This window comes from Phaseolus vulgaris, chromosome 1 (genome assembly GCF_000499845.2).
Source record: "Phaseolus vulgaris cultivar G19833 chromosome 1, P. vulgaris v2.0, whole genome shotgun sequence".
Taxonomy (NCBI): domain Eukaryota; kingdom Viridiplantae; phylum Streptophyta; class Magnoliopsida; order Fabales; family Fabaceae; genus Phaseolus; species Phaseolus vulgaris.
The window spans coordinates 44864751-45096287 of NC_023759.2; the positions used below are offsets into that span (position 1 = coordinate 44864751).

Sequence of the window (231537 nt, forward strand, 5' to 3'; positions counted from 1 at the left end):
ATTACCAAACGATATGTTGGTACAGAAAATTGGTATATATCATAAATATTTGCATCATGTAATGTTTGTAAAATAGACTTATAATAGTTGTATTAAAAGTTTATATTTAATTAGACAAAAACCCCACATTAAGTAATTATATAGTGTTTCACATATTTTATTTGTTAACTACACTTTTGTTGTTTTGTTTATGTATAACTTTTGTGAATGACTTCCTACACTAAAAAAAAAATCATTAAATTTTAAAGAAAAAATAATTAATTACTATACTGATTAAATTATATATTATTTTAATTTTTTTTATTTAAACTAATTTTTATTATTGATAAATAATTTCTAAATTGGTATCTATCAAGTTTTAGATACCAATTATTTAGATTCTAAAATTGATAATTAAAATCTTGGTAACTAACTATATACAAATTTAGAAACTATTTATCAATAATATTTTATATACTAATAATTATTTTTAGTCTCTAATATAATATCGAATTTAGTCAATATAATAATAAATATTTTTATTTTTAAAAATAGTTTTTATTTAATAATTTTTTTAATATTATAATAAATAATCGAATATTTAACGGTTTTAGAAGCAACAATGTTGGTGGTGATATGGAAGTATTTTAAACTATTGAATTTCTTCAACAAAAGATGAAATAGATTATAAATATTTATTCACAAAAAATTTAAATTATTATTTTTTACAGAGACGTGATCAGAAATGGAATCTTAGTGAAATGATCGATCATGAATATAAAGCTAATCCTATTGTGTTTGAAAGTAGAAATTAGACAGGGAAAGTTTGTCAGCTAGCAGTTTTGATGACATGAAAACAATGAAGAAGGACATTAACACATCAAAGCTTTTTTGTCCCAAAATAGATTGTCATGCTACCAATATCAGATACCCTAAATCTATCTTTACACAAGACGAATCATTACAAACTTAGAATGATTTTACATCACGATGAAACTATCACTCATAACTATAATTACTTTTTATAAAAAAAAAGGAAAATAATTTATGCAGGTAAGAGTATAAAATTATTCTATATTATCAATTGCTCACAACTATGTTTTATTTTAATATTTAGTTAATGCTAATTTGTTCCTCACTGATGATAATAAAAAAATTTAAAATGTTGTTTTATAATTCTTTCATTATAACTTTTTTAATTTGGAATTATATGACAAAGATAAAAGGAAATAAATTAGACGAATTCTTATATGACACTTCAATGATATGAAGAAAAAATATCGATTGCCAATATATAATACCACTTTCTATGCGCTGAACTTGAGTTAATTTTTGGGTTGTATACACAAAAACACTTGGATAAACCTTAACTTTAGGTTGTTTTGTAACACATGGTTGAATAATAATTTAAAAGAAAAGACAGCAGAATGTGTGTGGAAAATATTCTTATAGCCATTAGACTCAATTGAATTACAATACTTTTTATATTTAAATATAAATATTTTGATTAAAAATTATTTATAATTTTTTTTATCAGCAAAAAATAAATAAATAAACACGAGGTATTTCAAGGATACCTCAACCTATATATAAAAGACCTTCTTAAGAAATTCGCCCTCCTATCTCGTTACACATCGAAAAACCTTAAAACTAACCTATCATACAAGACATAACTAAGAAGCATAGCTCCTCAACTCAAGGTAACCTCTTCCTAAAAATTTTTGACAGACTTGATACAAACCAGTGATTCAAGACACCAATCAGAAAAGGAGAAACATATCCCATGTGCTTTGGACTTTATCGAAGACCAGGCCTTCCGTTGAGCCAGAGTAAAAATCTCATTATGATCTATCCTTCCACCTCTAAAAATCCTATTGTTCCTGTGTTTCCATAATTCTCCTACCACGGTTATCCACACATAACCCCAAATCTGATTAACTTTGTCTTTGACTCCACTCACCTTGAAACGAGCGAAGTGCTTTTTAGTCTCCCAATGATCCGTCATTAGCCTCATCCACTCATAGCACTTAGCCCACACAAGTCAAGCAAATCTACACATAGAGAAAATGTGAGACATGTTTTCTTCTTCCTCCCCACACATATAACAGACATTATCCGTCATGCAAACCCCCCTTCTTGCCCAATTCGCCTTAGACGCTATTTTATCTTCCAAAAACCTCCATGCTGTGAGATGAGATGATGGTTGTGCCTTTATCCTCTAAAAACCCTTAAAGAAATCTCTTTCGTCCACCTGAGCATCTTCCTTAAGAATATCGTCTGCAAATTTGACTGTGTACACTATTGTCGCGCCATCTTTCCAAACCCAAGAATCTTCCTTATCCACCACCCCTACCCTTTACTCTCTCAAAAGTTGCATCATCTGTTGTTCTTGAATCTTTTCTCATTCAAACAGATTTCTTCTCCACTCAATCTTCCATGACCATTTTGAATTTTCTGACCTCACCCCTCCTTGGAAATGGGACAATTCCTTATTAACAGAAATGGAGAAAAGTCTTGGAAAGTTATCCTTAAGAGTCGTATTGCCCACCCATCTATCATCCCATAACCTTATCTCCCTCCCATTCCCAACTTCCCATGTGCAATTATCCTCAAACTTATCTTTCCATCCCTCAAAAGACCATACTTCCTGTAAGTCCCGCCACCAAAGGGAATCTGATCTAGCATTTCTTTGAGCTCGAAGACTCTGCCACCCTCTGTACTAAGAGTCCAACACTTCTTTCCACAAGCCCTTCTCTTCATGCCCTAATCGCCAAATTTTCTTTCCTAACAAAGCTGTGTTAAATTGTCAAATGTCTATCATTCCTAACCGCCTTCTTCCCTTGACTGACACACCTTTTTCCACGAGACCCAAACAATTTTCCTACCTTCCAAACTTCATCCCTACAAGAAATTCCTCTGTAACTTCACTAAATCCTTCACCACCATTTTCGGCATTTTATACATAGACATGTAAAACAAGGGAAGAGCAGATATCACTGATTTAATCATACAAAGTCGTCATAGCATAGAAATAAATTTACCTTTCCATCTGCCTAATCTGTTCCTCACTCTTTCCACCACCCCTTCCCATAACCTACCTCTTTTTTATAGCATGTAAGTAAAGTTAGCATATGTACTTGTATAGGTCATAGATACTAATTGAATCTTCTCACTTGGTCGTGTTTTTCTTCCTCTTCTTATCGTGTTCGTGTTTCAGTTTTTGGTCGAAAGTACACTCGATATTTAAATGTGGTTAATGTAGTAATAAGAATGTATATTACCTTGTGTAACATGCTTATTTATAGAGTTTGTAATTGGCTCTTTCATCTATAGTCATTGGTATCACCTTTTTGAATAATAAAAATACAGAAAAAATAATAAAATTTTAATATTCTAATAAAAAAAAATTTAATATCTAAAAAAAAATATATATATATATTAACAATACTTTAATGAATCAAATGATATATAAAAAAATTAATATAAATAAAATTTTATATAAAATATTGATTATCATCCATTTTTATTAAAAAACATGAGATCCTTATTTAGAAACGTGAAAAATAAAAATAAAAGGACAGACTAAATAACAGGACCAATATTAATTAACGATTAAAAAAGTTAATTTACCTAACTATGTGATGACGGATTCAACCTGTTTTCTCTATTAATATTAGTCAAAAAACATGGTCCGCCTGTAATCATATTTCAATTAAAATATAAATATAATTTTATTATTTTTATAGTTTAATTATTTTTTAAGAGTAATTAATTAAAAAGATAATTTAAAAATATATATAATTTTGAAAAATAATATTATAAATTTATATAACCTTTATTTTTTTTAAAAATAAAATTATTTAATTATTTTAAAATAAATATATTCAATTATTTATTTTATTAAATAAATTACTTTTTATTTATTAAAAAGTAAAATTTATTGAATTAACCAAACGCTTTTTCTTGTGTTTGTGTCGTCTGAAGTTGAAAAGTTATATCGGTGTGTCTGAGAAATGGGGAGTGGAGTGAACACAAAATTTTGTGCAGCATCAACCCGTGCTCATTCCTGGAACCAAAACAAAACGACTTCAATTCACTTCCCTTCAGGTCCCGCTTTTTCTTCTTCTGTTTTTTTGAATCAAATGAGCATCATCATCATCATGGTCATTTTTTAAGTTCACTGCATTTGGCATATTCATTGATGGGACTTGCTCGCTTTTTTATCTTCCTCACACTCCTCACAATACTAATTTCATGTTCTTATTCTTATTTTGAAATGTCATTTTTTATTTTTAATGGAATTTTGCATTATCTCCGGAATTTTGAGAACAGTGTTTGCAGTGTTGTTCATTGGACTTGTAGCATGGGGTTATCAGGCAATTCAATCTCCTCCCCCAAAGTTGTGTAGCTCTCCTATTGGGCCCCCTTTAACATGACCCAGAGTCAAAATAAGAGATGGTGTTCCAAAAGATGTAGCCCATCATAAAATCATCTTTGTCCATGGTTTTGATGCTTGCAGGCATCATGCCTATGTGGCCAAAACCTTATCACCTGTAATTATTTGTTTCTTTTTTTGCTTTCGTTACATTCTATGCTATCTCTGAGGATGTATTATCTGAATTTGTGGTGGGATTTTTCAGGATGTTGCTGAGGATTTAGGGGTCTACATTGTATCTTTTGATAGACCAGGGTATGGGGAAAGCGATCTTCATCCCAGCCAAACTGTGAAGAGTCTGGCACTAGATATAGAAGAACTTGCTGATAAATTGGGACTAGGGTCCAAATTCTACATAATAGGTTTCTCTATTGGGGTCAGGTTGTTTGGAGGTGCCTTAAGTACATTCCTCACAGGTATGATGTATTCAGGTTTGAGGTATTTCTGTTGCCTAAAACAGAACATTTGGTTGTTTTTTCATTTTTTGGCATGTAAATGTTTGTGTCCTTTTGGTTGAACTTGCATTTCAGTTGTGTCACTAATACAAGATTTTTGTTCCTCTGCACTTATTCTGCAAAATTCTGTTGGTCCAGATAAACTTTGAATGAATATTAATATTAACTTGTTTCCTTGGCCATTAGACTAGAGTAAGTATAAAAAGCTCAGGGTTGGGAAATTGGGTGGGGGTGATGATTGTGTTGTGCTTGTCTATCACATCAAAATTGGTGGGGAATTTGTGCTTTTCATACCATAAAGAGTTGTTTTTTTTTAAATTGTCTTCAAATTATATTTATTAAGAATGATGTTTAGGTTTAAATACTTGTGCAATAGTCAAGACTCTCATTTCTGTGTAAGTCTGCTACAGAACATGGGGTTACCTGTCAGCAATAGTCAACACTTGTGCAAGTAACTTGATCATCTTAAATGTGTTTAACTGTTTAACTATCATGATTCATGCCTTTTATTACTATTAAGAGAAAAACATTAGACTTTTTGATGAATCTATTCAATTTTGCTCATCTAGAGAACTAAAGGGAACATACATACAAAATATCATCAATCAAGATTTTTATAAACCTGTAGTTTGTGCCTTAGGGTCAATTTTATGATATCAAGAGCAAATTGAATTAAAAATATAAATCCAAAATTTAAATGGATTTTATTTTAATAATTGATGTTACAAACTTTGTAATCAAGATATTTAAATCTCGTCTTGAGTGAGGTGTTGAAACTGGAGTTCTTATATTAAACGACAGAGATTTTATAATTTGTTGTTTATGTGGCTTCCAATTTCAGGGTCAGGTAAGACATCAAGGAGAACATGAAAGTCTACACAGAGACATAATTCTTGCATTTGGTAGATGGGAATTTAGTCCTTTGGATCTGGAAAATCCATTTTCAAATAAAGAGGGTTGGGTTCATAGCTGGCAAGGAGATGAAGATTTGATAGTGCCTGTTAAAGTGCAACGATACATTGCACAAAAGCTTCTCTGGATTCAATGAGCTTCAAGGTTCTGGCCATTTGTTCCCTCATCTTGATGGTATCAGTGATACCATTGTTAAGTCACTTTTAATTGCCCAGTAGAGTTATTATTGTTTGGATAATTTATAAGTTGAATCCAAAAACAAAACTTATGTAAATATCTTTTGAATAAAGTTTTTAGTATTTAAAAAAATTAGCTTGTTCTAAATTAAAATTGGTTTATATATGATATAACTTAATTTTATAAATGTTCTCATATTAAATTGTTTAAAAAAATATTTTAATTTTTGGACAAGTTTTTTCTCTCTTATAAATTCACAATGTCTCATTGTATAACTTTTGCATTGAAGATTCATCCATTGCTACTAGAAGACTATACAACGTTCTGTATATCTTTCCTACCCACAGTGCATCTATCCACAGAGACTATTCATCTAAAAGAAAATATTTACATATTCATTACTTACATAATATACAATAATATACATAAAGTTAATTACATAGTTTCAGTCTCAACCTCCAATGAATAATCTCAGCTAAAACATTATCACAATATATCAGAATTTGCTGATAAAAAAAATAATATATCAGAATAAAAGTGACATAATGAACATGAGACTTACTGAAAATTTCCCCTAGAGAGATAAAAATTAAACTCTTTACAATTACCATTTTTTGTTTTTCATTTGTAATGTTAACCATCCATAGTAAATTATGTAAATTGAATTAAATTTCTTTTGTGATGTAGTTATTGAGAAATAAGAATATTAATATATAAATATAGAATATAAAGCATCCAATTATATAAGAATATAATATCAATAAACAAGTTCAGCAAGGTAATAAATAATTTTGTATTCATGTATGTTATAAGTTCTTGTATGTTTATTTTAGTTGCCTTATATACTCAAAATAAGGATTATTCTTATTTATATTATTACAAAACTGAAAAAATTCCTATATTACGAATATTATTTAATATAATGTTAAAATGAAAATATCTAACCTCTATACACACCATTTTATTTTTTCTTCAAAAAGTTTATTCATTTTTTATTTTAAGTAATAAATGATTAAGATTTATTAAACAAACCTCTCATTTTAATACCATTAAAAAGTGCTCAAACAAATTATATATTTCATTCTTGCGAACACAATTATGAACAAAATAATTTGCTATGTGAAAATAGTATAATAAAACTATTAAAAGGCGAAGAAATAATATTGCTAAGATAAAAAAATTGAAAGAAATACGTGTTGAGCTCAAGCGATCTCATGTATTAATACAAGTCCACATGTGTGACACCTGTCCTATACGTGGCGAGTAATGTGACTATTGGGAAAATATTTGTATCTATTATAACATTTGAAATTTATCTTTATTAATTAATTATTTAATGCTTTGTTTTGTGGGGTACTCTGAGCTGGAATGAACCATATAGACCAAGATGTATCTGATGAAGTTGCAGAGTAGTGTGTCTTGTATCAAATTCTTTGTTAGTTTCAGATTGTTTTAAGTAAATTTGAACACACACTTCGATCTATAAATGTGGTGAACAAAACTGAACAGAAAAACATCTATCTAAAAGTTTTTGCACTGCTACAAAGGGAACTGCTTCAAGAGTTATACCAGTCTCAGATTGAAATTTCAAGTTTCAGGTATCTATGTTCCTACACTATGCAATCAACCATGTTCTGAGATTATATTGTTAATTACTTTTCATTTTGGCTTCATCAATCTCTACTTATGTTTGTTTACTTTAGATAGATTGTTAATATATACCATTTTGCAAGATTATTTTGTTGTTATCATTTCCATCATCAAACTTTCTTTTCTTCATGATTCATCTTAGTCTGTTTGTCATGGTTTATGTTTTTTTCACCCTTTTTCAGAAAGCATTGTGTGTGTATGAATTTTTTTACCACTGTTTTCATCCAAGGAGGAAAAATATTCCAAACATTAAACTTTGCATCTAGTGTCATACTCAATAACAGTAATTAGATGTTTCATCCAAAATTTTATATTTGTTATAATGGCAAAGGAAATAGAGAATATTTTTTTTCCCTTTAGTTAGGCTCAAGATATTTTAGAATGAGATGTATGAAATTTAATTAAAAGCCGAAAATAACAATTTAATTTGGAGAAAAAGATGTTTCTTTGAATCAAATTCAAACCTACCTCTTTTTTTTTGACACAATACTGTTTTATTTTATGCTCTTGAAAGTGAAATTTCCATGGCTGCAGTAAGCTGTGTTCAGCCAATAAAATCAAACTTATAAGTGGTTGATTTTTGTGGAGAGATATTGGTGGTGCAATTTTCAACTTTTTCTTCTGGTGCTGGTGCAGATAAAATACTCTATTTCTGTGGAATCAGAATTGGTATTTATCTTGATCATCTAGTTTTGGATAATATTAAATAATGAAAGTAATGTGAAAAAGCATCTGGTTCTACCAAAAGGTGATCAAAATGAACTGATACCATGACCTCCACTTGAAGTAATCTACTAATTAGGTGTATTAATTGAACATTATAAGTACAAACTTATTTATGTTCTTCCCTTATACAGCCCTTTAAAAATTATATATATATATATAAATATATGTAAAATATATATTAAAAATAATTTTAAACTTTGTAGTAATTTTTTAAAATTGACATTCTTGAATAATTAAAAAAATACTCAGTGGGAGTTAAATAATATGACTCTTTCTTAACAGAGTTAAAGTTGCACATGTTGTGTGAATTGTCACATGCATAAAAGTTTATTAAAGTGGTATTTTCATAAATGATTGGATTGGATTGGCTTGATAATCTTTTATGCATATAGAGATTTTTTTTTCTAAAATAGTAAACAAATTAAAAACATTATGAAAAATATATAAAACATAGTATTACAACAGAGAGTACATCAATAGTTCTAACCTCCATTGCAGCATTATTTTATTTTTATTGTATTGTATTTTCTCAATCTTAAGTTTGTCTTGTCTGTTACTCCCTTTGTTCTTATCTTGTCTCTTCAAAGAAGGAAAGAAGATGGTGGTTGAAGAGGGTGAGATGAACTCCCAAGGTGAGGTGGAATCAAGATTCCAACAAGATGCCAACAAGAACCACCATTCCCAGTTCTCACCATCATCCATGGGAAGACAAACATCCATATACTCTCTTACACTGGACGAGTTCCAACACACTCTATGTGAGACTGGCAAAAACTTCGGCTCCATGAACATGGACGAGTTTCTCAGCAGCATCTGGAACGCAGAAGAAAACCAAGCCATAATAACCTCCTCCAACCTTCCTCTTTCCCAACCTTTCACTGACAAAGAAGCAACAAGGCTAAGGAAACAACCAAGCCTACCTCGTCAACCCTCACTGTCTCTCCCTGCACCTCTATGCAGGAAAACCGTGGATGAAGTTTGGTCCCAGATTCAGAAAGAACAGCAAAACAACAATGTTCTGAATAATACCGAGTCTGCCACTCGTCAGCCCACTTTTGATGAGATGACTTTGGAGGATTTTTTGGTCAAGGCTGGGGTGGTTCGGGAACAACCATGTGTACCACCACTGTTGCCTCATCCCTCTCACCACCTCCAGCAGCAGCAGCATTACACGAATAACAACGGTGCAATGCCAGGAATGGGTGGTTCTTCTTTTGTTGGTAGGAATGTTATTGGTGCAGTGAGTAACGTGGTTGCACCGGGTTACCAGGTGGGGGAGGCTTCTGGTGGGTATGCTGGAAATGGTAAGAGGGATGGTGGTGGGGGTTTTCATCAGCAAGGAGTTTGCTTTGGAGGGAGTGGGTATGGGATGGGTCCCACAATGGGAATGGGCGGGCCTGTGAGTCCGGCCAATTCTTCTGATGGAATAGGGAATGATTGTGGGCAGTTTGGGCTTGATATGGGTGGTTTGAGAGGTAGAAAGAGGATCGGAGATGGTCCTGTGGAAAAGGTGGTGGAGAGGAGGCAGAGGAGGATGATCAAGAATAGAGAGTCAGCTGCCAGATCTAGAGCCAGAAAACAGGTGCATGTCTCATTTTATCATTTCAATGCAATGTCTATGCAACTGAGGTTCTTAATCTCTCATAATCTCGATAGAGATCATGAGGAGAAATGTTGGCAAGACACTCTCTTGCTGTATTCTTTTCAATTTGTTAGAAATTTTTTTCAAAAATCATAAAATTATGGGACTCACTTCTTATAGTGTGTTGAAAAATAAATGTATTGTTTAGTGTTCATGATTTGAGGAGACTAAGGATTGCATAGCTGATGCATCATTGATATATATGAGCTACTGAACACAACATTAGTCTAAGAAGAATTAATAAAGTATCAATACTTTGTTAACTTTATTGCACCAAAATTGGATACATCAAGTTTAAATAAGAATATGTCCTCAGTGTTCGCCATTGATGCACTCGGATCGATAGTTTTTCTCAATCATTTTCCCCTTGAAACAATATAACTAGGATTTGCTTTTCTTTCAACGGAAAGTGTAGGGGGCTAACTGATACATGACAGGTTCAAACCACCACCACCAGCAGGCTATCAAGTTGATCTTAAAATGCTATCAGTTAATTCTTTTTACTTAGCTTATCTTAGATTTAGATATGTAAATAAAGGACCACGTAGCTACTAGTTAATGAGTTTCGTTGTGTTTTTCACTTCTTGCATAGAATTGGTCATGTGATGATATGAATAAATGGCAGAAAGATATGTGATGGAAAAGTAGGTTCTGCTATTACAGTAACCTTAAATTATCTTATTGCATAATGCATGAATCTATAGATAGGATTTTGTAGGCACCATGATGATCAGGGATAAACAATTATTAATTGGAAGAAACGACGACAGGAAGTAGATCATGCATGCACTAGTTTATTTTAGTAGGGATTCACCTCCAAAAACATTAGAAATATCATGTTCTTTGAGAACTCCCCCTGTGAATTCAGACTAAAAGGGTAAAAGTAACTTGTACAAAGTAATATATATTTTTGTTTTTCTGGAACATTTTGGTGGATATTTGAGGAAGGATTGTATTAAGCTTCATTTGCAGAACCTTATACGGTTTTTTCCTTGGCAGGCATACACGGTTGAATTAGAAGCGGAACTAAACCAGTTGAAAGAAGAGAACACTCAACTTAGACAGGCGCTGGTACTGCCAAATTACGCTAACTTATGCAGAATGTTGAAAGTTTTCATCCTATAGCTGTTAGGTATTGGTAATTCAATTATACTGACAAGGATCTTACTTGTATTTTTCAGGCTGAGATGGAGAGGAGAAGAAAGCAACAGGTAATCACTAATTAACTTCTAGTTACAATTTACATGAAGGGTAGAAAAGCTTAGCATGGTCCTTTCCTATTCCATGACCATTATAGTATATCAATTGCTAATACTGTTCAATTTAATAAGATTTTTTGTTTCCCATGACAAAGCTCACTTTTTACGTAGAAATCTGTGAAGCAAATAACTTAAAACCACATTTAAATTAGCATCTTATGATCAATTGCTGCAGTGTTTTGAAGAATTAAACAATATTAGAGTTCAAACCAACGCTCAGAAAGTAAAAGAGAAAATGAGAACTTTGAGAAGGAACATGAGTTATCCTTAGTGAAGAAACTGCGTGTACCAGTGAAGAAGATCTTGGATTTTTGTACTCACCATAGTCTGTTGTGACTCGTATGGCTAAAATGAAAAAAAAAGTCAACGACAAGAAACTAAAGAACTACTGAAGTTCTAGTCAGTTGAAGAAAAAGAAACAAAAGGACGGGGAAGCTGCAAGAGTTCTCAAATTAAGATCAACGAAGAATGGGATCATCCAATTCTGATGACTCTTCTTATCAAATGATCACTAGTTAATTTCTCAGACGTACAATATATAGCTTTTGTAATATTGCTGTCATTTTCATCTTTGACTTGTGTGTGTATGTTCTTGTTTACGCCTATCACACCCTTGCCTTTTAGTTTACTTCGTATATATTTTCAGTATGAAAATATATTGGCAATCAATCAAAATTTATTGTTCATTTTATGTGTTTTATGATAATTATTATAAAATTTAACATTGTCATGTCATTCATGATTGGATAATTGTTGCTCTGTTTTCTTCTTTTTTTATACCTTTATTACGATGAAGGGGTGAAATAGTGCTTAAACGTGTTTTGTGCTTTATGAAAGAAGAAAGTGGAGTACGATTCAGATTATCGAAGAATCATTCAGAAGAAACAGCAAACATTTACTGTGCAGTATTATTCAAGCGCAAAAAACCAACCACGTATAGGCTCCCTCTGCTCCTTCCACAAAACAAAAAAGTAATAACAATAGAAAGAAAGGGGTTGTGATGGAAACTGAAATTCACTCTTATACACAAAATCTATAACTTTACAATTGAAGAATTCTTGTGATTCAAGACAGAAGAAATGGACAAAAGAAACTCATGGGGCATGCATCTATCTTCTTTTATTTGGACGGATTACATGAGTGCGACAGAACCCACTACTCATATTCAAACTCAAATTTTACTTGCCCATATTTTCTTCCTAGTTGAAGAATGAATTCAGAGAATCTAGCAAGAATTTGGCACTCTTCATGCGTTTTGACCTCTGAAACATAACCATAAACGACCAATTTTTTCAAATTGGGACATCCTTCCAAAAGTCCAGCAACCCATACGGAGAAAAGATCACTGATTACAGTCCATCCAAGTTCTAAGACCACCACATTCTTCAAGCAAGACAAACCCTGCAAGCCATAATGAAGCACTCCATCTCTTAAATCATAACTTAACGACAAATGCCTCAATTGAGGAAAGCAAACAGAAATTGTCTCTATATCAACAACCTCATCCTCATCATCAAAAACAACACCCCACAGCCGAAGCTTATATAACTTTGATGCTTTTGAGATCACGTGATAAAACTTTGGCCACATGATTGTGAAGTTGCAGACATCTATAATCTCAAGGTTCTCCGTACCATCCCCAATATCAAGATGGATAACACTCACGTCATCAATTTTCAACGCTTTCAGTGTTCCCTTTCCAACCAGCTCAAAAATCTCAAAGGTACAATCTTTCAAATGAAGTGTCTCGAGCAAATCCACATCCAATATAAACTTATCCGAACTAAACAATTCAAGGTGGAAATTCTTCAAAGAAACACTGATAAGCTCCACTGAAGCCTGAGAATCTGATATTGCAATCTCTGGGCTAACCATAGCCAAGGTTTCAAGCTTTGGACAAGACGACAACAGAAGGCTCAAATCCAACGCCGAGATGCTAACAAAACTCAACGAAAGCGACTTCAAGCAAGGAAACTTCAAATAACCTGGCTCCACACCTACGATGGAATTGCGAGCCAATGCCAACACCTCCAGCCTATGCCTGCTGCATTTCTCGATGATGTTGAAACTGGGGTTAGTCCTCACATTGTAATGCAATTGGCGCAAGGAATCCCTAGTGTACATAAGCCAAGCAATGACAGGGGCAGCAGAGAACTCATGGTCATCATCCATGAAAATGGTCAAAAATTGCAGTGCCTTGGTTTGAAAAATGGTCTGAGTGATGAGTATTTCCAACCTAGGAGAGGTATATTCATGATAGAGAGGCCAGTCACAATAATTGAAAGAAAGACTGTGAAGGTGACTGCGCCATGCTTCCCTCCATTTCTTGCAAGTTGCAGAAGCAACCACAACATCCCGGGCAGAGCCGAGAAGAGACAATATGTTACCGATCACTTCAACGGGAAGGTGGTCCATAGTAGTGCAATTAAACAAATTAACGGAATTAACAAATACTGAACCCCACCCTCAATTTCAAGAGAGTCCAATCCAATTTATCAGAACCTGTGCAGTATATTAAGATTACATAAATTAAACTTAATTAATCAATAACAACAACAACAATAACAATAATACCTCAATAAACCAAAATCAGAGACAGGGGGATCGTAACAGTGAGTGATGGGAGTGATTAAGGTCGGAAAACAGAGTTAAGAAGTTAGCATTGAATTGAATCGGGAAACAGGAAAAACACAGTTAAAGATAAAGGATTACACGAAGATGGAAGGGACTCACTTGGAGAATGAAAGGATCGTGTTCTTAGCGCAGAGAATTTGGAAATCGAAGACTCATAACATCCAAATTTCGCCGAAACCAGAGAAAGGACCTACCTCTCTCACTAGACGAAGGAAATTCTTTTTGTTACGGCGAGGCAAAACGGGATTGCGTCTTCAAAACCGTGTGCAGGGTCCTTCGCACGTGCTAACAACTTACCCTTCGCACACACTTTTACACATGTAGTGTGTTTTCATTTTAAATTAATTATGTATTTTCACTAAAATTAATTATTAGTTGTTAGTAATTATTTTGTTGCACGTTCTCCTAGACGAACAAGTCATTAAGAATTTTCTTTTTTTTCTTTTACTTTCATGATGACACCGACACGTCACATGCATGATTCATCAATAATGTGTAAGTGTTGAGTAAAGAGTAAGGAATAGTGTTAGTAATTTAATCTATTTCAGTAAATTATAATTGGGATTGAAAGAGAAAATTATAAAGTAAAGTCTTATTATCGAAAATGTTAGATCAAAGAGTTGTTAATCTCCTTATTTTGAGGAATGACATACAAATAAATATGTTTTATAACATTAAATTAAATATATTTTCTGTTTTGAAGATTCAGTATTAAATAATATACTCTAAGTATTGAATATATATTATAGTTAAATGATACACGATCTAAAATAGGATATATATTATATTATCTATATTTAAACAAGATATACATATGAAAAAGGTTAAGTGTGTTTATAATTGTAACGCGTAATAATGAAGAAATTCATGACTCTTATTCGTATAATGTTTAAATAAAAAAAAATAATAATCATGCATTACCATTTCTCAGAAAATTCCCACCAACATTTTATATGTATATGGACCAAAGTTCATTCATCATATTAGACACTCAAAAAGCAAAATTACATGCACTTGAATAAATATCAAATATCAAAATTTAATAGAAGATGATCAAAATCATATATACAATTTCATAACCTTAAATCTACTTAAAGAAATTATAAAATAAGAGAAAAATTTAGACTTACAACCATAGTCTACATCCACTTATATATACCAGAAAAGAAAATAAAATAAATGTAAAAAAGTCTTTCAATAATATTCATTTGAAAAATCTTTTTGAGCTTTTTCTGAACGGTAACATTCCTAAATTTTATTCACATATATAATAAAATAAAAGTAAACCAGCAATATCTAATTAACATGTGAATATATACAACTATCTCATAATTGTATTTAAAAACAAAAGTAAAGCATTTAAACTAAATCTATCTAATCCTCCGCTCCTGCTCAATGATGAGCTCTATTCTTTGCAATCCCATTTGTTCCTGTGGAAAACATGATCATCACAGATAAAGAAACAAACACAAACAAATAACATGGTAAGCTAGTTATAAGAATTTTTATATAATTTCAATTTCAAATTAATCAACATAATTCATCAAGTCTCATACTATTTCTCAAACCAGCAAGTGTTTATTAAAAATCATAATTCATCTTTCACATTCAGACTTCTACCGACTCACAACAACACAACCACTTGACTCTGCTTCTGGAAGACTCGTGCGTTGACTTAGACTCAGATATCTACACCTGACATACTATATCAGTGTGAAATTCACACAGCTATGCGCATAAAATAATCTCAATACCATCTCTCTTAATATGACAGGTTAATTGTTAGTTATTTTTCAAACAACTTACCTATTCGTATGAACCTCCTTCGACTCTCACCACTTGAATAACTTCATCTATATGATTTCATTATCTCATGAGAGTCGGGATATCTCATTCTAGACGAATGCCTAGTCAATGCACATTCTAAACAATCTTAACACGGTATTTTCTTTCCTGGAAATACTATCTCTTGATTAAAATTCATATTCTGAACCTCACAATATCCAACATCAAACAATCAAATCATACCAAATTTTAGAATTTCCAAAACACATAACAATTCATTTACTAATCATATAAATATCTAATTAAAGAAATTATCAATTAAATATACATGAAATAAAGGTCTACAAAATTTGTATGTAAAGCTATACAAAATTAAATAAACCAACCTTTTAAAAGCAAAAATAAAAATTTTAGTTTTTTTTAGAGCAATTGAAGTTTAACTTAATTTAACTTCACAAAATCGGTTCAGTAAGGTGAACTTTGTCCACTTATAAACTATAGTTTGACTTTATCTCTGATTGATGTGTAATCTCCAACACAACCCTCACACTGAGGATATCGAGCATGAGAGTTGAGGAGGAAAGTGCGCGCTCACATCGAGGACATCGAGCATGGAAATTGAGGGGAGGTCATAATGGGTGACATGATAGACTTAAATCTCGACTAGGGTATATTTTGATACTATATTAAGATAGTAAAATTTAAACATAATTTAATCCTACAAAATCAGCTCAATAAGGTGACACTTGTTGTCACTTATATACTATAAATAAAATTTTTCTCTAATGGATATGAAACCTCCAATGCACATCCTTAGGTTTGATGACATAATTTGTTCACGACATAGACATCAAACACGAAAAATTAAGAGAGAGCTTGATAGTAAGTGACATGATACATCCAAATCTCAATTAAAATGGACTTTTAATGACTATAATATCATATTAAAAGAAAAAAATAATAATTTATTGAAACAAGATTATATACTAACAAATTGAATAAAAAATAAAAGAAAATAATTAATTATATAATATTTTATTCTAATAATACGAAAATGTGACTTTCAATATTAAAACTGAAAATTCAATATTAAGATACCTTTATATTAATAATTTTTACTCGACCATTTTTTTTTCTTTTCCCTCAATTTCAGTCGTATGCACATCACGTAAAAGTAATCACAAATTTATTTTACTACCCTATGAAAAAGATTTCTAAGATAGAAAGTTCAACACAATGTCCTATTAAAAACTATAACAATTAATCTAAAAGAATATGATATGAAACATTTACTATGATATTTTATAAAACAATATTTATATGATAAAATATAAATATTTTTTGTTACATAGTAAAATTAATATATGAATAATTTTTTAATATGTTTATTATGAAGTTGAATTGAATAAAGTACATTTACTTAAAACAATAATTATTGAGTAAGTTAAATGGAATTGTATGATTTGGTGAGTTGAGAGAAAAAGTATAAGAAAATAGATAAAAACGAAACTTTATTTATCACTTAATTTAAGAATAAATGGAAAGGAAATTTATATATATATATATATATATATATATATATAATCGTTCATGTATAAAGAAAAGGAAATGAAAAAAAAACGGAAATCCCACTCACTTTCTTTTCTTGACTTCCTCATTTCACTTCCATTATTCTCTTCACTCCCCTCTCACTATTAACTAATTTTGCAAAATAATGATGAATTTGTATCCAAAAATTCTGTTTATCGTAAATCATTGCTATATTATAAATTTAAATCTACTATTTTGAGATCTACATACGAGTTTTGTAATTTTAGTATTTCATTTATACTTTTATTTATTTAAATATTATTACTTAAAATTAGTAATCTCAATTTGAATTTTAAAAATTGAATATGGACACTACGAAGCAGAAAAAAATACGACAAATACGGATTACATCATAACTAATATCTTAGTATCTAAATAGATCTCCAAAATTGATACCATTGATCTAATTATTGGTGAATCTTTAAATGCTTATTTTTTTTCCTCTAGTCATTTCTTTAAATTATTTTACTCTAACCACCATTTTCATTTGTCTACCCAAAAATATAGTAAAAAAAATTTGTCAACACCAAGTAAAAACATCACAAGAATCTTACAAACATGTATGATTAAGATTTTTCATTTCACGAAGCATCTCGTGCCATTATACTAATAGACAGGTATTCATTTCTTTAAATGTGAAATACATATATAAAAAATAATGTGCAATACAATAATTTAATGCAGCTTATTTCCATAGATCCGAGCTTTTGTAGCTTAAGGCTGTGCCATTCAACCTGAAATGATAATTCGTAATAATTTAAGTGAAAGCGTGATATCTAAATTGACCAAAGAATTTTAAGAAAAGTTTCTTCAGTTCTGAATGTTGAATGGTTTTTAAACTTAACTGAAATTATTTCCAAGATATTGTTAACCTACAACTACAATTTTCATGATTTAAAGAATTTTACATTATGAATAAGAATAATCAGAACAAATGATTGAAATAGGGCTTATGAGCATCAGCTCCAGAGAATTCGTATACTGAGACCACGTCAGTACTCAGTACCTTTTTTCTGAACACCAAAAGCTCTGGTTTTCCTTGTTCAAAGGAGGCAGAATTGTAGAAATCCATTAGTTGTACTTGTATGTCTATCTATTAAGTCGTGAAAGGACTACTTCATAACGTGAGGATCCACAGCAAGTCGAATACCAATTTTAACCATTTCATGACTTGGAAGATCCACTACTGCCTGTTGTCATGAAAGATTCACCACAACCACACTGACCTTTAGAATTTGGATTGACGAAAATAAATTCCGATCTGACGGGAGGAGCAAAAAAGAGTAGGTTAAAATAAAAGCACAAAAAACAAAGCAGCAGCTCACATTAGGAAAAAAAGAAACGAAGAAAACAGATGAACCAAGCAACAAAAACGAGCACAGCACAATAACTGTACAATAATTTTCACGCCCTTTCATCAATAGCGTCCTTTAGTGATGCAAACATTTTTCTACATATATTTGAGATAGGAAAAACACTAATCATTACCAGATGTAAGCATAACACGTTACACAGGAAATAATTGACTGCTCCAAAAGCCCAAATTAATGCAGTGAGAGTAACAGAGGTGGTATATAGTTTCTGTCATATATATATATATATATATATATATATATATATATATATATATTCATTATTTATAATAAATCATGATAATGACATGATGTCTGGATTTAATTCTTACTGCAAATATGTTATGTGTGCAGTTAGAACATATTTGCATGTGATTTAAACTCTCTAATGGGCTGGTTTCGTATAAGGAGAAATTTTTGTGATGGGACGATTTCATACAATGCAATGGATGTGTTTTTTGAATATATTTGTTTTTGAGTAACAATTTCTGCACGACTAATTATGTGTCTCTCTATTCAATAACTCTGCAAATTACTGATTTAGCTTATCTCATCTATGAAACAAACAGACTTCTGCATGTCTGTCATAAGTCCTGTACTTTCCACATTGCAAGTGTTAGTTATGCTCTTAACTGTTTGCTTGTACAAAGAATTCAGTGAATTAGCTAATAATCCTTTAAGGTGCACGTTTGTTGAAGTAATCTCAATTAATTAACAGGGATAAAATTCTCATTCTTATTTGCTTTATTTAATCACAGGCCAAACATGTTGTATAAAGAAAGGAGCAAAAATAAATTAGAAGGCATTAAATTCCGTCCCACACACACACCACCAGACTACTAGTTTTAATACTCAAAATTTGATAAGCATTAAATTCTGTTACAGTGGTATCGCACACGCACTATTTGTTGTAATACTGTATTTCTTTTTTAACTTTTCAAGGTGGTAGAGCCGGAATGTAACTTTTGTGGACAACTCTACAGATTTGGTTGTAGGATTAAACTGAAATAGATGCCACCATGACAGTATGACTAGATTTGTCCACAATAGAATAATTATGTGGTTCTCCTAGAGAATAACAGAATGCAGTTACTTAAGCATTCGTACACACCTCATTACTAAGATGAATATCTTTTATAAACTAAATTCCCCTAAAAATGATTCTATATATGTTTTGGAAGCAATCAAGTATGATTATTTGAAGATTGAATTACATCATCTGTGTCGAGTTTCACTACTAAGAACTAAGATTTCAAATCTACCTACTTGGACACAGTTTGTAGTTAATGCTCTACTGTATTAGGTAAATGGTAGAGATCAATCATTAAGATCAATTAGAACACAAATACATCTAGAAGTATTCAATTAGAAGTAACCAAATAACAAGCTCAAACATCCGATCTACTTTCGTTCATGCGCTATTATGCCATAATGAGTCCAATTTTAACCGCCAGAACCAGAATAGACAGAAATCCTTAATATCAACTTTGAATTAAACTTATCACTATAATATTTTCGGTTTCCAGAAAATTGGCACAACAGATTCAATTCACAAGAGTAACAAATGTATGAATTATTAAAAATATGAATATTTCCCAATTTCAAACAATTCCCATGGAAAGTGATAATCGGTAGAGGATGAATTTCTACATCCAAAAAGCAACCAACAAAAAAGGACTAAGCAATTAACAACTGATTTTGATGTAGATGGAGCAGTTTAAAACGATAAACTTAACATATATGTGTCCCAAGTCCAGCCAAAATATGATCAGCTCTTATAGAAATTTATCATCTCATTATTAAAGCACAATACAATAGACAAAAAATTGCAAAACAAAAGAAAAATACAAGTTTATCATGAAGAAAAAGTGTTAGGGAAAATATTTACCTCAGTTTGTCATCTACAAAATCCATTTTAGTTCCAATGACATGCATAAGGGCCTTTGGATCAATCAATATCTTAACACCCTTATCCTCAACCAACTCATCAAACCTTCCTTTTTCATCTGCAAAAAACAACTGGAATCTTAGATCAAAAAGTCATAACTCATAATGCAATAACGCATCCATCTCCAGCTCACTACAAGTGGAAGGCATAATCAGTAAACAAAAAGAGAAAATTCCCAATAGCATTAAACTTTTATCCATGTTACTCATATTTAGGACATGAGACTTTTATTTGAGAATATATTAGCACCAAAGGTCAATTTTGCTTATTTGTCTTGGTATTTGACATACCTCAATGCATGTGTTTGACTAATGGTGTATTAGGAGTTAATTAATCACGGGGGGGAATATCTTATAAACTTGAGTTATGCATGACAATGGAATGCAAGTTTCAAAGACACGGGTTAACAAAGTTTTTGGAGGTGAAATACGAGAAGTAAAAAATGTTTTAATTTTAAATAGAGCTCCATGGTGCTGAATGATGCATGCGGCAGACTTCACCCTGTGGATTAAAGTCCTTCTTGTTGACTGTTGCCATCACTTACATTCATCATCTTATTACTTCTGTCGTTAGGTCACTTCCTTAAGGTATGGCTTATTTCATTATCTCAGATGTGACTTCCAATTTTACTTCCTCATTTTAATCATCCATAATTCTTATTTATGCAGACAATGAATTAAGCATTTCCACTATAGTGTGCGTAAAACCCGTATGTATGTGAAACCAAACACACAAAACATCCAAAGAATGAAAACAGACAATAAAAGCACACTAAATCAACTAACTGTTCATCAAGTTCCAGATTATGATAAGATGCGATCTCAAAGACGATAATCACAGGAGCATGTCAACAAAATCGAGAAAAATCGGTCACACAAGCACCGATGCAAAATTACTCGAAAAGTAAAGCACTACGCTCGTCGAAGACTCCTTTCAAAAATTAAAAAAACTGAATGGAATAAATCCTATGCATAAGAAAGGTAATTTAACGAGCCTAAGCTAAATTATTTAGGATCAGCCTTTCTCCTGTGATTAAACCACAGGGGTTCCACGACGAAAAAATCATAATCAACTTGAATTTAGCTAAGTAATTAGAGAAAAAAATGTACCACAAATCTATAAGATATACGATATTACGGAAAGAGTGAGAGACCTGCGTAATTGAGGGTGTAGGATAAGCCGTTGCAGCCACGAGCCTTGACTCCGAGCTTCAAGAAGGACCTCTGACGCTGCTGTAGCAGCTGCCGTATTCGCGAGGCTGCGGCATCCGTCAACGACACGGCTTGGCGGCGTGCCGCCGCCCCTATCTTCTCCGCTACCACGCCCATCGCCTTCGAAGCCATCGAAGATGAACTATTTCCGTTCCGTTGTTTTAGGATGGTTCCTCTCTTTTTCAGGTTTGGCGCGTGGCCACCACGTTTGTGGATATGCTACGCTATTCGTAGAACGTTCCCGATGAAACCTATGCTCTGTGCTTGTGTGGCCTAATTATATCTGTCTGTCACCCCTTCGGTAATGTTATCAAAGCTCAAACAAGTTCTTACAATGTTACAAACTATATCTAAATTCATTAATAAATCAAAATAATTTTATATCTAGCTATGTATGAAGCAAATATTACTTATGTAATCACGAGGGTTTTTTTAACATTATGACACAATTTGTTTGAAATCGCTTTTAAAAAAATTATGAATTAGGATAAGCTGTCTCAACCTAATATAATTTTAAAATTGTAAAAATATCGTATTAAGATATTATAATTTTAACTACGTCAAATTAAAGTTATATAAAAAAATATAATTTTTTTACTGAATAACAAAATCGTGTCAAATTAACATGTTTTTAATTTATTTTTTTTTAAATTAAAATCATGTTAATTTCAATCTAAACATATTATATTAAAATTGTGTTTCCTACACAATTTGTGTGTTTCAACTAAAATTGTATTAACTTATTATCATTTATCTAATTCTTATTTGTTAAAGTGATCCTCTTTTAATAAAAATAAAAATAAATTATAAACATTATAATAGAAACACCAATAAATAAATAAGTATTTTTACACGAATATTTACTCAAATAAGTATTTTCACATGAACCATTTACTCATATGCAAACATGGCATTAATAAATTTACTTTTTTATAAGACATCAAAATAATTTTCTCTTATAATTTAATAAGTTATGTAATAATGTTATAAGCTAATCTAAATATATTTAATAAACTTATTAATTTTTATAATAATTATTCAAAAAGATTAAACTTAGTTCTATAATAAATGTTTTTAAATTATTTCAATAATAACTTTTATTGGTTGATGATGTAAAATAATTTATATACGTCGTGATTCATTTTCATTTAGCAAATATTTTCACAAGTATTTAAAATGTAAAATTCAAAAGTAAAAAAGAACTAAAATGTAATCCGTTTATAACAGTTAGATTAATGACATAATTTGTTTCATATTATTGTTTGTAAATAATATGAAAGATGAAATAATGAAAGTGATTAATTTGTTTGAAGTAAAAAGGGCAGAGAAGAGATAGGGAGAGGTTGTTGAAAAGAAAAGCCGTCGTGGAGTAGGGGTTTTCAATTCCAAAGCTGTTCTGTCTGTATTTGTTGGCGTTGGCACGCTCATCGCACCCAAACAAAACGCACTCATTTCTCACTTATCAACAAAAACAAAATGCAGAGACTCTCTTTCTAAGAAAATAATTCCACTGCTCCTTTCCATTTCACCACTCAAATGCTACACTCACTCTCTCACACCCCTTCACTTTTCTCAGGTTTTTCTCTGTTCCTCTAATTTCGCATTTCCATTCTCCATTTTTATGCTTTTAAGTGCGCCGATTCTCCCTTTTTGCGCATTTCATTCTCTTCTATTATCACCGTTAACCGCACTGTATGAACTACACTCTGCCATCGTTTACTTCCTTCATTTTTTCCTCGCATGACCTAATATTCGATGATTCGTTATTAATTTATTTATTTATTTAATTTCACAAACAGGTTTCAGAAGGAATTTCGAGCGAATTGCAACATTCCCGTATTGAATTTACTGCTGCTAATTTTGTCGTGAGTTTATCCGAAGTTGCGACTTTCTATACTGTGAAAATGGGTACCTGTTATGCACCTTCTAATGCTAGGAATTCGGCGGGGGTGCTGGCTGTTGTTGGAGGAAGAACAATTTCTGAGAATCACGGTGGCAGATCGTGCTCTTTGAAAATTCAAGAGAGCAAGTATGTGTTTGGCAGCAGTAGAAAGTGTGGTTCGATTCAAGTGAAGTGCTCCACGAATTCCCACAGCATTAGTCGCAAGGATCCTTTTCTGGATCTGCACCCTGAGGTTTCAATGCTTAGAGGAGAAGGAGGGAGTGCATTGAACAACCCTAGACCTAGAAAGGATGTATCAAGTGGAAAGGTAGCTGAAAGTTTCGAAGCCACCATGAATCCAAGTAACTACAATGAAGCTAAGATCAAAGTCATTGGTGTGGGTGGAGGTGGGTCAAATGCAGTCAACCGTATGATAGAGAGCTCCATGAATGGTGTGGAGTTCTGGATTGTTAATACTGATGTTCAAGCCATGAGAATGTCACCAGTCATTCCTCAGAACCGGTTGCAAATTGGTGAGGAGCTTACACGAGGTCTTGGCGCCGGTGGTAACCCTGAGATTGGTATGAATGCTGCCAAGGAAAGCGAGGAATCAATACAGGAGGCAGTTTATGGATCTGACATGGTTTTTGTTACTGTATGTTCTGTTAACCACTTTTCCTTAGAGATATAGCTTATGCTAACTGCCTTACAGGTTTGCATTGTGAATTTTATTTGTAGTGCCTTCCCCACCACTACCTGACAAGGTTTATCATATATGCTCTATTGCAATACCAGAATATATGTTTGTAAAATCATAATTTGAACTAGGTTGTGGCGGTGTATGTTTTCGTAGAAAAAGAAAGGAGACATGGTAATAGATTATGTTGTGCAAGGATGAATGGGCCACAAGGCTATCAGGGGGCTACATCTGAGGGGTTACACTAGTGTGGAGGCTTAAATTTTTATTCTGCATGCTCCCTTTAACATATTCGAGTGCATGATCTAAGTTATTTGACCTTTGTAACTTGACACTTATTGTTTTATGAACCACTCCTTTGGATTTTTACATTTCTCCAAGATCTTTAAATTTGGGAGTATCTTAGCTGTATCTAATGGCTCTTTATCACATTCATTTTCTATGTATGCTCTTAAATGGTGTTGGACTGTTAATTCTTTTGTGGAGGGGGAACTTTAATAGGGATGAAACAGAGGTTGTACAATCAATTTCCAAAACAAAGTCTTGAATAATATCATCATAAGGTAAGTTGTGACTCAAAACTCCCTCACTAAAATAAAAAGAACACTAGCTCATTTTGATGAATGAGAACTAACATGTCAAAATTGATAAAACTCCTTACAAAGAATTTCAACATCTGTGGTCGTAATATTATAAAATTGAAATGTCTATGATGGCAAATAACTTGTATGCAATGTTTCTTTGTCAATTTTAGGAGGAAAATTATTGGAACATGTATGAAATTCAGGTCTTTATTGTTTTCAATTTTGATTATTAATTATAATTGTTAATTAATGCCTGTTAGAAACAAGGAACCAGCAGTTCATGGTCTTTGAAATCCTCAACTTTATAATTTTTCAAATTTTTCCAGTTCTACAAAACTGTTCATTGTTGCCAAAAACTTGAAAAACTAGAATTCATTTATGCAGGCCGGAATGGGTGGAGGAACTGGCACTGGTGGAGCACCAGTTATTGCTGGTATCACAAAATCAATGGGTATACTGACTGTCGGTATTGTCACAACTCCTTTTTCTTTTGAAGGACGAAGACGGGCAGTTCAAGCACAAGAAGGAATTGCAGCATTAAGAGATAATGTTGATACACTCATAGTTATTCCAAATGACAAGCTACTGACTGCAGTTTCTCAATCTACCCCTGTAACTGAAGCATTCAATCTGGCTGATGATATTCTTCGACATGGTGTTCGTGGCATATCTGATATTATTACGGTATGGAATCATTAAGATCTTTGAACACAAACAAATACATTCATCTCGTTATTTTTTCTCCTATCAAATCTTGATTGTAAATGGAGTGAAAAAGGAAGAAACAATGAAATGGAAGCCTTGAGGGATGTTTTGACAATTCAGCAGTCCCTACCTGATGTTAGCTCAAAATTATGTCTTACCATTAGTTTATTTGCTAGAACTCTTGCATTTCTGCTATCAATTTTGGATGCATGTAGACAAAATACTCTGGCCATCCCCCACTAATCAGATGACCTAGTTATATGTTTCCCATGTTTTAAAGTTGATGGTGTTAGTCTGTGAAATCACTAATGCTCATTTTGTTAATTGATTGTAGATACCAGGATTGGTAAATGTAGACTTTGCTGATGTTCGAGCTATAATGGCTAACGCAGGTTCTTCACTTATGGGGATAGGAACTGCAACTGGTATTAAAATTTTAACTCTTTACTGATCAGTTATTAAAATATAAATGTAGTATCCTCTTATTGCTGTACACTTTTTTTATGGGTAAAAAGGAGGACGGTCCAAATTGATGAGCACATATTGATCCATAGTTTTATTTATTATTGAAAAGTTGAAATTTATCTTACCTTTTTTTGTATTGAAGGGAAAACAAGGGCAAGAGATGCTGCATTAAATGCTATCCAGTCACCTTTACTAGATATTGGTATAGAAAGGGCTACTGGAATTGTCTGGAACATAACTGGTGGAAGTGATTTGACCTTGTTTGAGGTAGCTAGTTATCCCTCGTCCTTTACAGGGTTATCTTTACTAGATAATTGTTTCATCTGAATACATACATGATGCTTTTTTCTCCTCATTCTTTCTTTCGTTCTCCTTTTTTGTTTTTAGAGACAGACTTTCCCTTTTCCTTCGGAATCTGGGTCACACAGCATGTCCTGAACTTAGGATTTTCTGAATGATTGAACCTTATGACCATGTGTTGAATTCCATCGTGATACTTTCTTACATGATTGAAATGATTGTGAATTGTATAAGTTTTCTATGGACATGATATTAGGCAATGATTGAAAGTCTGGGACTTAAAATATTTGTAGAAGACATCCAATTCCATCTAGTAATCCAATTACTATAATTCTGTAGTCATACTTTACTGGCAAGCTAGCTTAGTTTTTTAAGCGACTAAGTAATTTTTTGAGGCATACTTTGGCATCCATTTCGTAAACAAAGAAATAAAATAAACAACTTTTCGGTTCTGAATTCTGAATAGCTACCTGTTTAACAATCTGCAATCTATTAATTTCGTCATACTCCATATATTTAATATGGTCTTTTGTATGCTATGGATTTAAATATTATCATTTACAGGTAAATGCTGCAGCTGAAGTTATATATGATCTTGTGGATCCCACTGCTAATTTAATATTTGGAGCAGTAATAGATCCATCGCTCAGTGGTCAAGTAAGTTAAGCTATGCAAACACTTGAATATTATTTATACCAACAGCTTTATGTCACTAATCATCTTCCTCTAGATATGAGTTGGGCAACATTACACCTGTGCAGTGCGTTCAATACATAGATAGTATTATCCTTTTCTTTCTAGGAAGCACACGCACTTCAAAATATTTGCCATGTGCATGTCACATTTCATAAACATTTTAGATACTCCTACCTACTATGTACAATTTATGATTATATATATATATATATATATATATATATATATTACAAATGGCATTTCTTTTCACTTGAAACATGCTTAAATTGCATTGTTCTCTCAACTAATATGTTAGAATAAATGATTTTTTTTTAAATGTTTTATCATTCTCTCTCATGGGATTAAAAATGTTTTTTCTTATCCTAATTTTGTTTTCTTAATCACTTAGGATTATTATTAGAGTAAGTAAATAAATAAGGGGTACTCTAGGCTTTATGGCATATTGAAGTCATCCATACATTGTAATACATTTCAGTTAATATCAAACAGTATTTCATTCTTTCTTATCTATCTTCCTTCTACGCCTAAAATTACACTCTCCTCTCTTGAGAGATGATATGTGCTACTATGAATGACCTTCCTAGAGACATTTGTTCTTTCTTTTACATCTTTCAATGTCACCGAAAGTTAATTTTGAGCATTCTATTGTTTATTTAGGCCTTCAGAGGATAAAATAAAATTTAACCTCCCTCCAATCGGCTTTTGAACTTAAAACATTGATTTTCTCCATTAAGATTTGTGCGTTTATCTTAATTTTATGAGGCGTATGTTTTTTCATACTCATACTGTCCTATCTTTTTTCAAATTTGCCATGTAATAGGTAAGCATAACACTAATTGCTACTGGATTCAAGCGTCAAGAGGAAAGTGAAGGGAGGCCTACACAGGTATGACTCTTCCCTTCGTGTGCCAATTAGCCACCCCTAGTCCCGTCTCCCGTCCCCTCTCTGATGCAATACCTATATGATTGTTCTTTTTGTCCAAAATGCAGGGCAGTCAACTCATGCAAGGAGAAACCATTGGTATCAATCGGCGATCTTCCTCTTTCACTGATGGTGGTTTTGTTGAGATCCCTGAATTCTTAAAGAAGAAGGGGCGCTCACGTTATCCAAGAGCTTAATCACCTTTCTCTCAAGTTCTTTAATCCCTTGCATCTCTTTACCAGACAAATATTAGGGATACAAATCTCATCAGTATAGGCATTAGGTCCTGTTTTTCCCTCTTTTACATTCTTAGGCCCGTTTTGTGTATACAGTGTTCAGGAAAGCAAAGCACTTTCCAAACCGTTGTGTTGAGTTGAGGCTTGATGGCATGTTCTAATAAGTTCATTAGTTTGTATTTTTGTACAGGGAATATATCAGTACGGTCAGGGCTTGTTAGTGTTACCAGCAGATCAAGATTAAATTCGTGTACATGACAGTTCTTGGTTCCGAAGACAAAACCGAGAACGTTTCACATTCTCACAGACCAGGTGAAGCTGTCCTAGTCTATAATGGTCTGTTTTGAGAAATACAATACATTAAAATAAAATGGATGAAGAAAAAAATGTGAAAATAAAGGTGTTTGGTGGAAAAGAAATAGATAAAGGATAGATAAAGAGAAAATTTGATAAAAATAGTAGTGAAAAAGTATTAATGAGACTCACTCTTTTTTTTAATTTCTCTTTTTTTCACGCATTTTTGTTTTTATTAAAGGCGTAACTAATGGATAAAACGAGACAAGTGACTGGCCAACTAATAAAACAGTGTTACAAAATGTATTTAAAGTCTATCTAAAACATTTTATTTAGTTTTTTGTAAGAAAATATTTTTTTTTAATTGCTTGAAAGGTACGTTTGGTTTAGAGAAAAAAGAAGATACTGTGGAAATAAAGAAGAGTAGAGAAAAAAAATAGGTAAGACATGATGTTAAATATTCAGTTATCAAGTATAGTAATTATAAATAAATATTTTGAAAATCATGTAATTTGATTCGTTTAATAGAAGATAAAAATATAAAAAGTGGTAAGCGAGAAATAATAAAGTAATTTTTATCATTTTTAGTTTCTTCTCTTTTTTAAATCAAACCATCACTCTTAATTCTCCTCTCACACTTCCTTTATCCTTCCCTTCTTTGAAAAAGAAGTAAAGAGATTTCTCTCTATAAAAGATTGAAGTGAAAAAATTTCAAAATTAGGTAATGATATATTTATAACCTATTTTTGGTTTATTTTAACAAACTATTCGAAATAAATTATAAAAAATAACTTATATTTTGTATAACAACAGTTTAACCTCATTCCACCTTCATTTTCTTAAATATGTAAAACTACTGAGAGATCAATCCATAATTATTTAATTAAGTTTTTAACAGAAGAATACTAATAAAACATTTTTAATATATTTTTACTAAAGCACTCCACTATCAGTTTAAATTTATTCAAAAATATAAAATCGGTATAAAACCTCATTAAATGTGAGATCTAACTCATTAAAAATTGTGATTTTCGATTAAATTTTAACAAAGTTAAACAACCAAATAAATTTGTACAATTTTCATCATGTTAGGTAAAGAAATTTTTATCAACTAATCTTTATTGAGACTTGTTTTGGATATTTCCTGGCATCAAAAGAGTAGCTTTCTCATCAAAAGCACGTCAGAACACCAGTGAATGTATTTTGGATTGAAAAACGATGAAAATGTTCAATATTACCACTGTGAGAGAAAAAAGAACGGGAAAAAAAATCCAGATAGCTCAACCTGATTGTAAAAGCAAGAATCACACTCACAGCCATATGCAGATGAACGTCAATCCTCCAAAAATCAACCCTAGGAATCGTGCTTTCTTTAGAACAAAGCGTAAGAACGTGAAAAAAAATTGGGAATCTTTCTGATTGCAATTTGTTTTAATTTTAGTTTAGTTTTTGTATTACATTTGTTGATTCGATTTGGATCTCACAGGAGAAGATGGAAAACAGTGAGGAACAAAAGTACGGAGTTCGGAAATTAGAGATCTCAGACAAGGGCAAAGGCTTCATCGAGTTGCTGCAGCAACTCAGCGTTTGCGATTCCGTCTCTGACAAAGAATTCGAGGATCGATTTCGAGAGCTCAGTGCTGTCGGAGCTGACCACGTTATCGGCGTGATTGAAGACGAGGCTTCCGGAAAGATCATTGCCACGGGGAGCGTGTTTATCGAGAAGAAATTTTTGAGAAATTGTGGCAAAGTTGGGCACATTGAGGATGTTGTTGTGGATTCTAGCGCACGTGGGAAGCATTTAGGAAAGAGAATCATCAACTTCCTCACGGAGCATGCGCATTCCATGGGATGCTATAAGGTCATTCTTGATTGCAGCCTCGACAATAAGGCGTTCTACGAGAAATGTGGCTTCCACAACAAATCTCTTCAGATGGCTATGTATTTTGATCATCACTAATTTTCTACTCTCTTACCTTCTCTGATGTTGGAGTCCACAAGCTCTGGGAGGCTGATAATGTTGGGGTAATGAAGCTTCTGGACTCTATGCTTAATTCAATTACGATTTATGTTCCATGCTGTTTGTTTTCTGAAACAATAATTTTGGCCGCTCTAAGTGACGTGATGCTTTAGTTGGACTGGGTTTGGTATTATCGGTGTGAATCTACGAGGGGCTTTTTTTAAAAATAAATTTATATTCTTCATGTTCATGTTGGTTTTAAGATTTTGACATTGTATAACCTTTTAAAGGAGATTACGCTTCCAATATTTATAATGATTTGGTTGCTAACTTACTAAGATATTAGATAGTTACGCTTTCTTAGTAAATTTAAGGCTCCGGTTATAAATAGATCTCTGAAGATTTCGGATTTTGTACAGCTTCTATTGGATTATACGTTCGTTTTAACCTAATCAATTGTAGCCAATCTAAAACAGGGCTGATCTTTATGACTACCCTGGTAAGGGGTTAGTTTAAGACTTGGTTATTGTTGTATTGTGATGTATTTTCTTCTTGGACTATTGGTTATGTAGACTATGGTTTTCATCGACTCAGTATTTCTTCTTACTGCAAAATAGTGCATGATTGATTACATCATTATTAGTTTTAGAATTAGATTATGATGTGTGTTATATTCAGTTGGATTAAGCTTGATATTGCTGTAAAGGTTTTTGATTAAAATTAGGGCTCTTTAGGCAGATTCAGAACTGATATAACAGTATCAAAATTGGAACGGTATGGAAGCATTTGGAGGAATGGTTTTTATTTGACTGATTCATAAGTGTTTGTAGTTTGTACTAATCACTGCCAATTCTGATGTCACTCCCTCATAGCTAGTTTCTTTCACTTGCCGGGAAGCTTGCTTCTATGATTGACCGCTTTGTTATCAAAAGGGGATATGGTAATTAGTAATCTATTAGTCAAAATAGGTAGCATGACATTCGATAGATGTGCTACAATGAAATAGAACACACGAGTTCTATTTTATGTTTGGTTCATTTAAAAATATTTCAGAACAAACTTGAGGTTAGAAAATGTTACATTTTGGTTCTGCTGAAAAGTGGAACCAAGGAGAAAGGAACAGAATAGGATCTTCCATTTTGTTTTGTTCATGCACCAAATGTTACGTAAGTGTTCTTCTGGTAGTCATTATAATAATAATAATTATTATTACTATTATTTGTGGAAGCAATCAAACAGTGTACAAATCTTCTTGTTGATCAGGGGTTGAAGGCTCAATTAAAATGTATGCTGTGGTTGATATTCCATTAATGGGAATGAGTGTTGCCACTCCCATGTTTCCATTCTCACCTATTCAAATGATTACATCTAAAATACTCATCTCCTTCGTTAATGACATAGTTTAGAGAAATTATATTACATTTAATACGATAAAATGGTAATGGCGATAGACACTTGCTGTTTTCCCAAGCTTATCTTTTTTTATAGGTGGTGAGAAGGAGAATAAAATGACATAGGTAGTGGAAAATTTGGAGTTGCACTTACTGACTAGCTCACACTTTGGGTTAAATATTTGTTGCATGTGCCCACTTTTTATTTTATTTTATTAATTATAATATGAATACTCACTGTTTCTTACTTTTTAACGTTTTTTCTCCCATTTATGCAATTTTGAAGGTTAATCGTAGTTCATAGTTTCAACTTAAAAATAGATGGGATTCATAAGTATGGCCAATTTTGTACTGTCCATTCCATCTGTTTTAGTAGAAGGTATTTATAGTGTATAAACCAATATCCAACCATCAATTATAAGGATTATAGTTTACAATGCTGTTATGATAGATTACTATTTAATCTGTTTAGTGTTTAGTACTTAATACATAATTATATTATCTTGTGCAGAAACGATATGATCTCATTCCCCTGCTAGGGCGAAGGCAGTCAGAATAATGACCAGTTTGTGAACCATTTTCAAGTTTTATTATATTCATGAAATTTGAAGTGAACGTGAGGAGCTGGAAGCACTTCCATTTTTTGCAAGAAATACCTTATGTTTGTCTCTTTCAGGCTTAACTTTATGCATGGTTTCCTCTTCTGGCCTCTGAACCATTGTAATCTTTTTTAAACGATTTATCTGAAATCATTGGTATGCTAGTTGCAGACTTTCTACTTAGCCTAAACCCTAAACACCAAACCCTAAACCTTAAACCCTATTCTAAAGTTGAAACATAGAAAATCATTAATGCTCATTAAATTTCTTAACATTATATTAATTGAATGCTGCTGTTTACGGAGTTTATTGTCACCCATTGATGCAAGTAGTGTTAAAGAAAAAAAAAACTAATGAGAAGTGATAAGCTTATAATTATAAGACTGAAACTAGCGTCGATTAACTTAGGTCATTGCGAGGAGCAGACCGAGGAAGTCTGACTGGTACTTTCCTAATAATCGACCTAGCAAAATGAATTAAACTGCATATTTATGATCACGAATGTCTCATTTTTTTTAAAGAAAATGTTGAAACTTGTGTGCTCAAATTTGTAGATGTAAAATTTCTCACTTTTATCAGGCATATTAGTCAAAGCTGAGGACCAACTGGCACCAGCATCACTACTCGAGGTATAAGATCTACTGCTACTCATATTTTAACAGAGTTCATATTTTTCTTTGGTTTTGAATAATAGTCTTGTTTCTTCTCATATGTCAAGTTAATTGTTTTACTTAATTATACATTCATATCTGTCACATATCATTTGCTTTTTATGACCAATACTTAGTCAAAATGGTTTCATTAAACCTTAATCCATGTGAACTAAAGCTTGCAGAGCTAAAAACCCCTCTACAAGGGGGTCGGCCAAAATTTAATAGTTTAACTTTTTTTTTACTCTAAAGGAGGTTAAGATTGACCTATTTTTGAAATATTTTTTAATCCAAGTTAAGTGATTAATGATATAATTTAAATTGAATTAGAAGAGATGTTGGCTTAGGTGAAATTAAATATATTTTTAGATGACTTGTTTGAGATTGAGGTGAAGATGATTTACTCAATAATATCCTAGTCAAAATTATTTGATTGAGATTGAGGTGTAGATTATTCAGTCAATAATGTCCTACTCAAAACCAACTTAAATGTAACCTGATTAAGAATAAAGTAAAACTCAAATGTTAAGTTTTTTTTTTTTATAAAAAGTTTTCATGATATATCAATGTAAGTTAATTAAGAATAAAATAAAATTTATATTTCAAATTTTAAAGTTTAAAAAAAAGTTTTTTTTAACAATATATTTGGAAAATAAAATTGTGTTTCAAATTCTAAAGTTTAAAATTTTTAAATTAAAATATATCTCAATTAAAAAGTTAAAAGAAAAAAAAGCTATCATTTCACGTCTTATGTGTACTAGACTTCTCTAAAATTACAAGATGAAAAGCAAGGAGGCGCAGGAAGAAATTCACATTCTGCTAAAATTGAACTTTATTGATAACTTAATAAAAAAACTTACCGTTAAAGAAAATTGAAATCTTCAATTTTCAATCATTCAATAATAATAATGATTTTTTTTGTGATGACTTTATTCTTAAAAAAATCATTTTTTACTTAAAACTTAAAAAGTCTCCCTCTTTAATACTAATAATTTCAAACCTTTACCTTTCAAGGTCAATTCTTAAAATTTTATTGGAATTAACTTTTCCTTTTATTTAGTTGTTGATTTTAACTTATTTATTTAAATTCTTTATTTTTCTCATTCTTTCATATTTGATTACATCAAAATGGATTATTTTCTATTTTTAAGAATTTTAATTATATTTATTTCTAGTAGAAATAAAGTAAAAGGTTATATTTAAATTTCTCAGCATTCATTGCCACAATTAAAGAAATTGTAAGAGAAGATTTTCCTAAGATATTTCTTCAAAATTATGAGGAGTGTAAAGAAGAAGGGTTTAAGTGTGGTCTTAATAAGATATTGATCTCATTCTCTTTAGGGGTATGAGAACAGGAAGTTTGATGAAATATATAATTTGATATAGTTAAACTATTTGAAATGGATAGACAAGTATTTATTGATATTATTAATATGAAAATCATGAATATAGCAAATTGTATTTTGTATTAATGCCAAAGTGATTGAACTTTGTTTGAAGTAGTTAGCTATTCCTCCTTCTTTGGAGGATTATCTTTACTAGGTATTCTTTCATAGGATTAATTATTTTTTTTATCTTAATTTGTCTTCTTAATTACTTAGGATTTTGATTAAAGTAAATAAGACATCTCTAGAACATATTGAATAATACATTTCAATTAATACCAGTTACAATTTTTTAAATCACTCTTTTTCGTTCTATATCTAAGATTACACAATTCAGTCATAATTTTTTTTAAATCACACTCCAATTTTGAGAGATAAAATGTGTTACTACGAATTACTTTCCTAAAGTCATTTGTCTTTTCTTTTACAACTTTCAATGTCACCAAAAGTTAGTTTTTATAGCATTATGTAATTCTTCAGAGGATAAACTAAAATTGTAAACTCCCTCCTATATGATTTTAACTTAAAACATTGATTCTCTTTTACTATTTGTGCATTTATGTTAATTTTATGCTATACATATGTTTTCATGTGTCCTATCATTTTTCAAATAGAAAATTCCCTTTTCACACTCTTCCTTATTTACAACTCTTTTTAATAATAAAATATTGTATTTAACTAATACAAATAAAGTTTTGAAATAAAAGAAATTTGGTTGTGTAAATGAAAGTGGAAAAAAAAATGTTAGTGTTAAAAGTATATTACTCTTTTCAAATTTGCCAAGTAAATTGGTTCAAACAGCTTGGGCGTGATCACTAATTAATACAGTTTGAAGTAGATATTCACATATTAATTTCAGATTGAAAACTAATAATGAATTTTAAGTTGAAATATCTTTAAGCAGTTTCACATCAAATAAAAACATTTATACAAAATTCGTATGTATATATATATATATATATATATATATATTAATTATTTTAAATAGAAATGATGTGACTTAAACAGCAAAATTATTGTAAAACAGAGGCATGTGATTGGGTGGATAAGGAAGGTCCACAATCTTAGATTTCACCATCTCAATTTCAATTCAAGCATTCATTCATGTTATGCCTCCTAAACTTGCTATTGAGTTTATGATATTTTAACCTTAGAGCTGCAAAAGAAACTTGAGACGATGAAGAGAAATAAAATTGATAAAATAGACACACTAATGACAAAAAAAAAACTTTCAATTTTTTTAAAATTTTAGTCTAAGATCTTAAATTACTGTATAACATGAAAACTTTTATTTAAAAAATAAGTAACGATAAATAAAAAAGAGCTCGAGAATGTACTCTACACCCTAAACACTACTTCACGAAAGGCATATTGAAAACCACAATAAAAAAAGTCTCACTCTGCATAAATACGACAATATCAAATATAAATACGACGACACCGAATATGAATGAATAGGGGAAAAAAATCATTAATCCAGAAGGAACAAAAATTTTAGGTGGTCTTTTGTTGAAAGAAAATCACAACTTTATAAAAACCTCTTTTAGTTATTTTTTTTCAAATAAAAATCATTATAAGCATTAATCCAAAACCATAATTAAACTAATTGGAATTTTCACCATTATCCATTGCCAAATTTTCGGTTTTTAAATTGAATTGAATCCTAATTGTGAATAATAAACGAACATAATTGAAGTAAAAAAATAAAAAATAAACGAACATGATGAGACTTTTTCTGATCAGACAAGGAAATGTACAAGTGTACGATGGATTGGATGAAAAGATGTTTGGCTTATCCATAAGCACGCTACTGTTTTCTGATAAGGAATTTTAAGTACTACACTATTTAAATATTTAAAATTTAGATAGATTACTAATTTAGAAAATATTTGTTCAAATAATGTAACAACCCATACTATGCATATAATCATAAAGTGGTCTCAATATATTTACTTACATTTATGACTTATAATCAAAATACATATAGGATTTTATATAAATAGTAAAAACTACAAGATAATAATATAAAAAATTATTTCATCGTGTATGTACTTTTTTAATAAGTTTATAATTCCATCTACTCTTGTATCAAAAGTATATAATAATTAGATTATTGCGTAACAAAATAACATACATACAAGGTAAAACTAACGTCTATTTAAAATCACATCTCATAAATTAATATTTATCTCCACACATTAATATCAATATACTCATTTATAAGGATCTAGACATTTATTTTAGAGTAAAAGTGGTATATTTTAAAAGATATCTGAATATTTTATTATTAAAATGAAAAGAACATATAAATAAAGAAATTAGTTATTCAGGTTTCATTTCAAAATAATTAATATCTCTCTAGAAGTTCATTTTTCTTTTCCTCTCTCTTCTCTTTAAGATTCTAACATCCTCACTCAACAATCTAACGGTAGTAGTCCGCCATTAGACTCCTGACAACGAGATCTACAAGACTGCCCGATCAGAATCTCTTATAGAGTAAGTTTAATTTTTACTCTTTTCTTTGAGTCAAATTTTGAACTTGTAGGTTTGTCTTAATCTAAGTTTATGCATGACCCTCTTTTAGTTATAGGAGTAGTCTTTGTTAGATCAGAGTCCTAGTGTTATAAGTTAGATTTTTTATTAAGACTTTGTAGTGCTTTTTGGTAGGTTTGAAGCTCTTCGTGAGCATCTGTCCAAGTAAAGGTGAGGGAAGCTAGTTTAAATTTTCAATAGAATCCTAGGCTGGAAGATCTGGATGTGGATGTGACGTGATCACCAGTTCAAAAAATTTGTTTACATGGTTTCTTGTTTTGAGTTGATTGGAAATTGATTGAAATTGAAATGTGAAATGGTAGATATAGTAGATGTTGTATAATGTATTTGAATAGTTTGTAGAATCGTGTTAAATGAAATGTTTGATGGGAATTGGCGGTTGATTTTAAATGATTTTGATTTAGAAATCATATATATGTATAGATTGATATAATAGCTCAATGACTCAATGAGAGTGTTTGTATAATTCTGAGTAGAAAGTGTCAATGTAATGTGTAGAGTTTATAAAATTATAAATTGAATGAAATGTTGATTTAGAATCTAACCGTATATCATGCTCTTCGGTGAGTAGTTGGAGGATGTAATAATTTTAATTTGAATGCTCTGTTTGTTTTAAAACTTTTGATGTATATATTAAAATCCTTATGAAGAGAAATATTTTTTTGAAATACAATTATGAGATAGTTGTATATATTCACATGTTAACATAGTATTTTTTACTTTTATTGTATTATATATAGGTAAAATTAGAGATGTTACATTTTCTCCACAAATTATTATTACATCCATTTATTATTACATCCATTTTTTATTTCAATACAAAATTGAATTGTGATGTTTTTTAGAAAATATATTAAATAGTCTTACCGAATATTAATATTTGACTTGTACATATAAAATTATATTATCTCATTCACAGTAACTAAATGCACTGAAGATAGTTTATTATTTATACTTAACTTATTTATACTTAGCTTATTTGTAAGTTCAGTACAAGAACTTTATTCAGTTTTTCATTATAAAATATTTTAATCTACATTATTTAGATTATCTCTTAGACATTGATTTGTTCCAATACTCTACAAAACACAAACTAGGATAAAATACTATTTCAAGTGTTTGTTATTCTTTTTCAAATTCAATCTTCAAATATATCTTAATTCATACTTATCAATTATAATCACACCTTATCATCAAAATAAATATAAAACAAATTAATTAACCTTTATTATCTTAAAATAAGTATTTAAAACAACCAAACACAAATTTTTAAAATAGAAAGATGTCATTTGAACAACACTAATAACAAAATTTCAAAAAAATCTTAACTTGAGTAAGAAAGAATTAGTGTTGATTATCTCTAAATTGGAAGAATGTTGCTCAAAGTATACCTCTCTATTTCAAAAAAATTAATGCATGCATATATATTTTATCTTGTAATCTTTTATCAACCAATCTTTATTGTGAGTTGTTTTAGATTTTTTTTCCCACTTGCTTTCTCATTTAATGGTCACATTCTTTTCTATTTTATGTGTTTATTTATTTTCCTTTACATTATTTGTCATATTTTTCATTTTCTTTCTCTTGATTTTCTTTTTCCTCTTTCTCTTACACTTATCCACAAGTGTACGTCAATGGTATCTGTCCTACATATAACTACGGTGCTGAAAAGAAACAAACATGAGTTGCATCTCAAATTTCATAATTGATGCTTTTTCTGTGCATAAAAAAGAAAAGCATAATTAGAATAAAAATAAATATGGTATAGATAGCTTAAGGTACAACTAAACCTTTTATTTTTATTCGTTATTTGGCCGTTAGTGAATAAAATAGTTTTGGAGGGAAGAAAAAAAAGGAAGAAATTATAAAACATGGTTCATTATGATTTTTTTTAAAGAATTGGGTCACTGTTATTTTTGTGTTGGTTTAAAATCATGGTAAATGTTACTTATATAACAGTAAAATTTATTCACGTTTACGATAATTATATAATATTCATAACATCAGTATTCCTAATTATTGATGGACAATGTAATTTTTTTTATAATAATAACACATGAGCATTAAACTCACTTATCACATTATTATTGTTTTTCCCTCTCTAAAATGCGTCCAAGTTCATTATTTATTTTTGGAAAGTTATTTATGAGAATTTGAGATAGTGAAGTATTTGTTTTCTAATAACGATGGTTAGTGTGAGAGTGTTTGATATGAAATTGACAAAAGAACTTGCAATTGCAATTGATTAAAATGGGATTTCTCTTTTATTTCCCCTCCCCCACCACAATGAGTGGTCACACAAAATCCTGATTGATTTCTCAGTTTTAAATTTGTAACAAAATATCTCTATTCAATAGTAATTTTAAGTTTTTTCCTTAGTGTAATTGAAAAGGCAGTATTTTTTTAAGAAGTTTTGAGGTAGAATAAAAGATGTTTAAATTTATGCAGTAACTACTTTTACACTTATTATTTCGTGTTTGATCTGTTATTTTCAAAAGAAAATTTGTTCATTTTGTTCTGTTTTTAAATTCAATTATAAAAAAGTGATGTTTTTGTGTGATATGAAGACCTCACACTAATATTCCTCCAAGGGGGGGAATTGAAAAGAAAACACAAATATCTTTTCTGGCATCTAAAGAGTATCTGTCTGTCTCATCAAAAGCACGTTAGAACACAATTATATGTATTTTGGACTGAATAAGGATGAAAATGATAAATATTAGCATTGTGAACGAAAAAGAATGGAAAAAGAAAAATCAAATATCCGAAGCTGATTGGTTGAAAGGCAAGAATCATAGAGAGAGAAAGAGAGGCATAGGCATATGCAGATGAACGTCAACCTCACAATCCTCCAAAAATCAATCCAAGGAATCGTGCTTTCTATTTTATTTTTTTTCATTCCATTTTGGCATATTAATTAACAGTGAGGGAGTGGGAAGTAAGAGACCACAGAAATAGAATCCCATCTCAAACAAGACACGTACGTTTGTCAGTTACCATAGAAAAGAAACTCTTTGTGGGCGACGTGTAAACTGATTTCTCACTCACTCCCTTTGCTTTATTCCCCACACAAACCCACCCCTTCTTCAATTTCAAATCTCCTCTACACACACCAAGATTGCAACTCATCAAAAGGGTTACAGCAGCAAATAAAATCACTCTTTTTTCTCTCTCTCTTTCTCTGCATGAAAAGAAAACAAGCAACCTTTCATGGCTCACCAATCCGCTGCTGAATCTGATGACCAGATTCTTTCAAAGTCATTGGACCTTAACAGTCCCCATCCAAGTAAAGATATCATCAAGATGGAGCAGCAGCAGCAGCAACAAGACCCCTTCTTCTCCTTGAGCAAAGCTAACCAGGATGGTATTGATAGAGATAAGGGTGTTGCAAAGCAAGACCCATCTGCTTCGAAACCCCTTCTTTGCAATGAGGAGAAAATGGCATTGCAAGAGGATGCAATAATGGATGGTGTTGCCAAAGAAAGTAGCGTAGCAGAGGCTTTAGAAGAGGATAGTGGACGCGAGAGGCTGAAGCGGCATAGAGTTGAGGTGGCTGGGAGAGTTTGGATTCCTGATATGTGGGGTCAGGAGGAGCTGTTGAAGGATTGGATAGATTGCAGTGCATTTGATGCCCCTTTGGTTCCAAGCAGAATCGCCACTGCACGAGAGGCTTTGGTTGAAGAGTGTACAAGAGCAAATGCTGCTGGACTAAGAATAGAGAACAGGTGTTAGATTTTTCGTTTCTGTGATTCAGTTTAACGACAACCACATATTCATCACGGATTGTTTGGTAATCCTAATCTTTATATAATCCGATTTGTTTTTTTTTTTTTTGGATGACAATTTTCATTTTCGGAGATTTTTTTAAGATACATTTGAAAAACTCAACCGACATTTCGGAAGTTAAATTTTATACACTAGGAAGTTCTTATATTTTATTCGCTGTGATTATGCTTTCAGTTTCAGCACTTGTGTCTTTCTTTCGAGAAAAAACAAGCCATTAGTTCAAACGTTTTCCCAAATGGTCTCTCGCTCAGAAGCAAACCTTCACCCTGAAATGTCTAAGTTGAAGCTTCCAAAATATAATGTAAATAATTTTCAGCCTTTGAAAAATAATTACGATAGTGTTTTTTCAAGGAAGAGAAAGATACGTAGGGTTAAAAGATGCATCGTTTCTAACTCAAGCATAATTAATTTCAAAAAATGCCAACGATTTAAACGAACACAATTTGGATAGAAGAAATTTTATTCACCAAAACAGAAGTGCATCTCTTTAGTCACAATTCATCAAAACTCTATTTCAAATTGTATAGTCAAATATTCCAGTACTTATCAGAATTAATATAACAGTTCTATTTACCAAAAAAAAGTGAAGGAATCATTTGCATTCATGTCATCTAACTCTGTAGTGTATATCTCGATATTACTATTTATTATGCTCATTTTTTTATACACTAGTCCTCCCTGTGCAATAGAGTATACTAGTGAAAATGTGAAATTTACTGCTAACAAAATTTAGTGAAAACTCAAAGCTAGCTTTGTGACCCGTCAAGAAATTATGGGCATGGGGTTTGCTACTCAATTACATGTTGCTAAAGTTATGGAAATCAGTTCGGACATCAAGTTGCCACACCGTGATTAGTGAGTATCCTTCCTCTTCATTCTATCACTATAACTCACGGAAGCAAAGCATATTTACGATCCCAGTTCACCCTAGAGTAAGTAAACTTTTAGCAACTCTTGAGCAAAAATGTAAAGTTTAGTTGACAGTAATTACAATTTACAGTCACACTCCTGACTTCCCTAAAAAAATACAACAATCGGTATCTGTTTCAATTTTTTAGTAAATATAACTTCAGAGAATAGAAAAAGAACTAAGGGGGTGCCTGCACATCTAGCACTTCTATAGGCTCCACCAGTATAAATTTCTGCTACTCATAGCAAATGAGAAAAAACTAGCATCACCATTATGATATCAGCTCCCACACCTTGATTGTCCCATCATCGCTTGCAGAGGCTAGCACCGGCTTCTCCTGTTTAGTAAATAAAACTGTTACCAATTGCAGAAACAGACACAGGAAGCAAAAACTGCTGATATAGGTCACCATTCTCTAAATATGCAAATGATTGTTTGATTTAAGAAAAAATAATCGTTTTTATTTTCTGTTTACTTTTAGTTACAGAATTGCTTTCTTGTTTGTACTTGATTCTTTGAAAGATTTGAGCACGAAACAACAAAAAGAATAAAAAGTTATCTTCGTTGTTATTATACAAAATCTTTAGAAACAGGAAACAGAGTTGTATTTATAACAAATAGTGAAAGGAGAACAAATAGTGAAAGGAGAGAACTTTTTTCTTAAATCAAATGGCCCCTAAGTTTTTGTAAGCTATTAAGGTGTCCTTAGCAAACTACATTTTTTTAAATTTCTTTTAACACTAATGTATTTTATCCTTCGTGGTGCAAAGTCTGCCAATGCCTATCAGTTAAACACATTACTGATAGAATACCAACAAACCACAATTACTTCATTGATCATACAAGTTATCAGAATGATATTAAGAGGCCACTATTCAGACACAGACACGATCAGATAAGAGCATTATCTAATTTAGCTGTGAAATCCACCATTCCACCCACTCGATGTGTGTGGATGGAGAGAGATACTCATTGCATTATCAATGTGATTCCATTAGAGTAGCGTCTAAGAATCTTACCCCAGGGCTCCACTGCACAAAATTTACATCCATGTCATGGGCCTTCTCTTTCTTCAGCAGCAACTTGTAGAGAGGACCACCAACCTATGTTAGTTATAAGCAAGCAATAAAATTGTCAATTTTAACCTGTTTTTTCTAGATAGTGATATGCATCTACGAAGACACAGTCAATTATTTAAAATCCTTGTGTTCAATTTTGGTCATTATTTTACGACACAATCATACAATCTTATAGTAGTTTGAATTTTTCAGGGACTTGGATTTCAATGATCTATCCCTTAATAACAAGAGCACAACTGTAGAGGTTCAAAACACCCCAACGTTTTCAGACACTGAGAAGAGCATCTAAACAAACGGATCACATGCAAGTTCGAAAATATACATTGAAACTGAGAAGGGAGATTATTATATTAAGAAAAAATGGAAATCAGCTGCTCCAGCTCGTCAGTAAACTCAAACCAGTATGCAAGAACACCGTGCTAATCTCTTCAAAATAAAACATAGTTCAAAAAAAAACTGGATGCAGATAAATAAAGGTGCAAATACAGTTAATATTGTTATGACTGTGTGACTGAGCGTTCTCTGCGTTTAAGTTGTAAAGAAACATTTGGCATTGGTTTGTCATGTCTTTTGCTACTCTTGTCCTTGTTAGCAAGTACAAACAGATAAAGAAATCCAGGTTAATGATATGCACAAATAGCCAATAGCATCATAGAATCAGGAAGTGTCTGTGATTTAAAGTGCGTGATTTTACAGCAGAAAGGAATCTAGTAACAGACACAAAGAATCCTATGCTTCTCCTTTCTGTGCAGACTCCTACACTTTAGAATAAACATGCAAGGATAAAATATCGATATGCTCCCACTGGCATCCTAGGGAGTTAAAGTTACATGTCATGCTAAATAATGACACTTACTCTTCCCACCAGTAGTCAGAATGAGGAAAAAAGAGGTCCTTAAGTCGAGGGACCAACAGCCATAGTTGATCATCAAATTTTCTTATCATTAAAACCAGCAAATTCACAGCATAGGTTAGCTGGACATTTAAACTTTAAAGCAAACAAAGTCTATGCAATTTATTGTGCAGCCACAACTTACTAACTGTTATTCTCTTCCTAAGTAGGATACCCAATATACATGTGTGAGAATTCTCCAGCAGGAGAACACACATGCACTTTTCTGAGTTTGACAGGTGAATATTCAAGTTAACATTCTCATCTGTAGTTTCTTAAATATTCAATTAATAAACTAGTTCCAATCATAAATAACCTAACTTTTGATAATTACACTCTACATCCTGACAACAGAATTTATCTATTAGTCAATAGGTACACAGAGTACATTAGGAAAGAATGACCATAATGTGGCATTTGAACTGCTTATGTTATTGGGTAACTGCAGTAACTAGTAAACAATAGGCATACCTGACTTTCATTGTCATCCACAAAAAGGCGTATAGCATCATCAGCGGCTCCACTGGCAAAGATACCTTCTCTGTCATACCAGCACACAGGGTACAGAAATATCAGATTTATAAACAAAATTAGATAAGATGATACATCTCACATCTGATATCATGAAAACAAACATGAAGTGTATCATTATGTTCATCTGGCTATCAATTAAGAAAATGGAAAGAAATAAGTGAGGAACTAACGATTGAATCCACATAATCTGTATAAATTAATATGCTTACACGTTTCAAAGATTGAAAAGTGTAATACATCCACAATGTATGAAGAAAGCCAGCATACCCTTTTAAATATGGTGGTTGGTTGATTTACTTGATAACATAATAGTTCCATTTATTCCATTATAATGCTGCTTAATTTAACATCGTCAACAGCAGGAATAGGCATAGATAAAAATGATGGCATTCTCAAAGCCACACATATATTATACATCGAAATTCCGGTAACAAAAATAGCAACTTTATGTAAATGCCAAGTGAAATGCAAGTGTCATTTTACCTTGACCAATGAACTGAGAAAATTGTCCGATCATGATACCCTGTAAGAGTGCAAAGATGTCTCCTGAAATTCCAATAAGAAAAAAAAATTAAAATATACGAAAAGGAAAGGATTATATTAATATGTCTTCATTATTAAATGATCTGCTATAGTAAAAAATAGAGTATTATTAACCCAACCAATATGCAATTGATTTCATAATCTTTGAAAGAAATCAAAGATGGTGTTTCAATCTATTCCAAACTATTTTATGAATATAGCAGAATCAACAGTCAGATTACAACTTCAAAGATCAGATATATCAAAATCAGATCTTTCAAAATATTGAGTTTAAGATAAAGTGGCTGGGGAATCGTGGCACAACAGCAAGCAATAAATGGGTCATGATGTGGTCATCATAGTTATCAATCTCAAAGAGCACAGCACAGTGGCTAACTCTAAAATTGCTATAGCAGGATAACAGGATGGACACTATTTTAAATAATAATACAAACTAAAAAGGTAATAGTGCACATATAAATCCTCAAAAACAAAAGAAAACCCAAAAGTAAGGAAATTCATAATAAATAATAAGAGTCACAGTTTAAGCGCACAATCACCATCAATCTAGGAGCAATAAAGGCATAGTAATGAAGTCAAACTATGAAAGAAAATGATGAAATTAATAGAAAAAAAAATAACAAATTAGATCATTATCATAATGTGAACTGGAAAGTTGAAAGGGATAATAAATTATGGAACAAATTGAAAAAATATATCCTTAAAAGTCTGAAGGAAGAAAGGTCAATACAGAGGGAACTTATGATAGAATGGTAATAGAAGAAAGATTTTGAATCCTATTACGTTTTCGAAGCAAGAAACACATTAGAAAATTTGAAAGCAATCACAAATTTACCCAAAACAGGAAACCTAAACAACAGTGTTTCATAGTAGCCAGCTGTGATGGCAATTATTGGAAAATCTTCACTATTTGAATCCCATGGCAAACCAGGGCAGCTCCACTCCACTACAGCGTTATATTGATTGCTGTGGAGGGATAAGAGAAGAGGTCCTAAAAGCCAGGATGTTAAGAAGGGAAAGAATTAAGTATTAAAGATTCAAACAAAATCTGATTTTATATACTTCTATTGTTCCACTCGAGACTGTTAAAAGCTACTGGTTATGTCATAATACAGTCTACTTCCAGTCCATATGCTTTATCCCAAAAAATAGGTCCTCTACCACTTTACAATGTTCCTCTGGGAAAACCAGTTTCAGGATATAAGCAATAGCCCATAATAATAACATGCGTACATAAATGTGAATGGCTAGCATCAAATAGCTTCTTATAAAATATGAGATGTCAAAAAAGAAACTAGTGAAATACTAACCAAGGTGCAAATCCACCACCAGATTGAATCCCTATATTTTCTGTTCCCCATACCTTCACGGTAAGATCATCGCTGCCACAAAGGTTTGCCATCAACATGTCACAGAAGTTAAAGAAAATGGCAAAACAATTAAAGACGTGAACAAAAGAAATTTACGCATACCTACACGAAACCATTTTGTCACCACTCGCATTGAAGGAGAGTGCCCAGACAGTGGAAGTATGTCCACTGACAAATAACAACGTTATAAATAAATGAATTAAATTAAAATTAACAATAACATTAGTTTGAAGAATGATCATCATATATGCGCAATACATTTTACATAACAGACAGACAAAACACTCATTGCTACAAAGAGAAGAAAACAAAGAAGCTGTAAAATTGGAGGTGATGAGACAGAACAAGAAGTAGTACTTATTAGGTTCCCCAAGCGTTTGAACGCATTGCCAATCGTCACTATCACCTTCATCCGCCCAAACCTGGAAGAGATTCAGTGTTAACTTTATACATGGCTTAATCATTCATCCGCAAAGGAAGCAACCACAAGTAACAACAAAGAAAAAAAATGAAATTAAAAAGGCAGAGCCACTTTAGCATCCGCAATACCTTAATATTATTATCATAGCTACACGAAAATAAGATATCCTCTGTGGGATGCCACTTCACCATTTTCACATCCTGCGCATGTCCTTGCAGCACAGACACGCACTCAAACTCGTTCCCAGGCAGCACTTCCCATATCCAAACAGACTTATCTCTACTACAAGTTGCAAGCAACGTGCCAGACGCATTCCAACACACACTCTTCACTTCATTTTCATGTCCCTGTAGTAAAATCACATGCACCTCAAAGTAAACTTCAACTATCAAAGAACAAACATCTAAATTCAAAAAACAAAAAGGTTGACTTTAGCAATAACCTACCTCCAAAGTAGAAACACACTCAAAATCGCCACCAACATTTTCCCAAATGGCAGTGGTGGCGTCGAAACTTCCAGTGGCCAAAAGCTTCCCCGACGGTGACCAAGCACAAGATCGAACAGTTCGAGTGTGTGTTTCATCCAAAACCGCCTGCATTCCATTTTCACAATCAAAGTAAACTATTATAAACACGATTTTCTTCAATTGTGAAATGTACAAGAGAATTGAATTTTGCAATGATTGAGAATGGAAATTGATATGAGAAATGACCTTGCAGGCCCATAGGCCAGAGGAGAGGTTCTGCTCCCAGATTCGGACGGTTTTGTCGCCGCTGCAAGAAGCGAAGACGAGAGGAATACCGGCGTGTCCGGTGGCGGGGTTCCAATCCAAGCTCCAAACCCTATCGGTGTGACCTTCGAGTCTCTGAATCTCTTTCAACTCCATCTTCGCCAATCGCCTTTACTCTCTGCATACACCGAAAAAACACACCCCTTCGTTGATTCTCAACTCTCCACTCTGCTATTTCCTACTTTCTCACTCACCTCCACGCCACGCGTCAGAGAAAATTAGTGAAAATTATTTTAACAAACAGACAAAAACAAATCACCAATTGGGCTGCCGCCAATTCACCACGGGGTGAGAGCGCACGCGAAAACAAGCTACCTACTACTACACCGTTTTTGGGTTAAAGGATCTAATTATCATACTAATCCATGCCCATCATATCAAAAATATACCCTTGTCTTAAACTTAGTATACAGTTCACATGAATCATGGAGAAAATGTGTTTTCTAACAAAAACTAAAATTTAATTGAGTATTTAAATGATGTTCAAATTTTGTAAAAAAAAATCCATTTTTTAGAGATTTGTATGCATTAGGTTATGGTTTCGTCAAATTAAAGTAGTTAGTTTGTATTTAATTTTATCCAAACTCTATATTACAGGAAGTGGATTGGAGATATTTGATACATTTTATTACTTTAAAGAGTTAGCGTAAAATAAAAAATTATCTCTAAATTTTAGTTTTTTAATATAATTACGGGAATAATTGAACGATTAGAAAAAAATTATGTTACGAAGAGAAGTAGTTGGAGGAGGAAGAGTAGGAATAAGAAGGACAAAGTTGTTGGTAAAATTATCTTGTTATTTTGAAGTTTCATATGATATGATTTAATAGAATACTTTATTAAATGCATTACTAAGGCCAAATTCCATTATACATAGTCACAATTTGCAGTTAATAATATTAGGGTTTAGGGTTTAATAATATTATATTGATAATTTGTACCTATATATAAAGGAATTATATTTTATAATTATTTTTCGGTGTAAACATTTTATTTTTATATTTATTTTTTATGATATAATAAATTTGATTTATTTTTAAATGGTGAAATTGGAAAGGTTACTTAAATTGAAATTTAAAAAAATGAGTTTTAAAATTAAATTTAGAATAAATTGTTTGAGAAAAGTGTTTTATTAAAGAATTGTGGAGTAACAGGTGAAATGTGATTTTACAGGTGTTATTTTTTTTTGGCAAAAAAGTAATATATAAGAAAACTGTGAGAGGAAAAATACAAAAACATCTTAAAAACTATTTTTTGATACTATTTGATATTCTTTTGTGTCTTTTCTTTCATAACAAAGGTATACTTATGTGCACTCTTGTGGTATCTGTTATTTGTTTTTTTTTTTCTTACAAAAGTATATTTTTCAAGCACATGAGGAAGAACGAAACCTAACACTGAGTTAAAAAAACAAAATGAGTGAAGATCAGGGAGAAAGAAATCGATAAGTTAAATCACATAGACAAACTATACATAAAGTTGGAATTTACCTTCGACAATAAGTTTTTAGTCATGAACAATTATATGTTGCTTTGTCAAAAGGTGTTTCTCAAGCTTCAACAAAAAATCTTATTAAAGGATACATTGAAGGAAAAGATGGAAAATTTACCAAAAATATTGTTTATAAAGATATTTTGTTATCTCAAAATCAAAATAAGGTATTGTTTGATTTATATATGTGTAACACATAAATATAAAATATGTTAACACTATACTTACACTATCTATTATTATATATTAAATATAGCATAATATGCAAGGAGTCCTTACCGTTAAATGAAAATATCAACACAAAGCATTTATACATTTGTATACACAAACAGATAATTGTCAAAATATAAATATATAAATATATATATATATATATATATATATATATATAAAATATGTTTCTCTTTATCTTAATATAAAGTCAACAAATAAAATATGCTTTTCTCAATTAAACTTATACCTAATTTATTTTTCATAAAACTAATCAAATCAAAGAAATTGAGAATGTTTTATCAGTTTATTGTACATATTGTTAGAGATCTTACCTAATCAATTTTTATATATATATATATATAATTATATTTTATAACCTAATTTTATAAAGTTAAATTGGATTTTTAAAACTTATTGGTTTTGAAGATGCTTGACAAAAAAAACTCTAAAATAATATCCTAACAACATCCTGAAGTGAAACAAATGAGTAGTTTTCAATAAAAAAAAAAATAGTTTATAATAATCTAACTTCTCATCCTTAAACCTAAATTGGATGTTAAATCAATACCTAATAAGACGCATTTGTAAATTGCCAACCCCATAGAGATTTATGTTTTTATTTAAAGGAATTGTACAACTCTATGTTTTATTAAATAATTTGTTATTTTATTTTATTTATTTAAATATTAAATTATTTAATTAAAAGTTGAAAAAAATAGTTCAAGACATATTCTTTTATTAGAGAATAAAAAACGAGATTAAATAGAATTAATAATAATAATAATATAGGTTATAAAAGTATATATAAAATAGCAAAGTAACGCAAAGTTAAATAAAACCAATTAAAACAAATATAATATGCTGAATCAATAAAATTTGTCATTCATAAACACTTTGCAATGTTTGCTCACCACATTTCACTGAAATAAAAAGGAAAAATGTATTTTCAACTCTCCTAAGTTTTACTCCATTATTAAATAGATAGTAAACTTTAATTCTATTAAATTAGATTGTCATATGAATAGATATATTGTATTTCAATTTTACTCTAATTGATCCCTGAATTGTACCTTTTTGTAAACAAACACTTAAAATTTAATTTATTTCTAATTAATTATTAAAAATTATAATTTGTTTATAATTAGTGTTTTTCTAGCACATTTAAGTTAATTAATCTACAATAAATGTGAATAGTCCATTAAATATTTTCTTCTTATATAATCATTAAAATAAAATAAAAAATAGAATTAATTAAGATGAAATTGAATTAATGTGGTTATCTTGAAAAGGAGATAAAGCTTAAGGAACAATTAAAGTTTAAGATATTTATTTATAAAGAATGTCAATTTTTAGTATCCATGAGATTATATCGGAATTTAGGGTGTGTGCTTATAAAAATTTAAGGGCCCAAAGTTATTGTCAAAATTTAGAACAATTGCTTTTGCAAACCTAAAATTCCTCTTTCTTATTTTTGTCATTTTTTCTTTAAAATTTAAAATAATTAAAAATATATATAAAATTATTGCGAACAATATTTCAATAAATCAGAGTGGCGCAGCGGAAGCGTGGTGGGCCCATAACCCACAGGTCCCAGGATCGAAACCTGGCTCTGATAGAGTTGCTTCTGAATTAGTTTTTTTTTCAGATTTTTCATTCATTTTTAAAATAAAAGAATTTCATTTTCAAAGTGATCACTGAATATGCATAGAAAATACATCTGTGTAACTTTTATTAAAAACCTTAATCTACGTTAATTATATTTTTTGTAAACCATCTTCTTAATTATATTTCAATTTTCAATAAATTTGAATAAGTTTCGTTGCTCACTAAATTATTTTTCAAAAAATAGTAGTTAACAATTGAAGAATAATTTGTTTTCAGATAGTTTGAAACATAGAGAAAGAAAAATGTTTTTTTAAAATAAATACTACAGTGTAAAAACAAATTAGTATTTCTATAAATATATATTTTAAATTAAGAAAATGAATAGATATAATTATGGTATAGTGAGTATATTTTGAAGGTTATTTCACGTTCAACCCACATAGTTAATGAAATTCACAACATGGATCAAAAAATGACTGTCGATTTTAAATTATTATTAAATTTAGAATCAAGATTTTCTTATTATTAATTTAAATATTAAATTAGCTTAGACTTCACATTGTAGTTTCTATAAGGAATTAATGATTTGATTTTAGTACGACTAATTTTCTTTAAACTATTGCTAATTTCGTGTTTACTATGTTGTTATTTTTTTTATTACATTTAATGATAGTAATGTCATCATTTACCACAAATAAAGATTTTCAATTAAGTAAATGATAACATTATTAAAACTGTTATTAATGGAGACCCATAAATGAAATTAAATTTCAAAATACATTAAAAAAATATTGATGTTTATAGTTAGTGAGATAAAACTAGAAGGTAAAAGTGATACTTCAACTTAAACTCATTGATTTATTCAATTGTGATTTCAATTGCTTGCTTTTTATATATATATATATATATTTTTTTTTTTATTTTTATTTTTATTTTTTTTTAAATAAAACAATTTTAAAATTATATTGACCAAACCATAATCAAATAAATAGTGACTTTAAATTCTAAATATTTAAAATTATTTATTTTCACCAAATGAGATAGGATCTTCTATATTAATTTTTAATAAATATTTTTTTCCTTTTTCTTTTTTTCTCTACTAATTAATTCCTTCCATTTTTTTCTTTGGTGACTTTATCTTTTGATCCTTAGACATTATATAAAGTAACTTTCATTTTAAGGAGATCTTGAATTTATTGTCTATAAGGCTTTAATATTTTTAAATTTCATATTTTCAACTTTCAATTATAAAACTGGAGTTATAATTTGATATTCACTTTGATAAATACGTATATGCAAAACAAATGCTAAAAAAGCAAACACGACAATTACATTTCTGTCAGAGAAAACACCACTATTCTAAGTGTTTATATATATATATTTTAAGTGTTTATACTTAAAATATTATTATTCTCTTTAAATATATAATTTTAAAAGGGTAACTTTTTATAAAAAAAAATATTTCATTATAAAATATGTTGTATGATTAAGGAATTTTAAATGAAACTGAAATTCTAAAATTTTATTAAAATTATTTGATTACTTAAATTAAATAAATTTAAATTTCTCCTAAAAATAAAGAATTTGAAAATATTCATATAATAAAATTCATGTATTTTTTTATACTATTTTTTTTAATTCGATTTTGATTTTAACATCGTTGGCTTAATTAAGGCAAGGTTTCTTTATTATCAAATTTAGGTAAGCTTATTTTTCATTTCTGATTGTTACGTAAAATCATCTCGGTCAACAATTTTTTTATTAATTTTTTTCAATTAGTGTAAGTTATTTTCAATTGATGTTGGTTGAATCTCAATGTTACTTGTGTTTTTATTTGAATTAAGTAAATATAGCTGAAAATATAAGAAAAAATTATGAAGATTTGTGAGTTATATACCATATATAATTGAAATTTTATTTTTTAATTGATAAAAATATAATTTTATAAATTTATTTTAATATTTAAAATTTATTAAAAAAAAATTTGATTGAAATTTTTTTAAATTATAATTATTTTTAATTAAAAATATTATTTTCACTAGTTGAAATATAATATATAATTTATTATATTCAATGTCAAATATAATGAAATGATTTTATTTTTTAAAAAATATCATGGTGCAGAGACTCATATATCAAACAATACAATTCTCATAATAACATTAATTTAATATCTTCATCTGAGTTAATGCTTATTTACAAGTAATAAAAAAATATAATTTATTATAGTATAATTTTGTTGCTTTTATAGTTTCTCTTCACAGTGTCACTTTATAATACATGAAGATCATTCCAATGGTCATATCACCACAGTTACAAGTCATATTTACAAACAAGATTTCTACGAGAGAAAAAGAAAATTAAAATTCTCAGTTTCAAATTTCAAAAAATTTAAGTCTTACTTATCAAAGGAAATTTGGAATTAAAAAAAACTAGTATATACGAAATATAATTTTTTTAATCTGAATTTTTTTAAATAAATATAAAATATTTTGGGGAAGCATGAATTTTGTGTTCATAATAAATAAAAATAATTTTAACCTTTATTATTCTTATGTATAATTTTCTTATTTGTCTCTACATTTAGAGTCAATATTCAATTTAGTACAGTGATTTTTAAAAAACAATCAATTTGGTTTTTATGTTTTTTTTATGCGTATGTGGCAGAGAGAATGGGTGATTTTTAGGGAAAAATCAATTGCAGGTTAGGGTTTTTAGAATTGCAATTAGGAGTGTTTTTTGATTTGTAATTAGGGGTTATGATTTTTTAATTGCAAACAATGAGTTTGTGAGGTGTGATCCCGTGAATTGCGATTAAAGTTCAATCTCATTATATGTGATCTTGAGTCCATGTGAGGACAGTGATTATGGGAGGTGCAACCATTGTTGAGCGTGATGCAGTTTTGTGCTCGGTTGTTTTTAAGGTTAGGCAAACATTTTCACTACAAATAAAGCTACGAACCAACCTGCTAACCTATTTACTCCCCCGCCAATGAATCCACAACTTCGGACTCCACACAAAACGACCCTCGTATTTGTCAACCCTAAAGTATATATGAAGAAGCCACCGTCTAAGAATGTTTAGGACAAAACAAAAATTCTAACCACCAGATTTTATTAATCTTTGCCAAACCTAATTTCATGCCTCTAAATTTTAAACACTCAATCTCATAATTGATAGTCCACATCACCCATTCTTTCTGTGGACCACTTGACACTGTTTAGTGTGACTTAACAAGAATGATAAATTTAATTATATTTTAAAAAATATAGAAATCAAATTGATTTTTATAAAAATTGTCCTAAAATATTGAGCACGAATAAGTAATTATACCTTACTCTTATTATAAAAATCTACAATCGATATATTTTACAATTTATTTAATAACTATTTTCACGAGTAGTTAAATAAAATATGTTAGATAGTTTGTTCTAGTCTTTGTCTCTCCAAAAGGGCACGTTCGTAAAACAACCCGACAGTCACGGGATTTTTGTTTTCCGGAAATACCTATATTGCCCCGCCCGTCATTCTTCTTCCGCAAGCTTTCCCCAAATTTTAAAATCACCCGCTGGCGGCACCCTTTTGTCCTTCCAAAATTCAAAAAGTGAAACCCAAATCGCTCCCTATATAAACCCCCCCTATCTCCTTCCTCAAGTTCCAACCAGAATCTCTGTTCTTTTCAAATTCGGAAACAGCTTCAATTCAAGAACCACTACAATGCCTGCGATCCCCGAAGAACCACTCCTGGCCCCGAACCCAGACCGCTTCTGCATGTTCCCAATCCAATACCCCCAAATATGGGAAATGTACAAGAAAGCCGAAGCCTCTTTCTGGACCGCCGAAGAGGTTGACCTTTCCCAAGACCTCCGCCACTGGGACTCCCTCACCGACGGCGAGCGCCACTTCATCACCCACGTCCTCGCCTTCTTTGCCGCCTCCGACGGTATCGTTCTCGAAAACCTCGCCGCCCGCTTCATGAAGGAAATCCAAGTCTCCGAGGCCCGTGCTTTCTACGGCTTCCAGATCGCCATCGAGAACATCCACTCCGAGATGTACAGCCTCCTCTTGGAAACCTACATCAAAGACTCCACCGAAAAGAACCACCTGTTCCGTGCCGTAGACACCATCCCCTGCGTCGCCAAGAAGGCACAGTGGGCCTTGCGCTGGATCGACGCCACCGACTCTTTCGCCGAGCGCATCGTCGCCTTCGCCTGCGTCGAGGGAATCTTCTTCTCTGGCAGCTTCTGCTCGATATTCTGGCTCAAGAAGCGCGGTTTGATGCCCGGTCTCACCTTCTCCAACGAACTCATATCGCGAGATGAAGGGCTTCACTGCGACTTCGCGTGCCTCTTGTACTCTCTCCTCAGAAAGAAGCTCACTGAGGAGCGCGTGAAGGAGATTGTGCGCGACGCGGTTGACATAGAGAGGGAATTTGTGTGCGACGCGCTTCCCTGCGCTTTGGTGGGTATGAATGGGGAGCTGATGAGTCAGTATATTGAGTTTGTTGCGGATCGGTTGCTGGGTGCGCTTGGGTGTGGGAAGGTGTACGATGTTCAGAATCCCTTTGATTGGATGGAGCTTATATCACTCCAGGGGAAAACCAACTTCTTTGAAAAGCGCGTTGGAGACTATCAGAAGGCTTCTGTTATGTCTAGCTTGAACGGAAATGGAGGGGCACATGTGTTCAACATGGATGAGGATTTTTAACTTAATTTTTTTTTAGTATATTAATTTTCAGTGTAATACGACGTATATTTCATTGTATCATGTCTCCAGTTTACAGTAACTTTGTTGAATTGATAAAAGAAAAAAAAAAATTGTGTTGGTGCCCAGAAAGAATTTGACTGTGTTTCCTTGTCAACTTTTTACCCTGTTGATCTTTAATTTGATTTGAATTCTTTACCTTGTGATGGTTAGAGTTTCATCTTAATCTGTTTTTCTATTTCGAAGGTAAGTGTTCTGACCAAATTGAACATTTATAATTTTGGATCTTGTTATCTAGTTACTATAGTTAAAAAATCTAATTGATTCTTATGCAGTTTTGATCCTATGGCCACTATAGTTCAAAGAGTTATTCATCTTTTTACTTGTCAACATGGGTTGGATCAGAACTACTCATCTTTACAGTTTTGTTTCAACTCCATTGTGTGTGCTCGGTTTGAATTTTATGCTGATTCATTGTAAGTCGGTTCACAAATATCTTTTTGCCTGAGTTATCATGTTGCATTTTCTTGAAGTGATAAATGATGTGTAGCAAACTCTTGCTGTGGCAACTGCAATTACAAGAGATATTTTGAGCTTGATGTCGTTATGGTTTATTGTTTAGTGATATTAGAGCCTCATATTCATATAATTATTTATTCTGTGTGGTCATGAGAATATCTGTGGCTGCAGACTGCAGCAGCAGCACCAATGTCATCATTGGAGGTGTATGTCGGTTTGTCTCAGAATGCATCCTAATTGAATATTTAGTTTTGTCCTCATGCAAAACTTATCTAATGCTTTTTAGCAGATAGCAATGGGAAAAAGTGAAACAAACACTGAAAGATGACGGATGACTTCCCCCAAGTTGGCATGGCTAGCAGGGGGAATAAGGGAGCAAGTTAGCATCCTATGTGATATGGGATTTTTTTTTTAAAAATTTCTGTGCCAAAGTACCTCTGTTACAGATATCACAGTGATAATCAGAAGCAGAATTCCAGTGATAATACCGTTACTCGCTTTTCTGCTCCAGTTATTTCACTGAATAAGTGTACTTGATTAACACTTCAAGCATCTTGATGGATACAATGCTTAGATCCCTTGAAGGCATGTGGAATAATCTTGTTCATGCCAAGGGTTGAGTGAGTGTAAATATTTTAATGATCTTCAATGGTAGCACTTTGGTATGATTATCTTCACTCATTTTAGTACGTGTCTGGATTAATTTGCGTTCGAAACAACTTATATATTACAATTTTATTGTGAATGGTGGTTCATCACCAGTACACTGCTAGAATGCAAAATTTGGATACATTATTGAGAAGTTAAAGCACATGCCAAAGCGCAAGTAACTTGTATGGTCAATCTTCCATCCTTGCAAAGGTAAATACCAGTTAAGAAAAAGGAAGATTCGTTTTGAAACATGCTTCAAATTAGATTAATTAGACATTGGTTGTCAATTAACACACTGTAAATACCATCATTACACTGTATTTTTGGTTTCGATGCTGTTAATGGTTTACAGGGAGTGCTGTTAATGGGATCCAAAATATTATTTTGATGTGAGCAAGGTTATTATTATTATTATTATTATTAATATCATTATTATTTTATTACTATGGTCCTGAAATAAGGAGTATTGGGAAATTTATAAGCAGTTTTCTGATATTAATATTTTCTGCAGTTCTTACTGATATATTGCTCTGTTTATATCTATCTATATATTTATGTAATATGTTGAACATTAAAATGGTTCAACTTGGTTTGCTAACTTTAAGAACAGTTATGTAAAAAAAATACAAATAGTTTTGGCAGTGTGATAATCTTTCTTCACCTAATGTAGGGAATTTATCAGCTGCATCATACGTTGGGCTTTTATTCTGCTAGTTACAGCAGCAATTAGACTATTTTTTCCTGCACCTCCATATCTTCTTCTGGCACCTCCATACACAACATGAAAATACATTTTTATTCTTCTTGTGCCACCTTCATAGAATAACTTCTGGATTATGTAATCCGAAAATGCATTTAAAAAAAGACTTTCAGATTACATAATCCGGAAGTTAAAAAAGACTTTCAGATTATGTAATCCGGAAAGTAATCATACATCTGAAAAAAGACTTCTGGATTATATAATCCAGAAGCTAATTACAAATTTGAAAAATGACTTCCGAATTATGTAATCCGAAATATTACAGAGGGGTATTTTTGGAAATACGAAAATCTATGGAGGTGAGAGAAGAAGGTATGGAGGTGCAGGAAGAAGCATCCCAGCAATTATGAAAACGTGATATCCACTGCACTTTTGGCAAATTATGTTGAGATGTATTTTGGTTAGAACTTGAATGCCTAGCCCACATATAAACTTGAAACGAACGTAGAAGATCTTATATAGTTATACAAATATATTATTTAAACAATTTGTTATTTTATTTAAAATTTATCTTTGAATTTCTTAGGATGTAAAGTTGTTTACTAAAATATTATAAATAGTTTTATTTAACATTTTTCTAACCAATAATCAAATTAATCCTTTATATATTCCTTCAAATATTGTTGATTTTGGGTGACTTTTAGTTGTGATCTTAATTAACCAGCATACATTGTGATTTAATATATTTTTATTAATAACCAGACGTAACATTAACTATTTTTCAGTTCACTAAATATATTTCAAGTTTGTATTCAATAATTATTATTTTAAGTGCTTAATATTGTAGATAATTAAGGATTTCATGAATTTTCAGTTTTAACACAATTTTGCATGTAAAAAAATGAATTATGAATTACTAAAAGAATATTACAACAAAAGATGTAATGTAAGTGGAGAACCACAAGTCAAAAAAAAGTTATAATATATTCACCTTTTTCAGTAGAGCTTATCACAAATTGAAATTAAACTATTCTCAAATAGAACTAATTTATAAAGTAATACAGGAATAAGAAAAACAGTTGAAGACACATTACAACAAAAAAATAAAAGATGGCACAGTTTTTTTTTCCCGAATTCGTGGAAGTTGTTGAATTGCGTGAAGACGCTTTCTTCCTTCAATTCCATATTTTTTCTATCACCCCATACAAAAATATGCAAATATCGTATTACATAATTTAAAGTTAATTTTAAATTTAAAAATAATATGTAATATATTTTTAAAAAATATTAAAAATTTAGATTTGAGAGTAATTTTCGAATTATGTAATCCAGTATTTGAAAAAAGGATTCCGGATTACATAATCTAGAAGCTAATTTAGACTTCTGGATTATGTAATTTGAAAACTAATTATACATCTGAAAAAAAATTTACAAATTAAATAATCCGAAAATTAGTTACGAATTTGAAAAAAAAACTTATAAATTATGTAATTCAAATTATTACAAAGGGACATTTTTAAAATATAAAAAAAGGTGCAGGAAGAAACAGTCTTGCGTGAAGGATTTTCAACCCAGCCCATTAAGAGCGAATTGGGCAGACATAACGGTCCGAGTGGGCCCGTAAAGTCCGTGTGAAACGGTGATCTGTTTCTAATTTTCGATCTTAGTTTGCGTTGGCGTGAGTGAAGGAAGAAAAATAGAACAGGGAGAGAAAAAGAGAAAGGTAACCCTAGACTTAGATTGGTGAATCGAAGCGAGGTGCACCTGCAAACTCAATCGCCATGGAAACCGTTGCTAGAAGAAGAGGTGGAGGAGTTTTGGAAAGCCTTTACAAGGTTGTTATGCGTCGCAACTCTGTCTACGTAACCTTTATTATCGCTGGTGCCTTCCTCGGAGAACGGGTCCGTTACTTCATCTTCTTGTTCAATTTAGGTAATTGTTTTCTCAAGTTTTTTTTGCTAAGGAATTTCAGTAATTGGTTGCAGGCTGTTGATTATGGAGTCCACAAGCTCTGGGAGACTAATAATGTTGGGGTAATGAAGCTTCTGGACTCTATCCTTAATTTAATTGCGATTTATGTTTCATGCCGTGTCATATGCTGTTTGTTTTCTGAAACAATAAATTTGGCCGCTCAAATATAGTTGGATTGGGTTTTGTATCGGTGAATCTTAGGAGGGGCTTTTTTTTATAAAAAAAAAATGAGTAAATTTATATTCTTCACGTTGATGTTTGTTTTAAGATTTGTATATCGTATAACCTTTTAAAAGAGATTAAGCTTCTAATATTTCTAATGATGTGGTTGCTCACTTGCGCTATGATAATAGATAGTCCATGATATTTTTTCGCTTTCTTAGTAAATTTATTGCTCCAGCTTTAAATAGATCTCTGAAGATTTCGGATTTTCAATAGCTTCGTATTGGATTATTTGTTCGTTTTAACCTTATCAATTGTAGCCAACATAAAACAGGGTTGATCTTTATGACTACCCTGGGAAGGGGTTAGGGCTTGATTATTGTTGTATTGTGATGTATTTCTTCTTGGACTATTGGTTATGTATGATTTTAAATCAACTCAGTGTTTTCTCATACTGCAAAATAGTACATGATTGATTAAATATCATTATTAGTTTTAGAATTAGATTACCATGTATGTTATATTCAGTTGGATTAATATTGATATTGCTCTAAAGGAAAATTAGAGCTCTATAGGCAGATTCAGAACTTGTATAACAGTTTCCGAATTGAAAAGCTGTGGAAGCATTTGGAGGAATGGTTTTTATTTGACTGTTTCATAATTGCTTGTGGCTTGTACTAATTACTTCTATGCTAAGTTCTGGTCAAATAATTCTGAATATGCACATGGTCTGTTGAATTTTGTTAGTTTTTCTTAATGTCACATGTAATTACTGCATATAGGCTATTAGGCGTGACTATGTTCCTCGTTTCCTATATTTGATGCTACTTAACATGTTGCTGTTGAATTCAATGTGTCTGAATACTACTCAAATGCAATTTGAGGAGAGTCTAACATCACTATTGTACATATTGTTTGAGATGATACAATTTGGGACAATCATAGTTTTGCTTGCACCAATCAGTATTAATTGTTTTGCTCAAGATTTGTCAGCATATTATCAATTGTCATTTTTTACTTCTAGGTTTCTTTACCTTCCCCAAGGTAAAAGAGGCATTTTAAAAATGTATTTTTCCCCATATAATGTCAAAACCCTGTCCTATTAGCCTCTGAGGTTACCCTTTCCCATTTAATTTTCCCTGTCTTGAGAACTCAATTTATCAGAGGGCAGAGGGCACAAGTTGGTCCTCAATGCCAATTCTAATTTCCCTCCCTTCATTGCTAGTTCTTTCACTTGCCTGTAAGCTTGCTTATATGTTTGACCTCTGTCTCAGCGAAGGAATATGTCGTGATTGGTAATCTATTAGTTAAAACAAGGTAGTATAATAACATTTGATAGATGTAATACAAAGAAATGGAACTCAACATATGAGTTCTATTTCATGTTTGGATCGTTTAAAAATATTTTACAACAAAACTTGAGGTTATAAAATGTTACATTTTTGTTCTGCTAAAAAGTGGAACCAAGGAAAAGGAACAGAATAGGATATTCCATTTCTGTTTTGTTCATGTACCAAATGCTACGTAAGTGTTTCATTATAATAATTATTATTTGTTAAAACAGTCAAAAAACAGTTTACAAATCTTCTTCTTGATCAGGGTTGAGTTATCGATTAAAATATATGCAGTGATTGATATTCCATTAATGAGAACGAGTGTTGCCACTCCCATGTTTCCGTTATCTCCTATTCAAATGACTATATGCTGTGGTTGATATTCCATTTTATATTTTTATTAGTTATTTTGAATACTCACTATTTCTGACTTAATGTTTCTCTGCCTCATTTGTGCAATTTCGAAGGTTAATCGCAGTTCATAATTTCAACTTAAAAATAGTTGTGATTCCTAACTGTAAGCAGTTTTGTATTGTCGAACCCATCTATGCTAGTATAAGGATTATGGATATTATAAGGATTATGGTTTACAATGGTATTATGGTCACTTACTTTAAGCTGTTTAGTATTTTACACTTGATATGTATATTTTCTTGTGCAGAAACGATATGAAGACATTCCCGTGCTAGGGCAAAGGCAGTCAGAATAATCACCAGTTTGTTAGCCTTTTTCAACTTTTATTATATTCATGAAATTTGAAGTGGACACTGAGTACTGGAGGCAGTTTCCATTTTTACAATAAATATCCTTATGCTTGTCTCTTTCAGGCTTAACTCTTATGCGTGGTTTCATTATCTGGTCTTTGAACCATTGCAGAATTCTGTATTTTTTTGAAACGATTTATCTGGAATCATTGGTCTTGCAAATTCTCTACTTAGCCTATTCTCTGAAAGTAGAAACATGGAAAATCATTGATGCTTATTAAATCCCAAAAACATTACTAATGAGTAAACAACTGCCGAGTTTATTGTCACCAATTGGTACAAGTAGTAGTGTCAATGAGAGAAACAATGAAATGTGATTAGCTTACAATTATAAGAGTCAAACTAGCCTTGGTTAGATATTGTGAGGTCGACGGGTGCATTTCTAATTATTGCACGTGAGTTAAGGTAAAATTGGCTTGCAGAGTCCAAAATTCCTCCTCAATGCGATCGGGTCCGTCAAACTTTAATGTTTTAACTAATACTCTTTTGGTGATAAGGCTGAAATAAATCACTTCTAAATATTTATGATTGAGGTTGATTCAATGATGATCTAGTTTAGTTCGAGTCAAAATAATTTAACTTGGCCATGCAGAGTACACCTTTATCAAAGTCATACAAATAAGAATGATTTGGAGGATGAGGTGAAAATGACTTGAGAAATTATGTTCTAGTTAATTCTCACTTACAACCACGTCTTTTCTCCCTTTCTCTTAAAAATGAGGAGAAATTCGAAAGATATTTCCTTCAAACACAGATGATGAAAAATGCATCAGTTTATGTGCATGTTCACTTAGGCGTGTGGATCATGAAAATAGATGTATCAATTTATGAATCAAGCATACGCTAAAACAATTGACTCAATGCACGTCCATTTCTTGTTCAGGTTGAAGAAACTATTTTTTTTGTCTCTTTTCTTAAATACAAGCAAATCAGTGGTTACATCTCAATCTAACTTAAAATTGTTAGAAAAACTATACACGCCTTAGTAAAACTACACATAATACAAACTGCAGCTACTACCAATTTTTAACAAACGAACTTCTAGTAGTTAAATGGATCGCACAACATATGGCAGTTCATTCGATCCAAACTTAGTGATGAACATCTTTGCTATATTGGTAGAAATCCCATAGAAGAGATTGTAGAATCCAGACCAATTTCACCAGGGTCACAAATGCATCCAAAGAAGGCAGCATGAAGGTTGCACTGATGGAGACAAGAAATGAGCTTAAGCAGCTTTAGTCATAGGGTTTGTCTCCTCTAAAGCAAATGGTGCACTTCAAAGGATAAAATAAAATCATTGATTGAAAAATTAACAAAATAATACAAATAACTTGTTATATACGTTCATGCATTTGGTCGTTATCACAGCAGTTCATTTTTTAAAGATAATTTATTATCTTCTAAAGTGTGTTCTTCACTTTATAGAAGCAAAATATGACAAACCAAACAATGAAGTGACATACAGCAACATGAACTACGCACAATGCAGATTTTAAATAGCATGGCCGAAATTGTCACATTATGAGAATATAAAGCATAAAAGAGGAAACACAAAATATCAAACCTAAGAAAGTAATTGTAGGTAAACATCATTAATAAGGTAATTATGGACTCTCAGAGAAACCAAAACAGAAACATAAGGTTGAAAAATACATTAAAACAAACTAGTTTACGAAAACCTAGTGTCATGAAAACCATGTCAATAATAGCTAAGAAAATGTCCTAATTATAACAGAATATCAAATTATTACTGCTTTATCAAATGTTTCTCAGTTTCTGATAATACAAATAAAAACTATTAAAAGACAGCGTGAGTAAAAGCAAATTCCGGCTTAAAATGGGCCAAAACTGAGGGGATAACTCATGGTTTTTCTAATAAACTACTGTCATCATACAACGCTTCTTAATATCTATTAAAAAAATCTACTCAGAAAATTATACATCTCTTTGGTTTGTCAAAACATGTTGAAAGTGTCCAAGGAGATCTACAGACAAAAAGGTTGAAAATTAAGTAATTTCTTCACTGTTAGCCCATAACATAGAAAGATTTCGTGAGAACCAGAAAAAAATAGCAATATTTAAGGGAAAAAAGTAACTGACTACTTAAAAAATTATTTCATGAAACTACTATGTCTTTAAAACTTGACATAATACAGCAGGCACTAAATTGACCCTTCAAAAGCAAAACTTTAACACACAAATATGGATACCTTTGGCCTCGACAATGGTACTGCAATTATCCAAGTACTCAACAACACTGCTTCCAGCTTGGTTTGACTTTTTCACTTTAATAACATTCCTTTGTGAAACGATAGATGGTGCATAGGTCAAATGATAAATCACTTCTGGCATTTAATCAAGTGGTTTTAACATAGCTCCAATGGCATATCTCATGGCACTATCAAGAGGTTGCAGTTCTCCACACCTGCTTCCAATTCCCTTACCAGTTCAATTCATAATCATTTCACAACCACCTTGGCCCATCAACAGTGTCAATTGAAATCCAAGTTAATTCTTAAATATTTCCATCTTCAGCGATCAAATTTGTTTACTTGACGGCTTGTAGAGCGCCTGCAATTAGACAATCCACTGATCAACTTATTATATGAAGCAAGATCAGGTATAAACCCCCTATCCAACATTTCGTTCACCAGTAACTCTCCTTCCTCCCTCCCTCCCTCTTCCATGTACCCTATAACCAAAGTCCTATAAGTCATGTCATCTGGTTCCAAACCCTTGCTCAAAGCAACTAACATCAACCTATTCGCCTCATTGGTTCTCCGTGCATCGCAAATATCCCGAAGAACACAATTGAAAGTCACAACATCCAGCACCATACCCTCATCAAGCATCCTTTTCACCAATCTCTGCACCTCATCAATCTTCCCCAACCCCCTCAACCCATCAACCACAACAATACAAGCAACCAAACTCGGAACACTCCCCCCATTCCACAACTCATAAACAACTTCCAACGCTCTCAGAGCACACCCTTGCCCACACAATACCTCCACCAAAGCAAAACAATCAAACCCCTCAGGCAAAACCCCCTTTTCTGAAAACTCCAGCAACAACTCACACGCCTGCAAAACCCTCCCTTCCTTACAAAGCCCTTGAACCAAAATCTCACAAGTAACACACGAAAGCTCACACCTTAATTGAACCATCTCGCGAGCCATCCCAATGGCGTCCTCAACCCTCCCCTCTCTAAACATCCCCCGAATCAAGGTATTGAAAGTAACGACATTGGGCTCACACCCCGCTTTCCCCATCTCGTGAAACACCTCCAACGCCAACGCGAACTGCGAGTTCCGACAGTAACCACTGATCAAAATGTTGAAGGTGAAAACATCAGGCTTAACGCGGTGAGTGACCACCATCTCGCGGTAAAACTGGAGGGCTTGGGTTAGGTTACCGCGTTTGACGAAGGCGTGGATGAGGACGTTGAAAACGACGACATCTGGCTTGGAGTCGATGAGTTTGGTCATGGAGTGGAATGCGGAGAGGGCGTGGTGGAGTTGGGAGGATTTGGAGAAGGCGTGAATGGCGTGGGAGAAGATGGGCTGGGTGTGGGGGCAGGAGAAGATGGAGGGAGAGCAAGGGCACGGGTGGGTGGCGATGAGATGGAGGAGGGAACGGAGCTGGGGGAAGCGATGGGTGGCGGCGAGGGTGCGGGCCATCCAGTGGAAGGTGGCGTGGGTGTGGTGGAAGGAGTCGAGGGAGGAGGCCCAGGTGAAGAGGTGGAAGTCGAATTGGGAGAAGGAGGGGTGGTGGTGGAGCTTCGATTTCAGGAAGTGGAGAAGAGTGTCTGGGCTGAACGGTGGGGCCCAATGGGCCTTTAAGAAGTCCAGGAAGCGGGCGTAGTGAACCGGGGACACGGGTGTCTCTGAGGGTGGAGAGGGGAGAGGGAGGTTGGGGATCGCCGGAGAAGAAGAAGGTTTCGGTGTTGACAATGTTCTCGCTTTCACCAACTTCTTCATCGCCATTCTCTGCTTCTCAATCAGACCTAATTATTATCTTAAAATCTTCTCAGAGGAAAAAAATATTTTCTCCTAATTTTTGTTTATTGTAAAAATAATTTTAAAATATTTTTATTAGAACAATTTCGCGCAAGAGGAGAAAATGACAAAAGCATGTAGCAGCGGTTACGGTGTACACGTATAAATAGTCCGTGCATCGAAAAATCGTTACGTCTACAAGTGGACCGAAATCGCAGAGAGCAACAGAAATTCAAAACGCAGAAGAAGAAGGTCGTCTCGTGAATCAAATTCGATTGAAAAAAATGTTTCCTGTTTGCAACCTTTCTCCTCTTTCTCTGCAACCGGTCAGGGTGGTTCCGATTCCCGGAAAACCTACCAGACACTCTTCGTTTCTCTCGGTCACCAACTCCGGCGAGAGAATCAGCACGCGCAAAAGTAACATTTCGCCATTCGAATCGCGAATCTCACTCGTTTTCGCTCTCGCTTCTCAAGCCAACTCTCTCTCCCAGCGACGTAATTGTTTTTCGCCATCCAACTTTGTGATTTCTCTCCTTCTCTTCACTCTGCAATCTCCCTAACTAATAACTACTTTTCTTGCCGCAGTTCTAACTGACGTCGCTGCCGAGACTGCCAAATACTTATTTCCGAAGAGATTCGAAAGCCGTAATCTCGAGGAGGCGTTGATGAGTGGTACTTAATTAATTTTCGTCCTATAAAATGAAAATTGCTGTTATGATGTTCTCTTTTCTTGCGTATTTAATTATTTCGATGTTGGGAGCTTCGTTGCAGTTCCGGACCTTGAGACTGTCGTGTTCAAAGTTCTGAGTAGAAGGGACCAGTATGAGATTAGGGAAGTTGAGGTGCGTGTGTGTGCTAGCTTTCTTTTCTTTGATATAAATTTTACACTTCAATTCATTTTTTTTTAATTCTACACATATCTGTTTTCTAATATTTAACGCTAGAGTAAATTATGCTTATCATCTATGAGATTTTGTGAAAATGTCTTCCAAACTGCCATTCGGAACCTTGAGCCCGTCGAGTTCAAACTCTTCAAACTGTTTTAACATTTACAACAACCTCTCTTATCCGATAGCAAGGAGTAATGTTTTCAAACAAGGAAGAGGGTTAGTGTAATGTATAAGTGTCCGTATAATGTTTTTCAAACAATTAAAAGATGTTAGTGTAGGGGGTAAAAAAACACAGAATTATAATTTCAAGAAAATCCTAATAGATAGTTAGCGTATTTACGGTATGCTTCTTGTTATGTTTCTAATATAATCTTTGTTTATATTATTTTTGTAATTGTTGCCCTTAGACAATGGTCAGCCAAATCTAATAAGTTATTGCATTTAGGGATAGAACATTGGAACTTATGGCGTGATGTATTATGCTTCTGTATTTAAAAGACTCAGTTTACTTGATATTCTTAGTATTTATAGGTATGTTGTTAATTAATTCTTTACATTTCTATGCAATGCTAAGTGCTTTGTTGTCACTAACAAACCATCCGGTACTGGGAACGTCTCCCTCGATCTGATGATTATCTTTGCAGCCTTACTTTGTGGCAGAGGCAACAATGCCTGGGAAGAGGGGATTTGATTTCAATGGTGCTTCTCAGTCCTTTAATGTCTTAGCTGAGTACCTTTTCGGTAAGGTAGTTATATATTTTAGAATTAACGACATTCATACATTTTAAAATTTTACTGTGTTGCATTCGATCACTACCTATTTTTGTTTTCCCATTTTATTTTGAGAGAAGACAGAAGGTATAGATGTGTGCTGTTGTTTTCATGGTAGAATACAAAGAATGAGAAAATGGAGATGACTACACCTGTTTTCACAAGTAAGAATCAATCTGAAGGGGTTAAAATGGATATGACAACTCCTGTGTTGACAACAAAGGTATTATGTTTATTTTATGGATTTTGTGAAATATCTCATTTACAATCTTTATCTTATTTATTTTTATTTGCATTGCCAGCAAGTTTAGTATAATTATATTTTTTTATATAATATGAATCCGTTTCAGCAAACATAACTTAGCAACGTACCTTTTACATATGGCTATACTTAAACTGCCAAAGCTAAATTTCTGTTGGTGCAACCGTGCAATAGTTTGTTAAAACATTTTCAATAATGGCTGTGAAATAATTGCACCTAACTTATTTTCATGGTCTGAACTTTTAATGTACTATAATTCACAATTTAAAACCATGTCTCTGTAATTCAGGTTCAATTGAAATAAATCTCTCATAATGATTCAGCAATGTCTGGACTACCCTGGCATATTTTTTCAAGCTGATTTTTCATAACTTTATCCAAATGCATAGTTAAAGGTGACGCCTGAAAATTCTATCAAATTCACAGGTTCATTGACGTATGGGCTAATTAGTATGTAAAGTTTAAGTGCCTGAGATTGGATAAATTGATACCATTTTTAATCTTATGAATCACCTATATCTATCCCAATTAGATGACATTATAACATCACACTATTATTTTAACCATTTAGGCCACAGGTTCCTCTTTCATTGTTTTCCCCCCTTTGTTTTCTATGTTATGATATAGCCATGTGTACAAGTGTCACTTTGCACTTAACTGTGTGGATTTTGTGATATTATTTTCTGGAAGTTCTATATTTAATAATCAATAAATCTATTTGATTAGGACTTATTTTTCTATATTTATATTTGTAATTTATGATGTTCTAATTTATCAATGTATTATCTTAGATTGGAGATCAAGACAAGTGGAGAATGTCTTTCGTCATGCCATCAAAGTATGGTGCTAACTTGCCACTGCCTAAAGATTCCTCTGTGACAATTAAAGAGGTGCCCAGAAAAATCGTTGCTGTAGTCTCCTTTTCAGGTGCGCTCTTGCCTTGATATATTTCATAAATAACTTGTATACAAACGTAATTTAATTTAATTTCCCCCCGTTGTCTGTTATTTGGGTTTTATATGTGGAAACCCATTACTAGTGTAAATATTTAAGTACTAGATGAAGCACAGATACTACACTGTTGGTTTATTTCAAATTTTCAATCACATGTATATTTCTATGTATTTACGTGTGTAGAATCATCGCGATCTGTTCCATTTTATTCTGAGTAGATGTGTTGCATTTTTGTTTCAATTGAATACTGGTATGCCTGGGCATGAATCACAGTTGGCTAACCATAAAGTTATACAATATAAATTAGACCTCTTAAATATTTGTTTTTCGGCATATATGCATAAATTTTTGTTCAATTTAAAAGGGCTCGATCAAAGAAATAATTTTCTTGCCTTTGAGAATCAGGTTTTGTGAACGATGAACAAATTAAGCAGCGCGAACTGAAATTACGAGAAGCTTTAAAAAGTGACAGTCAGTTTAAAATTAAAGAGGGAACTTCAATAGAAGTTGCACAGGTTAGAATCTTAATGCAATATTGGTGTTGAAGGGAGGTTTACCCTTTGATATTTTTCTTCTTCAAATATCAATTGCTCTTTTATTTGCTTGCAGTATAATCCACCGTTTACTCTTCCATTTCAACGCCGTAATGAGATTGCATTGGAGGTGGAATGGAATAATAAGTAGGAATAATATTCACCAATTTGAGGTACTTCTGAATTTCCATCATTGATGCTGTAAGCTGTAAGAGTTGGCCTGTTGAATATCATGTATCGGATTGCAATAATGAGAGAGGGAATTTTACAATCAATGATGGAGGATCTACTAATTAATGCATGTTTAAATCTAGCATTGTAAATGTCTGTTATATAATACGAAAATTACATTTCGTGTTTCCAGAGATGTTACATATAAAATAGCAGGAACTAGAAGACCTGCCAATAGTAGATTCCCCATCTTACTTTTTCTGTTATATATGCAGACACCTTTTGCTTCTATTTTTTTTATTACACTTCTCTGGTGGTGCTGAGACGGGGAAGTTGGCTAATGATTTGACACCTTTATTTTTTTCCCTTTCGTTATTGTGCTTCTAAACTTGTGTCAAATGGAGGTTTATTCTTCATTGAATTTAGTCCTTGTTGTACATGTCAGATGTTAAGAAGGTCATGTTTTACAATTTGAAATATAGAATTTCTCCGCGTTTATTTATTCCCTTAAATTTTCTTGATCCGCTTTGAGGCATTAATGTTCCTTGCTATGTGATGAAAAACATAAAAGAAGATAGCTCAATCATCCATTCACAATGTAGAGAAAGATTATATTCTGTCTGAAATGATCAAGAACAATTCTGTATCTGATGCCCGAGTGATACCTATCTGATGCTCAAGCAGTGACGAAGTGACACCTATCTTAGTCCCAAACGGTTCCTTAATGCCTTTGCACACAAAATGTTAGATCAATCACATAGGATGAAATAGTTCATGATTTTATTGCATCATAAAGATGTGCTTTGAATGCTGAAGTGAGACAGTGTTTGAACTAAATCAAAGACAATTCCTAAAACGAAATCAAACTCCACCCAATACGTGGCTATATATTTAGTAGGTGTATGTGTAACTCAACACGTCAATTTCTTTTTTATCCTGGTTAACAGAGTGAAAATATGTATGATGGGCAATGACAAACTGTGTCCACTTTTGATATAAATGATGTGTCTGTTGACATGTATGGAAACCAATAGTTTATTATGATGTTAATAAGGGAAAGATACCCCCAGTAGGAGTTAGGCATAGTGGTAAGCAATCTTTGCTCCTAGTCCTAGGGGAGGATAAAGGTTTGTGCCCTGAAGATGCAACTTCTGAAGAGGACTAAACCTTATTGCTCCGCACCTGAAAGGACTAGTCTTACACTTAAAGGATGCGGGAATACCTGTGAAACAAATAAATAACTAACAGGAAAAGAGTGTGAAGGACTGCATTATAAGGAATGGTATTTTACACAAGGCCACGTGTTGGTAAGCATGGTTGTTATGTAGTAGATCTTACATTTTTTAAAGTTTATTTAAATTGAAATAAAGTATACTTGAAAAAGGAACAGTTGAGGTTACATGTCCGCTAGTTCTACTGGTTTACTTGGACTTCAACATTTTCTCTTTTATCCTAACCCCTCTCCCCAAGTGAGTTGGATTATGTCAAAATCGGTTGCTCATTAACCTTACCCACCTTTTCCTTCTCTTTGTTGATTTCCTCTTCCTCTTCCTCTTTCTCTTTTTTATGAGTTTTTATTTATGCCTTGTCACTTCCAACTTCCTTTGTCTTTAGTGCATGACTCAAAAAACACCTTTTAGCCCTCTTATGAGTTTTACTACCTTTTTAGGTATGTGACTATTCCTCCCAGAAGTGTCTAATACGGTGGCTTTAACAAGATGGTGATTGCAATGGGATTTTAACAACTGCACTGCAAATAAAGTCTACCCACATGGTAACTTGAGTTGCCTACTACGTCACACTAGTTGATTATTCACAAAAGCAATTTAAAATGATAAATTTACTCTATCTTTTAGAACGTGATTCTGTGTCCTCACGTTTGCTTATTGGTATGGAATCTAAACATTTCAAGCTGTTGCAGCAAAACAGTAGCAGAAAGTTTTATTAATTGTTTGTATGGATACAGCGGTTAGTGCCAAAACATATCTTCTGAGATGGCGATCTTTAGTAGTTTCTCATACAATTAGTTCAGTTGAACACCCATCATCCCCGTGCCTAATAAATTTTTAGATTAATGTGATACGTAAGTAGGAAATTTGATTAATATTGTATGGTTCTGGTAGAGTCAAATAATCATGCAGATCTAAGTGGTAGAGATTAAATCCGAATTAACATTAAAAAATAACATGGCTGTGATAGAAATGATAGATTTTACACTTTCAAAGAATATAGACGTTTTATCAGAAGTTGACCCTTCTCATCAGATTATGTATGGACTATGGAGTAGTGGCAATAATAGGAAGTTGATCCAATGCAATAACGAGAGCATTAGAGCAACACCATTGTAAATTTTCCCATAAACTCCAGTGTGAATGGCAAACATAATCATATTTTCTCCATTATTTATTCTTTTTCATGGAACTTGTATTTGCATTTGAAAAATCCGTGTGAATGCTCACTTTACCTTCAGGTTGGGTGGTAACAACTAATAAAAAACTATCAGTGATTTCTAACGGATTCATCAACATATTATTTATAAGCATGCAGAAAATAATATATATTATATTTTACCTCATATTTATTAAGCTTTAACTCCACCCTCACATCTTTTCTTATTTCTTATGGTCACTCCGTTTTTATTTTACTTTTTAATTTAAATTAAATCATTTTTGTCTGTTTTCATAATTCAATTGATATAATTAAAATTGAAATAATTATAAATCTACAGATGTAGAGTAAATTACAATAACTACTCCAAGAGTTTAAAATTACACAAATTTCTCACGTTATTTTTATCTTTACATTTTACCTCTCTTAATTGTTTTAAAAATATTATACCTTGGCATTTGTTTTACGTTAACATAACATAATTGTTTGAAAAACGTTATAGTATATCTATAAGGAGGAAACAGTTTGACTATACTTAAGAGATTAATCACACGGATCAAGAGTTTATAAAGTTATGAATATTTTATTTTTGTACCTATGATATAATTATATAAAAAAAACAATAGAAAGAGTTTTGTAGAAAATGAAAAATATGTAAAAATAAAATGATTCACAATTAATTGCAGGCATTAATTTTGTCTGTGTAAATGGCCATACACACACTCTCTCTCAAAATAAAATAAAATAAAATTAAAAGCTTGTTTTATAATTTTTTAATAATATTTTTTTATTTTAATAATTATTATAATGTCTAATTTTATTATTATAAAAAAATGGATATACATACGCATAGATATTTCCCCTCGTAATCTAATTCAGAAGGGGACATAAACTTAATTTATAAAATGAATAACTGAGGGGAGTTTGAGGTTTTACTCGAGGTTTTTGTTCAATTTCAAATTTTATAAAGATAGGAGATTATTCATCTCATTTTAAACCTAGAGTAGTTCACAAGCCTATATCCTAGTATTTGGACAGAAAATTTAACAATTTCCAAGAAAATTAAAATATATTAAATTTGAATTACTTTTATCATAAATTGTTTATTTTTAAAAAAAAAATAGATAAGTAAATTCAAATTAAATTTCTTATTTATATTAAGTATTCAATTTATCACAAAATACAAAAATTATTACTTTGACAAATAAAAATTGAAAAATGTCTCTGGTCTACATCGTGGTAAATAATCCCTACAATGATAACTAAAAGAAAAATTATGTCAACATCTATTAAAAAACTATGACTTAAATGAGTTCAAAAATAATTTTGTCACGTTTTTTTTTAATCAGCAATAATTTTGTTACGTTGATAGATGAAATATTGAATAACGTTTGTTTCAGAATAATAGTTTGTCAACTATGATTGACGTTAGTTAAAAATAACCTAACTGATATCAACCGAAAATAATAAATATTAATATTAATTGAAAAAATTATATTTAATGTTAGTGAAAAAATTGTTGATGCTAATTAAATAAATCTTAATTAACATAAGCTAAAAAATAATACTAACTTAAATTCACAAAAACAAAACTGAGAATAAGGATGACTCAAAAATAATTACTACCCACTTTAAACTTTAACTTATGAGAAATATTTGTTGACATGATTATGTCGAACAAATGATTATTCCACATTAGTTGAACTGACAACATAATTACCAAAGTTAAACAAAAAATTATCCTAATCAAAATTGAACGGAAAAAAATGAAAAAAAAAAATCTTACTTCCTTAATAAAATTTGAAGTTCTATAACTTTAAAGAGTCAAATTTGTTTCCTAAATTTAAAAAATTTCAATATCTTCTAAAATTTTATATCTAAACAATATATTTTGTTTATTTTAAATATTTATAAAAATATGTCTCTTAAAAATTTCTCTTCAAAATTAAAATAAACAAACCAATTCTTTATCATTTGTTGGATGTTAGCAGCTGAGTTGAGCATCAAGCTTTTGCAGTATTTTACTATCTCAAGTCACATATAACGTTTGCATCTCTATATTTGCTGCATGCAATTGTAGTTATCCCCCCTCTCCCCAATGGATTATATTTAAAATACAGGGTATGGTAATCTGGAGAAGAGATTATCTTAAGGTTAAAGATGGTGAATTAGATTTTGTAGAAGAAATCAGTTATCAAGAAAGTTTGCACAAATAACGTTGGTTATAAAAAAAAATACAAATATGAGTGGATTTTAACTATTTTTTCATTAATCATATTTTTCATTTATTTATAATATCTATTGAGATTCTTAGATGAAAAACAAAAAAACTTGAAATTGATGATTCGATATCAATATTTTATATAAGAAAGTTAGAATTTTGTTATAGTTTTGTTTTTAAAAAATATTGGAGAGGAAAGAATATATAAGTTATTTTTAAATGTGAGATATTGAACGTACTGAACGGTAATTAGAATGCGAGTCTTCTTTTTTATATATGATTAGTGTTGATGAATTCACATTGACTAGAAATTAGAGCATTTTATAGTATATAAATGGGTACAAATCTCACCTCATAAATCAGTTTTATGAGTTTGAGTTTCCTAATATGGTATCAGAGTCATTTAAAGTCTATCATAGCGAATATTTGATGAGCTTATCAAGTCACCTATTATCGGACTGCTATCGGACTATCCATAAATATATTGTCTCATGCACGAGTGGTCACTCTCGACGTGAAGAAGTGTGTTGGAGATTTCACATCCACTAAATATTAGAGTATTTTATAATATATAACTGAGTACAAACTTTATGTCATAAGTCGGTTTTATTAGTTTCACTTAAGTGTAAAGTTAAATTCCTAATAATTAGTGTGATAGAGTAATACTTAAAATCCTAACCATATCAATTAGAAACCTGCCTCTCTCTCTCCTCCCTTTCTTGCACACTTTCTTAGTTTGTTCTGTATTACTTGCGGACAGTTTTGGTTTGATGTAATGAGAACACAAAGTTAGCCTAGAGGAGAAGATACCGAAAATGAAGTCTAAGTATTTTTTTTTCATCTAATGTGTATCTCTTGTTACACTGTATAAGGCAAGCTAGAAAAAAAAGGGAAATTTAAGCATGAAACTGCATTTGAACTTCAAATACATTGCTACTTTACTTCAGGTATGCTTTCCAAAGCTGGTTTCCACCCTTGTGAGACATCTTCATTCTTTTGAGACAAATCTTCACCCTTAACATCATCAGCTAGAGACAACATCTTACTCACTGAAAACCCTCCATTCTGCAACATATTCTGCAGCTCTTGCTTACTAATAACAACCTTAATCCTGACCACGTTACTTTTCTGTACATCATCTTGGACTTCTGGATCCGCGAACCTCACCTTCTTGTTGGTTTTTGGTGATGGTGGTGGTGGTGGTGGTAGAGGCACAAGGTAGTACAACTGCCCTCCAACTAACTTTGTTTGTGGCTCAAGATACCGCAGGACTGTGAGAGATTCAGATACTGCATGCCCAGAAAATTGTACCAAAACCTCTTCCACTTTGATGGGCGTTTTGTATTCAAGAATTTTCCCATCTGTTTTCATGATTGTCACAACGTTCTCTTGCAGCACCAAGCAATTTCCCATGGCTTTTCTGTAGTGATTTTCTTGATGGTGGTTTATAAGTAACAAGCAATTTCGGTTTTGTGAATGCAAGAAAATTACCTATGAAACGTGCAATATTTAAGCCGATGGCTTTGGAAAAATACCCTCATGTTGTAACAAGTATTACCAAAATACCTTTTGCTCTTTTTTCTTTTTTGTCTTCTTTTGGAACTTGCATTATCTCCTAGCCTCCTTAGGCGGCTAATTACAAAATTCTTTTTTACATGCTTCACCTACAATTTAATAAATATTAATATTTTAATTATTATTTATTAATATTTTAATTATTTTAAAAAAAAATATTTTTTAAATTTGAAAATTATTTATTGAAGATTTTTTTTATTGTATTAATATTTTATTATGAGTGTAAGATGGAATGAGGTGAGAAAATATCATAATCCGACTGCTGATTACTATCACATAGCGTGTTGATTAATTAAAAATAAATTATTTTAATTATTTTCCATTTAATTAGAGTTTTGAGAGAGAAAAGGTGAGATTTTGCATAGAAGTATAATTGTGTTGTGTTGGAAAAAATAAAAATAAAAAATAAAAAAGTGGATTTTGGGCGGTGGAAGGTGCACTTGAGCATGTTGGATGGGAGTGGGGTCCTGAAAAGCTGAAGTGGTTGACCACTTGTGCACTATGGATTTAGTTGTGTTGACTAAATCTGTGCCACACTTACTATTTCCTCCTCTGCCATCTCTACTGTTACATCAAATAAAAACATACTCATTAAAGTCGGCAACAGTGTTCAAACTTGAAAACATGTTGCAAACGTTCCTCCTTTGTCTTTTGCCTAAATAATTATGAAAATGTTCTTAATTTGCTAAAGAGATGGCATATATGTTGGGACAACAAAAGCATTGCTTATGTCAGTCAATCAGCAAGCATGTATATGGACCTAACTTTGTTATGTTGCACTTGTTAAAGCTACGTACCAAAATGCAGGATTAGTAACAAATTGCAGAACATGGTCTGAATTATGTAGAACATAATGTTCTTTTCAGGGTAATGCAAAAGAAGCTTGTAACGTTTTGGTATACATGAGAAAAGAATAAAGAAACAGAAAAGAAATCTCATTAAAGAATTATAAAACTCGTATTATGAAACATAAACGGAGGAAGAGGTCTTGTGAACACATATACGAATTGCATGTGTGGAGGTACAGGGAGAAGTTTGAACAAATTACTATTATTTTTTTTTTCTATTTTTTCTCAGAAAATGTGACAATTTATCTAAATTTGTTTAGTTCGTTCATGCACCACTTGATTTAAGGAAATTTGGATACCAAATTGATTATCACAATAAAATTAATTTATAATCAACCCTCAATCAAGTCATTAAGAAGATATAAAATCAATTCTAATTCACATGCTAAAGTTTTATATTCAGCTTATCAAGAGTTTCTCGAGAGGGTAGATTATTTTTTTAATGCTAAAATATAAGAGAATTGCAAAGATAAATTATGTAGTCAATTATTTTTGGGAATACCTTCTTAATTAATGGGAGACCATGACCAATGAATCTTGATAATTGATCCATCGAGTATATTTAATGATGTACATTTCAAAGTCTACAAAGTTCAATCTAAAAAGTTGAAGATAGTATTTTAAATGTATCTTGAAAATGCGATAAACATTAATTATCCATTAATTCTTTGTGAAGAAGTCTTCCTCTTCGTTATCTATACAAAAGGAACTTGTGAAAAAAAGAAAAGTAAGAAAGAGAAATAGCAACATAGAGAGTAAATAAAAGAATAGATCTCCACCATAGTGTGAGATTAGAAATCTTAGTGAGATGTTAGAGATACTTTGTATTTCATCCTTCTTGGGTGTGATTAAGTGGTATCCTCGTAGAGTGAGAGAAACAAATATTGTAATTCTACTTTCACACTGAAGACATTTTTTGAACTAGGTTCCGTGAATTTTACTTCTTAAATTGAGAAAATTTTCTCACATTAAAAATTATCAGTGTCATTATTTTATCTTACTCTATTTTCTTCTATTTGCTTATTGTTTCCGTAAATATTAATTTTGTATCTACACCAAAGAAAAATAATTAGTTCTTATTTTTCCAACAATCATTGATCTTTTAGTATGAACTCTTTCGGCTGAAGTTCACTGCTATCAACAAGAAATATTCAAATTTCTAGATGTTTGTTTCAAATACAGCAAAACTCGTATAACATGATAAACATTGGTGAGAGTAGAGATTAACTAACTCAGATGATGAACAATTTGAATTATATTCGGTCTAGTACTAATTAAATTAGTTGTTCATGTCCAAGGATGGGTTGAACTTCAATTAATTTTCATTGAGTTTGGTGAACTATTTAAATAAATAAAACTACTTAGTTTTCAATTCATAATACTTGAATTCCAAGGTTAAGAAAATTCAGGTTACTTACAAGTTGAAATACCAAATATTGATAACGTACAATATCATTATATAGTTATGCGCGTCATCCTAGTATATATATATTGGGAGGAATTAAAGCTAAGAAACTACCAGAAAATTTACAAATTTATTGTTTGGGTTGGCAAATTCATTCAAATTCAAAAGCCGATGAAGGCTATGATTAATCTGTCCCAACATGAAATCGATCCTCATTTCAAAAATGAAATTGAAATAATGAGTATACCCTCTTTATCCTCTTCTTGTGATAACAAATTCGATTGCTTGTGATGTATATTCTTATAATGCACGTTTAAAAATAGCAACACCTTCTTCCAATGGAAGTGTTGCTTTTAAGTTTTGATTTGGTATTGTTTGAAAACATCTGGTATATAGGAATCTAACACCACTTGGGAACCATAAATCAACAACGTCGTTATGTCCGTCCATTACATCGTCCTACATATTCCTTAGTATTGATTATATGGTTTGGTCTTGTGTCATTTTAGGTTAGTGGTGGTCCAGCTCACAACATTTTGAGCCAAATTACTCATTGCCATGCTTCAACAACATGCATATCCTTATACTTCAAACGGAATTACTATCATTTTATAGTCTCAACCAAATTTTATAACGGGTATTGAGGTTTACAGAACGATTGTCTTGTTCCTCCCTTCAATCGGTCGCTGTCACTCTCAACTTCCTATTTCGCCTTCCTCCTCTCGGTCGTCCGGTCTCACAAGCTGGGATGGTACCTATAGAAGGCACTCCGACGATCAAGTCAGTCAGGGTGTCGACACTCGGTTGTCAGAGTACTGTAATGACTACCTGATTTTTGAAATATGTGTTATTTAATTACCTTAATGGGCCTTCGTTGGTGGGTCGGATTAGGAGGTTGATTCATGTTTAGGGTTGTGCTAAATAGCTCTTAATTATTAATTAATCATGTTGACTTAGTCAACCCATGGCTCGTCATCATAGATTGGTCAACCACGTGTTGTCGTGTGACCTTCTTATCATGGTCGAGTAGTTCGAGTTTCTGACCAACTCACCAAGTCGTTTGGTAGTGTCAGTACACTTATATAACTTAATAAAAGAAATTAGTTATTTTGTATAATTTTATTACTTAATTGCACATTTTATGATCCAATTGAAATGTCAATATTTTTGTGAGAGTGTTTTTGAAAAACTCAATGAATGGGCTTAAGATAAACAGAAGGCAAAAGTAGTGGAGATTAGTGCAGTGTGATGCTGTGAAGACGCATGGTTTAGAATAATGAAACTTCTGGGGGGTGTTGGGGTAGTGGAGGTAGGAAGTAGGAGTATTCAATTCAAAAATCTATAGAATATAAGAATTACATACCAAAGAAAAGGAAGTGGCTTTCTTACAACCTACTTTAACATCATTACCATTCATTCATCTTCTGCTGTTCTTCTTAGACAAACCCTCCCTTCTTAAACAAACATTTAAGGATTCATAACTTCTACAATTTTTACATCACTTTATGCTTTGGTGGAGTGAAAAATTTCCCTCTTTCACTTTCTCTATAAATTAACACGAATCCGTTTCATTTAAATTATTTAATCATATGTTATTCAAAAGAAGAATTAGTTCAATCCTTTTTATTTTTTTGTCTGGTTAGATCAACTCAATGTAAATGTGCGACATAAACTGATTTATTCATCTAAAATAAAATAAATAATTTTTTATAAAAATTGAAGTAATTAAATATTTTTTTTTAATAAATATTGTTGCATTTTATCAAGTAAATGGTATCATGTAATTAAGGATGAAATATATATAATAATTTTATGTACAGTATATATGGTGGAGATCATCTCAATCTTATAGATTCAATGACTAAAAGTCAATCGAATACACATCCATGACATAAGTATCGATTATAAATTTTATATATATATATATATATATATATATATATATATATATATATATAAACAAATAATTACTCTTTAATATAAAGTTACGAGAAGATTATTCACTTAACAAAGTTCATCATGGTATAAATAATTATAAGTAAATGAATACATTTTAGATATTTATCATTTAATTATTATACATTTATTATTTCACTAATACTCCATCTAATTTGAATGCAGTGTAAATAACACTTTCTCTTTATCTACTGTTGAAGTATTCAAATTCATCCTTGCAAGAATAATTTATAATCTATATATTTGTATAGTTCTTTTTTGTCTATAAATAGATCTGCCAAAAATAGACCTTTTTTATTCATCATTTCATGCTAATTTATGGAGGAAAAAAATCCTTTGCCAGATTTCACATAAATAAATTTCCCCTTTATATTTTTTCTTTAAGAAAAGTTACAATTTAATTTTCTCTTTCAGTACACTTTTTTCCTAAAGAAGCGAAACAAAAATAAGGATAGAAATAATAAACTTTTTATCTAATAATTCTTGCCCAAAGTTTGGAACAAATAATTATCCTTATCAAACTTTTTTTATTTATTTAAAACATTTCACTACAAGAAAACTATTGAAATAGAAACTAAAAACAAAACATAATTAACTTTGTATAAATATTATTTTAGAAACTAAAAAAAATTAATAAATAATAGAATATATTAATAAGATAAAATAAAGGCTGTAATAGAAATCATTTTTAAAATAAAATACTAATTATATTTTTAAGTCCCATCTCACAATCTTATAACGATTACTTAAAAAGGAAATGAGTAGGAAAAGCTTCACAGAATTTTATTTTTTTTATGGACTTAAAAAGTTGTCTGAGCCCGGGTTCGAACCGGGGACCTCTAGTGTGTGAGACTAGCGTGATAACCAACTACACCACCCAGACCACATTGCTTCACAGAGTTAATATAGATCAAATTTAGTCAAATTCACAAAAATTGAAGCTAAATGATATTTTTTATTTATTGAGCACTGATAAAAACTTATTACTTTAAATGCTAAAAATCAATTTTTAAGACTGATCGTATTAACATTTTTCATGTTGAGTTGCAGAGTGTTTTATTCAGCATATGCCAAGTTATGTGTGTTTTAAGCAGGTGTGAACAGAATCTATATGGCATAATATATACTGAACCCTTTTACATGTGAAAAATTCTGACAGAATGAGATTACTTGACTCATTGCTTGGCTACAAAGATGTTTTGTGATCCATGGCGAAGTGTGAAACATTCATTATTAGATCATTGAAATTCTCCAAAAAATCTTACACACTTTTTTCCCTTTTAAGAAAAAAATCTCAGTATGTGCTTTGTAGATTAAATGAAGTGTATAGTGAAAGATGCTTTGGTTGCAAGCAAATTAATCAAGATATTTTGTTTCTGATGGAAAATCATCAATATCATTTCTGAGATTGTGGTAAACTTGGCAAACTATCACTGGCTTTTAGCCTGATATATGCTGCACCACTTCAAGCATTGTGGATATATGTATGACTCTATCTTTTTCATAAAAAGGGGTGTATATATATATATATATATATATATATATATATATATATATATATATATATATATGATGAAAGTTCGAGTAGAGATATAAAGATGTTTTTTAAGAGTGATATTTATAAAGTTAAGTTTCACTTGGTTGGAATCCACTTATATTTAGATTTCATAGTATATAAGTGAATGTAAATATCAATTCATGAGTTGATTTTATGGGGTTGAGTTAGATTTAAAGTCCACTTCTTATTATGGTATCAGAGTCATCTCAAACCTATCATATCGAATGTTTGTTGGACTTATTAGATCACCCGATATCAGTTGTTATCAGATCACCCATAATATGTTATCTCATGCATAAATGGTCACTCTCGACGTTAGGGATGTGTTAGAGATCTTACATCAACTAAAGATTAAGAGATTTCATAGTATATAAGTAGGTGCAAATCTCATCTTATGAACCGATTTTATGGGATTGAGTTAGATTTAAAGACCTCTTCTTCTAACACTTAGTGTAAAATTAAATTGAATTTAAAATTTACACATTAATAACACAAATAATATCTGGGTAGATATTTTCAAAAAATATAATTTTAGTTATGATGAAAATTAGGTTACAAGATGGTGCACTCAGTTACGTTGGCCTGATGCATGCACTTTATTTATTTTGTCTTGATCTTATCACTGCCCCCATTTTAAAGCTCTTTAGAATGATTGTGGATTTATTGTAGTAGCTGGCTAGATAGAAAATGATTATTAGAATAATGATAGTACTGTCTCTTTTCTGAAAATATTTATAAACCCAGTAATGATATATTTGTGCATCATGATGGTAGCAAGCAGTGAGAATTTAAAAAGTGAATAAATCAAGCAACTTGTGTGGAGTTGGACCATTTCATCAATGTTTTATACATCTATAATTATTTTACTTATTAAATAAAAATGTTAAGTTTTTATTTAGAAATTTTATATTATAGACTAATTTTGTGGGAAAATAGTTTTAATAAGATTTTCAGAATTCTCAAGAAACATTGTCATTTATCAATTGTACGAGTTACTGTGAAAATATTGTAGCACAAAATGTTATTTAAAATATGGTTGTAATTTAAATAAGTTACTGTTTAAAGATATTTCATAAATTATTATCATAAAATTTATAAGACAAATTTATTAAAAATATATGTAGTAATAAGATAGTTGAATGGTTTCCCACTGTTTGAGAATTGAAGTTAAAGATAATCCATTTAATATAAATTTCTCTCTCTTAGCTTTCTGAAACTTTACTTTAAAGATAAAATTACATAAAGCTTTGAAGTCTAATAAACAATATCCTATATACATAATTAAAGTTGTATAGTATTATATTAATTTAAATTTTAAAGTCAAAATTAATAATCCAAAGTGTAAAGATGACAACTAGTATTTTACTTCATCTTTAGAAGCAAGTCTTTGAAGAATTGCATATTATTAACTTCTATGAATAAACTATTAAATTTTGTTTTGACTCAGTCATGTTAATAGAAAATTATTAAGAAAAAACATAATTAATTATTAGAAAAAAACAAATTTAATTGAATAAACTAATTGAAATAAAATTTTATCATTTTGTACCTTTAAAGTATCGAGATATCGATGAAGACTATTGATTGAATATTTTTATTGATTGGTTATTGTTTAAATGTCGTGATAGTTATAGTTTTTATGAATTCTAAAAAATCTCTTAGTAAGAAATTATTAATTTAAGTATGATATGAAATTTTATCTTAAATTATAAAGATAACCCGATAATTAATTTTAATCTCAATTTAAATATTTATTATGATCTTATAAATAAACATATCAACAACAAGTATATATTAAATCGTATTTATTAGTTACTTACATCATATTGAGCATAACTTAAAAAATTTAATGAGAAACTTTTCGACTAAAAATATAAAATAATTAATAAAGATAAATTCTTTATTAGTTTATATATATATATATATATATATATATATATATTAGTTATTATTATGATCATGTTATATGTAGTGGCTGGATTGTTACTAGAGTATATGTATTTGTACTAATTTTTGCCAGATAGACGAAATCCTATAAAGAATTAGATCAAATATAATTTAAGTTAAATTAAAAAATAAATATATTATTAATAACTCTTTTAAATTTATTTTAAAATAAAATAAATTATATTAATTAAAATTATTGAAAAATACAAAATTACTAATGAAACTCATTTAATAAAATGTGAAATACGTACAATTTTTTAATTTGTAATGATTTTTTAGTCCACAGTAGAAGTTGTGCTTGAAAAAAAAATTAATATCTTTCTAATTGAAAACTTGTTATTTTTATTTATGAATTATTATTATTATATATATATATATTATGAAATTATAATATTTAAAATTAATGTATTTATTCAGAAAATTGTTTTTGATATAAGAATAAGATAAATGATTTTAAATTATATAAATATATGAATGATTAAAATATTTATTAAAACTAGTTAACAAAATTTAATGATTTATTTGTTTTATTCTTGACCGTTCATGATCAAATTGCGAGTTTTAATTAGAATTCATATATAATATACTCTTCTGACCAAAGTAACAAAAAACGGGTCTATTATTTATTTATATTTTTCTTTTGAGTTTTAAGTTTAAAAGTTTATTTTGATGTCTTATTATCGATTTGGAGAGATGAAAATAATATATAAGAACGGAGCAAGTGAATAAAAATAAGAAGTGTGGGAAAAAAATTAAAGAGATAAATTGATAAACATGAAATTAAGTAAATAACAGAAATAAAATAAATAACAAATTCGACACACTTTTTCTATTTCCTCTTCATTCATATACTATACTTTTATAGGAACACATTAAAAGTGTTCATGTTAGACAAAATTATCATTTTATTATATTATTAGAGTGAATTATTTAATTTATAATAACCGTAAAAGTGATAAATAGATTTTGTGCGAAGATTGATTCAATAAAATTTTAAATTAAGGTAGTAGACACTATGATCTAGTACATCATTTGATAGTTTAAGCATGTTTATATTGATTATATTGTTTGTCTTTACGAATGTATATTTAACTTAATTAACACTTCAATTAAACTACATTAAATTTTGTATATTTTTCTTATTATTTTTTTTAGTTAACCATCTAAGTGTTCTTGCAAGTTATTATTATTTTCTAATATAGTGTGGAAAATTATTTATTCTAAAATTAATATTGTTATAGCTAATATAAAAAGTTATTAGAAAGACAAAAACAAATTGTATACTACCACAGATAACCATATACGATAATTTTATTGAAATTCATAATAATTATTTAAAAAAATATAGGAAACAAATTTATATTATTATAATTGAAAAACATACATGTAAAAAAACTTAGATGATTTTTTTTGTTTGACATGCAATACATAATAATGAATGAACAATTGAAGAAGGTTGTTTTAACTATTATCATTATCCAACCTTTTTTTTTTGAAGGGAATGCAAAGTTGGGTTTTGCACTTGGGCAGTAAAACATGACTTACTTCTCCTTTGTTGACGTGTTGTAGATGAAGTAGTGAAAGGGAAATGAGAGAATTTTATAAGAAAAAAGAACATAAAAGTTCCACAATTTGTCACACCCAACACACATTTTCTAACATTCCCTCTTCATTTGTGTCGCTATAATAATAAAATAATAATCTTGCTTATACATTGGTTGAAGATGAAGATGGTGACACTTTCTTCTCACTGGTTAGACGGCACCGCTGAATCCTTCTCATTTTTTTTATTTTTTTTTCTGTTTGCAGAATTAATATAACTTAAAGTATATGGTTAGATACCCGTGATGCTAATATTGGTGCTTTTGCATTCACATGGTAAGGATTAGGTCGAGGGAGTCACAAGGATGACTAAGAATTTGCGAAAGTAAATTTAAATTAATTTGAGAAAAAAATTGTGAAGAAAGTGATGATTATGTATAATAGATTTTTCTGAAATTTGTAAGTGAGGTGGGTGTGAGAGATTTTTTATTTTTTTTAAAGATATTAAAGTGTAAGTTTACAAATTTATCTTTATTTTAAAAATAATTGAAAAATAAGATAAGAGGTATTTTTGTGTAGATTTTAATTAATTAAAATTTTATATATTATTTTCAGTGTCATTAAATAATTATTTAAAAAATACAAAAAAATAATATTAGCAATCAATTATCAACTCAAAATATAAGAATAATTGGGACACGTATACAAAAATTGGCATAATCAATTATCAACTAAAAACATATAATTAATTATGGGACGCGTACAAAGATTGACATAATATCAACTCAAAATATAAGGACACAAAGGGCCTTAAGTTAATTCCCTCTAGTCAACATGACTTTCCTTTTAAATTCGTTCATGTGAGAGAAAGTGTGAATAAGTCGTTCTTCCTTATATTCATCCTCTCACTCGTATTCATCTGGAAGCAAACAATCCTAATATTCGTTCTTTCTTCCTTGCCAACCGTGAAACCCTTAGTCAAAATGCAACATAAAAGAAATATTAAAAATGCTTAAATGTATTTTACTTGTAAATTGGTAGGATAAAGTAAGTGGAGGAGAAATAAGTGAATAAATAAAATAAAGATTATTTTCATAGAAAAAAACAGAGTAGAAAAAAATATTATTATTTCAATAACTTTAATAATAATTGTTCTAAAGTCAAATTATTTTTTATTGTATTCAAATTCTTTTTTCCCTTTGTGTTCTTCAATCTTTTCCACAAAGTACTTATTATTATACTTCAATATTTAAGTTAATTTAGGATGTAAATAAAGAATATAAGTTTAGAATCAAATATTTATTACTTTCATAGTAAAATAGAATTTTCATCGAATATTTGCTAATAATTTTACTATGCAATACTTACTAATAATTTTATTAAATTTTCCATGTATGATAGAACAAAACTTGAGATAATAAGTACTATAATAATAATTTGTACTATAACATTTAAATTTATAATCACGTGTATATTTATAATTGGGTGGTAAGTAGTAAAATACATCCTCTTCACAATCCAATAAATTATTATTTTAATTATATATATATTTTTAATTTAAAATATTATTATTGTACCGGTCGGAACCGAACGAATATAAGAGGCTTGGTACCTGGTTCATCTCAACCGACATATCCAAATCCATTAAGGTTCAGAAAGAGATTAACGAATCTAAACAATGGATAAATATTAGGTTACGTGTGTTCTTAACTATGGTTCAGATGTTAACCTGACCGATAATAATGATATAAATAGTCACAAGTTTCGAGAAAAAAATGTGTTATTATCGCACATTAATTACACCAAACATCGGATACCGAATTCCAACCAAGAGTGTACGAAGGAGAGAGAATAGATAAAAAAGGAGGAGGAGAGTTATCTTAAATGGATTGAAGTTGTTGAAGTGAGGAATGGAGGAAGAAAAATGAACGACGAAGGAAGAAGTAATAATTATCTCAATTTTCTTTTATAGTAGAATAATTATATTATTATAATTTGTTGTAAAATGTTTGTAATTTTTTGAAGTGTCAGAATAACTTTTTCCTTTGTAATTTTATACTGTCTATCATGTGGTTAATAAGTAGATGACACTAATGCAAAAATAGGAAACAATGACAACATTTTATGACCGATATAATTCACTTGTCATATAAAATGATCGGTGACATTTATGTAATAAATGTAAAACTTATTATGTCACCTTAAGTCAAGATCGTCATAGTTACGATTATGACAATTTCAATTTTACCCGACATAATAACTTATTTTATTATTGATAATTTTCAGTTTTACTAGAGATAATACGTTGAATTTTATTTTTACTTGGCATACGCTCACTTTGTAAGTTTTTCTCCAACTTCAAACCCGATTTCTCTTCTCTGCGTGAAAACTCTCTTTTCTAACCCTAATCTCCTGCAATTTTTCGTGGCTGCTCTTAATTCTTTTTCGTTGTTTGTACCTTGTTCTCACTAGTTCATGCCTCATTTCGTATTGTTATGGCCAGTTCGTGCTTCATCTCGTCATAAAAAGTTCTGTAAAATCGTTATAAAAAGTCTTTTTTGCACTAGTATAGAAAAAACTTTCATTTATTTCATCTACATGTATCTATTTTGATTTTGTAGAATAACTTATTTGCAATTATCCATGCGTACAATATTTTTAGTCTTCCTTAGTTCTCCCTCCCATTTCATGATTTTTTTTTTAAGGGAAAATAATAATAAAATTTAAAATGAAATTAATTCGTCTTTAGGGAAAAAATTGTTATAATTTACGTTGAAATTCTTATTATTATTTTTAATTTTCAAACTAATCTTTAGTTAACAACATAGGAAATATAAACTGATGTTATTTTTGTTGACTAATCTATTTAATTATTTTAGTTCAATTTTCCCCATTAATAATTTTTCATTTAGAAAACTCAAATTAAAAACTTATTTAATAAATCCAAATCTAATTCAAACAAATACCTGTTGTGATACAACTCCCTTTGAAAACAACTGATATCGAATAACTCCAGTATTTAATTTCCATAAAGGTCTTCCTCTTTTAATAAAATGTTTTCAAAATGCACTAAATACTAAAGGTGTTAATAACGAAATTAATAAAAAAAAGGGTCAAAACTATTTTTAAATATTTTTTTTTCTTCTCTTCTAGTTTGGAAATCCAATCAAATTACTTATTATATTTAAATAAAAGATTATATATTTAAAATTAATGAAGTACTAACAAACAAACATTAGTCTCTCTCTTGCTTTATAATTTAATTGTATTATTCTTACCGTACAAACATACACATATGTCTCTTTGGTATTGTTTTATAATTTAAGTGTATTATTCTTACAATACATTTGAATTTATTAAAATATTATAAAAAATATATTAAAATTTTTAACTATATGAGAAGTTAAGTTACAAATTGTACTAGTCGAACATGTTCGGGTCCGACCCGAGCACTTAAGCGTGCTATCTTGACTGATCTGGTTTATAAAGGTAAAATACTTAGTTCGGTCCAAAATAATAATAAGCTCACTGACATGTCAAGAAGTCGGCTCAAACCGTTGACAAGATATATTAAAAAGATAACTAAAATAAAAACAACAACTGAGTGAATAACTGAATTAGCTAGGCATGAATAAAGTAAATTTAATTTTGAGATACTATCCCATGCTCATACACTATATTCTGATATACTTATATGCTCTCAGTGACTTGATCATTAGAGTTTTGTAAACAAGTGGAACTTTACTCATTGTAAATTATAAGTATCTCAAAGCAGCAACGACAAAAAGAAAAAGTCTACCACCAAAGTCGATCCAAGTCAGTTGACAAGAACACGAATATAAAACATTTCTTAAAAAAACTTCAAATATATTTTTTCTCACCAAAATTTGTTACAAAATATTTATTATTATTTATTTTAAAACATTTAATAACCTTTTAAAGGTATCTAACATTTCTAATTATAAAAAAATAATAAAATTTCATTTAAAATAATCACAAAATATTAATTTGATTTAGTTATGATTTCATATTAAATTAAAATCAATTTAAATTTAGTGTTCAAGCTCCACACTAAATATATTAAAAAATAAATTTAATATATTTTGGACACTAGTTTTTATAAGCATTTAAACTTAATAAAATTTGACAATTAATTTTTTGGAGGCGTGTTTAAGAAAGGAAAATGCCTAGTTGAGAAATAAAAATAAATTTTTTTATTGAAAAGTGTAATAATTAGTAGAACTAAAAAGAACAGTTTTAGAGAGACTAAAAATTCTTATAGATTCCTCTGGAAAACAAATTTCTAAAAACATATTGAATTTCTATTCTTGGATTGTCTTATTCTCATAAATGCATTTTCTGAAAACTCTCGGAAAATGGTATTTTTATTGTTATTGAAAATGATAGAAAGTAAACAAGGTGAAGAAGGAAATGAGAATAGAAGTAGAATTGCTCCAGATTCGAATTTTTGACCGTTGGGCCCGTTGCAGACAATGTAACGGTTGGGACAAGAGAAAACCTGCAGAGCCGTTGCCTTCACCTTTTCGTCCTCTTCAATACCTTAAAACTAACAAAAGAGAGAGATAGAGTTAGAGAGAACCCCCACTCACTCATCACCATCTATGGGCTGCGTCTCTTCAAAACTCGTCAAGAGAGAACTCAAGCAAGAACAAGTTACTATCACAAATGGCGGCGGTTACATGAACCACATCGTTTCCCTCACTTCCTCCACCTATGGAGCACTCATGTTGGACAAGGAGAAGGAGCAACCCCTACCAGTTGAAGAATCCAAAACCGCCAAAGTATCTCCTCCTCGGAATCGCGAAGAACCCGAAGTGATCAACGCTTGGGAACTCATGGAGGGTCTCGAAGAGGGAGTGCCCATTTCAAACCACCCTAAGAAAAGCCCCAAGTCCACACCTTTCCTTCGTGGGTTCCTCGCTACTGACACCAAAACCCCCTTGAAGTTTCTCAACCAATTTGGGTCACCGAGGAGTCTTAAGAAGTTCACAGGGAAGGAGAACAAGGCTCAAGGTCAAGCCAATGGCGGTGTAAGACGCTTGGATTACAATGTTAGTCCTAAGGGGATCCTCAAATCTTCTAATTTTTCTTCTCCCTTAAAAGCGTCTCCGATTCGTGCTCGAAGGAACAGTTTCGGCAGTGACACAAAGAGGAGGAGTCCTAGCCCTCTGTTTGATCCAGAGCTTCTGGCCTCCTACGAAAAAGAACTCACCGAAGAGGAAGAACAGATCAAGAGAATGGTGTGGGCCACCCCCAGAACCCGAAGGGTCAGAAAATCTTTGGACACACAAACTTTTGTTAACACCTTTGAGGAAAAGTGTCCACCCAAAGGGGAAAATTGCGTTGTCATTTACACCACCACGTTGCGGGGGATCAGACAGACGTTTGAGGAATGTAATAAAGTTAGGTCCATTGTTGAGTCCTATTGCGTGCATGTGATTGAGAGAGACGTGTCAATGGATTCAGGGTTTAAGGAGGAGTTGCGGAAGCTGATGGGGACGAAGCAAGTTAAGGTTCCGGTTGTGTTTGTGAAGGGAAGGTTGGTTGGGGGAGCTGAGGAAGTTGTGAAGTTGGAAGAAGAGGGAAAGTTGGGTGTTCTCTTTGAGGGGATTCTTCCCAAGACGTTGGGTGATTGTGAAGGGTGTGGTGGAATGAGGTTTGTGATGTGTGTGGAGTGTAATGGAAGTTGTAAGGTTTTGGATGAGGAATGCAAGAAGAATGTGAGGTGTGGTCACTGCAATGAGAATGGACTGGTTCAATGCCCTTTGTGTCGTTAAGGTTGTGAGTTGGTTTTAGTTTTTGGGATGATTTCTTTCTGATCTGGATTTGTAGGAAGACACAGAACAAACATGGTGTGCTTGGTCAGTTGTCAATTTATGTTGTCATGTTCTTAGAATAGGGGGGTTTCTAAAGAGTGTTTTAGTTCCCTTTTTGTTGTTTAGTTGTTCTAGTATTGTATTTTGGGACACTGGTTCCTTCTCTAATCAATTTCTAATTTACACGAATCATTAACTTCTGCTCATTCTTTGTTTTTATTTTTATTTTTCTTTTCATTCAATCCAAATTCTTACATTATCTTTAGCTCTTTTTTCACTGTAATGAAAGAATTGGACATTGCGATTTGCATGGCATGCTAGTGGTTCAATATCCACATATGAATCTAATCTGGATCAGAGTGAAATGATTTACTTAACAGGATCTTCAAGAATAAGGAAGGGCATGATCAGAATTAGACACAAAGATACAGAGAGAAATTCTGACATTTTGTATGAATAACAAAACTCAAATAGATTGAAATTCTATGGTCCCCTTCTGATATTTTTAGTCAATTGTCTCAGTTTCAAAGGAGTTGTTGAAGGCCAATACCAAGGCATGCTTAAACACAAATGGTCCATCACTGATTTTTTTTTCTTCTTCACTTGTTGCTTCTGCCCCAACTTTTAAAAATAAAATGAATGCGAGTTACGTTGATTATTAATTATGATTTTATTATTATTAATTTTAATTTTATTATTCTTAAACTATTTTACTGTTATTATTGTATTAATGGGTAGAGGTTTATTATTATTTCTATTTTATACCTTCCAATAATTATAATTTTATTATATATATATATATATATATTATTGAGTAAATCAAAATATATGAGATCACCTTAATAGTTTTACAATTTTGTACAATTAAGTTCAATTAGTTTTTACAACTTTTTGTCTTCTCTTATTATTTCTTCAATTAGTTCTTACACTTCTGTGTCTCAACGATTAAAAATAAAGTGAAAAAGAAAAAAAAAACACAAAAATATGTTTCTTATGAATTCAAGTAAGCACATTATGAAGGATTTAGATCCCTATCAAAAGTATATTGAAGTGTTGACCAAATTACAGTGAGATTACATCCTGACACTTTCATGAATGCATAATAATTTTCTTTGAGCATTTAGTTTGATTCTACTCTTTGGGTTCTAAAGTGTTACAACAGGTCTCATGTATTTCTGTGTGACTTTTTCTAAGCTCTATTACATTTAGCATTATATAGTTAAAACCATTAAGCTTATAATCAATGTGTTGGTATTTTGAATTTAGAGGTCAATGGAGGTACTTTATACTTTAAAAGCCATGTTGAAGTTTGACTTAAATCAATTGTCGAAATGCCAACATGCATAACATTAGTTGTCATTTTCTCCATACCAATTATTTATTAATGGACATGTGAAGTTTCACACAAAATTAAATATTACTCACCTCCTCGTACTTAAATTTAGTATTTCAAATTTAATTCATTTGAAGTAAAAAAATACATAAAATAAAAAGTAAAACCTTGTTTACAGTGAATCTATCATTATTTCAGTTCAAATCAAAGGAAAGAAAAAAAATTATTTTCCTGATTTACACAATTCAATACTTTATTATTGTGTACAAAACATTAAAACCAACGGTCAAGTCATTAAAATCTCATAAAGATTTTCTTTAGGTTATTATTTAAGAGAGAGATTCGTTTAGCAGATGATATTTGTCTGTTTTCCCTTATTGTGAGTGGGGTGGAATCATTTGTTCAGACACCATAAAGAAGGAAAGAACCTGTTGAAGACAAAAGGTGGTGAAATAAAAGCAAATGTGAATTACAATAACCAGGTAGATATGAAACAATATTTGAATTCACATGTTTATATTGTCAATAGTTGCTTGTGTAATTATGTCCCAAATGTCATCTCACATCTTTCTCTTACATGTGCACCTTATAAATATTTTTCAAAATCAAGAGGAACTCACAAGTTACTTGAGTGTGTATTTGAGAAAAAAAAACATTATCACTTTATCATATAATATTTCAATGAGTTTCATTTTCATACACAGATGACAATGTATTTGGTAAATTATATAAAACTAAATATTGAATAGAAATTTTGTCAAAAAATTATAAATAATTTTCACACGTCTAATATAGTGTTTTATGAATACGAAAACAGATATTAAATACTTTGTATGGATATAAATATGAATAATATTCTAAAGGAAAAAATTATTTATTGCCATTCCTAGGATTATTTGGTCATGTAATGATAACAAAATCACCAATAACTGATAAAAACAGTTAGGATCAATAATTTTAAAAATCACACTCTTTCTTTTCGCGTTATATTAATTTAATTTAGAATATTTTAGTTTTATTTCAATCTTTTCCAATTGAAAGTTGGTGTACCAATTTTAATATAAAAAGAGGAAAATATCTTTAAATAAGGTTGGTTATACATTACGAATATTTTATTTTTTTTCAAAATGTTTTTGGATTTTTTTTTAGAACGAATTTTATGTATTACGAATTTTTTTTATCTGTAATGAGGTTTTGAATTTTGAATTCTGGATATATTTTTTTATAATGTAATATTTTCAGTTATGGATTTTCATTTTCAGAATTGAGGTATTTTCGAAGAAAAAAATTATATTGGATGCAGGTTAAAAATAATTTGGTGTAGAAAGAAAAAGTTTGGTTATTTCAGATTAAAGACAAGTAAGTTGGGCTGGAGAAAGCGAGCCTTTAGGCCATGAGAGGCCCAACTTATTTAGATTTGATGGCATTTGTTTCCTGTATTCCAAAATTTCTACCTGCAACTCCAAAATGAGTTGATTAAGTTGGGGTAGGTGGTTTTACATATCCAAGGTGTTTTTTTTAAAAAAAAATATTCGTTTTAATGGTGCAAATACAGTTAGAGAAATTCAAAAGTCTTTTCTGGAATAAATAATGCAGAATCTGTTTATCCAATAAACATTGACTTTTGGATTAGTGTTTCCGAAAATGATGAATAAACATTCTACGAAATATACTGTGAAATAGTGTAAGAGGTACTTATTGTATTCCAAAATTGTGTTTCTGAAAGCATATTTGTAGATTTCAAAAAATTCATTCTAGAAGTACTGTGCAAGGATTCCAAAATGTCAAATTCACAATACTTCCAGAATATTCATTCTAGGAGGTTTATGTTGAGGGTGTACTCAAGAAAGAGTATTCTGAAATAGAAAATTTTGTTTTCTAGAAAAACCAATCAAGGATAGTAATTGTGTTTTTTTGAAAAATTTTAATCTAAAATTGTAACTCTGCATTTCAGAAAACCTTTCTAGAATACATAATTACAATTTTGGATTGACCTTATGAAAGCATAATTACTATTCTATATTAGTCTTTTTGGAAAATATTTTTTTATTTTATTTTAAATTGTCTATTATGGAACGTAAGAAGTAGGAAATGTTTTTTTAGCTAAAATAGATTTTTGGAATAAATAATATGAAGAGAGAGTTCTATATGAAAATATCAAATGGGGTAGATGATGTTGATAGGAAGTATGGTGTATTTTGTAATTCATAGGATAATGAATGTAGGTTCACAAAATTGTATTGATTAGTTTACAATAAATGTTGGCATATTAGTATTTACAGTGTAGTCGTGAAACATATTTATTGTATTTGTTGAATTAAAGATAAAGTTTTATTATATTTTTACAAGCATTCGTTATTCAGACCGATGTAAAGTGAGCAAGAAATGTTGTTTATATATTTTGTCTTGTTATTGTTATATTAGGGTCGAATGTTTTGTTTTACTTGCTCATCTTCACTAATGTAACTAGGATCCTCAATGTTCTTTTTGTCTAATAGATGTAGTTGAACGCACGCGATCATTTAGAGGACCACAGGCCTAATCATGATTATTTTGTATATATATGAACAAAATTATGATTATAATTAAATTCGAGACAATTTTAGAATAATCATTCTAGAAAGGGGGAAAAGTGGCACCTTCAATGACAATGACGAAATCGTGAGACAAGAATTTTGCTCTCTAGTGATAATAATACAACAAAAAAAGCAATAGACAAGGAAAAGAGAGAGGAAGGGAAAGACAAAATGAGAGGCGGAAGAGTAGCTGAAAATGTGCTGCAGAAGGAAGTGGGGGAAGGAGGAGGGAAGGGATAAAAGGTTAAGGTTAAATTAAAAAAACTCAACAGGACAATTCAGACATTTTGCAAACTTCATATTGAAGGGGGTGAAGGTTTATAAAAGAGGATGCAAGAAGCAATATCCCAGATGGAATAGATTGTTTCTCTTAGAAAAATTTTCGTGCACCCCATGATTTCATCCTACACACTGATAGGATGGAAATGTCGTTTTACCCTTAATAGAAAAAAAAGGTTGCTTCTTCTTGTACCATATAGTATCATGTAAAATGTCTTTTGTACCTTTAAACTATGTGAAATGTATTTTGTACCCTTAATGAACTATGTAAAATGTATTTTGTACTAATGAAATAAAAGTTATGACCCACTACACCAAAGCATTTCCTAATCCTTTACGCGCCTAACATACACACTACCGAGTTCTCTAAGGTACGACGGAGAGGAAATTTATGGAGAGAAAAGGATATTGACTACTACATATCAATATCATCTAATCCATCACACACATCAATCTCTTATGAAATTATCATGTATGAGTCCATTGTATTCATTGCCAATGTTGAGCAAAAAAAAACTCACATATCAACGCCCTTCCGGGTATTAATATCTTTAAACTTGATCAAACAATTTTGGATATAAAAATTCGAAACTCAAAAATCACTTATAGATATGAAAATTCATAATTCATAATTCACTTCTAGATATGTCCATTCAGAAATTTAAATAGAAAATAAAAACCACCTTCCAGATTTCTATATCCATAGGCCATGACAATGACTTCCAGATTCCTGCATCCTTAACCATACGCTCAGGCTTCCGGATATTGAGATTCATCTGCAGCTAAGCTAAGAAAAAGTATGAAGGAGAAACACATTGGTTGATTTCTTATCCCCTCCACTCCACTGTTACAGCAACCCACTTCATCACCCCTAACTCAGTTAAAAACGTACATCATAGTAACAAACACTCCTCTGCAGTTTTTTTCAAAACAAAAGAAACAAGACAATATTGAATTTAAAAAATTAGGTTGGATGCATATAAAAAATTATATGGTTGAGGAAAAAACTCCTACAACACCCTCTCTTAATTATCTTCATCTTTTCGGGTGCACTCTCTCTCTAAGTCGCACTCCCAGTCCGTTTTTATTTTGGAAAGCACTTTCACAGCCCTTTTGCCAAAGATAAAATTTATATGGTCTAGAGGTTGGTGAAATGACTTTTTATTGTTGTATTTCAAGTTGATTGATTTAAAAAAAATACTGTAGAATTCAAAATATATTATGTTTTTTAAATATATTTCATATTATATAATTTAGAATGTATTTTTTATCCAAAAATACTTTTTAGATTATGCAACTAATAATATATTTATAAAAAATAACACATTTTGAATTGTATAATAAAAAATATATTTAAAAATATAAAATTTATATTGTATATTTTTCCTTTCAGAATGCAAAATTTGTATTATATTATAGATACTATATTTCGAAATATAATATATAATCTAAAAAGTAAAAGCTACAAATATTTACGTCTGGATATCATAATCTCTGAAAAGTCTCTTGATTATATATTGTCAAATTAAAAAACTTAAGAAAAATAATTTTGATATTTTCAGAAATACGGGAATGGAAAAGAAAAACATGAAAATGTAGGAAGAATTTGGTGTTTCTCTAGTACCACAACATCACTCCTCACATTCCATTCAAAGACTAGGTTAATTGAACAAACAGAGAAAAGATCAATCCAATTGCGAAACATTAAACTCATTTCAAAATTACAAGTCTGAAGTGGAGGAATTATCCATAAATATTCTTCGAACTTTGAGAGCTTTAACTCTGACTCTGTAAAAGTCCAAAAAAATGTGGAAATTAATTGCAACATATTTAAACATGACATTTATTATTTGTGGACTTAGTAAAGTATTACAGCACCCACTACCAGTTTAATTGGCGTAGACATTTAAGATAATTTATTGTAGAAGAAAAAAAGGTCATACTCCGATTGGAACCGATTCTACACGCATTAGAGAACATTATCTAGTCTCCAAAGCTTTTGCTTTCATTCTTGTTAATGTGATGTTAGTCTCCATTTTCTGGATTTTCATCCCATTTTTATTAAGTAGTTCAACAAGGGCGTCTAAAATTGCCCTATTGAAGGATTGCGTGTGTGAAAGGAACGTGTTTGAACCTAGTGGTCTTCTTCATGCTTCTAGTCGCCCGGGTCAAAGCTTTCAGAGTCGAACCTAAAAGTTTGTTTTAAGGTGTAATGGAGAAAGTTAGAGCAAATACAGCTAGCAAGCATGATTGAATAGGAAGTTCAAATGGAAAAGCGTGGAATTGAATCATGTGTGATGGGGTTTGACATTTTAGCCATTTAAGACAACTCTGAATTATTCTCTTCCTTTTATCAATATTTCATGTACACTAATTCCAGATGATTCTATGATGTTTTGTTATTAGATAATTGATTTTTCTACCATCTTCCTGTCCAAATCTCCCCTTAAGAAATTTAAGAAATTTAAAATGTGTATTCTTCGTTATCTGGAACAATCGAACACGTGAAATTAATAATACAACATAATAAATATGTAGTAAGAAAGTGGTTATAATTGGCGTTGAATAGGTCAAGAACATACTTTGGGTACACTCTCATGATTTCATAGAGTCATTATACACTGAGGACCACTACACACGTCTTAATGAACTGATTATCCGATCCACGCAAATGGAGGTTCATATCAACCTATAAATAAGACTTTTAAAATGGAAAAATGTACGTTTTTTGATGTCCTGAGATAACAAAACTAATAACTAATACTGACTTGAGCGTCGGAGTGTAATCGCAAGTATCCCACCAACCACATGCACGCGAGCTTTGAAGAATTCAGAGACTACTAGTACAACAACAATTTGTGTATTGTGTGGATCAACATTACTTAAGCCTCGTCATCCACACACTTACAAAATGGTTTCTCAAATTTGGTATTCTAAAATTTAACCGGCACCCCAATTTCTTGAAAAGACATATAACTTAGTAAAAAAATGGTTAATCTTGTAAAGTTGATCCTCCTCCATGGACGATCATTTAATTCAATAATTCATGAAAACTAAGCAGTGTAGCGTGTAGTCTTCCTCAACTACACAGAATTGAGAACAGTAAAGCAACACCCATGCTTAATAATTTTGTTCAATCGCAAAGGAGAGGAACCCGCCACGCATGCACCGTTCGACAATTCATACAATTATTGAAACCCAAGACAAGAAAGAAAATATACATCATCTGCCCAATTCCAATTCCAATTTCAAGAAACAAAAACACTCATGACTCCTGTGTATTTACAAAACTGTGCGGCTACAAAATACAGTGACGAAAACACCAACCCAGTAAATTCATTCAACCACAGTAGTACAAAAACCAAATACTAGAAGTAACAACTGAAAATTTTTCCACGCGCCACGTCACGCCGGGAGGCGCTCTTCAGACGCCCAGGGTCCCACACAAAAAGACTCGCCAGTCGCCACAATTTTATAATGTTTTCTTCATCAATTGCTTACACCCAAGGGCAGAGGGCCCCACTTCGTGTTTGCCCTCGCCGAACGGTTAACTCCGACCAATCCTATCGCGGCACGTGGCCCTCGGAATCACCTACTCCCCACGATTCAGACCTTCTTCCAGACGCGAACCGCATCATGCCACCCAAACCGGGCGGTTCGCTCCCCGACACGCTGTTCCGCGACACAATTGACTCCTCGAACGACGCATCGTTCACGCTCGACGTGCTGTCCCGCGCTTTCAAATTAACCGCACCGCTCTTCGACGGAACAGTAGAATCCGGTTTCCGGTCCGCCTTTTCCTTTCGACCGGACCGCAAAATGGAGCGTAAGCTCTCGAAAAAACCGTGTTTCTTTCCGTTTCTTTTCGGTTTCTCTTTTGTACGCGTATCCTGGGAATCCTTTCTGGAGCATACCAGCTTGCGATTTCGATCGCGCTTGGATCTGACTCTTCCCATGCAAGAGACTTTCGGCGAGGATGGTTCCACGTACCCGGACTCCGACTTCCCGACGGAACCGCTGCGTTTCGGGAACAACCTGATGTTGCCAGGTTTGTTGTTGCGGCGGTTCTTGACGTCGACGAAGGAGGCTTTCTGAGTCTTAGGTAAGCCAATGATGTTGGAAGCCTTGGACTTGAAATTGAGAGAGAAGCGCTGGGAGTTGTTGTTGGAGCTCGTGCCAGGGTTGAGGTTGAGGTTGGTGGAATTTGAATTGGCCTTGGTCGATTCCTTGCGCTCGTAGACGGCGTTGCGGTCCCACCACTCGTATTCCTCGTCCCTGGACAGAAAGAAGGACTCCGGCGGCGAATCCGGGTGGTGCTCCGGCGGATCCGTGGCGTGGTCGCCGGCGAGAGTCTCGCACGCGATTTTCCGATCGCTGGATCCGCCGGCGCACGCTGAAACCAGTGTTTCGACCTGGAGCATTTGGAATGATTATTGAGAGGGAGAGAGAGAGAGAAAAACAGAGACGCAGATACTGCGAAGGAGGTAAGAAAATTGTTGAAGATTGTGACTTTGTGATGTTGTTGTGTGAATGAGAGAGAAAATGAGTATATATAATTTGGAGGGAGAGTTTCAACGTGCCTAGTCACACTATTACTGTAGAAGTGGTTCTTGTTTGGTTTTCAATTTCCCAAATGCCAACTCTTCGTCTTCATCAATAATAAAAACCATTTTAAATCATATATATAATTTTTTATTCCATTTTATCCATTTTGTAAATTTCATTCTAACATACACTAGATATTTTGAGAAGGTTCTATCATCTATATAATTAATTTTTTATTAGCATATAAGTTATTTGTATCTACATTGAAGATTGCATGTGAGACATTAAAAATGAATAAAAGCGTTTCCGTTTTGAGGGATAAAAAAGATGAGATGAGGAAGAAAAGCATCTTTGTTTGTGGTGGTCAAAAGTATACGAAAGCAATGGCGAAACGAAACGCATAGTCAGAGTCTACGCCCTTGGTTTTGAATTTGCATATTTTAAAACAGCGGGTTATATATTATAATTTATAACTTAAATTTCTTCTATTCTTTTTTACCTTTTCTCTCTTAAATTTGTTGCTGGTTGGTTCAGCGTCGTCCTCCAACACAACTGTTGTTTGATTCCAATTTATAGGCACTGCATAATGAAGCTTGCCTTGGGTATTTCTCATTCAATTTTTTATTACTTGAATTCATTCAGCTATCTTCGCAAGATCAACATGTTCACATGGATATGTACGCACCTGAGAGAACACGTTACGTTAGGGTTTTATTTTTATGTGATGCAAATATTTGTTTCTCTCTCCCCCCACCATTATTTTTGTCATCATGCATGCTACCAACTCATTCCAAACCAAACAATACCAAATCAATATGTTTCTATATTCTTCCATAAACAAATTTACCAAAATCACTGCTGCAATTAGATTTTCTATGTGTTGAATTACCATTTATAATGGCTTCATTTTATCTTTATTTTATTTTATTCAAATTTCAAGTTTCGTCTGTTTGTTTAAAAGTTTTATTTGAAGGAGTACAATTGAAATTAAATTTGTATATAGATTTAAGTTATCTCTACGTACGCTATTAGACCAATGGAAAAAAATATTTAAAAGAAACTATGATTTGTGAAACTTTTATGCAAAGTAGGAGACAAAAATGAGACCGATTTGATTTCGTAAGGGTCAAGACTAATATGTTTATATATAGAGAGGATATTTTATGTAGATAGTGAATATGTTTGATTAAAATCATTAATAAATTTATATGAAGTTTTTTAATTATTTAACTATATTTTTAATTTGATATTTTTTTAAGTGGGGTGATGTTATGCTTTGACATGTGAACACATAAAGATGTAAATAAGAGAAAATGTGTCCATTTAGAAACAATATAAAGTAAAATTCCATTAAAATTAAAAATTTAAACATTCACTGGTTTGAATGAAACAACCTTAAACATTTTACAAAAATTATATAATTTTTAAAAAGTTGCTGCAATAATTTCTTTTATCAAAGAACTTCAATACATTATAACTGTTAAGATTTTATAACATGTAGTTATTTTTTATCGAAGAAAGTGTAGATGATTTTGAAAACAATTTTCTTAAGACTCTTTTGATTCGTTATTAAAATTTTACTCGCTGCATTTCTTAATGAAAACAAGCATTTTAATATAATTGTTTTGAATCTTTTCAAAGTCAGTTCTATCCAATTTTTATGTTAGCAATAATGGTAAACCAACCAAACAAGAATATTTTAATATTAAATTTTGTACACGACATAATTAAAAGGAAACGTAAGTTGCTTATTTTGAGGGCCCAATTATGAATGATATATGTTGTAGTTTTTTATAATAAGAAAAACCATTTTTTCCTTTTTTTTTCTTTTTTCTCTATTCTTAGTCTCCAACGCCAAACCAAACGAGCATTAACATATGGATTAGTTGAATGATGAGATGAACCAAAACTTATATTATTATGTTAATTAATTCCACCAACTTTCTATTAATTATAATATTGCAAAGAAGATATGGCTATATACAATTGCAAGCAACTCAGTAATATATATTAAAAAATCTTAACAATTACACATTATATTGACGTGCATGACGAAAGTACTTGAACGTCTCCTAAATATAATTTAATTATATTAAAGATTGTTATTGATTGATAAAGATAACAGGGTAAAGACGTCTTCAAAAATGCTTTTACATTCAAATGAATTAGATATATCAGAAATAAAATATAAGGTCGAGTTTTTTAAAATGAATTTATTTTAAAAATAATGTTAATTCAAATAATTCTCAAAGTAATTAATTTTTTTTATTATTGCTTTCAGAATCATATTCAAAGTAATTTTTAATCATTTGATAATGTAAAAAATATTTATCTTTTTAGGAATAGTTAAAACATTTATTTTAAATAGTTTATTGAGAATGTGATGGAATGGAAATATATTAAAATATGTATCTTTTCGTGAAAAAAAAATGAATGGATTTATTTTTGCATGACGTGTGAAAGTCAGTTGTGAGCTGAAGAGAACAAAAATGTGAGAAAAATATCTTGTAAAATTAAATGGTGTGATTTTTTATAGTTTATATTTTTAACTATCCGTAAATTATAATTTAACAAAAATATAAGGAACCATAACAAAATGAGTAAGAAATTAATACGAAATTGATAGTGACTGTTGAAGTACTTTTTTGAGATTTTAACTGCTTAGAAATTATGTAGTGTCACCAATCCAAACACTGAGACCGACACCTTTCCTCAAAGTGCTCAAACGTAGTTGTGCTGTCCTTTTCCTTCTTCTTTCAATTTTGTAGCTCACTTGATATTTAGCTCAATTAATGGCTGGCCCTGTCATGGTTTCTTTTTCTTTTATAATTATATGCTTAAGGTGAATGTCATCTTTTTAAGAATGAAGGCCAATAAAAGTCTATATAAATCTTTTTTTAATTTTTAAGATATTTCCTCTACATATAAGAAATTATAACATTGATACAATAATTTTTAAGATATTTCCCACTTAAAGTTTAATGAAATAATATTGATAAGATTATTTTTTACATTTAAAATTTTATTTATTTTTTAGTTTGTCATAAATATTTTAAAAAATATATTAAAAAATAAATTTTAAACATAATTTAATCTTATAAAAATTAACTTATAAGTTGAGGTTTGCATTCTTTTATATATATACTATGAAATGTTATACATCTTTAATATTTTCTATCATATTAAAATTGTTAATTTCGTGAGACTATATATTTATGAATGGTCTAATAACGATATGATAACTGATAAATCTAATAAATTATAGCTGATATAGGATTAAAATATTCTAATACTATATTAAAAATTATACTTTAAATGTAACTTAATCTTATAAAATCAAAATAAAAATTACTTCGCTTATATTTTATAAAATATTATAAATTCTTATATGTAGAAGGAAATATCTTCCAACTATGATGGAGAAACAGTTTCCATAAAAGTATTTGAATAGTCCAAGTTCCTCCCAAATGAAGTTTGTAGACCATCCATATCAAGTGTACACATTGAACTAGTCAATAAATATTATATCACTTATATTATATAAGTTATCATATTGTATAAAGATAGGTTTAATTTCAAAGTTTGTTAAAACATCTTTAGCTATATGCTTAATAATCTCTCGTTAATTAAGAATATAGCATATATAAGCACCACTTGATTTGCTTCAGATTCCAAAGATGTGAGATGTAAGAGTTTAAAGTGTAGAAAAAGAATCATTAACATAATATTTTTTCACTGCAATTGCATAGTTTTATTATATATAGATCAAGTTTAATTATTTTTTATCCAGTAACACAATCGGGTAATTTTTGAAAAGTTGCTACCTTTTCAAAAAAAAAACATCAACAAAAACATTTGTAATGTTTCTTAATATTTAGTGTATGCTTACAAAATATATGAAAAAAATACTTATATGATAAATGTTAGATCAAATAATTATTACTATATTAAAAGTTATAACTCAACTTAATAATGTAGTGATTTAAGAGTCATGATTAGAGTTAATTTGACTTGTCTAATCTTCATTACACTTAACAATAAATCAAAAATTAAAATTTAATTTATAATCAGAGTATTACTTTTTCTACTTGATAACACTCTTTCTATTTGATATATAATAACAAGTAAGTGTTATTATCTCATTTGACTTGAACTACCTAATCTCTAACACAGAACAATTAATTTATGTGATCTATAACAATAAAAAATATATTTTAAAAATAAAATTATTAGGTAAATGATATTTTATTATATAATTGGATTGAATTAGATTTTGAATTTATGAATTTATTACTTAATCTAGTTTTGATTGAAACACTAAACAAAACTCAACCTAACCCAAAAATTCAACCCACTCTACAAGAATATAATTGGATAGAGTGAACTCAATTCACAAAAATAATACTTCAAATTTAAAGCTATAAGAGCACTTAAAAAATATCACATAACTTATAAACTTTTTTACATAAATTATCTATATCTATATATAAAGGGGATTCCCCTCTTAACTTAACTGTTCTTAAATTTTTTTTTTCTATTTTATCTTTATATTAATATTTAATTTTATTATTGTATTATGGTCATTGTGTCATTTCTTATTCCCCTCTTAAGTACTCTTAATTTTTTTTTTCCATTTTATCCTTACTTAATAATTTATTGTATTAATTTATTTTGGTTATTTGGACATTTTATAATTTCAAAAACTAATAAAATAATTTTTTAATTTTTTAATTTATTTTATTTGTTATTATTTAACTGGAGAGTGGAAAGAGTGGAGAGATGGATTAGTTACTTTTCTGTTTTAAAGATCTTCTTCTCTATTAAATAAAAAATTAAAGATATTTGTAATATTTTGTGGACCACGTAGGAGAGTGGAGATTTGGTACGCAATGTATTAAATAAATTTTAACTATTACCAAATACATATATTTTTACCCATAATTAATAAAATATTAAAAATTATAAAAAAATATAAAACTCAAATTCTATTTAATTATTTTCTATCTTGAGTGACGGTTTTGAATTCAACATAATGATGATGATGATAATGTCATTTTAAATTTAGAAAATTCATTCATTCTCTTTACCATATGTAACTTTTAATTACCGTTCTCCACTATTTTATTAAGCTACTCTTTAACTTCTCATTTTAATGTTATTAAGAGAAATTGTTTTTGAAGAATAAAAAATTACTAAAGAAAAAGAAATAAAAAATGCAAATACACACTACTCTTTAACTATATACTCTTTAACTTCTAATTTTAATGTTATTAAGAGAAATTGATTTTAAAAAATAAAAAAATTATCAAAGAAAAAAAATAAAAAATGCGGATACACAGGTGTCTGTGTTCCCGCTAGTATGTTATAGTCTCGTTATTTATGAGAAGATATAATTCCTAACATTATTTTCTTATTATATAAAAATTAAATAAAATAATAAAATTTATTTTTGTATTCATTAAATATTAATAAAAATCTAAATTGATCCTACAGCATTATATTTTATTTACGAATCTTTTAAATTTTGGGCCAACATTTATAATTATTTTGCCTGTTCAGTATAAAGACCTGGGCCTCGCCCTCCTCTGTAATCCGCTAAGGCTGTTTCTTTCTGCACCTCCACAGGAAGAAACAGTCTCCACCAATTGTGCGTGTTTCTTCCTATCAACTTCTCGTGCACCGCATAATTTTGAAAAAGACTATTTTACTCTCTATTTTAAATGACTTTCAGATTATTTTTTTCAAAAAAATTTCTGGAACATTCCTTTTTAGAATTTATAAATATATTTCAGAAAACATTTTCTGGAAATGAACAAAAAAATTTAAAAAATATTTTTCAGAAAAGGATTTCTTGAATACACTTTATGGAACTTTATAATACATTATAGAATGTGTTTTTTAGAATAATTTTTCTTAAATATATTTTGGATAAAAGTTTTTCAGAATTAGAGTGAATGTGATATTTGATCATTTTACTTATGAGATGTAGGAAGAAATACCGGCCAATTGTGCAGTAATTTTCATCTCAAGACCAAAAAAGATAGAGAGTAACAAGAAAAATGCTATTTGCACTCTAATTTTACTGCTACACTCCCCTTTTTTATTATTTTAAAAAAACTAGATATTACACACCCTTTCTTCAATTTACACAATGGTTACTGTTTCAGTCTCTGAAATTGGATCCAATATGCGTATGTTCTTTTCCATATATGACTTTAACCCTTTTCTATTTTTCCCAATCTACATTTCTTTTTTTATTGATCATGAAATGATTTTGCAAGTAACATCTACTTTTCTCTTAATACACATTACAAACTATCCTCCATTCTCTGAAAAAAAAATGTTGCCCATTTTGAAATTACGAACCACAATGCAGTGCTTGAAAAGGATGCAAATACTACGGTTCTGATCATGTAACCATTTTCAAATTTCTCAACCCGAAAATAGTAATAACTATTCGTTTTTGTATATCTCATTAAAAAAATATATATTTTATTAATCAATAATTGTTGCAGACTTACATTATTGAGTGTTATATTTATAAGGCACATAAAAAGATAAAAGATAAAAAAAAAAAAAAAACTAATAGTGATAGAGTAGTTACGACCACCGATAGAGCTGTTACAACCGATAAAGCAGTTCCAACAGAATCGATAGAGCAGTTACAATAGATAAAATATTATATGAGATCATTTTTATCATCTAATAGCGCTGAAACATGTATATCTTTCATGAGGATGCAAAAGTTTGGTCAACATATCAACCACTAGATTAAAGGAAGAAACTTGAATTAAATGAATGAGACCTTTGTGGAATTCTTTGTAGACTGCTTTTTAGACTTCCATGAAATTAAAGAGTTTCCCATAAACACACAATAACCAGTTATAAACCTTCTAGAATCCATGCAAGTTCCGCAATCTGAATCAGAAAAAAACTTTGATAACAATTTTACTATTACTAGAAAAGAATAGACCAAAACCAAGACATCCTTTCAAATATCGTAATACACAACGAGATGCTGTCATATGAGGTTCTTGTGGATTTGAAATAAACTGACTGAGTTTATGAGCTGCAAAACTGATATCAGGCCTAGTGTGAGTAAATTTCCTAAAGATTATTGCCAACCAACATAATGTTATCAAAATATATCAACAGGGTGAAGGAATGATTGTTTGTGCGAATAAATAAAGAATGATTAACTGTACTTTGAACATAACCAAGTTGTATTACAAAGTTAGTTTTGAGTTTCATTGTCGACTCTCCTGCTTTAGTTCATATAAAGATTTTGTAAGTTTACAAACTTGTGTGGGATGAGAAAGAGTAAGGCCTGCGAGAAGAGTCATGTAAATTTCTTCACCAAGATCGTCATGAAGAAAAACATTATTCACATCTAAATGATGAAGAATTCATCCCTTAACACTTGCTAAAGACAAAATAAATCGAATTGTGGTAATTTTAACTACCATAGAGAAAGTCTCAATATCTTTGGCAACCAAAGGAGCCTTGTACCTACCTATCAATGATATCTTTTGGTTTATGCTTAGCCGAGAGCAAGATACCATATTAATTTTGTATATCTTATATAGAGAAAGAAGGGAAATGAAAAAAGAAAATGATATATTTTATTAATAAAAAATTATTGCACACTTACGAGTGTTATATTTATATAGCACATAAAAAAGATAAAAAATAAAAAATAAAAATAATTGATACTAAAACAGTATGTTACAACTTAAAATCTAAAATATTATACGACATATTTTTATCATCTAATAATAACAAAAAATATAAACACAGTAAAATTAAATTATTTTAGAGAAGTTGAGTACATTAACTAAATATAAGATAGTATATAAGTAACTCCAAATTTTATATTATAAGTTAATTTTATAGTGATTACTTAAATTTAAAATCTAATTCCTTAATATAATATTAGAGTTTGATTGTAGGAGGAAGTGAAATGGGCACGGGAGTGATCATATCATAGGGGTGGTGAAGACAAAGGTGAGCGTACAATTTGGGTATTTTTGAAAAATAAAATAAAAGGAGAGTGTTAATAAAATAAGGGAGTATATATAGTAATAACCAATGAATAAACAAGTTAATATAATGATAAGTATTTCTACCTGCATCCTAATTTTTTTTAACATTCGTCATTTATTTTTAACTCTTTATTTGCTTCAAGGTAATTACGATATACCGTATACGACGATAGAAGAGTGCAAATTTGGCTTTTCTATTTCGAAATACACTTCATTAGAGCAAATAATACATTATTTAATACACAATATTTTAACCAAAGCATTAGTACATAATTATGTTAAATATTTAGATGATTTTTTTATCGTTCATAATCATTCATCCAATTTAAATAATTTTAACTTTTATCAAAGATAACTATGATGTCTTAAAAAAATCAACTATATATATAAAACTATTTTCTAATATTACATACAGTAAAATTACTAACTTGAATAATACCTATTTTAAAACGTCTAAAAAAGTTTTTAATTAACTATCTAACATTATAATTAAAAAAGTTTTTACATAATAATTACTTAATGTTATAGGGTTTCAGGATTTTTTTAAACTTTAAACTTTTACATTTGTAACTTATCATGGACAGATAAAGATTTGTTAATATATTATAATTATCATTTAAAGATTTCTCCCATATAATTTTAGCTAGAAAAGTAAAAAAAATCAATTGGAAAATTACAAAGTTCAAATAATTCACCAACATATAATAACGTTATATATATGAAGGATATAGTTGAAAATTTACTATAGTTTGGAGTTTATTTATTCAACTGTTTAGATTCGTAATTAAATCATAATGAAACAAATATATGTTTAAACCAAAAGTATAATCTATTTATGGTGAAATCAAATCTATAATTTAATCTATAGATAAATTATTGGATACGATAATTTTAGGGTGAGAATAATGTAGAGAAAATATAATGATAGGAATTGTAAAATTGAAAAGGAGTGAACAGATTTGACTTTGACCAGAGTGCACAAAATCTTACAATGTGATGAGAAACATGGAAGAGATACCCACCGATCTCTGACACGTCATGATCAATCACGTGAGGGTTGATGGGTGTAGCGGTGGCTGTGGAAGTGTTCACAGGGTATTATTTGTATAAGTGTGAGTCACTCACACGTGTTGTTCATGTGCTCTTAACCTTTTTTGTGCAGTTGTGGAGTGTAGCAAGCAACTTCATCCTCTCTTTCTCTCTCTGTCTGGAACGCAAAATTCTCCTTTCTCTCTCTAAAACGCAACTTCGTTAGCCAATTGGCTTCGAAAAATGTCGGGGAAGAGAAAGAGGAAGTTGAAATTGTAAGTTCTGTTCATCCTTAGTCCCAATTTGAACTTCGCAACTCTGTGTATTTCTCTATTATTATTATTATTATTTTATTAATTTGCGTAGTTTATAGGGACATGAGGCATTCCCCACGGTTTCAATGCCGGATCAGTACGGATTTGCAGGATATGTCGGTTTTTCTTTAGTTCCTTTTTTACTATTGAGTTTGAATTTCGCAAAAAAGAAAGTTGTTTGGCCCTAATTTACTTGGTTCGTAATTGAGAATGTTTTCTAGGGTTTGTGGATCGGATCAGTATTTGATTTAGACGATTGAGGTGAAGAATGGGTTGACCTAATTTCAGTAGCTGAGATTGTAACTTTTAGGTTGTCTGCATGCTGTTTTTGGATCCTCAGTTATCTAGAATGCTATTGTACTGACTTTTAAGTGATAGTTGCTACTTGTATGTTTTCTTATTTCCAATTTGATGGAATTTTCTTGTTTCATCTACACTTTTGCCTGTATCTGAAGTTTATTATTGATCTGCTGTCCTTTCTCTCGGAGCTGTAATTGGTCATGACTGGGTTGATGGTTGTGGAATGCTCCTGTAGATCGTTAATGGTGGCAGTATGATATATTTTATACCCTCAAATTTATGTACCTAAGACATTTACAAGTTTTGATAAAAGATACAAGTTGGTTGAATGTCTATGCCATTGTTCTGTTTAAATATTTTTTCTGTTCTTTATTTGAGATTTCCCTAAACTGCTAGAAGATAGATTGAATTACATCTTTGTTGGGATGAAAAACTGTTTCTACTCACAAAATCTTGCCTCTTTATTTTTATTTGCTTCTTGTTGCATCATCAGTTTTTTGTTGGATTTTGTTTCACTTTTATCTTGCATGCTTATGCTAATCCTTTATATTCAGGCTAAGCGACACAATCACAGATAATAGAAGAGCAGTTGATGAGGGGAAAAGTGAAAATTTGGAGCTGCAATCCTGGGCTGATCTCCCTGCTGAACTCTTAGAATTAATCTTGTCCCGATTGATCCTTGCTGATAACATCCGTGCTTCTTCTGTTTGCAAGAGATGGCATTCTGTTGCTAGTGATGTCCGTATAGTAAGCCAATCACCATGGCTTATGTATTTTCCAAAATTTGGTGACTGTTATGAATTCTATGATCCTGTGCAGCGTAAGACCTACACCCTTGAGTTGCCAGAGTTGAATGGATCCAGAGTTTGTTATACAAAAGATGGTTGGTTATTGCTATACCGTCCCAGAACTCACCGAGTATTCTTCTTTAATCCCTTCACTCGGGAGCTGATAAAACTGCCAAGATTTGAGATGACATACCAGATTGTGGCCTTCTCTTGTGCTCCAACATCACCTGACTGTGTTCTGTTTACTGTTAAGCATGTTAGTCCTACTGTTGTAGCTATTAGCACTTGTTATCCTGGGGCAACAGAATGGACCACTATCAATCACCCAAACCGCTTGCCCTTTGTCAGTAGCATTTGGAATAAGCTTGTCTTTTGTAATGGGTTATTTTATTGTTTGAGCCTCACAGGTTGGCTTGGGGTGTTTGACCCAGTTGAATGTATTTGGAATGTTCTGGCAGTACCTCCACCTAAATGCCCAGAGAATTTTTTTGCCAAAAACTGGTGGAAGGGTAAATTTATGACAGAGCATGGAGGAGATATATTAGTAATTTATACATGCTGTAGTGAAAACCCCATTATTTTTAAGTTAGATCAGACATTAATGAAATGGGAAGAGATGAGAACTCTAGATGGAGTTACTCTTTTTGCTAGTTTTTTGTCATCTCATTCCAGGACTGACCTAATTGGAATAATGAGGAACAATGTCTACTTCTCTAAAGTTCGTTTCTATGGAAAGCGTTGCATATCATTCTCTCTTGATGACTATAGATACTATCCCCGTAAACAGTGTCATGACTGGGGAGAACAAGACCCTTTTGAGAACATCTGGATTGAACCACCAAAGGACTTTTCTGTTTGCATGTGAAGAATTTTAGTGAAACAAGTAAGCATTTACAAAGTCCGTATTGTGTAGAGAATGTTTTTCTACTTCGTTTTATCACCCAAGGCTTTAACCGTGTATAACTGTTGAATCTGTGCTTTTGTAGCTAGCATAATGAGACATTTATGGAGCAACTAGTTTATGCTTTTCTAATTAATGCATGTAAATTTGAAGTTTTCTTTAATGTTCTTAATCTTGATTGTTTATCAATGCTTGCCCCTTAAAAATTAATCCTGGCTGCATGCATTTTTATCAGTGTAAGTTATATGCAAATCTTAACTGGATTCCAGTGGTTACATGTCCACTACTAGCATCTCCATTTTTGGATCTTATGCATTGAATGACTGTAAGCAAATTTGAAAATTTTCTGCTTTAGGTGTCATGTTGTCATATGGTATGATTACAGTCGAATGTTCTTGATCATTGGCTATGGAAATTTGAAAGGATAAAAGTTACAGGTAAAACTGCAAAACATAATTGTGTGCCTGCATTGTATTTTAAAGGCACTTTGTTTAATGTTGGAATGGCAGAAGGAACCAAGTTAAGTCACGTGTACTGTATACTAGATTTTATAATTCATATTTTTAAAAATTTCAATACTAATTTAATATATTTCTCTTATTTTCATTCAGCTTCAAATTTTGTGAAACTCTTTGTAAAAGTTGGGTAGTTAATATTATCAAATTGTGAGTTTTGTATTGCCTTGTTACCTTCTCATCTAGTTAGAGCCAACATATAATTAAAGTTGACTGGCTTAGACAACCTATTACTAAGTGCATCAACTGGCATCCATGTTTTTCTTAATTCAGTTTGATGGTGAAATTATACACCTGCATTTCTCAAAATATTAAGAACATACTTGGCAAGCCTTGTCTAGGCAAGGGCCAGTGTGTGCTGAAGTGGTCTGTGATTGGGAATTCAGTTGTTGCAGGGTTCTGTAGCAACTAGTAACCTCAGGATTTATTTTCTTTCTTGGGTGGTTAAACTGATTGGACCAATCTGTTGATTGATCAAATATATCTTGTTTTCAAATGAAGTATGGGAAGATCAAACTTTCTGTTTCAAATTGAAATATTTTATTAGATTATAGATTACTTCTCCTATACCTTACTATGTGTGGAGTTTTCGCTCTCCCTCTTTTGCTTTACAGTTTGCTCCTTCTGTATGTCGACATTTCCTGACATGATGTGTATGTTTGTATGCAGCATTTTGATTCAACGTCAATTCCCAATGCAGAACATGTGAATATTCGGAAGCATGCCCTGTTTTCAGGCTGCATGTAGGAGGCTAATGTATGTGTACAACTGAAGTTATATGTGAAGGAAGGGACCCCTGTGAGAGGGAAAGGAAAAGACATGCCTCCTTGGTTATCGTCTTTGCAGATCCTGGAACATTAAGATTTTTTTGGCTCAGCACAGCAGAAGACGTTAGAGTTTATGCTAATCTAGTGATTTATTAATTATTATTTCGGGCATGATCAGTAGTTTATTATATCTGAAGGAATGGACATCTCCAAGAGGGAAGCGAAAAAGACGTGCCCCCTTTTGTTCATTTTGTCTCTGTTGATCCTCGACTATTAAGAATTTTTGCCCCCAACACAGTTCTTATGCAGAAAATTAGTTTTATATTAATAAAGACATTTTTTAGTATTTTGGGCATGATTCACAGCTTCTTTTTACAATGGCTATTAATCTTAGTTTAGTTTGTCTACTAATTCAGTTTTACCTATATTTGTTAAGTGGAAGGAATCATATTAGTGCACTCTCAATCATGGTAGTAGAATCGGGATACAAGTAGCGAATAGTTTATGTTTATTTTTTTTATTTACTCATTTTTTAAAATTCACGTTGATTTACACAATACGAAATCGTTTTGTGATTCGTATCGTGGAGGGTGAAATCGTATCCGTTATCGTGAATCGGAAGATGGGGGCAATACGTTTCAGTTCTGCTTTTGGAAGTTGGGAGCGTCTTTAGTGTTTGCAAGTGTAATTTGTTTCATAGAAATCATGTAGTATGCATGATTTCTCTTGGATACAAGAAAAGCCACAACTAATAAAAAATAGTGTGTGAGCCCTTTGAAATTGAACACGAAAAGTTACTTGCCACATCTCCCTTCAGGCAAACTTCAATAAAAGTGTACTATTATTAGATTTGAACTCTATGGGAACGAAGAGATCTAATAGAATAAAGTGAATTTAAATCATAAGCAACAGAATAAAGTCGAGTAACATAAAAAAAAGAGTAAAACACAACAAAAATAATATACAAACCTATTACTTTAAAATTTTTAAATTAGAGTTAATTTCATAATCTCTTATATAAAATGGATTCACTCCTCAAAAGACCTAACAATAAATTGAAAATTTAAACCATATAAATTAATAGTGAAAATATATTAATTTATTATTGGTATAATTGTAAATATATATTTATCTGCTCGGTATGAATTGCATGATTTGCCTCACGTTATTTTATGTTAATTTTATTCCTTTATTTTTAAAATCAAACAAATTCAATCTTACATTCGTTTTTATATTTTAAAGTTACCAAATTCTTATTTCTGCTGGATATTTACAACTTCAACTAATTATATTATGTTAAACCTTTTCTACAAAAAGCTCATCTGCTAAAATATTAAACTTTTATTTAAAATGAAAAATATCTGAATTTCTCTCTTCAAACTCCAATCTCACCTTTTTGAAGTCGTTTCCATTTAAGAAAGTAAAATTTCAAAACTGTAAATAGAAAGAATAAAGATTAAACCCAAAACGAATTATTGTACAAATAGGAAATAGCTAAGAAATGAAAAATATTCCTAATAAAAAAAACTGAGATCACTTAAAAAAGTATAAATTGTGAATTGCCTAATCCGTAAATCCTAAAAAGATTATATTAGAATGATACATTGCAAACTTTCTCGAGTCGAGTCCCGTGTTCATGTTCTGTTAATTTTGGAATATCCGCAACTGAAATGGAGTATATAAAAATGGTATCATTCGTCCTTTTTTTTTTTTGGAAGGAGTTATTAAACTCCTTGAATTGACAGTAGATAAATTATACTTCTAAAGATAAAATATTGCTTACAGTCTAATGTTACAGATAACTTCGTTCTAAAATTCTATTTCTTCTACAACCACGGTTAGAATCACGAATAAATACATAGAAACCACAAGCTAAACATTTGAAACACCTACTTCATAAATTTTCATGAATCTAGTAATATTTATCATGTCCTTCAGATCACTGTTGTCTATTTAAGAATTTGAACTCAAAATTGATGGACAATAAATAAAATTATATGAAAACCTGCTGTAAATGCCTTAAAAAATTTGTAGTACTGGTACAAAAATTGCAACTTCATTCACAGCTGCGTCCTATAATCAGTTGGGCTCTGTGCATAGAGTCGTCAAGAATTTAAGCCTCAGGTGCAAGACAGAATAGCATATCAGAAAATTCCCGTTTCATAAACTGTCCATCATTCAGAGATAAACGAAGAAAATGCAAGTCATTATAACTATGTATTTCAACAAATATACATGAATCGAATTGCAAGTCCATCATTTAGTAGGGATGATACATGCTGGATTTTTTCTCCAGAATTTATTTGTTCAGCCACAAAACTAATTCAGAATTGACGGAGGTAAAACACTAACAAGTAGGAACAAACCTCAATTTCCTAGCTCCTTAAAGTTCATTTAGTAGGGATGATATCGGCCATACCCACGATTGCGGTTATTATCATTATTGCGTTTCCCACTGCTTGAACTACCGCTGCCACTCCTCCCATGTTGGGATTCCAGCATTGGAGCAGGCTGTTGAAACCCTGGTTGTTGCCTATATGCATCACGGAGAAAAGCAAAAAAACTCAGATATAGATGTTTCCATTAGTAAATTGTTAATTAATGGTGAAAAAAATAAAATTATAGGTTGAACATCTAAAACTATATAAATCGTTATACTCACAATACATATCCAATCCTTCCATCTGGTAAAAGCATCGGTATCATTGTCATGCCAGGAGGGGTTGGTCCAGGACCATACATCAACGGCTGCAGATTTTAAGGACATCAACATTGGTTAGAGACATATAGAGGCATACAAGCACCAGTATCAGCAGTGTTGCTTAAAAGAGCGGAGAGGATCGCATTTCATTTAGTTAAATGTAACTCTTGAATAAAGGTAGAGAGCAAAAAGAGTGGATATAGTTAAACTGGGTACAGCAGTTACAATTTTTCATGCATGAATTGTTCAAATCATATTAATCACACAATAATTAGATTAACGTCAACCATTATATCTGTTATCAATACTCAAGTTGGTATGTGTATTGATATGTATTGGTAATAGATATTATGAATCACAAGAACATCAACAACTAAATTAAAAAGACACCTAACTGTTAGGGATCATTTACTGCAAATGAAATTTAGTGGGGAATGTTCAAGGCATTAATCATCAAACTTGATAATTTTTTTCAAGCATTACAATTAATAGAGTGTAACTCACTCCTGTAACCTCTCAAGGTGAGACAACACAGTTGCGGCAATGTTCAAGGGAAGTGTATCCCTAGCCCAACCTCCAAACCTCAATTATTTTTTCAAAATACTGCAAAACTAAAAAGTTGAGTCCCAACCCGTCAAAGAGAAACTTACTTGTGCAAAGCCAGCAGCACCATATCCTGCACCTATAGCCCCATAAGCACCACCAACCATACCATAACCAAGATGAGGTGGATAAGTGGGAAGTAAGGCTGACTTCTGTTGATTTGCTACCCCAGATGACTTCTGATCTGCTTGTGGCTTCGCTAGTGAACACTCCAATGTTTGTCCTGTCCATCCCCAAAGAAGACAATGCTTACCATTTGTAACAGTCTAGTCCACTATTTTTAAAGAAAATATTAGAAAAAATGTATCATAAAAAGGAAAAAAAAAATACTACCATCAATTTCATATTTCTCTGTGTTCTTCAATGCCTTCATGACACTTGACCTTTCAGCAAAGTGCACAAAACCATATCTGCTCATTTCTTGGCCGGCTTTAGCAGAAGGAACAACCACTTTTGTGATTTTTCCATGATGTTCAAACAGCTCCTTAAGACGATCCTGAGTAATGTTTCCTGGAAGGTTCTTTACATACAATGATTTTACCTGTAATGCAACAAGCACTGAGTGTCAATTATAAAAATCTATAAAGCATAACTAAAATATAAAAAGTATTTCATGAGGAAAACCACAGGAAAGTTAATCTCATTCTCACAACACAACAGCTGCACAGACAATATAACATGAAACACAACAACCAAAGATACAGGAAATTTAATCCCAGGGACAGCCCAATAGTGAGACAGTGAAAGTCTTTACTTTAAGTCTTCCCAAAATATTTTACTCGCTAATATCTTAAAAAACTCAGTAATTAATTGATGAATAATAACATTTTTTTTTAAAAAAGGTCTCTCTTCCTATTATAAATCTCCCTTTTCATAAAAAAAGTACCATCTGTTAATGAGCAGATAGCAATATAGTATAGCTCAGAACACAAAGCAGATGAATGAAGCAACACTGCATCAAGAAGGCAGAAAATGGAGAATCCAAATTATCTAAGTGTTTTTTTTTTCAGTTGTGTGCATTGGGCTTGTAGAAACAATTTGGATAAGCTGAACCCCTTTTTGTCTTAGCTTCAATGCCAATTGGCAGGTGATATATCACCAAAGTAGACAGTAGTACTAGCAATGGAAGTGTCACCACCAACAACACAGTTTGAAAAAAGCCACACTAAGTATGATGCATGGTGCTTTTCTTTGGCATGGATTAACACACTGCTTTATGTTATATTCTTTTAGTGTGCTGATTGGAGGTGTCCTCTTGCAGACTCTAAAATTTGTCTGCATTATATCCTCTTTTTATTGCCACCGTCAATGTTGCCCTTTGAATTTGCGTATGATTATCAACTTTTATTTTATGTCTATTTGCAGCTGTTATAACTTATAACTCATACTTATAGGATTGAACCAAGGCCAAGGAGAGCCCAATGTATAATACATCTATAAATCAGATATTTCTAAACTAATGAAAATAACTTTTTAAAACTATTATGAATTTATTTGAAAATTTTCTGAACTTTTAATAATGAAAAATACTCATTAAATTCTCAATCAATTTCATTAATATTTCTTATAATCCTAGAAACAATATATTACAACTCATACTTATGGGATTGACCCAGGGCCAAGGAAAGCCCAATGTATAATAGGTTTATCCGTTTTAAACTAATGAAAATATTTTGCTTTAAAATTATTATGAATTCATCTGAAAATTTCGAATATTTTAGAGTGAAAATTACTCATTAAATTCTGAATCAATTTCGTTTATATTTCTTTCACTCTTGAAAACAAGGTGTAAGTGTTTTACACCCAGTGGAAAAAGATAGAAATATAACTTTATGATAAGAAAGTATATATACAAAGAGAAGATGTATCAATATTAATCAGTTGAGAGCATGAAGGAACAAATCATGTATGTTGTCCATATTTTTATTAACAAAAAGAAAAGGCATCTTAAATGAAACTTATAAATAGGAGTAGAATCGAAAAAACAATCCCATTGTTTTCATTTTCATATGAATTAAGTCTTTCACAAATATAAGTTTTTTTCATGTTTATTTGCATATTGTTGCCATTTTGAATAGTATTCAATACTCATATCTTGTTCAAAAAATGAGACATCATTCAAATCGTTGCATTATGCTATACAATATAAACTGTAGCAATGCAAAAGTATCAAAAAATATGATCTAGATTTATCTCTCAGCAAAAAATATAGCCATACAGGCCTTTTTCTTCAAAATGTTAAGGGAATTTATTCATAAAATTTAACTATATAATAAATCACCTGAGAGTTTGTAGATGATTCATAATTCCTTGGATCGGCCCAGCTAACTGTTGGAGCATTACTGCCAAGTTTAAAGGTTGAGTTTGACATTTTCTGCCTTGAATATTCTGCACAAGCATTGTTGTAATACTCAATAAAAGCAAATCCCCGGTTCCGACCAGAAATCTGTGGGTCCTGTAACAATGAAACAGTTTGTCAGGTCAAGGCAGAAATTACCTTTTATACATCACACTTAATAGTTTTGGTGACGAGAACAAACTTTAAACACGAGTTAGCAAACTTAAATCATACTATATGACATATAATAGAAAAAATGTCAAACAAACCTTCATCAGTTCCACAGAAATGACTCCAGGGCCAATCTCTGCAACAACTTTCTTCATATTTTCTTCAGTCCAATTTCTAGGAACATTACCAATGAACAACCGGTGCTTAGCTTGAGATGTTGAGCACTTTATTCTTTTTCCCTGAAAACTCAGAAAAAAAGAAAGTGACTTAATTCAAATAACAGTGCCACTGGCCAGCTAAACAGATAGGATATAGAAATTTTAAATTATAAGATAAATGACAAAAACAGGACACTGGAGTACAGGAGTAGATGACCTAATCAATGAACAGGATAACAACTACAGATTAGAAAAAATAGTAACAACTAGTGTACCGAAATACCTTAAATTCAGAGTTGTTCAGCTCCTTAATAGCCTTACATGCCAAATCCTTTGTCTTGAAGGTCACAAAAGCATAGCCTTTTGCTTCACCGGATTCTTTGCCCTTCATTATCCTAACCTGTACAAATTTAATCAGTTTAGGAAGAAATACATGAAAAAGGGAAAAGAAAAAGAATAGAAGAATTTCATGTATCTAACCTCAGAAACTTCTCCCACAGATTGACAAAATACCTTCAAATCTTCTTCAGAAACTTTTTGAGGAATGCCTCCAATGTATACCTCGGACCCATGAGGGGGAAGCGCAAGAAGCTCAGCATGTTTCTTTTTCTCATCTTCAGTGTGTGTCACTCTTGTCTCATCTTCACCATCTGAAGGCTTAGTCTCTTCTTCTTCTTCTTCTTCCTCCTCCTCCTCCTCTTCCTCTTCTTCTTCTTCCACTTCTTCCTCCTCCTCTACTTCTTCATACTCAACTTCTTCCTCCTCCATTGTCTCCTCTTGATCATTGTCCCCATCAAAGTCTACTTGCTCATCAGAATCTGTAGGTTTCTCAGGCTCACTGTTTCCCTCTGGTGACTCTGGATTTTTTACCACTACATCTCTCTGCCCTGTCCCAGGCATTTTTTGCATCTAGAAAAAGCAAACTCGCAGGGGAACTGTGAAGGAAGCACATATGCCAGAAGTATTGAAGAGAGATTGCAAACATGGTAAGGGGGAAACAATATGAGAGGCCAATTGGAATAGCAGAGAAAGAATTTTGATTGAAACTGTTCCATGGGGTATGGACCAAGGAGTAGCAATATGGTTGATTTAATCTAGGGATCATTGTAACATAGCAACAAAAGTAACAGAGACAGGCAAGAGAGAACTCTCAAAGAAAAATCAAGAGGGTAGAAATGCTCAACAGGGCAATCAAAGACAGAAAACATCTACGGAGAAATGAATGTCAGAATTTCTCGATACTTAGATGCCGAGAATTGCCCAGAAAATAGAGGCCAGTTAATTGTTTAACTATTTTGTCGGAGGACAATGCACACAGAACAGAGTGGGAAAGGAACAAAAGTAAAAAATAAGAATCTGAACATCAAATAAAATAAACATAAAAGTTTACATGACAAAGGGTGAGAGAGAAAGTAAAAGTAAAGAACAGAAAATTCTACTCCAGTGCTCTCCCTGCTAAACTAGGTTTGATTGGAAACTAAGATACGTCATATTATCTTATCTCAGTTATTTTGAGATATAAAAGCAATGTTACTGCTCCATAAGAAACATAGAGCTTTCATTATGAAATTCTACATAAGAAAGTGCTAACTAAGAGCCATTGAACAATTTGCTAGTAGAATAGCCGGGTCAAAGAAACTAACGAAACATCATTCTTGCATCTGTTTCGCAAGATTACGAGATTCTACATATATACAGCCATGCCAATTTGTGCATTATCAAAAACTACATGAAGAAGAGAGAAAGTACCTAATTGAGCAGGTCGAAATCAAAATCGAAACAGAAGCTCAAAAATCGTTACGTTCGAAACCCTAATCCTTTCTGCGCGCGCGCGCCTTATGTTTATGCAGTTGTGGTGGCGAAATTCACTGTTGCTAGGTGGTGTAGAGAGGGATTTTGCCTTGGGCCTTTGGACCGGGCCTTCTGAATCACCTTCAGACTATTTCTCCCTGGATCTCAATATCTTCTTCTCCCACCTCCATAAATTTTGGTATTTCCAAAATTGTTCATTTTGTAATATTATGAATTACGTAATACAAAAGTCTTTTTCCAAATTTGTAATTAGTTTTTGGATTACATATTTGGACCTTCTTTCATAAGCATGATTACCTTTTGTATGGATTATGTAATTCATAAGTCTTTTTTAAATGCATATTCAGATTACATAATTCAAAAGTTACTCTCAAATCCATACTTCTAGATTATATAATCCAAAATCCTATTTTTAAAAATATATTCTAGATTACGTAATTTGTAAGTTATTTATGAATCCAAGAGTAACTTCCAAAATATGGGAATGATAGAAAAAGGATAAAAAGGTATTTTCATATTTTGTATGAGGGTGACAAAAGAACATATGGAGGTGCAAGAAGAAACAGTCTCACCTTCATCTACCACTCTTTAAAGGATTTTTCTTCCTGTAACCCCATTTTTAAACCTGCACCCCACATGTTTCAAGGGTTTATAATTAAAAAGTAGGTTCTTCCCTTCCTCCATCCTTGTTGTTGCCTTCAATTGATTCGGATAGGTTCCCTTTAGTTGTAGGTGTCATTTTATTTAAGAAAAGCAATACGGGGCGGGTCATGTGTCTCATCTGTCCGCTATTAAAAAATATGGGGCAGACTCACTATTCTAGCTCGCTGACCCGCATAGGTCTGTCCTGCATAACCCGCATCTTGCATGGAGGCAATGGCGGGACATGTTAGCCCGTATAATAAAAAATAATAATTATTTTACTTTTTTACAAAAGAAAAATATACTTCACTCACATTATTATTGCAGTGTGATCTTTAATTTATTTTATTTAAAAAAATAATATAAAAAATAATGTTTTATTTAATCATCTAAGAAAGTTAATATTAAGAGTAACAATAGATTTAATTTTAAATAAAGTTTTATATTTAAAATTTGTTAATAAAAAATAATATGTAAAAAAGATTTCATTAAAATATTTTGTAGCAAAACTTTGATAAGATACTTTGATACAGTACATACTTATATAGGGAAAATATATGTAAAACAAAATTTTAATTATTTTTAATCAAGTCTTCTAACAACCCTCATACTTGAATTCCTTTATACAATTTTTATCTTAATTGAATGAATTGAAACAAGGATGAAATTTTTATTTTTTAGTAGCAGAAATATACTTTTTTTTATAATTAATGAAATTTTAATATAAATAAAAATTCATTACGCATGCTACCTCTTATGCGAGATGGGTCAGTGAAATGAGTTTGCACTCCTTACGAGGGGTGGGCCAGCATGCATTCCCGCCACTAATTTTATTTATTTTTTCTTTCCAATAAGAGTGTTATAGAAGAATATCGAATTTTGAATTCAATAATAGGGAGAGGTGTGCTTTAGCTGACGACTTTCGAAATAAGCTTTAAAAAATGTTTTTGGAATTTGCTTTCCAAAACATATTTCTAGAATAAGGTGTTTGGAATAACTTTCAGAAATACTTTTTCTAAAATATATTTTTCAAACAACAATTTTGAAAACATACTTTAAAAAAGGAAAGTTATTGTAGAAATCGTATTCTATAAATGTGATTTTTTTATATAGTTATGTAAATACTATTTTTATTCATGTATATAAAGAGAAACATGATTAGAACTAGAGGAGGAGATTTTTCAACCAAATGTGTCTATTAGACAAAGAGAAGAAGATGGTCATAGTAACATTATTGAAGTTGACAACATGGAAGAAATTGTGATAATTGAGGAGAACCATGTAGTCGAGGATGAGACCTATCCTGGAGGGTCAATAAATAGGTCATTACTTGCCAATTATGAGGACCATGTGGCTAAACAATTATGGAATGGATTTGTAAGTAATAATGTTGACATACATGCATTGAAATTAATGTTTTATTTATTATAAATGCTCAAATGACATTCATTGGCTATTGTAAGATCGTGGTGAGTTAAAATTGGTGTCACATGATAGAAAAATGAATAAGTAGGGAGTGCTACATAAACACAAAATTTGCAGTTAAGTTGTTAGGGTTATCCAATTTGTTCGTGCTTGTAACGACATTGTAGACAAAGGATTGTTGTTTTCCTTTGTAGAGAAGTGGCATTCAAGTGCAAATTATTTTCATCTACCTATTATAGAGTTGACTATCACATTAGATGATGTGGTAAATTTGTTGCACCTACCCATCATTGGACAATTTTGCATGTACCCTACCTTGTATGCAGTTGGGGCTACAAAGTTGTTGGTAGAGCACTCTATGTTGACTGTGTTGCTGTAGATTTGGAAACTAGGGAATGCAAGGGTGGCCATGTGCATTTCAGTTGGTTGCATATTTTTGCAAATAGGAGTGCAAATTCAGTTAGTGTTTTGTACTTGAAGTTATTTGTTAATTTGCAGTTGACTGAAGGATATGTGTGAGTGCCTACTACTTTGACCCACATGTATTAGCAGTTGGGAGATGCTAGTTATGTAAATATGAAGTAGCTAGCTAAGTACACGAGCTTGTTGGCGATTAGTTTGATTGAACATTATTACATTTTTTAAATACTTAACCTATATTATAGTCTATTGATTGTGTTGAACATGATTTGTTGTAAGCATGAATTCATGAACATTTCCCAGCTATAGGCTTGAGACAAGTGTGTCTTGATTATATTGAGGATGATCCCAGTTCACGTGGTATGTTGTTGGGAGATTATCAACACTTGTAACTAATTGATTGTAGTTGGATAACACTGTGTCAGTTATGGTACAATTTACCATGTATAACGACCACATGTACAATTTACCATGTATACCATGTATAACGACCACATGTACAATTTACCATGTATACCATGTATAACGACCACATGTATCCCTTTGAATGAATCTCGTTGCTTTTAGGCTATATTGGGTTGAACACATGCAGATAGTTGCACATGCCTAAACATATTATCCACCAATATGGATATGTGCAAATCATACATCGCGAACAATTTGTAATCATAAATGGTAATTCGTCGACAAATGAAGTGGATGCTGATTGTTGCATTTTGATGAATATGTTTTATAGGTTGCAATTGATGGTCTGTGAAGGTCATGTTGTTGAGGGCACACCTACGTAGGAAGGGACACACAAAACCCTCGTGCTAGCAAGAGGAACGACAAAAGAAAGGATTGTGTACATTAGGAGGCCACAACATAGACATTGTTGATCATCTTTTATTTTGAGTTATGTAGTTATATGTTTTTTAGACGCGTAAAACTTGTTTATTTCGTACACATTTGTTTGAGTTATATGAAAATTTGAGTTTATTTTTAATTTAAGTCTTGCTTGCATCGTAATCAAATTAATGGGTACACAAAATAATAGAATTGTATCCATATTAAACTTAAAATCCTTACATAATGTCGAAAAATTTAAATACAAAGTGTAAGCTACAAATGTTGTCTAGTGACTATTATCTAGGTAAAAACTTGCATTCGACTAATGGAATATGATGACCAAGCTTGAGCGTGCATATAACAATGAGTTGACCACAACTTTGTTGGTGGAATTGGACAATCTTCTTGCAACTTCACATACAATAACTCACACAATATAAGTCAAACAAGGATTATTACCTTAACATACCTTTAATTGAATTATACCTTGCACAAAATGATTGTCATAAACGTGTCCAATTGAAACAATACAATGGTGGCTCAAATCAGTTGGGGTTGGCTCCTTAAAGGGATGAATAATAATTGACTACTTGAGGGATAAACAAACAAGAATGACATTATATCGATTGGGAAAAAACATTCCATATCTAGCATGCTCATAGACTTATTTATACCTGTTTGCAAATAAAGCCAAATCAATTAAATTGATTCATAAGACATTTGACATAGCAAATAAAGTATATGAAATACAGTGACTACTTTTACCATTGACATTCGGTCAACAAGAAGTGAGTTTCTCAAATGTTCATACCGTTGATCACCTCCAAGGAAATCAACATATTCACAATGTCACTAACTAGATTCTTTAAGCGCACAATAACTCATGACTCCTCTTTCATACCCAATAAGGCAACAACAACATAGTAACCACAATGACCATTAGTCTTTACATGAACAAGGTATGGATAAAGCCCTACAGGAAATTAATTTAGTAAAAGGATTGATTTCATTTTAGAGCTATCATGTTGTGAATGTAAGACATCAACATACTCAAAATAAAATGAGACTCGCTTAGTTCATTTGGCAAATTTGTAGCACGATCCTTTTTTATATCATTTGTTTTCACTTTCTCAATTAGTGCACACAAAGATGTCATACTTGAGTATGCAATTTATTCTCGATGTTAACCTTACCAATAATGTCAATCTCTTTAAAGCGATTCATGATCACATCAAACTCCTGTTGGATTGACAATTTTGTTGAACTTTCACATGATGAAATATCCAAAAAGCTTAATGGTATCCTTATTATATGCACTAATTATAGTGGTATGCTACCTACATCAAATGAAACAAATTCAGAAGCATAAAAAGATCATGTGTATATCTAAAGGTACAACCACAACAAGCTTTATTTAACTAAAATGTTGCAACATAAGCATCTTATTAATAGAATCCCAACAAAATCACCATGGAGGTATGAAGCATCCTCCTTAGACTCCAATGTACAACCTCAACCCCACAAAGAAAAATAAATATCAATGAACTTTAGTTTCCACTTAAATTTCACAATAGTATATGATTAAAACATACGTATTTGTTATTTGTTGTGTTACCTAAACCTTATTCATCCATACCTTAACAATTTTTTTTTTGTGTGGAATTAACCAAGTAACATTGATATATTTAACAAATATGGGCCATAAAAAACAAACAACTTTAAATGCATGGACACATGTTGAAATCCTTCTACATGATCACAATTCACAAGAGATCCCCCAGCTTCCATTACTTGGTCACATATATCTTAGATGCACAAACATTTTATACTTTGTTTTCACATTTTTGTCAATGTGAAAGTGACAGAGTACATTATATTCATATGAATAAAACAAATATGTTAACAGAATAATAGTTTACTTATCATTCAAATTCACTGAAAATAACCACGCGTGCATTGTAGAATATGCTAGTTAACCAAACAACATTTTTGCTGGCAATTAATACGTCGTGAGAATATTTTTTTTGGTTGAAACATTTGTCATGCACGTGCTTGACTCTATCTTTTAGTTTGTTAGACGTGAACTTTTTCATAGTAGAGGGATTTTTTTTAAACTTCCTAACAGTTTTTCTTTCCCATTTCATCAGTCTGCGAACTAGGTTTTGTCCTTGGACAGTGTCTTAACATCTGCAAAAGGCATCACGAAGAATGCAGGTGCACGTTGAATTGTCTCATGTTTCACATTCCTCAGTGCACAGAATCCAACGTAAAATGCTATCACTGCAGCACTACGCTAGATATGAGCTTAAAAAAGTTCCCACGGATTCACAGACAATAGAAAAAAGTAAACCAAATATGAGCTAATCATAAAAATTGAAGAGACTGACTACCGTTTTAAATAGCAAATACAATCTCCATTTCACATGACAAAAATGATGAAGTTTTATAAAATTTTAATTATAATCAATAAAACTATTTACCAAGAGAATCCAATAAATGTTTAAATTGCTACTAGTTAAGCCATTAGCATCGGGTAGTTTTTACATGAAATGAAACCTCATTTTCACCTTTATATCAGAAGAAAAATGAAAAACATTATTGCCAAAACAATGGTTAAATCTCGCAGTGTTCCATATGATAGAGAGACCTTCATATAATCATATAAGCTTGTTATAACTCACAGGAACAGGTGTCTAAGTTCTCCATTTGCAAGCTGACAGAGCTTATTGTAGCTGAACATATCTGCCAAGAGGAGAAAAAATTCATCAGAACCCACATGTTTCAACCATATCTAAAAATCAACTTGAGGAATGGGAAGGAAAACAATACCAATGGAATCACCAAAATTGGTCCATATCTCAGCAGCAATCGACTTATCACTGCTAACAATACCAAAAACTTCTACAAAAGTTGTAAGAGGAGCAGGGGGTGTTCCTTTTACAACTACCTGTTTCTCGTCTGTTGATTTTCCAATGACAACTCCACCATCAGATCGCACAACCTGCATCAGGGCCCTTACCCTCCTTCCAACATAAAAGTGCAGTAGTTCTGCATTGACAAAGGCTGCAGGATTTGACATATCCATATTCTGCCAAGACACAAGAAGATAATTTAAATCAAGTACTGAAAACAAAACATATACCCACCCACAAATGAACAAGACAAGACTTGACGGCAAGAAAAAGTCATCTTCTTTGATCTGTTTGATGAAACAACTGACTTTCATTTACATAAATCCTGTCTCATGATTTACTCTGCTTCAAATTTCAAATATCCCTTTCACTAACTACAATTCCTGTCCACTAATGCTGCCGACGGTGAACATTCTGGACCTGTAATTTTAAATATCCCTTTCACTAGCTACAATTTCTGTTCACTAATACTGCTGTAAGTGAGCAGTCCCCATAAACTTAAGATAGCTGGGACTTTCTAACACAAACAGCAACCCAGTAATTTGATGACATGAGCAATGATAATTTTACTGACGAACAGTTAAGAAAAAAACTAACATTGAGTCTCCAAATGGCAAAAGGTTCATAATTACAACAAACATCGCCAAAGAAAAAACCCGCATCATATTAGAAAGGGTCTCATGGTTAATAATCAGCCTCAATACAAGCAGAATCAAGAAAAATACTCAGTCAAAGACGACCAAATCGCACGAGATTACAACAAACATGCATTAGGACTATTGTTTAGTAGGGGTGTAAAATAAAACCTAAAAGTCACACCAAAACTATCTAAAATTATGTACACTGAAAAAATATGTTAGTGTATATTCATTAAATTATAAAATAAAATCAGCATACCACGGTGTGGATATTTTAAGATGCCATAAAATAGAATATTTATTTCATTATTCGGAAAAACAAAATCAGTGAGCAGTTCCTCAGTTTCAAGGAAGTAAAATGAGAGTATATGATGGAACGAGACGATCTAAACATAGCTTGGGATTTTTTTTCTCTTGATTTGGCCATTAATCGAACTCTACCAAAACTCGCTGAACTTATTCTAGAATGTAACAATTGTTCAATTAATCATGGAGACGACAGTGTTTATGAATACGAAACTAGTATTTGGGAACATGGAAGTGAATGTAAAGAAGCATGAAAATGGTTTCTTACGAATGCAAAATGAATTGAATGGATTCTTACCTGATTGAATTCAGAAGCCAATTTTGAAGAACGCCAACCCTGAAGCTCACCACAAGAGAGAGCGTGAGCGCGCGGGTTCTCCTCCCAGAGTAAACAACTTTTTTCTATTCACATTTCATACTCATTACATTTATAATGATACATAAACTATTTTTTTTAATTCTTAAAAAAATATTATATGCCTTTTTAACCCTTTTTCATTCTCATTTTTATAAAATACTGAATATATTAATACGTTGTTTATATATTTTATAAAGAAACAGAAAACAAGAAAGGTTTAACAATTGGAACCTACAAATACTGTAATACATGAAAGGATTATGTACAGATTGATGTGAACATAAACTAGAATGTTTGCATATTGTTGGGGCTGAGGATTTATTTGTGAACCCAAAAATTATGTAAAGAAATTTACATATAAAAGTACTTGACCAAGAACCTAAGACAATGTCTGTAGACCATAATCTCCACATTTCTTACATAAGCAAAGGTCATTTCTCTCTTAACTTCTTGGTTACGGCAAAGGCAACACCTGCCACAGCCACAATTATGCCTGAAACAATAATGGCCGATTTTAGTGTTTGCAAGACATCCTTCTTTTTTCCTTCCTTTTTCTCTTGTTTTGCCATAGCTTGTTCCTTCAAACAATCAACCAAACATGCATATATAACAACAATCAGTGCAAGGCATATATATATGCGTAACAAATCATGACTTCTGCAGAAGTGAGAATAATTTTGACTTTGATTTTGGACTGTACATATATAGAAAAAAGAAGTGTTCTTGTATTGAAGTTGATGTTCTTTTTATTGGTAGTACCTTGGATTTTTGTGTGGCAGCCACCTCTGATGATACAGGGTCTACTTCAAGATGAACATTATTGCCAGAAGAATTCAGATCCTCATCAAGGTCTGCTGATGGAAACGATATGTCTGAGCTCACTGGTGGGCTTCCCATTTTCTTCTTCTACTTTTTACTCAAGAATAATCTGCAAGTTGGAACCTCCGTTTTGAATTCAATAATAGGAGAGAACGAAGAGGAGAAAAAAAAATATGCATGATCAAAGTTTCATGGCAAATTCAATGGCAAGGTATTGGTCAAATTTAATTGACAAGTGTCAGTTTTCCAAATAATAAGGTTGTTGGAGTTCTATGGGTCCTTCCTGTTCTCAAACTCACCGAGATAATTGCTCAGACTCTGCTAAACTTTCGGTGATTCGAACATAAAAAAAAAACATAATGATTTCTTCAAAAGATAGAACAAACGGTGCATACTGTTTTCTGTCTCCTAAATATTGTTATTCTAATAATTTTAGTTCCACGTTTTCTTAGGGAAACTAAAATGTACATTGCAATCCAAACATAGGATGTAACTCACTTTATCATGTTAAATTCCATTTTAACATTACTTAATTTAAAGGTGTAAATAACTTCTGTCATTTATCAATGTTTTAGGTTTAATAAAAAGGATTAATATGTATTGAATTAAAGTTTGAATTTTCACCTTATGAAAAACTCTTATTTGCTATTTGACATTGCTATGAATAGTATTGTTTCTAAGAATAATTGATTATTTGTGAATTATTCAAATTTAACTTATTAATTAAATATCCATTTGAAATTCTATTTGTTTAGAGGAAATCAAGTTTATAGTTAACCTTGATTATTTACTCAAATGCAAGTTTCACAAACTTGATTATGTCCAGATAATTGGATTTTTAATTATTATATACAAACTTCCACTCCCACACCAAGATACAAAGTTGAGATTGTGCAAGAATGACACGCATGCTTCTTAGATTTGTATATCCCGCACATATATGATACAACTCATCTCTGCCTAAATTACATCAAACTCCTGGACAACCCTCATTGCAATATGAATTTATCTAATGATGGTAATAATTATTTTAGCCGAAGAAAGCTGAATCAAACAAGTTGGAGCTACATTGATGAAGAATATTTTAGCTGAAGAAAGCCAAATCATACAAGTTGATTACTAAAGACCGTTGATCCAGACTTTCCATTGTTTAGTGTTGAACCCTTCAGAGATTTTCAACTTTTGCTCCCAAAACCACGAGGAGCTGGCCTTCCGGATGTTGAGTCCACAAATACACTCCTCGATTCCGATCTTTTCCTCCTCCTTGCAGTGCCAGGTGGAGCCTGATAACGGCAGAATGAAGAAACCACAAATCATCAAATGTTATGTTTAAGAAGCATGCACAATTGTACATGCAAACACAAGCTCGAGATTTACAATTCTGTTCTGCATTTGTTCCACGTTTTTTCTGTACAAAGTTCCGTAGTAAATGACTTCACGACTTAAATGAAAATGGCATCAAGAGATTAGGATCATTTCACAATCATCTCACAGCATGGATTGCATGCATGTCAGTTGCACTTTTTAAGCATAACACGCCAAACATTTCACACCTATATTGAGCTAGAGAATGGACTGCTAAGGATACTTATAGATGAGGTTTTGAATACCTAGTATTATTTTACACAAACTAGCTCAGTTAATTCAAAAATTAAATAAAGTAACTTGAAATTTTTTAATCTCATATAAATAGAAAATGAAATCACCTTTTCATCCGCTTTAAGTGCTTCCTCAAGATTACTAAGTGTTGGAAGTGATCCACTTTGCATTACACCCATCAGGTTCTTCATACGAACACGCATTTGGAAAAGCTGAGCTACAAGTTGGCTTACCTGATATATTCATTCCTCTATGTTAGGAAGTATAGCCATGGTAAATAGACCGCAGCTTCTAATGCAACAAGTTAAATTTGAAAGAAAAATCATTCTACATACCTGCTGCTCTGTTTTCCCTGAATCCAGAGCAACTCTTTTCCTCCTGACAGGGGACTCTGCCAACAGTTCCGGCTTTTCCCTCTCCTCTGGAAATAATCAAGAAAGGTTGGTTTTGATCCAGGTTTGACAAATCATAGGGTAAAATAACAGTCAATTCTCCTTACAATAAAAAAAAGCATAAAATTAACACTTTTATGATTTCATAACCAAGGGAATTTGGGCCCTCGGGTGTTTCTGTCAATTTTGCTACGAGTTATATGTAATGATCATTTGCACGTTGAAGATGTGCTTACCCGTAGCACATAATAAGTACTCAATGCATATATTATAAAAAAGAAGCAGAAGAATATGCCAAATAATACCACCATTGAAACCAATACATGTAAAAAAACCGTGACTTTCAAGCCATAACATGGAAAACAACAATTGACTAAATGTCTGGGGGAGAATGGATGGAGTATCAGCAACTGAGCGTAAAAAATACAGAAAACAATCACTGCTGAAAGATAATTGAACTGGTTGCAAAAGCGAGAGTAATTGATCAAAGGACATAAGGCAGCCAGGTAATGCAAGTCATCAACATATACTGCATGTTTCCTCTATCATTGCTAATTACTAAAGATGTTCCCAGGTCAAGAAAAAATTTACTTAGATAAAGATGGTATGGGCAATTTAATTTATCAATTGGTCAGTAGAAAGAAAGGACCTGGGGTCATTGCTTCTATCATTGCTTCCATATTCTGCAAATTCTTCTCTGCATCTCTAATCTGAGAAGGAGTAACCTGCATCCATGTAGATATTATATAAGCTTTATAGCCTTTACTGAATTAACACCACAAATATCAAGAATAATATGCAAATTATAGCAATGCTCAATTCAAGGTTCATAAACCGAAATTGGGAGATAGCGGTCAGATAATTCCCTCCATCATTTGCAATTGCCATGGGGCATAACATACATAAAACTGTCATAAATATAATATTTAGTGCAATTCATGTGCAGGATCTCATACCTTCCCCATACCAGGAATCATTCCAATGACTCGAGATACAGAACCCATTTTGGCAACAGTACGTGTTTGCTTTAGAAAATCGTTGAAGTCAAACTTTGCACTCATGATCTTATTTTGCAGTTCTTCAGCATCTTCTTTACGCATCTACAACAAATGTGGTTAACAATTCATATTGAATACTTTTGTTTTGTGGCAATAAAACAAAAATATAGTGAGACTTACAACTTCTTGTGCCTTCTCAACAAAAGAAAGAACATCTCCCATTCCAAGTATACGTCCTGCCATCCTATCAGGGTAGAAAGGTTCAAGATCCTCCATGCGTTCCCCCCGTCCTACTAGTTTAATTGGCTTTCCAGATACCTGTCATCATTGAACTATCCAAGTAAACAAAATATATGAGAGAAGGAAAGAGATTCAGAATGGTAGGTTATATTAATCAGTTCACAGTTCCGAATGCGCTTATTTCTTTGCACCCTGTTTTCTTCATCCGAAATGTATGTGATGTCACTTCAAAAAATCAATTAAAAGAAAAATCTCCCATAATTGAGGGCATACCAACTTCCATACATTCACAAATTAAATGACGCATAAGTAGTATATTTTGGCTTAGAAATCCAGGAGTCGTATAAATCAGGTTTAGATATATGCCACTCATTCCAAATTCCAAATCATGTTAATGGACGAGATTGCAAATGCAGATCCTCCAATAAATCAAGAGTAATCAGTACTATATACGGGGTCCTAAGTCTATTTCTATGAGAAAATCTGCAACATTTCCCGAGGTACATACATTCACTAGATGAGAGCAAGGATGCAGCGTACACAACACAACACTTGTTTAGCCTAGAAGAGTTCGTCAACATTTCATTTTCAGGCTATTATGTTCTTGAATTGAAATACATTACAGGGAGGGACCTATTATGTTAATACTTACCAGGATATAAAAAAAAAACTGTTTTGTGTTATTTCAGAGACAACGTAAAAGTTGGGAGGTTGAGCCATCTAAGAGAAATAGATTAGTTGGGTGTTTGGAAGAGCTTACTTGGGCTTATGGAAGTGGCTTATGAACTTTCCATAAACCTTTTTTACTCTATTTCAATAACCTACCATGAAAAGCTTATCAAAATAAGCCCCAAGCTTAGGAATAAACTCTCATTTGACAAAATATTTTTGAATAAATGCTTAATTAATTTGCCCAAATGTGGCCCAGGCCTTTCACTGTCTGAAAGGAAAAAGCTATCTTTAAAGGGAGAACTCCCCAAGTCTTACAAAAAGTATTTTGGTCATATTAGTTGATGTAAGATCTTAACACAACCTTCATCCAAGGACAACATTTGGAGCATGAAGTTTGACATTTACAAGTAACCCAAAATTAGGATTGGATATACATATACTTAAAACCAAAGCTATCTTAAGGAGTACTTCAGCCATACTCCAAGCTGACGTGGGATCTTAACCCAACCTTCATCCGAGGAACAAACATTTAGAGTATGGAGTTTGCCAGGCTAAACATCTATTAGAGACCCAAAATTAGGATAGGACACACTTTGATACTTAACCCAAAGGATTGCCAAAAAGTACTTTTAGATATATTCCTAGCCAATATCGGATTTTAACTTTAACACCATCGAATGGGGTTGTTTCTGATCTCTAGCCTTCTTTCAGTGCAATTGACAAACACATCACACAAAGAAGAAAAGCTAAGATGGTAGGATTTCCTTCCCTCAAGCATCAATTATTCACATTTGTAAATTAAGGGAACCAACTTTGAAGAGTTTGTAATAATAGAAATTATGGTATAGAATGGTAAACGTTTCAGCAAAGTTTGAAAATAAAAATAGAAAATAAAAACATTTTACAAAAGCTAAGATAAAGGCAGGCAAACCTCTTTGACACTCAAAGCTGCTCCACCTCTTGAATCACCATCAAGCTTTGTCAAGATGGCACCTGTTATTCCAATCTCAAGATTGAAAGTAGTCACTAATGCTGTATAACAAAAATAGTAGCGTCAGAATTTGGAATGGATATAATGTTGGAGTATAATAATTAATAATCTACACAAGGCACAAGATTACCGCAAAGCCAAAAGAAACAGATCAGTAAATGATAATCGTTAATTATTAACCATTTCATAATATAAATGATTTTTTTTTCATTGGACTATTTAAAGAAAAAATTCATTTCATGTAAAGCAGTACAAATACACTTCTGAATACCTGCAGCTTCTTGCCCAGTCATTGCATCGACAACTAGCAACACTTCTGTTGGATTCAATGCCCTTTTCACTTCTTTTAACTCATCCATCATTGTCTTGTCAATCTGTCCAATAAGAAATACAACCGTAATCAATAGAATACAAATGATTCAAGAATAAACAGAAATGAAATAATTATTTGTTATAACATTTCCAATCCCATAGAGAATCACCTGCAGTCTACCGGCAGTATCAACAATAACAACATCAATTTTCTTCTTTTTTGCCTCCTCTAAGCCTTGTTTGGCAATTTCTGAAGGTTTAACATCTGTACCTGCTGCATAGACAGGCACATCTACCTGATACAAGCTACAACTAATTATAAATATGACTACATATAAATATGAGATAATAAAATAATATTAATTAGATCTCTGATGTCTGATTCAATTGGTTAAAAAAATCTATATTTTAAGATCCTAATATAGATCAGTAAATACACTGAAAATGCCTGGGAGGCGAAAATATAGCTAGATTACCAAAACACTGCCTAACAACACAAGCATAACAGCCCATAAAACACATCACTTCCACTACAATACACTTTCTTCATCAGTTTTGTGGTAGTAGCAACACAGAATCTTATGTCTCCATACAAAAGTTTCAATTGAAACTTTAAAATGACATTGATGCCAATATTTAAAGGATGCATATTTCTCAAATAATTGCAACGGATCAACTTCAAGGCAATAAAATTCCAGTACCTGTTTTCCCAAAATAGAAAGCTGGTCAATAGCAGCAGGTCTGTATACATCACCAGCAACTAGCATGCAACTTTTTCCCTGAGATAAAATTATCACGATTAGCTTTAAATTTTCAGTAAGGTGCACGAACTACATACAGACTACAAGGAAGGAGGTAGAATAAGTGGGGGAAAAAGCACCTGTTTCTTGAAATAATTTGCCAACTTTGCACAAACGGTGGTCTTCCCAACTCCCTGGAGTCCAGCCAATAAAATGACAGTGGGCCCAGATTTGGCAAAAGCCAGTTCAGAAACCTCTCCACCCATCAATTGTACAAGTTCATCATGTACAATCTGCAAAACCAAATTATCAGCACAACACCCATTTCATTCTTATATAGATATTCAGTACTCAGACAAAAATAGATCAATATCTCATACAAATCTCATCTTTACTGCATGTGAAATATGCACATATTATATCAAGACAAACCAAAATATACATATACAGGAAATAGTACAATAGTGCTATAATGCAATAGTCATATGGTGCATTCCATGCCACAAACTCCAACTGCACTTTGACAACCCCCACCCAACAAAAAAGAAAAAGGAGATATAATCAGTTGAATTGAGATGCAAAGTTCAGATTTTTCAAATGAACCTTTGCAACCAAACACACATTGGAGTCTAAAAACTTCTTGTGGAGCTGAAATTGAAATTTATTGCACAAACGGAAGCAGTTGAAGAAAATGGTGGATTTACTCCTTAGAATTTCCCATGGTGATTTAAAGGTGATAGAAATGCTAGCAGGGTAAGTTTTCAGACACAACAACAAAGAATACCTTGTGAAGTTGTGAGAAGTGTGGAACTGAATGATTTTACCTTAACCAATTGCTGATCCGGTCTCACCCCTCGAATGACACCAACACCCACAGCCTGATCACTGACAGACTGCACAAACCTTCTAACAACAGGAAGACTAACCTGCCAACACAACACGCATCTACTCAAGGCCCTGTTTGTTTACCACCTTCAAAAACAGCTTCCTAGAATTCGAGACAACTCAAAAAACATGTTAAAAAGGCAACTTACATCCGCTTCTAGAAGAGCTCTCCTAATATCTCGCATAGGCTCCACAATGTTCTCTTTAGACAAAACCTCTACAAACATAAACAAACATCCAAATCAGCTCAATAACAATCTAAACAATGTAATAGTCGCTAATTCTTTTGAAATTTGGAAAACCTTCTCCTTTGAGTTTGTTCCATGCAGTCTCAAGGCCACTCGTCAATTGGCCGAACATTTCAGCCCTCACCACTACTCCGCGCGAGTCCCTTCTCACGGCCACACTCTTAGAGTTCGAGTTCACCCAACCCCATACCTCTTTCTGCCACACAATCCAAATTAATTAGTTAATTATCACTGAACGTGTTTGCGTTAAACAGTAAGCAACATACCGCGAACCAGTTTCTGGAAGATAAGGAAGCGTTGGTGGAAGGAGGAGAAAGCTTGACTGATTTGGCAGAAGAAGAACGCAGGGTTCTGTTGTGAGAGAAAGAAAGGGAAAGTGTGGAGAAATGGCGGGAACCTGCTACTGCCTCCATGTCTTCTTCTCTGCTGAACCTCTCAAGCTTCCTTTCTATCTGTGTTATCCACAGCCACAGCTCAAAACTGTGACAACGTGGCATACACCGTGTTTCATCGTTTTTACATTTTTTTTAATATCTATTTATGATCAATAATTAAAAAATATGACTCGTCAATTTTAATGCATTTTATAATCACTTTGTTATTTAAAAAAATATTTTTTAAAGATATCTGAAAAATAATCAGAACTGGGTTTTAGTCATAGTTACGTTATTAGTGATCATACATTATATACCGATTTGAGATTTTTATTTTATTTTTTGTATCTTCTTATTACACTGTATTACTTATTTTGTTAAATTTGTTTTGAAAAATTATTTAAAAATCAATTAAATAAAGTATAGAGTTTTGAAGATGAAAATAAGAATTTTTGTCTAATAATTATTCAAATTTTATATGAAGAAACTGAAAACGAAAAAAATCATTCCATCATGATTTCTTATGGATTCCGAACATAATTACGATTTACTAATAAAAAAACCTTTCTTAGCTGCTGACCACTGTTATTCAAGATGTAGCTTATGCGATTACAAGTACATTTTTCACATCTGCTTCTTTTAGTAAATCGTTGAAGTGTTTTTTTTTAGCTACAGAATAATAACACATCAAATTGCAACATTCCATTTTTTTACACGTTCTGGATTTTTAACGCAGAACCAACAAAAGGTTAGTTTTGTCTGATACAATTCCATCATTTTCTTCTACTTCTTTTCTTTTCTTTTCACTGCTGCGCTTGGAAGAATATTCACCATAGATTGAAATAGCAGTCTATTTCTGTATCAGTTCATCATGTTTCATATGTTCAAACCATTTCTCTCTTCCTTAAATATCCAAACAGAAATACATAGGCTTATTCATACAAAAAAATGTGTTGAACACAGCATACAGAAAACTTTGAATTCGTTAAATTCTATACTTGAGCAACGGAAAGAAAAACGTTAGGGAAGTGTGCATGGTTAATGACAGAATAAAAAAACATGGTTAAAAAGCTCACGGAAGAAACAATAACAGAAAAACACATCAGCAAACTAGTAGTAGTAGTAGTGAGCATTTCCAAACGTGGAAACACAAATAGAGATCTCCCCTTCACACCTTGTCCTTTCCCTTGCTTTTCCTTCTCCATGTTGGGGCCTTCACAACATGGATGCACTGCATTGTGACATCAGCTATTATGCAACTCACAAGTAGTCCATATTTACTGAACTAACAATTGCAGAACATTATGGGAGTATCACTTTTCTTCTGTCATCCTGTCCCTCAGGCAGCAAGATAAAAGGATGAGAACCTTTCAACGCCAAGCTTCAGCCAACTCCGTTCTTGAATTTATACGCCCAATAATGGCGGTTCCGCGGTTCTTCTCTGCAGCTCCTGCTACCGGAAGCTCAATCACCTTATTGGAACATTTGTCTATATCATAAGTACTCAACTGAAGGCTTTTGCTCCTGCAAAATTTTGCTTGATCCCCCTTTGTCTGCCCAGTAGTGAGGCCATAGTCTTGAAGCCCAATTGCCAAAGAGCAAATTTGAGACACAAGATTGCAAGGACAACTGCCAACCAACAACCTATTTCCACTAGAAATAAGATTTTCAGTAGATGTTGGCAACCTTTTGGATTCAGTTTCACAGCCATCTTCTATAAGATGACTAGGGCTTTGTTGAAACGGCTCTGCAGCGACAAATAATGCATCTTCATCTTCGTCACTACAATCATTTCCACTTTCACTGCCATCCTTGTGTAGCATTTCTGAATTGCTATGGTGTCCATCATCGTCAAAAGAATTAAGGTTTCGACCAGGATTTGATTTTACAATAGACTCCTCCCTTTCCTTAAGTGTCTTTACGACCAGTGTCTTCAGAAAATTCATGACTTGTACGGCATACATCAAAGCAGTCAAAGGATCCGCCATCTGTAGTAGACATGCAAGACAGATATACTGTTATTGCAATGTAGACTAATCGTAAATATTACAATTTTGTACAGCATACTAGAAACAAGACTAAAGGAGCAAAAACACACAAACCAGAGTCAAGAAGAAATGCAACTGATGCAACATAAATCAACCATAACCTTTATCCAAGACAATGATTTTACATGGCAAACCGAAAGATTTTAGGAGTGCAAGAAACACTGCCAAATTTATGTGGTACTAAAGTGAATTTTTTTCTGGATATTCACAAGAATTAAAAGGATAGTTTTCCAGTTTTACACGCACTTCTCTGGCCCTCTAGTGAAGAGTACTCACTCTGACCCTATCAGATAGTCTCTGAAGAAAATAAAATCTCAAAACTATAATTATGAAGAAAAGGAAAATGATTACAGTGGTGATCAATCTACAGACTCAACATAATAGGCTAACCTTATTCTAGATTGGAATAAGATAATCCAACATACCATAAATTCCCGTAATAACTAATAGAATCAAACCCAAAGCCTCAATTTCAAAATTAAAATCCTAAAACTACTGGCCATTTTACATCGACATGTTTTCCCAGATCTTCAAAAATCGCCAGAACACCAGTTAAGGGTGAGAAAACCAAAAGGCAATAGTGTAAATCTTTTTTCACCAGTTTGAAGACAATTGAGCTAACTTTACTACACATACAAAAAGATATCATCATAATATGTCAAAACGTTTGCTCCACTCATCAAGTTATATCCAATAAGATGGGGTTGACTTGTATTGTAAAAATTCAATAACAAATAACGGGGCTAAGAACAGAACTGTAAACTACATTTATAGTAGAAAATGATCTGGTCTTACTTGGGTCATGTTTGGTGCAAAAACCATTGCAACATTACGTGCATTCATCTTGTTCAAGTTTTCCATTTGAGCAACATCTGCCATTAAGTTTATTGCCCAATCTAGCAAAGCAGCTTCTGTTGGAGGAAGAAGCCTCACAAGCTGAGCACATTCTTCTTCTGACTGGGATTGCATCACCTGCTCAGGTGAGAGAGGGTCCAATACCCCAGTAGGTAGTTCTCTGAACCAAGCCTGTAAAGGAACACAAGCTCATCAAAATTAATGAAATAATGTCCTTAATACGTTTCCTTGATTACTTGGTTTTCTCTTGAATGCATTCACCACTCTACCCGGTCGTTAAAAAAAGGAAAACAATTAACATTAGCATATTATTAAATTCACCTAGACAACTTTCAAATAGAAGTCCAGACCAAAATCCAACAAATCTAGACCCCAATTCCAAATAAATCTAAAAAATAATTAGGGAAAATAGTAATACCTTTATGAGACCTGCCAAGCAATGCACATCAATGCCATCAGGTACAACTCCTCTGTTTAATTGTTCCCTCACAAACTCCTCTTGACCATTTTCAGCATTGATTCTGAAGATTCCTTCAGCCTGGATGTATAAATTTAATTTCAAGATTCAAGTCTAATTAAAATTAAACAACAAAATATACAAAATGGTTTCTGGTAAAATTACAAGCAAAACATGGTAAAAATAATGTGGAAATTGGTCATCCAATTACTCATATTACAGTTAAAGAAGAATATTTCTTCAAAACACCTTTACATTCTCAACAAGGTAAGGAAGGACTAGGAGCTAGGATAAATACCTGCAGGCCTCCTTGTGCATACAAATGTCTTTGCATTAACAGCAGTATTGTAGGTACACTATTTCCTCTGGCGTCAAAAGAAAGCTGCATAGATTCTGTTGAAACTCCAAAAACATTTGCGCTGCGGATAGTAAATAAAAATATATCAACGTTCAGGGAATAATAGAATTAAGGGGACCTTCACTGGACTGGACACATAATGAGTCAGGTATAGGACAAGATCGCTAAAAAGTAGTTAACCAAATAACTAGGTTGCATACACTAAGCACAAATTGGGCATTGCGTACTTGTGTCTCAACAATGGCAACCCCTTGACTGAAATGTGAAAATAACATCGCCAGGGTTTATCATTACTTGCCGTGTCAGTAGCAAGAAATAATCATTTGTCTATGAACAAACAAGGAAATAGAATGCATGTATGACATAATCAGCAAAGATAAGATGCAAGAATGAACCAAATCCACTTCAGAAAACTAATTTGCAAGACATACAAGTTGCACTTTACCAGTATGACATTAACTACAAATTATATATGGATAACATGACAGGAAACCACTGACTGAAAAATAAAATTACAATTATATGTCATAGAGAGCCTTCGATTGTATCTAACATTCAAATCTTTTGAAGAGTAAGAGCAGAGGAAAACTAAATCATGTGGGCAGAGACTAGATATTGGAAAATAGAAAAAGGTCAAAGGAATGCCTATCCATGTCTAAGCAATGATACAACCACAATCATCACATTATAACTTTAAAAAACTCAATATGGAAACATAAACCTGTAAACTCCATTACATCAGTTAGGAACCTGATACCAATTTTAAACTTCTATACCACACAAGTTCAATTAATAAGACTCTAGCCATGAAACAAAAAAGTGAGACCATTAACAAAGATTTCTAACAAAACACCCTTTTCAGAACCCAGCCTCTCAGAAAATGCACCAATCCAATGACAAAAAAATTCTAAGAAAGATTAAATTTTGAAGAAACCCCAAGTTTCCTTGAGAACATACCTAGCACTGGGGGACCTCCTGGGAACTTCGGGTTCAAACTCAACAGGCAAACCAAGAAAACCATGGAAGCGATCGAAGGTGACATGAGCCACGTGTCTCACATTGGAAGGCCACCCAATCTCCATGGAAGAAGAAGAAGAAGAAGATGACGATGAGGAAGCTGTAGTGCTGCACCCAATCAGAGACTTCCGAAACGTAGCTATCAAAAGGGTCAAAATGGAAAGCTGATCCCTTTCTCTTTCCCTTTTTCTCTCTTCTTCTTCTTCTTCCTCTTCTTCAGCTTCCAAATCCAAAGGGGACTCTGGCAGCACCACTTCTTCCACAGTGGGAGCGTTAATAAGCGAACTTGGGTGCGACCCATCATTGGGTGTGAGACCACCACAGCTTGACGATGAAGGCAACTGAAGCACTTCCGTCATATTTGATTCTTTCCCTTCCCACCAATTTTAATAACAATAACAATAATAATATATTAAATTATTATTTTGTTATTATTAGTATTATTCCTCTCCTTCTAATTCCAAATTCCTCACCGAAAAAAGCCAAGATTTTGGTGGAGTAGAGTTTCCTTCAAGAAAAGGGTCTCGGAAGGTGAAACGTTACCATCATTACTGTGCCTTCGGAGACGAATCATGTCATATAAGAAAGAAAAAGGAGGAAGATGCGGTTGTTGGAAATGGTTAGGGTGAACTGCAGATGATGATGATGATGAGAAGAGAGAGAAAGAAATGTGCATAACATAATGTAAGAATTGTTGTTGTAATTATTATTTATTAATGTTTGTTCATCTTTTTGGTGGTGGCACTGGGAATGCTTTCCACCTCACACCTTCCCAATCTGGTACTCATATAATTCCACTCTTTGAGTCCTATCTAATTTTCTTTCTTCCCAGATTCACTTCCAAAGATCACACCTTTGACCCCACTTTTCCTCAACACCCTCTGGGTCTCACTTTATATACCATTCTTAATAACATCTTAATTACATTCACATATCTTAGATACCATTTTTAGCAAACAGTTTATGTATATACAGTAATACACTTTTTACATTAACCATAAATTCCTATGCCTACAAATAATAACTAGTTTCTGCATTAACTGGACCTGTTACTGTGATTTTCTATAGATAACATTGCTAAATTTTATAATAATTATTTACATTTTGTATTGATTGAGAGTAACCACTCATATCAGTATTATTAAATATTTCTTTCAGTTAACAAAATTATAGACTTTTTTTTCAGGATTATAATTGCTATGATCTAACCTGATATAGTTTTTGGATAAGATCAAACACAAGTTATCTGTTACACAAATTATTTCCAGAGTAAAGGTTACCAAACTACTAGAACTGATATAACAGTTCATTTATTTAAATGTTGGATGATAAGTTTCTCTCAGTTTAAAGTTTCACCTCAAATAAAGTCTATATTTAATCTAATGTTTCAATGCCTATACTGTTAAGACAAAAAAACTTTAAATTTTTATTGGAAAACAAAAGTGGCATTGAATAAAGTTGTGTCCTAACGTATTGAAGATACTTAATTACATTTCTTAGCATGTCAGGTTTAGGCCAATTCTATGTGCAGCATTTTAGTTGGGTGAACTTATTGCAAGATTAATGCCAACTTCTTACAGCAGCAAAAATGAATGTTATGTTTTGACACAGGGCATGTAGGGTGGCGTGTAAGTATGCAATGTACTATTAGTCTCTTAATTTGTGTGTCCATTTCATAGGGAAGAACAAGCATTACTCACACACACCAAACCAATCTAAAGTCCAAAATCCAAGATCATGAATGAATCCATGATCACGACGTGTGAGAACAAGACATCAGAGGTGTACACTAACCATTCGCTAGACTCTTCACTGCCCTATCCATTTCTAACTTTTTCACTGAATTGTCACTGTTTTCTCATCTTGGAACCTACCATTTTTATTATTGTGCATGCTTTTTGGTTGGGGCCATATTTTACTGTGCATGTTTATGAAGCTCTGTAGGGTTAGTCTTACTAAAATCTACCTAAAACAGATTATGAAATGGTGGTGTTCAACATCCTCCCTGGTCCACATGCAACTCCACCATATAACATTATAGGTTAAATCAACTCACAAACTCTAATATTGTCTCCACATGTCCTTAACTTCGTTGTCTTTGTCTCGGAAAATTTAATGAAGATAAAATTTAGCCACATCTTCTAATAAGGACCTTTCAAACTCCGGAAAGGTGAATTAGTGTAGCTCTAGATTATAACTATTTTATGAGGAATAATACTATCACATTCTTAAGAGTCAAGATTATAATCATCTTATGAGAAATAATACTATCACATTCTTAACACTAAAGATTATAATCATTATATGAAAAATAATACTATCACATTCTTAACAGTAAAATTGTAAATAGTAGTTATTTTTATGGGTGGAAAAGGATCATTTTTGTCCTACTGAGAGCACCTAGTGTCCTCTACAGTATAACATTCGATCTTAGAGTGCATGCAAAAAGTACTTTGATGTCTAAGTCAGGATTCCGTATAAGATAGTTGAAAATAATAAATATTGTTTAATGATACATATCTTTTGTCTTGAGTGTAGTGTATATTTATAGGATTATCGGTTATGGGTCTCCATTAGGATCATCTCGATGTTAAAGTAAGATTGTGTACCTTTAATGAAATTAATCACGTTGTACATAGTTAATCCTTTGTTCCTAAAAATTAGACTCAATCATATTATTTGTAGGATATTCAATTTTATAACTGAGAAAATATTTAGTCACATTAGTGTTGTGTATGACACTCAATTATTGTTATCGATGATACAGTTGTAGTCACATTAGTGTAGGAGACTCAATTTTTGTTATCGATGATACAATAGTAGTATTGGAGACTCAATTTTTGTTATCGATGATAAAGTAGTAGTATTGTGGTATATTATTATGTTTCTTTAGATGAGATCATATAAAAAAATGTTTTTTTAGATGTGTTATTCTATGTTTCTTTCATTGAAAGGAGAATTTGGAGGTTGAAAATTGGAATTGTAATTGTTTAATTTTTCTTTAATTTTTTATTTTATTTTATATGTTGTATTTGAAAAGGTAAAAGCCCTCCTTCCATTCACATATCAAGAGTTTATATATTAACATGTTTCTTATATTTTTAAAATGAATAATAAAAGTTTTAGGATTCGTGTCTACAAAGTTAAGCAATGGAATTGAGTCTTTTTTAAACTTAATCAATTTGTCTGTGGTCATATTTTACTACACTTTTTTCAATATGTATCATAGTCTTGATTATTAAATTTTTTAAAACTGAAATAAATCATAAGATTCTTATATTATCCTTTAAACTTTTAATAAATTCTCTTAAATGCACACAAAATATGTAAAATTGTTTTCGTTTAAAAAAATATATATACAGAATTCTTTTAATCTACATCATCAAAATAATTTTTTTACTTCTGCTAACCTCTTTTTCCATGACTGATTTTTCTAAGGATATCTAAATAATGCCTCTTGTCCAATTGTTTTACCCTTTACAATTAAACTATTTATGAATGCAATATATTTGATGTGTTGTTTCATTATGTTAAATACTAAAGAAATCGTTATTGTAAATAATTATTTCATGTGTTAATTGCATTCTTTTTGTTTGTTTTGGTATACAGCATCTCAAAAGCTCACCCCAAAAATAAAAGGAGATAGTAACATTTTATGGTGTTTTTTAATATTCAATAAACATTTCATTGTCAAAGTATCATAATAGAATAAAAAATAAGGTTTGCATTACTTTGGCAAAGGATAGAACAAGAAGCAATGTGCCCAATGAATTTGCTTGGGAATTAAAGAAGCATGCAACCATGGAGTTTTTTTTTTACAAAGCTTATGTATATTATAATATGGATCCATCTGGTGTTGCTAACCAATTAAATTTGAAGTTTTACTTTGAAAGTTATATTTTATTAAATGCGTAGAATATTATCAAAATGAAATTCTAAATTTAATTGAAAAACACCTTTTATTACTTCCTTCAATTCTTTTTTACTATCATGGTTTTGAAATATTTTTGTTTTTATTTCATTTTTATTTTCAATATTTAAGAAAACACTAATTACACTTTTTATTATATTTTTATCATTCACTTAATATTTAATTAATTTGCATAGATACCCACACACACACATTTATTATAATGAAAAAAAAAACCTCAAAAAATCCTGTTAAAGTTTAATAAAACTCATTACATTCTTTTATTTCTTCAAAAGAATCCTTAAATTTGAAGTTATAATTCTAACCAAACACATCATTTCAAGAAAGCAGAGAGGATTGAGGGGGAATAAATTAATAAAAATATTATTTCTTGCTAATATAATAATAGTATATTAAAACCTAATGAACAAATGTTAGGGTGCTAATTAAAAGCAATAAGAAATAAATAAAGAATTGCAATGAGCTACTTCTTTAGCAACGGATATAATGCCGAGACAAGGCTCTGCATTTAGTAACAACAACGTATATCTCTCTTCCGTTGCAAAAAGTTAAGGTATAAAGTGAAAAAAGGGACTTGCTTGCACAAGCTTTATGTACTACCTCCATAAACCCACTTTAAGGAAGAAAACCGTTGCGAGTACTTACAATATTCTCTCTTTATTTTACTAAAATAAACTCATAATTTACAATAATCTTGATATTTAAAAATGTGGTAACTGCATACACAAAAGCTTCTACTAAAAATTCAAATGGCTCTCCGAATGCAGATTCCACGAAAAGGGCTTAGCTCCTTTTTAAGTGACATTTATACAGCTTTATGGTTCTATTATTGATGTTTTGAATACTCTCATAAGGCTCCTTGGGGTCCTACACTAACACCCCTTCAGCAAACCAAGCAAAGAGCTTGCACTTCAATTAAAGAATATTGGTTTCGTATTGCTCTGCCCTTTATTTTTAAAGCTATGCTTTTAATACCATGTTTGGATGAGCCTTTTGTGTGCAGGATTTAAATCCAACTTCAAGCAATGTATATTTGCTTCTGTATAGTTTGGTTAAATAAATAAAAAAAGTGGATCCTAAACGCGCTTCCAAACAGACTAGATAAGCAAAACCATACGGGATAATTTAGTGATGGAAGGTGATATATTGATACCATACCATACATCTTAATATATTAATATTTTTATTATTTTTATTTTAGTTTTTAGTTTTTAATTAAAAATATTATTATATTATTATATTATTATATTATTATATTATTATAAAGAGTTGTGAAGTGTGTGTGTGTGTTACTATTTCTATTTCTAGTGTCAAAGAAAAGTTTTCGTTTGTGTGACAGCTCAGGGGACATGTGCAGACAACAAGGTATGTACCATTCCAAATGCAATAATAGTAGGAACAATGTTTTCTAATTAAAAAAAGACCTTTCCGAATACCGCTAATTACACCTTTAAAAAGAAAAACAATAATAAATATTGGGCAAGAAGATTTTAAAAAAGATTCAGAAATCAAAATCAAAATAATATCATACTTTAAAAGATAAATATTGATTTCTTTTAACCGGTTTAGATACCAAACCAGGTTATGATTTCAAATCTATAACCAAATTTAAAAATTGTTTTAAATTTTTTTATAATTTAGATTTAAAAGAAAAAGGAGGAAAATCCCCCATGTGTTAACTTCTTATAGAATCCCGTTTAAATACTAGTTTTAAGATAAAGCATACCAAGTGTTTTGGATTTGATTAAGCACCATTGCACCAAAATACTCAGCAATTATAGTCAAACCAAAGTACTAGAAGAGTAAGATATGCAAAATAAGCAATGACCTCACATTTCCAAAGTCGCTGCCATCAACTTTTAGTTGTCTCATTGAGATCTTTTGGATCTGCATTGACTTCAGAAATGGCCATTCATCGGCTTTTATTAAAGATCTAAAGATAAGATTGAGACCATTTTAGCAAAACTCTGGCAGTGAGCAATGCCACTAAGTCGCCCACATCGAAACTGAAATATAAACCGCTTCATACGTTTACATTTCAGAAATAAAAAACTTACCAAAGACTCAAGTTTGGCCACCAGTATTACAATCAAGTTCGAAAACCAATTACATAACAAACATAAAAATTAAGCACAAAAGAATGAAAATGACCATATCACCAGAAGCATGCAAAGATAAGAACAAAACATGTTATCATAAATTTAGAGCGCAGGTACTGGAAAACATATTAAATAAGAACCAGACACCCTGGATAATACAATGTTATCTTCGTTTGAAGCAAACAATCATAACAATTATATAATTCTAGCAAACCAAAACTTGTTCCGTCTCTAAAATGCTCTCTTGGAGATGAAAGAGTGAAAAGCGCAGACAACTAGAGGCCATGTTTTTGTATTCAAAACAAGTTTTGACTCCACCTTGTTTTAAAAACCAAATTTTCACCTAAAACCTGTTTTAAAAACCAGTAAATGCATCCCTCAACATTGCATAACATTGCAGGACACCAGGCTACACCAATAGTAACCAAAGAAACATACTTCTACAAGAAAGCAAACCACATTGGTCACATCTTAAAATCTGCAAATTGTGCAAACAAGAAAAACAATATACCCAAGATAAATTGGGTAAAGTTGCACTGAACTTAATTCTAGAGATGATATCCATATTGAAATTATCGAAGGTAAATTTATAAACAATAACGTTCCCAATTTTCTCCTCAAACGCATGAATATGCAACAATATAAAATAGACTAACATAAACGAAATTAGCAACAAGATTATTTAAAATCCACAACAACAATCTATCCAATAACATAAATATTGAATAAGTACCATCTATCTATCTGAAGGAATTAAAAGCCAACCATTTATTGAATTCAAATGTTGGAACAGATAAAACATTCAACAATAGATAAAGAAGCAATGGCTGAGAAGATACTCAAATCACACAGAGAATAACTAAGAAGCTGTGAAAAGACAAACAATTATAAAGAAAGAATTAATTGCCAAGGTTACTGGAAGCATTCAAACATGTGTAAGACCACATAGAGCTTCACATTCAAACAAATCAGCCTAAAATTATGTGTAACAACAAATATGATTCCTTACTCCTTAGACAAAGGAGTTATAGTGAAACTTCTAATAGCTCAATCAACAACCCCCATGTTTAGACTTAAGGGTGGACAGAAAGAAATACAGAGGTTTCCGTGCTATAAATACAATATAAAAAGATGAGGGATAATTCACTAAGAGGGATAAATACGAACAATTCAATAGAGTCAACTCACAGCCAAAATCGTAAGTATCCCACCCCACAATTTAGCCAGAAACAAACCCAGAATTAGTGGCCAAGATGACCCTCTTAAGATCCCCAATTACAAGCTACTCTCACCAGCTACATTGGTCAAATACACAACTGTTAAAACCAGAAAATGTACTTATAAGTGTTTACAAGAAACAGAGATCAGGTTCTGTTCACGGGTTCAAGCGCCTCAACAGTGACCACACTATTTCCTCTGATTACCTGCAAAAAGGGGGAAAAATTATCAATTTAAAATCCAATATCATAATCTACTAACTACAATACCATGACCAATGATGTTTAAAATAAAATGCAAAAGAACTCACCACCATCCCTATGTCAGTTTTCTCATTGCCATTAACTTCCACAGTGTTGTCAACAACTAAATTCATAAACTGGTCAAAGCCACGGAGAGTACCAACAATCATGCGATTAGCATTCAGCTTGACTGGAAGAAAATACCGAGGAATCAGTATAATTTATCACCCAATTGTAAGACATACTTCCAGATATAAGGCTCTTCCATTAATAGGTTTAGGTTTCAAGTTCAGCACATATATACAAGTCATAGACAAAAAGTAGATTAAGTAACTAATAAGGATGTTCCCACAAACCAAAAAAGTTATAAAAGTAAATAAAAGTGTAATGATACTCTCACTAACACAAACACTTGTCATTATTTTCTCAGTAAGCTAAAATGGTCCGCTGCACTCATACAAGATGAAAAGACAACCACTCTCAAAGAAACAATACAAAATTTGAAATATGAGATATTGACAGCGTAAACTCTAGAAACGACAACAAGGCTAGAACACATTTCATTCGACACAGTTATTTCATTAAATAAAACAAAACCACTTAATTCAACGCAAAAGATACAAAGATAGTGAAATTTGGAGTTTGAGAATAAACCCTGAACCCTAAAATACAACAACGCACTCCAGCTCGAAAAAACTCATATGGTACGATTCAAAAAGAAAACACGAAAACGATAAGATACAGAGTAAGAGAAACAATAAATAGAGAATCACACTTACTCTGAAGCTTCTTGTCCATGTACCTGCCGCGTCCCCAAACAAAAGGCAATATGGATCAATTCGCAGCGAGTGTAGCGAAAATTGAGAAAAAAAAAACGAAAGAAGATAAAGAAAATTGAAGTAGAGAATGAGAGAAACACTTACTTCTTCAAATCCGGTGGTTGCCCTGATCTGCTCATGGTGATGAGATGAGAGATGACAGTAGCAAAGAAAATTTGGTTCACTCCACGAAAGTGCCAAAACCAAAACCTAACTTCGGAGGCAATGTTTCCTCTTCTATGTACTTTTGAAACCGAGCACGAAAAATGACACTTAATTGCTCCAAGGCCCATGGATCTCTCATGGCAGAAATCACGAACCAAAATAAGAGAAGCCCGTTTCAATACTTAAGGCCTGTTTGTTTCAATTTTTTAAGATAATTACTTCCTGCATCCCCTCCCATTTTTGAACCAACACTCCCACAGTTGGGTGAAATGACCAAATTACCCTGTCCGCTACACTATTATTACACCCACCATTTCGCACCCACCGCCATAACTCTTCCCAAAATATTACAAAATATATATATTATACACAGTTTCAAAAATTTCATTTTAGATTTTTTTTTTCTGAATTTATTTCATAAATTTCAAAAAAAAATTGTTCCAACAAATTTTCAAAATAGATAATTTTGAAATCACTTTAAAAAAAATAAAATAGTCTTTTTTATTGTTGTGGGGTTACAAGAAGAAGTTTCCTTTTTTTATGGGAAAAGTAATTTTTAAAGTTAAGTAAAACTAATTCAGAGTTTTGCAAAATATAAAATATTTTCAATCATTTGCTAAAATATATTTTAATTTAGTTCTTTTTTATTTTTTCTTTTAAAATTAATCAAATTTACTTATCAAGATAATTAAAAGCCCTTTTTTCAAATACTGATTTCCATAATACACACACAAAAAATCAAATAACATCATTCTTCATTAACAAGTGGCATGTGTGAGCTGTTGGAAATCTTATAATAACAGAGTTTGACTATTATCTTTAAATAAATACCTAAGCTCAAAATTTGACGCAAAAATGTAATTAATTAAATCAGTTGATAAACTCGTGTTGTGTATGATATTTTAGTTTATAATTTTATTATATGATGGTTTAATTAATACAAATTAAGTATATATTTGAATAATATAATATATTTTATAATCGATATGTAAATTACATCAGTGGAGTAAATAAAAAAATAATAACAATTTAACGTAGGAAAATGTTTATATTATTTGTAATGAAACAAAAAAAAATATACACAACATGACCGAAATAAATTAACATAACCAAAATAAATTAGTAAATACTAGTAGTTGTGAATACTTATTATCACCATCAAATATATTCTTTCACATTAAAAAAAATTGAGAAAATAATTTTTTTTAAAATGATAACAACATTTATTAATGTTTAGTTTATGATTTAAGGTTCAGGTTAGAAATGTCAATATGATAAATTTAAATTGACTTATTTAAATAAAATAACTTAAAATTATATTAATTAAAATTTAATGCGTTTAAATATCCTGAAAGTTTAAAAAAAATCTATCCAAACACAAGGTTTACTATAATGCAAACACACATGGTCACTTCAATGAAGTTGATTCAAAAGACAAAGTTAATGGTCAATTAATATTCAACTTCCTCGTGACTTTTAATTAAAAATTACCTTATATTTAGATGTTTTTATTCAAGAGGAAAAAATATAAAAATTTGTGAATCACATGAAATATAAAAATCTACCGATTAAAAATTAAATGACCTAACAATATAATGGATACTTCTTTTTGTATAAAATTATATATATATATATAATTATATTATTTTTGTTCTTCTAAAATTTAAATATATTTTTTAAAAACATATCTTTAAATTTTAGAATAATTAATATTTAAAAAATTTATTGGGAGGAGAAACATGATATCTCCATTACTTGCATGACCGTCCTCCTCACTTTTTCTCATTAACATCCTAAATTACTTTAAATCTTTAAAAAATACAACATAATATAAAATTAAAGAAGAGGAATATAATAATAAAAAAATAAAGAAGAATAAGATGAGAATTTCACTAACAAATAACAAATCCAATCAGATATTTATTTTCTAATTTTTTTTTGGTTTACATTCATTTTTTTATGTTTTTTTTTTATTTTTGTTTTTTTTTCTCACACTTCTCCCAAAGTTTTCTTTTTATATTGTGCCTTTTGAAATGTTTTAGTAGTTTGAGTACGCATATTAGAAAATTAAAAAAAATTGTAAATTTTTAAAATGAAAAAATACAAATGATATATTTTATACAATTTGATTATTGTTATAATTTAATTAATGAAAAATTTGTTAACAACAATCTTATTTCTTTTGAATAATACGCAAAAAAAAAATATCATTTATACCTATATTTAAAGGAAATTCTCAATTATAACTATTTTTAGTTGTCACAATTTGTTTCTATTCTATTTTTATTAATATTTTATTGTTTTGTTTTGTTTTTAGTTGAACTTTTGAATTGAATAGTGGTTGTTCGGGCAGTTACTTTGACTTTCTGCAACGGACAAAAAAACACACTACAAAAGAAAACTTTTAGAGAAGTGTGAGATAGAAACGAAAAAAAGTTATGGAGAGAAAATGAACATCAAGAAAGGAATGTAAACCACAAAAAACTTAGTTTGATTTTTTATTTTCGCCAATCTAAAGGTATTTCTTATTGAACCAATACTATTATTGTTTATTTTGTTCTAATCAATGGATGCAGGTTGCATAAATTATGATTATTTAATTGTTAATGCTCTCATTTTTATTTCTTTTACTTTGTTTTATTATTTTCGTACAACAAGGGAGGCCGAAGAAGAGGAAAAAGATAGAGAAGCAAAGTGTCTCAAACTCTTACTTGAATAAAAAAAAAACTCCAAAGCATTCATATTTTTGCACAAGTACAAAGTTTTGATACTCTACGATTGTCAAACGCGCTACATGGATGTTCACGACGGAAGGACTTACATGGATGTTCACGACGGAAGGACTTGTGACAAGGAACATTTTGATTAGATCGCCACCATAAGTTTTGTAGACTATCTTGATGTTATTGCTGATGTGGGCGTCGACATGAGAGGATTGATTCGTTGTAGAGAAGAGAAAGAGATTAGAAAATATATATTTTCTTAGGGTTTGTTACATGAGTTTCTCATCTTACTTCTATTCTTCTTTATTTCGTCATTATTATATTCCTTTTGTTTAGTTTTATATTAGTTACAAACTAAGATTAGTGATTTGCAAGTCTTTGTAGCAGGTAGCAGGTAGCAGGTAGCAGGTAGCAGGTAGCAGGTAGCAGGTAGCAGGTAGCAGGTAGCAGGTAGCAGGTAGCAGGTAGCAGGTAGCAGGTAGCAGGTAGCAGGTAGCAGGTAGCAGGTAGCAGGTAGCAGGTAGCAGGTAGCAGGTAGCAGGTAGCAGGTAGCAGGTAGCAGGTAGCAGGTAGCAGGGGTAGCAGGTAGCAGGTAGCAGGTAGCAGGTAGGGGCAGGTAGCAGGTAGCAGGGTAGCAGGTAGCAGGTAGCAGGTAGCAGGTAGCAGGTAGCAGGTGAGGTAGCAGGTAGCAGGTAGCAGGTAGCAGGTAGCAGGTAGCAGGTAGCAGGTAGCAGGTAGCAGGTAGCAGGTAGCAGGTAGCAGGTAGCAGGTAGCAGGTAGCAGGTAGCAGGTAGCAGGTAGCAGGTAGCAGGTAGCAGGTAGCAGGTAGCAGGTAGCAGGTAGCAGGTAGCAGGTAGCAGGTAGCAGGTAGCAGGTAGCAGGTAGCAGGTAGCAGGTAGCAGGTAGCAGGTAGCAGGTAGCAGGTAGCAGGTAGCAGGTAGCAGGTAGCAGGTAGCAGGTAGCAGTAGCAGGTAGCAGGTAGCAGGTAGCAGGTAGCAGGTAGCAGGTAGCAGGTAGCAGGTAGCAGGTAGCAGGTAGCAGGTAGCAGGGTAGCAGGTAGCAGGTAGCAGGTAGCAGGTAGCAGGTAGCAGGTAGCAGGTAGCAGGTAGCAGGTAGCAGGTAGCAGGTAGCAGGTAGCAGGTAGCAGGTAGCAGGTAGCAGGTAGCAGGTAGCAGGTAGCAGGTAGCAGGTAGCAGGTAGCAGGTAGCAGGTAGCAGGTAGCAGGTAGCAGGTAGCAGGTAGCAGGTAGCAGGTAGCAGGTAGCAGGTAGCAGGTAGCAGGTAGCAGGTAGCAGGTAGCAGGTAGCAGGTAGCAGGTAGCAGGTAGCAGGTAGCAGGTAGCAGGTAGCAGGTAGCAGGTAGCAGGTAGCAGGTAGCAGGTAGCAGGTAGCAGGTAGCAGGTAGCAGGTAGCAGGTAGCAGGTAGCAGGTAGCAGTAGCAGGTAGCAGGTAGCAGGTAGCAGGTAGCAGGTAGCAGGTAGCAGGTAGCAGGTAGCAGGTAGCAGGTAGCAGGTAGCAGGTAGCAGGTAGCAGGTAGCCATTCACTTTCGTAATTAACCCATTTTTACATTCACAATTATCATTTTTTTCTCCCTTTGATTTGTCATGAACTATTGTTTTTTCCAAACTTACTTAAAAGTCTTGTGTTTCATGTAAGAGTTTGGTGAGTTCGCAATAGGTATTTTCCTTAACGATAATATACATAGGGGTACAAAAAAGAAATATAAATGCGATAATATGGATGATTCTCACTATATTTTCCTTTGTGTTTTTCTTTGTAATGAAAATAGCTTCATATTTTTTTATTTATTTAACCAACATGGAGTTGAATTTTTGAAGTTCAATATTTAAGTTGAATGTTGGATTCATTATTGGAAGATTATAACAAATTAAACTAGTATGTTTCTTTAACGGTCGCTTGTCTTTATTTGAACTGAAATTAAACGTGGAGAACAATTCCAGGTGTAGCATTCACATATAAATAAAATTCAAATTAGAGAAGTGATCATTGATTTAGGCATAAAAATCTAAAAATTAGATCATTATAATTTATAAGTCGTTTGTAACTTTAAACAACAACTATACTATCTGAACTGGTTAATACGCCTACAATATTGTAATAATCTTGCATCTTTTTAAATTTATGAATGTCACATATTTAATTAGATGTCATGAATATCAAATATTTTATAGCCCTAATTAACCAATTGTTGGCACCATTCATTGGTGTCTAGACTTTGGCCAATGGTCAACCAACAAATGTGAATTGAAACCACCCCCAACTATCCCAACTATATTATGCTAATTAATGTGTTTAATGTTAAAAATCTGACCTATAAAATAGTGATTTAGTGAAGTATGTTTTTTATTTTAGGGTTTAGGATATTACCTATTGATCCTGCCTGTTGACCAAAACGTTGGAGCTTGCCTCGTCAAACTTGGATCGACGTGTGCACCGCGTCAACCTCCGTCATTCGCCACGATCCACCTCAAGAACCTGCAAAAGAACAGAGCGGCGCCGCTGCGGCCGATCGCACTCCAACGCCCAAGTCAGTGATTGAACCACCAAATACTAAGAGCAACACTCAAGAACTCTCAAGGAGCCGTGCAATGTTCTCTCTCACAGTATACTCAAGAACTCGCAAGCGTAAAGAAGACAATCTGAACGTGCGTACCTCAGAAGTTCGTTGGGAAACCCTTATATACCTGGCCACTTTCTCTCTCCTGGCAGTTACAGACCTGGACACGTGGCTCGCATCCAGCTGTACACGTGCCATCATCTGGAGCCTCCTTGACTTGGGCGCTGCTTCTGACTCTCATTTGGCTAAGTTACTTATGCATGGTACTACCCAGTGCATAGTTGTCCTGGAGTGCGATCTCTACTGGATTGGCGAGCTAGGGTGCCTTCGTACACACCTCCCCTGTGGTCTCGCCGGCCGCCTTCATCATCTGCACCACCTGTTTCACTATGTATGCTCAAACAAGCTGCCCCCGACCTCATCCTCTGGTCAGCTGGGAAATGTCTATCTGCCTTCATCTCCGGCGATGTCCTTTCTTCGGCGATCTCTGATCACTTGGTCGCCTGGGTTTACATCTGGCGACTTCATCTTCAACTTGGTGACCGTCGGTATTGGTGTGATGGAGATCGGAGCACGCCAACTTAATAACTGGCGACTACACGAGCCCCCCGACCTCCTTCCCTTCTGCCAACCTGGCGTCCCATCGACACGCCTATACAGTAGCTTGATGCCACGTCATCACTTCCGACTACCAGGGCGGTACACCTATATTTAAGTGCGAGAAAAAAAAATTAAACCGTTCCATTTGTGCACTCTGACCTATTAAGAATCCATTTACTTAAATATACTTTTTAATTTAATCCATAATATTTTATAACATTTTCAAATTAGATTTTCAATCATATATAATTTGACTACTAAACAACAACTATCACTCACCGAGACGTTTTTTAAGGACAAAATCGTGACGGAACATCGAACTCCAAAGCGGAAAATACCTTGGATGTAGTGATTAACCCTAGTGATGCTATCTCTCGAACTTGGGGTTAGAACATTGGCCAATATAGTCCCACATAAGGGCAATTTATATACTCCCTCCTCCCTCAATCCGCCGAGACGTCTTTTAAGGACAAAATTGTGATGGAGCACCGACCTCCAAAGCGGACAATAACTCGGATGCGATGATTGACTCTAGTGATGCTATCTCTCGGACTCGAGGTCGGAACATTGGTGTCGTCTGTGGGAACGAAAATGTGTGTCAAGCCATTCAGCTAGGGGGAATCCACTCCCCTTATTCCTCGACTGGGGGGGGGGCTTGTTCTGGTAACGCCAATATAGTCCCACATCGCTCAAGAGTCGAGGGCAATGACGGTTTATATATTCCATCCTCCCTCAACATGCCGAGACACCTTTTAAGGACAAAACTGTGATGGAGCGCCGACCTCCAAAGAGGACAATACCTCAGATTCAGTGATTGACCCTAATGATGTTATCCTTCCTCTAGTCATCTTCCTTTGCTTTCACGTTGGCCATGCACACTAGAGCGGTTGCTTAATCGAGCAAACTCTCGACATCCTTACAAACTAAGCTCAACCTCGAACCCTTTAGTCTCGAGGTATCCTCCTCCAACAAATACCATGCTTTGTTATGATTGGACATGTCGAAACCAACATCCCAAAAGCTGGTTTTGCCCTTGACACAATCGGTAGTGCTCGACTGGCTGACTTCAATTATTTCCACCTCGGGGTCGCGCATGTCGAAAATGGAGTGTTAAGAAGAGGGGATGAAACCTTCAAACCTTTTTCGCTTGAAATTAGCCCCCGACAGAGTGCGCTCGTCCATATCAGATTGGATGCGAACCCCACCAAGTGTGGTCGGACTAGCAACCAATGCAGCTTTCAAAGCTCGCATTCTCTTTACCTGATCAACCAACTCGTTTTTTGTTGAAGGATGACAACATTTTCTCTTCATCAAAAGGGAAAAGAAAGAGTTACATAAAAAACAAACAAGCAAGTCAGGGAGATAAAATTCCATAGGAGTCTAAAGAGGACGATATACCAATACAGGCATTTATCAGTTCAGGCCAGTATGCTCATTTTAGGATGGTAGAATGGTAGAAGTGTTGAAAATGGTTTGTAGATTTTCCAAAAATTCACAAACACCTCGCTCCATAAGGTCAAGTTGGTTAAGGTGGCGCGAGCACTTAGAAGCGGAGTTTTTGAGACTAATACAATGGAAACTCGTATAACAAGTTTGAACTTTTTGGGGTAGGTCAGACTTTAATAAAACGTGATTTGAAATTCTTATATGAAGATTGGAAAAGAGACAATAATCCCCTTCCCCTGTTGAGAGAAGACCAAAGCTATTTGTTAGAGTTCTCAAACTCAAAAAAGTAGAAAAAAAATGTTCTAAGTCGATGATATTCTAAAGTGGGAACAAAGAATGGTGAAAGCGCGCGGATAAAGGCCAGCTATTCGGATGCATGTCATAAACTTCTACACTTTAAATGAAATTTATATATCTAATTAAGCATGTCATGCAAACTCCAATTTCCTAGCGTCTAGCTTTCATTAACATATGGTTTCTATGATTTTCTTTAGTAATTTTTTTTACGAAAATATTGAGAAGAAAAGAGGTACATAAAATAAAAGTATTAAATTTGTGCTTCTTATTAGATAGGAAAAATAGAAAATATTAATTTTAAAATCCTGAAAAGAATAATTTTTTCCTACCGAATTGACATCAAATAAGTGGAAAAATCCCTTTTATACAATTTATTTCAATATTTTAAAATTAAATGATTTTTACAACACCAAATATAAAATAAGAGACTGCTTTATCTTAGTGGAGCATTTTTTATTAAGCATATATTTTTTTTTATCAAAATTAAGATATGCGCGATACAATTTTTTTTTATAAATTAAACGTATTAAAATTATTGAATTTATATTGTATCCGAATAGATATAAAAAAGTGAAATTAGGATAGAAAATCTCTCCTAAAACCAAACTTACTTATTTAAATGTGTATTAAATAAATAATAAATGCATAAACATAAAAATGTTAAAGTACAATAAAATATTGAAATTAATGTATAATTAAAATAACAAGCTTAACATTAAAAAGCTAATAATTAACCTTTATCACAAAAATAAACAGATAAATTTTAAATTACATTATACTAATAAATTTTTAATATTATGTAGATTTATAAATTCTTTTATAAAAACATGGATTTGGATTTGAATTTAATCCAATTAAAAATTTAAATTATTTGTATAAAAAATATGGAATTGAATTTAAAATCTGATCCAATATTTAGATTAAATTTTTAGTGAACACCCTTACCTGTATTAAATTATTTTGTATAATATTAAATAAAAGATTTAAATAAAAATAACACATTATTTTTTAATATATAGCAAAATTATATAAATAGTTCTGGAGTGCCATGTAGCGTTCTCATTACTTTTGTCAACCTTGTAATGTTTTTTTATGAAAAATAAAATTATTATTTTTTGAATACGTTTTAAGTTATTTCAGGAATTTTATTTTGTAATGATAAATTGTATTAAGTGGTATTTTTAAATTATTAATTCAGAATAGTTAAAAATTAATTTGAGATTATGACATTTGGAATGCAATTTTTTAACTCCAGAATCAATACTCTAATTAATGTTTCGAAAAGTGTAATGTGAAAGATAATATTTTTTGACATTATAAAAGTTTTAGAAGACCAATTTCAGTATTTTACTATAGAGAAGTACATAACGAAATTCTGGATGTGTAAAAAGTAAAGAAAAGTTTTGGACTTATTGTTAGGGTAGTCCAATTGAGTCGAATAATCTAATATGCAAACGATAATATGGTAATTAGAAAGAGAGGGGCAAAACAGTAAAACTATGCCAGATGGGAACACCGTTAGATCACGATCCCCCAAAGTCTTAGCCGTAGATATATATGGAAGTGGAAATACGAAGAGCGGATTTCAAAAATTCAAATCTCAGTGCACCCTTCATCCCCGCTCTCACTCCCTTTCACACAAACACAGAGAGAAGAGAAGAAGGAACTTTCAGAAGCGGATCTGCGACCAAGAATGTCTGGGCGCCACGAGAAAGAGAAGGGCGTCAACGTCCAGGTCCTCCTACGTTGCAGGTATCCGTTTCCGTTTCCATTTCCCCGTCGTTATTTCCGCGTTCTGCAACTATAACCTCTCAATTTGATTTCTTGCAGGCCGTTCAGCGACGAAGAGTTACGGAGCAACGCGCCGCAAGTAGTGACTTGCAATGATTACAATCGAGAAGTCGCCGTCTCGCAGAGCATCGCCGGCAAGCACATCGATAGGGTTTTCACCTTCGATAAGGTCCTCCTCACTCTTCTCTGTTATTTAGTAATCTCCCTTTGAGAAGTAAATAGTAAGATGTGAAGTAGGTTTTGGGGGGATTGCAAATCTGAAATATGTTCATTTTGTTTTGTGTAGGTTTTTGGTCCTTCTGCTAGGCAAAAGGATCTTTATGAACAAGCTGTTACTCCGATAGTTAATGAAGTTCTTGAGGGGTTTAATTGTACTATTTTTGCGTATGGTCAAACTGGTACGGGGAAAACCTATACTATGGAAGGGGAATGCAAAAGGGCCAAGGTATGCTCTGATGTTATGAGGTGTCTTGATGTTATGTGCACGCATGTTACTGAGTAATATTAGTGATTTGATTTGATTTTACTATTATACAACAGAGTGGTCCCAATGGAGAGTTGCCTCCGGAAGCTGGAGTCATTCCCAGGTCTGTCAAGCAGATTTTTGACACACTTGAGGGCCAGAATGCCGAATACAGTGTGAAGGTCACTTTTTTGGAACTTTATAATGAGGAGATCACTGATTTGCTTGCCCCGGAGGAGCTTTCTAAGGTTTCTTTGGAGGAGAAGCAGAAAAAACAGCTGCCTCTCATGGAGGATGGTAAAGGTGGAGTTCTTGTAAGGGGATTGGAGGAAGAGATTGTGACAAGTGCCAGTGAGATTTTTACTCTTCTGGAGAGAGGGTCTTCTAAACGACGAACTGCAGAAACCTTGTTGAACAAGCAGTCAAGGTGACCGTTATTTTCTATTTCCTTTATTCACAGTTGGTGGAATCATGTTTCCATATCTCTTACTAATACTTGCTTTGTCTTCAGTCGATCACATTCGTTGTTTTCCATTACAATCCACATCAAAGAATCAACACCGGAAGGAGAAGAACTAATTAAATGTGGTAAACTTAATTTGGTTGATCTAGCTGGGTCAGAAAATATATCTCGTTCTGGTGCCAGGGAGGTAATACATCATGAACATACCCTTTGTTCAGCGTTCTATACGTTCTGGCTTTTTCCTAATACATATTAATTTTGAATTATTAAGTTTATATTTATTTATGATAATTGTTAGGGCCGTGCAAGGGAAGCTGGGGAAATTAATAAAAGTTTGCTTACTTTAGGACGAGTAATCAATGCATTGGTGGAACACCTTGGTCACATCCCTTACAGGTTTTTTTTATTTTTGAGCCTTTGGCTTTGGCACTGCTTCATTTTATTGAGCCTCTGGCATTATTCCTTTCGCTGTGTGCTCACATGGGTACGTTCGCATATAGGGATAGTAAGTTAACACGCTTACTGCGCGATTCACTTGGGGGAAGAACCAAGACATGCATCATAGCAACAGTGTCTCCTGCAGTTCATTGCTTAGAGGAAACATTGAGCACGCTGGATTATGCTCATAGGGCAAAGCACATAAAAAATAAGCCTGAGGTTTGTTTATGATTGGCATGGTGTTTGGAAATGTCTATGATACTGTGTATCTTTAGTAGTGATAATGTCTTTGAAACATTTCATGTCAACATGTTACAGGTATATTACTTATGCAAAGATTTTTGAAGTATTTGACTGCATTTATGTTTTACAATTATTGACTTTATAAAATTGTCTTCTTAAACAGAGTGTCTAATTTGAATGTTCTTTTTTATCCATATTATGATGTAACACAATTACTAGTTACAATTATATTACTTCTACAAAGATTTTTGAAGTATTTGACTGCATTTATGTTTTACAAATATTGACTTGATAGAATTGTCTTCTTAAACAGAGTGACTAATTTGAATGTTCTTTTTTATCCATATTATGATGTAACACAATTACTAGGTACTTATCAAAATTATGAGCATGAGTTGTTTGAATTCATTTTGTTTAAGCACTAATTCAGTGCTTTTAGGGACATTTTCATTTTAAGAATAAACCTGTTTTGATTTATTTAGCACTAGTTTAGCTGTTTTTATTTCGATAAGATATGCAGGATATGAGATGTTTTTCGTTTTGCTTTGATATAACAAATTGCTATGTATTAAACATTGATTTTTTAACCTAGTTTTTCTTTTCTGATATTTTTAGATTAACCAAAAAATGATGAAATCAACACTTATCAAAGATCTTTATGGTGAAATTGAACGTCTTAAAGCAGGTGAATTGTGTTTTTCATTAGTCGTTGCTGATGTATGCCTTGGGATCTTCAGGTTTCTTGGTATATTGTCTTATTGGTAATATTAATTATTTAATTCGTGACTTTCATCAGAGGTTTATGCTACACGTGAGAAAAATGGTGTCTATATTCCAAAGGAAAGATACTATCAGGAGGAGAGTGAAAAGAAGGTTATTTTCCTTTCTCTTTCTGTTACTATGTTATCTTCTATTAATACGAATAATTCATTAAGAGCAGTACTATGGTTCCATGTGTAACTTTCAGCAGCTCAGATCGTGAAGATAATTTTTTTAGTTCCTTGGACGTGTTTTCTAGTATGAATTTTAATATTGGTCATGGGTAGATATAAATTGGTTTGATTTTGTTTTCATGATACAGTTGTTAAAATCACTTCTGAGGCCTTTCATTGGTGCCATTTTTTTTTTCTGTTTAGGCTATGTCAGATCAAATTGAGCAGATGGGGGTCACAATCGAAACGCAACAAAAGGTTTGTTTTGTTAAATAAACTATGTATAGAAGATAGAGCGTGCCTGCTTCTTCCTTCCTGTTATGCCTGACTGGTTTTATATGTTTCAACCAGCAACTTGAGGATTTGCAAAACAAATACGTTGACCAAATTCAACAGTGTTCCAATTTGGGCAACAAACTCGATAGTACTGAGGTAAGTTAACAATTTTCTTTCACTCTTGTTATGAAATTATGTATCCTTGCTGATAAGGAAATTGTGATAAACCACTCAGAAAAACTTGAACAAGACTAGCAAGTTGCTTGCCAACACAGAGGAAGAATTAAAGAAATGTCAGTATACCTTGAAAGAAAAAGACTTCGTCATTTCTGAGCAGAGAAAAGCTGGTATGCCAAACACATTATCGTGTTCTATCACCGTTTCTGGTTTAATATTCCTTTGAGATAATCTTAATTATGTGCGACAGAAAATGCTCTGGCTCATCAAGCATGTGTTTTACGAGCTGATTTGGAGAAATCTCTTCAGGATAATGCTTCATTATTTTTGAAAATTGGTATGTTCTTATTCTTTGTCCTGCTTTTATTAAAAAAGAATTGAAGTTGTATTGTATCTAATAACACGTTTATCTTTCTGTTAATTTATAGGCAGAGAAGATAGGTTGAACTCGGATAACAGAGCTGTAGTAAACAATTACCAGGTGGAGCTCGCTCAGCAGGTTGGTTCTCTTTGCAACACGGTTGCAACATCATTGTCTGAACAGAATGAACATCTGGAAGGTGTGAAGAAGTTCTGTCATTCTTTTTTGGACGTTCATGATAAGGTGTGTATATAAAGAATCCAATACTGTTGTTCTTGTATGTTTTCTTTCCTTGTCTCGTTCAATTGTGAACATTTGGAAGGTGTGTATGTTTCCATGTTTTCCCCATATTTGTGCGTGTCTTATATTTTATTTCTAAATCCTCCCATTCCTCTTTGTTTACTGTAGGCCGTTGTTGATTTTAAAAAGAAAGTGACATCTCTGAGGGCCTTGTATATATCTCATGTCGAGGCAGTGCAAAATGTTGTGCGCTTGCATAAAGCGAGCTCTGATGCTGCCTTTGAGGAGCTTACTTCTGTTATATCCTCCAATGGTGATTCAATTGAAAAAGTGTGTTTTACTTGTTTCTACTTTTATCTAGTGTCATGCGCATCTTTTATGCTTTTCAATACTAATATAGGACTGTAATTCATGGTGAATCAGTTTCTTGTATCTGAGGCTACCGAAGCTGGTTCAATATTTGATGATCTTCAGGGTTCCCTTTCAACTCAGCAGGGTGAATTGGCATTTTTTGCGAGCGAGTTACGGAATGTATGTACTGCAAGTTATGCTTTTCTGTTCTGTACAGAACCATTGTTACTTCATTTTTCTGTGTTCAGACTGATTTTTTTTAATCTTCTTCTAACTGTTATATTATTGGGTATTGTAAATCAAAGAAATTCAATCTCAGCCTTGAACAAATAAAGGATATCTCTGAGCGCTCTCAAGAATTTGTGGATAAGCTTTTTGAAGAATCAAAAAAGCTTGAAGATTACGCATCCCAGGCAGACCAAGTGCAAATGAAGAGTATTGACGAGTTTAAAAAGGCTTACGAGGTTGTAACTTAACATCAACTATCATTTTTTGAAAGATGGTTATGGCTGTTGACATCTGATGTGGACATCTTGTTCTATTCTGTTCAGGAGCAATCAATATCGGATACAGAGAAACTTATTGCTAATATGACTAGTTTAGTTTCTGATCACATTCGGCGACAAATGGATCTGGTCAGTTTTGGGTGTTCCTTTTTTGTGGGTGGTGGTTGAGGGGCAAGGCCTGCCAATTTAGTTTGTCGTTTATATAGATATGAAATGATGTTCGGCTTGCAGGTAGACTCAAAGCTTGTTGATCTTAGGGAAAACGGAATGAAGAACAAGTCCTTCTTGGATGGGCATTTGTCATCAATGGGAGATATTGTTACCAATGCAAAAAGGAAATGGCAGGCCTTTTGCGTGCAAGCAGAAAAAGATGCTAAAGACACCTCGGATTTTTCTGCTGCTAGGCATTGTCGTATGGAGTTACTCATGCAGCAGAGGTAAATGTTCTTTCTCTAAATTTTATATATCCAGATGCACTCACAATCTAACATTCTTTTAAATCCCTAGTTTTAAGACTGCTAAGTCGGCTTTTGAACATACAAAGAAGACACATGAGGCTCTGAATGAGATGGGGACCAAACATATTTCTGCAACAGAATCAATTGTCAGGTGCGTGGCAAACTGATTGTACCTTTGTAGAATAACGTGTCACTATGTATTATACGGCTTCGTGTCCCACAATTCTTAATCGTATTACATTTAAAAAACATTTTTTCCAACTGAGATACCACTTTAACATATTTTGGACATCTCTTCCCCACAATTTGAACATAAGTAAATATTGAACCGACACCACTGAGCACTTTCTAAAAACGTAAGAATAAATTAAAAGAAAACATGTAAACTTTGCGAGACTCATTATATTTTTGTGTGATGCTTGTTTCACTAGACTTATCTAGTTATTTTAACTATTAAGAGATATGTTTCTTACTTTTTTTTTATGAGAACCATTATTTTAGAAAAACAGCAAAACTTTGTAAATTTGTTTCTACAGTGACTTTATATGAATTTTAATTGTGTTGAGATTTTTTTTCATGCAAATCATACACAGTCACCATATTTTATAATTTGGACATTAACCGTGTGTCGTGTCGGAGTCAATGCTTCGTATAATGAGTTTGTCTGTGCAGCCGATCTTTAAATGAGAGGCGGGAGGAGGGAGTGTTGCACTAATGTCGTTATTGTCTCTGTTTTTATTGACCCATTTTACCGATTACTTTGGTTCAGGAATGCTACTGATAGCAATGTGCAACATGTCGTTGAGGTCAATTCTGCACGAGTTGCAGCCGAAGAAGATGTGGCAAAGAATAGTGAGGATCTTATTGAGCGGTTTGATGGTGAGTTATGAGTTGGATCATGGTCCTTAGATTAACAACATCCAGCAAATTTACGTCTAGAGCTTGGGTTGTTTGATCATGATTTTTTCTTTAAGTGAATGCAAATACCGAAGCTAAAACAGGGCATGCACCACCAATATCTCTCACCCTTTTCTGTCAAAATGTGTTTGCATATGCATTTATCTTTTTTTTTCTTGGGTTACGTTTTTTGCAGTCACTTCAGCACAAGAGCGGGAGTGCATATCTGGCGTATTAAATGTGGTGAGAACTCATGAAAATACACTTGAGACGCTACGAGAGGATCACGGTGGCCAAGCTGCTTCGATTGAACACAGAGCAAGTGACGCTTTTCAACAGCAATTCAGGGTATGTCGACTCGGTTTGTACTTTGTTTTTAAGTTCAAATATAATCATTGTATAACATCATTACTTCTTCTGATGTCTTGCAGGACTATGAACCTACCGGTACAACACCAATAAGATGTGAACCTGATGTTCCGACAAAGGTGACAATAGAGTCTCTTCGATCCTTGCCAATGGAATCCTTACTCGAGGAATTCCGGGAAAACAATCCATATGAATCTTCTGATGTAAAAGAGTTGAAACCATCTCTTATTCCACGTTCGCCTCTTAGTCAGCTGAACTAATGGTGTTATAAAGTTACTCGGTTGGGTCCTTTATTGTGACAAATTTGTATTTCTATTGTAACATCACATTGCTTTTGTTACCCATATTGTTCGAAGAATGCATCCTTGGCATATAGGATTGTAATGTGATATTTAGAGCAATGTACTCTGTAAATCCCATCTTGGGATGAAGTATAGGTCAAAATAATGTTTAATTTTAATTAAGGCTCTCGCTTGTGGTTTAAGTTTTTTATTCTTGTCATATTTAGAGCATACTTGTATTGTTTGTGTGCAATCTGTGGATCTTCAAAAACATTTCCTTGCTGTCTAAAATTTGAAATATTTATTTTTGTTATTGTAATCAAACTGTTTAATTATTTATTAGTTCTATTATGGGGCCAAGAATATAAGTGATTGATGCGACGTGATTCGTCAGGTTTGCAAAATGTGATACCATTTTGCTGATGGTGAAGAAATGTTGATAATAAGAGTACAAGTTCAAGAAGACTTCATAATTATGCCAGAAAGAACAGTAGTTAAACATTTATCATTTGTTACTAATGTCTAATTCCAGTAAAGTGCATTGGATCAACTTGTTGTAGCAGCAGTAAGCCTGTACCGTAAGAAAATGGTGCTTATCTTCGTATAAATTCGCTTTTGAAAAAGATAAAGATAATATATATTTTCACTTTATAAACACAGCCATTAGGATGTTAAAAAATAATCTACGTTTATGGATTTTCGCAAGTAAATCTCCAATACATAGATTTATCCATAATATTCAGTGTGTGGATATTCGTTTGCTTATTTGAAAATTTCTAAAAAAGTCATATGATCAAAATAAAATTACTAATAAAAAATATTAAGAATTAAAGAAATTTAAAATTTAATTTTATATATTGATGTTTTTTAATTAAATTTACGAAATTAAATATTTTTTTAAAGAGATAAATTTTATTTAAATTTATTCTTTTCATTAAATTTGATTTTTTCAAAGATTAAATTTATTTATATTAATATTTTATTGTATAACTTTCTTTAGATTATATTTTAAGATTAACGTTTTGATTGATTTTCTATTTTAAAAAAATATTTTAAACTAATCTTACTTAAAATTAAAAATAATAAAGTATGTATATTTATCTATGGATGTTTGCAAATATAAAAAAAAATTCTTAATATGTTTCATGTGAGTATAATGAATCATTATGTTTTAGATGAAACAGAGATATTATTCACGTTGGCTCCGAGCTGTTTCATCTATAATGAAGATTATGATATATAGTTTCTTATCTAATAAACCATCTATTGTTTTTTTCGTTTATATATATCATTAAATCCAAATGTTAAGCGAAAAATAAAAGCTTAAATTAAATAGAAAGAGCCAATCTCATTTCGGTTTCTCGTATTTGAGGTCTCTTAATTTTTTTTTCTCAAAAAAGTTAATTTTCTTTTGGTCCATAATTTGTAAACAAAATTTAACTATATTTAGCAACTTTTTTTTCATGTTTACACGAACTTTAAATTGTAATTAAATATAGTAAACTAGGCTTATTTTAAACCTATTTATTTTTTATAATTAATTTATAAATTTTGTTTATAAATTTGAACTGAAAAGTTTAGAATAAATTTAACACAAAATTTAAAAGACATAAGCTGAGAATTTTGAAAAGATTGAATGAAATATGCGAAAGAACTTTAATACTGTATATAAATGTATTAAATATTAAATTCAAGAATTTGTATCTAACCTATTTTTTATGTTTTAAAAATAACTAATTTATTTTAATATTTTATATCTAATTTAAAGTGTTACTGGCCTTTTCATTGTTTATTATTTGTTTTTTAAATAAAAAAATTTATGTTAGGTATTACTATACAACTTCACATCTCAGCTATGTGACACCTCAAGTAACAACAATCGTTTATCATCAAATGAAAAAAGAAAAAGTATTATTAAAAAAGAAAAAAAAAGAACGAAAATATAAAAAATATGAAATTAGACCAAAACCTATAACTAGAGTATATCTATTCATAAAGAATTCTAAGAACAGACTATTATACCAATGAAAAAATTCTCTACGAAAAAAAATCTAAAATTAGCCAACTTATCAGTACACGCATTATCTCCACGAAAAATAAAATATTAGTAACCCTAAACCTGATTTTCCCACAGTAATTGAGACAAGTATTTCATCGATTACGAAGCATCTAAGGAATATTGTTATGAGAATAAACGCAGCACAAACCAAAGAAGAATCACATTGCAGCCAGATATTAGTAAGTCTCATCTTTTGAGCTTCCTTCATAGTATATATAACCCCATAAAACTCAGGAACCAAAACAGTCCGAACTTTAATAAACATAGAGAAAACTCCAATAAATTTTTTCATACTTCCACGTAAAATACCTCCACAAGTAGCAAGACTAGGATATCTCCTAGCAGCCTCAATATCAGTGTTAATTTTAGCTAATTTTTATTTAAAACATCTCTTTTATTAATTCAAATTATAATTTAGAGAAAAATTATAAAATTAGAATGAATATGCAAATCACAATAAATACTTCTAATTCTATTAATTTAGTGGGCACAGATAATAATTTGTTCAAAAAAAGTTACAAGTCATTAATGTATCCAAAAGTAGTCTTTATGAGCTGTTGACTTCGAACACAACTTTTATACATTTCATATATTACACGAGTTGCACACAACCATCGTTTAAGTTATTCTACATAATATATTTTCATTTATTTACAAGTACACATATAAAAAAAATATTTGAAAGTATATAATACTTTTTATCGTTCTATTTCTTTTTTATCATAGTTACATAGCTCAATTTTAAAAAATAAAAAATAAAAAGTCATGCCGCATAATATATTTTCAAGTACACATGTTAAAAAATATATTTAAAATTGTAAAATATAAATTTTGATTGAAGAGATGAACATATCAGTATAGAACAAAGAAATCTAGTTTTTGCGAACATTGAAAAAAATCATTTGCTTTTATGTCATAAAGAAAATAGTAGGTACAAGAATCTTCGGAATATACTTATTTTAAACTATCTTTATATATGTAGAAATTGATTTTTGTTTGTTTGTGGTAAAAAGGTATTTTTTTTTAATTAAAAGTGAGAACAATGAAAATTAGAAGAAAATTTTATACGAGGAAGAGACATAGAATAAAATGAGACCAAGTATAATAACATTATTAGATCCTACAAAATTTGAAGGATAACTTGTTAAACAAAATTGCACATCTCAATGCTTTTTTAATTCTATCTTTTCTTTTCACACTTTTTTTTTGTCAGAAACAACTCTAAATTGTTTTTTAAAAAACATAAAACCCACTTTTTTCCTGTTCCTCTTTTTTAATAAATTTAACCAAAGTGACATGTTAAGAATAATAACGAGTAATTACTTTATTAGAATATCTTTTAAACTAATTTTTTTCCTGGTCTACTAATCATTTTTCACGTCTATATTGGAAATACTGAAAAGATTTTATGATACAATACGTTTCTAGTTTTTACAGAACACTTTTTTTTTTGTTTTTTAAATCTTTATAAATTTTTCTTTGCTTTCATTTCCGTTTAATTTGTTTTTTAATTTCTATAAAATAAATGAACTTTGTTTTCTGAGTCTGTAAAGTATTTCTACGGATTTTCATTTATTTTGAGTCGGAAATCACAAGTCGACACATACACGGACAGATGTTATTAAAGATAATTATTTAATTATTTTATTAAATTTATAAACAAAATATCATATAATAAAAAATTATAAATATATTTTAACTTTTCTACCAATGAAAAGTTATTGGGTCGGGAAGGACACCAACTTTAATTGTATGTTAATTTCTTTTTTTTTTGCAGTCTTTCTGTAATTAGTATTCCCTTTTTAATTATTGAATATAATAAATATTAATAAATTTGTATTTTGGGATGATTTTTGTTAACTTATTTATAGAAATGAAATGCGTTAGATTCTTATATTTTATAGATTTTTATTAATACGATTTTTATGATTTATTTTTTATATTATGTATGATTTTAGAATGAGATTTAGTAATATAGTTATTTGTGGTCGAGAGAGTCTTCACAGTGAGTGATACAATTTATTGTGAGTGATAAATTTATAAAAAGAAAAAAACTAAAATTAAAATCTTCTAAACTATATAGAAATGACAAATATTTTTAAATCTTACTCTTTTTAAATTAATCATCAATAAATGGAATTCTTAATTGTCTACTTTACAATACTGGACCACGTGGATAAAAAAAAAGTTATCATTAAACTTAGAAAATGAAAATGGTAAATGTGTCTAGTTTTCAACGGAAACAAGGTACAAGGTGGGTGTTCTTTATTTTCTAAACTAAATATACAAAAAAAAAAAAAACAAAACTATGACAACATTTTGGCTATGATTTTGTGGAAAGAGCACACTATAGTAAGTGGGTGCAGTGTCATATACCATTTTCACTTTAATCCTATGTGTTTTGAACTTGCCATGTGTTCAAACTTTTTATGAATGCCAATTTCAAATGTGAGTTATGCTGTTGTTAAATCTTTTTTATTATTATCATTATGTACCATTCAACATATATATCTTAAGTGCTCACGTATAATAATTTAATCATACTTTATGCCTTTTCTTTATATCCTTTCCATTTTTTTTCTCACATTCAAGTGAGATGATATTGTATAATAACATAACAACTTAAGTTCCTTTCACCTTTTCTTTAACTCAAAATATAACTTATAAAAACGTTTGTGTTGCAATGTCATCCAAATTTGCAAGCATTGTGTTGAGAATTTAAGCTAATTTAAAACCCTAATGATTAAGACATATATAATATTTAAGTAAAATAGATGTTGAAAATTTTGATAGTATTTTAAAATATAAATTTTTTTGGTCGTTATTGATTATATATAAATTTTAAAACTATTTTATAAATTTTTATTAATAAAAGAAATATATTTTTAATATTAATAATTTTTAATTTAATCAAATAATAAGTAATTATTTTAATTTCTAATTTTTTTTTATTTAATAATTTTTTAATTAATTTTTATTTTTTATTGTATATGATCGACATTATATTATGGATTTAATATATATATATATATATATATAATTTGTAATAATAATTTTTAAATTATTTATTAATGTTTTGAGTTAGAGAATACATTATTCAAAACATAACTAATTAGATTATAAATTTAGTAACCAAAATTTTAATAGCTAATTATATATAAAAAATATTTATTAATAATAAAATTTAATTTAAATATTTTTTTAAATTTTATTTAATGGGTTTTTAGTGACAAGATTAAAAAATATAATATTCTATAATTATGTCGAGAAATAATATAATTTATTTATTTATTTATAGCAATGTTTTTATCAATCACTTAATTTATAATCGTCATAAATAAAGTCTCCGTGTTTTTTGTAATTGTCGGTAACATAAAATTTGACAAGCCAAACTGTTGACTTAATATTTTAATTGAATAAATCAAGTTTACGAGTTTTAATGTCGATAAAAATCTATTTAATAAACTCAAATTAACATATACTATTTTTCCCCAAAATAATAGTAGTTATTGATTACAAAATTATATAATTATAGATATATAAATTGGTTTGCTTAATCGTTGTGATTCTATCAAAATATTTATGGATCAGAAATGAAGTTAATAAGCAAAATAGTTTGCAAACTAAAAATATTGGGATTGAATTGATTTTCGAAACTAAACATCGAAACTCAGTTCATATCCAATTGATTGAGTCACATCAATTTGCCTTAATTACACTCTTAAGGTCAAAACAATTTGTGGTGTCTTGCAAATATGTTGTTTTCATAGACTTGATAGTTAAGTATACTTTTGCATATTGTAATAAATACAATTTTTATTTTATTTTACATGCAAATTATTAAAATAGATAAAATTTTAAAAAATTATTAAAGTAAATTATTAACATGATATGATTTCAGTTAATATTTGATTATAATTAAAATTGTCTCATCTTAACTTGATTTTAGTTCAAGTATGTTGACATGATTTCTATATTTTAATATTTTTTTAAATTTTCATATACTTTGATAATTAATGTGTAGAATTATACCTAAAGTGAAAGATAAATAATATGATTAATAACTTTTAATGAAATAGTTTTGAGGTTTTAAGTCAATTACCTTAATAAAAAATTATGTTAGAGTAGTATTGAACCTTTTCAATAATAGAACCTTTATCATTTCATTTCAATAGTATTATTTGTACACTACTAACAATTTTTTATATTTAGTGAAGCTTTTCAGATAAATGTTTTGTTGGAGTTTACAAAATTTACAGAAATTTATTTTTTGTACGAATTTTAAATTTTTTCACAAAATATAAAAATGTTATAGTAATGATATTGTATTTTAAAGTTTAGGATTTTTTTTACACGAATTATTTGAATGTTAGTTTTCATGTAAAGTCTATCTTAATAGGATTGTTCAACAATAAATATAATTTTTAATGTCATTTTACATGAAATGAATTAAAATACTGATATATTTTAAGTAAGCACTACTCTAATTAAGAAATCGCACCAATAGAGCAAGTGCTCATGATATAAACAACTTTAATTATATTAATGAAATTAATTAAAATATGTAACAACTCACTTGATCTTATGTACATAGAACATATTTTTTTTTTTAAATTAAAATTTTAAAAATATAATCATCTTAATATTCTTAAATTTGTCTTAACCTAATATATATCTTGATGTCCGTAATTAAAAACTTAATCATGTATGGTATGTGAATTAAAGATATATATTTACAAAAATCTTTCTCGACATGTTATAATATATATATATATATATATATATATATATATGTGTCCTCTAATATTATTATATTTTGAGGCCTGTAATAAGTCCATAATTACTAATAATCTGTTTTATATATTTTTATGATTTTGGGACTGGAAAAGAATTTTTGTAACCTTATTTTTTTTTTAATTTGTGTAATATTATTATTATTTATGTAATTGTTGTAATTATTAATTCATGATACCATTATTACAGCGTATAACAACTTGAATTTATTGTTTTAATCATTAATCAAAGAAAATAATAAATGTAGTTGTCAGAAAACATTTACCTAAGTTACGTAATGACATAATTATCTTTTCCATTAACATATATGCATAGATAGATTTGCATATTTATTCTTCTTAACTACCTATTTTTTTAATTTAAAAAGAGTCATATCTTATAAATTTTAATCATAATATAATTTATACATAAAGTTTAAAATATATATAAATTTAGTTTTGTTACATGAATTAAAATAAGTATTTGGTCTCTATTTGTAGAGAGAGAGAATATGCGAAAATAATGAATATAGAAAAACAAGTGGAATTTTGTTTTAGCATATATTTTTGTTCCTATTTTTTATCTGAGTCAGCCACCTTATTCCATTGGAATCTCAATCTATAAATAATGGAATTCACCTTACCTCTCTTCACTCTTCTGTTTCCATATTTTTGTTTTCTGTTTTATTTCTCATGGTTTCCCCCAACTCTAGCACCATTTTTCTCTTCCTTTTATCCCTTCTGTTACTCATTAACAATGGCGTTCAAGCTTTTCATAAAGTATATCCCCATCTTCAATCTGTTTCAGTACTTTCCATTGGTGCACAGCACAGAACTGGATACCATTTTCAACCTCCTAAAAACTGGATCAATGGTACGTACCTTTAAAACTACTTTTTCCCTTCATATTGAGTGCAATTTTCCTTTTTTCTGTAATTATTTAATGTGATTTTGTCTTAGGTTTTTATGGCTGTTTTGACTTAAACATAATTAACAAGCACTTAATACTGGACAATCAATGCACTGCTTTCATAATATAAAAAAAAAATGATTTAAAAGTATCTTTACACCACTAGCATGATACCATATTATAAAGTGAACTTTAAGTCTAATTCAAACCCATAAAACCGGCTCATGAGATTGAGGTTTGCACCAACTTATATACCATGTCGATGTGAGATTTCTAACCGCATGGCTTGACGTGAAATAATAAGCATGGAAGGAACTCTTTTCTAAATAGAATTCAATATTTCTGCATTGAAGATGTCTTAGTTTAACCAAAATTATGGTAACAGTTTCTATTATATATCATCTCTATTTTTATATATCATAGTTAGGTATGATTGAGTAAAACCTAACAACGTGTTTATTTGCTTTTGATATCTCCATACTTTTATCATCGCCATAGGGTATTTAAACCAAAATTTTGATGCGAAAAAAAATCTGTTATAAATTATAATCTTTGGGTGTCTTTGTTGTAAATGATTTTGGAACATCCCTTTGAAGCTTTAATAATCATTTCTCATGCATTAAGTGGTTGTTGATACAGTTAGGTTTAAAGGTATTTGCTTCGTGACGTAGAATCATTGAAATGTACATATGCATGCGTGTGCCTCTTTGCATGGTTTTCTAATGGTTAAAAATGATGCATGCCAAACTATTCTATTAGACATCAAGGAAGGCATATAAAGCTATTTGGGAAAAGTTTGAACGATCTGATCTGACTTATTGAAAAAAGAAAGAAAAAAGTTAAATAAATATTTTTATAAATATTTGTGATATCTCATTATCACAATCTTATTGAACCAACCATAATAATATAAGTCACTACAAAATTCATAGTTTTATATGAGATTGAACCAGTTCTTAATAAAAGTTAAATCCCATACGATCTCTAGTTTGGAGAATATCAGTTTTTGTCCCAACACATCCATGTCGATCATATTCTATCATTCATCCAGTACAACTTCTTAATCATTCTATGGATATCATAATCAGATTACCTGGGAGTAAATACAAACTCATGGTATAAGTAGGTGATACCCCATTTCTACTATAAAAAAATTCTCATGATATATTTATTAGATGGCAAACAGTAGTTTGAAATAATGAGTATTTCTGCATACTCGAATTCCATGCAAACTCTCTGATATGCCTTTCTACAAATTCGCATAAAATTATCCATCAAAGCTGAGAATCCCTTTCTGATATGATTTAAAGCTTAGTAGTTTTTTAATTCGCATCGAATTTAGCAGAATAATGCATAATTGCAACCATTTATACAGTACAATAAAGGGAATGCATGATAGATGTTTGTTTAAAGATCTGATTACATTAACGTGCAATCATAAACATGTTGTACAAAATCTTGCTTAAAAAGCGCTAACTTACTTTGTTTTCATGATTCCTCAATCGCCGGGACGAACGCAACTATGGCAAATAGATCCAAATGGTAAGGCAAAACAAAATCTGATTTTTATTTTATGATTTTTGAGCAACAGCATGTTAAATTTGCAATTTTGCGAACAACACAGGACCCATGTACTACAATGGAATCTACCATTTTTTCTATCAGTACAATCCAAAGGGTTCGGTGTGGGGTAACATAGTGTGGGCCCACTCAGTATCAAAGGATCTGATAAACTGGGAAGCTGTAGAACACGCGATTTATCCATCGAAGCCCTTCGACAAATACGGGTGTTGGTCGGGCTCAGCGACAGTAGTCCCAGGTAAGGGACCCATAATTCTCTACACTGGAGTCAAGGACGAGGCACAAAATCAAGTCCAATGTTACGCTGTACCCGAAGACCCCAAGGACCCGTACCTCCGAAAATGGGTAAAACCCGACAATTTGAACCCGATTTTGGTCCCCGACAAAGAAGTAAACGGCAGTGCGTTTAGGGATCCGACAACGGCTTGGTGGAGCAAAGATGGGCACTGGAGAATATTGGTGGGTAGTAGAAGGAAGGAAAGAGGAGTGGCTTATTTGTACAGAAGCAAAGACTTTAAGACATGGGTTCGGGCCAAACACCCGCTCCATTCCAAGGGCGACACGGGTATGTGGGAGTGCCCCGATTTTTACCCTGTTCCGCTAAAAAACAATTTGGGGTTGGACAGTGTGGTGGACGGAAAACAAGTGAAATTCGTGTTGAAAAATAGTCTTGATTTGACTAGGTATGACTACTACACTATAGGAAGCTATGACAAGGATAAGTATGTTCCTGACAACACTTCCGAAGATGGTTGGGGTGGATTAAGGTATGATTATGGCAATTTTTATGCTTCCAAGTCCTTTTTTGATCCGAGCAAGAAAAGAAGAGTGATATGGGGTTGGGCAAACGAGTCTGATACCACAGATGACGATGTTCTTAAAGGATGGGCAGGGATTCAGGTACTCAATTTAATTGCCTTTCTACTGATTTATTCTTTAAGAACTTAAGATCCTATTGATTTGATGTGGAAATAGTTTATACACCATGTAATTTCAGTGTTTTTGTGTGTTAAACTAATCAGGCGATTCCGCGAACAGTGTGGCTGGATCCAAATGGGAGGCAATTGTTACAATGGCCAGTTGAAGAATTAGATAGTCTTAGAGGGAAAGAAGTTAACATGAAGAGTCAGAAGCTTGAGAAGGGAGTTAATGTTGAAGTAAAAGGAATCACTGCTGCACAGGTCAGATTATGTGTGTTTTTTCAATTGTTTATGAACAAAAGGATATAAAACTATATTATGTAACATTGCAGGCAGATGTGGAAGTTAAATTTTCATTCTCGAGTTTGGACAAGGCAGAGCCATATGATCCTAAGTGGGTTCATGCACAGGATGCTTGTGACCATAAAGGTTCAAAAGAACAAGGTGGTGTTGGACCATTTGGGCTTTTGACTTTAGCTACTGAAAAACTAGAGGAGTTTACTCCTGTGTTTTTCAGAATTTTCAAAGATCAAAATAAGCATGTGATTCTCATGTGCTCTGATGCAAGAAGGTTGGTCTAATTCAATTTTGGGATAAGGACTAATTTTGTATCCATTTTCACTCTTTCATTTAAAAGCTAATTGGTTATTTTGGTGCAGTTCCTCTTTGAAGAGTAAATTGTACAAGCCTGCATTTGCAGGTTTTGTAGACTTGGATTTGACAACTAACAAGAAAATTTCTCTTAGGAGTTTGGTATGTGCAAATGTAACCATTGCTGAATTTGGTCTTTGCGTATGACATTTGTTAGCACCAAGACACTAATAATCGATTAATGTTTTTCATTCTGTTAACTAAATGACAGATTGATCACTCAGTAGTGGAAAGTTTTGGAGAAGGAGGAAAGACAAACATATTGTCTCGAGTTTATCCACAGCTTGCAGTGGCAAGTCAAGCTCATCTTTTTGTGTTCAACAATGGCACTGAACCAATCACCGTGGAAAATCTAAAAGCATGGAACATGAAATCTGCTAATATAAAATGATAAAGTATAAATTAATTAGTTTGCAGGAAATAATATACTTTACCACAAAGTTTGTAAATAATTAAAAAAAAGTAAAAACAGTATCATTGTCACATCTTTTTATCACGCAGTGAATTCGCATTCATCCTATCTTAATAAGTATGAATGGGATCATGATAAAAGAAATTGTGATTAGAAGATACTGTGTTAGGTTTTTTATTTTATTCTACTTTGGTAGATTATTAGTTCCAAATTGTACTACCACTCTAGATGGGTATTAAATGACATTAAAGTTTGATTATCTGAATATAAAATAGTTGATATTAAAAACTCGGATCCTACAAATTTAAAAAGAATTACTTTTTCCCTAGCTCAAAAAAGACATAGATTGGACTTAAGTTATTATAAATATTCATAACTATCTTTTACATGTATTCAATAACTAAGAATAAAAACATCTGATCAATTATAACCTAAAATTGTATTAAAATAATTACAAAAATTTAAGAGAAGAGAGTGTGTAATAATATCATTGATCTAAAATATAGTTGTATAATTTTTGTGGGTATAAATTTTTTTTTCCTTGAAACATCTATCATTTGTTTTTAATCTCTATCAAATATTGTTTTAAACTAATTTAAAATTTACAAAATAATATAGAACTACTTTCATTTTATTTTCGAAAGTACAGTGTGTTTGTTTCCATCAATTTGAGTTAATTTATGGATGTGAAAAGGGCAGAGTATTTGTAAAATGATTTCCATCCAACCGTAGATAGAAATGCGAAATAAATCACGATTCTTTCCATCAATTTGAGTTAATTTATGGATGTGAAAAGGCAGAGTATTTGTAAAATGATTTCCATCAAAGAAAGACAAAGCAAACGAGTATGTTATTGATTTATCAGTGCATTTTCTAACTTTCAAAATATATCAAAATTTGAAAGATAAATAAATTTTTATAAATTTCAATTTTTAAAGTATAAATATTTAATTATGTTTTCATTATATATTTGATTAACAATTATACATAATAAAAATAAGTAAAAATTATTTTTAAAAAATTTCAACTAATAAAAATGAATCACATTTTATATATATTTTTATAAATAATTATTCAACAGTAGAAATAATTTAAAAATTAGAATTAAATCAATACACAATATTTCATATTTTATTATTCAAATAAATTTCATATTTTAAATTTAAAAATATACGTTTTATATCTTTAAATATAATTAATCACAATCATCCTATTTTACATAACTTTCCCCGTCCTCAAATTATCACACTTCAACTCATTAATCCAAATATAACATTCAAATTCTCACACTTCAACTCATTAATCCAAATATAACATTAGCTTTTATGTGAGAACTTTATTTCCAAAAAGATTTATGGGTCAAATTTTAAGAACGGTTTTGAATTTTTATTTCGAATAGTAAAGAAATGTAAGTTTTTCGGTGAGATTTAAATTTGAATTTTATGAGTTCAATTTCACTTGTTTTATAGTTTCTTAAAAGAAATAGTCCAGAAATTTAGGACAACTTTTAAGAACTTTATTTATTACCAGTGTTAGAGCAGAAATGACAGTATAAACTGTGGGGTTCATGAACCGTTTGGAAAGGAATTCTGAATTGTGTTTGGTTTGTATAGGTGATAATGAATAAAAGAAGATTTTCAATGATGGAGTGTGTTTACTTTCAAATTATACTTAATTCTATTTACAAATTTTAAAATATTTTAACTCAACAAAATCGTATTCAACCCAACACAAATAATTTTTTCTCACATCTAAAATTTATATTCCCAATTTTTAATTAAATTACACATGCGCACAGCCACTATCTATCATCCGACATAAGAATTTCAGAACTTAGCATGCAGGAAGTGCCTTAAGATCTTTCAATGAAAGAAATTAAAAAACTGAGGTCAAATATTAATTTGAGTTATAATTACCACGTATAAAAATGAATGAAATTTGTAATTTAAAACCATTTCTAGTTGAGATAACAAATTTCATAATTAGATATAAAAAAGCTTTCAAACGAATCAAATCACTCATTGAAGAAAAACTAACATTTCAGATAAAACATATATAGGATTATTGAGTACAAAATAGATAAAAAAAGATTTATGCGGTACGATCAATTACGGTTTATTTAAGAATTTCATCAATTTGTTGTTTTGTTTTACATTATAATAATAACACATTTAAGGCTTTTTACATAGAAAAATATGTTGAATTAAAATTTTATAATAAAATACTTCCTCATTGAATTAAAAACGACATAAAGGATATCTCATTTGTTAAAAAAAAATTAACTATACATTTTACCTAGAAAAGAGATTATTTATATCGATACATATACCCAGTACAGTTCGTCATCTTGAACAAGATGTACAAAAAAATGTTCTGGATGTTATTCAAGAATAATTAACAAAATGGAACAAACCATTGCTTCATCTTTCAAACACAAAAAAGAGGCATCTATGAAACAAAAGGATGCAGCATAATTGTTTTAAGGGTTAAATTATAAAACACTTAAAAAATTATAATCTTCCCTTTCGTTGATCATGCAAACATTTAATGTAAAAAGAACACGAAAACAATGTAAAATGGAAACGGAGCTAATTTAATGTCATCATCATAGCAATATAACTGGCCACTACAAAAATATCCATCAAAACATTTAAAATTAACAATAAGCAAAAACAATTAAGGATAAGTATATAAATCAACAAACCAGTCCCTGTCCCAAATCCAAAACGAAAAGAGACCAACAACCTCAACCAAGATTTACTTGATCTTCTTCTTTGGCCTCAACTGAAAGCGTGAAACAATGTTCAAAACAAATAAGACTTAACCATTCAGAATAATAAAGGTTCAATTGAGAAAAAAGAACACAGACTTACCTGATTACTATGACCACACTTCTTCTTGCGGCAGTTCACAGCCCTTGGGTGCAGACGAGCATAACATCTAACAAACCAAAAACAAAGATTTAAGTAAAAACAAAACTACAATATTATAAGAAAAAGAACAATATGAAAAAACAATTTCAGTATTAACAACAAATAGGAATTTAAGTAGAATGTACCACCCATGAAAATCAACTGTGAATAAGACACAGTCAACAAAGTAGAGATGGATTTAATATAGGGAACAATTATAACCCCTCTTGCATGGTAAAGAAATAGGGGATAAGTTATTGTCCCATAAAAATATAGATAATAGAGCCCATACTTGCGGCAAATCATCTTGTCTTGGTTGTACTTGCGCGCCAAAGCCATAAGCGAAGGCTCAATGATGCCACCGCGAAGCCTGAGGACAAGGTGAAGGGTGGATTCCTTCTGAATGTTGTAATCGGCCAAGGTCCTTCCATCTTCCAGCTGCTTCCCAGCGAAAATCAAACGCTGCTGATCCGGTGGAATACCTGAGAATTTATTAAATGAGGATTTTTTAGGTTACGGAAAATTGAAGTTGGGATGCGATGAAAGGATTTTGGAATGGTGTGTTACCTTCCTTGTCTTGAATCTTGGCCTTGACATTGTCGATGGTGTCACTGCTCTCAACCTCGAGGGTTATGGTCTTCCCCGTTAGGGTTTTCACGAAAATCTGCATTTTTGCTGCTCCCCTGCTCTGCTGCTGCTGTTTCACTATCTTGCTGAGGAAATGCTAAAACAAAGATTTTATACTATCCTTTCTAGGGTTTCAAATTACTGAGCCTGGGCCTTGGTTTTTATGGACTGAGGCCCATTGGTGCTAGATGTTGTGTTTTGTTGGGCTGCAATTTAGTTAGCCTGATTAGTGACTAAATTGTTAGGCAGTCAATCAATAAAAAGTATTACAAATATTTATTCATATAAAAATTAGCAATCTTATCATGGCAATACTTAATTAGATAATGATTTAAAAACAATTACACTGTTGATCATTATTTGGTTTAATTCTGTTTGTCTTGTTTTCAACAATTTTTTTTTCATTTTTTTAAATATAAACTTCAGGAAACATGAAATAAATTGAATATAAAAAATGACTCTTTCAGGTTAAGTGATTTTTTTTCAAAGTATTTTTGGTCTATCATTTTTAAAAATTGGATATTAGCCGCTGGATTTTGTCATTTATAAAAAAGAATTCCAATATATTAGAACGTAAAAAGTGGGTGTCACTTATTACTTTAGTCTCATTGACCCCTGTTCGAACCCAAAAGGAACACTTTTTTCTAGGGCATTCCAAATTTTGTAAGCTTGTTAAAGTGCATGCCCGCAAAGTTCCTGAGTTCAATACTTGTTTCATGAATATTATACGATTGAAAATGACATAAATAGGATGAGAATAAAAATATGATGTAATAGATAGGATAATAATAATAATACTATTATAATATAAATTATGTTTAAATGTGATTTTTTATTAAAATTATACAAACATATATATATATAATTATTATTTAATTTTAATACAAGAATAAATAATATAATTTGAATTTATGAGTCACAATAATTATAAATATAAATGCATACAAAATGATATGTTAAATAAAAATTTATGATATAATATTTCATGTATATTAATATAATAAAATTTTACAAAATTTTTTTATTTTATATATTTAGTAACATTTTCTTAAAAATTATAGATAAATTATTCAAGTTTTGTAAAGTTAATATTATGATTCAAATACTTTTTAAATTATATAAATAATGAAAGATATTTTAAAATTTTAATTATCATTACAATTTAAATGAAATATATATATATATATATGTATATATATATATGTGTATATATATATATATGTGTATATATATATATATGTGTATATATATATATATAGAGAGAGAGAGAGAGAGAGAGAGGATTGACACAACAAGTAATAAATTACAACAGTCCAATAAATGAATTTTTAAAGTTTTAAAACTAATGACACTAATTTTTAAAATAACAGCAAATTTAAAAATGAACATGCATACATATATCATAACAATTAATTATCAATTAAAACACCTAAAATAAGAGTTGGGAAGTGGACATGACAGATATGATTCCTTATAGGTCTTATTTAGTAGTGTGTGGTTTCAAAATCTGGTCCAAGATATTCGCATATACAATGAATTGTATGAAAATTATTTGGTACTTGATAAAATTGTACATAACTAATTTTATTACCCGCCAACCTTTTGTGCTTATTGTTAAGATTTTCCACTCTGGAAGTAACAATTTTCAACCACGAAGGCCTCGAGCTCAACTAAAGCAGGAACTAGAGGGATGCTATCTTGGGAGCCATAATCTCAAGAAGTCCTTTTGGGTTGTCCACATGAACCCAATGACCAGAATTTGGAAGAACACAGAAGGAAACTTTTCCACAAGAGTCGGCTCCATGCTTACTGGCTAGTTTCTGGATTCTCTCAATAGCATCTTGGTCCCATCTATCACTTTTTTCAGCACGCAAAATTACTATCTCCATACCTTTGGGAGGCTTCTCCAAAAGATTCCAGTAAGACTTTTCACTGCATAATCGTAACGTCGGAGATTTGTTACTTTTGGCTGTGGAGGAAGATCGCAGAAAACACTCAAGAAAACAAAAGGTTTAAATGAAGTTTTAATGCATCTTTGTTTCAAAAATGGTTAAGTTGCTAGATATTCGAATAATTATCTTCTATTTCTATTCCTTATTTCAAATATTTGTGTAAAAGATCATTTGAAATGTTTTACTCAAATTCAACGAAGCTTCATTTACCAGTAAGAATCGAACATATCTTTAGCATTTTCAAGATCAAATATCCACGTCTCATGATCACCAACTTTTTTGATATTGGTGCCTATCCAGTCCGACAGTGCTTTAGAATAACCAAGTCCCATAAGATGACTCACAAGCCACCTGAAAGAAGGTTCAGTGTATATTTTAGTCCAACTGCAATATTAGATTGGCACGAGGAAGATTGCATATCGTACATCTTTTATAGTGTTTGGTAATTGACTTGACACACTGCATTTTCATCAAATTTTAAGACAGGTACTTTTAGACATTGGACAACCAATCAGATCATCAAAAGAAAATGAAGAAAGAACCTAGAATGTCCTTCCTTCGGCCATATAAATTACCTCAATCTCTTTGCTTAAAATGTCTAACAAGCATTTGTACATTTACACTGTCCATCAAACGCAATATCCAAAACTATGACCGGCACTTTATTTCATTATAAAAAAAAAGCAGATCATATGCATGAAATTGGGAAAATGAATAATTCTCTACCTACAGTCTCTAAGATTCCTTGGAAAACGTAAAATTTGCTTCAAACATATTGTTTAGAATGTATTCATCATATATCTTGTACTCCCAAAATGCTATTTGGGGAAGAAGAAACATATATCATGACATAGATAATGTCCACTCGGTACACCAAAAGTTATTATTGGTCCACTGCCAAACTACTAGCATCATAAGAGAAAAGGTTCAGGGATATAGAGTCTCACTTGCGAGATGGGAATTGTGATGGTAAACTTTGCAAGGTTGCTAGAACATCCCGGACTTCATCGTTTCTGTTTCCAGGGTTCACTTCTCCAGGCACAGAATCCAATACCCAGAGCTGTTCTTCAGGAGGGATAAAAAGAGAAACATAAAGAGGACGACTTCAGGCCTAGAGTACAAAAGCTTCATTTTAAAAATCCATCATATGATTCTTGAGAATTGTAGAATTTCAGACGGAGAGAGAAAGTGAGAGATTTTATTAAACTGAATTTTTTTATCCAAATCAATTTTTTCTAACTTGCACCATATGTCTGCGACATTACTATCCTCTATTTGATATAGCAGATTATCCACTATATGATATCTGCAAACTGATAGCACTGCAGTCCTCTAAAAGGAAGAGTTGTGTAGCTTAAGTATGACATCAATTAGTGTATTCTACTCAATATAAGACTCCAAACTCCTCTAATATGTGGTATAACAGCATATTTTGTCCCTCTTTAACATTTTACCATATAGGTGCTATACCTATTTCACCATAGACATAGGCATGTGCATACACTCACAACAATATAAAGCACGAATAAAATCAACTGCTGAATAACTTATCGTGTTATTAGGAACCGTTTTCTGTGTAGTTAGCTATAGATAGTTTAGAGTTTGTTATTCTGCTTTTTTGTATCATGAGCTCATATACAAGGCTGCTCCGTGTACCTTCTTTAGGTGTGAAAAAATGAAACATTTTCATCTTTCCGAGTTCAATACATCTTATTGTATTCAACTGTTAAAATTATAAATAGCTATTACAATAGAGAAGAGAAGAGAAGAGAAACCTGTTTAGGAGACAGAACAGAATGGCCATAGTCACCGTGGCTACAACTCTCAGCAAACTGCAAAGCCATTTTTCCACCCATGGAGTGACCTACGACAACCTCAGGCCAAGGCCAACCTTCAGCCTTCACCAAATCGGCCAAATCTTTGGCCGCAGATTCAATATTGTGAGGCGGATTCAATTCTCTCTCCGTCGATTTCCCGTGGTTCCGCATGTCCAACATCACCGCCCTCCAATCTGCACGGAAAGAAAATCGGAAAATGATAATTCGATTCAGGGTTACAAATAAAAAAATGAGAGTCGAGCGAGGTACTGGAAGAGGGCGAGGAATTGGAGAGAGCGGCCAAGAGATTGCGAGAGAAGGAGCGCCAGTTTCTGGAGGATCCCAAAAAGCCATGGACGAAAACGGCCGTTGAAGTGTAAGGCTTCTCCGGATGCGCTCGCAATTCTTCGTAGGCTACAGTTTCGAGCCACCTTGGACGGTGGAGAGTCGCTGAGTTGAGGAAGCGAGTTAGCCGGAGGGAGCTGTTTCTGATTCCCAGAGATGCTGCCATTCTCTGCTTTGCTTTTACTTTGACTGGGCTTTTAGTTCTGCTGTGACTTAACAGTTACGGGCACCTTAGCCCAATGGTGCCACCGAAGACGGAGGGTAACGGTACAGCCCTAGTTTAGGGTAGATGAAAAAAAAAATGATAGATAAAAAAAAAATTGACAGCTGTGGGATTTGAACCCACGCCCTTTCGGACCAGAGCCTAAATCTGGCGCCTTAGACCACTCGGCCAAACTGTCACATTTGAACAGTCTGTACGCATTTTAATACTAGTCACTTAAGACAATAACTTGAAGTTGAAAATGGCTTACCTATGCTTCCAAATAATTATTTATGAAAAATGATGTTTTGATAATCTTTGAAATTGTATATAATTTTTTATGTGATGGATTAAAAATAAATATACATTAAAAATTAAATTTGTAATTAAATTATATGAAAAAAATATTAAAATAATAATTTTGAGAGCTATAATGTTATTATATATAAAATGGTTTGGAAGTGTATCATTATCTATTATTTATATAATATAACTCTACAAGAGAAGGTGTTGATAAACAGGTCTGAATAAAGAGAATTTGGAGTAATTTTTTTTATATAGAATAATGTTGGATTTTAATTTTTATAAGGACAAAAAAAAGTCATTTCAAATATAAAACTCATATGTTCAAGCTCAGTTTCTAAGAATATTGGTGACTTTATTTTCTTGTATATTTCTTTAAATATGTATGACTAAAATAAATTTTATTGTGTTTTCTTGTGGATCTTGACTGATAAATGAGGGTGTTTTCTCTTTATGTTAAAAGATTAAACTAAATTTTAAAAATAAAAATGATCACTGTCTGACAGAGTTTCAAACACAAAGTAATGGTGAAATCTTTTATATTTTTATTTTGTCTCTATAATTAAAAAATAATAATCATCCTTGTGCATAAAATAGTGGTATCTTTATGGATAAATGGTAATTTTTATGTAAAATTTATATTATCTATCCTTATTTTATTCTAACATTATTTTATGAATAAACTAGTTATATTTCAATAATATTATTCTAAACTGTCATGATGAGATTTTGATTTTCATTAAAATCTTAGTTGAGTTTCCAATTTAAAAAATTAGAGACTATTATAAACCAATATACATAATATTAATTTCTTTAAAAAGTCAAGAAAAATTCATCGTGCTTCCCCTAAATATGATGCTAGAACTCCATTAAATATATATATATATATATATATATATATATATATATATATAATTTAGCACAATCTCTATACCATAATTAAGACTTGTGTTAATAGCTCCTTATAGAATGTCATCCATAGACATCTATAGAGTTAGCAAAGTTGAAAAATTAAATAGTGAATAATTCACGAGACTTTATGTTTTTTTTTTTTTTTTTCTATTGTTAGTTAATGAAAAAATAAACACACGAGGAGGTTGTGTGGGAATTAACATTAATGTTGGAGATCCCACATCGACTAGAGATTAGAGTTTTCATCGTATATAAGTGGGTGCAAACCTTAGCCTATGAACCGGTTTTATGGGGTTGAATTAGGCTTAAAGTCCACTTCGTAATAATTAATCATAAAATTATCATTAAAAAAATGTACTCCCCATAATGATTGTTGCTTTAAGGAATCAACTAAAAGGTGTTGTGTTATATGTCAAAATTGACTTAAAATTTGTTTATCATTGTAAAAAAATGGAATAAGATACAATGGTTTTTTAATATATTCCAAAAGTCACAAAAAACATGAAAGACATTCGAGAATTGTGCTAAAAATTCTTATAGAAATAGTATAGTATAGGAGATGGTCAACATATGTATTGTGGTTGAAACAAGTTCAAATTTCAAGACATGTAATTATAATAAAGTGACATGGTTGTTGCCCAAGTTAAAGTTTTGTTACATTGGGAACAACTAAAAAAATATAACAGAAATACATGAGTTCTTAGTGTTAGGTGACTATTATAAAAAGGTGACTGAAGTTTATTTTTTTCAAAATTAGCATTTGAAAGAAATGAAATACATGAAGTTAGTTATAAAAATTGAAAAAATAAATTACTATATCCATTTGTCTTGGTTCTTTGTGACCTTACCAACGAGTTTGAGGTTTATTGTAATGCTTTTAAGGTAAGGATTAGAATGCATACTTGTGCAAGATGGGAGAGTGACAAGTTATGCTTAGGGACAACTCATACAACATGAAGTTAATTACCCTATGCATGATTTAGAATTTCAATCTATTTATATCTGCATTAAAGACTAAGGAGACATTAGTCATATACAAAAATATTTGAAGTTTTCACTAATCCTAAAAGTTTGAAATGCTTATTTGATCATAAACATGAGACAAGATAGATTGATGAAATTTTTTAAAAATGATGACTTTGAGTTGCAATATCATCTTGGGGAGACAAATATTGTGATAAATATTTTAAGTAAAAAATCTACAGGCATCTATGATGATGGTAAAAGAATTATATTTAAGAATAAACTTGAACTTAGTTATGGAACTAAGACCAAATAAACTATTTTTAGGTGTATTAAAAATCTTTTGTTGGAATAAAAGTTAACAACATGAATAAAAGGAAAATAATATGAATTTCACAATAATTCTAGTGGGATCATCAAATTTAGAGGTAAAAAAAGTTCTATTTAAGAAATAAGGTATGAAAAAACTAATACTAGGGGTGGTTCGTAAGGGTAACTTAAGCATTCATCAAAGTGTCATAAGGGTCTATCAAGACTTGAAGAAGATATTTTGATGGTATATGGTGAAAAAAGTAATGATAAAGTTTGTTGTTTGTTGCATGTTGTTTAGTGTGTCAACAAAAAAAAATTAGGACATAAAAATCACTATGTTGAAATAAGGTTTTATTGACATTATGACAAGTTTACCAGTTATTATGTCTACTTATCATGCAATGCGAGTAATTGTGGACATATTATCAAAATATGCTCACCTTTGATCTATTAACAACATATTTTTCTTACAAAATTAGTTCAATTGTGCATGAAAGAAATTATTAGGTTACATAGTGTACTTTCTAGTATAATTTCTTATGGAAATCTCATTTTACCTACAAATTTTGGAATAGTTTGCAAAGAATCTTATGAACAAAAGTTAGATTTGGTTCAACTTGCTACCCTTATATTGACGGACAATTTGGAAGGATTATCCAATCTTTAGATAACTTGTTAAAAGTTTGTCTTAAAACAAATTAGAAACTAAAATCAATTTATATTTTGTATAGAGTTTAATTATGATGTGAGTTGATTTTAGGATTGCACATTTTGTGGGTTACTCTTTTGTTTATGACTTTTGAGATTAACAATTATGGTGAAAAACCCAAAGAAGATTTTTACTGAACACAAACTTAACAAAGTGGTTAAGTGTGAAGGTTCACTTTTAGAGGTCAAAGATAAGACATAATTATATGGTGTTGACGATGAAGAGGTGTGGAATTAAAGAGCATATAAGGGAAATGAAGGAATGGAAAATAAAAAAGATGAAAGGAAAGAGAAGCTTAGGATGATGAAGGTGTAGCCACGCCACTTAGAGGGGGAGGAGACTCCAAGATGAGTGGTGTAGAGTCGCCACTTGAAGTGTAGTTCACTCAAGATAAGACCCAAGAATAATAGGAAACTCAGCTCACTAAACACTCTGACAGAGTTTCCTTACTTTCAAAATTTAATGTGTCAAATACATGAGGCAAGACACTCTATTTATAGGAGAGAGTATCTTGGAGAGCAAGATAGAGGGGTATAGGTGTCATTTGCGATAAACTTTCTAGAAGGTAGGTCAAAGAAACCTTAAACCTAGATGCACATGTCATGAAAGGTTTGACACAAACTCAAATTACTAAGCACACCATACTCAAATTACTAAGCACAGCCTAATATAGTTTATTCTTTTATTTGAATCCCCAAACTGAGTCCAATTTATTTACATAAACTTGTCTTTTAAAAAGACCAAAAGAAAGAACATTTGATGTTCTGGTCTGTCTCCAATTCTTCTTTTGTTGAGGTCCTTCTAAAGTTTGGTGTGACCTTATCTTAGATGCTGAGATGACTGACTTAATTGTGAAGTATTTGTTGTGTCATTAATCATCTGTTTGTATCAAATTATAACAATAATTTCGACAGACAAACATGAATGACTCAACATGAGGTTCTATATTAGAGAAGGTGTAGAACCTGTAATGTTGGTGTGAGAATGAAAATTGTTTAACTTTGGATAAATAAACAATTCACAATACATCTTATAAGATTAAAATAATTAGAAAAAAAAATATTTCATTTCTAAATAATAAAAGAAGTTATCATGACAAAAATGAAGGAAACCTTTGAGTTTTAAGAAAAGAGTAATGTTTTCATGAAAGAAAGTTACACATGTAACTCAGGTTGGTAGAGTTCTCAAATACTTACATCCAAATGCATTGGTCCTTATTAATTCATTAATCATATTGATTGTTTCACCTTAAATTCTTCTTTACCTCCTTACATTTCAAAACTTCACAATATGTTTTATGTATCACAACTTTGTAAATATATTCCAATTCCTTTTCATTTAGTAAAACTTTATATAATACAAATAAATAAAAAATTATGTAGTGAAGATTGGATATTAGAAAATTAATTAACTTTGAGAAAAATAAATACTTCTAATCAAGGTATTGTGAAATTAACAAGAAAGCAATGATGCAAGTTAGAAATTTAAAAGTAATATAAAAAAAAATTTGTATAGTCTCTTTACAATTTCACAATAAAAAATTTAAAACAATACAAATGTGTATCATCTTTGTTTTTAAATAACTATATTATTTATTTATTTTATCTTTATTTTAAATATAAAAATTAAAATAAAATCCTAAGTTACAGTGTCTATTATAAAATTTATATTTTAAGATTTCTACACATGTTATACATTTCGTATTTCTACAGTGATAATGATAAAAATATTAATTAGTCTCTTTATGAATAAATATAATGAAATAAAAAAAAATCATGTTTAAAAAGTTAAATATTTTTTAAAAAAATTACTATTTTTTAAAATAATTGATATTTATATAAATAGATCTACTCTCATATCAAATTTAAAATTAAAATTTTAATAAGAAGAAGAATATGAAATTTCTTGCACAACGAGTTTTGTATTAAAAATAAAATATAACAAAATAATAATATCTTTAAAAATTAAAAAAAGAGATAAGGTTGAAGAGTGTCGGACAAGCACCACCGTCTCACCGAAAACTAAATTAAAAAAAAATATTAAAATAATAATATAAAAATTATATAAATATTTATGGCACCTTTTTCTATTTTTTTATTGTGCGGTTATATTTTTAATACATATTCTTAAATAGCTGAAAATATGTTATTTACTCTTTCATTTAAATTTAGTAAATATATGTATATTTTATTAATCTTTTATAAACATTCTGTCTATTTTTTATTTTATTATTAAATTTAACAACTTTTGAAACTTGTATTAATAATGTTATATTAAAATAATTTTAAAGGTAATATTTTTTAACAATATTTAAAAAATAAATTAAATATTAATAATTATTAATTACAAACTCGTAGTCTTATTAAAAATGTAAATAATAATTAATTATTCTATAAATAATTTGTAAACTCATATTAATTGGAACAGTGCGAATACGTCAAGTTCAATATATAAATTGACCAAAAGTTTATTGAATACTTAGAGAGAAAAAAAGTACCTTTTATGGAAAAAAAACTAGGAGAATTAAGAGTAACTTTTGGAAAAAGTATTAATCGAATTGAAAAATATATAAAATTACAGAAAATAAAAAAAAAATGAGTAGAAAGAAATTGAGTGTAGTTTGTTTGAAGTGGTAGGGTGGACCCTGTTGTTTGATTGAATGAGTGACTTGAATTTTTGAATTCTTGTGTTTGAATTTCAATGAAGGACCTAAACTAGGTAGGAGGAGAAAATAGGACACGTCCTTTGCCACGTCAGCGATGAAGAAGAGGTTACCCATTTTGTCATTCTTTTCGTTGTATTTACCACTCTGCTGCGACCCTCCGCCACATCACCCACATTATTCACCATCTCTCATTTTCTTTCCCATTCACTCTCTTTCACTCTTCCACTCTTTCCTATCCCCACACCAACCAAACAAAATAACAACTAATGGACCCCACACCCTCCTTCCACCGCCGATCCTCCTCCTCTTCCTCCGACCGCTTCCTCGGTCCCTATCCCGCCACCGCCACCGCTTCCCCCTCCCCTGCCGACGAGCTCAGCGAGGCTGAGCTGTTCTGGTCCGCCGATTCATCTGAATCGGAACCCCAACACCACGCGCCCTCGTCCAAACCCCGCCTCCGCAACTTCGATCGCCCCGTCGACTCCGGAATTCTCGTTGTGCTCACGGAGCCCGATTCCCGTGGCGGTGTGTTCCGCGGCAAGTCCCCTGTTCAAACCTCCTCGCGCATGATGATTCCGTCGCTGCCGAGGCCGCCGGCCTCGGACTACCTCGCGCAGTCCGCGCCTTCCAGGAAGTTCCAGCAATCGGCGCCCGTCAAGGTCCCTATTCTGATTGCGGCCGGCGCCTCCAGGCGCCGCAACACCGACGATTTCGCGCGCGTGATCGATGACGATGACGATGAGGAGATGCTGCCGCCGCACGAAATCGTGGCGAGAGGCTCTGGCGTTTCGCCCAAAACCACTTTTTCGGTGCTGGAAGGAGTTGGGAGAACCCTCAAAGGGAGGGATCTCCGTCAGGTTAGAAACGCCGTTTTGCGCCAAACCGGTTTTCTCGATTGATTAATTTAATTTGACCTATTTTCCATTTCTATCTCTCCTCCTGCTTAGGCGGCGAAGTTAAATTTTGATAGCTTCTCTGCTCTATCGATGATCGTTCCATGTAACTTCATTTTCGGATGCTCTTTTTGTTCTGTGTTTTATATAGAATCTGGAAACAATGTAAGTTGCTGGACCAAACTTGGATAAAGTTGATCTTTTTTTTCTCCCTCTTCCTCTCTCCATTTTTGTATTGGATTAGCGGTTTTGCCTTCGATTAAGTTGAGACATTTAAATGGCTAAACTTTGATGTCCCCTGTTTTTTACCACACTTCATTTGCACTGTATCTGAAAGTCGAATCTCCAGAGTTAAATTAATGAAACAATCCTGTGTTGATGAATGGAGTGAATACTCATCACATAATTGGTGCTTTTCATGTGATTGTAAACATCTTCTACTTGCTTTGAAAGGAGGTGAAGTACAATGATTGTGCTTTGAAAAGCTTGGAGAGTTGGTGAGATTGTTGTCCGTATTCGTGTTAACATGTTCCATTATGAATATTACACCAGGGATTAGATTCTTATTAAGTTTAATAAAGAACCATGATTACTGGTTGTTAGAATCTAAATGCCACTTATTTGGTTTGTAATTTTCTGATCTGGAATAGTTCTGATTGTTAATGGCATTCCATTTTTCTGCATGTTCTGTTTCTCTCTCTGCTTTCAGCCGAATTACGTATCGTACAATGCAGATGTTTATGGTGTAGGTAAATTGATTGGGTAAAATGTTCTTGGGGAATGCAGTATAGAATATTGGCATTGCTTGGGGAATGTACAAGTTGAAGATTTGGTTCATTGACTTGTGTTGGATAGATCATGAATTTTGCCCAGGTGAAATTCATTGTTTGGCCCACATAGGACAAAGTTGTGGGCAACTACATCGATTCACGGCCTCGGGAAGTTGCGTGTTGAAGTGGTATTACCAGTCATGGAAAATGGACAAATCGTTTTCATAATTTAAACTGTTTTATTTCTTCTTCAACCAAGGAAGCAAGTTCGACAAAAGTTTCATCGTCAATTAATCTAAACACATGTTCTGTGTTGTTTTACAGAAAAATAGAATGTTGTGTCACAAGATTAAATTTATAATACTGCCCCGTGATCATCAAACGGCTTAATGGAATAAATTGGATCACAAGTTGCTCGCAAAAGGATACTTAAATTATTTTAGTTTGAAAAAGGTATATTTAGATTTAGATAATTCTCAAACCTCCAATAGTTAGATATATATTTGCACACACTTAAGCATTTGTTTTAAGGTACTTCTTGATTGTCGTTTAAGATTTAGGGATTTATTAAGTATCCGATTAAGATTCTTTTACACAAATTACAAAACGTGATATACTTTTTTTTTCAATTTTTCTCTCGTAAAAATCTTTTTTTAAGAAAAAATGTATAGAAAACACAACTTATTCACAATATATTTACCAAAGCCCAAACATTTTTTCGAAGTCCAAAATCAGGCTCCACAGTGCTGAATTATGACTTTTTTTAAATAATGTTTTGAAAATTATTTTCAAAAGTATATCAATATAAAATTAATAAATGAAAAATATTCCTTTTATAAGTTAAATCTATAATAGTTATTTTAATGTCAGACTGAAATTAATAAATTGGAAAAATACTATTATTATTTGTTTTAATTTTGAACATTTTATTATTATTGTTAATAAATTGTAGTTTAGTATATCTTTTTAAAGATTTTTTATTTAAGTTGTATTAAATTAGTTGATTGACAAAAAAAATCTGTTTTTATAAGTATGTATAGTTTTTTAACCTTAGTTTGATATTGTACTATTTATGTTATTCAATCTAACAAAACTATTTATGGAATGTATGGTGTCTCAAAACTGGAATAAATAAAAATTTAAAAAAAGTTTCTTGAGTATGTCACTTGTTTTGTTCTCTTTTAAGTATACTAGTGTTACTTTTTTCTGGTCTTGATTGCTTTTTTAGTATTTATGTAACTAAGTCTAACGATATCATTTATGAGTCTATAATTTTTGTACATAAACTTGTGAACGATGCATAAAATTTGAAAAACTAAGTTAAAGGTTTTATTGATTAAATAATGATTAATAATATACGAAAAATTATTTTGTTCTTATACTTAGGTTGACTTTTACAACTTATTTGTATTTTTATTGGAATATAATTGTGATCCTTAATATAGTGGCCAATAATATTTATGTCTTAATTTTTTAAACAAATTGTTATCGACCTTTAAAAATTAATCTAATGTGTGAATTAAATTATGGACATCTTGTAAATATGTTTGCATGTAACAATTACCTGTAATTATGATAAGTAAATCTTTTGAAACATTTCACAATCACACTATATTTAATATAGTTTTAGTGCAAATTTATCTTATGGGTTACACCTTTTTTAAATTTATCATTTTTTGTTTGAAATATTGTATCACATTAATCAAAGAAAGTAAATTTAAGTTTTCATCTTTTTATTGTACATCCTCACTCCATTGCTTGCAATTTTAGAATAGATATGTCAACTCTAATAATTGTGGTCACCTTCACTTTTGTCTTTTCACGAAGAATTTGTCACATTTTTTTTTTCATATAAAAATTACCAAGAAAAATATTGGGAGATTTCTGGTGGATTTTAGCACCAATTTGATTAAATTTTCAAGGTAAGTCATTATGTGTTTCTATTATTGTCTAATAAAACAAATATTTTTTTATTTATGACATGTATTTTATGCACATGTTATAAAGTACAATACTTACCAATGTATAAAAACTCTATTAAGAAGGGTATTATTGAATTTTTATATAAACAACTCATCATGATTCAAAATTAGACACATATCATCTTGTTGTTAGTGTAGCATACTTATGTAATAAATGATATCACCTTTTACTATAATAAACAATGGAAAGTATAAAATTCTTTTGTATTTAGCATAAAAAAAATTCTGTTAGAAGTGACTTCTAATACCAAAAATCATCACATAATTTAAAAGTTCAAAACAACTTATTAAGAGAAACTCTATCCTAAACTAACTTCCTCGAATGATATGTAAGCGTTTGTCTTTCACTAAAATTATAAATACAATTTGAGGTCGTTCAATAAAGCTGTAAGTTTGTGGAATGATTATTCTCAATTGTGATACATGTTTTCCATGATGCCATTACATTTAGTAACGTGCATATTACAACATGAAACCAGGATTAGGAATCAACATACAACAAAAAAAATGAAATTCTTAATAACTAAAAATGAATTAAAAAAATGTTTATTTAATAAAATAATGAAATAAGTTTAATGTTTTGTTTGGATGATTTAGTGAATTTGAGACATTTGAAGAAAAATGTGAGGAAAGTTTAGTAGTTGGGATTAAGGTAAATTAGTGAAAAATTATGAAAATTTGGGAGTGATGTGATGAGTGTAATCGAAATTTTAATTTTTTAATTGATAAAAAATGATTTTTTAAAAAATAATGTAAAAAATAATTTTAAAATGTAAAGAAAATTAAAATAAATAATTATATTTTAAAATGATAATAAATTAATTTAAATCTTAATATTAAATAAAATAATTTATTTAAATATATTGTTAAAATAAAATATTAATATTAATTTATTATTTTAATATTTATTTTAATTAGTTATTTACAAAATGTAATCATTAATAAAAGTAAATTATATTATACAAGATTAATATATTAAAAATAGTTTTTTAAACTTTCTTTACCGTTTTAAACAGATAGTTTAAGTCTTAGTTTTTTTATCAATTAATGTGTTTATTCTTCTTAAATTTTAAGTTTTTTTTCTCATCTCTTACTAAACAATATTTTTGCGTATTTTTATCCGCAAAAACAAACAATTTATGAAAGTTAATAAACAACTATAATTTATTAAATTAATTATCATAATTTTATTTTTCTTTTCTTTTTATATAAATCACATTAGGCATATATATATAAAGTAAAAGTAAATATAAGGGATCAAACCAAACTCACTGCAAAGAGAATGACTTCTACCCAAAAGGCTAAGGAAACCTAAATTATGAGAGGTTGTAACAATTCATAAAAAATATCCAACTTTTGGACCACGGGTAAAAAAAAAAAAAAATAATAATTTATTTCAATATTAGCTAAAAGATAAGCATACCTATTACTTTCACAAAATATGTGAGACACTCTAACCTTCAAATACGTGAGACACTTTATTTCAAGAGACTTTAGAAGTCAAGGCACAATAGAGAAATTACGAAAAGTTTGAAATACTAATAAGGAATAACCAAATTTAGAATAATTATTTTGCTGTGAAATTTCCACAACAAGAATTGTTGCATTCAACTCAACATATAACATATTTGAATTTCCATATAACAAAAAAAATACAATGTGTTATCCTACGCTACCCTTGAATATACCCTCATTGGTAACATACCCCAAATTGCCTCTAACTCCATCCATATTATTTTGAATAGCCTTTTTTGCACTGGTCTGAATGTAAAAAAAAACTTAAAACAAACATATGAGCAATACCATTATTCATACTTTAGTAGAACTATTATCAGTCTTTTGAATATGTCATTTAACCAAATATAAAGCAAAATGAAAGGAATGCATTGCTTGATCTCTCATTATTACTAAACTTCTAAATAATCCAAAAATGTAAGTAATATTGGCAAATCTAATATCCTTAACAATATGACTACTTGAAGTAGAATTAAAAACAATTATATGATCGATAGAATGATAAGTAAAGTCAGGAGAACCCTGATAAATCTAAGTCTATAACTTATTAGCTTAAGCACAATCAAAGAATAAGTGATATTTACTCTATTGAGCAACTCTACAAAGGCTACACATAGAATTGGATATGATTATCAATAATAATCATATGATTAAGAAGTTTCTAGAGAATCATAATACATGAGTTATATTAAAAGACCAAGCAACTGAGTCACTCAGAGGAGTTTTTCATCCCATATGTCTGCAGATAATACTCTCCAGCTGTGCATGCTTCTGATTTGAAAATTTTGTATCTTTAGTGAATTCGAATTCAATGCAACTGCTAGAAATTTGTTTCATTTTGATATACCTGCCAAAGTACGTGTCTGAATCTCCATTGTTCCCTCTTCCTCGTTAGCTGCATTAATAGCTTATCAACCACCCTAACGAATACATTTTTTATTAACTTGGTACTAAAATATTTACAATGATCAAAAACCAATAATACAATAATATTTACTAAAATATTTACAATTTCAATTTTTATTAATCATTAAAAACCAATAATCAAACAATTGCAAAAAGAGACACCCCATATTATAACAATGAGATTGCGAAAACTGGCATCAATCCACTAGTAACACAAAAGATCTCAAAATAAACATTTCTAAGAAATTTGTCAATGATACATAATAAAACCCATGTAACCAAAGTAAACTAATTGAAAGAAACTCATAACAGAATTAGGAAATTGCACATGGAAGTATGCCTAAGCACTATTTTTCACCTTAGCAAGCTCTTGCCTAACAACTGTTGCCCTCTGCACAAATTGAAACAAAAATTGAAACCAAAAATTATATGTCAACACAATAGGACAAACACTATGCATAAAAGCCATTTCACAAACTATTAGAAGAGCAATACCAAAATCAAAAGAGTGAGAATAGCCATGTAGAATGAAACCAATTTTGATCTTTGCCAACATAATCTCTCTTCCCCTAGCCGGGTGGAAACACTACTATGGGTAGGTCTTTATATTGACCATCATCATCATGGCCTTTGTATATGTACTTCGGGTAACGAATTGACCTTGGATGTAATGATGAATTAAAAATCATGTTTTTGATCAATAAATTTTGTCTCCTTTTCCTCACAAACCCGCACAATATAATAGCTTATAGTTATTGATTGATGATATTAGGGGATTATAAAAATAATATAAAATAAGATGTATCAAACCTTGAATTGTTGTCTTGTGCGAACTGTGTCAATGTGTATACGATACATGATCGAATATATTTAGGAAATATTCCCCCAGGAAAACATACTTCTTGTTGAGAAGTATATCAACAATTAAGGGTACCGTTAACTAAAATACCTCCCGGGCAAATATTTCGTACCGATAATATTCAGGAGAGCCTGGTGGGAGTCTAGCAGTGGAAGGCGTTGGTACCCAAGAATTGTTGGAAGTTGTACTAACAAAAGCATATATGGTAGATGGAATACCAAGAGGACCACATCCACGATGAACAAGTCCTTCAAATCATAGTAATTGGAGTTGGAAGTATGACCATCCCATCTATATACACGATTTTCAAAATTTGTACTCCTTTCCTGTACAAAACTTTTCTCAACCCTTTTTCTTCAATATTCACACGTATAATATTAATTCACAAATCTCGTGCTTTGGCCAAATCTCCATCGTATAGAGGAAGTAAGATTTGTGACGAAAAACCTCTTGCTCGTTCTCCTGATCGTTCTCGTGAAGGGTTTGACATTTTTTAGAAAATCGGTAGTGGGGTTGCTCGGAGAGTGGAGGAGAAAGGGAATGAATGGTAAGAAGAATGGAATGATTAGAGCCTTCTTCCCCGCCAATACTTCTGATTTCTTTTACTCCTCAAACCCTACTTCTACTGCTTCTTTCAATTGTTCTTTGAATGGAGTTTTGGGGTGCTGAGGTTAAGGTTGGGGAGTCTGTTAAGGTAGACCCAACTGAATTTGAGGCATGCATACACCTTTCTCAGGTTGCTCTTGGTGAGGCAAAGAAGGAAAAACTAATAATCAAACAATTGCAAAAAGAGGCACTCCATATTATAACAATGAGATTGCAAAAACTGGCATCAATCCACTAGTAACACAAAAGATCTCAAAATAAACATTTCTAGGAAATTTGTCAATGATACATAATAAAACCCATGTAACCAAAGTAAACTAATTGAAAGAAACTCATAACAGAACTAGGAAATTGCACATGGAAGTATGGCTAAGCACTCTTTTTCAGCTTAGCAAGCTCTTGCCTAACAACTGCTGCCCTCTGCACAAATTGAAACAAAAATTGAAACAAAAAATTATATGTCAACACAATAGTACAAACACTTGGATTTTCCTATGCATAAAAGCCATTTCACAAACTATTAGAAGAGCAATACCAAAATCAAAAGAGTGAGAATAGCCATGTAGAATGAAACCAACTTTGATCTTTGCCAACATAATCTCTCTTCCCCTAGCCGGGTGGAAACACTACTACGGGTAGGTATTTATATTGGCCACCATCATCATGGCCTTTGTATCTGTACTTCGGGTAACGAATTGACCTTGGATGTAATGATGAATTAAAAATCATGTTTTTGATCAATAAATTTTGTCTCATTTTCCTCACAAACCCGCACAATATAATAGCTTATAGTTATTGATTGATGATATTAGGGGATTATAAAAATAATATAAAATAAGATGTATCAAACCTTGAATTGTCTTCATGTGCTAACTGTGTCAATGTGTATACGATACATGATCGAATATATTTAGGAAATCTTCCCCCAGGAAAACATACTTCTTGTTGAGAAGTATATCAACAATTAAGGGTACCGTTAACAAAAATACCTCCTGGGGCAAATATTTCGTACCGATAATATTCACCCTGAGAGCCTGGTGGGAGTATAGCAGTGGAAGGCGTTGGTACCCAAGAATTGTTGGAAGTTGTACTAACAAAAACATATCTGGTAGATGGAATACCAAGAGGACCACATCCACGATGAACAAGTCCTTCAAATCATAGTAATTGGAGTTGGAAGTATGACCATCCCATCTATATACACGATTTTCAAAATTTGTACTCCTTTCCTGTACAAAACTTTTCTCAACCCTTTTTCTTCAATATTCACACGCTTGATATTAATTCACAAATCTCGTGCTTTGGCCAAATCTCCATCGTATAGAGGAAGTAAGATTTGTGATGAACAACCTCTTGCTCGTTCTCGTGAAGGGTTTGACATTTTTTATAAAATCGGTAGTGGGGTTGCTGGGAGAGTGGAGGAGAAAGGGAATGAATGGTAAGAAGAATGGAATGATTAGAGCCTTCTTCCCCACCAATACCTCTGATTTCTTTTAGTCCTCGAACCCTACTTCTACTGCTTCTTTCAATTGTTCTTTGAATGGAGTTTTGGGGTGTTGAGGTTAAGGTTGGGGAGTCTGTTAAAGTAGACCTAACTGAATTTTAGGCATGCATACACCTTTCTCAGGTTGCTCTTGGTGAGGCAAAGAAGGAAAAACCAAATGAGCTTGTGGTTGTGTACTTGAAGGTTGGTGAACAGAAGTTTGTCCTGGAAACCTCTCCAGAGAGAAAATTCCTCAAATTTCTTTGGAATTGGTTATGGAGAAGGAGTTTGAATTATCCCACAGTTCAAAGAATGCAAGCGTTCATTTATGTGGATACAAGGCTTATTACTCTGGCGATGATAGTGAGGAGCATGAATTTACTGATAGCGATGAAGATATCCCATTGGTTAACACAAAGAATGGAAAACCTGAAAAAAAAAAGCTAAGGAAGTGAAGGCAGTTCGATCTAAAAAGCTAGATGCCAGAGCTAGTGCTCCAACAAAAAAAGTCAAGGTTGTTGAGCCAGAGAAATACAACCAGAGAAAATCGGTAGTGGGGTTGCTGGAAGAGTGGAGGAGAAAGGGAATGAATGGTAAGAAGAATGGAATGATTAGAGCCTTCTTCCCCGCCAATACCTCTGATTTCTTTTACTCCTCGAACCCTACTTTTACTGCTTCTTTCAATTGTTCTTTGAATGGAGTTTTGGGGTGCTGAGGTTAAGGTTGGGGAGTCTATTAAGGTAGACCCAACTGAATTTGAGGCATGCATAAACCTTTCTCAGGCTGCTCTTGGTGAGGCAAAGAAGGAAAAACCAATAATCAAACAATTGCAAAAAGAGGCACCCTATATTATAACAATGAGATTGCGAAAACTGGCATTAATCCACTAGTAACACAAAAGATCTCAAAATAAACATTTCTAGGAAATTTGTCAATGATACATAATAAAACCCATGTAACCAAAGTAAACTAATTGAAAGAAACTCATAACAGAATTAGGAAATTGCACATGGAAGTATGCCTAAGCACTGTTTTTCAGCTTAGCAAACTCTTGCCTAACAACTGCTGCCCTCTGCACAAATTGAAACCAAAAATTATATGTCAACACAACAGTACAAACACTTGAATTTTGCTATGCATAAAAGACATTTCACAAACTATTAGAAGAGTAATACCCAAATCAAAAGAGTGAGAATAGCCATGTAGAATGAAACCAACTTTGATCTCTGCCAACATAATCTCTCTTCTTCCCCTAGCCGGGTGGAAACACTACTACGGGTAGGTCTTTATATTGACCACCATCATCATGGCCTTTGTATCTGTGCTTCGGGTAACGAATTGACCTTGGATGTAATGATGAATTAAAAATCATGTTTTTGATCAATAAATTTTGTCTCATTTTCCTCACAAACCCGTACAATATAATAGCTTATAGTTATTGATTGATGATATTAGGGGATTATAAAAATAATAAAAAATAAGATGTATCAAACCTTGAATTGTCTTCACGTGCTAACTGTGTCAATGTGTATACGATACATGATCGAATATATTTAGGAAATATTCCCCCAGGAAAACATACTTCTTGTTGAGAAGTATATCAACAATTAAGGGTACCGTTAACTAAAACACCTCCCGGGGCAAATATTTCGTACCGATAATATTCACCCTGAGAGCCTGGTGGGAGTATAGCAGTGGAAGGCGTTGGTACCCAAGAATTGTTGGAAGTTGTACTAAGAAAAGCATATCTGGTAGATGGAATACCAAGAGGACCACATCCACGATGAACAAGTCCTTCAAATCATAGTAATTGGAGTTGGAAGTATGACCATCCCATCTATATACACGATTTTCAAAATTTGTACCCCTTTCCTGTACAAAACTTTTCTCAACCCTTTATCTTCAATATTCACACGCTTGATATTAATTCACAAATCTCGTGCTTTGGCCAAATCTCCATCGTATAGAGGAAGTAAGATTTGTAATGAACAACCTCTTGCTCGTTCTCTTGATCGTTCTCGTGAAGGTTTTGACATTTTTTAGAAAATCGATAGTGGGGTTGCTGGGAGAGTGGAAGAGAAAGGGAATGATTGGTAAGAAGAATGGAATGATTAGAGCCTTCTTCCCCGCCAATACCTCTGATTTCTTTTACTCCTCAAACCCTACTTCTACTGCTTCTTTCAATTGTTCTTTGAATGGAGTTTTGGGGTGCTGAGATTAAGGTTGGGGAGTCTGTTAAGGTAGACCCAACTGAATTTGAGGCATGCATACACCTTTCTCAGGCTACTCTTGGTGAGGCAAAGAAGGAAAAACCAAATGAGCTTGTGGTTGTGTACTTGAAGGTTGGTGAGCAGAAGTTTGTCCTGGGAACCCTCTCCAAGGAGAAAATTACTCAAATTTCTCTGGAATTGGTTATGGAGAAGGAGTTTGAATTATCCCACAGTTCAAAGAATGTCAGCGTTCATTTATGTGGATACAAGGCTTATTACTCTGGCGATGATAGTGAGGAGCATGAATTTACTGATAGCGATGAAGATATCCCATTGGTTAACACAAAGAATGGAAAACCTGGAAAAAAAAAGCTGAGGAAGTGAAGGCCGTTGGATCTAAAAAGTCAGATGCCAAAGTTAGTGCTCCAATAAAAAAAGTCAAGGTTGTTGAGCCATAGAAATACAACGAGGACTCTGATGATGATTCTGATGAAGAGATGGATGATGTTGACAGTGACGAGGAGTCTGACAGTGATAAAGATGATGATGAAGAAACCCCTCTTAAAAAGGCGGATATAGGAAAGAAAAAACCAAATGAGTCTGCATAAAAAACTCTTGTTTCCTCCAAGAAAGCAAAAAATGCTACTCTAGAAAAGACTAATGGTAAGAAAACAGGAAATGCAGGAACTCCACACTCCGCGAAGAAAGGTGGAAAGGCTCCCAATAGTGAAGCCAAGAGTCCTAAGTCTGGTGGGCTCAGTTGCAAAATCTGCAACAAGAGTTTCAACTTCGATAATGGTCGGCAACAACATAACAAGGCAAAGCGCAATGGTCAGTGATATTTTTGCAGTTTGTTAGCTTATTCTTCATTATTTTTTCGCTATGTAATAAAGTATTTTAAGGACATGATACAACGCAACAATATGGCCAAAATGAAAATACACCTTAGCATAAACATGTGGGCCAGAAGGGCATAACAAACCTCTCAAAAGTGGATGGATTGAGGAGATCCAAAAGAAAACGGTTGGAGCCCAAATGGAAAAAGGACTACGTGAATATAAGGGGTGGGGAGCAAGAGAAAAGGCAGGCAAAAAGTGAGTCCCTTCCTTCCCTCAGAATATTCTACTGCATTACTTGTTTCTTCCTCTGTTTCTAAATGCTTAACCTTTTTCACAGGTGATTGAAATTATGATCCATGGGCATCTGCGTGCTAGCGGCTGCATATAATAGGAACCACTTGTTTTGTTTCCTTTAAATTTTGCTGGAACTTTTGGAATTTGCCAATAGACAGTGGTGGACGATTTCTTCATTGAAATAAACATTTCCAATTTGTTCTTTGTTCCCTGTTTTCCAGTATTGGTATTGGTTTTACAGGGTTGTTTCAGTGGTGCTTTCATTGACCCATCATGGCAGAAAACACACGGATGAAGGACATGCAAGCAAATGTAAAACGCATGATAGAGGTCCTAATGAACCATTCTACGCAGTTTCTCAAAGTTAGTCAAACCTTTGAAGCGTTGCAGACGCTTTTCCAAGGACACAATGATCGATTTGTGAAAGTTGAACAAGCACTAGACTCTATTTTATCTTTGCTACATCAAAGCGGCGACGCAACCACTTCGCAGTCGCTCTGCTCCGATGGGTCGAACTCTCAGTCCAATGTGGCTTCCCGTCAGCTATTTTCGGTGTTGCAGCCCCAACCTCACATGACCGTGGATATTCCTATATTTTCCACCGATGATGTCATCCAATGGTTATATAGCGTTTCTTTCTGGTATACTCCATTCCTGACGATCAAAAGGTTTCTATAGCATCGTTCCAATTTGATGGTAAGGAGCTGGCATGGTTTCAAATGTTGGAACGGTCCAATCAAATTCCAAATTGGGGTTCCATGATACGACCCAAATGTTAAGATCACTAATAGGAAGAACTTCAAGTGCTTTGGTCCTTGACCATTCCTCCTATTGATGGCATCTTCTTTTGCTTGTTGAGATGACCCTTCAAGGTTGACATTTATGGTCATCTTTTAATGGATTTGGGTAGTATCAGTTCCTTAGCCACAACGATTCACCTTCAATTTGCACAAAATTACTTAAATTTACTCAAAATATTGCGGTAGGTGCATGCTGTGATACTTTCATTGAGCTTGCTAATCGAGTTGTTGGTATGGATGACTCGCTACTCATGGATTGTTTTGTGGCCAGTTTAATTCTACAACTGCGAAAGGAGGTTAATGCACGGATACCTTAATCCTTATCCCAGGCAGTGACGTTAGCCAAACTATTTGAGAAAAAATTTGTTCCTCTTTTGCCTTCACCTCAACCTCAGGAGAAACCGTTCATATCTCCTTCCACATCCAACATTAATTCCTACACCACCAAAACCCAGTCACCTTAAGAAATTATCACCAACAGATATACAATTTCGTAGAGAAAAGGACTTGTGTTTTACATGTGATAGAAAAATATTCTCTAACTCATAAGTGAGCCAATAAACACTACTTCCTACTTCAATCATCAAAAGAAATGGACGGCCTTGTTGCTGAGTTAAACTACCCTCACTTAGCCACGACCACTCCACCAGATGATGGCTTCCATCACCACCTCTCGTACAATGCTTTGAAAGACGCATCAGCAAGAGGAACAATCCATTTTAAAAGGTATATTAATGGCATCGAAACCCAAATTCCTCTGGAGACAACTGGATAATTTCGTACAACCTAAACTTATCAAATCTCTCTCAAATAAGCACACCCACACGTACTGCTTACCGGAAAGGATGTACTGCCTCTGGCTCGCATTCCGTCCCAGTTCCTTACCTCCTTTGGGTGGGGATAATCAGTGACTTGCAAGTTACCAGTTAATCCAACACCTACATTTCAATTGGGAATGGGAAAATTGGCTTGTCATGGTCAAGTTCATAACATTCCAATTCATATCAAGGTCATTGCTTATAGGTTTCAGCATATTGTTGTTACAGATTTGGTTTTGGGCACCCACTAGCTACGTTAGACACATATTTGGTTACTATAATCAACGCTTCATTACCTGGTGCAATTGCAGAATTATTCACATTAGAACACTTACTTGGCTGACTAATGCAATTGCAAAATTATACACATTAGAACTTGGTTCGCTTAGTGCAATTAAGCTTCTGTGTTCTTAACAAAGATTTACTTATCTAAATTCTAATTTGATCAAGAACATTTACGCTTTATAAATGTTCAAATGTTCTTGAAAGGAATTTGCTTCACTGAATTCTACCTTAATCGCTGACCAGAAACATTTTACTTTCCTTTTAGTTATTAGTCATTATTGACAGTCGAGAGCATTTTCCTTTTACTAAAAGGATATGAATGTAATTATTTCACTATTATGAGTTCCTCATTAAAACCTCACTGACCAATACTACTATCATAATTAGGCTGACCCAACATAATTTCAAACATTCTTATGAAAAAAATATTTTCAGCAAATAATAGTTAAGAATCTGAAAAAAATATACTTACATTAGTTAGTTGGTAAAAGAGTAAAAGTAAAAATAAACCTTTAACCACAATGACTTAATTTCTACATCATTATATTACTGAAAATGAACACAATAAAATGATTTCAACGAATTTAGGAAAATATAAAACATGTTTGTGAATTCTTTGGACTAGTGTCATTTTTTATTGAAGGCAAGTCAGGTATATGAATGGATTGCCTCAAGATTTTGAATTCAGAAAGGAATTTTCCTTTCATACATCTAATTGAATCATCATCCTTGCCTTATGAAATTTACTTAAATTGTTTAATCAAACAAACACAAGTTTAAATTCAACCAAAACCCATTTTAAAAAATCTTAATCTTCTAGAAAAGAAAGTAACACAGATGGTTTTCAGATCAGTTATATTACAAGCAGTATCGAAGAACACAAACCCAAGGAGAATTACGTTAACATCGAATTAATTGAATCATACCTTATCTAAGAAAAGTTAGAATATAGGCAAGTCAGGTATATGAATGGATTGCCTCAAGATTTTGAATTCAAAAAGGAATTTTCCTTTCATACATCTAATTGAATCATCATCCTTGCCTTATGCTTCCTTTGAAATAAATATATAAATAAACCGAACACAATAATAAACAACTCTAGAACAAACAAAAAACGAGTCGTGAAATGTTCCCACCAGAGACAGAAGCACTGATATAAGACCCAACAAAGGAGTTGAACTCACATTAGTTGAATCTAAAGAGGGCATACTGGGAAATTCCCAGTAGCCATAGAGATCAACAAAAATGGAGATTCAAACTCCAGTGTAATACAAAGGGTTCAATGAATCTTGATAAGAAAAAGGTGGAAGAAAGATGACTCAAAGGGAAACCCCAAAGAGAAACCTCAAAGCGTGTTGATATGGCGCTGCTATGACTCGACACGCTTCCATGGATAAATTGGGAAGGCGATCTTAAGGGCAGCGCTTATAGAAAATAGATTCACCAAACAATTACATTATTAGAAAACAAAAATGTTGTCTGAAAAGCCGTAAAGAACGAAGAACCCTAATGACTGTGGAAACGAAACGAGGGTATATATAGTCTCATGGATATTCTGAAAGACCAGATTACCCTTTTTGGGCTTTCTATATCATGGTTTGGCAAATGCTCCCTGCACCCAACACATTTTAACCTGCACCCAACACAATTTTTAAAGTTCCAAAAATGCCCTTTATTCCGAAAATAAAAATCCGGAATTAAAAATAATATATTCCGGAAAAATATATCCGGAAGTTGTTATTGAGTTTCGGAAATAAAAATCCGGAAATAAAATTTAAAATTCTATTCCAGACAAAAAAATCCGGAATTGATAAATAATACATTCTGGAAAAAAAAATCTGGAAAAGAGATTATTGTGTTTCGGAAATAAAAATCCGGAAACAAAAATGAGAAACTCATTCCGGATAAAAAAATCCATAATATAAAATTTTGTTCCGGAAAAAAAGATCCGGAACACATATTTCGGAAATTTTTTTTAAGGATAGTTTCGTCTTTTCCACTGAAATCGGGTGCAGTGATATGGTGCAAGAAGCAATTGCCTCATGGTTTTGGTATATATGGGCCGCAACTAATTTTGGTTTCCTGTAATTTTAATAAATTTTAAGAAAATATATGTGGGAATTTTGTTCAGTAAAAATAATTTCCAGATAAAAATTAAAATTTTAGGAATTTATTTAATAAAATACATATTTTTTTAAAATATATAAATGGATCATGTTTTAGAAATTAATCAGCGAGCATTAAAATTAAGGCAAATTCTTCCTGCACCATATCAGTTTTAACCTCCACCATATCAATTTTATAAATTTCCAAAACTACCCTCCTGCACCATATCAATTTTATAAATTTTCAAAACTACCCTCCTGCACCATATCAATTTTAACCTCCACCACCATATCAATTTTTTAAAATTTCAAAACTACCCTTATTCCAAATTAAAAAATCCAAAATAATAATGATAATTGAGAAATAAAAAAATACATGCTGGAAAAAAAATTCTGAACACAACTAAACTGGATAAAAAAATTCAGAATTCAAAAATATGTTCCGAAAATTGAAATCCAAAATATTTTAGATAAAAGTTTCAAAAATAATTTTTCCCATTTTTGTGTAAGGTTATTTTCATCATTTAGAAGGGTATTTTTGTCATCTTCTAGAGCTGATTAGGTGCATGCTGAAATTCATATGGTGGAGGGAGAAATTGCCATAACTCTTTAGTATTTATTTTTGCAGAATGTATTATTATCTATTCTGGATTTTGATTTCTGGAATAAAGGGTATTTTCGAAATTTTAAAATTGTATTGGGTGCAGGTTCAAAAATGTTGGGTGTAGGAAGAATTTGCCTAAAATTAAAATTTGAATACATTTCGAAATCTGGTTTTGGTATATATTAAATGCTCGTTTGGAATGGAACTAAATTTCAGAACCTGTAATCAAAATATGGTTTCAAGAATAAATATTTAAAACAGATATTTTAAACATTTTTAAGAAATAAAGAAGAATGTATATGTAAAACCATTTTTTAAAATAGATATTTTTTATTCAATCTCTGAGACACTGGTTTCAAGTTTTTCCCCATTTTTTATTGGCTTACAGTGTCTTTGTTTTTTCTCTTTTGGGTGAGTCATGATACCCTTCAAATTCCTGGACTGTTTCTTCTTGCCCATAGATTTTTCTTTCATTTTCATATATTTTCGTATTTTCTAAAATATCTGTATGTAATATTTTGAATTACATAATTCATAAGTCTTTTTTCGTATGCAATGATTAGTTTCCGGATTATATAATTTAGAAGTTTTTTTTAGTTTTTGAATTATGTAATCCAGAAGAGTTTTTTCAAATGCGTATCCAGATTACATAATTCGAAAACTACTCTACGGGACTGACACAAGAAGGATAAAAAAGTATTTTCACATTTTATATGGGGTGACAGAAGAAGATATGGAGGTGCAGGGAGAAACAGACTTCCGCCTCCTATGTTTAGCCCAAAATTTGTCTCTGGGCTTATTCGAGTTCTGCCTACTTGGATCTACTACTACCTCGTCCATTGAGTATAACAGAGCAAATGATGGTATAGCAATGAACATCGGGATGATACTAGGAAATATGGTCCGAAGAATCACGAATGCTTTAACAAAATGATAAATTTTACCATACTCCTTTGAGTTTTAAGAGTTTTCATACGATTAAATTTACTGTACTGGTAATTATGAAGTCATTCATATTTTAATTTAGTCTCTAATGGACTAAAAAGACTTTTTTTTTATTTTAAATTATAGTTATTTCATTAAAAAACTTACTATTTTTTTTAAAATATCACAAGACAAGGGTTGGAGTTTGAAAACTAAAATATGAATAATACAACTCAATGAAAAATATATCTAAGCATATAAATAATAATAATATACGGTTCAGAAGTTTTGAAATATTTTTAAAACAATAATCTAAGTTTCAATTCGAAAATATATATTTTTTTTTAATTAACTAGAGACTAATTTAAAATGAGCAAGTTATTTTAAATAAGGTGACGACATTATCCATAACTTAAAAATGATCGGTAAAAAGCTAGAAAGTTTCAAAACAGTTAAATTTGTAAGGATAGTGTCGCAATGCTAAAAATTGCTATAGAAGACTTGGAAATGAGATTGCGATGAAATGCAAGGTAAATTATGTTGTAATTAAATTTTCAGGTATTAATTTGATTGAATAACTAAAATAGATGTTCTGTAGTAAACTCTATTGACCAAAAAGACTTATATCCAGATTGTAGTTGATTCAGTCTATCCATCGTTAAAAAATAAAACGTCACGTTGTTTTCGACCGCTAAATGGTATAACTTGTTGCGGAAGAAAAAAAGTACTTCTCGGTCTATTTGAAAGAGACTCACTCAAACTTTCCAAGAAGATGAATGCATTTTGGTAAAGAAATTCAATGTAAAGAAAACAATTATAAAGATTAAAATTAAAATTTATTCAATTTATGAACAAAAATTATATTTAAATATAAAGGTATAAAACTTAAGAATAAATGCAACATAATGTATGTGAGAAAATACGGGTTCTTTCGACACCAACGAGTCATGATCATTTTATATAAAAAAGTCAGTACATCACTTTCAATCCAAAATTTTTAAGATATTGAATATGCGAGTCTTCTTTCTTATACATTGTTTTCTAGACACATTCCTACTCAATTTGAGACAAATTCACTTACAATTATAGTAATAAATTTATAATATTGTTGTGATAGTTTATTCACTTAGTTTTTTTTTTTTTTTTTAAATCGTGATCTCGAATTATCAATTGATAGTAAAAATCATGTTACTTTTATTAAGCCATGTTTACTCCTTTTATTGCACTCTAACCATAATTTACAATTTTAATATGCCTAATAATACTAATTTCAATTTTTTCTTCTTCAAGTATTGTCTTCATGGTGCACCTTATAGAGCTTCGTATAGACTACCGCAGAACTTGTAGAGTGCCACTGCGTTGAATATGTATAACTGCAAGTCTTACAGTTTTCTTATATTAAAATATCAATTCATTACTACAATTTACAATAACTCATTTTTCTTTTCACTCGTAAATGTATTCTCATCCGATTTTTCTTATCAATGGGTGAGTGTATCTATAGAGACATCGAGTTACCTTAAAGAATAAATTAAAATAATAAATATATAATAAATTAATGGGGTATGTATTGAGATTGACTTTTGTCTATTCAACAAACTCCTCTTTTATAATTGGCTAATAGTAGTACATTCTCAACACGCTTATGAACATTGTCTCCCTTCACTATAAAATTTACATATATTTTTGTGTAGTTTTTTCATGAAGTACTTGACTTGTGATTGTGTAATGCATTTTAGAAAGAGTGCCAATGAGTCTCTTTTTTAAAAAGTTCCCTCCTGTGACGAGAAATCGGGAGACTTTTATCTTTATTGCCTTTTCTTCCTTTTCTTTGCTACTGATGCACCCCCTTCTTTGTAAGAAGTTAAATATTGGATTCATCAAGGTGTCATTGTGCTCTATTGTGAGACATTCATTTGTATCAACAGTTGGTGACACAAAATTTCGTCTAATCATATATGATTGTTGACCTTTCTTCTTTATGCTTGCCAATTTTGACAATAGATCAACCCTTGAATTATCTTATCGATAAATATATTTCACTATTCTTTCTTCTAAGTCCAGTAACATTCCAAATGATTTGTGGTAGTATTTGAGTAAGACTGTGTCATTTGCTCGAAACTCTCTTAACAAAATCTATTATGAGTTGGGAATCACTTTGACATAAAAGTTTGCATGCTGACATATCCCAAGTTATGACTATCCCGACTATTAATACTTCATATTGTGTTTTAAACATGACACCTACACTAGCACATTTTTTTGTTGAACGAATCGTCAATATGTGTTTCCGCCTCTATCTTAGTTGGACGTAACTCATTTGCAATCCATGCAACTGAATCAACATTTTTTCAATGGATTTCAAGAGTCATCTTTTCATTTTTCATCCGACAATGATGACCCTAACTTCCTATTTTGCTATGATTTGCCCAATTGGAGAAGGGTTGTGTCATCACTCGAATTTACACATACATATTGTTAACATAGGCCTTAAGGTTGATCATCACAATCATATTGTCATTTGCAGCTGGTTGTGGATTACAATGGACTTGGTAGTGGAATCATGTTCATAATGATTTTGTAGCATTCTTTAGTCAATTTTTGGTCAACATGTACCATGACTTTGTCTCCCAAGACTAAAGGGTGAATGTCATGGCTAGATGAAGTGTGAAAAAATGTGAAGAAGTATTAGCTGACAATGAGACATCCAATAATATATCAACCGAGCTTCCTTAATCAACCAATATTTTTATTAAAAAAAATCATGTCAAGGGTGATAACCATAAACATCTTTCTTTTCATAGTGACTATACAACAATTGTATAAATAAATAAAATTTAAAAAATTAATTCATGCAATAACTATTTTTAAAAATATATATAATTTCTTAAAACAAATATATATAAAATTACTTTTTATCTTATAAAAAAAATTCAATTTTTTCCTCAATTTATACATTCCCATTACAACTTTATTTATTATTATTTTATTGTTATATAATATTTTATTAGAAAAATTAGTTGTTAATTAGATGTATTTAATGAAGGATAATGTTAAAGAAAACTTTTCATATCGAAAATGTTTATAGAATACTAATAAAAAAATTATTAAATAGAAATCAATTTTAGAAATTAAAAATAATTAATTGTTATATTGATAAAATTAAATACTATTTTAAAGATTAAAAAAATTATTAATTTTTAAATTAATTTATATTATTAATAAATAATTTTTAAATTAATATTATCTATAAAAAAATTGTTACCAAAATTTAGAATTTAAAATAGTATCTAAATTCCTATTGAAAACTGCAAAAACACGTATATTTGTCTTGTTTCACACTAAACAGTTCAGACACAGAAGAATTCAGGTCCCCATTCAAAATATTTATGGACAACACAACACAGAGTTTCCAAGTCAAAATTTCAACCCAAGTCATCAATAATTTCGTGGACAAAGTGCCATTGTCCACCACAATGACCAAACCCGTTATCAAGTTTTCTATTACACTTTTCATCTCTTTTGATTCATTTAACTTATCAAGCAGGTAATTCTTAATTCACATTTAACTTTCTAGACGTCACACTAACACGCCAAAATAACACTCAAACAGAGTTTTGAAAATTGAATAAAAAGTGTCTAATGTAGAATTCAAACTCACTATGCCTCATACCTACACACGACACTATTACAATACTAATTAGTTATGAAAGAACTAGAACTGAATATATACGATTTTTTGTATATTATAAATTCTATAATATTATAAATAAATAAATAAAATATATAATAATATTTTTAATATTATATCATTTATTTGTAATCATAACTGTATGTTCAATTTTTATTCACTTTATTTATATATATAACTAAAATATAATATGAGGAATAATAATATAATATAAAACAATAAACATTAATTTTATTTAGTGTTTAGGATGTATATTACGATAAAAACTAAATAAAAATATGTTGTGATAATGATAATATGATAATGAAAAATATAATAATGAACAAACCCTAAACTCTAATTGTGATGTAGAGATGGAGATTGAGATAAACCGTCAATCTTGTAGTGGAAATTGACGTATCTATTGGCCACATTAAAACAAAATCATTTAATAAAAATTAAATTTAGATACTAAAAATAAATAATTATTGATTAGATATTATTTTAAAAATTATTAATACATAAAGTATTTTTTATTATTAATAAAATTTATAAAATATTTTTTAAATTGTATTTAAATTAGTTATTAAAATTTTAACTGTTAATATTTTAAATTTTAAATTAGTTTCTAATTAAAAATATAAAATAATTAATAATTAAAATTTTGATAACTAATGATTAAATATAAAAAAAAATTAATATTTAAAATTAATTTTTATTTCATAATTTTTCTTATTGAAGATCCTTTTACCATCACTTACATGGCGATGGAGGTTGAAGTCACATTGAGTAATAAATTTTCTTGCTCTTTACCTAGTCCTATTCAAAATACACTGGAGGAGGGGTGGTGACACTGTCGTGGGCTCATCACAAAAGTTTTATTATTATTTTTTTTTCAAAATAATATTGTTTGCAAAAGTTTTATAATTAAATATTCTTCTTCTTTTTTATGTTCATTTGACAGACGCTACTAGTGTTCCAATGCACGCTAAATTACAAAAACATTTAGCTTTTTAAAACATTTTGACTACTTGAATGCAAATAACACATTAACGTATACTTCTTTCTTCATTTTATCCATTTTTTACCGACTTTAATATGTTACTTTTTGTCTTGTAGTGAATATAAAAAAAAAAGACACATACTAATTAAGATATCTTTAACATACATCTTTGTTTAACCTTTTGAAAATATATTTTTAACTCATGTATTTTATATAATAAACTTTGATCATTAGACTTGACTTAGTCACCAATATTTAATTGAACTCCATTGAATGTATTTTTATAAAAAAAAAATAACTTGAACTTAAATATTTGATAAACAAAATTAACTTGGACTTAAATATTTTATCAAAATAAAAAATTATACTCGGTGATAAAAATTTAAATCAGAAATAAATACTTATAATTTGTTAAGATTCCTCTTATGTTATATTATACAAAATCATTTTCAAAAGGGTTTTCTCTTTTGCAATACATCAACCTAAAAGGAATATATATAATAACTCCTGCGCACATGTTTTTGCAAGCATTTGTAGAGTTTATATTCAGTGATGATTAACAAAAGTCATAACTATCCAAGAGATAATTATGTTAATCACTTTTGTATTTTAATTAACCACAACAAAGTCTTTTATTTTCATAAGCTACACTACAAAATAATTAACAGGGATTAACGTCCAAGTTGGGACTACAATTTCAGATAGGTAAGTCTCTTTTTTGGTCAACAATACAAAATATCATTGAAGTGCATATAGGATAAAGATAGAAGGTACATATCCACCTAATAGAACAATTTGTAATAAGCTAGTTTAAGTGATGACCCATATACACTTTTCTAATGCAATTAAAAATAAGCAAAAAAGTTTCACATTAACACCACACATAATATCGATTTCGTATTTTAAAGTTTAGCTTCAAAATTTGTTTCATTTTTGTTGTGACGCAGCATAATGTCAATCACAATGAATGAATGTAAAACTAGTCAAATTTTATAATATAAAGTGCTATCCATGGAAAATTTGTTTTAGATAAAATGAACATAATTACATATAAATTAAGACTCTAATATAAACTTTAACTAAAGCCCCTAGATAATTTTAAATATAACTGTGTTCATTCAATGGTTTTTTTTCATTAAAAATTCAAAACACTTCCTCAGTAATCAAATCACAGCATAAAAGAAAATAAATTTTGAATAAACTAATTAAATCATTTTCAGAAGCATAATTGACGTCGCAATTACCGCCCCAAACGCACGAACATGGGAGATGAATGATGACGCGATAAATTATGGCCATGCCCAAGTAATAAACATAGTTATGTTATTGTACAGAGAAAATTATATTTAACTTTTACAAACTAAAGGAATATAATTTACCTATTAGATATTTCTTTTAATAGATATTATACTCGGGCAATCGAATCGACTTCCGTGAGTCGGTCAAGAACTTAACCATTCAATCAATCAAATATCATGAGAAGGTCACATGATGACATGTGATCGACTGACTTATGGCGACAATCCATGAGTTGACTAAGTCAGCAGGATTAATATACAATTAAAGGTTATTTAACACAATCCTAAACATAAATCAACCCCATAATCTTGTCCACCAACAAATAGTCATTAAGGTAATATAAATAGTACAAACCCCAAGAACCAGGTACGTCATTATCTATAGTACTCTGACATCCGAGTGTCGACACCCTGACCGAGTTGAGTGTTGAAGTGCCTTTTGCAGGTACCATCCCCGTCTATGAGATCAGACGACCGAGAAAAGAAAGAAGAAACATGAAACTTAGAATGATAACAACTTACCCAAAATAGAAACAGAATAGTCGTTCTCTATACCCCTACACTCGTTCCAGAACAAATATATATTTGAATTAAAAAAAAAAATATGTAATATGTTGTGCCATTTGTTGTACTTTCAAGTCTTTAAGATTTTTACGAAAAAATACTAAACGACCGGTAATGCATTTAGTTTATATTTATGTCAACATGAGAATGTAAAATTGAAACATAATAAAAGTAATTTGTTATAAAAAAATATGAAATCATGCTAAGTTAAATATATATGTTTGAGTTTTTTTTTATCATATGATAATTTTATAGGTTAATTATTAAAATGAAAAAATAGATTCTATATCACATTTATAATATCAATTAAGCTATGTTTGTTTTTAGCGCAGTAATGTTTCAGAATAAAGAAATGCACGGATACTATACATCTGTATCCACTTATCTTCTAGAAATTGTGAGCGTGGAAAGACGTGGAAGTTGTTTTTCTCCATTCTCCTATGTGCCTAACAAATTGCGAAGAAAAAAATAGATAACTTAATGTTCTTAGTTGTTATCCTTACTACTTGTGTATGATAATAATTGTTAATTATTTATAAATATATAAAATATTTTATTTATATTATTGATTCAAATTTCATAATACTTTTTAAATATAATATTTTTATTTATAATTTAATATTAAATTAATTTAAAAATATTATTTTTATATATATACAAATATAATCAATTATATATAATTTATTATATAATATAATATAATAAAATAATATTTAATAATATTATTAATAAAAATAAATATTAACAATTAATAATAATAAATATACATAATTATTTATAATAAAAACATAAATTTATACAATGATAATAATATAAAAAATTATTTTTAATTATTTTTTTATAATTATGATTATTTAAGTATTATTCATTTTTATTTAATAATTTTTCAGATATAAACAATTAATAATTTATATTTTTAAATATTAAAGTTATATATTAATCTTGATACTATTTATGAGTAGTGACATGCAATCAAGCATGACAAGAGGAGATGTAAATTGTCAAAATATCATATTATTATATTTGTCAGTTATTTATTTATTTTATTCTAAAAAATGTATTTAATATATTTTTTATTATACTTTAAATGTTTTTTTAATGTTTTTTATAATTTTTAATATTATAATTTAATTTATAGCGAAACAATTTACTCTTATAAAAACTTTTCGTGTTTGGACAATGATAAACAATTTGTATTCCTAAAAAAAATATTTTTTCAACTATAAAAACAATTTACAAAATTTTAATTAACTTAAATCTACACAAAAATATCTTATATTTTATTATTCAATTATTTTTAAAGATAATGATAAATTTATAAACTTATATTTTAAATTTCTTAAAAAATTAAAAATTTTCTCACAATATTGTTGCATCACTGGCAAACGTAAATAATTTTTTTCTCATAACATACCTTAATTTAAACAATCACTTTATTCACACTTTTCTCTCAAATCGGTATAAATTGTTACACATTCTCTTTCCAATCTAAACATATCCTTAACCTTATTAGAACATATCTCAACTAACTATTATTATTGAAAGATGGCAAATATAATTCACCTTAGTAAATTACAATTTTGCACGTAAATTTTTAGCTTTCCATAAACAAAATACACAATTCTTAAATGTGTAGTAATAGAAATAATTAAAAATATAATACAACAAATCAATTAAATATTGTAAGATTATAATTGATGAAAACTATTTAAAAATAATTTTTTTATTTTTAAATTTAAATATTGTAACAGATTACAATTCTAAATAAAAAGTGAATAAATTTAATATTTTTTTAACTCAACAAATTATCATTTAACATTACATAAAATTTAATTTTTTAATAAAATTAAATATAAATTTCGTAAATAAGTAATAATAAAAATAATAATTGAAAAATAATATACAATAAAATAATTCTATATATAAAAATGTAACTGATGAAAAATATTTGAACAAATTCAAATATTAAAACAAATATAGAAACAAAGATATTAGTAAAATATCATTTATCACTACATTAAATTTTTAGTTTTCAATAAAATCAACATATAATTCATAAATAAGTAATAATAATAAAAATAATTAAATACTTTAAAATAGTAATTGATGTAAAAATATTTATAAATAAATTTACTATTTTTATATTAAAATATTAAAACATACTTCAATAATTAAAAAATTAAATAAATATAACATTAGTCCACAAATTATCATTTATTTTTCACTTATTTTCACTTATACTTATTTAATTTTGGTTATAAAGATATCCTCGATGAAATACTTGTCTTAATTTTTGTGGGACAATCAGGTTTAAGGTAACTCATTTTTCGTCAAAGGAATGTGTGTGCTGATAAGTTGGCTAATTTAGGATTTATTTATAGAGAATCATTTCATTGGTATAAAGACTCCCAGCTAGTCTGTTCTTAGAATTCTTTATGAATAGGTATAATCTACATCGTTTTTGTTAACATATGAGTTTTGGTCTAGTCTTCCATATTTTTGTTTTGTTTTTTTTTTTTTCTTTTAATAATATTTTTTTCATGTGATGGCAGATGATTGTTGTTACATGAGGTGTTAGTTTAACTGAGATGTCAAGTTACATAATGATGCCTAACACGAAAACTTTATATATAAAAAAAAAAAACTGAACTATAAAAGAAAAATAAAAAATGGAATGCACCTAGCAGCATCTGAATTTTCAAAAGTACGGAAGCAGAATAATGGCAACGCGGTGTAAGCGCGTGGAGTGGAAATTTCCTGGCAAATTAACCAAAGTACGCTACTTCCTTTTCTTCTTCCTTTCACCCCGACGCCCCTTCTTGTCTTTTACTACCACCTTTGCCTAACTTTCTCCAGGCCACGTGCTTTAATTTTCACACATATAGCAAGTCAAATATAAAAAATATTTTATTTTTTATTTTTTAAATAATAAATAAAATCCCATTTATACAAATTTAAATTTTAATATAATAAAAATAATTCCCATTTTTTCAATTAACAATTTTTTTTTATTAGACTTCTCACATTTGTGGCTCAGCACCATGTTACTTCTATAGCACCTACCCTGTTAATTCTCTAAAACCGCTAGCAGTACCTGTTAATCTCTCTCTATATATATAACATCACTGAGAGGTGTAGTGCTTGAGAATGGGTCTACACCAATAAAGAAGAAAACAAATTTTCTCCTTGTTGGTACGGCACATATCGGTGAGAGAGAATACAAGTGTATGATAAAGTGATCGAAAGATGGAAATTATGCCACCAGGTTATCGTTTCTACCCTACAGAAGAGGAGCTGATTTCGTTCTATCTTCATAATAAACTCGAAGGAGAAAGAGATGACATGAATCGTGTTATTCCAGTGGTTGATATATACGATTACAACCCCACCCAACTCCCACGTAAAATCCTTATACTCTTCTTATCTTTCTCTTTTTTTTTCCTCATTTTCTTTCTCCTTTCAATCAAAATGGAGCTAAGATTCTACAAAGGAAGATATACTTTAGTTTTGGCAAGTGAATTTGATTCACTAACATTAAGAAAGGTGCAAGTCAAGGATGTTTTTGGGTTTCCTCTATCAAACATTATTTTCACATGCATAATTCTCGTTTAACTTCTTTTTTTATATCAATTGCATACTCACATACTTACCTTCCGGGTCAAATATGTATTGTGATTGGTTTATTAATACTTTGATTTTGAATTTTGGTGTTGGGTTTTGCAGAAATCTCAGGAGAGGCGAGTCTGAGAGACACGGCGGAACAATGGTTTTTTTTCATTCCGAGGCAAGAGAGTGAAGCTCGAGGAGGAAGACCAAGACGTCTGACAACCACAGGGTACTGGAAAGCCACAGGGTCTCCAAATCATGTTTATTCTTCCGACAATCGCATCATAGGCATTAAAAGAACAATGGTTTTCTACAGTGGAAGGGCTCCAAACGGAGCCAAAACTGATTGGAAGATGAACGAGTATACGGCCATCAAAGATTCACAGGTGAACCATCTTCCTCTAAAAACTAACCATTAGGGTATTATAATTCTTGCCTTTGCTTATTTAATTTCTTCTCTCGTTAATTCAATTTTCAACTTTTTCTTCTCTACTCTCTGCATTAATGTCTTCATCCTCCTCAATCACCAATACTCCACCCTTCTAAACCAAATATACAAAACAAATCGAGCATCCTTATTTCTTTCGAAAATAATCTTAGGAAACCAGCTGCACACACATAGGCCTTTCACTGAATTTTTTCAAGTAATAAAAAGAGAAGTGATACTCCATAATCCCATTTATTTGTCTAAAATTTCAGTTTTTTCATGAAATAAAATGATGAAAATATCTTCTTCTTTTTTCATATTATTAAGAGATTGTACAGTCAAGTAGGTTCTCATGATAAAATATGGTGATGAACTAACCGTACATTAAAAAAATCTGATCATAGCACGCCATATTTTTCTCACTGGGTAATTAGTCCACAATTATCAACCATTCAACAGGGGTTAAGGTGAAGTTTACACACACTTATCAATACATCTCTGAGGCTACCAACTCGTGCCGTGCGTGAAAATATATGTTATGGATGATCCGATAATGACTCGATAACGGGTGGCATGATAAACCCAACAAATTCTCGTTAAGAAAATGACTCTAATACCATGTTAAGAAATGAACTTTAAGCCTAACTCAACCTCATAAAATCAACCAACTTATAAAGTGAGGTTTGCACCACTTATATACAATAAAATGTACTCATTTATAGATATACAACATTATGTGTTACGTACATGATATGTAATGCAGTTTTTATATTATACACATTAAATAATATATATACATAACTAATCTTTTCATTGTATTATACATGTTAATTACTTGCAGTTAAGGAAGGAATTCAGTTTATGCAGAGTGTACAAAAAATCGAAGTGTTTGCGTGCGTTTGATAGAAGACCACCAGCGAGGAGGAACAAAGTGAGGTATTTCACTGGTCAAAGTGGTGAAGAGCAAGAAAAGGGTTCGATCTCAACGTCTTTTGATGATCATAAGCATCAAATGTTAGAGAGAAGTGCAACATGTTCTCCAGAGAGTTCTTCCTCCGGAGACCTTGACCATGACCAACCCCTCCTGCACGGTCAGGGAGAAACCCAAATGGATGTCGACAAGGACCCTTTTTTGGATTGGGAGAAAGTGGATTTGTTCTTGGGATCGGAACTATGAAGGGTTCGAATTAAGTGCAATTTATCAGGTATCTATGCCTTCTGCTACAACAAAGTTGACTCAACTACACACAAGGAAGAAGTAGGGGTTTTTTTTTTTTTTTTACTACGATGAGTTATTTTTTTTTTTGCTTTTTACTAAAATGGGATCCGTTTAAAAAAAATACAAATTTAGCAAGTCGTGCCAATTCGGCACGACTTCATATATACAAATCGTTTCAATTTGACATGACTCTGCCATGTTATACTGAAGTCGTGCCAACTTGGCACGACTTCTGCCACGTCATATTTTTGTATTTTTTAAAAATTTTATTGTTTATATATTGGGTAGTAAGTTATGTAATGTTAAAAATTAATTTGATACATAACTTTCTAAGAGTGTTAGTTTTAAGGAAAAAAAATTGGATAATCGTGTATGGATCATTCGGCGCCATTAAATATCAAAATATCAAAAAAATTGCATACATGATACATTAAATATTAAAATATATTTTTTGGCTAGTGGGAAACCATGTCCGGCGGCAATATCCTCAGGAGTTAATGGCTCAAAGTTTGAATAAGCTGATTATCCAAACATGATCCATACACAATTATCCATTTTTTTTTCTTTAAAACTAACACTCTTATAAAATTATGTATCAAATTAATTTTTAACATTACATAACTTACTACCCAATATATAAACAATAAAATTAAAAAAAAAATATGACGCGCCAGAAGTCGTGTCAGGTTGACACGACTTCAGTATGACATGGCAGAATCGTATCTAATTGGGATGATTTGTGCATATGAAGTCGTGCTGAATTGGCACGACTTGCTTAAATTTGTAAATTTTTTTAAACAAACCCTATTTTGATAAAAAAAATAAAAAAAATAACCACATGATCAAAATCCCGAATAAGCACAACAAGGCTTATTATGTTAATTACAAATCTTGCAGAACCACTACTTTAATTTGTTTATGTTCTTGCTGGTTTTGTATAGATGTACGTAGTCCTACTAGTGACTAATTTTTCTGATAAAATATCTCAAGCTCTTCGTTCTTTGATCAATCGCACCGTCTTCATGCAAATCTTCATGAACATGTAATATTATGAAAGCTAATTTCGTTTTCTTCTAAATAATTTAATTAATGAAATCTTAAAAAATTTAAAAAATGATGAAAATAAATAAGTTATGACAAGTTGATATAAATTGTTGAAACTAAAATCGTGACAATGTGATATTACTCTAATGTAATAATAGTTTATGAAGACTATATAGTGTGACAATTTTTTTTATAAGTGTTGGAGTATCAATCAAATACTTTATATTATATTTAATTAATTTTTACTGATAAAAATAAGAAAAAAATTCTTTATTGTTTGAAACTAAACGGGTAATATTCTGAGTTTGGATTTATAAAAATAGATTACCTTAATTTATATCCATTTGTAGGATGAGATGAGATTAGTGTTACAATAAGAAAAATGTACCGGTACGGGGCAAGGTCGAGACCCATCTGGCTGACCGATGCCCAGTCAACCTGATCGAGACCAGGGGAACCTGGCCGAGACCTTAGAAGACTTGGCCAACAGGCCGAGAGACTTAGACCTTAGAAGACTTGGCCGACAGGCCGAGAGGCTTAGACCTTAGAAGACTTGGCCGACAGGCCGAGAGGCTGAGACCTTAGAAGACTTGGCCGACAGGCCGACAGGCTGAGACCTTAGAAGACTTGGCCGAGGGGCCAAGAGGCTGAGACCTTAGAAGACTTGGCCGAGAGGCCAAGAGGCCGAGACCTTGGGAGACTTGTGCCGAGAGACCAAGAGGCCGAGACCTTTGGAGACTTGTGCCGAGAGACCAAGAGGCCGAGACCTTTGGAGACTTGTGCCGAGAGGCCGAGACCTTAGAAGACTTAACTAAGACGACCGAGACCACAAGGATTTGGTCGATGGCCGACCCGCATCAAGGGAACTTGGCCGATGGCCGAACCCTATCACAATTAACGCTCAAACCGAGATCAGTGAAGCTAATCCACCATCAAGAATTAGGTAATGCAACCCTAAGCGGTATCCACCTCGATAAACGGGTCCAACAAGGTAGGCCCATTAGAATAATATAAATAGCGCGCATCCCAAGGAGTAAGGTATGTCATTTATTACTGTTCACCTACCTTAGAGTTGACCACCCGCTTTACTGACTTGAGCGTCGGAGTGACTTCGCAGGTACCCCCACCATCCGGTGTTCACCCGACGAGCGAGTGTCGAGTGTCGAAGGATAAGTAGGAGGACGAGAAGAATCCCAGTTCATCACCCAGTCACCTGCCCGACCGAAGGAAGGAGAATAAGGCTTCAATAGTTCTCTAGATCCCATCTCCATAGCAGGAAAAAAAAACATCATCACTTTTACTTTAAAATTCCTATGATTTTGTTTGCAAGTTTTTCATATGTGGATAATTAATTATAGGACAAAAGGATGGGATGCGAATTAATTGAAACAATTGCTTCACTGTAATTAATTGTGTGGTTATAACTTATACATTTAAATTTTAGATATATATATATATATATTTATATGAATAAATATTGAAGGAAAGACTTTAATAATTTAAATAATTTTTGTCTCGAGACAATTCGTCTCATAAACAATACCTATATATATATATATATATATATATATATATATATATATATATATGAAAAAAAGCTTTAGTATAAATTCCATTTCACAATTTCAAACTCTAAATCTGACAATGATTTATATATATGTATTACAGCATTCTTTTATTCATTAATATAGAAAATATAAAATAATTTTATTATTTCAATGCATTGTGAAATTACCTTTTTATAAATTTTTAATAGAATTAATACAAAGTTCCTCGTGTACAATAATGATGTGATCTTACTTATATACTGAAATTTAATACAGATGATATTCACCGACAGATTAATAGCGATAAAACTAGTAATTAATACAGCGCAGTAATTTAATAGAAAGAATGGAATTTCATAGCGTGGTCTACTACTACTTTTCATTTTTATTTTGAAATAAACAAAATCTAAATCGAAAGAAAAAAAAAGTTGCAAAACAGAAGAATTATAAAGTGTTGTTTTATGATTTAATCTTCTCCTTTGTACTTAATTAGATTTCTTTCCAATTCTTTAACATAAGCTTTTTCTTTTCATTCCATTAATAAGGTTTTTTTTTATAAAATATCTTAATTTTAATTAATGTATAATTTATAAATAGTTAATAGTAGTAAGATGTGAATAGAAGAAAAAATGGAGCATATTAATTGACATGACACATAGCTAGGTACTGACCCAAAGCCACAACTCCTTCCACCAGAAGTCTTTAGAAAGAAATTCAAAAATATTTATTGACTTCCCTAAAAAACGCCATTAGTATGCACCTCAAAACCCTAATTCCTATCTCCAATTGACCATAAATCAAGTTCAACAAACACCTTAAGGACCACCAGTCTTAAATGCAGTGGGAAGACTTGTGCATGACGAGCAATAATGTCAACACTGTTGCTAATATTTTATGAAAGGAAAATACAACTTTTCTTAGTATAAGTTAATGGTTTGAGTTTCTTACTAATAAAATAATATTTTAACACTAAAAGGAGGGTTATGGAACGTAAAATGATCACTTGAATATCCAACGACGAAGTTTGAAAAACAGCAGAACCAAGATTTTCGAGGAGATTGCCGAAAAACATAAAAACACATTTATAATAAAAGTAGCAAATTTGTTTTATATATATGTCTCACACGGACTCATCTGTCACAGCCTTTAAATTTGTGAAGTTTGGATAAGGACCAAAGTGAAAAGACAACATAGAACATGACATTGATGCATTAACGCGTTGCACTTTGAATATTTGATCATTGATTGACAGAGAAGAATAAAGAGGTGCAGGAAAATAGTTGTGGGGAATATATCATAGATAAAACAATCGCTTTTAAAGAATTTCTGAGTAGTTACTAGCTATACTGTCTCAATATATATCTGTAGAAATTTAGTGTTGACTCAAAGATCTAGTTGACTCACCTCATTGAGGTCCCTCTTGCAATTAGAAGGATGATTCTTCATTTGCAGAACGATATGTTACATTAATCATTGAAGAACTTAAAGAATATATACAATACCTGCCGTACCAGGTCAAAACAGATTAGTCATAAGAGTTCCATACATGTAGCAACACACTCTATTCACTTCAAGATACTGAAAATTATCTCAGATTTTGATATCTTCAAGAAGTTATAATGTTTCATCAAATATTGAAATATTATAACCATGGAAAAAATTATACATAGGCAAAAGCAAGATTAAGTAAATTTAGAACAAATGTGTTACCAAAATATCCTGCCATATTACGTTTTGACCAGTTTCACACAAACGATGAAAATACTAAAATATAAATTGCTTAGGTTGTATTTATCCATATATTATCAAAATATGATAAAATATAATTGCTTGTATTTTTTTTTTTTTTTCAGTTTTGTTCTGTTTGAGCTTTTTCTGTTTGGGCTGTCCAACACTGCTTGTTTTTCTTTTTTATACTCATTTTGTAACATACTTCCAGTAGATAGAATAATAATATCATTTTCTCCTTCTCTTTCCTTTCACGTTTCTTTTCTGTTATTCTCTGCTCTTACCGCTATTGGGTTTTTCTTTTCTAGTTCCTTTGTTCTCCCTTTTTCAATCAAGGGTTGCATATTCTTTTTCATCTCTTTTCTCTTTTCCGCAGGATCGGTGCCTACCTTGTTATGGTATCAGAGCTCTTCCTTTGAAGAGCTCTGCTGCGCGCTCTCTCTTCCTCCTTTTCTTCATCTTTATACCTATTTTCTACTTACGTTCCTTTCTTGTTTTTTTTTCTTTCAGCAAAATCGGCTACAATGGAACCATCTGCAAACAGCTACCTTTATCTTCATCCTGGTGAAAACCCTGCGGCTTCACTGGTTTCACCGGTTCTTGACGCGACGAATTATCATTCTTGGAGTCGGTCTATCATAACAGCGCTAAGTGCGAAGAATAAAGTCTAATTCGTCCTGGGCACCCATCCCTGCCCACCAACGAGCGATTCCAACTATTCGTCCTGGGTCAGATGCAACAATATGGTATTGTCCTGGTTAGTGAATTCGGTATCCCTTCCAATTAGACAAAGTGTGATTTGGATGGATATTGTTGTAGATGTGTGGAATGATTTGAAAACAAGATATTCTCAAGGTGATCTCTCTAGGATTTCCGATTTGCAATTAGAGGCATCTTCTTTAAATCAGAACGATTTGTGAGTGACTGATTATTTTACGAAACTCAGAATTATTTGGGATGAGCTTGATAACTTTCGACCTAACCCTATCTGTCTTTGTCAACATAAGCCCTCTTGTTCTTTAGCCTCTGTTATTAGTCAAAGGAAATGCGAGGATCAAGCCATGCAGTTTCTTCGAGGGCTTAATGATCAATTCAGCAATATTCGGTCCCACGTACTCCTCATGGAACCGATTCTACCTATTTCAAAAATTTTCTCTCTTATGGCACAGCAAGAACGTCAATTGGCAAGCAATTTTTTACTTACAAATATTAATCATACTAGTGTGAATCGTAATTCTGTTAAATGTTCTTTTTGTGGAAGATTGGGTCATGCTGAGAATGTCTTTTATAGAAAAGTGGGTTTTCCAAATCAAGAAAATAAGAATTTCAAATTCAACAACAATAAGAAAATTTGTACTCATTGTGGTAGGAATGGTCACACCATAGATACATGTTACAGGAAACATGGTTTTCCTCCCGGTTATAATCCTCCAAACAGTAGGACCGCTCCTTCGCTTAATGTTGTTTTAACTGATGATATTCCTTTTAAGAATTGTCAACAAGAACAGGATTCTGGAGACATGCGTTCTGCCTTCACAGCTCAGCAATATCAAGTCTTATCTGCCTTGATCAAGCAAAATGCAACAAACAATATTGCCACTCAGCCACCTGTGCAAGTAAATCAAGTGGGCTCTCTTACTGTTGATACCAATCACAAGGATTCTACAACTGATAATGTTACTATTTCAAACCTTTATACTAGTAGTAAAGGCTCTTGGATCTTAGATTCAGGAGCGACTGATCATGTTTGCACCTGTTTGTCTGATTTCACCTCTTATAAAAGTATAAAACATGTTCTTATCAGTTTGCCAATGGACATCGTTTCTATACTAGTTGTTCTGGAACTGTGGCTTTCAGTAATAAGTTTTACCTAAATAATGTTTTGTATGTGCCTGAATTCACTTTTAACCTGATTTCCACTTCCAAACTTGCTTCTAATTTGAACTGTCACTTGATTTTCTCATCCAAGGATTGTGTGATACAGGACAATCTAACGAAAGAGAAGATTGGTATAGTTGAAGCCAAAGATGGCTTGTACATTTTTCATGCTTCTGTTTTTCAAAGACATACTACCAACAGATCTGTTCATTCTTTTCATTCTGTTTTGAAAGACACTAATGTGTGGCACAATAGACTGGGACATCTTTCTGATGAACGATTACATGTTTTGAGATATCGATACTCTTTTATTTCTGCCCATAAACCATATATGTGTGATACTTGTCATAGAGCAAAGCAAAGAAAACTTCTGTTTGCTTTAAGTGATTCCATTACTTCTAAATTTTTTTAGATTTTACATATGGATATATGGGGTCCTTGTTCTGTTATTTCTATGCATGGTTTTCGGTATTTTTTAACTATTGTAGATTATTTTTCTCGCTATACTTAGGTGATATCTATGCGCACAAAATCTGAAGTGAGAAATCACATATCTAATTTTTTATCTTATGCTGAAAACCACTTTCAAACCACTGTCAAAATTATACGTTCTGATAATGGGGCTGAATTTGCTATGACAAATCTGTTTTCTTCAAAAGGCATTATTCATCAAAAAACTTGTATAGAAACACCCGAACAGAATGGTATTGCAGAACGCAAACACCAGCATATTCTTAATATAACGCGTGCTTTGCTTTTTCAAGCCAATTTACCCCCTATTTTTTGGCATTTTGCTGTTTTACATGTTGTTCTTCTCATCAACTGTATTCCTACTCCTTTGTTGCAGAACATGACTCCTTATGAAAAATTAAATGGTACTTTGTATGATATCTCATCTTTACGTGTTTTTGGTTGTCTTTGCTACTCTAGCACTATTACTTCTCACAGAAAGAAACTAGATGATAGGGTTGTATCTGGTATTTTTCTTGGCTTTCAACCACACACTAAAGGTTATCTTTTTCTTAATCTTCAAAATCATAAAATCGAGATCTCTAGACATACTGTTTTCTATGAACATCACTTTCCTTATAAAATGAAAGATGATGAGAATGAGGGTCCCAACAATTTATCTTTGCCTGTTCCTCAACCTTATGTTTCTACCTATGATTTTTTCTCTGACAATAACAACACTGCTACTGAGATCATGATTCCTCCTGAAACTGCGGAACATACATCGCCACGGAGATCCACTCGGGTTAGGAGAATTCCTACCCACCTTGCAGATTTTCATACTGACATGTCATTTGCACATACTGTAAGTTCTAAATATCCTGTTAATAATTTTGTGTCCTATCATGCTCTATCTTCTAATTTTCAACATACTATTGCTTCTTTTTCTTCTTCAACTGAACCTCAAAATTATGAGGATGCTTCCAAACATGACTGTTGGAAAGAAGCAATGGCAGAAGAACTTACTGCTCTCTCTGCAAACAACACTTGGACACTGGTGCCCCTTCCCTTGGGAAAGAAAGCCATTGGCTGTCGCTGGGTGTACAAGGTAAAGCATAGATCAGACGGTACAACCGAACGCTACAAGGCACGTCTCGTTGCAAAAGGCTATGCGCAACTTGAAGGGCTAGACTTTCTTGATACTTTTGCTCCAGTTGCAAAGCTGACCACCTTACGCCTGCTTCTCGCCCTTGCTGCATCACACAAATGGTTCCTCAAACAACTGGATGTTAACAACGCCTTTCTACATGGAGACCTTCTTGAAGAAGTATACATGAAGCCACCTCCTGGAATTGATGTCCCTAATCCACAAATTGTTTGCAAACTGCAATGTTCGCTCTATGGCCTACGCCAAGCAAGTCGACAATGGTATGCCAAACTATCTCAATTCTTACTTTCTAATGGTTATGTTTTGTATGCTGATGATCATTCGTTATTTATAAAAACACAAAACACTCACATAACTGCCCTTCTTGTGTATGTTGACAACATCGTCCTTACTGGAAATAATTTTGAGGAAATTACCCACATCACTACACTGCTGCATCAACATTTCAAGATAAAAAATCTGGGTGACCTAACTTTCTTTCTGGGACTTGAAGTAGCCCGCAACAACACTGGTATTCACCTCTCACAACGGAAGTATACCATGGATCTTCTACATGAGACAGGGATGCTTGATTGTGCACCTGTCCCAACACCCATGGTTCATTCTTCGCAGCTTTCAAGTACTCAAGGTGATCTCCTATCTGCTGCAGAATCCTCTTCATACCGACGCCTAATAGGAAGACTCATCTACTTGACCAACACCAGACCAGACATTGCCTTTAGCGTGAACAAACTGAGTCAATTTGTTTCGGCACCTACAACAATACATCGTCAAGCCGCTTTTCGCATCCTTCGATACCTCAAGAATGCACCTGGTCATGGTCTATTTCTGTCAGCAGCAAGCACTTTTCAACTCAAAGCATATAGTGACTCAGATTGGGCCACTTGCCCTGAGACAAGAAAATCTGTAACCGGCTTCTCTATTTTTCTTGGTGAATCACTCATTTCCTGGAAATCCAAGAAGCAACAGACGATCTCCAGAAGCTCTTCAGAAGCCGAATATAGAGCGTTAGCTGCAACCACCTGTGAAATCCAATGGTTAACCTACTTATTACAAGACTTCCATATTCATTTCACTCAACCTGCCATCCTTTATTGCGACAACCAGTCTGCAATACATATTGCATCCAATCAGGTTTTCCACGAACGAACCAAACATATAGAGATCGACTGCCATCTTGTTCGAGACAAACTCAGTGCTGGCCTCATCAAAATACTCCCCATCTCTTTCTCAATGCAAACTGCTGACATCCTCACAAAGCCTCTCCCTCCATCTACCTTCAAAGTTCTTCACTCCAAGCTGGGAATGAAGAACCTGTACTCCCAGCTTGAGGGGGGGTGATAAAATATAATTGCTTGTATTTTTTCTTTTTGGTTCAGTTTTGTTATGTTTGGGCTTTTCGTGTTTGGGTTGTCCAACACTGTTTGTTTTTCTTTTTTATACCCCTTTTGTAACATACTTCCAGTAGATAGAATAATAATATCATTTTCTCCTTCTCTTTCCTTTCACGTTTCTTTTCTGTTATTCTCTGCTCTCACCGCTACTGGGTTTTTCTTTTCTGGTTCCTCTGTTCTCCCTTTTTCAATCAAGGGTTGCATATTCTTTTTCATCTCTTTTCTCTTTTTCGCAGGATTGGTACCTACCTTGTTAAAATATCATGTCATCGTGTTTTTTTTATCAATCTCATACACATAATCTCATAAATGTACTAAAATATAAATCACTTTTGTTTTTATCCATATATTTCTTTAAAATTAGGTTTGTCAAGAGTTTACTTATTCAAGACTTTTCATTCTTAACAAACATCTTTCTGATTTTTACAAAGAACTCCTTAGTTATTTATGTTTTCAGAAATTATGTATTGGAATGCTTATGGAATGGATTTCAAGATCATTTTCATACAATTTGATTTCTTCCATAGTTTTATTTTCCTCTTATTTTCGGAGGTACTTTCATATGCAAGAGATGAAATGAGTCTTAACATAAGATCAAGATCCATTACACCAAAAAATATTAAGACATTATCTTGTTGGGACTTGAAGTTTAAGTTATCCAAAACAAAAATAGTGTCGATAATAACAATAATATTGATATGATGATTTTGAACTAAATTGAGAATAACAAACACAAAATACATTCACATGTCTCAATAAATTTCATTTTAAAATATCGTTAGTACATTAAAATTTTATTTTTGGATGAGTAATATGTTGACACAATAATAAAATACTAATAATAAGAATCTATAAAATAATAAACCTTATGTAATAACTGCTAACAAAAGTCAAATAATTATTACAAAGTTAACACTACTACTCCACACATGTAATACTAATTCTCCTTTAGACTAATTAATATGTACACATATTTTAAGTTTATAATCTTTTTATATTTTAAAATAAATTAATTTACACAAGAAAGGTCACTTTAGTGACATGTTATTTTAATTAATTAATTTAAAAAAAATAAGAAATAAACATATAATCATGATTGAGTAATTCATTTTTTTTATCATATTCTTTGTATTTCAATTGAAAACATAGACAGATATATATTTAAATATAATTATGTTATATCAAAATACATCCAAAATAAAATAAAATCAACCATCCAATTATTATTAAAATTAAAGTTCTATTTATTTATTCTAAAATTAAAAATTAGTTAAATTTAAAATTTTAATTAAAAATCAAATCCGATATTATTTTAACAAACAACATTATTCCACATATTTCACCTACTATAAATTTAGGTGAAGACTAACTTCAAGTTGAGTTAACAATTTGATAGTAAAAGTCACACAAAACAAAGCTTAAGTTTAAGTTAGAACTGAACGGCGTGATGAGGGTAAATTACCAAAAAACAAAATTATACTTAAATAAAATCATTCAATAAAAACTAATTTAAAAAATAAAAATAATTAATTACTATACTAATTAAATTAAATATTATTTTATAAATTAAAATTATTTAAAATAATTTTTAGTATTAATAAATAGTTTTTAAATTTATATATAATTAACTATCAAAATGTTTTAAATATAAAAAAAATTAATTACTATATTAACTAAATTATATATTGTTTTAAAGATTGAAAAATTATTAATATTTAAATTATTTTTTATTATTAATAAATAGTTTTTAAGTTATCAATTCTAACTATAAACTATTGTATATTTTAGAATTGATAGTTAAAATTTTTGTAACTAAATATTAATTTAAAAATTATTTATTAATAATAAAAATTAGTTTAAAAACTAATAATTTTTTGTAATTTGTAAAATAATATAATAATAAATGAATTTTATTTAATAATTTTTTTTTTAATGTTAAAATGTAAAGTTAGAGTCTTATATTTATATCTTAAATGTGAGAGTAATTGAGGAGTGGAGAAGGAAAGTGAGTGCGAAGACCTAAGAATTAGAGTTGAAATATTGCACGAATTGGGTTGAGTGTGTCTATTAACGCGTGGAAATCATCATGAAATCATCTTTTGTTCTCACCTAATTCACTTCCAACTTACTGCGACCTTCTCTGCAAACTCTGTTTATGCTTGACAGCACTGCACCATTTTATAAGTAGTCTAATACCTTTTTTTTTTCAAAGAAGAAGAAATAGACACTCTCTGGTATGCAGATGAAAAAAATATGAATCGTGCTTATTTTCTCAGAATTTGAATGAACAATTTTTTTAACTTTAGGATTTATTAACTTCATTCTCTTGTGACTACCTTATCAGTTATAACTGTTATCAGTTGTAACTTCCTTATCAACCGTTTTATTAACAAGTTTCACTTGTAACTACCTTATCAGTTATAACTGTTATCAGTTGTAACTTCCTTATCAACCGTTTTATTAACTATAATTACTTTATTAGTTATAAGTGGTCTATCAGTATTTTTTTTTTTTATCTTTTATCTTGTTATTGCTATATAAATATAGCACTTATGGAAGTGAGTAACAATTCTTAATTAATAAAATATATAATTTTCTCCATTTTATCTTATCTCTCTAAATGAGATATATAAAACTAATATGGTATGTATCAGAGTCAGTACTAGAATAGCGAAGAGTATTAAGGTTTTTTTATACTACATGAGTAAGGCCTGCGGGGATGCTTGGTTGATATATGTTGATGACATTATGTTGGTTGACAATAATCTTCAGAAAATCCAGCGTGTTAAAACTCATCTGCATAACTCATTTAGTATCATACACCTTAGTACTCTTCGTTATTTTTTGGAATTTGGGATAAGTCGCTCACCTTATGGGATTGTTCTCAATCAACGAAAATATTGTTTAGATTTTCTGATAGTGGTTTATTGGCTTGCAAACCTGCCTCTTCTCCCATAGACCCATCATGTCCTTGTCCTCTCTCTGAGAGTGAAAGTACATTACTTTTTGAATCCAGGTGAATATAGAAGATTGATTAGACGTTAAAGAATCCCATATTTAATGAGAGAACGAAACACATTGAAATTGATTGTCATTTCTCTCATATTCATTTATTTTCGGTTTCTTCCTCTAATCAAGTGGCTGATATGTTTCTTTAGGAAAAAAAAAAACAGTGTGAGTCG

General features: G+C 31.5%; 27 protein-coding genes, 5 non-coding genes and 2 pseudogenes across 44 annotated transcripts; 17 read left to right on the forward strand and 17 right to left on the reverse strand.

Moving 5' to 3' along the window:
* The first annotated feature begins 4153 nt into the window (after positions 1-4153).
* Positions 4154-6090, forward strand: LOC137816082 (uncharacterized; annotated as a pseudogene).
* Positions 6091-7285: 1195 nt separating this feature from the next.
* Positions 7286-11926, forward strand: LOC137814565 (protein ABSCISIC ACID-INSENSITIVE 5-like). 2 transcript variants are annotated; one of them, XM_068617371.1, is made up of 5 exons: positions 7286-7556; positions 8922-9916; positions 10976-11047; positions 11158-11187; positions 11411-11926. In XM_068617371.1, the coding sequence occupies exons 2-5, from the start codon at positions 8933-8935 to the stop codon at positions 11504-11506; spliced, it is 1182 nt and encodes a 393-aa protein (XP_068473472.1). In that variant the 5' UTR covers positions 7286-7556; positions 8922-8932; the 3' UTR covers positions 11507-11926. The 2 variants fall into 2 exon arrangements, with proteins under 2 accessions (XP_068473472.1, XP_068473473.1); XM_068617372.1 differs by having other exon boundaries at positions 7302-7556; positions 8925-9916.
* A 304-nt stretch (positions 11927-12230) lies between these two features.
* On the reverse strand, positions 12231-14125 carry LOC137814564 (F-box/LRR-repeat protein At1g67190-like). Its single transcript, XM_068617370.1, has 2 exons — positions 13969-14125; positions 12231-13737 (listed from the first exon to the last, which is right to left on the reverse strand). Exon 2 carries the CDS (start codon positions 13648-13650, stop codon positions 12391-12393), a length of 1260 nt encoding a protein of 419 aa, XP_068473471.1. The 5' UTR covers positions 13651-13737; positions 13969-14125; the 3' UTR covers positions 12231-12390.
* A 3669-nt stretch (positions 14126-17794) lies between these two features.
* On the reverse strand, positions 17795-22074 carry LOC137814566 (iron-sulfur assembly protein IscA-like 1, mitochondrial). Of its 2 annotated transcripts, XR_011081655.1 has the most exons (4): positions 21698-22074; positions 20485-20602; positions 18251-18505; positions 17795-17978 (listed from the first exon to the last, which is right to left on the reverse strand). XR_011081655.1 is itself a non-coding variant. In XM_068617373.1 (3 exons), exons 1-3 carry the CDS (start codon positions 21885-21887, stop codon positions 18409-18411), a joined length of 405 nt encoding a protein of 134 aa, XP_068473474.1. In that variant the 5' UTR covers positions 21888-22074; the 3' UTR covers positions 18050-18408. The 2 variants fall into 2 exon arrangements, 1 of the variants encoding a protein (XP_068473474.1); XM_068617373.1 differs by lacking the exon at positions 17795-17978 and having other exon boundaries at positions 18050-18505.
* A 986-nt stretch (positions 22075-23060) lies between these two features.
* On the forward strand, positions 23061-28468 carry LOC137814567 (cell division protein FtsZ homolog 2-1, chloroplastic-like). 2 transcript variants are annotated; one of them, XM_068617374.1, is made up of 8 exons: positions 23061-23331; positions 23555-24292; positions 25303-25602; positions 25958-26048; positions 26231-26355; positions 26953-27045; positions 27905-27970; positions 28075-28468. In XM_068617374.1, the coding sequence occupies exons 2-8, from the start codon at positions 23660-23662 to the stop codon at positions 28201-28203; spliced, it is 1437 nt and encodes a 478-aa protein (XP_068473475.1). In that variant the 5' UTR covers positions 23061-23331; positions 23555-23659; the 3' UTR covers positions 28204-28468. The 2 variants fall into 2 exon arrangements, with proteins under 2 accessions (XP_068473475.1, XP_068473476.1); XM_068617375.1 differs by having other exon boundaries at positions 23191-23447.
* Positions 28469-29656: 1188 nt separating this feature from the next.
* LOC137814569 (glucosamine 6-phosphate N-acetyltransferase) lies at positions 29657-32650 on the forward strand. 2 transcript variants are annotated; one of them, XR_011081656.1, is made up of 3 exons: positions 29697-29920; positions 30023-30561; positions 32399-32650. XR_011081656.1 is itself a non-coding variant. In XM_068617376.1 (2 exons), exon 2 carries the CDS (start codon positions 30029-30031, stop codon positions 30494-30496), a length of 468 nt encoding a protein of 155 aa, XP_068473477.1. In that variant the 5' UTR covers positions 29657-29920; positions 30023-30028; the 3' UTR covers positions 30497-30836. The 2 variants fall into 2 exon arrangements, 1 of the variants encoding a protein (XP_068473477.1); XM_068617376.1 differs by lacking the exon at positions 32399-32650 and having other exon boundaries at positions 29657-29920; positions 30023-30836.
* Positions 32651-40141: 7491 nt separating this feature from the next.
* Positions 40142-43478, forward strand: LOC137814571 (protein BIC1-like). Its single transcript, XM_068617379.1, has 2 exons — positions 40142-40799; positions 43042-43478. The coding sequence occupies exons 1-2, from the start codon at positions 40285-40287 to the stop codon at positions 43136-43138; spliced, it is 612 nt and encodes a 203-aa protein (XP_068473480.1). The 5' UTR covers positions 40142-40284; the 3' UTR covers positions 43139-43478.
* LOC137814570 (protein CIA1) lies at positions 41794-47848 on the reverse strand. Its single transcript, XM_068617377.1, has 10 exons — positions 47323-47848; positions 47056-47202; positions 46738-46956; positions 46546-46610; positions 46291-46356; positions 46129-46200; positions 44759-44821; positions 44213-44282; positions 42790-42873; positions 41794-42107 (listed from the first exon to the last, which is right to left on the reverse strand). Exons 1-10 carry the CDS (start codon positions 47494-47496, stop codon positions 42042-42044), a joined length of 1026 nt encoding a protein of 341 aa, XP_068473478.1. The 5' UTR covers positions 47497-47848; the 3' UTR covers positions 41794-42041.
* Positions 47849-50647: 2799 nt separating this feature from the next.
* Positions 50648-50719, forward strand: TRNAM-CAU (transfer RNA methionine (anticodon CAU)). The gene has a single exon. It is a non-coding gene; the product is annotated as a tRNA-Met (tRNA).
* Positions 50720-54019: 3300 nt separating this feature from the next.
* LOC137814572 (ribonucleoside-diphosphate reductase small chain-like) lies at positions 54020-55549 on the forward strand. Its single transcript, XM_068617380.1, has one exon. It carries the CDS (start codon positions 54428-54430, stop codon positions 55415-55417), a length of 990 nt encoding a protein of 329 aa, XP_068473481.1. The 5' UTR covers positions 54020-54427; the 3' UTR covers positions 55418-55549.
* A 3346-nt stretch (positions 55550-58895) lies between these two features.
* LOC137814578 (cytochrome b-c1 complex subunit 9, mitochondrial) lies at positions 58896-61677 on the forward strand. The gene is made up of 3 exons (XM_068617387.1): positions 58896-59185; positions 59270-59317; positions 61413-61677. Exons 1-3 carry the CDS (start codon positions 59066-59068, stop codon positions 61458-61460), a joined length of 216 nt encoding a protein of 71 aa, XP_068473488.1. The 5' UTR covers positions 58896-59065; the 3' UTR covers positions 61461-61677.
* Positions 61678-62318: 641 nt separating this feature from the next.
* On the reverse strand, positions 62319-65504 carry LOC137814575 (pentatricopeptide repeat-containing protein At2g36240). Of its 2 annotated transcripts, none has more exons than XM_068617384.1 (2): positions 63729-65504; positions 62319-62721 (listed from the first exon to the last, which is right to left on the reverse strand). In XM_068617384.1, exon 1 carries the CDS (start codon positions 65502-65504, stop codon positions 64050-64052), a length of 1455 nt encoding a protein of 484 aa, XP_068473485.1. In that variant the 3' UTR covers positions 62319-62721; positions 63729-64049. The 2 variants fall into 2 exon arrangements, with proteins under 2 accessions (XP_068473485.1, XP_068473484.1); XM_068617383.1 differs by having other exon boundaries at positions 62319-62792.
* Positions 65505-65644: 140 nt separating this feature from the next.
* LOC137814576 (heme-binding-like protein At3g10130, chloroplastic) lies at positions 65645-71087 on the forward strand. 2 transcript variants are annotated; one of them, XM_068617386.1, is made up of 9 exons: positions 65645-66011; positions 66102-66188; positions 66288-66358; positions 67051-67152; positions 67296-67400; positions 68231-68366; positions 68799-68908; positions 69003-69099; positions 70767-71087. In XM_068617386.1, the coding sequence occupies exons 1-8, from the start codon at positions 65801-65803 to the stop codon at positions 69075-69077; spliced, it is 897 nt and encodes a 298-aa protein (XP_068473487.1). In that variant the 5' UTR covers positions 65645-65800; the 3' UTR covers positions 69078-69099; positions 70767-71087. The 2 variants fall into 2 exon arrangements, with proteins under 2 accessions (XP_068473487.1, XP_068473486.1); XM_068617385.1 differs by lacking the exon at positions 70767-71087 and having other exon boundaries at positions 69003-69388.
* A 3435-nt stretch (positions 71088-74522) lies between these two features.
* Positions 74523-75187, reverse strand: LOC137814573 (uncharacterized). Its single transcript, XM_068617381.1, has one exon. The coding sequence runs from the start codon at positions 75117-75119 to the stop codon at positions 74640-74642; it is 480 nt and encodes a 159-aa protein (XP_068473482.1). The 5' UTR covers positions 75120-75187; the 3' UTR covers positions 74523-74639.
* Positions 75188-80299: 5112 nt separating this feature from the next.
* TRNAV-CAC (transfer RNA valine (anticodon CAC)) lies at positions 80300-80373 on the reverse strand. Its single transcript has one exon. It is a non-coding gene; the product is annotated as a tRNA-Val (tRNA).
* Positions 80374-88975: 8602 nt separating this feature from the next.
* On the forward strand, positions 88976-90580 carry LOC137814574 (uncharacterized protein At3g28850). Its single transcript, XM_068617382.1, has one exon. It carries the CDS (start codon positions 89160-89162, stop codon positions 90333-90335), a length of 1176 nt encoding a protein of 391 aa, XP_068473483.1. The 5' UTR covers positions 88976-89159; the 3' UTR covers positions 90336-90580.
* A 7198-nt stretch (positions 90581-97778) lies between these two features.
* On the reverse strand, positions 97779-99341 carry LOC137814579 (uncharacterized). Its single transcript, XM_068617388.1, has one exon. It carries the CDS (start codon positions 98981-98983, stop codon positions 98126-98128), a length of 858 nt encoding a protein of 285 aa, XP_068473489.1. The 5' UTR covers positions 98984-99341; the 3' UTR covers positions 97779-98125.
* An 8935-nt stretch (positions 99342-108276) lies between these two features.
* Positions 108277-112109, forward strand: LOC137814580 (F-box/kelch-repeat protein At1g57790-like). 5 transcript variants are annotated; one of them, XR_011081657.1, is made up of 5 exons: positions 108293-108453; positions 108552-108608; positions 109347-110463; positions 110567-110618; positions 111666-112109. XR_011081657.1 is itself a non-coding variant. In XM_068617389.1 (4 exons), the coding sequence occupies exons 1-3, from the start codon at positions 108422-108424 to the stop codon at positions 110443-110445; spliced, it is 1188 nt and encodes a 395-aa protein (XP_068473490.1). In that variant the 5' UTR covers positions 108293-108421; the 3' UTR covers positions 110446-110463; positions 111666-112109. The 5 variants fall into 5 exon arrangements, 3 of the variants coding, with proteins under 3 accessions (XP_068473493.1, XP_068473490.1, XP_068473492.1); XR_011081658.1 differs by lacking the exon at positions 108552-108608 and having other exon boundaries at positions 108277-108453; XM_068617389.1 differs by lacking the exon at positions 110567-110618.
* A 1527-nt stretch (positions 112110-113636) lies between these two features.
* LOC137814581 (heterogeneous nuclear ribonucleoprotein Q) lies at positions 113637-119613 on the reverse strand. Of its 3 annotated transcripts, none has more exons than XM_068617395.1 (10): positions 119484-119613; positions 118215-118643; positions 118018-118134; positions 117675-117815; positions 117349-117522; positions 115401-115608; positions 115115-115290; positions 114426-114511; positions 114130-114296; positions 113637-113930 (listed from the first exon to the last, which is right to left on the reverse strand). In XM_068617395.1, the coding sequence occupies exons 2-9, from the start codon at positions 118641-118643 to the stop codon at positions 114158-114160; spliced, it is 1470 nt and encodes a 489-aa protein (XP_068473496.1). In that variant the 5' UTR covers positions 119484-119613; the 3' UTR covers positions 113637-113930; positions 114130-114157. The 3 variants fall into 3 exon arrangements, with proteins under 3 accessions (XP_068473496.1, XP_068473495.1, XP_068473494.1); XM_068617394.1 differs by having other exon boundaries at positions 118215-118669; positions 119484-119609; XM_068617393.1 differs by having other exon boundaries at positions 118215-119024; positions 119484-119592.
* Positions 119614-125278: 5665 nt separating this feature from the next.
* On the reverse strand, positions 125279-127169 carry LOC137814593 (replication protein A 14 kDa subunit B). The gene is made up of 3 exons (XM_068617408.1): positions 127016-127169; positions 125691-125949; positions 125279-125603 (listed from the first exon to the last, which is right to left on the reverse strand). Exons 2-3 carry the CDS (start codon positions 125944-125946, stop codon positions 125539-125541), a joined length of 321 nt encoding a protein of 106 aa, XP_068473509.1. The 5' UTR covers positions 125947-125949; positions 127016-127169; the 3' UTR covers positions 125279-125538.
* Positions 127170-128783: 1614 nt separating this feature from the next.
* LOC137814594 (signal recognition particle subunit SRP54, chloroplastic) lies at positions 128784-135477 on the reverse strand. The gene is made up of 15 exons (XM_068617409.1): positions 135238-135477; positions 135026-135167; positions 134873-134940; positions 134663-134764; positions 133979-134131; positions 133800-133877; positions 133269-133394; positions 133058-133160; positions 132727-132827; positions 131064-131201; positions 130842-130985; positions 130535-130610; positions 129829-129914; positions 129601-129726; positions 128784-129177 (listed from the first exon to the last, which is right to left on the reverse strand). The coding sequence occupies exons 1-15, from the start codon at positions 135466-135468 to the stop codon at positions 129070-129072; spliced, it is 1782 nt and encodes a 593-aa protein (XP_068473510.1). The 5' UTR covers positions 135469-135477; the 3' UTR covers positions 128784-129069.
* A 742-nt stretch (positions 135478-136219) lies between these two features.
* LOC137814582 (rho GTPase-activating protein 5) lies at positions 136220-140956 on the reverse strand. The gene is made up of 5 exons (XM_068617396.1): positions 140021-140956; positions 139004-139124; positions 138667-138786; positions 138189-138419; positions 136220-137333 (listed from the first exon to the last, which is right to left on the reverse strand). The coding sequence occupies exons 1-5, from the start codon at positions 140437-140439 to the stop codon at positions 136716-136718; spliced, it is 1509 nt and encodes a 502-aa protein (XP_068473497.1). The 5' UTR covers positions 140440-140956; the 3' UTR covers positions 136220-136715.
* Positions 140957-147227: 6271 nt separating this feature from the next.
* On the reverse strand, positions 147228-148660 carry LOC137814583 (probable small nuclear ribonucleoprotein G). The gene is made up of 4 exons (XM_068617397.1): positions 148494-148660; positions 148350-148372; positions 147639-147760; positions 147228-147534 (listed from the first exon to the last, which is right to left on the reverse strand). The coding sequence occupies exons 1-4, from the start codon at positions 148526-148528 to the stop codon at positions 147475-147477; spliced, it is 240 nt and encodes a 79-aa protein (XP_068473498.1). The 5' UTR covers positions 148529-148660; the 3' UTR covers positions 147228-147474.
* An 8913-nt stretch (positions 148661-157573) lies between these two features.
* On the forward strand, positions 157574-164651 carry LOC137814585 (kinesin-like protein KIN-5C). Its single transcript, XM_068617398.1, has 23 exons — positions 157574-157948; positions 158027-158156; positions 158274-158432; positions 158528-158877; positions 158962-159100; positions 159212-159309; positions 159414-159570; positions 160210-160279; positions 160391-160467; positions 160731-160784; positions 160878-160958; positions 161038-161149; positions 161230-161316; positions 161408-161583; positions 161749-161910; positions 162004-162111; positions 162237-162395; positions 162483-162566; positions 162669-162874; positions 162945-163046; positions 163665-163774; positions 163989-164140; positions 164224-164651. Exons 1-23 carry the CDS (start codon positions 157890-157892, stop codon positions 164419-164421), a joined length of 3030 nt encoding a protein of 1009 aa, XP_068473499.1. The 5' UTR covers positions 157574-157889; the 3' UTR covers positions 164422-164651.
* An 8732-nt stretch (positions 164652-173383) lies between these two features.
* LOC137814586 (beta-fructofuranosidase, insoluble isoenzyme 1-like) lies at positions 173384-176035 on the forward strand. The gene is made up of 6 exons (XM_068617399.1): positions 173384-173725; positions 173808-174664; positions 174787-174945; positions 175017-175255; positions 175344-175437; positions 175547-176035. Exons 1-6 carry the CDS (start codon positions 173674-173676, stop codon positions 175724-175726), a joined length of 1581 nt encoding a protein of 526 aa, XP_068473500.1. The 5' UTR covers positions 173384-173673; the 3' UTR covers positions 175727-176035.
* Positions 176036-178336: 2301 nt separating this feature from the next.
* On the reverse strand, positions 178337-179492 carry LOC137814587 (ubiquitin-ribosomal protein eL40 fusion protein). Its single transcript, XM_068617400.1, has 4 exons — positions 179227-179492; positions 178952-179141; positions 178621-178687; positions 178337-178531 (listed from the first exon to the last, which is right to left on the reverse strand). Exons 1-4 carry the CDS (start codon positions 179327-179329, stop codon positions 178505-178507), a joined length of 387 nt encoding a protein of 128 aa, XP_068473501.1. The 5' UTR covers positions 179330-179492; the 3' UTR covers positions 178337-178504.
* A 1249-nt stretch (positions 179493-180741) lies between these two features.
* On the reverse strand, positions 180742-183793 carry LOC137814588 (uncharacterized). Its single transcript, XM_068617402.1, has 5 exons — positions 183326-183793; positions 183014-183249; positions 182186-182298; positions 181449-181589; positions 180742-181218 (listed from the first exon to the last, which is right to left on the reverse strand). Exons 1-5 carry the CDS (start codon positions 183564-183566, stop codon positions 180969-180971), a joined length of 981 nt encoding a protein of 326 aa, XP_068473503.1. The 5' UTR covers positions 183567-183793; the 3' UTR covers positions 180742-180968.
* Positions 183722-183801, reverse strand: TRNAL-UAG (transfer RNA leucine (anticodon UAG)). Its single transcript has one exon. It is a non-coding gene; the product is annotated as a tRNA-Leu (tRNA).
* A 5806-nt stretch (positions 183802-189607) lies between these two features.
* On the forward strand, positions 189608-190645 carry LOC137814589 (protein S40-7-like). Its single transcript, XM_068617403.1, has one exon. The coding sequence runs from the start codon at positions 189733-189735 to the stop codon at positions 190363-190365; it is 633 nt and encodes a 210-aa protein (XP_068473504.1). The 5' UTR covers positions 189608-189732; the 3' UTR covers positions 190366-190645.
* A 10005-nt stretch (positions 190646-200650) lies between these two features.
* Positions 200651-201529, forward strand: LOC137816215 (histone deacetylase HDT1 pseudogene; annotated as a pseudogene).
* A 2835-nt stretch (positions 201530-204364) lies between these two features.
* Positions 204365-204464, reverse strand: LOC137816749 (small nucleolar RNA Z266). The gene has a single exon (XR_011081864.1). It is a non-coding gene; the product is annotated as a small nucleolar RNA Z266 (small nucleolar RNA).
* Positions 204465-204673: 209 nt separating this feature from the next.
* LOC137816750 (small nucleolar RNA Z266) lies at positions 204674-204772 on the reverse strand. Its single transcript, XR_011081865.1, has one exon. It is a non-coding gene; the product is annotated as a small nucleolar RNA Z266 (small nucleolar RNA).
* Positions 204773-217037: 12265 nt separating this feature from the next.
* LOC137814590 (NAC domain-containing protein 90-like) lies at positions 217038-219437 on the forward strand. The gene is made up of 3 exons (XM_068617404.1): positions 217038-217294; positions 217618-217886; positions 218769-219437. The coding sequence occupies exons 1-3, from the start codon at positions 217141-217143 to the stop codon at positions 219102-219104; spliced, it is 759 nt and encodes a 252-aa protein (XP_068473505.1). The 5' UTR covers positions 217038-217140; the 3' UTR covers positions 219105-219437.
* Positions 219438-224208: 4771 nt separating this feature from the next.
* On the forward strand, positions 224209-225755 carry LOC137816083 (uncharacterized). Its single transcript, XM_068619178.1, has 3 exons — positions 224209-224381; positions 224727-225321; positions 225450-225755. Exons 1-3 carry the CDS (start codon positions 224209-224211, stop codon positions 225753-225755), a joined length of 1074 nt encoding a protein of 357 aa, XP_068475279.1.
* Positions 225756-231537: the final 5782 nt, after the last annotated feature.

Coding starts and splice junctions, on each gene's coding strand:
- LOC137814565 (XM_068617371.1), top strand. CDS start 8,933: ATGGTGGTTGAAGAGGGTGAGATGAACTCCCAAGGTGAGGTGGAATCA. Junction 9,917..10,975: donor GATCTAGAGCCAGAAAACAG/GTGCATGTCTCA, acceptor TTTCCTTGGCAG/GCATACACGGTTGAATTAGA. Junction 11,048..11,157: donor CTCAACTTAGACAGGCGCTG/GTACTGCCAAAT, acceptor TGTATTTTTCAG/GCTGAGATGGAGAGGAGAAG.
- LOC137814564 (XM_068617370.1), bottom strand. CDS start 13,650: ATGGACCACCTTCCCGTTGAAGTGATCGGTAACATATTGTCTCTTCTC.
- LOC137814566 (XM_068617373.1), bottom strand. CDS start 21,887: ATGGCTTCGAAGGCGATGGGCGTGGTAGCGGAGAAGATAGGGGCGGCG. Junction 20,603..21,697: donor CTACACCCTCAATTACGCAG/GTCTCTCACTCT, acceptor TGTTTTTTGCAG/ATGAAAAAGGAAGGTTTGAT. Junction 18,506..20,484: donor TTTGTAGATGACAAACTGAG/GTAAATATTTTC, acceptor TCCTCCCGTCAG/ATCGGAATTTATTTTCGTCA.
- LOC137814567 (XM_068617374.1), top strand. CDS start 23,660: ATGGGTACCTGTTATGCACCTTCTAATGCTAGGAATTCGGCGGGGGTG. Junction 24,293..25,302: donor CTGACATGGTTTTTGTTACT/GTATGTTCTGTT, acceptor TCATTTATGCAG/GCCGGAATGGGTGGAGGAAC. Junction 27,971..28,074: donor GTGAAGGGAGGCCTACACAG/GTATGACTCTTC, acceptor TCCAAAATGCAG/GGCAGTCAACTCATGCAAGG.
- LOC137814569 (XM_068617376.1), top strand. CDS start 30,029: ATGGAAAACAGTGAGGAACAAAAGTACGGAGTTCGGAAATTAGAGATC.
- LOC137814571 (XM_068617379.1), top strand. CDS start 40,285: ATGGCTCACCAATCCGCTGCTGAATCTGATGACCAGATTCTTTCAAAG. Junction 40,800..43,041: donor GGACTAAGAATAGAGAACAG/GTGTTAGATTTT, acceptor TGAATTTTTCAG/GGACTTGGATTTCAATGATC.
- LOC137814570 (XM_068617377.1), bottom strand. CDS start 47,496: ATGGAGTTGAAAGAGATTCAGAGACTCGAAGGTCACACCGATAGGGTT. Junction 46,201..46,290: donor GACAAAATGGTTTCGTGTAG/GTATGCGTAAAT, acceptor CCTTTGTGGCAG/CGATGATCTTACCGTGAAGG. Junction 42,874..44,212: donor TGGATGACAATGAAAGTCAG/GTATGCCTATTG, acceptor TAACTAACATAG/GTTGGTGGTCCTCTCTACAA.
- LOC137814572 (XM_068617380.1), top strand. CDS start 54,428: ATGCCTGCGATCCCCGAAGAACCACTCCTGGCCCCGAACCCAGACCGC.
- LOC137814578 (XM_068617387.1), top strand. CDS start 59,066: ATGGAAACCGTTGCTAGAAGAAGAGGTGGAGGAGTTTTGGAAAGCCTT. Junction 59,186..59,269: donor GTGCCTTCCTCGGAGAACGG/GTCCGTTACTTC, acceptor AATTGGTTGCAG/GCTGTTGATTATGGAGTCCA. Junction 59,318..61,412: donor GGGAGACTAATAATGTTGGG/GTAATGAAGCTT, acceptor TTTCTTGTGCAG/AAACGATATGAAGACATTCC.
- LOC137814575 (XM_068617384.1), bottom strand. CDS start 65,504: ATGGCGATGAAGAAGTTGGTGAAAGCGAGAACATTGTCAACACCGAAA.
- LOC137814576 (XM_068617386.1), top strand. CDS start 65,801: ATGTTTCCTGTTTGCAACCTTTCTCCTCTTTCTCTGCAACCGGTCAGG. Junction 66,359..67,050: donor ATGAGATTAGGGAAGTTGAG/GTGCGTGTGTGT, acceptor TTATCTTTGCAG/CCTTACTTTGTGGCAGAGGC. Junction 67,401..68,230: donor CTCCTGTGTTGACAACAAAG/GTATTATGTTTA, acceptor GTATTATCTTAG/ATTGGAGATCAAGACAAGTG.
- LOC137814573 (XM_068617381.1), bottom strand. CDS start 75,119: ATGGGAAATTGCTTGGTGCTGCAAGAGAACGTTGTGACAATCATGAAA.
- LOC137814574 (XM_068617382.1), top strand. CDS start 89,160: ATGGGCTGCGTCTCTTCAAAACTCGTCAAGAGAGAACTCAAGCAAGAA.
- LOC137814579 (XM_068617388.1), bottom strand. CDS start 98,983: ATGCTCCAGGTCGAAACACTGGTTTCAGCGTGCGCCGGCGGATCCAGC.
- LOC137814580 (XM_068617389.1), top strand. CDS start 108,422: ATGTCGGGGAAGAGAAAGAGGAAGTTGAAATT. Junction 108,454..108,551: donor AGAAAGAGGAAGTTGAAATT/GTAAGTTCTGTT, acceptor CGTAGTTTATAG/GGACATGAGGCATTCCCCAC. Junction 108,609..109,346: donor AGTACGGATTTGCAGGATAT/GTCGGTTTTTCT, acceptor CTTTATATTCAG/GCTAAGCGACACAATCACAG.
- LOC137814581 (XM_068617395.1), bottom strand. CDS start 118,643: ATGCAAAAAATGCCTGGGACAGGGCAGAGAGATGTAGTGGTAAAAAAT. Junction 117,523..117,674: donor TTTCTGTGGAACTGATGAAG/GTTTGTTTGACA, acceptor TCATTGTTACAG/GACCCACAGATTTCTGGTCG. Junction 115,291..115,400: donor AGAGAAATATGAAATTGATG/GTAGTATTTTTT, acceptor GGGGATGGACAG/GACAAACATTGGAGTGTTCA.
- LOC137814593 (XM_068617408.1), bottom strand. CDS start 125,946: ATGGATATGTCAAATCCTGCAGCCTTTGTCAATGCAGAACTACTGCAC. Junction 125,604..125,690: donor CAATTTTGGTGATTCCATTG/GTATTGTTTTCC, acceptor TCCTCTTGGCAG/ATATGTTCAGCTACAATAAG.
- LOC137814594 (XM_068617409.1), bottom strand. CDS start 135,468: ATGCCACGTTGTCACAGTTTTGAGCTGTGGCTGTGGATAACACAGATA. Junction 135,168..135,237: donor CTTCCAGAAACTGGTTCGCG/GTATGTTGCTTA, acceptor ATTGTGTGGCAG/AAAGAGGTATGGGGTTGGGT. Junction 134,132..134,662: donor CGGATCAGCAATTGGTTAAG/GTAAAATCATTC, acceptor TTGGTTTTGCAG/ATTGTACATGATGAACTTGT.
- LOC137814582 (XM_068617396.1), bottom strand. CDS start 140,439: ATGACGGAAGTGCTTCAGTTGCCTTCATCGTCAAGCTGTGGTGGTCTC. Junction 139,125..140,020: donor AGGAGGTCCCCCAGTGCTAG/GTATGTTCTCAA, acceptor TACTATCCGCAG/CGCAAATGTTTTTGGAGTTT. Junction 137,334..138,188: donor TTGCACCAAACATGACCCAA/GTAAGACCAGAT, acceptor TGTCTACTACAG/ATGGCGGATCCTTTGACTGC.
- LOC137814583 (XM_068617397.1), bottom strand. CDS start 148,528: ATGAGCAGATCAGGGCAACCACCGGATTTGAAGAA. Junction 148,373..148,493: donor CAACCACCGGATTTGAAGAA/GTAAGTGTTTCT, acceptor GGGACGCGGCAG/GTACATGGACAAGAAGCTTC. Junction 147,535..147,638: donor AAACTGACATAGGGATGGTG/GTGAGTTCTTTT, acceptor CCCTTTTTGCAG/GTAATCAGAGGAAATAGTGT.
- LOC137814585 (XM_068617398.1), top strand. CDS start 157,890: ATGTCTGGGCGCCACGAGAAAGAGAAGGGCGTCAACGTCCAGGTCCTC. Junction 161,150..161,229: donor TTCTGAGCAGAGAAAAGCTG/GTATGCCAAACA, acceptor TATGTGCGACAG/AAAATGCTCTGGCTCATCAA. Junction 161,911..162,003: donor ATGGTGATTCAATTGAAAAA/GTGTGTTTTACT, acceptor ATGGTGAATCAG/TTTCTTGTATCTGAGGCTAC.
- LOC137814586 (XM_068617399.1), top strand. CDS start 173,674: ATGATTCCTCAATCGCCGGGACGAACGCAACTATGGCAAATAGATCCA. Junction 173,726..173,807: donor ATGGCAAATAGATCCAAATG/GTAAGGCAAAAC, acceptor CGAACAACACAG/GACCCATGTACTACAATGGA. Junction 175,438..175,546: donor AAATTTCTCTTAGGAGTTTG/GTATGTGCAAAT, acceptor ACTAAATGACAG/ATTGATCACTCAGTAGTGGA.
- LOC137814587 (XM_068617400.1), bottom strand. CDS start 179,329: ATGCAGATTTTCGTGAAAACCCTAACGGGGAAGACCATAACCCTCGAG. Junction 179,142..179,226: donor CAAGATTCAAGACAAGGAAG/GTAACACACCAT, acceptor ATAAATTCTCAG/GTATTCCACCGGATCAGCAG. Junction 178,532..178,620: donor AGTGTGGTCATAGTAATCAG/GTAAGTCTGTGT, acceptor TCACGCTTTCAG/TTGAGGCCAAAGAAGAAGAT.
- LOC137814588 (XM_068617402.1), bottom strand. CDS start 183,566: ATGGCAGCATCTCTGGGAATCAGAAACAGCTCCCTCCGGCTAACTCGC. Junction 183,250..183,325: donor CAATTCCTCGCCCTCTTCCA/GTACCTCGCTCG, acceptor CTTTCCGTGCAG/ATTGGAGGGCGGTGATGTTG. Junction 181,590..182,185: donor TCACAATTCCCATCTCGCAA/GTGAGACTCTAT, acceptor ACCTTCTTTCAG/GTGGCTTGTGAGTCATCTTA.
- LOC137814589 (XM_068617403.1), top strand. CDS start 189,733: ATGGACCCCACACCCTCCTTCCACCGCCGATCCTCCTCCTCTTCCTCC.
- LOC137814590 (XM_068617404.1), top strand. CDS start 217,141: ATGGAAATTATGCCACCAGGTTATCGTTTCTACCCTACAGAAGAGGAG. Junction 217,295..217,617: donor CAACCCCACCCAACTCCCAC/GTAAAATCCTTA, acceptor TGGGTTTTGCAG/AAATCTCAGGAGAGGCGAGT. Junction 217,887..218,768: donor CGGCCATCAAAGATTCACAG/GTGAACCATCTT, acceptor AATTACTTGCAG/TTAAGGAAGGAATTCAGTTT.
- LOC137816083 (XM_068619178.1), top strand. CDS start 224,209: ATGGTATTGTCCTGGTTAGTGAATTCGGTATCCCTTCCAATTAGACAA. Junction 224,382..224,726: donor TCTTTAAATCAGAACGATTT/GTGAGTGACTGA, acceptor TTTTTGTGGAAG/ATTGGGTCATGCTGAGAATG. Junction 225,322..225,449: donor TTCTGGAACTGTGGCTTTCA/GTAATAAGTTTT, acceptor TGTGTGATACAG/GACAATCTAACGAAAGAGAA.